The sequence below is a fragment of the Tenrec ecaudatus genome, chromosome 4 (genome assembly GCF_050624435.1).
Source record: "Tenrec ecaudatus isolate mTenEca1 chromosome 4, mTenEca1.hap1, whole genome shotgun sequence".
NCBI lineage: Eukaryota > Metazoa > Chordata > Mammalia > Afrosoricida > Tenrecidae > Tenrec > Tenrec ecaudatus.
Genome location: NC_134533.1, coordinates 52,214,195 through 52,449,032, shown reverse-complemented (window position 1 = coordinate 52,449,032; position 234,838 = coordinate 52,214,195). Strand labels below are relative to the sequence as shown.

Here is a 234,838-nt window from a genome sequence, read left to right as displayed (position 1 = left end):
GTGATTTGAATTTGAACTACAAGGTTTCTAGAGGAAATGTGGAATCTAGGTCCAAATTGTAAGAGTCATCTCATAAATGGGAAATAACAGTTAAGACACTGCGGAATTCTTATACAGATGAGAAATGGGCTTAAGAGGTTAAGTAACTTGCCCAAGTTCACACCAAGTGGGAGAGCTGGGATTTACCCGACATTAGCCACTTCCCTAGCACTGGTTTATATTGCCTGTTTTAACCTTCGCCTTGCCTGTCATTCCGGTCTCGGATACATGGTGGGCTGATTGAAAGAATTTTCTATTCTTGAACTAGTATTTACTCCTATGTCTAGATTGGATCCCCTAAATGCATGTAAATCCTAACTTTGAAGAGTGCTGGTGACACCTAACCAGAAATAGTTCCACCCACTGACTGCTCTGCCGTGGAAAGGTAGGGTGCAGAGGACAGTCTTGGAAGCCCTGTGGGACAGTTCTACTCTGACCTGTTACCTCTCCGTGGGTTGGAATCACTCAGCAGGTTTTATATCCTTTGGGGATGTGTTTTTTGGTAATGCAGCAGCAAGCAAGCCGAGATGAGGGCAGGTAATTGCAACAACATTATTACCAGGGAGCCGAGGAACAGGCAAGGGCCGGCCTGCCCTCGGAGCCAACCCGGAGGATGAAGAGTCTTGCCCCCCCACAGCTGGAGCCCTGGCTCAGGCTTCTAGTCTATCGAACTGAGAAGCCGGGTTTGTGTTTGTTACTCTGCCCGCTTGTCTTCCCAATGTGACAGCACTCGCTAGCTAATAAGACACCCTGCTTACTTTGTGATAAGTATGTCATTCTGGGAAACAATATTTTAATATCTACCCAGAGTAAACCATAATTTTGCAGGCTAAGAGATTAGTTCAGAAAGTGGTTTCTTACTGGTAAAAATGCCTTCTGCCTGGAGCGGACAGTGGCTCAGAGATGGAAAAGTACCCACTTTTCAAATGCGTGGTCTCCAGTGTCAATACTTGCTGGGATTCCTCAGTGCGTTACCTCTGCCCTTTCCCAGTTTAGCTCCATCGAGACTCAGCTGTTCTTATTGGAGACTGAGGGAGTCTTGGTTATTTTCGGCTCTTCTTGCTCCAGCGCTGGAGCATTGCCTAGAACTCAGTTCAGGGGAAATCAACCTAGATATGCAGTCCTTAATCTCATTTGGATGTGAATTAAGGCTACATAGCAGCTTCGGAAATCTTGTCTAGTGGCTTTCAAACTGGGTAACTGCGGATTCCTGCTGTTGTAGACTCAGTAATACAAATGAGAAAAATAGACTCGTACCCGTTGAAGTCAGGCCAGAGCCCTTCCCAACCCCCAACAGAATCTGGCATTTCTAACCTTCAGGCAACACACTGTGTGTGTTGGGAGTGTGTTGAAATTTAAAACTCTGCCTTAGGTGGTACTTTTCCATGGCCACTGAAAGTTGATGAAATGTATATCCAACTGCATTTTAGTCAGCAAACAACACTCTAGAAGACAAAGGTCATTAGATTAAAAACAAGGCCCAACCCTCTTCTTTATAAGCACAGAAATAGCTACACCTTGCTTGACTTGCCCTCCCCTCAAGTTCCTTAGGGTATGAGGAATTGAAAGGTCTTTATGTCATGCATTTCTTTCTGGTCCTAATCTAGCAATGAAGTGCCTAGTGGCACAAAGGAAGCACTCTTCCTTAACTACTGTTTACCTATACGAGGTAGAATGGTGAAGGTTATGTGTTAACTTAGCTAGGCCATGAATCTCAGTGCTTTGACAAATACTATGTACCCATTTATGATCTGAGGTGAGCAGGAAATCCATTGGGAGGTTTCCTTGATGATGTGGCCTGCATCCAATATATACGGGATGTTCTGGCCAGGCTCACCCTCTCTCGATCCTGCAGCGGACTTCACACCCTCCGTTCCTGGGACATGAGCCAGTCATAGCCCTGCCGTCTGACCTGCAAATCCGGATTTGTCGCCCATGGATTGGGAGCTTGCTAGCCTTCACAAGTGCATGAACTATTTCCTTGAAATATATAAAGAAACACATCTGCTTCTCTAGTGGTGACATTGGGTAGGTATTGGACTGGCACAACAGGTAAACAGTTGGATTGATAACCAGTTGGAAGCTGGCAGCTCCCTTAAGATTTAAGCCTGTGAAATTCTGTGCATGGTTGCTATGCATCAGCATCACCTCCTGGCAGAGGGATATAGAGGTGTATTTCACTGGTTTGCACCTCTAGAGAAGCCAGGCTTCATTCAGTACCAGGTGATTGGCTCCAGCTGCCTGTAATATCTGCATCATAGCTGAAGCTGTTTGCTAATTGTGTTTTATGCTAAATAGATACTCATAATGTAATCCTTAGGATTCTTTCAAGGAATCCTACATTCCAGATGGCTGGGGACTGGCAACATTGGTCCACAGCCCCCACCCCCCTGAAGGCTTACTTCGTGAAAAGTCACGGTCCTAGATGGTGACCGTGGAATGGACAGTCTCTGCCTCCTTTGAACATGTGCGCCATCAAGTTGCTTCCAACACACTGACCCCGCGGGACAGAGCAGGACTGTCTCAGGTAGTCTTTATAGTCTTGCTCTTGTGGCGCCTCTGGGTTGCTTCCAATGATGGACCATTTAGTGGAGCGCAAAGGGATTACCCGTTATGTCACCAGGGCCCCTTTCATGGGATTTCATTTAATTAAAACCCTTAAGTGACTTATGGAACCAAGAGGGTGTCTACCTACATTTTTTTCCTCGCGTTTAGTGGCAAACGTCTATCCCACATTTAATGCATGCTTCCGCCTGGTGGGGGACTGTAACTGCATGAATGTAAAGGAATGGGCCTCATCCTATCAGTTCCATCTCTAGATGAGACCCCTTGGGAATAACTGCATCCCAATAATTATATCAAAATTCATATTTAAATTGTTTTTTCATTTCACTCCAAATGACTTCCTTAATGAAAACCCATAGTTTTGACCCAAAAAAATTAAAGGGGAAAACAAATTTTGAAAAGGTTAAACAGGCTCAGAGAGGTGAACTCACATGCCCAAGGGCCATGACTTGAGCTTAGATGTAGAAAGCTAGAATGCCAAATCTGCAGCTAGAGACTGTGACCTCCTTCCCCTCCTCATTGTCCCCAGCCAACCTACGCGCGGGCAGGGTGGCCCTTGATCTTCTACTTGCTATACATAATAATGAGCAGAAGAACTTTTCTGTCAAACTACACACTGGCAAACAGATGACTCTAAGGCTGAAAGTTGGCTTCACCCTCCTGAAGTGAAAGGAAGGAGATTGGTCAATCTGTGGGTTTGAAGCCACTGGGGGGGAGGGGGATGGATGAGGTTCTAAGACTGCTGTTAGTACTACTAAGCACCAATTAGGCCCCAAAAGGCCTTCTCAACACATGGCCTTTGCAAAGTTAATTCTGCTTTTTAGCAAAGTTATGAACTGAAAACTCACTGCCTTTGAATCAGTTCCAATTCAGGGACTCTACAGGGCAGGGTAGAACTGCCCCTGTGGATTTCTGGGACTGTAACTTTCTATGGGAGTAGAAAGCCTTGTCTTTCTCCTGGTGTGTAACCAGGGCTCCTCCTAGTGAACTTCTACAGGCTAGCAATATAAAACATTCAATGCACAAAAAGGCACACACCAAAATACTGCACCTGCTAGCCCGCTGTTATATCTCATCCCCTCTTCAGAGAATCAATTCCTTTATTTCTTTGGCTAAAGTGATTTTTTTTTTTAATTAATGTCACTATTTTTGTTAGCCACTGCCAAGTCAGCCTCAACTTATCCAGGACATTATGGATAACCCAACAAAATGGTGCCAGTCCTGTGCCGTCTTCCCGACGGTTGCCGCGTTGAAGTGCATGGTCTTGGCCGTTGTGTCAGTCCATCTCATTGAGGGTCACCTGCATCCTTGCTGGTCCTCTACTTTCCCCATCACGATGCCCTTTTCCAGTGACTGGTCTTTCCTGAGCATGGCTCCAAAGCAAAGGAACAGACGTCTCTACATCCTTGCTTCTAAGGAACTTTCTCATTGTAAAATTTTATTACAAAATATGCTATAGTTCAGTGACATTCATTACATTAACAAAGTTGTGAACCCGTCACTGCTATTTCCAAAATGTTTCCATTTCCTCAAGCAGAAACTCCAAAATCATTTAGCAATGATTCCCCATGGCTTCTAGTCCCTAGTAACTACGAATCTACACTTGATTGTGTTTCCCTAGTCTAGATACTTTACATAAAGGTCTGCTTCACTTAGCATGCTGCGTCCAAAGTGCACTGATCTTGGGAGATCTGAATTTCATTTCCCTTCATGACTGAGTAAGTGTCCATTGTTCCGAGAAGTCTTCGTGTTCATCCATCTGTTGGTGCACATTTAGGTTGTGTCTGTCTTCTGACTTGTAAATAATGCCACAGTTAACATCGGCTTGAGCCCCTGCTTTCAACTGATCTCCATTTATCCCTAGGAGTGGACCAAAAACAGACAAGCAAGCAAACGAATCAAAAACTCTGACTCGCTGACATCGAGTCGACACTGGATATGAGGTGGTTCTCGCTTTGGTCCTTTGAGGAATTGCCAAACTTTTCCATGGTCGCTGCGTTGCTCTGCATTCCCACCAGCGATGGATGAGCTTTCTAATTTCTCCACATCCTTACGGACACTTGTTATTTTCCTGGGCTGCTATTGTATAATATAAGTGGCACCTAGTGGGTGCAGAATGCGTCTTAACTGTGTTGATGTTGAATTTGACCTCAGTCCCATGATCCTAAGAAATAGTGAAGGTCGAAGGAAATCACCCCACTCTTCATGCTCAGGAAAACTTCCTCCTCCAAATAACCACCCTGCCCAAATTCCTTACCTAAGATGTCAGATGCCCCTTGTTTACCGATGACAAGGTCAGACACATCTGCAAATTCTCTTCCTTGCCCTATAATTGGCTAGCTGAATTGCTTGTCTCCACCTATCAAATGGAAACCAAGTGTCTGTTAACCAAACCTTGGGTAAGCTTCTCTCCTTCCCGCGAGACCCTGAACTTTGTCCTCCCTGGGGCCGATAAGCGACTCCTCTGCAAGGGCTGCTGCAGGAGATAGGTTGATCTCACGGTGAAGTGTGTTCGTGTTTTATTTTCAGTTCCATGGCACCCCTTCAGGCCACTTCCTCATGCCTTTTTTTCTTTCCCTAACTGTGTTTACTCTGTCACTAGAAAAAAATGTTTGTTCCTAAATCTTTGAAACACTTGCAGATCTTTTTAGTATTTATTAGGGGTTCGTACAACGCTTATCACAATCCACACATACATCCATTGTGTCAAGCACATTTGTACATGTGTTGCCGCCATCATGCTCAAAAGATTTGCTTTCTACTTGAGCCCTTGGTATCAGCTCCTCATTTTTCCCCTCCCTCCCGAACCCTTGATAATTTATCAGTTATTATTATTTTGTCATATCTTCTACTTGCAGATCTTATGGTCAGAATGTATTCCCCATTGCAATCACTGGAGAGGCCCGTGAAAGGAACCAGGAAGACCGAGGCAGAGTGGAGCATTTGAGGGATGGTGCTGGCAAAAAGAGCAAAGGGCCACGGGCCATGGACCATGGACCGCCAAAAAGACATGGCCAGACTATGGCTCGCATCCATAGAAGCAAGGACGGTGAGGCTTTGCCTCACATACTGTGGCCGTGTTGTCAGGAGAGACCAGTCCCTGGAGAAGAACATCCTGCTTGGTCACGAAGAGGGGCAGCAAAGAAGAGGAAGGCCCTCAACAAGATGGACGGACACAGTGGCTGCAGCCCTGGGCTCCACCCTAAGAACAGCTGTGAGGATGGTGCGGGACGGGGCAGCGTTTCCTTACGTTGTACAGAGGGTTGCTGTGAATCTGAACTGACCTGATGTCACCAAACAAAAATGTGCTCCCTACGGTAGTAGTCCCCCCACCACACTACCAGTCTCAAGATCCCCCTTTTTTTCTTTAATGGGGGGAGTCCTGGGGGCATCATGATTATTCTGTACTGCTAACATCAAGGTCAACAGTTCAAAACCAGCAGCCTCTCCAAGGGAGAAAGTTGGGTTTTCTACAAGGGCAGTGCCACCCTGTGCTGCAGGGTCGCTGTGAGTTGGAATCAACTCAGTGGCGGTGAGCGTTTTGTTTTGTTTTTGCAGGTGTGGGTCGAGGGGTGCGCTCTTTAATAAAATCATCCCTGTCAAAATTTGTATTTGTTTGGATTTTTTGGTTTGGTTTTACATCAGACACATACCTTCTAAGTATTTTCTCCTAGTCTGTGTTGTCTTTCACTTCCTTGATACTGCCTCTTCACTTCCTTGATACTGCCTCTTCACTTCTTGATGTACACAAATATATCTTTTTTAATTTGATGTAGCCAAATGTATCTCTCTCCTTTTGGTTGCTCTTACTGTCAGTAGCATACTATTATTTCTTAATGTATCAACTTTGTTACTTTCTAGGCCCTGGCTGACCAAACTATTTAAGCATTCAACTCCTCACTGCAAGGCAGCTCAAAGCCTCCCAGAGGCACCTCGTAAGGCAGCTTGATCATCTGCTTCTGAAAGGTCAACATCTAGACAACCCGTGGGACAGTTCTACATGCCCACATGTAGCGACTTAAGAATGGACTCCACGGGAACCAGCTACCATTGACTGGTTTGATAGTGGATGAGGGTTTATTGTTCTTCCACCACTGCTCTAAATTCCCCTCTCCAGCCTTCCAACATCCTTAGTAATGAGTGGTCCGTGCTTACAGGGTGTTCTGACTGTATTATGGACCATTTTAGGCCCTAGCAGGAAACAAATTGTTCCCATGGCTACTTCTACCCCTGCACTCTAAAAGAAATATAAAACCCTGTTCTGGCCCACATTTGACTAAACAAAAACATCCAGTTGTTCCCCAGCCAATTCCAACTCAGGCTGACCCTGAGAGTGTACAGAAGACAGTGCCCTATAGCGAAGTTTCCAGGGCTGTGGTTAGGGTGGGCCACTAGCTGCAAGGTCAGCAGTTTGAAGCCACCAACAGCTCCGTGGAAGAAAGATGGAGCTTTCCATTCTCATGGAGTTCAGTCTCTGAAACCCAGAGGGTGGTTCTACCCTGTGCTACAGGGTCGCTGTGCGTCAGAATCGGCTTGAGGGCAGTGAAGTGGTTTTTATGTTTTGGGGTTTAGGATCTTTAAAAAATAGACCCCCAGGTCACTAACGGCCCCTGGAATAAGTCCACAAAGACAATGTTCTCCATCCTTCAGGGTCTTAAAAGCTTGACAGCCATGCAACCTGTAGTCGGTCCTTGCCCAAAGGCAGGACCACAAGAACACATGGAGACCATTAGTCCAGTGGGAACATCCGTCTCTACCGCCCGCCCGGAGACTGGAAGAACTAGGTGGTGTCTGCCTAACACTACCAACTTCTCTCAAAGGAAGGTACTGAAGAGTGGGAGAAAAATGCAAAGCAAAACTCAAAATCACACGCAAAAAGCAAGCTTATTGGCCCAATAGAGAATGATAGAATCTCCATGTCTACGGCCCTTAGTCACTCTGCAGGTCTGGAAATGAACACCCTCAAGGCTTACATTTCAGCCAAGCAACAGACAGGTCTATAAACAATTGTAGGGAAATAGGAGAACTTTAGATTAGTCAACCATTTGAGATCGAAAGGGCAGCTCTGACCCAAGGACACAGTTCAAAGGGTGAGGAAAGCGGGAGGGATGGACACAGGACACATGGGGAGGAAGGAAGTGTGTCGCATTACAGGGACTGCAATCCAGGAGATGAAACAAAATGTGTTTGACTTGTTGAATGGAAAACGAATCTGCTCTGGAAACCTGCACCCAGGTGACGTCCTTTCAACCCTTTAAAGAGGTCTTGTGCAGTAGATTTGCCCAGTGCAATACATCGTTTGGTTTATTCACTGCTGCTTCCATGAACATTGATTATAGTTGAGAAGATTATGGTGGTGTTAAAGAAAGGCTTCTCTGGCCCCTCTGGGCTGTCCCTTTTCTTAGGAAGGGCTTCCAGGAGCTATCTTCAGTTTCTAAAGGGATTGGAAGGGGAACTAACATCTGATGGTTGCTGAGCGCTTTCCAGTTAAGCCATGAAAGGTATCTCCATTCTACACAGGGGCTCCTCTTAATCAAGGCACTCACCCATGTTCTCATAGTTAGCAGGTAGCAAAGCCAGGACTCAAAGCTGGGAAGTGTCAGGCTGATTCAGCTGTGCCAGGGCTCACGCTGCTGTGGTGTGATCATCACATGGCCACCGCTCTCTCCAAAGCAAAGCAAGTCCGCTCCAGCAGGGACTGCCTTTCCAACTCCACGCAAGGGGCAGAGGCCAGTCTCTGTGTGACATTGGTCAAACAGAGTGGCTGGCACAGGTTGGCTGGAAACACCCATAAACTTTGCTTCGTAAACTCAAAACATCACAAAAAGCTCAGATCCTGGCAGTGCCACCTTGGCCAACACAGCCCACAGGACAAGGTGAGAAAATTCCATTACTTTTCTATTTCATTTTCCCATGAACTTTTCATTTCATTTTGAAGCCCCCTTGTAGATAAACCTGGCTGGAGTACTAAGCAACAAGGTTCTTTTCCCTCCCAAAAAAGAGAGGCTGGAGGAGCCAGGTGCTGTGGAGCAGCCGCAGCATGGGGCAGGGCAAGGACAAGGTGCACAACCAAGAATTCCGAGAGCCAATGACAGCCCCAAACAGCTGGAACAAACAGAATGGTGACCACAAGCTTGCCCCTTCTCCCCAACTCATTTCCTGAAACAGGAAGTAGGGTTTATTGAGCCACCTCCTGAAGCCACACCCAATGCCCTGTGTGTTGGTTTGCAGTGTGTTGGTTTGCATTCAGCCTCCTGTGCATGCCTCTCTCTTAGGCTCAGAGAGGACAGGAGACTTGCCCAGGCAGAGGACAGGAACAGAGAGTTCACCAAAGAAGACATCTAGATCAGTGACCAACAAACGTATGAAGAAACCCTTACAATCACTAGCCATCCAAAAGAGGCAAATCAAAACAAGGAGATACCACCTGATAGCAGCATCCATAGCCAAGCTCAAAAAAATACAAACTCACAAACGCTGGAAAGAGTGTGGAGACAGCGGAACCCTCACCCACTGCGGAAGAACTGAACTACAATGCTGTGCAACTACCTTGGGAAGCCGCTTGGTGCTTCCTCCAACAGCTGGTGTGTTAGGGTTCTCTAGAGAGACAAAACCAGATTGCTAATAATTTTATGAAGATAGATATATAACACAAGATATGAACTGTTAAATTATATACAGGTAGATATATAATACAAGAAGTGAACAGTTAAATTATAAAGCAGTACAAGTGGCTCAGTGCAACTCACTCCCATGAGATAGTTGTGAGACACTGGCAGTCCTTCAAGTCTTGAGGGCCGCCAGGTAGTCCTCTGTAGAGAAAATCCGGCTATCCGGGCACAGGCAGCAAATAGCAAGGCAGGTCACCAACAGTCAACCAGATCACCAACAGTCAGTCCTCAGCTCAAGAGATGTACATTCCAATTCTGTGGCGAGGCAGGTCTTAAAGGGACCTCAAATTACAGTGAGAGTTTACAGGTTAGGTGTTCCACAGGTGGTGTAGCTTGCAAATTCAGTCACAGAACAAGCAAGGCAGCTGCACACTGGTCCGATGATCAAAGAGCGAGAGACAAGAAAGGTGAGGCTCACCAAGCCATTTATCTCTCCGCCCTTCAATTAATCCCACATGTGTTTATTGGCCAGACTGGCACAAACTATTTCAGCTTGGAAGAGAAATTTCATGTGATATTTGATACCCTAGGATATACCATATCATATGATACTCAGCAGCTACCGTTCCGGGGTTTCTCCCCTAAAGAAGTAAGAGTCAGAGCACAGTAAGAGAGCGCACACCCATGTCATCACAGCAGCGTTCACGAAGACATGGAGATGGAAACAAGCTCAACGCGCATCAGTGGAAGAATGGATCCACTTTGGTCCAAGGTCTGCGCAGCTGAGCACTATGTGCGCACCACTGAAGAATGCTGATGAGACGGCGAAGAGCCCATGACCCGGAGGGATTTGGAGGGCCTTTTGCTGAGTGAAGTGAGTCAACCACAAAAGGGCAAATATCGAGGAGATCACTGTGATTAAAGGGGAAAAAAATCAAGATAGAGATTTTCGTATAAATGGCGACAGTTTGGTGGCTAATGAGGATGGGAAGAAGACGGAGGGAGGGAAACAGACTAGAGGATAGGCAGGTGTTAGTTTGGGTGAAGGGGAAGATTGTGTTCCATAAGAGAGAAGAGAGGGGGGAAATGGAAGGAGAAGAGGGCGAGCTATTTGGAGATTTGGTAAGTGAAGGTGTTGAACACAGAAAAAGATTATCTGAAATATAAACTCCCACCTTATTCGAAAGAAAAAGTTAAAAAGAACAAGAGACATACGGGGGTCAGAGAGATTTTCCCCGGGCACGCAGCGTGTAAGGGCAGAATCAGGATTTGGACCCAAGTCTGTCCGGCTCCCCACCAGCCTCCAAGTCCCAGGGTGGAATGCTGACTGCACAGAATTCTCTCCCTGAAGGCAGGGCACTAGGTTTGGTGCAATGTGAAAGCTGTGCAGACGGAGGCCCTTTTCCTTGGGAGGTGGAAGAACTTTTCTCTAAGTGACAAGGGCAGGAATCCACATTCCAAAAAGCCTGGGCAGGACATTAGAGAAATAGGGCCTTCTCAGCAGGGATCACTCTGGGCTCTGCATCTGTCCACCCCCTTCCACACTGTCCTGCCCCCCAGGACTTGGCAACAGTCCTTGCCCCCCAGGACTTGCAGAACAGGCTGGCAGGCGTCACTCCAGATGGCCACTTGCCCCTCCCCCCCCCCCAAGTGCATTCCTGGGGCTCAGAGCAGTGAGGGAAAAGGCTTGGAGCAGTAATGGCTCATGTAACCCTCATTGATTTTCTGCTTCGTTACATCACTGAGAGTCCTCAGCTCTCACGGAGGGCTCTCCCCAGGTAGTGCTGCTCTGGGGAGAGAGGCGGGGAGCCAGTTATTGGAGGCAGTGGCTGCCTGCCCCTGGTTTCCAGCAAGGAGTAACCACCTGCATTTCCTGCCTTAGGAAAGCCAGTACCAGCTCCCGGGATGTGTGATCTTAGCTGACTTTTCATTCACGTCGCCTCAGTTGGTGTGTCTATAAAGTGGGGCTACTGGGTCCTTGAGAGGTGAACACTGAGACAGGGAATGTGAGGTTAAGAGCAGCTTTATTGGGATAGGGAAATAGCTCCCAGGAGGGAAGGGAGAGCAGAGAGAGGGACAGGAGCATCTTGAGCTCCTGGGCAGTTCCAAGACCCAACAAGTTAGGTCAGGGAAGTCGCAGCTTGTTGGTGAGGCAGTGGGCGATATATAGGCCCTACTGGGTCACGCAAGGTTGATGCTATGAAGCCACACTGACTGAGGAATGGCACAGCCCGCTCCAAAGGGAGGTGGGGAGGACCAAATGAGATAATGCACTTAAAGGATTTACAGGCCTGCCGGAACAAATGAAGTATTTAATAGATTTGGAATCAATTATTCTTACTCTTCTCGCAAAATCTGGACCCAGGAGGCTTGTTCTCTGAGGGTAGGTATAAAACACACCCTCCAGCTATTAAAGGTAATTTCAAAATAGCTCAACGCTTACAACGGCTACTTTTTAACACTAATCCTCATTCTTCTCCAATCCACTTTGTTCACCATCTACAGAAGTTAAGGACGAATCTGCCACTCCCTCCTGCTTCTAAATGTCCCTTTATGACATGGATGAATCATCTGTTGGCACAAATCCTTCTTCCGATCTTCTTAAGCAGTCCCTCCCTAAACCTGCTTCATCATTCTGCCTCACAAAACCCAAAGGACACGTTGAGCAGAGACGGAAGGCCCCTCTCCAGCCACTGGGAGAAGAAGATGGGCAGGACAAGAAGGAAGAGGTCTGGAACAGGGAAAGCTCACAGCTCTTGGCTGGTGCCTTTAAGTCACGGCCTGTCAGGCCCAGTCTTGTCGTCTCCCCATGCTGTGGTTGGAAGAGAAGAAAGACAGAGCGAGCAAGAGAAGAGGAGCCAGGCCAGATGGCACGCTGATTTGTTTCTCCTGGCAATGGAAGCTCTCTGAAGAGGGCGCCCCAGTCCTAGAGACCTTAGGAGCAAGGTGGGCTCCCTCTCTGCTCCTGGGGTGTCCCGCCAGGCCCTCCCCTGCCTGTTCACCTTCTAGGAAACCAACCAAGGAACAGGGTTGCTTCCTCGGGCTGACCACCTTGGCTCTCTGGAATGTTTATCCCTGGCAATAATGGGATAGACACCTTGCCGGTTAGTGCCAGCCAGCTCCTCCATTTCCCCTGGGATCATTCTGTGGGTGTAGGAGGGAGGAACTGGAATTATTGCCAAATCAATAGTCTCTATCTCCTGCATCACCACCACCCCAGGGCGTTGTTGAGGGGGGGGGGCGGAGCTGGGAGAGAACAAAGTCAAACAAAGTGGAATTTTCAACTTGTACCCATAAACCCTGAAGAGGCTTTACCCCAGTGCTCCACAGCCTGCTCAGAGAAACCAGCTCCAAATGGGAGGGCAGAGACAAGCTCCACAGCAGGACCTTCTCAGCCTTCCTGCTTGTAAGGCCTCTCTCTCTCAAAGACCCCCTGGCTGGATCTTCCAGTGGCAGCCTCCTGAAGCTGCTCACAAGTCCAGTGATAACAGTGGAGGTGGTGGGTCTTGCTTCAACTCCCAGCTCTCCTGGGGTCTTGAGTGTGCTCTGCCAAGAGTACAGGCTCTGGGCGATCGGCCAAGGCAGGAAGGGTGGCCTTTGGTTACCATGGAGATGGTGGCAGAGCTGTTGGCAGGCAGCTTTCCTTGAGAGAAGGTAGAGGAGCGATTTGGGTGCTTGAGAACTAGCTCAGCTTGGAGGAAGGGCCTCTGGCATTGGGAACAAACATGTCCAGAGGACTGCACGGGAGGGGAAAGCTGGTAGCTCTGTGTGGATTGTGATAAGAGCTGTAAGAGCCCCCAATAAAATAGATTACCAAAAATGGGTGCTAAACTGAGACTGCCAAGCCTGTCCTTTGAATGGCTGTGGTGTGGCTTTCAGCTGAGTGAGGCCTCCAGGCTGAGCTGCCAATCCCAAGGAAGGCCTGTTGGATAGTGGAGGGGGAAAGGACTCAGAGGTCAGAGGGAGGGCCACACCCACAGTGTTAAGGAAAGGCTCGGGTTTACCGAGAAGGAAGGAAGGAGAAAGCATTAGATGGGTTGGGAAGAAATCTAGTTCTGGTCTACCACCGGTGTCCTCGGGGAGCCAAAGACCTGTCCCTTCCCTGGTCTGAGCCTCAGGTACTCACTGTGTGGACAGTGTTTGCCTTGTGGGTTGGACAGAGTGGCTGGGAAGCACAGCTGTGTAAACAAGACTGGAACAGGTGTGAGGGGCCAGGTGGTCTCCTGCTGACAACGTGGGTAAAGGAGAGTCGTGGCTGGGAGGGCCTCTCCCCTAAAACTGGGGACTGAGCTAAATGGCAACGTCCTTTGAGAGGGCCTGTCGCTGCACATGTGTCCGTACAAAGGGCAGTCTGGGCTCTGCACCCACGGGGGCTGTGCAAGCTAGCCAAGCACCAGAGAGAGGCAACCCTAGACAGAAGGGCCAAGGGAGAAACACTCCCACCTCCCTTTGAATCCCAGGCCACAAACTGCTTGCCTACTGGCCTCCTTACACTGTGGGGCACCCCAGAAGTCAGGGGGTACAGGGAGAGGAGAATTAATCTGGACGTTAGGAATCCACTGGGCAGTTTTCCAGCGCCATGGCCTGGGGCAATGAATTTTTTGTTTCAATCAACCCAACTCAACAAACAAACAAATGACTGAACCTGTTGCTGTGGGCTTGTTTTGGACTCCTAAGTGAGAGGTAAACAGAGGCACAGGGAGACAGACAAAGATAACTGAAAGGACAAAGGGAAAGCAGAAACAGAAATAGCTTTATTAGCAGGGAGTTCATGGGCGAAGCCCCATGGTCTAGCAAGTAGCCCAGGGGAATCGGGGGGCTTCGTCCCCGTCCATCCAGAGTTTGTGAAGGACAGCAGGGAGAGAGGGGTCCGTGCTGCAGCAAGCTTTATGGCCCAGGATGTAGCGTATCAGCTCCGGCAGGCAGGCTGACTGACTAGTTCTCAGGGAGTCAGGCCCTCCAGGCATTGTTCTTGGGTCTCCTCACGTCAGGCGGGCAGCTGCTGACCTCCAGGGACATGGAGGAGAGCGGGGTCCTGACCTGCTTCAGCTCAGCCCAATCACTAAGCACCCCAGTAAAGTGGAGGCAACAATTGCGGCTCTGCTTTCCACTCTGGGCATAGAGAACGGGAAGGAAAGGCATGCGAAGTCACGGCGAACTGAAGGGCCACTGAGCTTTATCTGGGGCACGGTGTGGGCACACACCCACTACCAGCTCAGCCTCCTCCTGAGGTTAAGGCGTGTTCCTCTGTTAACAGGGAGAGTGCTGGCTTCCCAGTGCAGCCAGAGCTGCTTTGGGTAGCCTTCGAGGACTGGAGTCTCCACGCTGGATCCAACAGCAGGGGTGAACAGAGCCTTTCTGACACTGGTCAGAGAAGTGGTTGTATTTTAAGCAAAAAGCCCAGGATCCCTGGTGGTGAAGTGGGTTACATATTAGACTGCCAACCATGAGGTCAGTAGTTCAAAGACACCAGCTGCTCCTCAGGAGAACCATGGGCCTATCTGCCTATCAGATTTACTATCTTAGAAACCCAAAGAGCCAGTTCTACTCTATTCTATAGGGCAGTGGTTCTCAACCTTCCTAATGCCGTGACCCTTTAATACATTTCCTCATGTTGTGGTGACCTCCCAACCATCAAATTATTTTCATTGCTACTTCATCACTGTAATTTTGCTACTGATATGAATTGGGCGACCCCTGTGAAAGGGTTCACTCCCAAAGGGGTCTTGACCCACAGGTTGAGAACTGCTGCTATAGAGCCACTGGGAATCAACTCAAGGGCAGTGGATTTTTTTATTTTGAGCAATTATGTTTGGGTCGGGTCTGGACTAGGCAGCCCCCAGCTCCCCTCCGGCTCCTCAGGAAGATAGAACTTCAAGGCCCCCATTTCCAGCCTCTCAGGAAGATAAATAACCTACTGAAGTATGCATCTTCTGCCCCAACATTCCAAGGAGCTTATCTTTCCAGACCAAGGTTGTGCAGTCCCTGTCCCAGCACTCCAGGGAGTAGGTTGGCAACCAACAAAGGCGCTTCCCACGGACCACATCCTGACTCAAGGTCTTGCATCTGCAAGCACAATATCTCCCTTGTTATTAATGGATACCTCCCTAGCTCAAGTCCTATGTATCTCCTACCGCCTCACCGACAAGCTGCGATTTCCCTGACCTAACATGTTGGGTCTTAGAACCGCCCAGGAACTCAAGATGCCCCTGTCCCTCTCTCTGCTCTCCCTTCCCTCCCGGGAATTCTTTCCCTGCCTCAGTAAAATCTTTCCCAACTCCACATTCCTGGTTAAAGTCTGTTTCTGTTCTTCCATGTCTCCATCTCCAATCTCACAAAAGGCTTAGGAAATTATGTCCCTTCTTGTCTTACAGCTCCGGGAAATGATAAAGAGACATTTCTGGTTGTATTCACATACAATTAACCTCGATCCTCTTGGAGTGTCTTAGAAACATATCTTTCTATTAAGACCTGCAGCTTCTGTTTTTAGGGGCCATCTAGCCTATATATGACTTAAGGCTTGAGTTCTTCTCCTTCAATTCTTTTCACTTGAGAAAAGCTAAGCATATTCTTCTCTGGTTTTTGAAATTCAGATCTCTGCACATTTATTTTAATATTTAATTTGTCTTACTGAACTGACCTTTTACTTCATCACTTCTCCCAGTCATTTTAGCTTCTCTGGGGTCAAGAGCAAGTCTCAAGAGCCTGGTGAAACACCCACTGTGGTTTCTTCTCTCCTTCCCTTTGACGACATTTTGCTTCTTCATGTACGATATTCTGATGGTCTTGATGTCATCCCCGTCACTCATCTACTTTTTGGTTATTGCTGTTTAATATATCAAATCACTAAATTCAGGTGGGTTATACTGAAGGTTGTAATTTGGGTCTTGGGGCTTCTTTAACATTTTTCAAATTGTACTTGCATATGAGCACTTGGTGGCCTATTCCACAGTTGGCGCCTGGCCTTGTTTGCACGCTGATATTGACCTCCCCGTTGTCTCTTCCCACCAGATGTTGTCGATTTAACCCCTGCATGTTCCTTCTGTCAAAGTCCAGGTGTACAGTCACTGTTTATGTTGTTGAAAAAAAGGTATTTGCATTGAAAAAAGCATTGGTCTTGCAAAATTGGATTGCAAAATTAGACAATCTCCAGCTTTGTTTCTATCACCAAGCCCATACTTTCCAACTACAGATCCTTCATCTATTTCCAACTTTCAAATTCCAATCACCATTAACTATCAATGCATCTTGATCATAAAAGTGATCAATTTCAGGTTGTACAAGTTGGTAAAAATATTCAATTTCTTCATCTTTGGCATATGTGTAAGATGCAAAAATACAAATAATATTCCTATCACTGACAGTGTTGTATTTCAGGATAAGCCTTGTAATGTTCTTTTTGGTAATGATTATGGTATCAATTTGTCATTCTTGAGTAGCAGACCGTATGATTGTCTGATTCAGAATGGCCCAGTACCAGTCCATTGCAGTCTTAGACATTGATCTTCAAGTATTTCACTTCATGTTTTAAAATTTCATTTCAAGGACCTGATGCAAGGGGCTTAAGTGGAGAGCAAATGCCTTGAGAATGATTGGGGCAGGGAATGTATGGATGTGCTTTATACAATTGATGTATGTATATGTATGGATTGTGATAAGAGTTATATGAGTCCCTAATAAAATGTAAAAAAAGAAAAGAGGAGAAAAAAATGATTAGGGCAAAGACTGTACAGATGTGCTTTATACAATTGATGTATGTATATGTATGAACTGTGATAAGAATTGTATGAGCCCCTAATAAATTGTTAAAATAAAAAAAAATTTCATTTCATTTTTGACCACTTCCAATTTTCCTTGATACAGTTTTCCTTGAGACAGTCCACATTGCCGGTTTTAATGGATGCCTGCAGTTGTTCCTTGTCATTCTGAACTATTGTATTCCAATACCAATGGCATACTTTGCAGCAACACGCAAACCAGAATAGAATGGAAAACTGACAGATGTGTGGTGGCTCTGAGTTCAAACTCCAAATCCAACTCACTGACATTGAATCAGCAACTCTGATTCACATCGCCCCTATGCAGCATAGAACTGCCCCTGAGGGTTTCAGACTGTAAACCCTTATGGGACTAGAAAGTCTCATTCCCCTCTCGAGGAGTGACTGGCGGTTTCAAACTGCTGACCTTGTGGTTAGCAGTGTAGCGCATAACTCACACCACCAGGGCTTCTTTAGTCAGAGCGAGGGCTTGGATTAGAATCACTCATTTTGGAAAGAAGATCTCAACACGGTCTACATTGGACTCAGAGAGATAGGCTTCCTTTGTCAGCAATCTGCTTTCAAAGTCCTGAGTCTTTTTATGAACAAATTCAAAACCCATCAGTGCCTTGGGGATTTGGAACCAATTTTGAGACTAGTGTCAGGGATCAGAGGATGTCAGATCTAGACTTTTTGTGTCTATAGATGAGGCCAGTTCCCCGGGGCCCCTTCCTCGACCCTAGAAGCTGCTGTAACCACTTTCAAAATTGAGGGGAAGCTTTGCCCCCGAGGCCTGTGCGATGGTAAAAATGCACATGGGGGGCTTCACTCACGAGCTCGGACCCTCTTTGGAGATTAGAACAGGATGAGAGAGAGCCTCTTGGGTCTACAAGGGTGCTGAGACTGCAGATGGAATATGGTCACCACAGTGCACCTCAGGGACCCATGGCAAGCGGGACAAGGACCCAAGTTCCTTCCTCCGGGTCAGTATGGCCCCATCCCACCAAGCTGCCTGATCACCTGCCAAGCCATGCCCACCACTCTCCTTGCCACCCAAGGTGTTAGAGATAATTGCTGCATCCCAGTCACCAGCATCAGCTGATGGGCACTCATACTGGGGGGCTTGGTATTCCTTCCACAGCCTTGGTTTTTTTTGGAGGGTGGGGGGCTCCTCAGTCTGGAAACGACTTATATTCAGATGGCAGTCTTGGCCCTGGAATCTGTCCATGATTGGGAAGCTTTAGGCCTAAGGCCTTCTCAGGAAAGGATGGAAATAAAAGGGTATAGCTCTCCTTTCTTTCCAGAGATAGGAAGGGGCTGGATGGGCACGGAGAAGTTCCCAGGTGAATTCTGTCGGGAATCATGTGAAGAATGCATTCTAGAGGGAATGACCATGACCATTGAAGGCTCCAACTGCCCTCCCCACCCCCACCCCCACCCCCACAGGAAGGAAGCAGAAGCAGGGTCCAGAGCTGGGGGGATGAGCAGTCTGGAGGAAAGAGGAAGAGGAGAGGACAACAGGGTGAGATGCCCGGAGAGGTTGAGGCAATGGGGTGGAGTCTTCTGGTTTCCACTCCCATCCTCTGAGAACCAGATTGGGTTGGGGGAATGTCAGAGTGCCATTTCCTAGGGGCAGTGTCAGACACAGGAGCCTCAATTTTGGCACGTGCACTGCCAGGCCCTGGATTGTCAAGGACGTGGGCTAATGAGGCCGTCTGCATCTTGGCTCCTGCAACTCAGGAAAGTTGTCAGCTTTGCAACAGTGGAACAGGTGCAGGACGTCAGGGCGCCGGTGAGTTTTCGGAGGGGCTTTGGGGCTGAGAAGTAGATGCTCTTCACTCATGTGGCTGGAGCTGTATCTTAGCTTCAAGTCGTCGTATCATTTTAAAATGGGGCGCCCTTGAGACCACTTTGCTTTCCCTCACTCTCTTCCATTCTCACAAAGCTTCCTTAACTTCCGCTGGCCAGGGAAAAAGCCCTGCCCTTTTTTTGGCCTGGCACTTAAAACGAAATATGCAGTAACTCTGCTTTGTAGTTTTCTGCTCTACACAGTTCTCTGCCGCAACACCTGACCTTCACCAACTGAAATGCTCTTCTAGCTCTGCCTCAAGCCTCGCTTCTCCCAGGATGCCTGCTGGGCGCCAAGCGACTGCTCCTCTGGACATTGGACCATTTCTCACTACCTCCTTGGTGGCAGTGTTACCTTCTGTCTTGTAGCGTAACTATTGAGGGGGATGTTCTTGCTTTTTCCTACTAAATGGTAAACTCTTTGAAGGCTTATACATTTGTCTAGCTTATTGTTGTGCCCCCAGCACCTAGTATAATTTAGAAGACATTAATTAAGCAAATAAATGTATGTGCTGGGGCTACAGCAATGAAGAAGAACATTTCCATCCACCGGGAGCGTTTCTACAGAGAGAAAAAGATGGTCAGCAATGAGAATTAACTTAATCAGAAGCCCAAGGAACAGAGGTTGATCAATGACGAGGTGGGGCTTGGGTAGGAGTGGTAGGAATGATGGGTAAAGGGATGTGCGTTCTGGTTGAAGGACCTACCTCGGAGGACAGTGTCCAGGGTATTTGGGGATGGTGGTGAGTAGCGCTGGGAAAGGGCAGGTAGGAAGCATGCAGGACGTAAAGGTAAAGCCAGAGAAGTGGTGTGGGCACTGGATCAGGTGTACCTTTCTAAGGAGGTTGGATTTTACTCTGGGGCTGTGAGGAGTTGCTGCCCCGTCTCAGAGGAGGGTCTCAATGCCCTATACTTATTGAATGAAGGAATGATTCAGCCCTGTGCTCGGGGTGGACACCATCCTATAACCAGGTCCAGTTTAGGAAAACATTATCATAGGTGGTTGGGGGTATATCCATTCTCTTGGTCACACTATCTTTTTGTGGGATGCTTTGGGTATATATCTATAGTTTTTCCTTTTAAAGAGGCCAGAACATTTGGTCAGGGTGCAGACGTCTGCTCTGCCCTCTGGGACAGGGTTTCCATCCCATTGGGCCCACATTCAGCCTTGGTATGGAAACCCTACTGTTAGTACTAACTGGCTGGCACCAGTGCTTCTCACTCACGCCAGAACTTTCTGAGCCTGGGGCTGGCTTGGACTCCCTAGATAATTTTGTGTTCTTCACAGGGAACAATTTCTGGAAGAGAGAAAACCAGGGCTGTGGAGTCAGCCATCTGTGGGTTCAACTTCCAGTCCGTCACTGGTTAGCTGCACCACCTTGCCAAAGTCACAAACCTCTCTGCATTGGTTCCCTTATCTGAAAAGAATAGGGATGATTAAATACGTCCTTCCAAAAATAAAAATGAAGCCCCTCAACACCAGCGGTGGGAGTGGCGACACCAGGAGGGAAGGGGGTGTAGAAAGGGAGAACTGATCTCAGAGATCTATGTGTAACCTCCTCTCTGGGAGATGGGCAATGGGGAGGCGGGTGAGGGGAGACGCCGGGGAGTGTAAGATAAGATATAATAATTATTTATAAACTATCAAGGGACCAGGGGTGGGATCGGGGAGGGAGGGGGATGGGGGGAAAAAAGGGAAACCGAGCTGATTCCAAGAACCCAAGTGGAAGGTGAATTATGAGAATGACAAGTGCAACGAATGTATAAGGGTGCTTTGCTCAATTGATGTATGTACAGATTGTGATAAGAGCCTTATGAGCTCCAATAAAAAGATTTTAAAAAATAAAATAAAAATGAGCAGACATATGGAAATTGCCTCGCTGGCTGCCTAACACATAGTAGGCACTCGTTTTTCCGGTCGGTTGTTTCCCTATCTGCAGAGTCAAATAGAAGTAGATGCTCTGCAGGAAAAGAAGGAAGCTCTTTTGAAGGGAGCTGTAACTTAGGGCACGGGGATTTTCTGCCTGGGCTATCCCCAGAGGTCACCCACCCCTAACCTGACCAATATCACACCCTTCTGGCCAAGAGTTCCCAGTCTCTCCAGCCTAACTAGTCACTTCAGCCTCTCTGCCTTTCTCTGAACGAATCACCCTTGAGCAGCAGACACAAGCCAAGCCCGGTTGCAGAGACTGAGAAACAGTCAGCTGAGGCCTGAGGAAGGGGGAGCATCTGCGTCCCCTAGGCGGAGGGCCCCCGGAGTAATGGGAACCGGTTATGGCACGCTAGAGAAATGCCTTGGCTTTGATTTCCCCCTGAAAGCCCAAAGCCCAGAGTCCGGGTTCTCTCTGCAGGCTGGGCCCTGAGCAGGGTACTGGGTGTCAGGGAGGAAGTAGGCACACGCCCGTCCCTGAGAGCTCACTAGTTGGTACAGCCCTTCCTGAGGGGAGGAGAGAGCAGGCCGGCTTGGTGGTGTACACGTGGGCTCCGGGAAGTTGGGCAGGAGGTAAAGCAGCAGGACTGGCCGTGGAGGGAAAGCCAGGCCGAGCAAATGAACTAGCATGGAGTGAAGGCCCGGGGATACAAATAATAATAATAAAAAACAATTTTAACACCCCCACTTTCGGACCAGGCCCCAAACCCCAAAGCAAAACCGCGGCAATTGTTAGGTTGCAGCTGAAACCTGAGACGCTGGGCGAGGAGGGCCGCAGCTGGGACGGCATGGCTGGAGGTCGAGGCCCAAAGGTCCCTTTGTGGGGGACAGTGCAGCGTCACCTGTTGGGGAACCCCGGGCTTCCGTGAGCAGCAGGGACTGACGCTGCGCTGCGCCGGGCGTTTTCATGGTTTCGTTCAACCCCGGGGAAGAGCCTGCGAAGGCTCCGCATCTCCTTGACTGCAGGGCGTTGGTTAAGAGCCAGGAGCTACTGCTGGCGGGAAGAGACGGACGCAGCCTTCCCGCGGGGGCGTCGGGGCTCGGGCCGGCGCCGCACGGGCTCGGCCCTCCGCGGGGCTGGAAGGCCGCCCGTCCAGCCCGGGTTGCGCGCGCCGCCGGACCTCCCCAAGGCACCGCCCTGCCCGGCGCCCGCCCGCCCCCCGGCCCGGCCCACACGTGGGCTCCCGCACGTCCGCGCGGCTCCCCCCTGACGTCAGCCTCGCCGGGCCATTTAAGGCCCCTCCCGTGCCGCCCGCGAGCCCCGGAGCTGCTGCCGCGGTCTGCTTCCCTTCGCCTCCCGCTCGCCCGACGTGCAGTCCGGTACGCCCGGGCCCTGCGCCCCAGGGGGTGGGGGAGCGAGCGTCCTGGGGCCCCGCGCGGGCGCCGCCTGCACTCCGTGCCGGAGTCCCCTTTCCTAGGGAGGGCCTGAAGACGGGGCGGTGGCCGCCACCCCATTTCTTGTTTGCCCTAAGCGGGGCTCTGGGCGTCTGGCCGGGCCGGGGCGCTGCGAACGTGGCCGCACCCACTCTGGGGCGAAAGCCCGCCTGGGTGCGCAAGGAGGCGGTGGCAAACCTCTTCCGAGAGTTCTAAAGGGTGGGAAACTCAGCAGAACTCCAGGTCTGCTTCCCGGAGCCCAGGGAGGGGGAACGCCCCAGCATGTCCGAGCAGGTCCCTGGGCTCCGGAAAGCCTCGGGGCGCCAAGCGGGCCCCGTTTTCTCCTGGAACGTTCGGGTGGGGGGGGTCCTCCTGGGAGAGACCGCTGCAGGGTGGGTGTCTTTTGCCCGGGGCATGCGTCGATGAGGCAGGTTCCAAGCCGCCGGCAGCGTGGCAGTCTTGGGAAAGTGGGATCATCCGGAATGATCCCCTCTTGACCCAAAGCTTAGACGGTTAGGGCTTATCTCAAGTCGCAGTGAAGGGGGTGGTAGGATTGGGGAGTATACGGCTCATCCTGCAGAGCTCCCTGTCCTCCATTCTGCGAACCCCTCCCAGCTTCCCTCGCCACCCCCCAGCCCCTCGTGCCAGGCTGCAGCCTCCTTACCGGGCTGTCTAGAAATAGCAGTGATTTGTAAGGAGAGAGCCTGGAGGTTCGCTGGGGTATTTTTGCCCTTTGGGGCGGTGTCAGGATTAGACGTGGTGCTTTCTGCTTGCAACCTGTGACTTTCCCTCCAGCGAACGCGGTGCAGTGTTGGCTTAGCAGAGTCCCCGCCGCTCGGAGGTCCGCACCAAGTAGATAGCAACCCTAAGCTATTTCAACACTTCCCGGTACCAACAAAATGTCCTCATTCCGGGGCCTTAGGACTTTGCAATGAGGGACCAGGCAGCAGCTGCACGAGGCGCCTCCCCCCAGGGTGGTTGATAGGCGCCTGGTTCCTGGCATTTAAATTCTGGCTGTGGCCGGGCTGCGGGCCAGGGTGGCGGGCAGCCAGGCATCATGTTGCTCGCGTCTGCGCTGGGCCACTGGTTAAAGTCTGACTCCTAGCACCCCCTGACCCAGAGAGCCGCATGATTCCTGCCTGCCCCCGTCCCTGAATCGCACGTGCGCGCGCGTGCGCTCTCTCTCTGAGCTCCAGCTTCTGCAGGCGGATGTGCCCAGGGGTTTATCTCCTCCCCTCCTTCCCCTTCTTGGGGCGGGGGAGGGAGAGACAGGAAGTGGACACGCAGGCGCAGAACTCTGCATGGGGACCATTTGTAGCCGTTAAAAGTGGCGTTTTTTTCTTTCCCTTTTCCTTTTTGCGTTCATCTCAGGGCTTAACAACTAGGGCCTCGACAGTGTACATACTATAAGGCCTGTTGGTAGCTAGCCTAGGGTTGGCAGGGCAGTGTTCTTGTCTGAAGTAGGACCAGCCCCATCGGGGTTAATCAGCCAAGATGAGTAAATCTCCAGGCGGCTTTACTTTTACCCAAACATCACTGTTATTTTTCCATGCCAAGGTAAGCTGCTGCACACCTAGATCCTGGCCAAATCAGGGCTCTGGCACCAAACCCTTTAATTCTCTTCTGGTCACATTTAGGCATTTTCCTTCCTTCTAAAACCATTCCTTATGAGTTTAGTGGCCAACACCCCAAAAGGAAATAAACAAACGAAGTATTGAGAGAGCGGGTACCCTGATGATGCCGTTTCTCCCACGCCCCGCTGCAGGTTCCTTCCTCTTCCAAAAGAAGCGCCATGGCAACTCTGAAGGACCAGCTGATTCAGAATCTCCTGAAGGAAGAACAGACCCCCCAGAATAAGATTACAGTTGTTGGGGTGGGTGCTGTGGGCATGGCCTGTGCCATCAGTATCTTAATGAAGGTAAGTGAGAGCCTGTCACTCTGCAAGCCCCAAAGCGCTGATCCCCCCCACCAAGAATTACATCATCACATCATATATGAAAGTATTTAGGCACCTGTACCATTCTAAAAGCTCCATGAAGCTAAGTATGGGGACACAGTGCTTGCTGTACAAAGAGGTACCTGAACTAAGAAAGTCTGAGGGGTTATCAAGACGCTTGGTCCCTTGGTTGGACTGAAAGGGCAAACCCATGCCTTGCATGGAGCTAAAACTCTTGTAAAGTAATTAGTTAATTGAGAGAGTATACCAAATGTTAAAATCTTAGTCTTCTCCCATCCCAGACCCCCATTGCTCCACCATGTATACCAATTTAAAAAGAAGAAAAACCCAACAGTTGTGGATCTAAAGTTAAGGTGGAAAAGGAGAACTCGTGGATAAAGATTTTTCACAATAGTCACGTCCGATTTATCTAAATAAGAAATGGAGGCAGGTCACAGGGTTAAACTACTGGGGGTTCAGATCAGGAGTTCCTAATACTGGGCTCAAGGAGCTCGGGGACAGTGGGTTAGGTACTGGACTGCTGACCGCAAAGCCAAGTCCTCATGAGAAGGATGTCTGTCTCAGAAACTGCATGGCAACCGAGAGTGAGGATGGAGCAGGACCGGGCACAGCTGCATTTGTTGTCTGCAGGCTTGCAACAAATTAGAACCAACACATTGGCACCTGCCAACACAAATACTAAAACAGTGTATTCTGGATCTGAACAGAAGTGGATTGACGTGAGTGGGAATTGAAGGCAGAAATATCCTATGGGAAGGAAGGTCTTACAAAAACACAGCTTGCTCTCCCTCCCTGTGTCCTTAGAGAGACCACATACTAGAACAACTCTGATGTATTACCTACTGGATTTTACATAGGGAGCTCTGGTTGTGAAGTGTTTGGTTACTCATTGGGCTGCTACTTGCAAGGTCAGCAGTTCGAAACCACCAGCCATTCCAAGGGAGAAGAAAGATGAGGTGTTTGTTTTTTTTTTTGGGGGGGGGGGTTAACTCCCGTAAAGAATTAAAGTCTTAGAAAATCCACCGTGGGGACAGTTCTACCTTGTCCAATAGGGTCGCCATGAGTCAGAATTGACTCAGTGGCTGTGAGTTTTTGTTTGTTTGGGGTTTTTTGTTTTTGCTTTGGATCATATATGAAAGGCATCTTGCACCTTCTTTTACCCAAAACTCAAACATTTCAAAGGAACATGATTTGAGTCCCATGAAGCTGCCAAAGCTACTGTTTTGATGTGTAAATCAAAAAGTACAGGATTTTTATAGGAAGAACTACCAAAGTGAGGCACCGCTATCAAAGTGCAGGCCTAGTAGGGGGAAGGGTGTTAAAAAAACAGTAGCTTTGCATTTAGATATTTTTGTTTCATAAAGGCTTCTTTGGTTTTGAGACAGTTTTTTTTTTTAACCTGCCTTCCTACACCTGTGCTCTTACATAGTTTCAACTACTGTTTCCGCCAGTACTGTGCAATGCCCAGTCCTCTGTGTGTCTGGTGTTTGTATGGGAAACATAACGGGGGGCAAAATGCCATTCTTTCAGCACATACTGGTCTCTGTCACTGATTTCATGAAAAGCAACCTCAAGTCAGTGTATAAAATGAAGGCAAGACTAAACAAGCTGTCAGTTTGGGTGCTGCCTACACAGCAGAGCAGGTGGAGCTCCGGCTGAGCTTGTGCAACCCTGAAGTGGGACCTGCCTCTACTTCCAGGCTATCCTGACGCTGGCAGAGCAGCAGACCTCGCCTGTGCCAGAGATGAGCCATTTCACCTGGCTTTCTAGAAATAGAGAAGTCGTCTTTTCCCCGTTACCTGAAAACTGTGTGTCTTACAGGACTTGGCAGATGAACTCGCCCTTGTTGACGTCATGGAAGACAAATTGAAGGGTGAAATGATGGATCTCCAGCATGGCAGCCTTTTCCTTCGAACACCAAAAATCGTCTCTGGCAAAGGTTGATGTTACTATATTGTAGTCTATCCCAGCTAGACTGAGTTCATCAGGGTTGATGTACTTGCCCTTTAAAGTTTCTTTTTTATACAAGAAGCCCCTGGGTCAGGATTTAGGGATGACTTGGCCTTGACCTTGAATGGTAATGTAGATTGAACCCACTTGATGAAACTGTTGAACCAACAAATTCTTCATCACAACCATCTTCATGTGCAGCTTCTAAGTTGAAAGGGCCTGAACTGCTGCTTGCAGTAAGCTCAGGCTCTTTAAGAACTGTTCGCACCTGTTCTGACTTAACTGCAGATTTGTCTTAAAGACACACATAAGAATGGTTCTCCTGGTAGCCAGAGGCTGCCTGTGCTGGCTAGGAGAGCCATCGGATGATTTGGCGTTGGAATCTATGGTTACCAAAGCTTTAATATCTTGTAAGTGGTTTTAAGTAAAAATATGGTCCCTGATGTGGAATGAAACTGACTTAGAATTAAATTCATAAAGCTCCAAACCTTCCACTCATATTTAATGACCACATTGCTTTACATACTTAAACATGCTTAGCCCCTCTGCCTGTCAGACACTAGCTCAAGGTGGAGAGCAGAGTGATGGAGCCTGGTGAGCAGGTATTACTGGCTTTGACCTTCCCTTTTATGCCTGATAGTCAGGAAGCCTGGAAATGGGCCCACCTAGACTCTGCTTTGTCATTGAGAATAAGTGAGGGAGGGGCTTCAGAATGCTTGGGGGGGGGAGATCGTTTCCGTTTTTCTTCCTTTTTTATATAAGTTGTCAAAGATTTCCTTTTACTTGGGTTGCAATCAGTGCCCAATATTTCCATTTTCCCATGGACTTTCTGGGGCCCCTTAATTCCTAACAAAAACAGGCATGGATAAGAGGCTGAAATTTGATTTATTTCTTCCAGCCCAATCCTTTGCCCCCACCGTTGTGGTTAAGTAAAGTCACACCATAACAACTCGGACACAAGGAAGGGGATGATGTACTTGACCACGGTTTCTGAGTGATACCATTGCAAGAGATGGCTGCAGTGGCAGTGGGATTCTTCTCTGCCGCTTAGGCAAAACACTGATGAAACAACTCACACAAGTGACTGTCAAACATGGTTTGATAGGTGAAGAATTTGCTTAAAGACCTTAATCTGTTTGTTGTTTCTTTTCTCTCTAGACTATGATGTAACTGCAAATTCCAAGTTGGTCATTATCACGGCTGGAGCTCGTCAGCAGGAGGGAGAAAGTCGTCTTAATTTGGTCCAACGCAACGTGAACATCTTCAAGTTCATCATTCCGAACGTCGTAAAGTACAGTCCAAACTGCAAGTTGCTCATTGTTTCTAATCCAGGTGAGGCTTAAATCGCTAGTGTAAGGATGCCAAAATGTGTTATCTTTTCCATCATCACACTTACTTATTCATACGTTGTTTAATTCCCTCCCTAAGTGTTTTTGTAAAGTAGTTAATATACAGACATTAAAGTGGATACTCTCCCTTTGAGCATAGGGTGATGAGTTATGAGTGATTTGTGGTATTCTCTTAATTGAACATTGTTCATTTTCTAAACAGATTTCCTATGTAGCCAGTGGATTTGTGATGTCATATGTATCTGAGGTTTTATAATTTGACAAAAATATTCATTTACTCATGTTGAATATGTAAGATTCACAGAGAGCCGTATCTAATAGTTCCTTTGCTGTTTTTGAATGTTTTCTTCATAGTGGATATCCTTACCTATGTGGCTTGGAAGATAAGTGGCTTCCCCAAGAACCGTGTTATTGGAAGTGGTTGCAATCTGGATTCAGCACGGTTCCGTTACCTCATGGGGGAGAGGCTGGGAGTGCACCCATTAAGCTGTCACGGATGGGTCCTTGGAGAGCATGGAGACTCTAGTGGTAAGTATAAGTTGCTCTCTCCTTGTCTTGACCACCTACCAGAAGGGGAGTCGAAAAATCGGCCAGAATTTTTTCAGAAGGGCGGGGTGGACTTACTCCCCTGCTGATGTGTGGAGTGGAATGCATTTACTCTGAGCTGTTTCTTTTAGTGCCAGTTTGGAGTGGAGTGAATGTTGCTGGTGTCTCCCTGAAAAACCTGCATCCTGCTTTAGGCACTGATTCAGATAAGGAACAATGGAAAGATGTCCACAAACAGGTGGTCGAAAGGTAATTATAGAGCTCCTAAACTGGCGACATGCTAGATTAAAATATACTACCTTTTATTCGTAGGATTTAAAATGCTCATTGTCATTTGCATTTGGGTATTTGATTTGAGAGAAAATGTGTTTTCTTAAGCTTTGTTGCATATTATACTGTGAAACTGAAGTGAAGGTATACTTTTATTCATGCTGTGGTCTTACTGCTTTATTATAATCCTCAATTTACTGTGTAATAAATCTTTATATTATAAGCTGTGAAGACAATAGGTTAAGTTCGCGCTATGTCAAGATTCAGTCCGTGAGGAATAAAATCTTTCACATTTTAAGTTCCTGTTAATAGTCTTGCTGGCTAGAAGCACAGTCCTAGCTTCTTGTTTATTTAGAATACTGTAAAGATTTTAGCAAGGTGATACACAATGGTTCCAAAACTGTGAATAATTCTTAACTGCTAAGGAAGGAAGCTTTCACCTTGGTGGGATTGTGTCCTTGCTGAAAAACATGCACGTGTGGACCCCAGGTCTGTAGACTTGAGTAACATCATAATTCTTGCTTAATGTTAGTGATCCATGCAAAAGCCTCCTATTTGGATTTATTTAGTATTCTAATTAATGAAACTTGTGAGTCCACCATCAAGAGAAGATCTGAAACATTGACAATAGCTCTCAACTGTGGTATTTGACGAGAATTATTAAGAAAAGTGTAAATTAGAAATATAGACCATATCATTCAACCAGGAAAAACTTGATACTGGCTATCACCATCCAGCATTGTTGGAGATTTTAATCACTGTAATAAAGATACAAATTTTAATAAAAGTTAAAAGCATTGAAAAGTTACAGAATGATGCTACTCGCTACATGTGACTGCAGTCCTGTGTGTCTTGGCATCTGTGTAATACTCCATGGTGAGAATGCACCACAGTTTATCTAGTCTCTGGTGAGGGCACTGGGCTTAGGACCCAGTTTTTTTTCTTTTTAATCATTTTATTGGGAGCTCTTAGGGAATCATAGACTTCCATAGTCATGCACATAAAGCAGTGTTGTATAATTGCTACCACAATAAGTTTCAAAACATCTTTTTTTCTTTAATTCCTTGATATCAGCTCCCCTTTGTCCCTTCCCCCACCATCCTTCTAGGAACCCTTTTTTTCCCCTATAATACGTTTGTGTTTTTTTGCCATATCTTACACAATTCGATATATCCATTCACATACAATTCTGTTATTAAATCGAGTGTAGTTATACAATCATCAATGCTATCAGCTCGCCCTCCCTTCCCGTACCCTCAGGGAACCATTACTCCTGTTATTGTTTCTAGAGGGTTATCTATCCTGACTTTCATTTACGGAAGGATCTTAAGGATACAAATTAAAATATGCAGATCTAACATACTTCATGAGGTAAAACAAATAAAAACCATAATAATAAGGGGAGGAAATATTAAAGAACTAGAGGATGTGGTTCATCAGTGCCATAATGCTCCCTGGATTTTTCGTCCCTTCTGTGTGAGGGCCCAGTTTTTGCTATTACACAACAGTACTCTTGTGAATATTTGTATACATCAAACCTGGCGTATATACATAGAACTTGGGGTTTATGTACCAGGATTTCTCTTAAGCTGTGGAAATTATTTGTGGTATTATTTTAGGCATGTTCAGTGAATGGTTGGGGTTTGTTTCTCCTAACTTCCCTGTCATATCCACCCTCCCTTTGTCTATCCTCTAGTGCTTATGAGGTGATCAAACTGAAAGGCTATACTTCCTGGGCCATTGGGCTGTCTGTGGCTGACTTGGCAGAGAGTATAATGAAGAATCTCAGGCGGGTACATCCCATTTCCACCATGATTAAGGTAGGTCTATATCATATCGCTTGTGCTATGGGCCTGGTGGTACAGCTGCTAGCCTGCAGGTGAGCAGTTCAAGCCCATCAGGCAGCCACTCCATGGGTCACGGATGTGGCAATCTGCTTCTGTGGAGATTTACAGCCTCGGAAACCCTAACGGCAGTTCTACTCTGTGTCGTGTAGGGTTATAAGTTGGGGTTGTTATGAATTGGAATTGACTCGCAGGTGGTGAGTCTAATTTGGGGTTTTTTTAGAAAAGTATTTGAATGCCATTATTTGGGGTTTTTTTGTAGAAGCTCTGCTGAGAAAGTGATTAGGTTCATGTAAGTCCTCAACTATTGAATTAAATGACTGCATTAATGAAAATTAATTCATGCACCCACATTTTTCTTTGGATAAATGGTTAAGCATTAGCCTTAGGGTTCGCTAACATATAACCTGTTGACTCAAAAATAAAATCCTTCTTCAATTGTGTTGCAGTGGGTGGAAGACTCTACCAAGAGATGTTACCTGCAGGCTTAGGGCTCTTACAGTGTTGTACGATCAATGCTGGGAAGTACGATGTTGGGGGGGGGGGCGGTAACTCGGCTTCTCTTTCACAATAGCATTTTTGTACTACTCTTCACAGCATACCTGGGAATCTGGAAAGGTATTTCTATGTAACATGTTGCATTAAATGAGCTTCATATTAAAGAGGATAAGTCTTGGACGAGCCCAGAATGCAAACCCACTGAAAGATTACTGTCCTCTTGCCCCCAGGGCCTTTATGGCATAAACGAGGACGTCTTCCTCAGTGTTCCATGCATCCTGGGACAGAACGGAATCTCAGACGTGGTGAAGGTGACTCTGACTACCGAGGAAGAGGCCCGGTTGAAGAAAAGTGCAGATACGCTTTGGGAGATCCAAAAAGAGCTGCAGTTTTAAAGTCTTGTACAAACCACTTCACTGTCTGGGCTACAAATGGATCTCAGTTGGGGGATTTGTGCATGTTGCTCTTTTATTTTAATCTGCTCTGTGACTAAAGCAGTAAAATTATGATCCAGGAAAAACATTAGTTTCCTAAAGTCAGACCTGGGAATGGGCCATAAAGCCTTACAACGCTATCCTAAGGTGAATCATATTTATCATGTGTAGTTCTGTATTGGTTAGCATAAAACTGTTCACACCTCCGAGACCCCACTGCCAAGGTGTTTCCTGTGTGTGACAGAACTTCTGGTACCTTCACTCAACATGCCAAGTCCACCTTCTTAACCCACTCTCGTCTTGGACTCCAGTGTGTAAAGCAAATCCAGTATTGCTTGTCTTGTGCATAACTGCCCTGAGGACCTTATTTTGTGTACGATCTTTATCTGAAGAGTGTGTATTTGCCATATAATGTAAAAAGACCTACATAAAAGCAATGCAACTATCTGTTGTACCAACTACAACACCAAATGAACCATGCACAGTGACATTATATCGCTGCTAATTTATTACGTCAAGATGCGGAATCACAGAGCCACTGTAATGTGCCATCGAGTCAGGACTCTGGGTTTCCAAAGCTCTCCCATCTTGTTGGAGTAGATAATCTCATCTTTCTCCCATGAAGTGGCTGGTGGGTTTGAACTGACAACCTTGTAGTTAGCAGTAGAGTACACCCGATGGCACCAGCAGGACTCATTCATGGTACGGTGCAATAGACTTAAAGAAGAAACTGACACAAATGCAAAACTTTTTTTGCCAACTGAACATAACAAGTTTGCTCTCTGGAAACATTAACAATTTTAACCCAAATTGTTCTGATGGTTATTCCTGTATCCCCTCAAAACATTTCCATAACCATGAGCCTGGTTTAGGTTGGAAACTTAGGGGTAACTGCCTGAACCAGTCACCGTTGAGCTGATTCCATCTTGTGATCACCCTCGGGTAGAACTGGACCAGAAGGGGTTTCAGTGGGTGTTTTTTTGTAAGTAGAAACCAGGCTTTTGAGGCACCCCGGAGTGATCTTGAACCCACATCCTTTCAGCAGCTAACCTGGGTTCACCATTTACATAACCCAGGGACTCTAACAGAAAACAATTCCTGAGCCAGGAAGAGCTATCTGAAGACTCCTTGGAGGGCAGTGTGGGGAGGTTGGAGGGGGATGAGATCGGCCCCTTGAAGCCCTTTCAGGCTATGGTCAAAGTTGGTTATTGGGAATGCAATAGGAAACCAGCCAGGTTTTTTAAAATCATTTTATTGGGGGTGTTTGTACAAATCACCATCCATGTGTCAAGCACATTTGTACATATGTTGCCCTCCTCATTCTCAAACATTTTCCCCCCTAGTTCCCTCACGAACAGCCAGGCAGGTTCTTCGGGTGGTATGACGGGAACTACATATGAAACGCAGGCATAAGGAAAGTGGACTCTTCTTCAGGGTTGGGACTGATTCCAGACAGTGGGAGAAGTGCTGCCTTCTCTGGGTTGAAATAAATTCTTGGTGTAAATGAAGATCTCCCTAAGAAAACTAGCTTTGCCTTTACCTTTCACTACATCCGGTTCTCAAATTCAACTCGTTTCTTTGCATGTAAATACATGGTGTGTACATCAAAAGTTGGTTCCGTCCCCAGCCCACCTGGGTGCTGCCCCAAGCATGCACTCTCGGAGGGACCCTTAGCTCAGCCGTGGGGAGGGCACTCCTGAGGCGAGACCCTAAGCAAGCAGTGTGCCTCCTCTGAGCCCACCGGTGATGCTCCAGGAGTGTTTGGAGGCAGTAGCCTCAGGGCGCTGCCTTGCGGGCCGGTGGATGGGAAGCGTGCTCTGCGGGTTCTTTCCCAGCCTGGAACCTTAGTAACCTGTGTCCTAAAATCAATCCGTGGCCCGTCATGGGAAATGAAACCCTTTCATGGGGTCGGTTTAGAATTAAGCACATACGCCACACCGACACTTGACTACAGGCATCGGTGGAGAAGGTTCAAACCAGGAGAGCGGGCGGGCGGGGAGCCAGGGCGACCCAGGTGGGGCTTGCGAACCAATGAGCCGAGCGTGAGACGCGTGTGTGCGTGGCGCGCGTCTGCGGGCTTGCTTACGCTGTGGTCCAGAACGCGTAACTGACACTGGCCGGGCGCATCAACTGGAGTTACTGGTTAATGTGATGTTCCTTTCTTAGCTTCCGTGAAGGCGGTGCACAGCGTTGCTGGTCCTCTGTGTGACATTCGGTATTGGGGTGAAATTGGTGTGGGGCGGGGCAGGGAGGTCAAAATGCCTTTTGGTGCTCTTCCCCTTCCACTAGCCCCCGCTGCCCCCGCTTGCCCTAAAGTCCACCCCCGTTGAGCAGGGAATTCTGTCCCTGGTCTTCTCCCAGCCCTGTCCCAGCTTCCTGCAAACTCAGAAGGTCAGTCCCAGGATCTTCAGTATGGGCAGGGTTGTAAGAACTGAGCGTTCAAGCGCCTGAATAAACTACAATTGCATTATCCCTACCAGGTTCTCAAAATGTCAACGATCAAGGAACTGCTTATAGAGAGTCTCACTGCCGAGGATAACCGCTCCCAGAATAAGATCACCATAGTTGGGACAGGGGCCGTAGGCATGGCCTGCGCTATTTGTATCTTATTGAAGGTAAGCTGACAAATATGCACCTGTGGGGCCTTGTCCATGTTGATGAGTGCAGCAAGGTTGCAGGGTTAGTGCTCAGGCCGCCAGCGGTGCATCTTGACACCCCGAGGCAGGTGACTGGGTGTACATTTGAAAATGCGCCAGCAAAGTAACCGGGTTCCTTTGAAATCGCGCTACAGCGATGTGCCCGCTAACAAACCTTGTCTGTACCCGCGAGCAGTCTGCCGGTAAGTCCTCATTCTTGAATGGGCACGACTACTTGAGGATGACCAGAAGTTTGTGGGAAACCGCTGAAAGGAAAGACAGACCAAAAGGAAAAGGAAGGAACTTGGAAGAAGCCACACACACACACACACACAAGGGCGGAAGAAGCCACACACACACACACACACACACACACACACACACAAGGGCGGAAGAAGCCACACACACACACAATGGCGGAAGAAGCCACACACACGCACGCACACACACACACACACACACAAGGGCGGAAGCAGGTAGAAAGCTTTAAAAACCCAATTCCTTAGGGGGGAAAAATTAGTATTCTCAAAGAGGTAAGATATTGCAGCCATAAAATAATGGAATGCTATTCTTTTAAATCAACAACAAAATGCTGAAAAAATTTTTAAGGGTGCTTGTCAAATAAAAGTATGTAGCGGCCATCGAAGATCAGTAGAAACGTTGAAAGAGAAAGGAATGTGTGCTCATTTTCTTTGTTCTCAATGCTTTTTTTGTTTTCTGTGTTCTCAATATTTTAAAGATATCGTTTAATCTTCATAACAACCTTAAGCGCTAGGAACTGTTATCTTTACTTAAAAATGAGAATGCTGGGGCTAAGTACATTGTCCATGGCCAAATGGCTAGTAAGTAGAGGACCAAGATATAAACCATGGCACTCTGTCCTCTAGTTTGTGCTCTTAGATGCTATGCTGTGTTAGCTAGACCATTTTTGGGGGGGTGTGAAAAAACAAAGAGACGATTAGAAGAAACAAAGCCAGTTTGAGTCCCAAACCCCAGAAAAATTCAGGAATTGAAAGTACCAGGCAGTTCCAAAGGAAGAGACGGGAGGGAAGTGGCAAAAGCCAAAAGATTGGTTGAAAGGCAGGAGGAAAAGGAAAACCATCACGGCTTTTGCACCCTTGCTCACCTAGGCAGCTTCCTCTCCCACAGTCCATCTGGCGGGGAGAAGGAGTCTGTGCTCTGGGGCAATTGAACCAGATAAACTCTGGACAGGGAAGCGGGAAGTGAACAGGGAAGCACCAACCCTTTACCCACATGAAGATCTTAGAAATGCAAAACATCAACTAAAGTGGAATACATACAGTAAGGCAGTGAAATTAGATCAATGAAGAGGTCCAACAATTTGCTGATGTTTCAGCAGGAAATGAGAGGGGGAAATAATTCAAGGAATAAAACAAAGATTCTGAAACGAAAGGGCATGAGTTTAGAAATATAAAGTCTTCACTGATGGCTTAACACAGTGAGTCAAAAAGGGCCTACCCAACATAAATTATGGAACTGTATAACTATAATGGGGGGCGGGACCAACCTTTGGAGGCCATTTGTTTTCTAGGAGTCCCTGGGTTAAGTATGTCCTAACTGAAAGGCTGGTGGTTTGAATCCATCCAGAGTCTTGGAAGAAAGCCCTGCGATGCACTTCCGAAGGCCTCACTCAGTCTGGTTGCACTCCGTGACATGGCGTAGAGGCAACCGTGAGGCAGAGGCTACGTGGCAGCGACTGCTTGCTCTCTTGCGTTCCCTCCTACAGTCCGCTGTCCTCTGCCCAACGTGAGCACGCCCGCTAGGCCTGGACCTTGGGCCACCCTGCTGTGTACTGTGGGAACCATGGAAAGTGATGAAGGGGGTCTTCGTTCATTGACTTGTGGGCTATAACGGGAGCCATCCGTCTGCATATTTAATGGAAAGCTCACTTGAAAGGGTTCATAATACTGAGTCAGTCTCTTGGAAGTTGGGTAGCAATACAGCCTACTTCCTTGTCTTGCGTGTGATGAAAATCCAGCACAAATTAGAGTAAACAAAAAAGAGAGTGTATCTAATTCATGTAACTGGGAAATCCAAGAGCAGGTACTACTGGATTCTGGATTGAGATCCACCAAGACAAAGTCTTGGGAGCTCTTGGTTCAAACTCAAGATTTCTTCTGTTGGTTTAGTTCTCAGGCAGGGTCTTTCCATGTGGTAGTAAAGATGACCTTAGCAGTTTCTGCTTAGAATCTTCTATCATTTTCATATTCAGAGAAAAATTGAGATCTAATCCTATCTTCCATTTTCAAACCTCAAACATGCATACATTGTGTGTCTTGGTTATGCCTGGATCATATATCCCTTTGTGAACTCAATGCTATAACCACAAGGAAAAGATGCAACAATTGTCTGGACCTGGTTATGTACCCATCCACCCCTAGGTTAAGGAGCGTGGTGCTGCAATGATGGTGGACTCAGCTGCTTCACAAAGAAAAGGCATCATTCCCTTAATATCGGCTGCTCATTTTCCCCTTCCCTCCCCACTCCCCCATCTCTTGAACCCGTCATAGTTCATAAATTATTATTTGGGTAAATTAAAAAAAATAAATCCTAGGCGAAACATTTCATTTTTGATTTACCTCGATTTCCGCTTGCTCGAAATCAGTGTTTCCTGTAGTGGACACTACTTCCTCTATGGGAGTCAGGGGCTTTCTGGAACTGTTCTGGGGGCTGCAAAACATATACCTACCCTTTATCCTGGATTATGGGCTATAGTACAAAAGTTTTCAATTGCGAGTGGTGGGGAGTAGGCAGCTGATACTACACTTGATCTTAGCTTAAAGGCTGAGAAGTGATAGGCAGCTGATATTAGTTGGGAATTTATGCTCTAAGTCAGGAGCTGGCAAACTTTTTGAGACAGAAGAGCCAATCCTGTCCCTCACAACAATTTTAAAAAAATGTTGAGAGTCATAAATATATTTTTACAAACATGAAATCATCGTCTGAACAATAATTTTCATTTTCAATTCACTTCAGAGCCACGTGTACATACTGAAAGAGCCCCATATGGCTGAGAGGCTCAGTTTGCAGACCTCTGATCTAAACCAAACCCAAACCCAAGTGAAAACCATTGCCATCAAGTTGGCTCCAACTCCCAGAGGCCTATTGAACAGAACCGACTGTCCCCTTGACTTTCAGTGCTGTTTCTCAATGGAAGCACACTGCCGCATTGTCTCCCACCCAGCAGCTGGTGAGTTAGAACTGGCAACCTTTAGGCTCACAGCTGACCGCTTAACCACTATGCCACCAGGACTTCTTTTAATCATGTTAAATGCAGTCAAAAACTAGTATTTTATATCATCTTTCTATTAAAAATATAGACTATTTTGGTTATAAAGTTGACGCAAAAATTTTTTAATTCTCTTAAAACTGAAGTAAGAGCATTTTCCAAAACATTTTACGTAGCCCTTTCATGTCTCTTAGGACTTGACTGATGAACTTGCCCTAATTGATGTTTCAGAGGACAAACTGAAGGGAGAAATGATGGATCTTCAGCATGGCAGCCTTTTCTTTAATACTTCAAAGATTGTCTCTGGAAAAGGTTAATTTTAGTTTTATAGTTATTTTCATAACTTTAAAAACAATTAATTTTATTCAACTTAAGACAATAAATATTGAAAATAGTACTACTGTCACTAGGCCATATAGCTTTAAAATGTTAATTTTAAAAACAACAATAGAATTAAAGAAATTTTTGAGAGTATAGAAAAGTTAAAGTAAAATTTAAATCTCTTAATAGTTTTGTGTGTTTATTCGAAGTCCTCTTCTTATGCTTTCTTTTTTCTTACTGATCTGACATTATATCCTATGTATGGTTTTGTATCCTGAACTTTCAACTTGTCTTTCTGCCGTACATATTTTTCTAAGATTAGCAGTTTTGAGTGGTTCTTATAGTATGAATGATATGTTTTATGATTTTTATCCCAAACTCACTTGTTTTTCTTTTTGTGTTTATTCGGGGCCATGTTTCAGTAGATAGATGATAGATAGATAGATATATAAATGTACATATGTATATAAATTTAAAAAAAACAACAACAAATTCACTGCCATCAAGGCAATGCTGACTCACAGTGACCCTCCTGTGGTTTCTGAGACTGTAACTGCTTATGTGAGTAAAAGACCAATCTTTGTCCCAAACAGCTGCCGACCTTGTGAATTGCAGCCCCAGGTGTAACCACTACACCACCAGGGCTTTTATATATACATATATTTGCACACATGCACACACACACGCACACGCACACACGCACACACACAGGCAGAAAGGAGAGCGAGGCACCACTATCTTTAGCATCATGTATTGACCAAATAAGAGGCTGACAATTTTGTGGGGGAAAAGAATTATAATATTAATGTGTATTGTATGTTGATGATCAGTGAAAAAGAGGAAGAACTTGAATGAGATTTGTTTGCTGGACCCAGTCGCAGCAACAATGGGCTCAGACACTGCCAGCTTGTACGGCTGGGGCCGGGCCGGGCGCACTCCTGTTGTGCACAGTCACTGTGCGGTGCAAGCGACTCCACGGCACCTAACAAGGGTGCGCGTGTGGGCTCTCTGGTAAGACGGTTCCATAGATGTGTTTTCTTCCCCTCTGCTACACTTTGGGCCAAATCTAGCATGGCTCAGCTGATTGGGATTGTGCATTGTTTTTCTTTTTTTAATTATGTTATTGGGAGCTCTTACAGATAACATAAAGTTCAATTACATCAAGCAATATTGTAAATTTGCTACTGTAGTCAGTTTCAAAACATTTTCTTTCTTTTTCCTTGAACTCCTTGATATCTGCTCCCCTTTATCCTCTCCCTCTCCCTCTCCCACAACCAGAAATCCTTACTTATTTACTTATTTAATTTTTACACCGTCCAATATATCCATTTATGTACAATTCTGTTGTTCACTTCCCTCGAGTGAGATTTCTTTTTAGTTGCATTGTTTTTCTTAAGCTTGCCAATGATTATTATTCCAGGTTCTTTGAAATACTATACGACATTGAAAAATAACTCATGAATCAATTTAATCATAACATTTTAAAATAAAATTCTTGAAAATTACTGTCCTCATTTTAATTTCTCTCTTTTGGGGACCTCAAATCATATTTCTTGAACAATTTGTTTTTAATACATATTTAATTCTCATAAAGATGATTATTTTTGTAATTAGTTAAGAACTATTTGAAATGCAAATGAGATTAAGCATAATCAAAAGAAATAAAAATTAGTAATTCAGTTAGTGTATTCTGTGTATTATACATCTATTCAGATCACCCTGCCCCCAAATCTCAGTTTTGTATGTAATGTTTATCTTTAGCCGTGTGTCGTGGATTGAATTATGTCCCCCCAAATATATCAACTTGGCTGGGTTATGATTCTTAGCAGTTTAACAGTTACATCATGATGTAATTTGGAAGTTATGTAATGATACGCTCATTCCCCATGATGTGATCAGCAGTCAGTTGTCAGAAGATTAGGATGATGAGATGCAATTTATGTCACAGTCTGATGCTATGTGAGCGGAGTTTCCCTATGTTACCTTTTATCTTACAAAAAGATAAGCAGAGAAGGAGAGCCCTCAGTACCACCAAGAAAGAAGAGCCAGGAGGGGAATGAATCAGCTGACCTGGGCTCTGCGCTGACACCCTCCAACACTCGGACAACAGGGTGTCAGGACACAGGGTGGTCTTCCCCTAGAGTTGGTCCTTGAATTTGGACTTTCAGACTCCTAAGCCACAGGAGAATTATCTTTGTTAAAAATACTTGTGGTATTTTTGTTACAGTAGCACTAGCTACAAACTTGAGAATGGGGTGCTGCTTTCACAGAGATCTCAAATGTGGGAGCAGTTTTGGAACTGGGTAATGAGTACAGACTGGAAGAGTTTTAAAGTACCTAGTAGTAAAGCCAAAGGAGCCTTGATGACACTGTGGGTTAGGTGTTGGGTTCCTAACGGCAAGGTTGGCGGTTCAAACCCACCAGCCACTCCTCAGGGAGAACATGAGACTGTCTACTCCCCTCAAGATTTACAGTCTCAGAAAGCCTACTTGACAACCAAAGACTTGGTTTGGGGTGTTTTGCTTAGTAGTCGAAGCCTAGTTTGCCTTGAAGAGACTCTGGTAGAAATGTGGCCCTTCAAGGACTCAGAAGAAAGTGAGGAAGCCGTAACACCAGACAGCGCCCACAGTGAGAAGCAGCAGCAGAGAAACGATAGCAGGAGACCCAGAAGATTGACACAAGGTGGTGTGGAAACGGATCCACTGAGCAAGAGAGCTGCCTTCTGGGGGGGAGGCGTGCTTCTAGGCACTTGTCCCTAGAGATAGGTTGCCTACATAGAAATCGAGGGAGCTGAGGGCCTTCAGGCTGAGGCGCATTGACAAAGGGTGGAACCATGGCTTTCTGGGTCACAAAGGTGCGGTCACAGTGTCCTAGAGGTTTCAGAGCTCAATTTTCACCAGTTTGGTTCTGGATTGTTAAGGTGCTGCTCATGAGTAACAGGAAGATGGGAGCTTCGGCCAGAAATGGGCCAAGGGCTGCCATGCTCAAGGGCAAAATCATGGGCCCTGATGTAGTTGTGGTAGTGGGATCACAGCTCAGTTGAATTGTGAGAACAGGGTTCAGGGAGCAGAGTGCTAACCCAGTGGACCGGGAAGGCAGAGCTGAACCCAGACATCCTGGCCAATACCCGCAGTCTGGAGGGCCAGGCCATTGCCTACATGGCCTCAGGGAACCGAGGATGATTTTTAAGCCCTGTTCTGCTGGTTTTTATTTATTTATTTATTTTGCTGCTTTTGTTTTTTAAACTTGCTTGGCGTATAGTATCGCTTCTTTCCTGTCAATTTCTCTCCTTTGTTATGAAGGTGTCTACCTTGTGCCTATTCCACCATTGTACTTTAGAAACAGGTAACTTTTATCCTAGATTACAGATCACAAGAAATTGTGCCATACTGTGAAGTTTGAGTGTGGAGTTGATTTAAGACTTTTGATATGATATAATGCACTGGACGTTTTTTGCACCTGCCAGGGTTGGAAAGGACACAACTTTGCTTGCTGAACGCAAGGACTAGAAGAAGTACTTGATGATGAAGATCAAAGATCGCAGTCTGCATTATGGATTATACCTCAATATCAACAAAACAAAAGTCTCCACAAGTGGATCAGTAGACAGCGTCATGATAAATGGGTAACAGATGGAGGTTGACCTAGGTTTTATTTTACTCACGGAAGCATCAGACGAGAAATCAAACAATTTTTTACATATTGTATGCTTTGCTGCATCCAACCTGTGTAAAGTGTTCAGTGGGCCTTTATTTTTAAAAAATATTGTGATTAATCAGTTAAGTACAGTCAAGTAAAAGGAGTTAATACTCTACTAAAGCAGTTTTTAAAATTCTTCAGCTTTAGTTTCTAGTAATACAAGTATCTGTCTTCTTGGCAATAAACAACAAAGCTCCGTAAATTTTAAAGGAAAGATATTAATCTTTAAAAAACTAATAAGAAAATTAAAAACTAATAAGAAAGTCAGTCATTTTCAGAACTAAACCACCTGCAACCCCAACCGCTGTCATGGAGTCACTTCTGACTCATAGCAACCCTGTGAGGTGAGCGGAATAGAACTGCTCCCCAGATTTCCTCACATGTCATCGTCTGTGGGAAGAGACCGCGTCTTCTTTCTCCCTTGGAGTGGCTGGTGGGTTTGAACAGCAGTCGGCTGCCCAACGCACAACCAGCCCCTAATCCACCGCTCTATGCCACAGGGCTCCTTTAGCAGAATCTAGTGAACATGAATTTTGGTTTTCACCATTTCACAGGACTTAGCAAATTTAGCAAAGATCTAATTTGTTAAATGGAACAGGAGATCACCCCAGGAAGCTAGGTCCTTCATCAACTACGGAAGTGGGGAGGTGGGGGGTTGGTACTTCTTCCTCTCAACTCTGACTCCGCTGTTGTGGGAAAAGGTAACCGCGTCCAGAGGCACCCTGTGAGTGAGATTGGCTGCGTTCCTAAGGCACTGTGATTTACACACACCAGGGGCGGCCAGGTTGCCAATCCCGAGAGTGCACTTTCACTGGAGGGGCACCCACGGGGCCTCTGCTTGCCCGGGCCCTGCGAGTGGCATCAGGTGTCTCCTAGGCAGTTGTTTTAAAGGAGAACTGATTACGCAAGGGTGACTAAGGGACCAGTAAAGGATGCTCACTAGCTTCAAGTAACAAAAGAAACCAAAAACCTTAAAGCAATCAGAGATAATCTTTGGAATAAATCTATTTTATTCTAAGCCTTTAAAAATATCCAAAACAACAACAAAAATAACGAAAAAATATCCAAAAATTCTGATGCAAATGGAGACCTTACAGTAAGAATAATTAAATCTGTAAGAAGATGTAGGTAGCGTGGCGGAGGGAGGGGTAAAAAGGAAGAACTTGTATCAAGGGCTCAAGCAGAAAATGTCTTGGAAATGATGGTGCGATAGTTTATTGTGCCAGCCTGGCCGATGAACACAAGTAGGATTAACTGAAGGGCAGAGGGATAAATGGCTCGGTGAGCCTCGCCTTGTTTGTACAAATATGCTTGATACAATTGATGTATGGATGGTTATAAGAGTTGTAAGAGGACCCTGGGCAAGACGGAGTGACAGCGTGACAGCAAGGTTGAAACCACAGCTGAGAGGCGGACAGGACCGGGCAGTGTGTCGCTCACATGCACACAGGGGCACGATGGGTTGGAACGGACTCAATGGCAGCTGACAACAAAAGCAATAACTTTTAAAGAATTAAAGAGCAAAAATGAAAAGATCAGCATAAAATAGGAAACCATTTAAAATTTGAAAAACAAGTGTAACTTCTAAATTGAAATTAATAGAATAAAAATGAAATAGGAAGTTAGACCTGAGGTACAACCCAAAGACATTATGAAAGGAAAACTTAAAAAAAAACACACACTGTTGAGAATGAAGGGGGTGGAAACAGAGACCCCAAACCCATCTGTAGACAATGGGACATCCCTCACAGAAGGGCCAGAGAAGGGGGAGTCAACCAGAGCGCAGTATAGCACTGATGAAACACAATATTCCTCGGGTTCCTTAGGGCTTCCTCACCTCCCACTAGCATGACCCCAGTCCTGCCGTTCAGTTCTGGCTGTACACTGGTACAGATAAAAGCTCACAACACATGGAATCCAGATCAGACAACCCCTCAGGAACCAAAATGGGAGTAGTGATAACAGGAGGGTGGAAGGAAAAGTTGGGGGGAGAGGGAGAAAAGGGGGAACCAATTCTAGCCTCTAGGTCTTGTAAAGGCAAAACTGAGGAACAGGGAGGAAGAAGGACAGGACAGGACAAGGGAGAGCAGAAACAGAAATAGCTTTATTAGGTGGGGGGAGCTCCCGGACAGAGGAGGTTCCATGACCTAGGCCAACAGGTCAGGGAAGTCGTGCTCAGCAGCTGGGGGCGAGGGTTTTTTAAAGTTTTTAAACATTTTATTAGGGGCTCATACAACTCTTATCACAATCCATACATATACATACATCAATTGTATAAAGCACATCAGTACATTCTTTGCCCTAATCATTTTCAAAGCCTTTGCTCTCCACTTAAGCCCTTTGCATCAGGTCCTCTTTTTTCCCCCCTCCCTCCCCACTCCCCATTCCCTCATGAGCCCTTGATAATTTATAGATTATTTGTCATATCTTGCCCTATCCGGAGCCTCCCTTCACCCCCTTCTCTGTTGTCCATCGCCCAGGGAGGAGGTCACATGTAGATCCTTGTAATCAGTTCCCCCTTTCCAAACCACTCACCCTCTACTCTCCCAGTATCACCCCTCACCCCCTGGTCCTGAAGGTATCCTCCGCCCTGGATTCCCTGTGCCTGCAACTCCTATCTGCACCAGTGTACAACCTTTGCTCTATCCAGACTTGCAAGGTAGAATTCGGATCATGGTAGTTGGGGGGGGAGGAAGCATCCAGGATCTGGGGGAAAGCTGTATTCTTCATCGGTGCTACATCACACCCTGACTGACTCATCTCCTCCCCTAGACCCCTCTGTGAGGGGGTCTCCAGTGGCTGACAAATGGGCTTTGGGTCTCCACTCTGCACTTCCCCCTTCATTCACTATGGTAAGATTTTTTTTTTTGAATGATGCCTTATCCTGGGGGCGAGCGTTTTTTAAAGGAGTGGTGAGGCATGTATGGCAATTAGCCTATGGGGTGTGGAAACCAGGAGAATTGCTGGTGGACTCCTTGCTGCTTTCTTTGAGCCAGTAACATCTGGTTTCACTGGTTATCTTATCTGGTGCCGGCTGCTGCTGACCTTTGGGATGTGCAGGGAAGCGTGTGCAGGGCACGGACTTGTTTCAGCTTAGTCCAAACGGGGGCTGCCTTGTCAGACCTGACCCAAACAGGTCTATGTCATTTTGGAGGGAATTCTCTGTTATGCTAAAAGACAGGATGAATTTGGGATTTATTTGGAGTCTCTGCCTTACTAGAGGGTGTGAACTAAGTCACCACACATTGTTTCCTAGGAGTCTGCTGAAAGACAAAAACCATCCCTCCATCAGAGCCATTCCTCTGTGTATAAGAAAGCTGTCTTGGAAGTAGAGGAAAGGGAATCTCAGGTCCACTGAGGAAGAAGAACCACTGGCCGAGTATGTTCGCTATCCCTGCCTACAGGGATGGTGGCTGAGACAACACGCAGCAGAGACAGAGCAGAGGGGCTGCACTGCCGGGGACCTGAGACTGAGACAGCAAGATGGAGCAGCAGCTGGGCTTCTTAGCCCATGGAGGCAGAAGTCAATGGGCCACGTGGCTAAGAGGCTTAGGATCACAGAGAGACTTGGCGCTGACTAAAATTAGGCATTGCTGGGGACCAATGACTGTAGCTTACTGATTACTCTGGCTGACTTGTGGTAACATGTTGACTTTCCTAATAAACCTTCATAATTGTGGGTTTTGTGTGTGATTTCTGTGTGTGGCCATTGCAAGGACTCCTGAAGCCCGGCAGAGAAGTGGACTGCTGTGGGAGGATTCGGGAAAGTAAGGTGGAGTGTGGAGGCATGGCTTACATCTGCTGGGGGCAGTGGGTCTTGAGCTGATGTGGAGTTGGGTTCTGCTTCTACCTTGTGTAGCCAAAGAGGTCAGATGTGGCCCCTGCGCCGTAATCACACATGGTGACAAGTTCCATTGAGGTTGCTACTCAAGAGAGTAGTACTACATGGACAGTCTGATGCTCTGGGAAGATAAGTATCTGAGTACCAAAAACACAGAATGGTCTTTTCATGAGAGTAGGCAGTGACTATGGCAATTTTCATCCAAATATCACATTTGTTTCCTTTTCAGATTATAGTATAACTACGAACTCCAAACTAGTGATTGTCGCAGCAGGTGCCCGGCAGCAGAAAGGAGAAGGTCGCCTTTCCCTGGTCCAGCGTAATGTGAATATTATGAAAAAAATCATCCCCCCCATAGTGAATGAAAGCCCTGACTGTAAGATACTTGTCGTGACCAATCCAGGTGAGTCTTTCCCTCTCCTATCACTGTGTGAGGATGTTCTTTTTTTTTAAAATCATTTTATTGGGGGCTCGTACAACTCTTATCACAATCCATGCATACATCCATTTTGTCAAACGCATTTGTACATTTGTTGACCTCATCATTCTCAAAACATTTGCTTTCTACTTGAGCCTTTGGTTCAGCTCCTCAGTTTTTCCCCTCCCTCCCTGCTCCCCCCAATGGTCTTATATTTAAAAAAAACAACCAAACTTTATTGAGTGTCATTTATGGACAATACATGATGACACTGACTTAAAGGGCATAGTCCAATGAGCCACTAAAGCCCTGCCGGGATCACTCAAAGGTACGTTGCCTTTGAAAGGTCCCCGGGCTGCTTTGCAGTCACCCATCATGGGACCTCTGGCCCCTTTTATGCCTGGAGTCATGCTGGATGCAGTCTTTTCTGTCTTAATTTCCTCAACATCATTATTTGTGTTTCATCATGTTGGATAGATCAGTTATTTGTTCATTTATATTGCTGAAGAGTGATTATTGTGATACATTTAAAATATGCTCTTGTTTTTCCATTTACCTGTTGAAAGACATTTTGGCTATTTCCAGTTTCTTACTATTCTAATAGTTGTATTGTACATAATATATAGATTTTAAATAGTATATCACAAATTATACATCATAGGACTAAGACTACTATACACATGTGTACAAGTATTTGTGTATCGAGCTGCCTTCCTTTCTCTTGAGTAACTAGCGGGGAGTAAACTAAGTGGGTCATAGAGTAGCATTATACTGACACTGTATAAACTGCTGGACTTCTCAAAGAGCGGAACCATTTTATAGTGGATGAGAGTTTGGGTCCTCCACATCCTTATAAACACTCGGTATCTGTTGTTTTAATCTTAGCTATCCTAATCTCAGTTTGGCTCTAGTTTACATTTCCATGTTGATCCAAGAAGTTGAGCATGTCTTCGTGAGCTTATTGGCATTATGATATTTTCTTTTGGAAATACTCATTCAACATTTTTATATATTTAAAAATTAAGCTGATTGATTTCTGATGGTTGCATCAAAAGAGGTCTTTATAGCTCTTGAGTACAAGCTCCTTGATCAGATATTTAGTGCGGATAGCTTTTTCCAGTCAGGTATTTTCTAAATGTTAGTGTAAGTTTTTACTTTTGTTTATTTTATTTTTTGTTAAGTTTTTACTTTGGATGAAGTCCAGTTTACAAATATTTAGTTTGTGTCTTGCTTTTTTGACTCCTTAGAAATGCTTGCCTACTTACACATTAAGATGTTCTTTTATGTTCTCTTCTGCAAGTTCCATCTTTTATATTTGTCTATGATTCATTGCAGATTAATTTTTTGGTCTCATGGGAAAGAGGTCATATTTTTAATATTGATATTTAGTTGCTCTAGCAATATAGTTTTAGAATATTTCCCCCTTTTAGTTGCCTTGGTAATTTTATTGGAAATAACTACTATGTATGTGTTTTAAATTTTGTGTCATTACTTTATATCATGACTGTGATTAGTCCTTTTTTTCTGAAACAACTTCGGCTATTTGCATTACCTCATATACTTTAGAACTCCTTTTTAAATTTTAATACAAATCTATGCTAACGTTTGATTTGTTTATGTAGGTCTATAGAGAATTTGGGGGTGAGGTAGGAGACTGAAATCTTAGAAGTGTCCAATCTTCCAGTGCCTGAATCTACCATACAAAGAAACAAATTCACTGCCACATGGTCCATTTCAACTCACAGTGACCCTGAAGGGCAGGGTCGAACTGCCCTGTGCATTCCAAGTCTCTCACTCTCTAGTGGCGTACAAAGCCCTGTCTTTCTCCCTCAGAGTGGATGGTGGGTTTGAACTGGTTCATAGTGATGTAGTCGGGATTTGATCATGCTTACCATTCATTCAATAAAATTGTCTTCGTTAGCTTTGATCTTGCTTTATTATTTTTTAATCGTTTTACTAGGGGCTCATACAACTCTTATTACAATCCATACATACATCAATTGTGTAAAGCACATCTGTACATTCATTGCCCTCATCATTCTCAAAACATTTGTTCTCCACTTAAGCCCCTGGCATCAGCTCCTCATTTTTTCCCCTCCCTCCCTGCTCCCCCCTCCCTCACGAGCCCTTGATATTTATAAATTATTATTTTGTCATATCTTGCCCTGTCCGACGTCTCCCTTCACCCACTTTTCTGTTGTCCGACCCCCAGGGAGGAGGTTATTTGTAGATCCTTGTAATCGGTTCCCCTTTCCAACTCACCCTCCCTCTACCCTCCCAGTATCACCACTCACACCCCTGGTCCTGAAGGGATCATCTGCTCTGGATTCCATGTGTTTCCAGTTCCTATCTGTACCAGTGTCCAGCCTCTGGCCTAGTCAGACTTGCAAGGTAGAATTCAGATCATGATAGTGGGGGTAGGGGGGGTAGGAAGCATTTAGGAACTAGACAAAGTTGTATTTTTCATCATTTCTACATTGCACCTTGACTGGCTCATCTCCTCCCCTAGATTCCTTTGCAAGGGGATCTCCAGTAGCCGACAAATGGGCTTTGGGTCTCCACTCTGTACTCCCTGCCTCATTCACCATGCTAAGATTTTTTTGTTCTGATGATGGCTTATACCTGATCCCTTCGATACCTTGTGACTGCACAGGCTGGTGTTGTTCTTCCATGTGGGCTTTGTTGCTTCTGAGCTAGATGGCCGCTTGTTTACCTTCAAGCCTTTAAGACCCAGACACTATACCTTTTTATATCCGGGCACCATCAGCTTTCTTTGCCACATTTGCTTATGTACCCATTTGTCTTCAGCGATCTTATCATGGAGGTGTGCAACCAATGATATGATTTTTTGTTATTTGATGCCTGATAACTGATCCCTTCGACACCTCGTGATCACACAGACTGGTGTGTTCTTCCATGTGGGCTTTGTTGCTTCTGAGCTAGATGGCCACTTGTTTATCTTCAACCCTTTAAGGCCCCAGACGCTATATCTTTTGATAGCTGGGCACCATCAGCTTTATTCACCATATTTGCTTATTCACCAGCTTTGTCTTCAGCGGTTGTGTCGGGAAGGTGAGCATCATAGAATGCCAATTTAATAGAAGAAAGTATTCTTGCATTGAGGGAGTACTTGAATGAGAAGGCCAATGTACTGCTACCTTAATACTAAACCTATAAATATAGGCACATAGATCTATTTCCCCATCCTCATATATAAATATATTTGCATACATACATGTCTTTATCTAGACCTCTATAAATGCCCTTTGACTCCCAGCTCTTTCCTCTATTTCCCTTGACTTTCCTCCTGTCCCACTATCATGCTCAGTCCCCACCTGGGTTTCTTGATCTTGCTTTAAAAACTGATGCAAAGATTAGCCCTTTGAGGAAAGCTTTTGGTATCCATGGAGCTAAAAGCCTGCTAAGGCTAAGATGTTGCCATCACATGGGAAGTCCTGAGCCATGTGAGGTTTCAGCTACAGCATCGGCAGTGGTAAGTCTAATGTCTGCTTCCGGGCATTTCTGGACTTGAGCCACGTTTGTCTCTTCATCCATCTAACATAACCTCTTGGCTCATCTTTGAGGTCTTCCTGACTGTCCTTAAAATGTTTGATCATCTAGAAACTGTTGTTTTATGTGGGACAACTTCCCTGTAACCTTTTTTGGCAAAGTTTTATAACAATTTATTGGGGCTCATACAATTCTTATCACAGTTCATACATATACATACATCAATTGTATAAAGCACATCTGTACATTCTTTGCCCTAATCATTTTTTCTCCTCTTTTCTTTTTTTACATTTTATTAGGGACTCATACAACTCTTATCACAATCCATACATATGCATACATCAATTGTATAAAGCACAGCCATACATTCCCTGCCCCAATCATTCTCAAGGCATTTGCTCTCCACTTAAGCCCCTTGCATCAGGTCCTCTTTTTTTTCCCCTCCCTCCTCTTTCCCCCCTCCCTCATGTGCCCTTGGTAATTTATACATCGTTATTTTGTCATATCTTGCCCTATCCGGAGTCTCCCTTCCCCCCTTCCCTGCTGTCCCTCTGCCAGGGAAGAGGTCACATGTGGATCCTTGTAATCAGTTCCCCCTTTCCAACCCACTCACCCTCCACTCTCCCAGCATCGCCCCTCACACCCTTGGTCCTGAAGGTATCATCCACCCTGGATTCCCTGTACCCCCAGCCCTCATATGTACCAGTGTACAGCCTCTGTCCTATCCAGCCCTGCAAGGTAGAATTCGGATCATGGTAGTTAGGGGGAGAAAGCATCCAGGATCTGGGGGAAAGCTGTGTTCTTCATCGATACTACCTCGCACCCTAATTAACCCATCTCCTCTCCTAAACCCCTCTATGAGGGGATCTCAATTGGCCGACACTTGGGCCTTGGGTCTCCACTCTGCACTTCCCCCTTCATTTAATATGGTATATATATACATATATACATATACACACATATACACATACATTCACACACATATCTTTTTTTTTTTTTTTTGCATGATGCCTTATACCTGGTCCCTTGGCACCTCGTGATTGCACTGGCCGGTGTGCTTCTTCCATGTGGGCTTTTTTGCTTCTGAGCTAGATGGCCGCTTGTTCACCTTCAAGCCTTTAAGACCCCAGACACTATCTCTTTTGATAGCCGGGCACCATCAGCTTTCTTCACCACATTTGCTTATGCACCCATTTGTCTTCAGCGATCCTATCATGGAGGTGTGCAGTCAATGATATGATTTTTTGTTCTTTGATGCCTGGTAACTGATCCCTTCGGAACCACTCGATCACACAGGCTGGTGTGTTCTTCCATGTGGACTTTGTTGCTTCTGAGCTAGATGCCCGCTTGTTTATCTTCAAGCCTTTAAGACCCCAGTCACTATCTCTTTTGATAGTTGGGCACCATCAGCTTTCTTCACCACATTTACTTGTTCACCCACTTTGGCTCCAGCCGTTGTGTCGGGAGAGTGAGCATCATAGAGTTCCAATTTAATAAGAGAAGGTATTCATGCATTGAGGGAGTGTTTGAGTAGAGGCCCAAGTTCCTTCCGCCACCTTAATACTTGACCTATAAATATAGACACATAGATCTATTTCCCCATCCTCCTACATATATTTGCATGTACATGTCTTTGTCTAGACCTCCATGAATGCCTTTTGACTCCTAGCTCTTTCCTCCATCTCCCTTGACTTTCCTCCTGCCCTACTACCATGCTTCGTCGCCACCTGGGCTAGAGTATACCTCTTCTCTAAGCAACCTTACCCTTGATCATTTCCCACCAGGCCTGCCACTCCCCCTTCTCTACCATTTGGGGTCCCATGTTTTTCCCTTGTCCCTGGGTTTGTTAACACCACTTCCTTATCCCCCTTACCCCCCGACCCCAAGTCCCCCGGAACTGTCGGTCCCGTTGTTTTTCCTCCAGATAGTTCATCCAGCCTGTCCTATTCAGACAGACCTGTGGAGACACTAACATGCACGAAAACAAGACAGAGGAAAACAAAGCAACAGTATGCAACCAGACAACAAAACAAAAACAAACCACTGACAAAGAACAGAAAAAAACAGTTCACAAGAGAAAAGCTTGTAGTTAGTTCAGGGATCGTTTGCTGGCCCTTAGGAGCATTTTCCAGTCCAGTCTGTTGGGGCACCACGCCCTGGCCCCAAAGTCCACTTTCAGCATTCCCTGGGGACCTTGCCACTCCATTCCCTTGCTGTTCCGCTGCACTCCCCCAGTGATTTGCCTCGGTGTGGTGGGATCAGGTCAGGTGCAATTCCCACACTGTGTCTCCGGTGCTGTCCCCTGTATCGCCCTTAGTCACTGATTGGCATCATTTCTCATAGTGGGGCCAGCCATGTTGTTCTCTCTGTGGACTGGCTGCTCTACTCAGGAACATCATCATCACGGCCTGGTGGGCCAGGCTGTGCTCCACTCTCTCCTCCTGCCCCTTCATCTTCTCCCGTGTGCTCTGATCAGATATGTCCCTCTCCCGTAGCTGCAGAGTCAATGTCGTCCTTTGGAACAAATTCTTTTTGGGGGAGGGGCAGGAATCCACTTAATTTATGGTGCTGGGGCCAGCCTCCCAGACCTTTCCACTGGTTCCCTACTCCACGCCGGGATATTGCATTCACAGCTTGCGACACTGGGTTGAAGTCTGGTCCCACTTTCCCTGTGGAGATATAAACAATACCCTCCCCTTGGGTGGATTAATGCCCCATGACCCCACTACCCTTTTCTTCCTTGTATTCATCTTTTTGTTTTCCTTTCCCCACCTCCTCCATGATTTGGAAAGGTGTCTACTTGAGTTTTGTTAAACATTTGCTATTAGTCCTGACTTCAAGATATTTTTTCCTCTAAAACATAACCTTTATTTTTAAAAACTTATTGTGAACGAGGTGAGAATTTAGATTTGAGATAATCATTTTGTATTCAGAGCTGCATTACTGGAGAAACTTGTCTGGAGCCATCCACTGATCACAGAGACATCTTTAAAGAAACTTTGTTTGGGGAGGGTGGGGGAAGGGGGGGAAATGAACTGATACCAAGGCTCAAGTAGAAAGAAAATATTTTGAAAATGATGATGGCAACATATGTTCAAATGTGCTTGACACAATGGACGGAAGGGTGGTTTGTGGTAAGAGCTATATGAGCCCCAATAAGGTGATTTAAAAAAAAAAGAGAGACTTTGGAATAATTCCATGCATGAATGAACCCTAGTACCAATATTAGCAAAGATATGCTAATGAGCTGTTCCTTGCAGTTAGCTGCCCGACAAGTAACCCGAACTCCACAGTCCTCCCTCAGCCACTTAGAGACGGAGGATTGCTCAATAGCAGAGAGGCACATATGGCACCTCAAGGAAGGTTTTGTTTTAAAATAACATTTTAAACACCATGTGAGAGATTATATTTCTTTGTTGATTTACTTGTCTTTGAATGCTATAATGAATTTGGATTCAAACCCAAGGCAGTTGAATTATCAATGCAGTACAGAAAATTGTAATTTAAAAAGTTACTGTGAATTTTTTCTAATGAGAACTTTTTCTTCCTAGTGGACATTATGACACACGTGGCTTGGAAGCTGAGTGGCTTGTCCACCAGTAGGGTCATTGGAAGTGGCTGTAATCTCGACTCTGCCCGATTCCGTTACTTGATTGGAGAGAAACTAGGTGTGCATCCCAGCAGTTGTCATGGTTGGATTATTGGCGAACATGGAGATTCTAGTGGTAACTATAAACTTAACCTTATGCAACCACCTTTCTTCTGAGAGTATTTATCTTCTTTAAAATCTGTTTTTATATTAATGCAGACGTGCAGTTTGCACTCCATTAGTATTTTCCTGATGCATTCCTACGAATGCCATTCATGTCAATCTTTCTTCCCCTGTTTTTGAGCAGTGTAATTGACACACAATTCATGTACCTTATAATTCAGTGGTTTAAATACGTTAAAACAGTTGTGAAATCATTATGACAATCAATTTTAAGACATGTTGTTCCTTGTAGCACCTATTATTATGAGTTCACTCCACTACCACCCCTAGTAAGGAACTATTCATCTAGTTCTTACCTCCATAGATTTATCTATATTGATTTAATAGTAAGAAATTCATATTTTAAAAAGCTCCACAAAGGTCAACAAAAATAAAACAGAAAAACCTCAATCACAGAGAAAGGAGAAAATAATAGAAAGCAGAAAAAAAAAATAATTAAACGTGGGTCAAAGAAGAACACAAATGATACTAAGTTAAATTGTAACATAACTATATCTGCCTCAAGCTTGTCCTCACTAGAGGAAAACGCGGGGCTGGGCCCTGGGCCATCCTCACAGGTGTTCTTAGGCCGGGGTTCATAGATGCAGTCACTGTGTCAGTCCTTGTCAAAAAGCCTCCCTCTTGCGCACCACTCAGCCACTGTACAAGCACAGTATCCTTTCCAGCGATGAGTCTCTCCTGCATGGCAATCTATCTGCTTCATTACTTTCGCTGCCTCTCTTAAAATCGTATGCAACTCAAATAGCTCTTTTAAAAGTCGTCCTCATCTGGACACTTAAATGTGTTGTGTTTAGTTTCTAGCAGTTTTATTACCGTGTAGCTCATATACCATGACACTTACTCATTTAAAGTCTATATTTCAAATTAAACCCAAGATCAGAGGAGGGACTTGTACTAGTTTAAATTCTGAGCAGCTGGTGTGCCGCAGCCTGTGCATCGCAGTAAAATCCACTTGCAGGGCCCTCCTGTGGATGAAGGCCCCAGTGAGTTTCCTCCGCCTGACGCCTCAGCCTGCCAGTGAGTCGCTGCTCACAGTCTCCCTATTAGCCAGGGTAGGACTGCCCCAGGGAGTCCATGCCAACTTCTACTTTATAGAGTATGTAATTACTTTGAAAATTGTTGCTGTTGGGGCCGTCCTGTCAATTCCGGCTCATATGACCCCAAGCACCACCGAACGCGACACGGCCTTGACCTGCGCGATCCTCGGGACCAGTGCCTTGTCTGTGGTGGCTGCTGCAGCCCCTGTCCAATCCCTCTCATCACGAGCGTCCTTCTCTGCTGGCCCTCATGTTACCGAGCCCTCTGGTGCTCTGTAGGGACCTGTCTCTCCTGTTACAAGTGCAAAGGATGGGAGAAGTGCCGCCCCCGCCTCTCTTACATGGAGCACTCTGGCCGTACTTCTCCCGAGACAGATTTTGTTGGTTCCCGCAGTTCGTGGTATAGTCAATATTCTTATATTCTTATAGTCAACACCATAATTTAAAGCACCCGGTCTTCAGTCTTCTTTATTCAGTGCCCAGCTTTCATATGCATACAGGGCCATTGAAAATGCCACAGCCAGTTTGCTTTTAACATATTAAAAAAGCGATGGTTTGATTTCCGCCGTCAGTTTCCTTGGCTATTGATGGTAGGTTCCAATAAGATGAAGCCTTGGCCGACCCCAGTATATTCTCTGTTAACCATTACACTGCTGATTGGTCCAGATGTGAGGCTTGTGGGTTTGTTACAGTTGAGGTGTAATCCATACTGAAGACTGTTGCCTTTCATCTTTGTTAGTAAGTGGGTCAAACCCGCTACACTTTCTTTTCTTTTTTTAAAATCATTTTTGGGGGGCTTGTACAATGCTTAGCACAATCCATCCATTGTGTCAAGCACATTTATATATTTGTTGCCATCGTTATTCTCAAAACATTTGCTTTCTACTTGAGCCCTTGGTATCAGCTCCTCGTTTTTCCCCTCCCTCCCTAAAGAACTCTTGATAATTTATCAACTATTATCATTTTGTCATGTCTTACACTGTCTGACGTCTCCCTTCACCACTTTTCTGTTGTCCGTCATCTTCCTATCACAGGTTGGAAGCAAGCCTTCCTCTAAACCTGAGGCCCTGTTCTTCATATAGCCAGCTTTGCTCATAACTCTGTTAGCATGCAAGTTGAATAAGTATGGTGAAAAGATACAACTCTAATGCACACTTTTCCTGATTTTAAACAGTATGCATCTTTTCTTCTATATGTTCAAATTACTGCCTCTTGGTCTGTGTACACGTTCTGCATGAGCACAATTAAGTGTGCTTGAATTTCCATTCTTTGAAATGTTAGCCATGATTTCTTTTGACCCACACAGTTGAATGCCTTTGCACAGTCCATCTTTCTTGTAGTCTCTACTTTGAGCCAGCATCTGGCTTACATCAGCAGTAATATTCTTTGCCTCTATGGCCTCTTCTAAATCTGGCATGAGTTTCTGGAAGTTCCTTGGGGACGTACTGCTGTAAACATTTAAAAATTATCTTTCAGCAAATTTTTTCAGGTGATATTAATGATACTGTTTGACAATTTCTGCATTTTGTTGGATTAGACTTTTTTGGAGTGGACATAAAAATGGATTTATTTCAGTTGAACAGACATCTTCAAAAAGCAAATAGAGAAGACAAAATAAAGTATTATCATGAAATGTGCAAAGATCTGGAGTTAAGTAGCCAAAAGGAAGAGCAGGCTCAGTAAAACTTAAGATAAAAGAACTGAGGAAAAAGTCAAGCATCGAGTAACTGTTGAAGGATTCCATGGGAAAAGTACTGAATGATGCAGGAAGCATCGAAAGAAGATGGAAAAAATACACAGAGTAACTTTACCATAAAGAACTGGTTGATAAAAAATTTTTTTAAAAAAGAACTGGTTGAAGGTGAACAAGCGGCCATCTCGCTCAGAAACAAATAAGCCCACATGGAAGAAGCACACCGGCCAGTGCGATCACGAGGTGCCCAAGGGACCAGATATAAGGCATCATGCAAAAAAAAAAAAAAAGATATAAGTGTGTGTATGTATGTGTATATATGTGTATATGTATATATGTATGCGTATATATATATTATATTAAATGAAGGGGGAAGTGCAGAGTGGAGACCCAAGGCCCAAGTGTCGGCCAATGGAGATCCCCTCATAGAGGGGCTTAGGAAAGGAGATGGGTTAATTAGGGTGTGAGGTAGTATCGATGAAGAACACAGCTTTCCCCCAGATCCTGGATGCTTCCTCCCCCCAACTACCATGATCCGAATTCTACCTTGCAGGGCTGGATAGGACAGAGGCTGTGCACTGGTACATATGAGGGTTGGAGATACAGGGAATCCAGGGTGGATGATACCTCCAGGACCAAGGGCGTGAGGGACGATGCTGGGAGAGTGGAGGGTGAGTGGGTTGGAAAGGGGGAACTGATTACAAGGAGCCACATGTGACCTCTTCCCTGGGAGAGGGACAGCAGAGAAGGGGGGAAGGGAGACCCCGAATAGGGCAAGATATGACAAAATAACGAGGTATAATTTACCAAGGGCATATGAGGGAGGGGGGAAAAGGGAGGGAGGGGGGGAAAAAAAAAGAGGACCTGATGCAAGGGGCTTAAGTGAAGAGCAAATGCCTTGAGAATGATTGGGACAGGGAATGTATGGGTGTGCTTTATACAATTGATGTATGTATATGTATGGATTGTGGTAAGAGTTGTTGGAGTCCCTAATAAAATGTAAATGAAGAAAAGAGGAGAAAAAAATGATTAGGGCAAAGACTGTACAGATGTGCTTTATACAATTGATGTATGTATATGTATGAACTGTGAAAAGAATTGTATCAGCCCCAATAATTTGTTAAAAAATAAAAAATAATTAAAAAAAAAAAAAGAAAAAAAAAAAAAAAAGAACTGGTTGATATTTCAAGAGGCAACATATGATCAAGAACCCATGGTACTGAAAGAAGTCCAAGCTGCACTGACAACCTTAGCCAAAAAAGGCTCCAGGAATTGGTGGACTATCAATAGAAATGTTTCAACAAGCTGATGACGTGAATGGGAAGCTACCTGGCCAACACTGGGAGAGATCTGTGTTTGTACTCATTCCAAAGCAAGGGGACCCAACAGAGTGTGGAAATTATTAAACAGCATCGTTGATGTCAAAAGCAAATAAATTTTTACCTATGATCATTCAACAACATTTAAAGAGACCGAGAGGCAGTCGTTGAAACAGGACAAGGGAATAAGTCGGTTTAAAATGTGAAAATGTTTGTGTCAGGATTGTATCCTCTCACCATACTTACTCAATTTATATGCAGAGCCAATAATCTAAGACACTGGACTAAATGAAGAACCCGACATCAGGACATCCCGATTGGAAGAAGGCTCGTTAACAAGCGAGAGAGACTTGAAAAACTTGCTGAGGAAAATCAAAGACTTCAACCTCAACTATAGATGACAACATAGTATAAGAAAACCCAAATCCTCACAAGGGGCCAACAGCCAACATCAGGACAAAACAGAAAAGATGGACGTTGTCAAGGTTTAGATCCACAATCAATATTTATGAAAGCAGTAATCACAGAATCAAACGGTGTACTGCACTGGGCAAATCTGATACACAAGATCTCCTTAAAGTGTTGAAGTGAAGATAAAGCTCCACTTGACCCAAGCCATGGCATTTTCAGTGGCCTTATATGCACTGAAAATTGGACAGTGAATTAGGAAGACTACAAGATGGATGCCTATGAATTATAGTGCTAGTGAAGCATATTAAGCATATCATGGACTTCAAGAAAAACAAATCTGTCTTGGAAGAGTATAGCCAGAGTACTCCTTAAAAGCAAGTATGCGAAACCCAAATGAAGGCTGAGCATGATCGTGGGACAAGAGGACAGTAAAAAGAAATAGAGGAAAGAACTAGGAGGCAAAGGGCATTTATAGAGGTCTAAATACAGGCATGTACATATGTAAATGTATATGATAATGGGGAAATAGATCTAAGTGCATATATTTATAGGTTTAGATTAAGGTAGCAGATGGACATTGGGCCTCCACTCAAGCACTCCCTCAATGCAAGAATACTTTATTCTATTAAACTGACTTTCCATGATGCTCACCTTTCCAACACGATCACTGAAGACAAATGGGTGCATAAGCAAATATGGTGAAGAAAGCTGATGGTGCCCGGCTATCAAAAGATATAGCGTCTGGGGTCTTAAAGGCTTGAAGATAAATAAGCAGCCATCTAGCTGAGAAGCAACAAAGCCCACATGGAAGAAGCACACCAGCCTGTATGATCATGAGGTGTCGATGGGACCGGGTATCATTCATCAAAGAACAAAACATCATATCATTGTGAATGATGGAGAGTGCACATAGGGGACCCAAAGCCCATCTGTAGGCAACTGGACATTCCCTTACAGAAGGGGGAGGTAACGAGTCAGTCAGGGTACAGGGTAGCAACAGTGAAACATACAACTTTCCTCTAGTTCTTAAATGCTTCCTCCCCCCGCCACTATCATGATCCAATTCTACCTTACAAATCTGGCTAGACCAAAGAGAGGATGGACACTGGTACAGATAGGAACTGGAAACACAGGGAATCCAAGACAGATGAACCCCTTATGACCGGTGGTGAGAGTGGCGATACCAGGAAGGTGGAGTAGAAAGGGGGGACCGATTACAAGATCTACATATAACCCTCTCCCTGGGGGACAGACAAGAGAAAAGTGGATGAAGGGAGATGTCAGACAGTGTAAGCCATGACAAAATAATAGTTTATAAATTATCAAGAGTTTGTGAGTGAGAGATGGGGGTAGAATCGGAGGGGTAAAATGAGGAGCTGATACCAAGGACTCAAGTAAAAAGCAAATGTTTTGAGAATGATGATGGCAACAAGTGTTTGTACAAATGTGCTTGACAAGGTGGATGGATGTATGGATTGAGATAAGCGTTGTACGAGCCCCCAATAAAATGATTAAAAAAAAAAAAAGAAGAAGCAAGGCTGGTGAGATGTTGTCTCGTACTTCAGACATGTTATCAGGAGCTCTCAGGGAGAGGACAGGATGCTTCGTGCGAAGGCAGGTCAGCGGGCACATAATAAGCACTGTGAGCGTGGCCGAGGACTGGGTAGTGCCAATTACGTCGTGCACACGGTTGCACAGGGTTGCTATGAGTTGGAACTGATTTGACACCTAGCTACAACACTTTGCTTTGGCCCACGTAGATTTTTGTTGTACCTTTCTTCAGCTTCAACGTGAACTTGAATACATGAGTACATCCCACCTTATTCTGACTGACGAGGTTGAGCTTCTCCAAGCTCTTTCCACGCATGAGGTCAAGTGAGTTCATCATCTTCCATCTGATGCAGTCCAGAGGAAGAGTTGTTGAAAAAATCCATTTCTAATGAATTGGGTGTTCCTCTTGCAGAATTCCATCCTGCGATTTCCAGCATTGTTTCTACCACCAAGGCCTTACTTTCCAACAACCAGTTATCCTTTCCCCACCTCCAGTTTTCCCTTTCCACTTTCCAGCAATCATCAATGCACCTTGTTTGCGTTGACAAATGTTTGATTAATTTCCGTCTGCAGACTTTGGTGAAATCTTCAATTTCTTCCTCTCAGTGTTTAGCTGTTGATGCATACGTTTGAATAGTGTTTGTGTCGTCTGCTCTTCCTTGTAGGGATAGAGATAGTGTGCGATCGCCGACAGTGCTATGCTTCCGGATGCATTCTGAAATGTCCTTTGTGGCGTGAGGGCTACGCCATTCTGCCTCAATGTGTTATTCCTGGCACAGGGGACCATGTGTTGGTCTGATCCCAAATGGCCAATGCCAGTCCATTTCCGTTTACTAATACCTCGGATACCAATATCTATGTGTTCAATTTTATTTTATTGATTGCCAAAAATATACTTCATATATCCTGATTATACGCGATGCTTGCAGTTGTTCCTTCTGCTTTTCGGTTGTGCCCGTCAGCAAGTGAAAGTCCCCAACGCTCTTCTCCCTCCATCTCATTAAGGTCCACTCACTCTGAGGAGCCAGCTCTTCCTGTCAAGTTTTTTTGGGGGAAGTTCCATTATCTTTTCATCCCATTTTTGAGTGCATTTCAGTGTAAGGCGTTCCTCTTCTGTCACTGGCGAATGTTCTGCTGTTACGCAGAAGGTTTTCACAGGCCGGGTTGTTCAGAAGTATCTCACTAGGTCCTCTCGCCTAGTCTGTCTTCATCTGGAAACCCCGCTAACTTCTGCTACTGTGGGTGACCCTGCCGGTGTATGAAACCCCAGCGGTGTACCTCCCAGCGTCACAGCAACATGCCAGCCACCACAGCGCAGCAAACTGACAGGTGCACGGTGCATTTTGTAAATGTTTATGTATTTTTAAACATTTAAAATTTATTTTATTTTGTTGTTGTTGTGTTGTTTCTTTATTGAGAGAGTTGGGGCGCACCAGGGAATGTCCATTTTAATCTTCCTGGACTGGTTTTTAAATTTTTTTCTTTTTCTTACATTTAAAAATTTTTAACTGGGTGAAGGTTTACAGCGCAGATCAGTTTTCCGGTGAACAATTCACAGATATTTTGTTTGATCTCATTGATTTCAGTCCCCAGAGTGTACTGCCACAAATCTACTTCCTCCCTGTGCTTCCTGCTTCCAGTCTCTCTCCTAACCTTGTGAGCTTTGTCCTGGGGTGAATGCCACCCTTCTACCTCATGTTTGATTCGTCTGAGGTGTTCTCCTTGTAGACCTTTCTATTGCTTAACTGAAAATGGAGCCATGGGGTGAGTTCATTTCCAGACATGAAGGGCCATAGATTTGGGGGTTCCACCAGTCTCCATCAGACCAGGAAGCCTGGTCTTTTTAGTGAGTTTACATTTTGTTGCACATTTTCCTCCCAGTATATATATGCAGGAGCTTCTAATGTAATCAGTTTCAAGGCAATTGAGAGTGGTAGCTGGGCACTATCTAGTTCTTCCTTCAACATTTGCATCTCTACTTTTCTTGGAGCAATAAAGACCTTAGACTTCTTTAAATTTGATCACCATGTTTCTGGGTTATGTCGAATGATTGAATCCTATAGTGGTACAGTGGTTACACATTGGGTCAACAGTTCAAAACCAGCAGCAGCTCTAAGGGAGAAAGACTGGGCTTTCTACTCCTGTAAATAGTTACAGTCTCAGAAACCCATAGAGGGTGGGGGTCACTAGGAGTCAGCATTGACTTGATGGCAGTGAGTTCTTTTTTTTTAAAATGTTTTATGTTACTCTGAATATCATTATATCTATAGAAGTAGTTGCAGTTAGTTTTGCTTAGATGGTTAATAGTCAATTAGATTTCTGGGCCCATCTGCACTTCTTTCATTTAGCACTTTCCTCTGGATTCAATCAATTTCTTCCTGAAGTATATTCTCTGTTTCCATACAAAGCTGTTTTAGTTTTTATCTAACTCTTGAATGACAGTTGAACTGGATGTAGGTTTTAGATCAACAGTTGCTTCCCGTCCGCTTTTGTGTTGCGAGTGAGAGGCACAGTATTAATCTGTTGTTCTGTCCGCTGTAGTTGCTTTTAATATTATCGTCATCATTTTTTTGCTGTTGGAGTCTGCCTTTTATATCTTGCATATAAAGAGATGCTGCCGTATATTTTTCCAACACGGAATAGTTGCATAGCTTACCTTTCACCCGCTGGAGGAAACATTCACGCCCCGTCTCTTCCCGTAGTGCCCTTATGGAGTGGGGTCAACGTTGCCGGTGTTCCTCTGATGGCTCTGAACCCTAATTTAGGAACCAGCGAGGACAAAGAAAACTGGAAAGGTATCCACAAAGAAGTTATTGGCAGGTAATGACACTTCATCATTTTCTCAGTACTTTAATCATTAGGCCTATGGACAAACTTTACAGATGAGAGTCTATAACTAATCTTTGCTATCTGTGAAGTTAATAAATAACTTCAGGTTTTTGCAAATTCCTAAATTCACACTTATTTCATGCACCACTTTCTTTTAGGTGTTTTTGAGAACAGAAAAGTCTTTATTGATTTATGAGAGCTATGATATATCCGAGAGATAATATGGCAGAATGATCACGGATATGGACTTTGAGCCAGATTGGCTTTATCATTTATTAGTAGTAGTTTGAGCTTAGGAATTTACTTAAAATGTTTAATGTGTAGTTTCCTCATCTTTAAGTAGAGATAACAGTAAACCTACCATAGAGGGCTGTTGGAAAGATTAACGAGGTTAGCACCTGCAGACTCCTCTGGACAGTCTGTTATTTATCAAGTGTACATCATCATGACTTAATGATCAGAAACACGAAGCTGCTGCATGACCAAAAGTCAACTGGGTTTGCATATTAACAAAGTTTCTACCTTAGATACATCAGCCTTGATAGTAGACCTAATTCTCTTTCATGTTTTAGTTAAGCTGTATATTAGTAGAAGTTATTGAACTTTTGAATATTCAAATTTGGGATATAAAATCTATAAAAGCAACAATCCTACTATAGTTCTCTGATAGCAACTTTATATAACTGTGTAAGAATTAGTGCAGAGGCTAAAAAGGCAACCAGTACAACAAAAAAGTGCCTGTGGGTAAGTTTTTATTCTCTAAATGCATTTTTTATTATAAAAATGCATGGAGACAATATCGTGAGTTTAGCCTGACAGTCGCACTCTGAGGATGCAGTCGGCTTTGTTGAACCTGGTGTCTTAGTTCTCCACTACGGCACGGAGATGCCTTCACAGACAGGAGCACATCTTCTCACCGTCTCAGAAGTCCAACTGCAGGGCTGGCTCGAGGGGAAGACGTCTCTCCCTTGACTCTTTGAGAGTCTTCTCGTGAGTGAGCTTCATCTCTGCTGCTAGCTTGCTGGTTTTGTCTCTCTGTATCTCCAAAGGAATTGACTCAAGATATAGCCTACATTCACCGACACTAACCCTGCCCCTTTAAAATAACAAATACAACTTATTTCCAAGTGGGATTATAACTGCAGGCCTAGGATATACAACATGTATTTGGGGAGAGGGGAGGGAACACAAGCCAAGCCATAATACTAAATAATAAGTTTATCTAGCTTGCTTGATGAGAGGGTAATGGACAGAAAATCCAGCATAGAGAATTAATGTTTTCTTTAAGAGGTTTGCGAATGAATGCTCAGGTGTAGCTTCCAGATCCCATCACTGCAGGTGGCATGATGTGTTTTACAACAGCCTAAGTTTACCTTGGGTTAGAGTATCCCGCCCAGGAAAGTGTCTGCCTTTGTTTCTCACCGCTTTCTTATACAGCCTTTGTCGCACAGCCTCAGGGTCCGCATGCTAACTGCCAGTTCGCCCAGCCCTCGTCCAAGCTAAGAGTTTCATAATATGCAATAGAGTTAATTTAGTTCTAATATGATGCACCCAGGAGTTGATGGTGACACATGGTGACCTCGCAGGTATAGCTGTACACCCACAGGGTTTTCAACAGCTGACCTGCCCGAAGTTGATCACCTAGCCTCTTGTGAAGTGCCTCAGAGGGGCAATCACACATGCTATCTGCATTTTTGAACTTGGGAACTGTCTAGGTGGTTTCAAGACGTCATGATAAAAATGATAATGGTGTCTATGCTGCATTTCCTGTCCTGTAGCATTTCACAAGTCTAAAAATCAGTACCAAGTTACAGCATCTCTATCCTGTGAGTTTGACTATTAATCCAGACCTGAGGCCACTGCCGGTCGCAATGAAAGACTATAATGGGTGTTTATTGTAAAGATAAGTGCATTCAGAAAAGTATGAAGATGATAAAATGCCCTGTATACCAATCACTCAACATTATCACTATTAATAACATGATAATTTCTATAAAAACTTACATTTTTTGGAGACTGAATTTTAAAAGGATTTATGGTTAGGATTGTGGGATTTTCCTTTGAAAATCTTTTATGAACATATTCCCATGCTTGCTTGTCATTGGTAACACAGTCTTGAGAAAAGTGGATACGCACTGCTTACAACTATATTACATCACATTGGCCACAAAGTAACACTTAGAAATGGTCCAGAGAGGCATCTGTTAATGTTTAAGATAAAACACTATGTTTGAATATTTAAGCAAAGTTACAGAAAATCTTCAAAACTAGTCTCATCTTGAGTGGGGCATATGTCCCAGCATTCTGCCTTGATGTTGAAAGAAAGATGAATTAATTGTTATTTAGAGGGAATAGTGAAGTTTATGAGCAGAGTATCTTCTCTTTTTTTAACATTTTATTAGGGGCTCATACAACTCTTATCACAATCCATACACATACATACATCAATTGTATAAAACACATCTGTACATTCTTTGCCCTGATCATTTTCTTTTTTTTTTAAAACAATTTATTAGGGGCTCATACAACTCTTATCACAGTCCATAGCAGAGTATCTTCTTTATTTTTTTAGCAGAGTATCTTCTATTGCTTGTTCATAAATGATTTCTAGAAGGACCCCTTGAAAAAAACTTTAATAGAATGCTTTAAAATAGAGATTTGAAGAATATGTTCCTTGTGGTGACTTCTGGTGAATTTGATTTCTGCTGTTGTTCAGAAGCAGTATTTATCCAAGTCATGTTTTATTGTGGTAAATATCGGTAACAAGTTGCTATTTCCACAGTCTTCACCCGTACATGAATCTGATTTTATTTTCTATAACTCTAGTGCTTATGAAGTCATCAAGATGAAAGGGTACACCAACTGGGCCGTTGGACTGTCTGTGACCAATTTGGCATTATCAATCTTGAAAAATCTTAGAAGAGTGCATCCAATCTCCACTACTGTTAAGGTAGGCACAAACCCAAAGCCCCACTCATCACGGTTTCCTGTAATGTTCACTGAATGGTGCTAAATGATAAGCATCCTGCAAGACGATTAGGATACAGTAATGAGAAAACATGACAGCGGTCTAGCCCTCCTTGGATGTACTGAGGGGAATAGAGCTCATAGAACAATTACAAAATTAAGCATGGCATAGCAAGTTTCAGTAAGGGCGGTGATAACAAAACTGCAGCACCCTGACCATGTACAACGCTCTGGGGAGGGACAATGGGTGGTGGCTAGGGAAGACTTCTTCAGAGTGTAAAATGTGATCTGAAATTTGGATAATAAATAGGAGTTAATTTACAAGGATGGACTGGTATTCTAAGAAGAAGGACTACATGTGCAGAGACTCTGAGGTAGACTGGAATACAGGACCCATTGGAGACAGATGAAAGCATAGCACACTGAAGGGCAGAGAACAAAGAAAAGAGAGCATTTGCTAAGGCTGAAGAAGTAAACAGCAGTTAGGCCACTGAAAGCCTTAACAGGCATTTGGGTCTTTACCATAAGAGCTCTTTCTAGATTTCCTCAGATCTCTAACCAGCTTTCTCTCTCTCTCTCTCTATTTTCCTTTCCTGTGTCTCAAGCCGTGCATTATAACTTTGAAATAAAATAAAAAGAGCAATAGAAAGGCATCAAGGGGTTTTACACAAGGGAATCACAAATTTGTGTTAGTGATGGAGAGAACAGATTGGAAGGGGACGAGAATAGACATGGGGAAACTTGCTAAGAGGGTATGTAGTTTCTCGGAATAGCAAGGAGAGTAGCCGTAGAGGTGAGGAGAAGGGAACGGATCTGCATTACGTTATATTACATCTGCCGTGGAAGAAGTACACCCAGAATGCTCCTTAAAAGCAAGGATGCCAAGATTTCATCTCATGCACTTTGGACATAAAAGGGGGTAACCCCCCCCCCAACTGGAATTGCACTGGGTAGAGTGGAACTTTCATACTATGCATTTTCCCTGCGAGGCAAGCACTGAGCAACCCTTTCTGAGTTAGTGCACCCAGGGGCATTGCCTGGGAAGGTTCTCTCTGGTCAGAGTGAATTTTTTCGTAAAAGCAGTTTTGCTTAAATCTTGTTCTTTGTAATGGCTGATTTAAGAGAACAGCATGTGGCTGTGAAATTTTCTTTCCTGCTTGGGAAAAATGCCATAGAAACTGTTGTGAGGTTGAACACAGCTTACAAGGAGTTTGTTTTACCAGATCAGACTGCTAATCACACTTTTTATTTAGAAGTTCTGAAAAGGTTGCATAACTAGTGTGTGATAAAAAGGCCTGATTTGGGGCAGACGGGGGACTGGCTGTGACCGTATGCCAATGCCCTCTGCTCATACATCCATCTCAGTGCTCCCGTTTTGAGCAAAAACAGCATGCCTTTCTTGCCTCGTGCACCGTACTCACCTGACCTCGCTCCTTAAGACTTCTTTTTGTTTCCGCAACTGCAGAGGGACATGAAAAGACAGTGATTTGATAAGGCAGAAGAGGTGAAGAAAAAAATGAGGGAGGTGCTGTGCTGTCAGCTGTCCAAACAGATGAGTTCAAAAAATGTTTCCAAGAATGGGATTGCAGAACTGGAAAATGTATTAAGTGTAATGGAGAGTACTTTGAAGGTGATAAGGTTGTTGTGTAAAAAAATTTTTAAATTTCATAGCTTTAAAAAATCTCTGTTGGGGGGGGAGATTTTTGTATTATCAGGAGAGACCAGTCCCTGGAAAAGGATATCACATTTGGTAAAGTGGAGGGGCAGTGACAGAGAAGAAGACCCTCCACAAGATGGATTGACCCAGAGGCTGTCACAATGGGCTCAGCCATGTGTGACAATGGCGAGGATGGCACAGGACTGGGCAGTGTTTTGTTCTGTTGAACACGAGGGTCGTTATGACTCAGAACTGACTCAACACCCCCTAACAGCAACAACACACTTAGGAGATAAACTTTAGAGGTTTGGGTAATGGGGTGAAGTGGGGATGGATGGAGTGACAGGTCAATTCTTAGAGTTTTGTTTGTACGGTGTAAGGAGAGCCAAGTTTAAAGGACATATTTGCAGTTTACAGACAAGTTGAAGTGATGTGCCTTGAAAGGCACTCAAGGAGAAATACTAGGAGACAGCTTTGTGTAAGTTTGGGGGAACTCATCAAACACTTTTGGGTTTGAGTTGAACATGAACATGAGCCCTAACAGAAGAGATGCTAAATGGGAAAAGACAACAGATGTCCCCCTTACAGGTGTTAGCTTTAAGCCTAGGGAGAATGTATAAAGCTCAATAAAAATTGAGATTGGCCCTTACGGAATTCCAATATTTAAAAGTGGAAATCATAATGTGAATCCACAAAGGTGTCCAAGAAGTGGCAGCCAGAGAATTAAAAGAAATAGGAGAATATGGAATCAGGAGAACGAGCCCAACGACCGGAGAATGCTTCCAGATGCAGGGATGATCCGCTGCTGCTGACTGATGAGAACTCACGACCATGAGAAGGCAGATGCCTGCAGGGCCCAGTGACAGCGGTCAGTAGTGTTCTCAGTAGGATCTGCTGGATGAAGTGAAGGGAATGGAAAACTGATCGGAGTGCACTAGGCGTTTTGAACCTTGGCATTATTGAGAGTTTAGGCCAGCCGAGTCTTTGTGTTTTAGGCAGTAGGATGTTATCAGCCTCTATCCATTAGTTTTCTGTGGAGTGCCTTTCCCACCATACGAACCAAAAATATCTCCAGAGGTGGTTAAATGTGCCTCTCACTGCCATTGAGTCAATTCTGGACCCACAGGAACTCCAGAGGACAGAGCAGAACCGCTGCAAATCTTGATGGGCGTAGGGGGCTTGGTCCTTCTCTCAAGGAGCGGCTGTGAAATGATCCGCTGATCGGTCTAAAAAATAGAGGCAGAATGTTTTTTCTGCTTTTACAAAACCACGGGAGAGACACAATAATGATCACCCCTCCTGTTCTGAGGACACAAGGTCTCTTAGTTTCTTAGGACCTTCAGGACACCCACTCTGTGGTGGTGACCTGAGAGCATGGCTCTGCTGGCTCGAGTCCAATTCAGGGCCTTGGCCTTGGCGATGCTCACTGTGACGTCTGAGTGAGGACCTGTTCTAGGGCTCTCTTCTCGCTTCCGTTTCTTCCGGCAGCCCTTGGCATTCCTTTGCTGCTGACAGAGCTTCACATGACACCTTTCTCCTGTGTGGCCCTCTCGCCACGTCTGCTCTTCCGTTTGATAAGCCTTCACTCCGGGGAGGGAGAGGAAAACTGAGGAGCTGATACCAAGGGCTCAGGTAGAAAGAAAATGTTTTGGGAATGAGGATGGCAACAAATGTGCAAATGTGCTTGACACAATGGATGGATGGACTGTGATAAGAGTTGTACAAGCCCTCAGTAAAATGATTTTAAAAAGAAAAGAGTTCACTCAGAGGGATCTGGTCGAGGCCTGGTACAACTTAATTGACCATATCTTCAAACCAATCCCATTCACAAGGATAGAGAGGGGTTAGGCACCCACACATCCTTTGGGAGGACAATTTGGTCTGTTCACACAGGGTAGTGTGTGGGGAGTAAGCAGCCATCCCAGACGGTTCCGCGGGAAAAAGGCAGAGAGGATGGAGTACTGTGAGGAATGACTAAGATTCCTAGCTTTTACTGGACACGGCCTGAGGGTGATTTATACCTTACAGACAATGCATAAAGATTTGACACTAGGAAAAGCATAATTGATTGCTGCCTGTTCTTCTTCTGAAGTACCCTTTCTTGCATGGTTATTTTTTCTCTATCGTGTAAGTGTATTCATGTCGCATGCACATCAATACCGACTTTTATCTTTCAGGGTTTTTATGGAATAAAAGAAGACATTTTCCTCAGTGTCCCTTGTATCTTGGGGCAGAATGGGATATCGGACATAGTGAAAGTGAACTTGAGCCCCGAGGAGGAGGCCCTTTTAAAAAAGAGTGCAAAAAACCTATCCAGCATCCTGAAGGACCTCGAATTTTAAAGCCTTTTCATGCACCCTCGTTCTGAAGAACAGAAGATAGCAGATGGTGTATCTCACATACTGGAAGCGCCTTTATCTGTTTTGTAAAAAATAAATAAAAAGTGCGACCTATGACATGGCTCATGCAATTAGAAAAAGGAATGGTAAAAAAGATTTCCCTCCATCATAAATAGCACTCACTCTACAAAGGGTACATCCATAACCTTTACAGATTTAAAATACGCCCCCAAGGTGTGCCAGATGTGTATGAATTGCTTTCAGCTTCAGCAGGATCTGCTGCTGCTGCTGCTGCTAGGCCCCCGAGTCCATTCCAACTCAGGCCATGTGTGACAGAGCAGATTTGCCCCATAGGATCCTCGGGCCCTGTCTTTTTTTTTTGTCTTTCTTAAACATCTTGTGACTGAGGTGGGGATTTACAGAGCACATCATGGGTGTGTGTAAGGGATTTCACCAATCTCTAGTTGAACAATAAGCCTGGCATTTTAGTTTCGTTTCACCTTTTCTCCCACACAGTTTATGACTATGTCAGTGGATCTCAACCTTCCTAAAGCCAAGACACTTTAATACAGTTCACATTGTGGTGACCCCCCCCAACCATAAAATGATTTTTGTTACTTCATAACTGTAATTTTGCTACTGTTATGCATCTGGAAACCCCAAAGGGGTCGAGACCCACAGATTTATGTGATCTCTTTTGGAACAATTGGTAATGGTGGCCGGCAGCCTCTATCTCTGCTTATTTCAGGGTCACAGACTAATGCTGGTTGGCACGGTCCATTAGCCCATTGGCCTAATTGTCCACATGTTTCTTTGACGGTCATCATTCCTTTTGCCTCTGGATGAGGAGAGCCCGCTAGTTGTAGCTTAGATGACCCTTTAAGACCCCAGCTGCTACTCGCCCAAATAGAAGGTAAAACCTGTCCTTTTGGACTGGGTTCTATACCTATTGACTGTGGTGTCCCTTGACTGTGATCCTAGTCCCTCAAGTCCAATGACTCTTGCTTCCAAAATACTTGGTTACATCATAATTTTGTCCACCCCCACCCCTGCATGCTTTGCCATGTTCACGGAGCTCTCTGCAGCGAGTGTAAATCTCATTTACAAACATTTTCTGTCGAACCTCTATCTGTGGACACCCTCCGGGCACCCATTCTGCCTGCGTGTCTGTCTATGCATCACCATGATTACAGGATTGTTCTCGATTGTCTTTAACTCCAGCCCGCCTCCCAGGGCTCCCCTGGTCTTGGAAAGGGCAGTTCCTCCCCGGTCGTATTTTGAGCGCCTTCCAGAAAGTCTGCTCTTCAGTACCATAGCTGACGCTGTGCCTGAGGTGTGCAGTGGGGAGGCCGCAGGAGCGACAGCCTATTCCTTCTTCCAGTCCGCTCTGACTGTGGACAGGCCGCTGAAATCTGTGCCCCAGGGGGTGACCCTGCTGGTATTTGAAAGAGCGTCGTTGCAGCAACACGTCACGCAGCACAGTAAGACACAGGGACAGATGGGTCATCGTCCTTGTGCCCAGAACATTTAAAATTTTTTGTTGTTTTCCACTTCAGCTCACACATGCGGTGGTAGAAAGTAGCACTGAGATCCATTTCTCCATCAACTCTGTCGAGCCAGCAAGCCCTTAATTGCACACTGCAGTTCGGACAAGGTCTGACAGAAACAGTTTCTTGGGAGTGCTGGATTGCGGCCGCTTAATGGGTGCCTGCGAGCAGGTTCTCCCTTCAAGGTGCCTGCAACACCCTGTGAACTTGAAACCTTCGGGGACGGAAGCTGGCTGACCTTAGAACCCTTAGTCCCCCACTCAGACGGGTCACAGCAGGCGTCTCCAGGACCTGGCGCGACCTGTGCGCAGGCGCGGGACGGGGGCTTGTGCGCAGGCGCTGGACGGGGGCTTGTGCGCAGGCGCGGGACGGGGACTTGTGCGCAGGCGCGGAACGGGGGCTTGTGCGCAGGCGTGGGACGGGGGCTTGTGCGCAGGCGCGGGACGGGGACTTGTGCGCAGGCGCGGGACGGGGGCTTGTGCGCAGGCGCGGGACGGGGACTTGTGCGCAGGCGCGGGACGGGGGCTTGTGTGCAGGCGCAGGACGGGGGCTTGTGCGCAGGCGCGGGACGCAGGGCGGGGGCTTCAAACGGCCAACGGCTGCGGGCGGCGGCAGAGTAACGACCGGTGCCTCCACCCTCCCCTCTTCCTCGTCGCAGGCGCCATGAGCTGGGCTGCGGGAGTCCTGCGGAGCAGCAGGGGCGCCGGCGCCGCGGGGGCGCACGCCCTGTGCCCGGGGCTGGCCCTGGGGGCCCTCCGCGGGGCGCGCACGCCGCTCCGGGCAGGCTGGCCCTCGGTCCCCGTGAGTGCGGCCGGAAGTTGCTCGCGCCTGCCTGCCCCAGGGCCCGCTCCTCGGAGGCCGACCCGGGCCCGAGAGCCGCGGGGAGGTGCGGGTGGGGGTGGCGGGGTGGCCCAGCTAGGGCGAGGAGGGCCCTCCCGCTCGGTGGTGGCCTCGGCCCCGTTTCCTCCCCCGCCGCCCCCTTGAGTGTAGCTGCCCTGCGCCTCCTGTCCACTTCCCAGCCCCAGTCCCTGCTCTGCTGGGCTCCTCACCACGGACACACCCCACTCTGGGAAACGGGGACCGGCCACGCTGTGAAGACGCTGTTTCTGTTCACTGTTAGGTGTCCAAGATGGCAACGTTGAAGTGTGACCTTATTAAGAACATTACGACCGAGAATGTCATTCAGCACAATAAGATCTCTATTATAGGGACTGGATCCGTTGGCATGGCCTGTGCGATTAGCATCATACTCAAAGTAAGTTACGGCGCCCCGTGCCATGGGTGAGCTGCATAGGCTTGTGGCCGGTTCTTTGGGTAAGTACGGGCCCTACCCAGCCTCTGGGCTTAGCCTGAACAGATCACCTTCCCTAGCTGCTCTAACCAGAAAGGTCTGTCTGAAAACATGCTGACACTTGATGATGTGATGACAATGTGGGTGGGGTATGCCCTTGTGTGACAAGGAGCCTCCGGAAAAAAGTACAGTGATCGTAGGTGTTCTGCTAATACCAAATGCAATCATCTTCATTTATTTAATTGTTTTATTAGGGGCTCATACAACTCATCACAATCCATACATGTATCAGTTGTGTAAAGCACATTTGTTCATTCATTGCCCTCATCATTCTCAAAACATTTGCTCTCCACTTAAGCCCCTGGTATGAAGCTCCTCAGTTTTTCCCCTCCCTCCCCGCTCCTTTTCCCTCATGAACACTTGATAATTTATGAATTATTATTTATTATTTTGTCATATCTTGCCTTATCCGACGTCTCCCTTCACCCACTTTTCTTTTGTCCATCCCCCAGGGAGGAGGTCACATGTAGATCCTTGTAATCGATTACCCGTTTCCAACCCACCCTCCCTCTGCAATCATCTTTTAAAAAATATTCTCCCCTTAATTTTTTAATATACATATTTTAATCATTTTATTGTGGGTCTTACAGCTCTTAAGCATTCCATACATCAACTGTATCAAGCATATTTGCACATATGTTGCCATCATCATTTTCTAAACATTTACTTTGTGTTTGGTATCAGCTCCACTTTTTCTCCGCCCGTCCAACCCCCCCCCCCCCTGCTTTCCTATTCTATTTACCTTCCCGCTTCATGCCCCGTTAGCTTTAGGATGTAGTTGTAGTCGTATTGATGTAGCTGGTAATGGCTAGAGACACAGGACTAGAGGATCCCCTTTTAAGACTATTACCCTGATCGGAACCCATACAGTTTTAGTACATAGTAATAAGTGTTTTGGATGATACTTAATTTTTAAATGGACTATCTATAAGAATTCTGTAAGCTTTTAGTACTAGCATGATTCATTGAGTTTAAAGGGTTGGTTTTGGGCATCGGAATCTATACAACTTAAGCATCCTGACTGCAGCACCTGGGGCCAGTCACTGCTCTGACCAGTCCCGAATTCTACCTTCCTCACATTGTCCTTCCAACTGTAATGCCTTTATCAGTGGTATTTTCTTGCAAATGAATAAACCACATTAATAACAACAATGTGCTTTAGATAACTATGTGATCCAACCGTCTTAAAAAGTATTAGAGCTACTTTATCAAGGAGGAAGAAAGGGCGCAGATTATCTCCAGTTGCATGAACAGGTAAGGATACAGATAGCGTGTAGAAGAAGACTTGCCGTAACTGACAACTTTGCTATCCCTGCTTTGAAGGACCTTTCTGGGCCAGATGGAACCTCCACAAACTTCTAGACCTTGAATTCTGTTCTGCAGCAAGCCATGTATTTATAGACTTTAGCTCTGTGGTGCACCATCCTGCAAAGGCCCCAAATTAGGGCTCACTCCTCCCTCCCTACCCTGGCCCTGCAAGGCCTGAGGGTACAAATGGTTAATGTGCTTGGATACTAACCCAAAAGGCTCCTGCCCAGAGGCTCTTCACAACAGAAAGGCCAGGTGATCTACTTCTGAAAACCCAGCCCTGGAAGACCCTGGGAAGCACAGTTGTACTCTGACCTGGTGCCCCCGCAGCTGACTGAAATGGACTCTGCAGCAGTGGTTTGGTTCTTCTGGTCCTAGACCTGCAACTTCTTTCATTCAAAGAGGTGGATATCTTAACCCATAGCTAGTAAAGAAGACATTCTTATGGGTAATTTGTCTGTAGGAATTTGTGTCATGAACCTTGGAGAAAAAAGACCAATATCTTGAAATAACTGAATTATCCTGGAACACACAATCTTTGATGACTATAAAGTGAGCCCACCAGAGCGAGGATCTTGCTTTTCGTCTTTACAGTGCTAGATGCCCAGGGGCCTAACGAGCACTTAGTAGCTGAATGGGAGAATTCCTGCAAGACAAATGCACGTGTAAGTGGAAAAAGCACTCGATGGAAAACACAAAGGATTGGCTATTTTACTCACTTTTGTTCTTGTGGAGAAGAAAATGAAAAGCCTGAGGTTAATTGAGCTAGAATATGATTTTACAGAATGTTTGACATCATTAGAAAGATTGAGAAGATACTACAGAGTTCTTATATACTCTTTACCTACTTATGATCTTACATTAGTATGGTACATTTGTCACAACCAATATTAGAAATGATGATGAGCTAATCTATTAATAAATTCATAATTCCTCAGTGTTTACCTAGTGTGCTGTTTCTGTTTCAGGATCCCATGAACACACAACATCATACATTTAATTGTTATGTCTCCTTAGCTTCCTCTTGGCTAGGACACTTTCTCAAACTCTCCCTTTTTAAAAATTCTCAATAATTTATTTCATAGCGGTTATTATTGAGAGCATACACAGCAAAACATGGACCATTTCAATGGCTTCTACATGTTCAATTTGATGACATCTTTGCCCTCCATTTCTTAGTATTCCTCCCCCGTCCATAGCATCTGTAAACTCGCTACCCTCGGAGGTGCCTGTCAAATTGTTCAAGTTGCTTTTGCCAACTTGATCCTCTGTGGATCCTTAAGGAGCTCAGTGCTCCATGCCTTCCCTGTTTCTTGATGATCTTCGTAGTTGTGAGAAATACTGGGGAAGTATTTTGTAGATGGCGCCTCTGTTGGATGGCGCCTCTATCTAGTGTCTTTTCTCAGGTCTAGACTGGGTCTGGGGAGGAAGATCACAGAGATAAGAAATGCCTTTTCATCATGTCATAGCCAGAGTACATACCAGCCTGATTTTGACTTGATGTCGACTCTTGATCACCTGGCTAGGTCGTGGTTGCCAGCGTACATACCATCCTGATTTTGACTTGATGTTGACTATTGATCACCTGGCTAGGTCGTGAAGTTGTATTTCCTCCAGCTTTCCACACAGTACTCTGTGAAAGGAAGTCCTCTGTAGGCCACACTTAGGGAGTGGGAGTTAACACTCTTCCTCCTAGAGGCTGGAGTACCTACCTGCATGAATCACTTGGAATTATTTTCCGTGGGAGAAGTCTGTTCTTCCCTTTTATTAACTTATTCAGTCATTTGTAACTATAAATTTCTTGATATTCTGTACTCAGGGTTATAGTATATTTCCCCCTCAAATTATTTCAGCTTTGGCCTTTAAGAGACCTTTCAGTTTGACTCCTGTGCCCCTCTCACATACTCCCATAAACATTGGGTTTGTTGTGAATTCTTGACAATATAAAATGCAGCAGACTTACCTTGTGTATTTTTAAAAATCATTTTATTGGGGGCTCATACAACAATTATCATAATCCATACATACATCAATTGTATAAAGCACATTTGTACATTTATTACCTTCATCATTCTCAAAACATTTTCTCTCCACTTAAGCACCTGGCATTAGCTCCTCATTTTTCCTCCTCCCTCCCTGTTCCCCTCCCTCATGAACACTTGATAATTTATAAATTATTTTGTCATATCTTGCACTGTTTGACGTCTCCCTTCACCCACATGTCTGTTGTCCATTCCCCAGGGAGGAGGTTATATGTAGATCCCTGTAATTGGTTCCCCCTTTCTACCCCACCCTCCTTCCACCCTCCGGGTATCACCACTCTCACCACTGGCCCTGAAGGGATCATCTGCCCGGGATTCCCTGTGTTTCTAGTTCCTATCTGTACCAGTGTACATCCTCTGGTTTAGCCAGATTTGTAAGGTAGAATTGGGATCATGATAGTGGGTGGTGGAAGGTAGCATTTAGGAACTAGAGGAAAGTTGTATGTTCCATCACTGCTACATTAGAATCTCACTAACTGCATTTTTTTAATGACATAGCTAGATTTCTAGGCTAATCATTTAGAGTCTAGTTTTAAACTTATGGTGGTTGGCATTGGATTTGCATCAGTTAAAGTAAAGGGAAAAGATCCAGCAGTGTGTGTTGGACATGCACTTAAAGGGCTGACCTTTCTAAGTACTTAGCACAGTCATGTTTTTCTTCAGAAAAATGTTGTGTCATAAAGAAGCTAAGAGAACATGCAGTTAATGAAAAATTTTGAAAGGATAATATATTAACTAGCTTTAAAAACAAAGGTAATGTAAAAACATACACACCAAGACGTCATACTCTCATCCAGTTTCAATTCACCTGTTCCCTCAACATCACCAACAAACCAAACCTGTTGCTCATGAGTCAGTTGTCACTCATGTTGATCTCGTGTATGTCAGACTGGAGCAGGCCTCCACAGGGTTTTCAAAGCTGACTTAAAACAAAATTCTTTTTTGCCACGGATAAGGGAACAATGATCTACAATCCATGGTGAGGAGGGTGTAGGAGGCCTGGTAGGGCTTGGTCAAGGACAATGTAACGGAGAGGAATTGCTGAAACTTGAATGAAGGCTGAACAAGATAGTGGGACAAGAGGAAAGGAAATAGAGGAAAGAACCAGGAGGCAAAGGGCATTTCTAGAGGTCTAAACAGGCATGTACATATGTAAATATATTTATATATAAAGATGGGGAAATAGAGCTACATGCATATGTATGTTAAGTATCAAGGTAGCCAACAGACATTGGGCCTCTACTCAAGTACTCCCTCAATGTAAGAACACTTTGTTTTAATAACCTGGCATTCTGTGATGCTCACCTTCCTGACATGCTCGCTGAAGACAAAATGGGTGCATAGCAAATCTGGTGAAGAGAGCTGATGGTGACCGGCTATCAAAAGATATAGCATCTGGCATCTTAAAGGCTTGAAGACAAACAAGTAGCTAGCTGAGAAGCAACAAAGCCTACATGGAAGAAACACACCAGCCTGTGTGATCATGAGCTATCAATGGGATCAGGTATCAGGCATCAAAGACCTGTAATAAAAGTATCAATGTGAATGAGTGAGTGTGCCGAGTGGAGCCCCAAAGTCCATCTGTAGACAATTGGACATCCCCGACAAGAGTCACAAGGAAGAGATGAACCAGTCAGGGTGCAGTATAGTCATGATGAAACATACAACTTTCCTCTAGTTCTTTCATGCTACCTTCCCCCAAGGTATCATGATCCCAATTCTACTTTACAAATCCGGCTAGACCAGAACATGTACACAGGTACAGATAAGAACTGGAAACAGGGAATCCAGGATGGATAAACCCCTCAGGACCAATAAATAGAGTAGAGATATCAGGAGAGTAAGGGGAAGGTGGGGTGAGAATGGGAGAACTGATCATAATGATCTACATATAACCCCTTCCCTTGGGGATGGACAACAGAAAAGTGGGTGAATGGAGACATCAGTCAGTGTAAGACATGAATAACAACTTATAAATTGTCAAGGGTTCATGAGGGAGGAAGGGTGGAGAGGGAGGGGGAAATTGAGCTGATACCAAAGACTCACGTAGAAAATGTTTTGAAAATGATGGCAACATATGTACAAATATGCTTGACAATATCGATGTATGTATGGATTGTGATAGATGTATGGTTCCCCAATAAAATGATTTAGAAATTTTTTCTTCTTGGAGTACATTGCCAGATTTTTCTTACTAGGCACCTCAGGATAGACTCAAACTGCCAACCTTTTGGTTAGCAGCCAAGTACATTAGATAACCACATCGTTGTCTGGTGTAACTTTAGCAAATATAAGAAAATACTAATATGCTACGATTTCCCCTCTTTTCTTACAAATAAGATAGCTTAATGAAGTAGATACCCAAACCCAAACTCACTGCCATGGAGCCCATTCTGACTCTGACTGTCGGGCAGGGAGAGCTGCCCTGTGGGTCTCTGAGAGTAACTGCTTTGAGGAGCAGCAGCTTTCTCGCATGGAGACCCTGGCTGACGAGCTGGTAACCTTGTGGTCAGCAGCCAACTGAAGAACCACTGTGTCACCAGGACTCCAAAAATATGTGTAGTACAGATTAAATGGTTTTTGCAGGTGAAAATACTTGATTATAGAACTATTAAATTTTTAGCACCTGACAAGGCTTTATACTATAGTTTATTAGAAATGTATTGAACGCTTGTCTAGCAGAGGGTTGCTAGTAGGTGGACTAGCTTCAAGGAATCTGCAGTCTGGTGAGAGATTCTTTCTGCCGAATCCCGGTGTAGCCTTAGCTCCAATTCCGAGAGTGCACACTGCCTTCAGAGACGGTTCTACTTAAACGTGTTTGTTTTCCATTGCAGAGGTGAGACTTTCCTCTTCGCATGGGGTATCTCTTCCAGCTTAGATGTTTATGTCATAATGAAATGTTGAAAACTCGATGATCTCTTCGGGTTTACTAATTCACAAGCCCAGCATAGCTTACCAATATAAGAATTCTTCAGTTGAGCAGAAGTGACTGTCCCATACCTCCTTTTGACCCTTGTCTTTCAGGGCCTAAGTGATGAACTTGCCCTTGTGGATACTGATGAAGCCAAACTGAAGGGTGAGGTAATGGATCTTCAGCATGGCAGCTCTTTCGTGAAAATGCCAAATATTGTTTCCAGCAAAGGTTAATACCATATATATCCTAATATAATATGGCCAAAGATCTAAGATCTTAAATTCCTTTGTATGAAGATACTTCCACTCCATAGAGTTGTTTGTGCTCTCCTTTATACTCTCAAAATGTTCAGCTAGCTGCTTAAGGCATTTGTCACAGGTCATAGTTTGCGAGTAGCAGGGATCGGAGTTGCTCACGAAGGTAGGTGCCATTGCTTTAGTTCTGACGGTGGCCATACCGACAGTGGAATGCCACACTGCCCAGCCCTCATCGGCCGCCGCATCAGTTCCTCCTGGGGAGGGTCTTCCTCTTCATGCCGACACCCTACGTTACCAACACCTTGGAAGCACAGGAAGTTGACCTTGGAAGCACAGGAAGAGCATCGTGCTGGTGCCGCTTCCAGAAGCTCTCACCGACACCAGCAATTCTGCGGTCTTCCCTCTTCCGCAGTGCTCAGGGAGTGAGCTGCTGGAAAACATCGTGGTTTGCCCCATGCACACTTTAGTCTTCGAAGTGATATTTTGCTTTTAACACTAAAGAGATCTTTTGTAGCAGACTTGCCAAACAAAACGTGCCATTTGTTTTCTTGACTGCGTTCATGAGTGCTGAGTGTGGATCCAAGAAACATGACTTCCTGTCCATAATTGATTGTCCTTTGTGCCCTAGGCACTGAGCTAAGCTTCTTGCTTTCTTTTTTATTGTATTAGAGAACTTTATATCAAACAGCAATTGTATATTGAGAGAACATTCCACCCCAGTCCAGATCAAGTCCATAAGTCCAATATTAGCCAATATGTCTGATACTAGTCCATAAATTCCTCTCAGACGCACGCAACACATGCAATGATGCCAAATGCAGTAAGATCACAGGTCATTAGGTGAAGTCTTGTGGATTCAATGGAAGCATCTCAGTGTTGGCGTGGGTCTCCACGTGGCTGCTCCAGTTGTCTTGAGTGACTCCTCAACAGGAAGGTGAAGCAGAGAGAGAGGGAGAAAGGCCCACCTTCAGGGAGGGAGACCCAGGATCCGCATGAGAAGGCCACGCCCACAGAGGCATCATCAGGCTGTGACCTGATTGGCAGGCTAGACCACTCCTGCACTTATTAAGTTGACATAAAATTACCGTATATACTTGTATATAAGCCAAGTTTTTAACATTTTTAATGCAGTTTTTGTGGTAAAATTAGGTGCCTTGGCTGATATTCGGGTTGGCTTATACTTACATATATATATATATATATATATATATATATATATATATATATATATATATACACCACATTATCCCACATATTAGAACTTCATTTATCATTCTGGCTGAATAGTGTTCCATTGAATATATATACTAGGTTTTGTTTATTCATCTGCTGATGGACATTAGACTGTTTCCAGCCTCTCCCATTTAAAAAAAATTTTTTATTGTTGAAAATATAGACAAGACTATACACCAATTCAATCATTTCTATGAATATAATTCATTGAGTCAGTGATTTAGATTACATTCCTTGAGCTCCATTCTCACTCTCCCATTATGGGTTGTTCCCTCTTTTTAAAAATTGTCTTATTAGGGGCTCATGCAATTCTTATCACAACCCATACGTACATCAATTGTGTAAAGCACATTTGTACATTCATTTTCCTCATCCTCAAAACATTTGCTCTCCACCTAAGCCCCTGGCATCAGCTCATTTTTCCAAGCCCTTTTCATATGTTCTGTTCTCAGTACAACTAGCAAGCTTGACAGATGATCCGCTGTGAACTGAGGATAAGTAGAAGTGCTAGAATGGGGACTTGGATCCATTTTCATTGGACTCTAAGCCTTTTAACAATTTACTTGATATTCAGGAGATTTGGAGAAATGAATGAACAAAGATCTCCCTGTTAGTGGTTTCCCCCCCAATGTCCCTCTCTGAGTAAATATTCCAAATCTCCAGGCTAATGAGAAGTTGACCCTTTACTATACATGCTAAAAATGTATTAGGAGGATTTTCCAAATGCACAAGGAAAATTTAGTCATAATTTCAAAGAAGTCAAAATCATAAAAGAGACCAGGTTTCCTGCGTAGATAGAGATTGGCAGCACTGCCTAAGATTATGGCCCCTTGCCCTTCAAGCTGGAATGAAACTCAGATCAGATCAGCAGGACACGCGGAGGGAGGGGGCTGAGTGATGGCAGACTGAAGAGACTGCAAGCAGAGATTTGAGTCAGAGGCGCATGAACTGTGAATGAGCATGTAAAACTATGGTCTCTGTAAACCTCCACCTAATTCACAGTGAAAAGTCAGTTCATAGATTAGATGTACTAAATGTTAGATATTTTCTTAATCTATTTTCTATTAAAATCTTTCCCCAGATTACAAGGTCACTGCAAACTCCAACCTCGTGATTATCACAGCGGGTGCACGCCAGGAAAAGGGAGAAACACGCCTTAATCTAGTCCATCGAAATGTGTCCATCTTTAAATTAATGATTTCTAATATTACTCAGTACAGTCCTCACTGCAAACTGATTGTTGTTTCCAATCCAGGTCAGCTTTATTTTGATGGGTGAATGAAGATTGTTTGGGCGGGGGTGGTGAACTTAGTAACCACTGAAAAAGTAATTTAATGGGTATTCTGAACTACAAATATAACTCCACATTCTTGTTTTATTAATAGAACATGTTTTTACATATTTTAATTAGTATTTACTATAAAGATTCCTTTGAATTCTAGCTTGTATTGGAGAATAGTCTACTTAATCAGAATTCAAAATTTACATTCTAAAGGCTGTTTTATGTAAAGCATCCTACAGATTACTGCTTCTGTGAAAGTAGCACTATTGTTTACTGTCTAAATTTTTCAGTATTGTATTATACTTTTCACTGGTCTTGGAGGTAGTCAGGGAGGGGAATTAAAATGGTTTCTAGACTTCTCCCCTGAGCTACTGGTTGGATCAACAACCAGTTCCATTGACCTCCATGGTAATGGTATGTTTTTCAAATTTCTAAATTGTGGTGATATATATATCACACATGATATATATACATATTATACACACATTTCAACCATTTATATGTATAACATTCAGTGACATTAATGACATTACCCACACTGTAAAAGTGTCAACACTACTCATTTTCAATTCCCTCACCATCTAGAAACTTATAAGAAATGCCTCCTTCTGCCCTTCTACCTGCTCTGGTAATCATTAATCAGATTTGCTCTTTCTGTGTCAGTTGTGGATATTTTGTATCAGTGGAATCATACAATATTTGTCCTTTTGTGTTTTGTATTTCTTTCAACATGTTTACAAGGTTCATCTCTATTCACAGCCTCTGCCAGACTTCCTGTGTCTTTGAGTAATATCTCACTGTCGGTATATACTGCATTGTTTTTATTTACTCATCTGTTGATGGGCACGTAGGTGCATCCACCTTTTGACTATGGTCATCAGTGCTGCAGTGAGCATTGCTGTACAAGAGTCTGAATCTGCCTTCAGGTCTTTTAAATATGCACCTGGGGGTTGAATGCTGGGTCAAATGGTATTTCTGTTGAACTCTTTGGGCAAACACAAAACTGGTTTCTACGATGGCTGTACCATTTTGAAACCAATGGCTCACCATTCCAACTTCCCCACATTCTCACCAACTCCCTTGCTCAGATGGCGGTCGTCCTGGAGGGTTTGAAGTGGGAACATGCTGTGGTTTTGGTGTGGTTTCCATAATGACCAGTGAAGCAGTCGTGTGACTCTCTTCTTTGGTAAAATGTCTGTTCAAGTCCTAGAGCCACTCTTACATGGGTTGCCTTTTTTTTGTTGCTCAGTTGTAGGAGTGGTTTATATGAAGTCAAATCTTTATAAGATATAGTTACCAAATTTTTCTCCCTTTGTACATTGTTTCTTCACTTTGTTGATACAATTCCATGATACACAGAAAATTGTAATTTGGATAAAATTTATTTACTATCTTTTGTTACTTATGCTTTTGGTGTCGTTCTAAAAATCCCATAAAAAACGAAGTGCTACAAAACAACAACAAAACTAAGTGCTCCAGCATTATTTTAATTTTTCTAAGGGTGTAGTGATTTTAGTTCTTACATCTAAGTGTTGGATCCACGTTGCATTTTGTCTCAGGTAACAGGTCTTGGTAGATTTGTGTGGGTGTGCGGCATGGAGCCACTTTCGTTCTTTTGTCGTGGAGAGCCACTTGTCCCAGCACCATTCATTTCAGAGACTTAACCTTGGACAACAATCAGTGTGGGCTTATTTCTGGACTCATGTCTATGTGCCTACCATTTTATTGGTATCAGACTGTTTAGATTACTGTCTTTTTATTGTATGTTTTGCTGTGGGGACAATGTTCTCCTTTGTTCTTGTTTTCAACATCACTTCTGGCTATTCCAGGTTCTTTGCAAAATGCATGTAATTGGAGGGTCTTTCAATTCTGCAACGGTTTTGGGGTTGACATCGGATCTCAAGCTCCCTTGCATAGTATTGACAGCTTTACCAATCCACGCATGCGCACTGCCAGTCCAGTCCCTTCATTTGTGTTCATTGTAGGTGTATTATCTGTGTACAAACCTTTCATCCTGGTTAAATTTATCCCTAGGTATTTTATTCTTTTAAGATGTTATTGTAAATGGGATTTTTCTTGTTTCCTTTTCAGAATTCATTTGCTATTCCTTGTAACTTTCTTATGGATTCTTTGGGTTTAGATATCATTTGTGAATAGGGATCATTTTACTTCTTCCATGGTCTACTCCCACTTACATTTTCTTCCCTTATTACGCTATGTAGTACTTCCAGTAATATTGTGTACCAGTGGCGAGAGCAGGCATCCTTGACTTGCTCCTAATCTTAAGGGGACATGTTTCAGTCTTTCTCCATTGAATATGCTGTTCTCTGTGGGATTTTCATAATTGGCCTTTATCATATTAATTTCCCTTTATTCCTGGTTTGTTGAGTTTTCCTCATGAAAGGGTGTTGGATCTTATCAAATGCCTTTTCTACATTGAGATGACTAGTTTATTTACCTTTATTAATGTGGTCTTACAGTGATGTATTTTCTACTGGTGAACTACATTTACATTTCTGGAATAAATCCTAGTTACATTGTTTCACCCTTTTAATAAATAGTGTTAGATTCAGGGTGCTCGTATTTTGTTCAGGATGTTCATTCATATGCTCTATTAGTCTGTAGTTTTCGTGTAGTCTTAGTCTGACTTTGGTATCAGGATAATGCTGTCTTTGCAGAATGAGTAAGGAATAATTTTCTCCTTTTCTATAATCTGGAAGTTTAAGAAGGCTGATACAAGTTTGTTTAAATGGATGATAAAATTCCCCAGTGAATTTTAGCTGTTCCAAGACTTTTGAGAGGTTTCTGATTACTGCTTCATCTCAGTTGTTGTGGGTCTGTTTAAATGCTGTAGATTATTTTCCTAAACGCCACTGTAATCTTCCTGAAATGCCAAGCGATCCGTAATTGAGGGAATGGAATCAGAATTTGCACAACTATTCATAGTACTTTGATGACCTTTTTGCTTCTGTAGTGTCAGTGGTCATACTGTTCCCATTTTCATTTCTGATTTAGTTATTTGTATCTTTGTTTTTTATTTGTTGGTCTAGCTAAAGGTTTTCCAATTTAAAAATACTTCTTTTGGAGGCTCTTATGGTTTACCAATTCTATTGCTTAACTGGTAATACCATGATTTCACCGTTGCTTTGGAAGGTCAGTTTTGCTGGATTTAGAATTCTGTTTGTCATTTTATTTCAGCATGTTTAAATATTTCATTCAAAAATCTTTTGTGGATATCCTTGTTTTTCTTTTCTATTTGGCATTGATGGAGCTTCTTCGGTTTCTAGATCCTACATCTTCATAAAATCTGGGATGTTTCAACTCTTTCAAATGTCTGTCCTCTTTCAGTATGATTCGCATGACACTTTAGTTTGCTATGTGGAATCCCACTCTTCCATTAGGCATTGCTCATTTTTCCTTCCTTCCTCTTCTGATACAATAATTTCAAATGCTTAATATCTTCTAGTTCACCAATTTTATCTTGTCTGTTCAAATCTGCTATTAAGTCCCTTCCAATAAATTCTTTAGTTTTATTTTATTTTCAGTTTGTTGGTTCTTTTTTGCTTTAGTTTTATTCGCATGTACTTCACACATCATACAATTTAATCATTCAATCATATTAAGGATTGTGCAAACATCACAATTTGAGCATTTTCTTCAATTACTGTTGTTAGTACCCCATCCTCCCCTCCCCCCCGCCCCGCAACCTCCTCTGCCATGGCCCCTTGGTAATCATTTTATTTTTCCAATGAACTTCTATTTCTAATTCAGTATCAAGGATTATATTTTTTTGTGCTGTACAGCCACTACTGATATCCTTTTCCAAATTATTCTACCATTGACATAAGTTCAATGGTGGTTGTTCTTTATAGTTTTAGTGGAAATTCCCATGATTCCTATATATCATTTCCTTGATTCCCTTTAGTTTGAACATCTTAGTATTCTATTTTAAATATCCTCTAATGTATTTCTAAGAAGCCCTGGTGGTGTAGTGCCTATGCCTTAGGCTGCTAAAGGAAAGGTCAGCAGTTTGAAACCAGCAGCGGTTCTGTGGGGGAAAGACGAAAAAGATGTACTTCTGTAAATAAGTAAGTCTCAGAAACCATAGGTGCAGTTATACCCTGTCTCATAGAGTTGATATGAGTCAGAATTTACTTGATGGCAATGGATTGGTTTTCTTGACTCAGTGTTTGCTTAAATGCCGAAACTCTTAGATTGGTGTTGAGTTCTGAGACTTGTTCTGGTTTTGTTGTTGGGGAATGGGAGCATCCAGCTGTTCACGCTGCCATCTTGCTTCCCTGGAGAGCTCTCCAATCTAGAGTGCTTTGCAGGTGGGGTGCTTGGTGAGGGAAGCAGGCGCGGTGATGGAAGAAGAGAAAATGATAAGTTCTACTATTGACATGTCAAATTTGAGTTTTCTGATAAGACAGTTGAGAGGAAATGTTACTCCAGGTAACTGATTGAGTCTGGGGCCTAGATGAAGCATCTAGGTTGGGATAACCAATCAAATTATTTGAAAGCATTTGGAAGATGTGTGAATAAGAAAAAATCATGGACACCGAATACACCAATTGTTCACTTTAATTTTGATCTTTAAGGATGGTTTTATTTTGTAACTTTACAAAATATTTACATGGCTCCCACATCACATCAAGAATTATTCAAAGCAGCTTAGCTTCTAACTGCTGAAACAAGGTTGGAAGTTTTAGTTTGCCCATATGTGCTTGGCAATCTACTGAAAAAAAACTGGACACCTTGTCACACAGTTCGTGTCTCACACACATGGGGTTGCCATGCATTGGAATCAACTCAGACTGATAATGTGTTTGTGTCTCTGTGAAATCATATCACACATTTACTCTCATACAACCATCACCATAATCCAGGATATAGAATGCAGAACTATTCCATCGCCACCAAGAAAAGTGCTTGGACTACTGACCCATGTTAGCTTCAACTTTCTCCAACCCGCACCCGTCGGCAGCCACCATCCTCTGTCACTTCAAGATATGGAGCATTTTAAGCTTGCCTTTTTCCTTCCATGTATTATTCCGAGAATCTATCCAAGTGGGGGCATATTTTATCTTAATTTGGATTTCATGTAGACTGTAGATTAATATAGAATTGATTGGGTATTTTAATTCCTGGTAGCTCTCTGGGTTAGTTGTTGAGCTACAACTGTAAAGTAGGCAGTTCAAATCCACCAGCCACTGCATGAAAGATGAGACTGGTCCTGTAAAGATTTAGTCTTGGAAACCCTTATATATGGTCACCTTCGTTAATTCTCATTAAACATTTTAACTTTCTATCAAGGGGCCATGAGGGGGAGGGAAGTGGGGAGGGAGGGGAAAAATGAAGAGCTGATACCAAGGGCTCAAGCAGAAAGCAAATGTTTTGAAAATGATGGCAACAGATATACAAATGTGCTTGACATGATGTATGTATATGGATTGTGAAAAGTTGTATGAGCCCCAATAAAATGATTAAAAAATACAATGTACAATAAAACATGCAATGGAAAGTTTTAAAAAATTTAGTTTTATAGTTCAATCTTCCCATTTTTCACCATTAATTCCTGAGGTAGATATTAAGAGTTGTGGTTCAGCTAGAGGTGAATATATTATCAGTGCCCCTTCTACCCCTAGACAAATAAGAAAAACCCTCACCCGTTTTTAGGTAACTTTTTAAAAAAGGTGTGACTTTTGATGAGAACTTTCACTGTCTCAAATATGTTCTTCTTAGTGGATATATTAACGTATGTGACCTGGAAGCTGAGTGCCTTTCCCCAAAACCGTATCATTGGAAGTGGCTGTAATCTGGACACTGCCCGCTTCCGTTTCTTAATCGGGCAAAGACTTGATATTCACCCAGAAAGCTGTCACGGGTGGATCCTTGGAGAGCATGGAGACTCAAGCGGTGAGCCAAACACATCGTTAAGCCTGAGACATGTTCAGATATGCTTACTGTATTGATCATGTATTTACTCACAAAGGAAAATAGCCCAAAGCCCTGTTAGGCAGGACGACCTGCCTTTTATTAGGTGTTAGCATATTATTTTTATAATGACATGATCTATCAAAAATAATTTGGAGAGTGAGAATGTTATTATAATTCTACCTGTAGATGATTTATGATTTAAGGCTTATACAAAGTAATAAAGCAGTCTATGTTAATTTGGTACTCTCGCGGTCAGAAAGGTCAGCATTGTAATTCAAGGAACAAGAATTCTTCAGAATAAGGTACAGGCATAACTGGAAAAAATTAAGGTGCTACAGTGACAATCCCACTTTCACTGAGTTGATTATCATTCACAGCGACATATAGGATTTCTGACAAGGAATTATTATGGGGCCAACCTAATCTCTCTCTCTGGGAGCATCCGGTGGATATGAAACGGTGACCATGTGGTTCGAAACCCAATGGACAGACAACTCACCGTGCCACCAGGGCTCCTTGCTATGGTGATGGCAGCTCCTTTTCTCGTTCCTGGTGTAAGTTCCTTTGCAGTCCTGAGAGAAACCCTGACTGGAAAAGGACTTGAAGAGAAGTTGAAAGGTTACACGGCCACTTTCTTGTTCAAACCACCTCTGCAAAAAAGATGGGAGTTCTGGGCCCCTTAGCTGGTGATAGTGAGTTAGCACATCTGGGCTGGGGCTCAGACGTTTGACTGTTGGCTGTGGGTGAACACTGAGGCTCTGGGGGTGCAGCGGCTAAGCACTTAACTGCTAACTGAAAGGCCTGGATTCAAACCCAGCAGCTACCCTGCAGGAGAGGTGGCAGTCTGCTTCCCTACAGAGTCCTGACAACCTTGTGAAGCAGGGCAGTTCTCTGTGCTACAGGGTCACACTGCACCGGAGGTGACTCAGTGACTTCATTCAATAACAGCAATGACTACTGGGTGAAAACTGCTCAGATCTTAAGGTAAGAGAAAAAAATCCTGAAGACCTGATGAATATGCCTTCTGGCCATTTTCTCAGTTCCTGTGTGGAGTGGGGTGAACATTGCTGGTGTCCCTTTGAAGAGTCTGAACTCTGACCTAGGAACCGAAAAAGACCAGGAACGGTGGAACAATGTCCATAAGGAAGTGATTGCCAGGTAATTAGTCAACTTTTATGGCTCTAGAAGTTAGCTGTATTGAGTTCTGGCAAATGGATGAGATCAGGTCCTTCAAGTGCTGGTGGAGTGCTCATACTTTTCTTTCATTCATCCTTTTTTTGGTGGACCTAAAAATGTGTTTATTACATTTCAAAGAATAAATCCCAGCACACTTGTGCTTTTGAGTAACCTGTTATAGACTAAGGGGCAGTCATTGGAATAGAACAAAGGAATGTGTGTGATGTAGAATCAGGAAAGATACGTATCAGGATCGTAGCTTCTCACTACACTTACTCCGTCTTTACTCTGAGCAAACCATCTCACAAGCTGGAATAGATCAAGAACGCAGCACTGGGACTGAAGCCAGCCTATTCACCTGTGCTATAACCCTGCTCCCCCCTTCCTTATCCTTTCTTTACCGCACCATGCCCTCTCTTTTTCATTAAAGAACACAAAACAAAAATCACAAATGCTGAGCATTAAATATTAAATGACTAATCGTTGTTGCAAAGTGACCAGATTACAAAGTGAGCCTCACACAAGCCCTGCTGGTCTGCTGCGTACTCGGAAGACGAGAACCAGAGTCGTCTTCCCTGCTGTGGAGGAGAAAGCCTGCACTCAGGGCTGCTGCCCCTCTCGGCAGCTTATTCCCCCCCCCCCCCGTTTTATTGGCACAGAATGTACATACTACACGACTGAATAGTTTCAATTTTCTATCAAGGAGAATTGAACAATCACCACCGACCACATCAATCTTAGGAGCATTCTTCCCCCGACCCCCAAGGTTAAATTGCCTTTAAAATGAGTTGTGAAATCACAATCAGTTCGAGTGCTCCCTCTGCCAGCTTTTATTTTCTGTGCATTTGTTACTCATTTTGCAGAGCATATTGTATTTTGAAGCAGTCAGGAACTGCATCTCTTTTCACTACTGCTGAGCCTAACGGAGGCTCTAGCACATCGCAAGCACTCGACTGATAGGCTGATAACTATGTCTTTACTCTAGTGGTGGGATTGGTGTCATATGAAATCTCTATACATAACTTCCTAACTCTACTGCTTATCTTCAATAACTAATTCCTTTAAGAAGTTTCTAAGAAAAGTTATTGCTGGAAACAATTTTGTGACATTATCAGTTAAGTTCTTCCAAACTAATGTTCATGATTTCTAACTCCACAGTGCCTATGATATTATTAAAAGGAAAGGTTATACTTCTTGGGCCATTGGCCTGTCTGTAGCTGATTTAGTGGAAAGCATTTTGAAGAATCTTAGGAGAGTGCATCCAGTTTCCACCATAATTAAGGTAGATTTTTATGTTTGAAAGTCATTATTTAACTTTAATATGAAAATAAATAACATCCGACCAAATCGTCGAATTTGAGGTTGATCTTTAGAAGCACGTCCCTTGATGTTGCTGAGGAGCCTTACTTAACTCTGCAGGCTGTGTCCTGTCCAGTTACATCCAGTTAGGTAAAAGTCTTCGTGATGCCTTTTGGAGTGAACTGACTGTATAAACAAACATGAGGAAGCTTGAAAAAGTATGGGGGTAAATGGAATGACACGATAATAAATTTTGAAGTTCCCATGGAATCACTGAGAGTAGGGACTTTTCACTGCCTATATTTTGAGTTCTCTAACACACCAGTGTTAGACTTGGGAAGAGGCATTAAGAGTCAAGAAAGTATTCCAGAGTCTCCTGGGTGAGACAGGAATGCAGTCTGCACATGGCTCTGGTTTCCAGGTGCTGTTGGGGTGCTAGTCCAGTGACCTGTGCACAACAGAAGAGGCTCTGTGCCATTCTGAACTGCTGTGTTTGCACCCAGGGCTGCAGCCACTGGGTATCCCTGTTCCTGAGTAGCAGAGGTTAAAACAAGATAGCGCTGCATCACTGGGGATAAGATAAATTATAGTCCTAATAGAATGTCATTCTGGGGTAAGGATGGTGGCCCCCACAGACACGGCAAGAGGCTGGGGCCTGTGTGGGAAGCTCGGCTGAGAATCTGAACAATCAAACTGTCTAATAATCTGTTTTATTCTCAATAAATTGTTCTCTGTCTTGGTGCTCTATTTCTCTGCCATTATCTAGACAAGCAAATCTATTAAACATTCATTCACCCTGCAGACTTTTGTTATAGAAAATAAAATAAACTGAAGCCTTTATTTTCAGGACCTCTATGGAATAAAGGAAGAAGTATTTCTCAGTGTTCCTTGTATCCTGGGCCAGAATGGCATCACGGACATTATCAGTATAAACCTGACTCCCGAAGAAGAGGCCCATTTAAAGAAGAGTGCAGACACACTTTGGGGAATTCAGAAGGAGCTCAAGCTTTAAAGTGGGCCAGTCCAATCCTCTCCAGCTTTTAAATAATCATTATAGGGTAATACATGCCAAACTTTTGAAGAAATGTTACTTCCTGAAAGTTGGAAATAGGAAAGTGTGACTCCACTGTTGATTTCACCCCCCTTTCAGATGTTAGATATTAAAAACGAACAAATATGGGGGGCTTGCATAGAGGCGTTCTGTTACCCGTGCTGCACCATCAGCTCCCATGACTGTTAGCCAGTTGGTCCAAAAGAATGCATGACATCTATGTTTACTGTGTTAGAGAAATTGTTTCTGTTTTTTTTTTGGGTCAAGGACATGCTATTTTAGTTCTGGCTACCTTATACCTATGTTCATTTATATACTATTAAAAAGCAGTTATAACTTATTCAATGTATAAGTGAAAGCTATGTATATAAAAATAACAATTCTAATACTAAATAAACCTTGGTTTGACCGTGCTACTTTTTATTCTGATATAATTTCTGTGAATAGATTTTACCCTTTATAGGAGGGGTCTACTTGTGATGTTTTTTTTTTCCCGGGTGAGGCAGGGCATGGGAGACTGGACTCGCTGCCATCTTCAGGACACTTCCCCTCAAATGACAGTGGTTTCTTTGTAACCTCACGCACCTGAGGCGCTCGCATGTCAACAGCACACTCTTCCATGTACCAAGGGGTTTCAAAGAGTTCACAGAAAGAGGTAATCTTTGGAAGCTCCTTGCAGCAGCTTCTCAGCTCATTTGGTGAGCTACCGTCTTGGCTGGAGACCCCCAATATGAGGACAAAAGCAGGGAGGCCACATGTGCACGATTATTTGTTTTGCTCCAAATTCTCCTGTACCTGTCCACACACCATCTTCCAGCTGTGTTAGCTGCCATCGCCCGTGTGGCACCAAGGACGACCCTTTCTACCATCAAGCTCATTCTGAAGCATGCACATAAATTCACTACAGGGAATATCATGCTTTCGTATGCTAAATTAAAAGCTATGCATCTTAGAAAAGTTTCAAGCATTTTCCTAAAGGATTCCAAAAAGAAGAGAAAAATTATGCAACAAATTTTATTTAGCATAGTCAGTCCCAACATTCAGCACAAAAAGAGTTTACAGAGAATAGAAAGTGCATTAATAAAAGCCAGTCTTTTACCAAAAGAAAACAGAAAATATATTATTGATTCAAAATATTTTACACTTGAATGACATACTGCAATAACTTAGTCTGGGCACCTACTGATAAGAGAAAGGAAGAGAAGAGAAGAATGCTTTAAGAAGAGTTCAATTTCTCGCTGATCTCGGAGCTGTCAGTAGAGGTCACTGAGCCCGGCGGTCTTCCTTGCTTTCTGCATCAGTGCCCTCAGCTGGAACTGCTTACGTGACAGAAGACGTACATGCTAGGAGGGGGGAAATGCAACAGTTTAGAAACGCTTCAATGCAGGCCCAAGCATTCTGCAGCAGACAAGTTTAACTGAGGTGAAGAACCCTAAACTTAATGATTCCTATTTACCTCCCTTTGGAACCAACACCACATTCAACATGGCTTCTTGAATTCTGTGGGTAGATGCTGGCTGACTGGTAAGCAAGTAGTCTTCCGAGACCTGAGAAAGGCTTACTCTTGGGGAAAGTGCTACATTGTAGGATCTGGCTCAGGCATTTTAGCTACTTCTTACGACAACCAAGGTGCCAAGAAAACTTACACTGTGATTTTTAACCAGAATTACCCAGAGAACCTTTTCCAAACTCCCCAAATTTTGATGATCCTGCCTGTTTACATTTCATTTGTTTTAAAGAGGGGGAAAAGGTCTGACATAGAAAGGATTAACTTTTGTCTCTCAGTCTGATGCCATGCAAATGGGAAATGTAATTCTTTTCCTCTCTAGCATCTCTAAGTATAGCCTTCCCTAAGCTGTGCCACCCACTGAAAGGGACAATGTACTGGAAGGGACTTAGATTCTAAGTCTGGCTTGTAGCCAACCACCTGTGTGTGCTTGTACTGGGTCCAAGGTGTGTGGTTTGGCCACTCACCCGGAGTGAGATCGGCTGAGCAACCTGCCCAGCCAAGCATGTACAATGTGGGGACAGCAGAGGCTGGGTCAAGATTCCACAGGCTATTATGCTTAAATCCACGTTCTTCACAATCACCACACAGCAGTAGCCATACTGGGCTTATTGGATCCTGTTTGTCTGGGGAAAATGGTCTAAAATGATGAAACTAAGAAAATGGACAGACAAACAATGGAAGTGGGATAGTCGGTGATCTCAATTTACTGTAAGTAGTCTGGCCTAAAAGAAGCACTGCTATCTGACTGTGCCTCCCGACCTGCCGAGGCACAGCAGTAACACATTAGAATCACATTCATCTTGATGCTGCCTGGGGGAAGGGGAGGCAGCAGCCACCAGCGTAGTTTCCTTGTCCTGCTCAGACAATTCCATGCATTCGGTGGAGGGAAAGAGACTGCTCCACGCGTGTATCGCAGGAGCTCTCTTTTGGGCAGACAAGGAATCTCAGTCAGCATACAGAGCAACCTGCCTGGCCGTGGTCTTCAAGGTCAAAGCCTCTTTTACTTTTACTACAAGTTCCCAAATCTTGGAATGCAGAGCGAGGATGCCGGCCGTACCTTCAAGAAGACATCCAGGTCTATTACTCCCCGCCGCAAGGCCTCTCCCAGGTAAAAGATGGTGTCTTCAATAGCATTTTCCTCTGCATACAAATTCAGGATCTGTTTGTAGAGTGGGGCTGTGGGGATGATAACTTCATCAATATCATTGTTTTCAGACTGATTTTCCATTTTTTCCAGGGCAGAGCTGAGTTCTTCATCCTTCTTTTTCAAAAGTTCTATGTTTTTATCAACCTCAGCCTGAAAACAAAATAGTCCAAAAGTGACGATTTACTAATTGTACAGAAATATCCATTTGTTAAGACATTTACAATGCAATGCCACATGCGCACACAGCTCACGTGTATGTTAATATGTCTAATAGCATACTGATCAAAGAGGGAAAGGCGTGCTCTCGTATGCTGGGTGAAGAGAGGCGGCTGAAATACCCTGAGTAGAGAAGTGATCAAGGTACTTGCAAATTATGCCATCAGACAAGGCACTGGCTGGCCAGAAGTTCCCGGCATAGGAAGGGATGAGCTCTTTCTTCCTAACAGGTTTGGGCACTTGCCCTTCAACTAGAAGGAGGACGAATGCACAGAGCTCTAAGCCCTTGCACCCAGTCATCAGAGCAGGTGAGCTCTTGAGTACAAGATGGCCCCTCAAATTAGGCTGGTGCCTCCAGGGTCTTTATAGGGGTTTAAATAAAGGCATGTACATATGTAAATATATTTACATTCGAGGAAATAGATCTATGTGCACATATTTATAGATTTAGTATTAAGATAGCAGATGGACATTGGGCCTCCACTCAAATACTCCCTGATGCAAGAATACTTTGTTCTATTAAACTGGCATTCTATGATGCTCACCTTCCCGACACAATTGCTGAAGACAAAGCGGGTGAATAAGCAAATGTGGTGAAGGAAGCTGATGGTGCCTGGCTATCAACAGATATAGCGTCTGGGGTCTTAAAGGCTTGAAGGTAAACAAGCGGCCATCTAGCTCAGAAGCAATAAAGCCCACATAGAAGACGCACTCCAGCCGGTGTGATCACAAGGTGTCCAAGGGATCAGGTATCAGGCATCATCACAACAAAATATCATATCATTGTGAATGAGGTGGGGAGTGCGGAGTGGAGACCCAAACCGCATTTGTAGGCCACTGGACATCCGAGCCAGTCAGGGTGCAATGTAACAATGATGAAGCATATAACTTTCTTCTAGTTCCTAAATGTTTCTAGCCCCCACCCCCACCCCACTATCATGATCCCAATTCTACCATACAAATCTGGCTAGACCAGAGGATGTACACTGGTACAGATAGTAGGAACTGGAAAATCCAGGGCAGATGATCCCTTCAGGACCAGTGGTATGAGTGGCGAGACTTGGAGGGTGGGTTGGAAAGGGGCAACCGATTACAAGGATCTACATATAATCTCCTCCCTGGAGACAGACAACAGAGAAGTGGGTGAAGGGAGACGTTGGGCCGTACAAGATATGATAAAATAATTTGTAAATTATCAAGGGTTCACAAGGGAGCGGGGAAAGAGGGGAAAAAATGAGGAGCTCATGCCAGGGGCTTAAGTGGAGAGCAAAGGTTTTGAGAATGATGAGGGCAATGAATGTACAGATGTGGTTTACACAATTGATGTATGTATGGATTGTGATTAAGAGTTGTATGAGCCCCTAATAAAATGATTGAAAAAATTAGACTGGTGCCTCTTATTTTTTGGTAACTTTTCATAAAAAAACATATATAAAACTAGTAATTTGTCATTTCAATTTTTTTGCACATATAGCTTATTAACTTTAATTATGCCTCTTAATCATCATCAAGTAACAAACTTTCATGGCCATCTTGTGTATACTTGACTTCTCCAGAGCCTAGTCATTTGATATAGCAAGCTTTTGGCATATACTTTGTTTACATGTAGCTCTTAGAGGTTAACCAACTACCTCTAGATCATCAAGTTAGAAGGGTGCACTGAAGATGCTGAATACAGCTCAAACAACATTTGCAAACAAAATACAACTGTCCTGCAAGACTGCACAAGGGTACACAGCTCTTTTATTACCGCAGAGAGCTTTCTCAAATTCTTATTTCCTGGGGATTTTCACACAACATATCAAGCATTCAAACTGTTTTTGTTTGTACTAAAACATCATCATCCCTTAAGAAGAAGGTGCAATAAAAATTCTTCTAAATATCGTCTACTTCCATATTACTGACCAAATTACAATTTAAAACGTAAGCACCATTTCTAGCAAAGAAATAGAAAAACCATAATCAAATGCTTAAAGACACATGACATTTTCCTGAAATCTTACACTCACAGTATGCAGAGAAACCACAGAGCACGGAGAACACTTTACTGTGACTACGATTCTGTCTGAAAATGGCAACTTCAACAAGGTACTCACCACTTCTTGGTCTAAACGCGTAACCATTTCTTCTAGTTTCTGGTGGCCTTTTTTCAGGTCTTCCTCTGTTCGCTTCAGGGCGTTGAGCTCTGCCTGGGCACGGTCCATTTCCTCCTTCATCCGCCACCTCAGCTTGTCGCTGACCGCAGAGATGAGGGAGGCTCGGATGGTGTCCTCACTGATTGTGCCATCCCTACTGGGACCTGATGGGAAGAGGGGAAGCAATGCGCTTGTTTCCCAAGCTTTCCCTTCCTCTCACTGCAACCTTCAGAAACTGGGACAAAATATATGAGGCTGCTTCAAAATGGGAGGAAAGAAAATGTGTGTGTTTAATATTGTAACTTTACAGAAACTCTGGGTTGATTACAAATATCTATCTGAATTATGACTATTATCATATGACTATAAATCCACTTTTCTACACAGAGTCCGATTCACCATTGGGCTAGTTTCCCAGTGAAGCAGGTGGCTCTGTCACTACATATTATGATTATTTCTAACTCTCCAACAGGTGGGAGGATAAATTTATACCAAGGAAAAGCATTTGGTTCAGGGGTCCAGATCAAGCCTGTCCTTAGGTTTCCTTGCTGAGCTGAAGGAGATAGGAATCTGGTGCAGAGGCTTGTCAGAGGACAGCGTACAGGCTAATGTCTCCTTTTTGTGAGATGTTTATTCTTGTATTCCCTCATAAAAGACGAGGGAAGAATGAACGAACAAAAGGAAACGACACCTCCAAAACTCAACAGCCGGGAGAGAGAGAGAGCATTAGAACTGACGGTGATGATGTATAGACAACTCTTTTTAAAAGCAATTGAACTATGGAAGTGTATGATGCGAATGTTTTATCAGGAAAACTGCTAAAAAAGGAAACCAGACTTGATCTATGGTTACCATGGGTGAAGGAGGAAGAGTTTTTGCTTAGGGGCAACTGAGTTTATGTTAATGGTGGTGGAGTAATTTGGAAAAGGGTATCAATAATGGTTGTACAACATGAAGAGCATAATCAATGACATTAAATTATACATGTAGAACTTGTTGAATTGGAGAAAACACTCTTAAAACTGATTGTACAACTTCTTGACATGATTCAACTTTTGAATTGTATAATATGTGGATGAAGTGCCAATAAAACTAAAAGAAAAACATTAATAGCTAATAAAATGGTTTACTCTTAATTCTCTAAGACATTGTCAAAAAATGTGCACAAGCAAATGTAGTGAAGAAAGCTGATGGAGCCCAGCTAGCAAAACATAGAGTGTCTGGCTTAAAGTTAAACAAGTGGCCATCTAGCAGAGAAATAGCAAGCCCACATGGAAGAAGCACACTAGCCTGTGCGATCACGAGGTGTAGAAGGAATCAGGTAACAGGTACCAGAAGACCCCAAACAAACATTGTTGAGAACATAGGGAGTTGGAGGAGCAAAGATTCAAAACCATCTGTAGACAATGGGACATTCCCTCACAGAAGGTTACAAGACAGGGATGAGTCAACCAGGGCATAGTACAGCACCGATTGATGAAACACACAATTCCTCTAGCTCCTTGGGGCAGCCTCACCCACCCCCCATTATCATGACCCCAGTCCGACCTTTCGCTTAGCGCTAGACCGGAGCACACACACAGGTACATATAAGGGCTCACGACACACAATATCCAGGTCAGATAAACCCCTCAGGAATATAAATGGGAGTAGCGGGAGGGTAAGGGGTTGGGGAGGAAGGGGGAACCAATCACAATGATCAACACATAACCACCACCTCCTTCCCCAGAGGGACAGACAACAGAAACTGTGGGGGAAAGGAGACAATGGTTGGTGTAAGCTATGAAAAAATAATTTATAAGGGGGTCGCGAGGGTGGGAGGCAGGAGTAGGGAAAAAAAGAGGAACTGATATCAAGGACTCAAATAGTAAAATTTTAGAAAACAATGATGGCAACATATGCAAAAATATACTTGATACAATTGATGTATGGTTGTTATAAGAGGTATAAGAACTCCCAATAAAATGATTAAAAAAAAAAACAAAGATACTCTGTCAAGCATCCCTTCCCAGTGTCTTATATACCTTCTTTGTCTGACATATTTCAGATCAAATAAACTTATCTCCCAAATATTTCCTTCAAAAGGGTCCTCTCTAACTTAAGTATGGGTATTTTACCCATACAGCAGAGAACCTCTAATGCTCTTCTGTAAACATCTCAAATCAATGAATGTCTAAATGGTATTTCTGATTTCAGTTATGTTCAATGGGATATCTGGGGAAATAAAAATTTTTAACCTTAAATATATACAACAAAAATAATAATTACAGAACAAGAGATAGTATCACTTTCACTTTAAGCTGAGAAGTCTTATCACCATAACACTTAGATCCTCTTAGAAGGGGGAAATTAACCCTGCTCTCTAAAAATGTACGAAAACTCCCACCACTTCCTTATGTTACATCAATTACAGTCTTCTTCCCAGCAACAAGCTAGGGGGTTTCCTAACAAAGCACAGCCACCAGCTCCGTAAGCGCTCCTCAGATCCATTTGAGAACGATATGGACACTCCATAACCTGGCCTGGTCATTCTGCTTTTGAGTTAATTGTTGGTAAAGCTGTCTTCTTGCACGGTCTGGTCCATTTCCCAGGTCACCCAAGGGCTTTTCAGGGCCTCTGGGAGGGAGTTAGGAGGCTTGAGAGTTCTCAGGTGCCACTGGTTTTGAGTTGGGAGTTTTGCCTCCTTGAATTCTTCCTCTTGTTTCTACCACTTACAAATGACATTTTCTGGTTTGGATTTTCTTCTTCTTGCAAGGAAAAAGATGCGTGAGACAGTGTCTCTGGCCAGGTTTTCCTGAGAAGTGCCTTGAAGTCCAGCTGTCCTGGAAAACGTTTTTTGTACAGTGATGAAAGGAAGCTCCCAACATCGGCTTCCTTCCTCATGTGTTCATTCCAGTTCGAAACCTCTCGCTAAGGAGAATCACAATGATGTTGCCCCTGCAGGGCTCATAAACTGGTAGTTAATATTTTTAGTTGACTAACAACATGCAAATCTATACAATTTCCAGAAATATAATTTCTGATTTTACAAGAGTATTTCAGCTTATTATTTCGTATGTCCCAAAAGCAAAAGTACTTAGTCTTTCAGACATTATTTCGTATGTCTCAAAAGCAAAAGTACTTAGTCTATCAGACAACCTGGGCCTTAAAAAATTCAGAACGGTAAAGCTAGAGAGAGCAACAGCGCTTCCCATAAAAACGGAGGTCTTAGATTTACCCCCAAGCCCTCTCAGGGGTTGTTTCTCTCAAGTATTCGCAGCAACTTAACAGCAAAAGCACCACTCTGGGCTCATTTCCTCACACGGCCTAACATCTGCATACGTGGCACCACCCCTCCTCTACCACATGGCCACGCCCTCCCTCCCTCCCTCCCTCCAAACAGGGAAAACATCAGGATGTCTGGCAACTTTTCCGAATTCCCCAATTTTTATCGGCACTCAGCTCTTTGACCCCTCTTTCTACCACACTCGCTCCCAGGGTGCACCTCTGCTCTGATTTTTTGGTCTCACATCCCTGTAGATCTTGCAGAGAGATGGCCCACGAAGGCGGCTTTACTCACAATTTTCAGATCACCTGGACTCTAATAAAAGTTTTGCCTGCCCAGAACCCAACCAAAATCTTCAATTCATCTGCTTCTTTTTCTTTTACCGTCTTCCCATAATGGCAAAAATCTTTAGGACATCTTCAGAGAAGACTGACACCATCAGATGGGACTTCCCCACTTTCTTCATGCTCTCCAGGGCGGAACCAAACTCCTGAAGCCGTTAATGACTGCCCTGCTTCTCACTATTCACAGTACCACGCCCTTTCTCAGCAAGACAACTTGTGTTCTGGATTCCTCTGAAGGGTCAGATGCATGTTAAGTCCTACTTCTAATTTTCCTACATATATTAACTGCTGCCTCAGTTTCCACTGCTCTCACTTTTTTGTGACTAAACTCCTCTGTTGGCTAAGAAAAGACCCATTTATATGCATGTCTCATGCGCCCCAAGCCCCATTTTCCCTAGGTCTCCTTTCTTAAGAGTTCAAGTCCAGCTTCAGCCAGCCTTACTACAGTCGGTGCATTCTGAAGGACAATGGTATTGTCACCCCTCCAAATACAAAAACTGGGTTTTGGGAAGCAAAAAATGTATCCTGCTCCTTTTATGTGCAGAGCAGAGCTAGACATAGTGTACATAAACCAATGGATAAGATGTCTGGTGCACTGAAATGCTGGGGTGGGGTTAGGACAAAAAGGTCAGAAGAAGGCACCTCAGGAGGGAAAAAGAAAACTGCCTAAGAGACACTGGCATAGCCAGGCGACGTTCTGCACTAGTGTAAAATTCTAAGTGCGGGCCTTGTCACCACATCCCAGCATCAGTCCTAAAACTGTGGTCTACATTAATTAGAGCACTTACATGATGGCTAATCACATCCCAGGAAAGGGAATCTTCTGACTGTGCCCCTGAATTCCTTACAAATGACCCCATTGGCTGGTTTTTCCTCTTAACAAGCTCTACTTGCTCCATCAACACACGTAGGCCATTCATTCCAAACAAAAAGAGCTTAATCTTCAATTGCACTACTTAATTACTGAAGTTCCAAGATAAAAGGTAAGTAGTATTGAAACCAAATGAAAACACTAATCAATTATCCCTACAACCTGAAAACAAAACAAACGAAACCAAGAAGTATATCAAGCTGAACTTCTGAAGCTATACTGTCTTTAAGAGATGTTGAAAAGAGAGACTATATTAAATAACACAGATTTCCATACTTACGACTGTTTGTTTATTCAAACAAATCTGACCATGCATACTACCACCCAGTGCCATCAAATTGATTCTGATTAAGTAGATACCACAACTCATTGCTAAATGAGTCAAAATGCTTTAAAGATACTGCTCCTTTCCCCAAGGCAACAACCAAATTGTTGACCAGGCTAATTAATAACCATTCAATCTTTCACTTGCGAGTGACAGGAAGGTTGAAACTGATTTATGTTTCTCATAACATATTAAAAACATCACAAGAATACAAAATGCATATAATTTAGAGTATTTGATTGAAATACAAGGGGGTACACCTCCCTCCAAAACAAAAATTTCCCCCCAAAGCGATGCATTTATTTTTTAACAAAGCAACCTTATCACCTTCAAAGTACTCTCCATTCCACTGAATACATTTGTCAAATCCACTCTGGGAAACGTTTCTCCATCTGTTTGGATGGCCGACAGCACCTCCCTTTCTTTCTTCACCTCTTCTACTTTGTCCAATGGCTGTCCTTCCATGTCCCTTCTGCATGTGCAGAAACAAAGAGCCGGATGGAGCGTGGCCAACTGAGTAAGGTGTGTAGAGCCAGATAGCCATGCTGCTGTTGTTGTTTTTCTGGGCAAACCTGGTGCAGTGAGATGGCTGCGTGAGCAGATGCATTGTTGTGGTGGCAAAACCAGTGCCCCGTCTGCCACAATTCAGGTCATTTTTGTCATACACTGTTTACACAATCTTCTTAGAACCTCTCTAAATCAGGTGTTCTCAAACTACGGCCCGCTGAGGACATTTATCTGGCCCACCGGGTGTTTTTGTCCCGTTTTGTTTTTACTTCAAAATAAGATATGTGCAGTGTGCACAGGAATTTGTTCATAGTTTTTTTTTTAAACTATAGTCCGGCCCTCCAACGGTCTGAGGGACAGTGGACTGGCCCCTGTTTAAAAAGTTTGAGAGCCTCTGCTCTAATTAGAAAGCTTGATTAACAGTCTGCCTTGGTAGAACTCACGAAGAGTCAACATTTTCGTTCTTTCTGGAAGTTGACAGATGCCCAGAACAAGGTTTGTCAACAACCCACATTTCACATTTTTTTGAAATAAGTAAACCTCTAGTGCACTTGAATTTCCCCCCCAAAGTGCTGTGTCCAACATGACAACAGTTTCTGGGACATTTTCCCCACGCAGCAAACAAAACATCACGGCTACACAGTGCTCTCTTAAATCAGCCATCACAAAAACGAGGTTCAAGGGAAACTGCTGTACAAAAAATTCACTGTGACCAGAGAGAACCTTCCCTGGTGATGCCACCGTGTGCACTAGTGCAGAGTGAGTTGCTCGATGCTTGCGTAGCGGGAAAAAATGCGTACTACAAAAGCTGTGCTCCACCCAGGTTAACTCCATTTTTAGGGGTACCTTTCGTATGAGATGAAATACATCCAAATTTTGCTGCAAAAATTCATCTTTTGACATACAAACCAGTTAAGTTTCTCTATTTGGTAAAAAAATCTAAAAGTACAAAATTTCCCTTTGGCTTATCACATGCTCAAGTAGACACATACACTCTACCAGTGTTCCACGTTGCCTTTCTCAACTTCAAATTTTAGTAGCAGGCAGGCTATCTGGGGGCGATTCTTTAAAAAGACAGTAATGTCTTTTGCATTACAGAATATTTTGTCAATTAACCTCACCTGGTGAGCAGTCTGGCCTTTCTCCTTCCTCCAGGGCGGTGATCTTTCCAGGGATTGACTGTGCTGCCTGACAAAGGTATCTGTTTAATGGGGGACCTGGGGCCCACGGGATAGTGTGATAATGTGATTTATTGCTGGGGCTCTGTGCCCCACATCAGTTTCTAGTGAATTATCAAATTTGAGCTTAATTTTGAGAGCTTCCAAACTTGTCATTGATGTTGAAAGTGCTTCTGTGTGCTGTAAATTTATCGATAGGAGACAAAGGTAAGGATATGTCCTAGACATAAACAAGTACCTCAGAGAATTGGCTTACTGGGTTTGAGGGCATATAACTATCACCTCACGGGTCAACTTGGTCAATTGGCATATGAATGCTTTTATGGACGATGTCTTATACACCCTAGTTTGCTGAGGAGCATCTGGGGTCTCTTAAAAGCTTGCGTGTGGTAATCTAAGACTCAACTATTGGTCTGTGCATTTAGAGCAAAACAGGGTGGCGGAACCAAAGACTAACACTAACAGAAGAAACTTGTCTATAGGATGAACACAAACCAGTCTCACGGATCTTGAAATCAGAAGAACTAGATGAAGGCTGGCTCTCCATCAACCTTTCCAACAGGGCAACACAGAGAGAATGACACTGGAGAACAAAACTCAAATTCCTAAAGGGGGCAGGCGTTCCGACCAGCTGTGACTAGAGAAACCCCTGACCACTGTCCTGGGTCTCCGTAAAAAATTGGAACTCAAACCACCTGTCACCCTAATGAAGTAAGTGGTTCTATCCCCTGGGGAGTACTGTGCTCATCCAATCATCTAAATGAGACAATAAGGGAGGACAGAGCTAGATTAATGGAAACCAGCACTAACATGGGAATGACAGGAATGCTGACACACTGGGAAATGTGGAACTACATAATATGCATAGAAATTGCTAAATGAGAACCGAATTTGCTACATACATTTTCTCCCAAACACAAACTATTAAAAATCCCAAAACAACAAAAACAAATAGAGCAGTTCTATGAACTTTTAAATTTCACGGGCCTTTAATTGAGGGCATTCTCCTACTTAGTAAAGAATCTCTCTATTCAAGGCAATGTGTAGTGTTGCTCTGCTCCAATTACACATTGCACATTAGTATTTCTCCTGTGATCAGAATTTGTTCAGTAGCACCAGGGCCACAATTTACCAGTCCTAGTTCTTTGGATAGTCCCTATGTGATTTACATATTTTTCATTCTCCTAATATACGCAAGAAAAACCACAGTGCTATTTCTTTGCTTGTTAAAACATACATAATAAAATATTCCAGAGAATTCCATTTCCCTCCTCAGACTTAAAGACTTCAGCTGTTATTTGGCTAGAACTCAGGCCATATCAAAGTCTTACAAAAACTTTATAGTCTCTTAGATTGCATATTTCTAAATCCTTAAAAGAGCAAGGTGCCCCAGTTACACAGTGGATAAATACTCAACTAATCAAAAAGACTGGTAGTTCGAACCTACCAGCCCATCTAGAGGAGCAAAGTCCTGGAAGCCTGTTCTGGCAACCCTCTGGGGAGGGCAGGCCTGTTCTGGGTGGCAGCGTCATTGAGAGTCAGAACGGACTACATGGCAATGGCTTAAAGGAGCAAAAGCTGAATTTCTACAAAAATTTAGTATTTTATGTCCAAATGGGATTAAAGAATGCATTCATTACAGGAAGTTACAAACCTGTTTCTAAACGAACCTCCTTCTTATAACCTATCTGAAATTCATGATGGTGTGCCAGCGACATCCTTCTCTCAGGTTGGATGCCCAAATGTTAAGAATAAAGACACTCAGCCTTGTGTCCAACCACAGGCAGCCAGAAAAGGGGCCCATTAATCTGTGCAGACGCTATCTGAAAGAGTAATTTATGTTTAAGGATCTTTTTCATAACTAGAATTTTTAAAAAACACCCAAATACAAGGACCTTTAAAGTTTTTAATGCAAAATTTAATTATTGTTTTTAAATGATATCTGGCTTAAGGGATAAATTTATACTGTTGCTTAATTTTCAAATCCCTCTCGAAGAAAAACAAACACCTACCCCACCTTTAAATCCTGGTATTTACAATCTATTTCGCTCATAAAAACACTTTAAACCCAATGATAACAGCACTGATTATGCCAACCTGCCTAAGACGCTCCAGTCAGAGCCGGACCTGACACGGGAACACTCAGCATGGCAACGAACCCGGCCCAGCAGTCACGGGACTCAGGACGGTCAGTTTCCCTCAGAAGGCCAGAAACGCTAAGATTAGACCAAGTCCTTACCAAAGCCAACACTGACCGTCTGCAGAGTTAAGCTTATTTAAAATCAGAACTACTTTCTAAATGGAAGAAAACTGTAATTAAGATCTGAAACACTAATGTCAAAAAGGAATCCCCCCTGATTAATGGTCAAAATTGGATGGATATTTAGACTTTGAAAAGGTAATATCTAAATAGGAAAAACTGATGTTTGCAAGATGATTCACTCTTTGCAGATGTTTTTTCTCCTTAAGCATCTTAAGAGAAAGTTGAGCATTCTCTCTGCCTGCTCTAAAGAGCCCCAGGTTAAGGAGAAATGAGCGTTGGTGGCAAATTGCTTGCCCCATCCTCGCCAGCTGACCTTTGCCCAGGGGGAGTCAGATTTCAGAAATGTCCTTCTACAATTCCAGATTGGTGGCAACTGATGAGGCAGCACAGATTTTGAGGCACAGTGCCAAGCAAAAATCCCAGCGAAATGTCAGGCTAGGATTTGAACACCAAATATGGTCCTTAGGGAAAATGACAGTATTCTAGTCTTGGGAAACTAAAGCTCCACCTGACATTCAATAGTTCAATGATTAATTTAGGCTAGCATCTTCAAACTACAAATAGTACACCCCACCCCACCTGTAATCACGTCAGAACACTGAAGACAATTCCTTTGCCTACTGATGGCATTAAAAAGGAGGCTGGTGGCACAGTGGTTAAACAGCTGTTCAAACCTACCAGCCATTCCAGGGAAAAAAAGATGCGACAGTCTGTCAAGATTTACTGCCTTGGAAACCCTGTGGGACAGTCCTCCCCTATCTTACAGGGACCCCATGAGCCAGAAATGACTTGATGGCAGTGGATTTGCTTTTGTAACAGTACACATTGAGGATTACTTTCTGGAACTCAAAAAGGAGCTGTTTTATACTGAATAACCCATGGCAATCACCAGAGTGAAATACAAGCTACTACTGGTGACTTTTGACCATCTCCCTTTAACCAGCATCCGTGAGTCACTTGCCACATACTCTGACTCCTGAATGTTGCTCAGAAATACATCGCTGTCTTGGCCCGGAGTTATGCTGCTCAACAAACCACAGACCTGTCTGAACAGTCCTACACAGTCGCTTCATGACTGTCTCCTCAGAATTCGATCCAACTCACGTGAGGCTCATTTCTTTTATAATGCAAATAAATAAAGGTGGGAGGTCTTTGAAGCAGGAGCATCTCACGGCGATATATGAACAAGGCACTGAGTTAAATACTGCTAAGTGCAGACACAGTAAATCTCTTTAAGTTGCTTACAAAAAAAATTTAATTTTATGAATATTTAAGCATCTAGTACTACTAACAGGAGCACTGATGACAGCTGGACCACTCACTGCAAGGTCAGTGTTTAAAACCACCAGCTGTTCCATGGAGGAAGATGAGGCTCGCTGCCTCTGTAGATTCACAATCCCAGAAGCGCTCTATGGGGTCACTGTGAGTTGGAACAGACTTGATGGCAGTGGAGTACTTTGTTTAAGGCGATGGAACTACCAAAGAAACTTAGTGACTTCACTTTAGCTTTCTAAAAAAATTATCCAGGCAACATTTTAGTTCAAGAACGATTCTAGAATCACAATTAATATGAAACAGTCTACTTAAAAGAAAATCATCACCAAATTTGTACGTGAAAACAAACACCACAAAGAAAGATTTAAATTGGTTTACATATAAAAATTCAAGTTCTCAAAAGTAGAAGCAAGTAGGTATGGGACTCTAAATAACAAAACCACTGTAAGAAAAATGGAGCCATACCATCTCTCAACTATCACAACAGTAAGAGATGAAATTACCTGGCGGGGTAGGCTCCCAGATTTTTTTTTATTTTAAAGTGTCAGAATCAGAGTTATTCCCTAACGTTATCACTGTTGCTAAATAATTTATCTTAAGACTCTACAAGGTTGAAGGCTTCTCTCCCAGACTAACCTTAGAAAGCAGAATCAATCAGCTTCTCTTCATTTTAAGTTGCTAATAAGATGGGTAGATTTTATTTCACAAAAGCTTCTTTTAAGCTTTCAAAATCTAGCCATATTTTTGCAGCAGGAAGGCTTGCTGTAATGTTTCCCACACTGGAGCTCTGTATCTAAATGTGCACTCAGGACTGACTGCTCAGGATGGGAAGAAAATGCTACTTACCTTGCGGAGGCGCTGAGTATTTCCAAAGGCAGTCTGTGAAAGATCAGTGAAGAGGCACCCACCCCGCACAAGTATGTGTGTACTAGTACACCCACAGGAGGGGGTCCCTAGGGTGCCAGATCCTGGAAGGACGGTTTCTGTAAGTCAGACTCATTAATCCAGGAAAGCTAGAGAAGCAGGAACAGCAATGGGCAAGACTGTCAAGAAAAACTTGTCATGTTTATTAGCTTCTATCCTCAAAGGAATGTGAGGTAATAGGCAAGCTTTCTTGGTTTTAGTTTTGCCTTTCTGCAAGCTTAGAATGAAACAGGACAGATCCCAAAGCGGCAGCGTTTGCACTTTGCTGCTCTCCCACATTTAAACAAGGCTTAGCAATGATCAAGTTGGTTTCTGAACTATTTCTCGTACTTGTTTATATAATCAGTTTTAGGAATAAAATCTTAAAATTACACTGTAAAATTCTAAGACTGAGATATACTATAGTCAGGAATTCTTCCCCAAGAGGGCTTCTGACTTTAACTGCAGGGGCCAGAGCAAGGAATTTTGGGAAAAAGAATCAGCATAAAGCTGATCCCTATGAAAATGAGGTCAATCACAAAGGAGCTTCAAACATTTACAGAAAAATTCCATTATCTTGTAACCTCGTTTCCCCCCCCCCCCACGAACTTTTTGATGCTCCATCAGATAGACCCTCCTTTCCCACGAGCTGTGGCGCCAGCCTCTCCCCACAAGGCACTCATTTCCCATGCTGGATTCAACAGTTCACTGTAACATTTCGCAGAGTTCAGGGACTATACTTACGGTTCTGTGGTTTATTAGGATCGTACCAGGATATACAATAGAAGCAACAGGAAACAACTCAGGATCAGCATCCGAAAGAGGTACGTAAACAAGTCCGGCAAGATCCCCTTAGGAGGCATGTCCTTCCCTTAGCAGTTCTTGCCCAGTGTAGTCCTTAGAGCAGAAATGTCCCGTTTTTTCCTGGTCACCACCACTGCCTCCTCCCTCGGCGGGCTACCGCTCCTCAGCCATTCTCAGGCACCAATGTTGCTTCTTGGCCGGCACTACTTCTCAGCCGGCCCAGCCCTCGTTCGGCAATCACAGCTCTTCCTCGGGGCAGCAACTCTCCGTGGGTTCTGGGGGTGTTTTCTGCATGGGCTGCCATGTCCAAGGATGTGTCTGTCAGTCCTTGCTGTGCTCATTAACCAGGAAACCCCATGCTCCGTGCTCCAGGGCATTTGATAGGCCAGCGAATATTCTTTTAAAAAACTGGGTAGAGCTTTCTAATCATTACTGTACCAATTACAAGGAGGGAAGGAGGTAGGCTTCCAGTCAGACCAAACATTATAAACCATTAATGACAATCCACACCTTTAGGTAACGCTTCATGTTTTTCTTAAGAACCAAGAACAGAAACTATGTAAGGTGATGCTACCCCTCACAGTCCACCCCATGGTTCTTTCCAATGCACAACGCCGGGAGGGCTCCTTATTCCTCCTTGGACCAGTCTTAGTCTACATTCGTCACTGACCACTGGTCCACACGCAGGGCAAATGCGTAGGTCGGCTACAATTGTCCATCTGCTGCTGTCTGGTTCCATAAGCAGGTGTCACTTCAGCTTCATGTCTTCCAGCCACTAGACTCACTGAGCACAGACCATCTCTCTGCTCAGCACCTCCTGTAAATGGGTCAGCATACCAGAACTTCTAAGAGACATTAGGCTGACCACTGTCCTGGTTTTGTCCAGCATTTGCCTGCTGCCTCAGTCCACTCTTTTACAGTAACACTTTCTACATGTACAGATTTCACTATTACACAGATCAGCATTACATCTTTCAAGTGACCTTTGTCCCCATTACATCTTTTAGTAATCAAATCATTCCTGCTTCCATTACAGTTGAGTTATACGGTTTGATCAGCAGCTTCCCCTACTCTCACCCCCAGATCCAACAGGAAAAGGAGAATCCATTCACCGGCATCCTTCCTTGGCACCTCCCCTACCTCACATTATTGAAGGCATGTAAGCCAGCTTTCCATGCCTTTCCATCTTCACCTGCTTTAGGCAACTCATGTTTGAGTGGCCCGGCCCTGGCTCCCGACTCTTTCACAGAAGTCTGCATCCACAGAGTAAGTGCAGTCTTGCAGGGGCCACCAGCACCAATTGGTGCAGCCACCACTGGATAAACACAGCCCAGGTGAGGGCAAGCCCCAAACTGCAGTGATTCCCACTCACTGCCTGGGCTAGCCCTTGGTGTCAAATCTCGCTCGTCCCAACCTCTAGGGAAAGCATTGGTTACAGTATCTAGAGCAGGTACTGGACTCAAACCCATTTCACACCACCCAGTCCCAAATCTTTTCCCTATTTACATGAGGCAAGGTCAGGGGGTGCAAGAGGAACACGTCAAACTCAGCCCATCTTTGCACTGCTGTACTGCTCTTACCTCCACTCACTTCATGGGCGGGGGGGATTTACTCCCTGGCTTCCATTCACTTCCGGTGTACTAACGTCCTACTGTGACGCACCCCTCGGATTTCCAGACTTGCACGCCACATGGGCATCCCTTTAACAAGCGAACAGATTGCTTACCATTTTCAATCGCCTTCTTGGAATCTTACTTTCCCCTTTAGTGCTTCTGATTAGTACTGTCTGAAGGGCGTGTTTACATGTGTTGTTTTTTTTTTAACAAAATCCATAATTCATCTCCATAATACATTCAGGTCTGTTTTACAACACCTTATAGGGGAATCATTCTGGCAGTCATATCAGTATTCACAATACATTCACAAAAGCACATACACTTAAAAAAGACATTTCAGCTTCCCTATTTTCCTGTTACAGAATACATGTGATTCCCCAAAATATGTGCTCCTGACCTCTTGGCCTGTGGTTACAGACCCATTCGAAAATGAGGTTGCCCGCAAGTTAATCAAACAGGATTAGTGTTTTTTTAAGGTTGGCTTGAGTTAATCTCTTAGCAGAGAGGAAAAACAGGAGGTAGGGAAGCAGAAAGGAGGGGCGGGGAGGTGCCCAGCTGCATGAAGATTGCCCAGAAGTCGGTGCTTAAAGAGCTAAGGCCCTTCCTCTTCCACAGCCAACAGAGGGAGTCTCCCACTTAGAGCTGGCACCCTCCGCTCGGCCTTCTGCCTCCTAAACGCTGAGGAAAAGCCGCCCACTGTGGCATTCGATACAGAGCTCTAGATAACGGAGACGCTTCAAATGCATTCGTGCATTCGTGTGCGTACAGCCTTAGGCCCCGGGCAGGGTTCTCTTACTAATCACCCACTCCTCTAGAATAACCACCAATGTAACCACCCCCAAACACAAAACTTCGTACCCTCTCATTCTCCTCTTTCAAAAGTATAGTCCAATGAGCTTAAACCACGTCAGTGGCTCCCACCCACCTGACACCTATCTGAAGGATAACAATGTGTGTAAGAACCACAGAAGTCTGATTACTGTATGAGGAAAGCTAAAAAACAAAACAAAACAAAGAAACTCTCCCTTTATCATGTTTTGTATCATCTATCATCTCTGACATCAGTTGCTGTCCTAGTATATTCTATCGGTTCAAGAAATTGCTGTAATGCTTCACAGAGCTCATGGATTACATTTATGATTAGGTGGTTTATTAAGGCAGTAACAGGATATGATCACAGCAAGATTCAAGTAGTAACAACAAGATACTACTTGGCTTCAACATCGGCAAGAGGTACATGAGTAAAGTCTGGAAATGTCCTTGAAATGAGGGAGTGCCCCTCAGTAATGAGGCTAGCCCTGGACCAGACATTCCGTGCCTGTCCTCAGCTGGCCCGGCTCACTTGTGCAGCTCTCCATTCGTGCAGCAGCTCTCAGGAAGATGGCTTTCAGGATGGGGCTTCCATGTCTCAAAGAACAGTGGTTTCTCTTAGCTCCTATCAACCAGAAGACTCCCAAATTTCAGCATTCCAGGGCTGTGTATATCAGTCTACTAGTTTCACATCACATTACCTAATGGTGATTACTAGAAGGAGGGGCTGGACCAGGGAAAAAAAAGTATACCTTCAGGGGTAATTCCCACCTAGCCCCAGAATGGACAACAAAGGCCACATAAGGCAATTCCACATTTCTCTATTACCATTCAAAATACCTTCCTATTTAAAGAATGGAGGCCAAGATTCTGCTGGGTGTGTCATATGCAAGCGTACAAGATAACCCAACTGAGGCTGTAGCTTTTCAATAGTTTACACAAAACCACATAAATTACATTAACGTTAAACACCATTCCACATAAAAGTTTGTGCAGGTAGAAATTTGGACCTTGCCAGAGTTCAGTTCCCTTAAAAAAAATCTCCACAAAGATGCAGACTAGAATATCCAAAGTATCAGGCTAAGTGTGCTCAGAGGGCACTCATCAATAAACACCGGCGTATTCTCTTAAGCTTCTTGCTCGACTAACTCCCAAACCGTAATTTCCCCAAAAGACGGTGAGAAAAAAAAATAAACCCAAATCAAAAATATTACAACTGAGAATAAACACTCAACCTTCAATATGATTATTAGAATGTAAAAACATACAATCATACTCTATCTCTGCTTAAGACACAAGATCTAGAATTCAGAATCGGCTACCAAACCTTACATAGCCCTGGTAGTAAATTTTCAAGAGAAATGCCATAATGTACTAACACTGGGATTAAAAAATTACCACAATCTTTGAAATATAACGCCTCCTTTTTGATAAGGGCAGGAAGGTTTATTACTGCTTCATGAATAAGGAGAAACATGAACCCAACCCCCTCACTAAGGTTGGTCTAGTCCCCACTTCCTCATTATGCTACCATTTCTGGTGCCCACTGCCAATGTGGTACACTTTCCTATCTGGCCCCAGCCACCCAGAGCTTGGGCAGATCTCACAAGCTACAAGGACACCATCCTTTACGATTGCCAAAAGGCAGGTGACAGGCACAAAGGAGGTAATCTACACAACATACTCATTTTTACCTGCTGGTTCTCTCTTTTCCACTGGGCTCAGTCATCTGGCTGGGACAACTCACTAACCTCGTGGTAAGCACTGGAGACACACGAGTAAGGACTACAGGTGCAAAGCTTCCATACCCGCCAAAGGGAATGTCACCCTGTCTTCAACTAGGAAGCTCTGCAAGCCTCTGTTCAGAACTTTTATCATCAGTCATGATTGAGCCCTCACTGCACGTGCACAATAGGCAAAATTACTCTTCCTACGGTTAGCTGATATCAGCCTACTGATGTCACTCAGTCCTCACAGTCCTCAAATAAGGTCTGGAGGGTTCAGATAAAGCTCTGCAATCACTCCCATGGTTACTACACAGAAAACAAGGGAAAAGGCCAAAATTATTTTCCATTACAACACAAGGGGTAATTAAGAAACCTTGTAATATCTCTATCATTTTTAAAAATCTTGAACATGAAACTGGTAAATCAAGATATACACCCACTTCACACTTGGAGACTAAGAGTTGTGCAAAAATCATCATTATGCAAAAATGGCACACTGCATCAGATCACAAAACAGAGGATGATTATACCATTATGTAAATGCCAAACTATTATTACATAACTGCCAAACCACTGAAAATTACAACCAAGCTAAGTTGACATGCTAACCGTAACTGTCACTGCCAGTGTTACTCTAACCTCACATCTTGGTATTTGTTAGTGCCAGACATGTGATTAATTAAAAAATAGATAAGACGTTTTATGGTTGCATATGCAAAATGTCAAATGATGAGAGCGTCTGTAAGTGTAGAGTAGGTGCATAGTCACAACGCATTTTCACTTGCTCCTGTAGGAGACAAATTGTTTGTATTAAGTTTTAATAATATCTTACCAGCTGGATTTTTTAAAATGTAGTTATGTGTGTTTGCTTCCCATGAGAATAAATTTCCTCTTTCATTATCCAAGAATCACCAAAGCAGGGTGCATTAACAAGTTTGCCGTGACACGTTAAAGTGTTTCCAACAGTCTAGACAATTAAGTCTTCAAACACTGGTCTGGAGATCTTGTAGAAATTGTTTTGTTTTATAAAAGTACTTTATTTTAAAAGAATGATGGTTACCATAATGAATGCCTGAGGCTAAAATGAAAAATGACAGTGTCTGTGCTCTACTTTGACTATACCTAAAATGCTTCATTTAACTTAAGCCCTGAAATATCACCGTAAAGTCCTATGAAAATTTTGCATTGCAAAACCAGTAAATTATATCCAAAGAGCTAGTATTTAATAAGCTAATTAAAAAAATCCCAGCTTACTTAGTAGGCCATTTAGAATACTAATGAGATACAAGAAATATACTACATGGGAGGGGCAACTGATAAGGATAGGGTTGATTAGAAACCAAATGAAATGACTGAATACTCTTAACAGTCAAAACTTTTCTTGGCCATTATTCTTTTCAGTTAAAAACTCTCCAAAGTAAGCTCTTGCACAGGTTACTATGATGTTACGTGAAGAAAATAAAAATATCCAAGAGGATATGGGACAATGACAAGATCATTTTTTGCCAGAGCCAGAAAGAAACTATTAAAAGCACACAGTATGTGTATCAAGGAAAAAACAATTTCCAATGTGACAGAAACAGGTAGTTTTCTGTGTTGAAAGTCCCCAAAGGGCCAGTTTGTAAAGAGCTTATCCTTTGACAGTTACCTCGGAACCTAAATTACAGGCATTACCTCATCTACATAAACAAAACTTTCCATTTGGAAATGTAATTCCACTAGAACAAAGGAAAAATTAATGCTATACACCACAAAAAACACATCTACCCTTCATGAATTATTTCACCCCAAGAATTACCCCTCAAGATGTGCTTTAGCTACATAACACCTTTCAAGGACACAAATCCAAATAATAAGACTCTAAGTAAACAATCTTACTCAAGGTCAAATTTCTAAGCCAGAAGCACCTCATTTGGTTCTTTGCCTTTTGACCCATCCCTCTCAGTCACACCAAAGTTTCCAAAACACTGAGTAAATCAAGGTTGAAAATATCTGTGCCACTTTCTGATAAAAGCACTCCATTGAGGTGGAACAAGCCCGGAGAGTCCGGCACGAGGGAAGCGTGGCTGATGGAGGCTCCTCCAATGGTCTTCACATGGGACTCAATCAGCTCGTTGATTCTCTTCACACACTTATTCAGAAACTCTGGTTTTGCTGAGTTGTACCATACTTTTCTGGGAATCATACTGGACCAAACTACAGTAACATTCTTGAACATTTGCTTGACAAATCTTAAATCTTTCTTAATTCGGGTTACAATATCCAACTCCAGCACTCCTAGATCATTGCCACCCAGATGTACCACCAGCACATCAGGATCTGGCAGACGGCGCCTGGCATGAATTAAAGTAGGGATTAACTGATCCCACATCATGCCACTCTTCCCTATCCAGTGGAGTTTGGCATTCTCCACGGAAATGCCCAGCTGAGGACCAAAGCTTCTCTTCTGTGCCCGTTTTTCAGCCCAGAAAACATACGAGTGACCACATATCCATACCTGCTTCTGTTTTCTTCTGGCATCTGCTATCAAGAGAACATAAACACACATTAACGTTGTCTCCTAGACAAATTCTTCTTAACTTGGGGGTGGCCTTAGACCTTTAAAGTCAGAGTTCTTTCATAGTTTGGTATTGCCAGTATGGTTAATCCTAATAAAAATGCTTTATTCTTAAGAAATATACAGGTTTACCTAGAGAAGTAGACATTTAAATGTTTAGGTATTTTAAAATTTAAGTTTTATCTTTCTTTAGCTATCAAGGAAAGTTTACACCCCTGCTGCTTTTGCTGGTAAACAATGCTTGCAATGGAGGAAATTTAAGGAAAACTGTCAAGTTTCTTAATCTTTCCCCTTTGGTCATCCAGCGGAAAATGCTTTTGAAACAATTATATTCAAAACACATACCTGGTTTTACAATGACTTCTGGGAAGAACTTAAATTATCGATCACAAGTTTCCCCTCCCTTAGATAATAAAACAAGTTTATTAAAATGTCACTACATCACCCAGACCTGCTAGAGCAGCCAACCGGCCACCAGGTCCAGTAGTCAACAACAGTTTTCACAACAGACCAGTGTTTCCCAAGCCTGCACCACGCCCCGAGGGGCGTGCTGGAACAACGCAGGGTCTGCAGAAGCAGACAGAGAATAGACACGATCTTGGATTTGGGGCTATAGTACAAACGTTTACTTGCTATGGGGCACTGAGAAATTTTTTCTAAAAAGGGGGGCAGTGGCACAAATAAATTTGGGAACCAATTGATTTAGCCAATCCTTTTGGTTAGTTTCAATTATCATGAGGACTGTTTATTGAGTCAAGCTAGGAAGCTGTCTACCCATGTATAACAGAAAATGTAAAATGAAACGACAAAGATAGAACACTAAGTTTTTAATGGTATTGTTTAAAATTATACATCGAAAAGCATTCAAGAGAGCTGCTTTATGCCCTGAGATCTGTATCCACCCTCAGTTTTCTTCAGTACAAGGAAAGGAATCTCCCTTAAGTTTTAGATGGCTCTTTTACCTTAGTATTGTAAATGGTTGAAATGGCTAATTGCTCAGGCAGCCACAACAATAAAAAATAATTAATGGTGCCTTAAATACCATGCTGCTCTACACTATAAATTAAAAACTCCTGAAAGTGACACGATCAAGCTCTAAAAAGAACAAGGATAAATAATCACATTCTTTTATTATATTTTCATGGCCTCAGTAACACCAAAAATAATAGCATAAATCCTGACTGTTGAATCAACTAAGAAAATACCGATTATTTGTGAATTCTAGTATTTACGTGACACTTATTTGTTTCTACTTTCCTTTATTTCAAGTTCAATGTGCTGCCAAATGCACCACAAAAACCCATGAAAAGAACCAAGCAGTCAAGCACCAAAGGATAGAAAAACGATATACATTAAGACACCATGCTGTTAGTTGCTGTCATACAAGATTATCACAAAACAGATGATTTGTTTCTAGAAAGAACTGATGAAAAAAAGAGCACAATAAAACTTATGTTTTAAATATAATTTTTCTAAAACCAAGAGTACTAGATCTGATTTTAAGTATATTTCGCTAAGCTTCTACTTTCAGGATATGAAAAAAACATCCATTCTAAGACACAAATGCCTCATATACACTGAACACAGGATTCAATGCAACAAGTACAGTGCTTATTTAGCTTTACTTTAATGCACAAACTAGGAGCCCTGGTCGTGTAGCAGCTTCAAGTTGGGCTGCTAATTACAAGATAAGCAGTTCAAAACCACCACCCGCGCCTCAGGAAAGTACAGTTACAGTCTCTGAAACACAAAGGGGCAGTTCTACCCTGTCCGATAAGGTCGCTATGAGACGGCTAAGACTCGATGGCTGTGAGTTTGTTTTTTTTAAGTCTTATTGGCATATAATTTATAAATCATACCACTCAATAGTTCAGTCCTATTAAGAAGAGTTGTACAATTATCACCACAATCAATCTCAGAACATTTTCTTTGTTCTTGTAGTTGTTATTACTTGCCCATGTCCCCCAACCTTTTCCTCCATACCCACAGGGAAACATTAATCCAGTTACTTTCTCTACTCTCAAGAAAAAGGACTGCTGTGGGTTAGGCATTAGACTGACAATCACAAGGTCAGCAGTTCAAACCCAGCAGCTGATAATGAAAGAGAACAATGAGGCTGCCTGCTTCCATTCAACTGATGATCTCAACAACTCTATTACAGAGTTGGAAGCTACTAGACAGGTGGTATGATTTTTAAGGGGATGGAAAGGCTTGGAGCATTTAAAATTATTTAAAAATTGTGCAGCACGCGAGGATGAACCTGATGATACTTCTTTTTGGCACAGGGATTGGTTCAATCACTCCACAGTGAGAGAAATTCCACATAGTAAAGGGGGCAGGTAAGATTGCTCAAAGCCAGAGGATGGCTGCCTTGAAGTAAACTAACATAGATGGTGAGTGTTCTAAACTGAGGGCCTCTGCAAATCAAAGGGACTGCACTGAAGCAGGGCGACCAAGAGGACAGCTCCCGCTTTCTTGGTCATGCCTGAGTCAAAAGGGAGGGCTCACCAAGATTAAGAGAGTGTGTGGGTTAAATAGCTCCATTGAAATAAGGACAAGAGTGATAGCAAACGCAGGAAAGGCAAGTCTAGAGAGACAGTAACTAGATTAACAGTTTCTTAGGGTTATGGCAAAGAAGATTGGGGGAAATAGGGAGCTAATAATAACGAGTACAAGAATGAAGAAAAATTTCTGAAAGTGATTGTAGTGGTGATTGCGCAATTCTTTAAAACATATTCATATTATGTAATTGTATGGTATGTGAATTATGTCAATTGCTGAAAAAATTTTAAATGTCTATAAAGAAAAAAAGACAAAAGCATGTTTGAATCAATCAGATACATGCCACTAGAACCTCAATACCTAGAGTGTACCAACCACAAAATAGAGTGTACACATCAATCTGTTCTCAGAGGAATTACAAGGTATTGGAAGATGTAGTTGAAATATGAATTTCTTAAGATTCTAAATACTGTCAGGGATTTAAATTCTGGGGACAAGGAGAGCCTCCTTGGAGCATTTTCAGCAGCAGAGTGATAGAGTGGTAACAGTTAATAAGACTGAGCATTAGATTTGCTGAGACAGTGGTAAGAAGTGAAAAAGATCAGTTCTACTCTACCATTCAGGGTTGCTACAAGGTGCAATCACTTCAGTGGGAAACATTTTTTGTATGTTTGTTTTGTTTTTTAAAAAGGCTTGTTTGCATGATTAGAAATCTCTTCAGATTTTTGGATTATAGGACTTTGACCACTTACAGAGTTTTTCATCTATGAAAGAAGAGTATTTTAACATTGTACACATGAAAGAATGTGCTTTTTCACAACAGACGACTTTCAAAACTCCTATGTGAACAATATAAATTTTTAATGGTACTTACCAACAGTGGTCACAGGAGGCTGAGAAGGGTACTGGGAACTTGTTGTGGCAGGATACTGACCACCAGGTGGGTAAGGGCAACCTGGGTAACCACTAAAAAGTGATCAACAACCAAAAGAACCATTATAGATGAACACATTATAGCATCTTTAAAAACCCTACTCAGAAAATTAAACTCGACACACCATTATTTCACTAGTTAATAGGTTTTCAAGGAAATGTACATGGAAATTGTATTAATAAGAATTTAGTCTTTCTTTTGAAAAATAATGGCTTTCAATAAAAGTTTGAAATACACAGCAAAATTAGGTCCCCATTTGATCATTTCTAGGAGTTGTTTTGTATCAGACAGAGGTCACTGTAATCATGATTATACTGGATCAAGCTTGATACGTGGTCAGTTGACCTCCATCTTGACCCAATCTGAAATTGTTCTAAGTTCAAGTATTTTTTGCTTGTTTCATGATAAAAATTTCTTCCCTGGCCTTTTAAATACTGGTGGTGGTCTTTTCTCTCTTATTATTTGTATTTTTATCTTTATGATTATTTTATCCTTACCACTTTACTTTGTTCTGTATGCACAGGAGTGGATGCACAGAAATAATAACTGGTACAGGGTTTATGGGGGAGGTGAGAGACAGGGATGGTGAGAGGTTAGGGGAGCAAACAATGTATGGAAATGGGGCAGGGGAGGGAGCCCTAGAACTGGTTGCAATTGTACAACACTTTAAACGCGATTTAACTATGAAAAATAAAAGGTTCTAAAATGGATTGGGATGATTGTGCATTTCTTGATATGACTGAACTACATCATTGAATTATATGATTTATGGCTTATATGCCATTGAAATTATAAAAAATAAAAAGAATTGGTTTGCATAATTTTTCACCACGTGTCGACATTCTCTAATTTTATTAGTTTTGGATTTATGTGTAAATGGTTAAAACACTGTTTGGCTCTGGTTACTGAAGGACACCTTCATAGCAGCATAAAACTTCTGCAACTTCCCTCAGGGAAGTCTCAGTAGTAAGACTAAAAATAATATTTATTATGTGAGAAAACTCTTCCCCTGTGATTTCCTGGGCTATAGTAAAATTATACTACTTGATATTTACTTGTGATTCATTAGTAGTAACCTTTGTGAATATTCATTGTGGAAATAGATCATTTTACTAAAGTCATTCGAGATTGCTTCTCTGTGATTGATTTGTGTCATGCATATAATTTTACTACTCCAATCTCTTATCCAACACTGCCTACAACTATTAACATTCTTGGCAATTGGTCATTTTTCTTCACTAGACCCTAAAAATTATATCAATATAGCCTCTAACTCACAGCCCTAAATATTTGACGAATTCTAGCATTTTACCTATATTTTGTCCAGAGTCTTTATAACAGTGTAACTCGAAGGTGCAATTTTTGCTTCAGTTCTTTCAGCTCAAGATATGCTGAACATGCTCTTCCTTTTTGGTTTTACAACTCTAGGTCTTTTCACATGTCATTGTAATATTTTATTACTTCTCGAGCTGCCCTTTGAAAATTTCTGTTCTGCTCTTTTACTTAGTCATTTCTTCTACTTGCCTTAGCTACTCTATGATTAAAAGCAAATTTCAGAGTCTCTTCTGACATTCATTTTTATTTCTTTACTGTCTTTTTAATGACTTTCTGCTTTTTAATACATGTTCTTGATGTCATCCCACAGCTCATTAGGTCTTCTGTCATATATGTTTTTATATTGAACAATGCATCATAGATGCAGGAATAATGGAAAAACTATATAAAACTAGTCAACATTCAACCATTTCATGAGGTAGTGCATAATTTAGAGCCAATGACACTGAAGGAAAAGGAGGAAGTTGCCCTGAAGGCAATAGCTAAAAACCAAGGTTAATAACAGCTGGTGGGGTTTAAATAAAAATACTTTCCAGTGGAAAAATAAACAGAAAACCCAAGGCTCTAGGAATTGACAGAATACTAATAAAAAGCTCAGAAAGCAACCAATTACCTATGCTAAGAAATATGGAAGACAGGTACCTGGCCAACCTACTGGAAGGGATCCCAATTTGTATCTACTGCCCCCCAAAAGTGACCAAATAGAATGCAAATATTATCAAAGAATATCATTAATATCACATGAAAACTAAAATTTTGCTGAAAAATGATTCAACATTGGTTGATTGCCAGGAAGCTGCCAGAAATTCAGGTTGGAAACAGAAGAGGACATTGAACACAGGCTATCACTACTGACACCAGGTGGATACTGGCTGAAAGCAGAGAATACCAGAGAGATGTTCCACTTGTCTTTCACTGCTTATGTCAGGCATTCAACTCTTTATTATAATTACAGATAATATTGAGAAGCATGACAATTCCAGAACACGTAAGTTTTGCTCTTGTGGAACCTATGCATGGACCAAAAGGCTGTTGTCCAAACAGAACAAGGGGATACTGCATGGTTCTAAATCAGGAAAGGCGTGTCAGGGTTTATCCTCTAGCCTGACTTCACTCTGTATGCTGAGAAAGTGGATGATATGAACGATGTGACATTGGCGTCCGAGGAAGGCTTATTAAAGCCTGTGGTGTACAGACGCCACCACCTTCTGTGCTGAAAGGGAGGGCTTGAAGCACTGCCTGATGAAGATCACAGACTGCAGTTTACAGAATGGAACAGAACTCAATGTCAAGAAAAGAAAAATCCTCAAAATTGGACTAATAGGCTACATGACAAATGGAGAAAAGGCTGAAGCTGTGGAAGCTGTGAGTCAACGATGCATGTTTTGGCATTGCTGGGAATCCTGTTCACAATCACTCTCAGGGGGATCCTATCAGAATGTTCCCCTACCTTCTGACCAGACCCATGCAGGGAAAGGCCATTTGATAGTAGTCACAATGAATATCAGAGGTGTAATCAAGTTAACATATAATCCTTCACCCAAATCTACTAATATATATTTCTACCCCTGGGCAGCATCTGAGTTATGGCTAGATGACCTGAGACTTTGACAGGACGTCTCCAATAGTCCTTGTCCTCCTTTTAATATGACTCACCGGGCTTTCCCCCAGGCCACTGCAGAAGCAGCTTTGCTCCCCTCAGCTGCAGCCTATCATTCCTCGCAGCTATTACAAGTAACAGTCACTAAGGTAACCTTTGACAAAGACTGTAGCCGATTCACACCCTTCTTAAGCCAGATTGTAATCCGATTCCTGTCTAACAGATAATGCCCTACAAAAAATGGGACCATAGCCACAGGTGTATGAAATCCAGAATTATATATGACTGGCAGGGCCATATTAATTGATATAACTCAACCACGTTTGGTAAAGTGGAAGAGAAGGCCCACGATAAGAGACTAAAACAATGGCTGCAACTGTGGGCACAAACACAGCAACCATTTAATGATGGGCAGGGCCAGGTGGTATTTTTTGTTGTACAGTTATGAGTCAGATATGATTGTTCCACAGCTCCTAACAGCAATAAATTGGACACCCAAAATTGGGGGAAAACATGAAGTGGTTGGCTTACAAACTTTCATATAAAACTCTCTTATACATGAGTTTCTGTGGATTTGTTTCTCTAATGTACCCAGACTAACACAAACAGCAACATCTTCCGTTCAATCTCATCAGGTACAGTATTCTTAGCTCCTTCAATCAGTCTTACAGGAGAGATTAGGTTTTCACATCTAATCCTTGAGTATGCTCAAAGTTAATTAGTGTTTCACTTATATTCAAGAAGTACGATTACTAGTTGTTAGTTGGACAATAAATCTCGATGATTCCTAGTTTAGCTATGATTGTGAGATCTAGAACACTTCTAATTCTGAAAAGCATGCTCTTTATGATTCCATAAAATTACACATTAAAAAAGCCAGCCCAGAGTGCTGGAGCAAGAGTTCTGAGCTCAAGGAGAGTAATTTTTTTCAGGATCACTTCCTCTATTTTTACTGACCGCTCACTTTAAAACTCAAAAAAATAAATTTTATTGGGGTTTGTACAACTATTATCACAATCCATACATCCATCGTGTTAAGAAAATTTGTACATTCATTGCCATCATCATTCTCAAAACACCTGCTCTCTACTTGAGCACTTGGTTATCAGCCAATTTTTTTCACCTCACTCCCCGCCACCCCACCTCCCATGAACACTTGATAATTTATAATTATTATTTTGTTAGGTCTCACACCATCAGACATCTCCCCTCACCCACCCTTCCACTGTCCGTCCCCCAAGGAAGGAGGTTATATGTAGATCCTTGTAACTGGTTCCCCTTTCTATCCCACCTTCCTGCTATCGCCACTCTCACCACTGGTCCTGAGGGCTTCATCTGTCCTGGATTCCCTGTGTTTCCAGTTCCTATCTGTACCAGTGTATATCCTCTGGTCTAGCCGGATTTGCAAGGTAGAATTCGGATCATGATAGTGGAGGGGAGAAAGCATTTAAGAACTAGAAGTTGTATGCTTCATCACTGCTACACTGCACCCTGACTGGCTCGCCTCCTCCCTGCGATTCTTCTGTAAGGGGATGTCCAATTGCCTACAGATGGGCTTTGGGTCCCCAATCTACAATCCCTCTCATTCACAATGATATGAATTTTATTGTTCTTTGATGTCTGATACCTGGTCCCTTTGACACCTCATGATCACACAGGCTGGTGTGCTTCTTCCATGTGGACTTTGTTGCTTCTGAGCTAGATGGCTGCTTGTTTACCTGCAAACCTTTAAGACCCCAGACGCTGTAACTTTTGATAGCCAGGCACCATCAGCTTTCTTGACCGCATTGGCTTATGCACCCATTTGTCTTCAGAGATTGTGTAGGGAAGGTAAACATAATGGAATGCCTATTTAATTGAACAAAATATTCTTGCATTGAAGGAGTACTTGAGTAGAAGCCCAATGTCCATCTGCTACCTTAATACTAAACCAATAAATATATGCACATACATCTATTTCCCTATAACATATGAATATATTTAAATATGTACATATCTGTATTTGGACCTCTATAAATGTCTTCTGCCTCCTAGTTCTTTCCTCTATTTCCTTTTACTTTCCTCTTGTCCCACTATCAAGCTCAGCCTTCATTTGGGTTTCAGTAATTCCTCTTGGTTACACTGCCCTTGATCAAACCCTACCAGGGCTCTTACACCCTCCTTGTCACCAATTTTGGATCACTTGTTCCCTCATCTTTGGGTTTGTTAAGACCCACTTCCTTTCCCCCACTCCTCCTCTCCCATGTCCCCCAGGAACTGTTGGTACCATTGTTTTCTCCTCCAGATCTCGTCTATCTTATATCTAGATAGACCTGCAGAGATAACAGTATGTATAAAAACAAGACAGAGCAAAACAAAGCAACAAAAGAAAATAAAACAACAAAAAACCAATGACAAACTAAAGAAAAGCCTGTAAATTGTTCAAGGTCTGTTGACCTTTAGGAGTGTTTTTCAGTCCAGTCTGGGGGAGAGCTACATCCTGGCCCTGAAAGTCTACTTTTGGTATTCCCTCCAGACTTCACGCTCTGCTCCTCTTGCTGTTTTGTTGCACGCCGTGTTTTGCCTCAGTGTGGTGGGTCAGATTGGGCGCAATTCCCACACTGTGTATCCAATGTTGTCCACCATAGGGCTATGGGTCAGTGAGGGATGTGATGTCTCATAGTGGGGCCAGCTATGTGGTCCTCTCTGTTCATTGGCTGCTCTGAGCAGGGTTATCGTCCTCAAGGCTGGGAGACCAGGATACGCTCCACTCTTTCTCGCCCTTCATTTGTTCCTGTGTGCTCTGATCAGTCATGTCCCTCTCCTGAGCTGTAGCTTCAGTGCTGTCCTCTGAAGTCAATTTTTCTGGGGGGAGGGGGGCTGTCCATGTAGTTCAGATTGGGGCCAGCCCCTCCTCAGACCTCTCTACCTGTTCCCTGCTTCATGTTGGTATGCTGCATTCACATCTTGGAGCACCAGGTTGATGTCTGGTCCCTCTTTTCCTGTCACACTTTAAGACTTATTTCCAATAATGTCATAATTGGACTAGACTTGCTAATCTTGGTACTTTTATAAACTCAAAAGAGAAAAAAAACATAAGTGCCTTTGTTCTTGGTGGATCCAAGCTGGATGGAACATTTTGTTCATTTTCAGTCTCTTAAGTAATCCATGCTAGAATGTTACAAGAAAAGGAAAAATTTTAATCTCTTCCTGTGAGCCTTCTGTAAGCTGAAGTCCAATTGCTACAGATGGGCTTTAGGTCTCCACTCCACACTCCCCCGCATTCACAGTGATATGATTTTTTGATTCTGGGTCGTTGATGCCTGATACCTGATCCCATCGACACCTCATGATGGACTTTGTTGCTTCTCAGCTAGAAGGCCGCTTGTTTATCTTAAAAGCCTTTAAGACCTCAAATGCTAGTGCTTTTGATAGCCAGGCACCATCAGCTTTCTTCGCCACAGTTGCTTATGCACCCATGTTGTCTTCAGCACTTGTGTAGGGATGTTAAGCATCACAGAATGCCAGGTTATTAAAACAAATAGAGTACTAACTGGAGGCCTAATGTCTATCTGCTACCGTAACACTTAACATAACTGTATTTAGACCTCTACAAATATCCTTTGCCTCCTTTATTTCCTTTTACTCTTCTCTTGTTCCACTATCATGGTAGCCTTCATTCGGGTTTCATAATTCCTCTGGGCTATACTGTCCTTGATCAAGCACCACCAGGCATTCTATACCCTCCTTGTTATGGATTTTAGGTAATTTTTTGTTCCCTTGTCCCTAGGTTGGTTGGCACTCCCCATCTTTTTCCCCCACCTTCCCCTCTCCCGTCTGTTGTTTTCTCCTCCACATCATTGTTATCCCGCCTATCTTTTCTAGATAGACCTGCTGAGACAATAAAAAGCACAAATAGAGGACAGAGCAAAACAAAGCAACCAAAGAAAACAAAACAATAACAAAATAAGAAAAGCCTGTAAATAGTTCGAGGTCTGTTTGTTGACCTTTAGGAGTGTTCTCCAGTCATGTTTGATGGGGCGCCACACCCTGGCCCCAAAGTCTATTTTTGGTATTGCCCAGGGACTTCATTGCTTTGCTCCCTTGATGCTCTGTTGCACGCCCTTAGTGCTTTGCCCTGGTGTGATTCTATCATTTCTACTTAGTTAATCCGAAGCTCTGCATAAGGTTTTCAGTGGCTTACTTCCTCCCAATGGGGAACGAAGTCCTTCCTCATTGCCTGTTCTTAGTTTGGAAGCTCGTGGAAGCCTGTTCACTTTGGGTGACCCTGCGGGCATTTGAAATGCCAGTGACATAGCTTCCAGTATCTCAGTCGCTCACAAGTCACTACAGTACATAAACTGACAACATACTTTGGACATGCCAAGGAGACCAGTCCCTGGAGAAGGACATGTTTGCTAACGTAGAGGGGCAGCGAAAAGGAGGAAGGCCTTTAAGGAGATGGGCTGACTCCGTGGTTGCACTAATGGTTTCAGGCACAGGCACCATCGTGAGGACGATGCATTACTGAGCAGCGCTTCATTCTGTTGTGCACGATGTCCCTAGAGCTGGAACCAACTTGATGGCACCTAACAACGATTCTCACTTTACTCAATTTTCCTTCCGAGTTTATGGCTCCACATTTGGGGTTACTAATTTTTTTGAGTTAAACTTTTAACTCTTTTCCATGTCTGTACAGGATTAAAGAAGCCTGGGTGGTGTGGTAGTTATGGCCTCCACTGCTGAGAGTCAGCACTGAGACGATTACTCTCTCTTTGGGAGACAGATACAGCAGTCTCCTTCTCTAAACATTACCGGAAAAGCAAACCCATTGCCCCTGAGTCCACTCCAACTAATAGTGACCCTATCTGATGGCGTTTCCAAGATTGTAATTTTCACGGAAGCTGACTGCCACATCTTTATCTGAGAGCTGGTGCATTCAAACTGCCGATTATTTTGGTTTATAACTGAGCATCTTAACCACTCTGCCACTAGCCCATCTCCTATCAAGCCCGAGAAACCCTAGGGAGTTCTATGGACACTGAGTGGGAACTGACTAAGCCACGTGTTTTGGATTCAGAACCTTATTAAACAATTTGCCCTAGGCAAGAAATCTAATTTTATATTTTAAAGCTCCTTGGACCTAAGTATGTTTTAGAAATAATTTATCAGCATTCTTATATTTTTGTGCTCCCCTTTAAACTTAAAATTTTTTTTTAATTGAAGACATTGTTTTAAGTGCTTAAGAGCTAAGATATGATAGAAACCATCTCTTCCTGATGTTATGAATCAAAATAGGGCAGGAACTCATAAAAATCCTGAGAGAAAGACAAAGGAAATAAGTGGTGGATACAAATTGGGATGGCAGTGGAATAATGGACGCTGACTAAAGGAGATCAGGGAAGAACTGGGAGTTCTGGAATGTCGACGATAGCGGTGCCTTTATTCCCTTCAATCACCCGACTCATAATCTTACCCATACTAAAGTAGCTCCCCACTTGTTACTGGATTTCCTTTTTTTGGTCTCACTGCTTTTGCTCATAGTAAAATAAGTGGGCTGGACTTAATAACCACTCGCTTTCCTCCTAGTGGTACTGCTATGAAATTTTGCTACTCAGTTTAATCCCCAAATATCTAATATCCTCCTGTAAGAGTGATATGAATTGAACTGTTTTTCCCAAATCACAGCACTATAGATCCTTTCACTGTAGGAATACCCCTAGGGGTTCTTGGTTATGTTAATGAGCCATATTAGCACAGGGGCTATCTTAAATCACTTTCATTAAAACAAACAACTATTGTGCATTGGGTGAAAGAGATAACTGGAGGACAAAGATACAGCAATTTCTTTACAATGATTTCCTGTAGGGCAACCACTTTTGCAACAGAAAAACAGCAGTTTAGGTATTGAAGCAGCACAAATGGAGGGAGACATTTATGCCACAGGAACACCAAAGAACCTAACAAGAGAATAATTTTCTGAATGTATTATAACGACAGCCAATTTTAAGTTAACTCTTTTATTTATCTATATTTGTTATCCAAAAAGATATTTTACAGAGATACAAGATTTCAAAATCATTCCAATGATCCCATCCCTTTCCTCCCAATAAGTAAAGATACTGCATTTCTCTAAATTGAAGAAATGTTTGAAAGCGCGCACACACACAGCAAGGGGGTGACAGTGGGGGTTCAAAAACTTGGGGGAAAAATTGTCGTTTTAATTTTATTTTTCCACCAACTTTTTTAAGCCCTTAGCACATACAATCCCCAGGTTATGAACTTCCCACATGTGAACAACTCCTACCGGCCCTTTAATGCAGGACTTCAAATCGGTATGCCACAGCCAAGAAAGATTCAATTTAAAAATTGTGAACGATTGTTGTTCCAGTAACCAGAATAGGTAAATCTATAGGTCGAAGCCCTGGAGTAAGAAACTGATGAGTGAGATTGGACTGCGGCAGGCCTGGGGAAAGCAGTGTGGTCAGCAGCCATCTTTGAGTGGGGCAGCATTGAACTTGGCTTTAATGTTATGTAGATCTGCCCCCACTTTGTAAAAAATCACACCAATCTCTCAAAATAAAAACCCTCACTGTCACTAAGCCAATTTGGACCAATGGCCACTGTCCTTGTGTGTTTTCAAGGCTGTAATCTTTGAGAGTATAAAGTCTCTCATCTTTCTTCCACAGCTCATGGGTTCAAACTGCTGACCGTATGGTCAGCAGTCCATGAAAGCTACTCTACCACCATGCCTCCTACTAGCAACAAATTCTTCATTACAATCACCTTCACTGGCTCGCACCAAAGCAAAAGGGCTTGAGTCCTTTTTCTCACTAAACAAGAACTCATTGCCACTGAGTCAATGGTGATTCACAGATACTCTGTGGGTTTTTAAGTCTGAAACTGTTTAGGGGAGTCGAAAGCCCTCTCTTCCTCCAGAGGAGCTTGCTGGTGGCGTCAAACTGCTGACCATGAGGACTGCAAAATTAAGAACCATATGCACCTGTTTGGACTTATCTACAAATTCAACTTCAAGACCACTTAGGAAGAGGTGTCATCTTTAACCTGGGGACAGGGTTGCCCATGTATATGCTGTGTGTGTATATACACCATAAAACTCCACTAATAAACTGTTTTACTTACATTAAATTGCAAATTAATTTACTTTAAGGAAACCATTATTTTAATTCTAGATCTACTGATATGATACTTGGGATAAGCATTCAAAACATAACTTTTATTTACCTGGGATTGGGAGGGTATCCAGACGGGTAAGCAGAGACTCCACTTGGCATGCCTGGCATGTAGGAAGCTAAAAACAATTTGCAATAGTTTTCAATAACATGCATAGTCCTGACATATGTAAGCTATCAAAGAAAATATACATCACTATCAAACCACATCACAACTGCAAACAGTTAAGGAATCCAAATCTCAGCACTAAAACAAAACAAACTAGTACTTTAAGGAGTCACTCATGGCTACCGAGCTGACATATTTAAACCACATAATCCCTGAGTTATTCAACATGAGTCAGAACACCTAGAAGACCACTCCAACAGGGATAGCTGGTATATAGGTTTCCTCACTATTCAATTTCTAACTTAAACCAAACCGAATTGCTATTGAGTGCATTCTGATTCATGGAGACCCTGCAGGTTTCTCAGACTGTAGATCTTCAGAGGAGCACGAAAGACCATCTTTCTCCAGTGGAAGAGCAGGTGGGTCTGAACTGCTAAACCTGACGATGGCAGCCCAATGTGCAACCCACCTGTAGAAAGGTCATTCTGCTCCACTCTTGTGCAATGTGTCTCAGAAAAATATGCCTGTTTCATCTAAGACATATTTTGATATTTCTAGTTTATGTTGACCACTTAGCACATCTGGTTTTTGTTGGGTCTGACTGAGAATTTTACATGATTATTATGAGAAGTTCTATACAAAGTTTATATTCAGAGAGAGTGCTGAAAACAAGTCTAGAAAACATCCTACGAAAAAAGGTTAAAATCCAGCACTTAAAAAAACAACAAATACTTTAGAGAACAAGAGTGAGAGGAGCAGGGCACTGTGAACACAGAGGAAAAGGGAGACCTCACTTGGCCTTAATTGGAAATGACTTGTTCTTTAGCATCAAATTTTCCTCAGTGAAATTTTCCTACTGATACAATAATGTATTTGTCCTTAATTCGAGTAATGAATCATCTTCGCTCTTTTTTTTAATGCCTACTTTTTGGCAGGCACTGGGGATCTAATGAAAAAAATAAACCCAGATCTCAAGTTGCGTGAGTCTAGTGGAGATGAGCAAGCAAGCAAGCTCATAGTGGCGGAGTGTTCAGTCAAGTGAGTACAGAGCCTCAGCCTAACACTAGGAAGTGGGGTGGGGAGGGAGGTGGAGGGATGAGCAAATAGTATTTGAGCAGAGAATTGTATTTGATGGCACAGAGGCAAGAGAAGTGAAACCTTCAAGAAATAAACTTCTGCAACACAAAGTGCATGGAGTAGGGAGAAGTACACAGAGCTCAGACCAAGAAGGCTGTTAAAAATTGTTTCCAGAGTTGGTGAGCATGCACTGGTCCAAACAGCAGTGTTCACAGTCTTCAGACGAGGGTGAATACTATCGCATAATAAAGCATAAATGATGTTTAATGTCTCAGAAATGAAAAATTCCTCAAACTGTCACAAATTTTTCTTCCCATGCCCAAAGCACAATCTACTATTGTTTTTGGAAAGATGAAACTACTATTAAGTTTCAGTAAAATATTTAGTCAATTATCCTCCTTCATGCTATGTCTCTTGGACACACAAACCACTTACCCAAGTTGTAAGTAATTTCCTCTCAATTATAAACTATTTTCCTTCGCCACCCCAAATCTGAAAAGTAATTTATTTCACCAAAGTCTCCAAACTTGGGTTTACAATCAATGTCAAGTGCTATCAAAGACGGAACAGAAAGCAGGTAATAGGGCCAGGTAATTTTAAGGCCAGAATCAAATGGAGGAAATCAGACAGCATAGGGGATGATTGTGAAGGTTAAAGAAAAAATATCAAAGTGTTTAGTCTGGACACATAATTACCACTCACTCAACCAACGTTGACTATTACTGGTACTGGAAGGAAAAAAAAAAAAGGTTTGAGTAGTAGTTTTTTCATGTAACTTAAATGTAAGCTCAAATTTTAAATGTAATCAAGTCACAGAATTATTTTCTTTTATTTTAAAAAACACAAATTTCCCCCCAAGTTACAAGATCGGAAGAATAGTAAAGAACATTGTTTTATGACAACTTAGTTCACACAGGTTTTTGGGCTACTGCTGTTATTATGGCTCTTGAGACTGTACATAGCAAAGTGCACACCAATCCCATAGTCTTCACATGTACAATTTAGTGACATGCTGCATTTATTGAATTGTGCAATAGTTTGTTTTTTGTGTGTGCAATAGTTTTTTTCTGAGTTGTTTCTCTCCCATCCACACAAACTCACTGCTCTCAAAGGTTCCTAAATAGTCTTTCTAGTTGCTGCCATCAGGTTGATTCTGAATCACATGGACCCTCTGGAGAGAACTGCTTCCTAAGGTTTCTGAGCCTAAAACTCAATTCATGAAGGAAGATTGCCTCCTATTTTTCCTGTGAAGCCATTGGTGGATTTGAAGAGCTGGCCTTCCAGTTAGTGGTTGAATACTTAACCCACCGCGCCACCAGAGTTCTTTTTGGCCCCACCTAGTTCTTAAAAAAGATTCTAATGGTCAAGCCAGATCTTTATATACTGTATTACCTGAAATAAATTATTGTTTGCTTTTAAGAAGCCTTCAGGGAACATTTTAGGTTTAAGATTTAAAGGTAATCTCAAGGCAGCTGCTTCCCAGATTCACGCTGCCCATAAAGTCTAGAGCAGAACCGAAGCACCAAATGAGCTGTTCCAGTAAATCATCAACCCAAACCTCTGAAACCATGGGCCCAATCCCATGAGGCGTGTTTGGCTGTACACGCAGGAGTCTCAGCAGCTGCTCCTTTTTGTTGGTCATTGTTGTAAATATGTCTGCCATCTAACTTCGTCCATTCAGTTTTTTTATAGATGCATGACTTGTGGGAAACTGAGTTACCTGGAAGGAGGTGGACTGCATTCGATTTGGCACGCCAGCCCTAGTGAGAGACACGACTCCACAGTGCAGGACAATGGATAGATGCCCACAATGCACATATTCTCCATATCCACCTTTTGTAAAATGAGCATAGAAACCTGTCTCCTACAATGCCTGGCTCCTCAGGTAGGCAGATGCTCTAAGAGCAGCCAACTCCTTTTGCCTCTTATTCTTAAGGAGAGATTCACCTAGCTTGTCTCTGTTACCCGAAACCTTCCTAAGAAATGTTCCCCTACAAAGCCCAGGCTATCCAATATTAACACATTGCCCATTCTATTGTGCATGTATTCGCAAGAGGCCTGCAGGCCTCATTACTATAAAAACCTATTGGTGAATGAATTCAGGACTCTGCTAGCTCTTCTATTTCCATTTTACCACAGTTGTGCATCCTGCTCAGTACCCCATTCCACTGTGGGGTTGAACCCACAATAACTTACCGACAGCAAGAAGTGGTGAATTTTAATATTAACATAAAAGAGTAAATAAAATCATTTTTGAGTAATGATCATAACTGAAATGCCTAACTCCAAACTTTGAAGATAGTAGTAACTGGCTTTATTGTTTGAGCAACTAATACTGTATGATGCAACTAGAGAATATCTGATATATCTGGGTTATGAACAAGTTTCATGCCCAAGTGTGTCTTTAAGTCAAATTTGTCAAAATAGGTCAGTAGTGCCTAACATCAGTGCAGCCAAATGTCTCTTACTAGATAGTATGCTTTTTGCATTAAAAAGGACACGCTAAAACACCTTTCATATACTAATATGATAATATGTTTTTAATGAATATTGCAAAGTAGCACTTGTTTGTTATTGAAAACCTCACCTCCAATGCCCACAGTCAGGATGGCTGTATTCTAAATTAAATGAGAAACACTCTTTAATTTTGGGGTGCAGAGATGCCAAAGAATCACCAGATTCTTTCTATTAAAATCAAACTTCCACACTCAGGGCCATAAGGTCAAGGCCAACTCACAGTGCTCCTGCAGGAGAGGGCAGAACCGCCCGAGCTTCCCAGACTAACTTTCTAGGGGAGCAGAAGCCTTGTCTTTCTCTGGGGGAGCTGCCGCGGGTTTCCAACCTAGTCCAGCGTGTAGCCACTTCGCCACGAGGCTTCCTCAGCTTTTTAAACAGGGCCAGCTCACTGTCCCTCAGAACCGTTGGGAGGGTCAGTGAATGTTTTAAAAAAAAACTATGAACAAATTCCTATGCACACATCTTATTTTGAAGTAAAAAACAAATGGAGCAAAAACACCCCGCGGGCCGGACAAATGTCCTCGGCGGGCCGCAGCGTGAGGACGCCTCCCTACAACCTTATTCTGGGCAGGTGAGAGAAGGGAAATGGGTGCAGCTGTGTCAAGATGCTTCATCATAAAATAGATCAAGAAGGGTAATTTCAGTAGGAAGAAAATGAAAGCTCACACAGTTTGGCTTATGAATTATATTTAGCTAAATATAACCACAAACAAAATTTACAAAAAAAGCCACATTCAAAACAAGATGAAATCACATGTTTAGAAAAGTCTAAACAAGTAAGTACAACCAACTCTTAATTATTCAAGGTAATTTGAAAATACCAGAATTATTAAAACAAACAACAACACAGAGGTCTGAGTATATGATGGTTCCTAGACCATAAATCTTTACAGGAGCAGACAGCCTCATTTTTCTCCTCAGGAGTGGCTGGTGGGCTTGGGGATTAGTAGTTCAATGCTTAATCCACTGCACCACCGAGCTCCTCCAAAGAGAGGCACTATGTATTAATTAGATGAGAACCTTTACTGTCTCTCCATGTCCTCACCTTTTAAGGGGAGGGGAAAAAGATGAATTGGCTGTACTAAGGAGAAGAAAAAACTGAAGGCAAGGGGCTCAGTATGTATAACCAGAATAGCTGCAAGTAATTTAGTTCACCTTGTAATTGATTCTTATCTACAAAGAATCAATTACAAAGAAATCTCTTATCTACTGATTTTGCCAAACCGCTGTCCTTGAATGGATGCTGACTCGAGTGAACCTACAAGACAGAGAAGGACCGCCCCTGTGGGTTTCTGAGGCTGTAACTCTTTATAGAAGTAGCAAACCTCTTTGACTCCCCCTCAGCACAGGGCGGGCTGGTGGCTCTCAAATGTGGACCTTGTTCACAGTCCAATGTGGAAACTACGCCACCAGTGGTTACGCAAGAATCAGAGAGGCCAGACTATTTTCATGTTATACATGCCTCCAAACTGACTAAACAGGAAAAAACAAAATACATATAGATGGCATTCAGTGTCCTTTCTCCTTCTTTGAAATTCAGCACACCCAACTTAAAGATTTCTACCCACAAACGGAAGCCCAAATGCCAGTCTTGGGCGGGAATCTGGACAAGCAAACGTGGGGTCTCAGAATACTTCCCCAAAGTCCACCAACTTGAAAGGCTACAAAGCAAAATGAAACCATCAGACATCTTTGTAAACAGTATTTTCTTTCATTTAGAGTTTTAAAATAAAATGCACTTGTACTTACTATTTGGAGGCCCTGTTGCCTGGTACGGAGGATAGGATGTTGACACAGTGGGACGAGAGAAGACTGGGGGCTCCTCTCCAAACACCACAATCATGACCTGGATGAGTCCCAACAAGTCTGACTGCGGCTACAGAGGAGAACAATGTGAGTCCACTACTGACTTACTCTTCTGCAAAAAGGATGGGCCTGGCCATTTCTCGCCAGCTCTTACAGTGGGCACAATAATGTTCTTGTGGGCTCCTAATTGTGAAAATGCCATTTAATTGCTGTTATCTTAATAAAGCCAATAAATAAAGCATAGCAAAATTAGGCATTTTATTATTAAATTAATATTTGTGTCATTTCACATGTATAAAACCACTAGCCAAAGGTATATATTACAAAATTCAGCGGGCCTTCTTCTTTACTTAATCTCATGAAACTAACCAGAACTTACTGGTTATAGGTAAATTAAGAACACTAGTATAAATTCATGAATGGATGTTAAGCAGCAGTCATCAGTATTTAAACTCTCTAGAGACACGCGTTCTTAGAATCAGGGATGATGAATTCTGAACATTGCCGACAGCCTTTAGCGTCGGGTGTGAGCCATGGTGGCACTTGGTGGTTGGTTCTGTGCTGGGCTAGTAACCACGGTCAGCCCCTCCACAGGTGAGAGATCAGGCTTTCTACTCCCGTAAAAACCCGCAGAGGCAGGGCTGCCGTAAGTCAGAAGTGACTCGACAGTAGTGAATTTTTTGAGGCTTGCTTTTTAGCTCCGAAATATTAGAAACATTAGAATGTTGTCCAATAGACACAAATTATTAAAGGAGGTTCCTTTTCAATACCATAGTTACAAAAAAAGTTCCTGCTTTTCCCTAGAGACTGCTTAATTTTCTATTTCAAGTATCTGTTGATTAAAATAAACTATGGTAGGTGAAGTTCAAATTATTTGAGGGGTTCATTCCTTAACTTATTGATCACTTCACATTTCTTCATTACATTAATGTATCAGGCTCTGGAGAATTAATATTTTGATCAGACAACCAACTTCATGAGATTGACTAACCCCGATTTGTAATGGCCTAGCTTCTCTTCTTCTGTTTACAGCACCAAACGATCTCATTTCTTCAACTCCGTCCCAAGTGAAGATGACAATCAGCAACATTTCTGAATGCTTCCTGTGAAAACTTGCAGCCACATGCTAGACTAGTACAACAGCTTCCTACAGGGCTTCCGGTTATGGATCTAGTGTGACTGCAATGGTTTTCTATAAACGTTCACATCCTTTCTATAGAGGACAAAGGGTTCCAGCCCTCCTTGCAAAGAGCTCTCTGACTGATGTAAGACACACTGAAGGGATGGGCTTCACCACCTCCAGTGTCAGGTAAATAAAAATGGGGCACTCTTTTCCCGTTTCTTTCTTGATGAGCAGTGCTGGATAGTGTCCCCAATTAGAATAAGCCTTGACTTCTCAAGCACCAAGAGGGGGAATGCTGCCTTCTAATGAAGAGCACTCACATGGGACTACTGTGTAGGCAGGAAATAAATGTCTACAGTGGTAAGATTCTAACACTGAGTTACTTTTTTGGACTAGTTGATATGTCTAATAATCACTACCTTGAATATACTAATCTTATTAGACAATCTGAAATGCCTGTCTGTTCAAGGACAAAGTCAAGATGTTCTAGATCCTCTTTGGTACTTGTAAAACCTCATCTACCACACCAAACATAATCACCTTAATTTTTGGTTAATTTTGGTTAATAAGTCACACCTCTAACAATATCTCTAAGAGTGATCATGACAAATGCCCCTGTGCTCACATCTCTGAGGGAGTTAACAGAACCTTGCCAGGACTCCAGGGTTCCTCAGGCTTTACTTCTTGGTCACTTTCTGCTCCAGCTACTCTGAGGAAGCCACTTGTCTGACTCAGTCAGTAAACATTGCTTTGTTTTACTTTAAACACATTACCTATGGATATTTTCCTCAAAAGTATGTTTAGTTTTCTGTTTCTGAACTTCATATGAAGTCAATAAAATTTTATATTCTTTTGTGATATTTCAGCTGTTTAGCAGTATCCTTTAAGATTCAATCCTGTTAAACTTATCAAACTCATTGCCATTGAGTCAAGTCTGACTCATAGCAAATTCAGATAGGATTGCAAGGATGTAAATATTTACAAGATCAGATAGCCTCTGTTTCTCTTGGGTTTGAACCACTGACTTTGTGGTACAATGCTTATCTTACAGTGCTACCAGGGATCCTGGTTAAAGAAGATGATTATACTTAATTCATTTTCAAAGCTAGATGCTACGCACCAATTCTCTATTCTACTGAATCCAATCAGCCACTAAACACTTCTACTGAGTTAATTATTATTTTTTTAAGTTCTAAAGACTTCTACTTGGTTCCTTTTAAATAGAATTCTCCATATTGTCATCTATTTTCTTGAACATATTAATCACAATAGTTTTAAAGTCTGTGTCTAATAACTGGGTCATCTGGTTACAGGGGTCTGTTTACCATGTTCTCTCTGTTTTTTACTTGTTGCTATACTCGACAGCCAGTGACCAACCCTTCACCTGTACTTACCTACATTGGAATCTAGTGTCAATAAAAAACAGATGCAAGTCATCAAAACACATAAAATAAAATCAGTTCACAGAACATTGCAAATACTTACATGTTTCCATTCATGTAGATAAGGAAGATAGATTTTCCCATTTGCATCAACATGCTTTCCTGTTTTAATAGTCATTGAGCTAGTAGGCTTAACAAAACAGATAGGGGGATTATATGGATATGTGTCCAGTAGCCACAGGCATATTGGAATGTTGTATGTATTACCTGAGTGAGAGAAAAGCTTCAGTTACTCTTCCTCTTTTCCATTAACGACAACAAAGAGTCATACAACATTTAAAAACAACAACAAAAACTTTAGGGCATTATACTCTTCTGGCTCAAAATTTTATTTAAGACCAAATACTCAGATTTTCCCTTTGTAAAATAAGTCAGCAAGATTAAGAGCTAATAGATCATAAAAAACTCCTAATCTAAGGAGCTGATAGCAACCCTACAGGATAGAACTAAAAAGAAAAAGGACAGAACTGCTACTTCAGGCTTCTGAGACTAAATTTTCTAGGAATCGACTGCTTTGTCTCTTTCCCACAGAGAAGCTGGTGGGTTTGAAACACTATATTAAGTGCCAATGCTTAATCGGCAGTACCAAAGGCATCTGAGAAGTAATATACTTAGTGTGGTAGTTACATAATCTGGTGTCAACTTGTGAAGGGGTGGAGTCTAGCCTGTCAATCAGGTCGCAGCTTGATGACCTCATCTGGAGGCACCATGGAGATAAATAGCTCACTGGAGGTCAGATACACACATATCCTCTCTGCTGCTTCTTCCTGCTGACAAGACAAATGGGGCTATGCTAGAGCCCCAGAGCTGGAGGAACCATGTGGAGACTCCACTGGCCTGTGATCTTCCTGCATTCTGTGTCATTGTTTGTGTGAGCTTGAAGAGGAATTTATAGATTGGTATCAGACATATGGGCTAAAACTGGACTTATGGCCCTGATCTCGACTGGGCTGGGATGTGTTCCTAACATACAATTACTCTCTGATATAAAGTTCTCTATTACACATATATGAATGCCTATGGATTTGTCTGTGAAAGTCTCTAGGATTAACATACTTGGCATAAATCATATGAAAATTGAACATTCTTACAGTAACTATTTAAAACACTATTTGAGTTGGTTAACAATATAAAGAAAGGGTTTTCTAATGAACCAGTTTCACTACATATAAGGATGTACACATAAATTTCACTTAAAGAAATTAGATAGTTGTACAGCATTGAGTTTTTCTTGCACCAAATTACTTCTAAAATGGGTGAGAAGATTCTCCAATCAAATATATCTTAATATATGTTATTCCAACCACCCAGATTTCTTTTTTAGGGAAAATGAAGAATTTCCTAAAATTATTTATACTTTAGAATAAAAAAAAATAATAATATAATAAGAAATGGTTTAGTAAAATAAAGCTTACGTAAACTTAGATAAAATTAAGGGCATATACAACAACTGTCTTTAATCATTTCTTGTCTATTTTCTGTCCACATTCTCTAATCTATCCCCAGACACCCATTTCCTTTAACAGAGAAATCCATACTCAACTTTACCCAGTTTATTCCAAACTCATCAAACTTGCTGCATTAATACTGATGCTGTGTTATGAATGGTTGACAACCTTATTATAGCAAGTTTAAATGTCTATGATCTTATAAACGCGACTGCCTCCTCTTTAATCTCATATTTTATCACCATTAGATTTCATCACTCTGCTGTAGTTGTAAAATACTATAAATATCTATTTATTCTGCACCTCCTATTACAGTGAGTTCTTCCGGAGAAAGTATATTCTTATTTATCTTTTGTATCCATAACCCCTATCACTATATCTTATCCATAGCAGGTACTGTATAAAATCAATAGGTAAGCAGTTATGGGGAAACAGGTCTTAAATTACCCAACAAACAGAACTCTCACAAAGCAGATTACAAGCTATCACTGTAAGTATTACAGCACAGGATGGCTCATGGCTAATATGGAGGTCATTATTCAATCATTACAATCAAAAATATAACTATTTTTGTTTTAGCATTTCATATGCCAGGGTCTATGCTGGTCTATGTTAAGCTCTTTACACACATTACTGTAACGAATGATTTCCCTTGCATAAGATGTTATAGATGCCCGTGGTCACAAACTGGTGGGTAACAGAGCAAGAACTTAAATTTGATTGTTTTCATTTTTAAGCCTCTATCTTAGCCTCTGATGAGCTCTAGTGGTGTAGTAGTTATGTGTTGGGTTGCTAATTGCAAGGTCAGCAGTTCTAAACCACCAGGTACTGTGTGAGAATGATGAGGCTTTCTACTCCTATAAAGACTTAACAGTCTCAGAAACCCAGAGGGAAAATTCTACACTGTCCTGGAGGGTCACGATAAGTCAGAATTGACTTGATAGCAGTGAGTTTTATCTTAGCTTCTTCTTTTTTTTTTTTTTGGCACACAAAATATTTATTGCAAGTCCTGATTGCCAACAATGCTAGGCCCATGTCCTGGGCCCAGCTGCACCCAGAAGTCTTCCACACCACTCTTTGTGGGGGCAGTGGCACCCAGTTTGGTCATTTACTCATGTCTAGCTTTCCTGCAGCGAGTCCTCAGGAGGCAGGAAGCGGCTGGGCCTCCACGGTGGCAGGGGAACTTGGAGGCTGCACCTGCTCAGCACACTGCAGGAAGCGGCGTATGTGCTCCGAACAGTTGCCCACAGCCGCCTCATTCTGGCGCAGACATTCCTCAAAGGCCAAGAAAGGCTCAGCACAGACTTGGCGGATCTGGCGGATGATTGGGTGTGAGGATGTGCAACGAGCAATGCTCATCTTGAGATGGTGACAGTCCCGCTGCCATGACTCAGGCTTAGCCGCCACACACTGGCCATACTGTTCCAGCTCCCGGCCACAGTAGCGAACAGTGACCTCCAGGGCAGCCTACAAAAAGTCTGGGGTCCTCGCAGTGCACGCTGAAGGACCTAAACTAGATGTGGGCTTCTGAGGACGGAGCTTGGGGTAAGGAGCACTGGCCCTGGAGGTCTTCCGGCAGCAGAGGACGAGGGGCGGAGCCTGAAGCCGCAGAGGGCGGGGCCTCCACACCTGGAGAGTTGGGGCTTCTGAGGGACCCCGCTAAATGCCGACAGGTGAGTCTCCAAGAGGACAGGGAGGGCAGTGCTTCGTCTCAGGGTCCACAACAATGTCCGAGGGACGGGGGAGGAGAAGGGACGCGGCGCGGGTACCCGGCACCGCTCCCGCTACTCACATCTCGAGGTCGGGACAGCGTGTCCTTAGCTTCTTATTAGCTTACGATTGCCAGAAAATCTGACTGGGGTAGAAGGTGAAATTAAGAAGTCCTTTTCGGGGGGGGGGAAAAAAAAAAGACAAGCTGGTACCAAGGGCTCAATAGGAAGCAAGTATCTTGAAAAGAATGATAGTAACATATGTATACACATGCCTGATTTAACTGATGTATAGATTGTGATAAGAGTTGTATAAGCCCCCAATAAAATAATTTTTTTAAAAAGTCCTTTTCTAGTTTTAAGATTTTTTTTAAATCTTGTTTTACTTTAATCATTTTATTAGGGGCTCACACAACCCTTATCACAATCCATATATACATCAATTGTGTAAAGCACATCTGTACATTCATAGTCCTCATCATTCTAAAAACATTTGCTCTCCACTTAAGCCCTTGGCATCAGGGCATTTTCCCCCTTCCCTCCGGGCTCCCTATCCCTCCTGAACCCTTGATAATTTATAAATTACTATTTTGTCATATCTTGCCCTGTCCAACATCTCCCTTCACCCACTTCTGTTGTCCATCCCCCAGGGAGGAGGTCACATGTAGATCCTTGAAATCGGTTCCCTCTTCCTAACTCACTCTCCCTCTACCCTCCCAGTATCACCACTCACACCACTGGCCCTGAAGGTATCATCCGCCTTGGATTCCGTTTCCAGTTCCTATCTGCACCAGTGTACATCCTCTGGTCTAGCCAGAATTGCAAGGTAGAACTCAATCATGATAGTGGTGGTGGTGGGGGGGAGGTAGGAAGCATTTAGGAACTAGAGGAAAGTTGTAGTTTTCATTGGTGCTACATCGCACCTTGACTGGCTCGTCTCCTCCCCTAGACCCCTCTGCAACAGAATCTCCAGTGGCCGACAAATGGGTTTTGGGTCTCCACTCTGAATTCCCCCCCTCATTCACTATGGTAAGATTTTTTGTTCTGATGATGCCTAATACTTGATCCCTTGACACCTTGTGATCGCACAGGCTGGTGTGCTTCTTCCATGTGGGCTTTGTTGCTTCTGAGCTAGATGGCCACTTGTTTACCTTCAAGCCTTTAACACACCAGACACTATCTCTTTTGACAGCCGGGCACCATCAACTTTCTTCGCCACATTTGCTTATGCACCCATTTGTCCTCAGCGATTGTATTGTGGAAGTGTGAACCCAATGATATGATTTTTTTGTTCTTTGATGTCTGATAACTGATACCTTCAGCACCTCGTGATCACACAGGCTGGTGAGTTCTTCCATGTGGGCTTTGTTGCTTCTGAGCTAGATGGCCGCTTATTTACCCATAAGCTTTTAAGAACTCAGACGATATATTTTTTGATAGGCACCATCAGCTTCTTCGCCACATTTGCTTATTCACTTTGTCTTCAGCGGTTGTGGCAGGAAGGTAAGTACCATAGAATGCCAATTTAATAGAAGTATTCTTGCACTGAGGGAGTAGTTGAGTGGAGGCCCAAGGTCCTTCTGTTACATTAATACTAAAACTATAAATATGGGCACATGAAACTATTTCCCCATCCTTATATATATATTTGCCTATGTATGTCTTTATCTAGACCTCTATAAATGCCCTTTGCCTCCCAGCTCTTTCCTCTATTTCCCTTGACTTTCCTCCTGTCCCACTATCATCATGCTCCGTCTGCACCTGGGTTTCAGCAATACCTCTTCATTATATTTCGCTTGATCATGCCCTACCAGGCCTCCCACACCCACCTCATCACCCATTTGGATCACTTGTTGTTCCCTTGCCCATGAATTTGTTAACACCACTTCCTTTCCCCCCACTTCCCCTTATCCCATGCCCCCCCGGAACTGTCGGTCCCGGTTGATTTTCCTCCAGATTGTTCATCCAGCCTATCTTATTTAGAAAGACCTGCGGAGATAATAACATGCACAAAAACAAGACAGAACAAAACCAAGCAACAATACACAACAAAACAACAAACCACTCACAAAGAACAAAACACAAGAAAGAAAAGCTTGTAGTTAGTTCAAGGATCATTTGTTGGCCTTTAGGAGTGTTTTCCAGTCCAATCTGTTGGGGCACCACGCCCTGGCTCCAAAGTCCACCTTCAGCATTCCCTGGGGACCTTGCCGCTCCATTCCCGTGCTGTTTCACTGCACTCCCCCAGTGCTTTGCCTCGGTGTGGCGGGATCAGGTTGGGCACAATTCCCACACTGTCTTGGATGCTGTCCCCCGAAGGTCCATGGGTCAGTGAGGGGTGTCCTGTCTCATAGTGGGGCTGGCCGTGTGGTCCTCTCTGTGGACGGGCTGATCTAATTGGGGTCATCGTCCTCAAGGCCTGGTGGAGTTTTAAGATTTCTAAGGACTCTTTCCAGTTCTAATGTTTTCTGATTCCTCCAGTACGCTTAGGAATTCTTCAAGTACACTTATTTGTTGATACAGCTCAGTAAGGAGGAGGAGGAAAAAGTTAAAAATGTTGCCACCAAATGAAGATGAATTAGAGGTTAAAATCTCCATTATCATGAAGGTCATAAAAAGTTTTAATTTACTTATCTCTTTGGTAAAATATTACTGTGTAAAACAATGCATCCATGTTGCTTAGGGGGCATGGAGTTTATGCTAATGGTGATGGAATAATTTGGAAAAGGTTATTAATAATGGTGTACAACATGAAGAGTATAACCAATAGCACTGAATGATACAGGTAGAAGTTGTGGGGGAGGAAATGCATCTATATTAGGAATAAAAAGGACAACAGGTTATCACTTTACCTCTGTAAGGCACAGGAATTGTTCCAGTGAGGTTCATCAACTCCCTCGAACTGCCATCATTAAAAACTGAAACCAAAGAACGACTTAATCATAAGCATGTCCATAAGTAATTCCACATAAAGCATATAAATTATTCTTTGGGAAACACTGATAAAATTCATTATTTATCCGAAAGGGCTAACTTGTTCATTATAACTATTATCATGAAAATATCCTTTGTTGATTCACTTCAAGGACTCACTTCAATGAGAACAGAAAAGATGCTTTTCAATGCTTGGAAAATGGATGTGCATGTTACCATCCCATAAATATGAGTTCTAGGTCTGGAGTTAGCCCAAGGCTGAACTTATTTAAAATTTAAAAATTACTATCAAGTGATACCCTGCTCTATGTTAAGCAACTAGTAATTTAGGTCTCCCAGTTCTTTATTCCCATTCATTGTCTTCTCCTCAAACCCAATACAATATCAAATCACAATACATAAAGAAAAAATAATTCAGTCCACCATAAACTTTCTTTATATATATTTAAATCTGGTGAGCACGAACACAGTCCCCACGACCACAAGCTATGCAGTCGAGTTTCCCGTTTGGGGAAATCACAGGGGTCAGCACATCCGGAGCGCAATGGATGAGGCTCGTCCTGGGAAAACCACCTTTGTGAGCATGGTGTCCTCCCTGCCAGGTAAGTATCTTAATATATCTTTTATATCACACATTTTCTCACTTACAATTGAGTGATTGTTTAGTTAGGGCATAAAACTGGCATTACATTTGTAATCGTGGTTTATAATTGTTAGCAGACATGGCGACGGCGATATTGAGCAGCACAAGAACTTACGCTGTTCCCCTCTGTCCTCTCAGAGGGATTAATATACACCATGCTGTAACATATTCTAACTTGTGTGCTTAAAAATTATTATTTGAGATTGTGACTTTGTTTACCATAAAAGCAGATTTTGAGAACAAGAGTTCTGATGTGGTCCAGTTTTACAACCTATGCGAGAGCTGTCAGGAAGAGAGTCCGTTCTGATGGACTGATTTATTCTTGTAGGACACAGTAAACTACACATGCAATAAAGCTGTAGCTTCAGTCAGTGTTTCTCAACTTGAAGCAGGTTTTGTTTTGTTTTTCTTCCATTGAAGCAGTTTTTAATTAAAGATCACTTTGGAAGGATGAGGTTTGAAAATAATTCTACATACTATACTAGAGTAGAACACTTTATTGTAATTTAGTAGGTAGAGTTGAGGGGGAATTGAGCCCATTTGAGAGATTTCATGTCTTTGTTGTTTAGGAAATGTCAGGTTTGCTGGCCCCCCACTGTCTGCCATCTCTCTTTATCAGGCTCCAAAGGTTTTCCAAGCCCTAGGAGAGGGTGGAGCTTAGAATGTTGGTCTAAAGCAGAGGGTTTTCAATCTGTGGGTTGTGACCCCTTTGGGGGTTGAGCGACCTTTTCACAGGGGTGGCCCAATTCATAACAGTAGCAAAATGACAGTGATAAAGTAGCATCAAAAATAATGTTATGGTTGGGGGTCGTCACCACCACATGAGGAACGGTCATGGCATGAGGAAGGGTCATGGCATGAGGAAGGGTGAGAACCACTGGTCTTGGATAGAGAGTTGGAAAGGTTTTTTAGGATTTATGGGGAGAGAAAAGAATAATTAAAAAAATTAACACTAGGTAAGTGTCATTTCTTACCTAAATCTCAATGGTATTTTGAGAAAACTATTACCTTCCAAGCAATCAGTCTGTAACTAACTGGGCCATATTAAAAAATGTTTTTCTCATCTGTAAAATCTAAGGGCTGGTTCGAAATAAGGGCTGCTAGGAAAATACAGAGATGCTTTGCTAGGAACAGAGATGCTTGGGGGGTAAAATGAGAGTTTAATAGTCAAGTAACTTGGATATACTATACAATATACTTTCTTTTCTCCCTTCTTAGCAATATACAACACATCAGCATATTAAAGGCTCAAAGAAACCTATTTAATTTAGAATTGTTCAAATTTAATCATAGAACTTTCTTTGATCAAGCAACATTATAAAAAAACTAGAGCTCTATACATAGTATTTAGTCTGTAAAGCCAGACTAAATATTATATTTAACAATCCCTCTAGGCCTAAATTTATGTTAGAGTAATTTTAAAAACTTAAAAGAATTAAGTTAAGTAAAAGATGCTATCATTAGATCTTTTAATTTCTTATTCCCTAAAACTCTTTTGGGGGTAGGATTCTACTTCAGAACTATAAAACCAACCAAACTCAAAAGGAAAATTTACGAGCATTAATTTTATGTACAGCAATGGCTATTTTTATTACATAAACTCACCATATGAATCCAATACAGGCTTGAGATCTTTGTACAGAGTAATAATACTGACGGTTTCGCGTACAGTCAGGTCTCGGTATTTGTACTGAAAAGCAAAATCACATAAATTTAGCTAAAAATTAATGCACATATTATTTCCATTAATTTCTTAAAATATTTTCTTCATAGTGCTTTACATCATAGCATAGCACCAAATATGTTTCTCACTAATGATTACAATTAATTAAGGCCCCAAAGAAGCTCGGTAGCTTTCTCTTCTGCCACCCACTGGAATCCTACAGTCAGGCTATTTATCTCCGACCAATCCAAATTTTAACCACTCTCACACGCTGCTTACATGTCCCTCAGTATGAATCCTTTCCTTAACTTTTCTTTGGCCTCTAATGTTCTCCCCCTTTTATCCAAGTCTCAGGATATAGCGTTAATACCAATTTGGTTCCAATTTATCATCGGCTATCTTATACTTCCACAACCCCACCTTGCACTACTTCACACCAGCAAAACTAAAAACCTGGTTAACCCCCACCTGACAGGAGATACCGTTTCCCCCAAAATAAGACAGTGTCTTATATTAATTTTTGCCCCCAAAGATGCGCTAGGTCTTATTTTCAGGGGATGTCTTATTTTTCCACGAAGAATACGGTATAGATTTATTGTTTTATTAAAAGAGACCTTATACTTCCTGTCTGAACTGCAGCCAATCATGAGCTGCGTGGCAGCCACTATGTTCCAGAATCCCGGAGTTACGGTAGCTTCGGGGGGCCTTATTTTCGGGGAGGTGCCTTATATTTCAGTGAGAGGCTAAACTGTAAGTAGGTTTTACTTTCGGGGAACAGGGTAGATCAGGTGATCAAGGATCTGCTTTTGACCACAACAACCTGAGGAGTTCACTGGTTGACAAGCTCCATTCATGCACACCAGCTGTCTTGTCTGGGGGATCTCACCGTCCGCCAGTCAGTTCCAAGTGGCCTGTGTGTGGCTGTGCTGCTAGAAGCTGTGCCACCAGTATCTCAAATACCAGCGGTCACCCAAGGGGAACAGGGGAGCTTCAGATTTAGAATAGAAAGAAGGATCTGGTAATCTAACTTGTAAAAACTTGGCCAGTGGAAACCTTATGAACGGTACACAGACAAGACACTGTCTGACAGAGTGCCAGCAGCGCACTCAAAGTTCAAACAGGAACGAGCTGCTTCCTCAAAGTAGAATCATCCTTAATGAAGTGGACGAGGACCCTCAGTTGCTGCCTGGTACAATTCAAATTGAGAACAGCTGAAACATCTATCAGGAACTGGAACATGGACTATATGTTATCAATAACGAAACAGAATGCTTGGAACAAGTACCCCAGGCATTAGTACCGAAACGGGCGATACTGGCCATTTTGAATTAGACAATTGAATGGTCTACTACTTCAAGGACGATCGCCTGAAAAGGAATGTTGCACATTCATAGTCAAAAAGAACGCTTCCAGATCTGACATGAAGTACAATGCAATCAGTGATAGGATGATATCTGTATGCCTACAAATAAGATCAGTTAGTATATTATTCAAATTTCTGCACCACTTCTAATGCCAAAGCTGAAGAAAGTGCAGATTTTTATCAACCTCTGCGGTCTGAAAAAGAATACGCATGCCAGCAAGATTGCTTTGGTAAGTAATAGTGATTGGAGTAAGAGAGCTAGAAACAAAAAAAGGAGCCCTCCTTGGAAAATATTGCTTTGAGAATGGAAGCAGATGTCAGAGAACTCATGATACATTTTAGAAGGCTTATTTGTTGCAAGTATCTTTTTTTCCTAACAACATACACAGGAACTGTACACACAGACTTTGCCAGGCGGCAGATACTGGGATCAAAGTGACTACGTCTATGGGCAAAGACGAAGGAAACGCCCGGTAATGCGGATCAGACCAAGAACAGGGCTACCCATGGAAGAGCTAATCAAGGACTCAGGTGCTCCACGTTGAAGAGAAGAAAGTGAAAACACGATCCCAAAGCCAAAGGATGACTTTGAGTATATTGCACCTGAATTTAGAGACCAGCTTAAGAAAAGACTTAGCAAATGCTTTGAGAATGATGAGGCAATGAACGTATACATGTGCTTTACACAATGTATGTATGGATTGTGATGAGTTGTATGAGCCCCCAATAAAATGATTCAAAAAAATTTTTCCCACTTCAATAAAAAAGAATAGATTGAAAGCACTGAGCTCTAATGACCACAGAAGAGACGAGTTGCGGGAAGACAAGAATACTGCATACGAAGAAAGTAAGAGACAAGGAAGGAAACGTGATGCCAAAAGAAGAGATTTTAAAACTTGTTCTTGAACACAGATTAGTGGTTGAGTAAAAGTAGTGAAGAGAAGATTTCAAAGGGGAACTTGAGAAGACAAAGTATTTTAATAAAGTGCGCACCACGGAGTTAGAAAACAAAAGAAGAATATGCTTGGCATCTCTCAAGCTCGCGAGCTGGAAGACTGCAATTCAAGCCTCAAGCTGCAACACAAGGATTCTATGGGCCAAACATTGAACGAGTGGCTCAGGACCAGGGAGGTGTTTCCTTCTCTGGGACACAAGGTTGCCTGCAGCCAGTCCGAACTCAACAGGGCTTCACAACAACGACTACTCTGAGAGACTAAAACAGACTCCAAGGCTTCTAACAAAGACGACAGAAAAGAACTTTGAAGTAACGGAATAACGCAAAGAGCAGAAGAATTCAGAGATGATACTGCAGCCATGAAAAGACTCAACAGAAAAAGCTTGAGTATGAAAATTGTGAGAGCAGAGAGAAAACATTAAAACATTACAATATAAAATCAAGCCGTTTTTTAGAGACGTTCGTGCGTGCGTGCACGCGCACACACACGGAAAAATTTTAAAGGCGGCTGGGGGAGAGGGTTAGCATAAATCCAGGTCTACTCAAAGAAATCTCTCAAGCATTTTCTTCAATCCAACACTGTTCCAAATAAGCTATTTTGGCTACTTCTCAAGTATTTCCTGATCTTTTTCTCTTGTAGAGCTAATTTTTCCATCTTTAGTAAACATATTAGTTATCTTAATCAATACAACACTCTCCTGAACTCCCCAAACTCCTCCTTTGCTAACTTTCATGGCCCTCTTCAGATTCTCTTTTTAAAACCTTTTATTATGGAAAATTCCAGCATATTCCAATGTATATAATAGTATAATGAACTCCTTTGTATCTACCAACCAACTTCAACAACAATCAACTTATAGTCCATCTTTCACATCTAACATATTTATTCTTCCTTCTTCCTGTATTATTCAAAAGCAAATAATAGCACCACATCCTATCAGAAACCAAACCCCCTGCCATAAATTCAATTCTGACTTACAGCAACCCTATGTATGATTTCTGAAACTGTAACTCTTTACGGGACTCTAGATGTAGATGATACGATCCGCTACATAAAGAAACCCCAAAGTCTTAGCAAGAAAATTATGGAATTAATGGAACGATTCACTAAAGTGGCAGGGTACAAAATTAACATACAAAAAATAAATTGGAGCCCTTTATAAAAACAGAGAGCTCTGAAAAGAAAATCATGAAAAGAACAATTTACAATGGCTATGCAAAAATTAAGACACTTATGAATACATCTAATCATGGGACAGGGACAGGGGATGGGGGTGAGGTGGGGACACACCTGTATAAAGAAAACTCTAAAACACTACTACAAGAAACTGAGACCTACCTAAATGGGAGAATATACCATGCCTACGGAAAGGAAAACTTACTATTGTGAAAATGTCAGTAAGTACTCAGAAACGATCTACAGATATAAATAATATAATCCAGATTCTAACATCATTTTTTAAAATAAATGGAAAAACTAATCACTATCCTCTACGGTAAGGAAAAGAGCCCCAGGGTAAGCAAAGGGTTACTAAGGAATCCAATCTTTCTCCCCAGCAACATGAATTATACATGTGTAACTATATTCATTGCTGCACTATTCACAAAAGCAAAAAGATGGAAATAACCTAAATGTTCACAATGGAATATGACACAATGTTAAAAAATAATGAATCTGTGAATCACTTCCTAACACGGATGAGACTGAGTAAAACGAGTCAATCACTAAAGGACAAACATTGTACAAAGCCATTATTTTTAAAAAGTCAAGGCATCTCTTAAAACAAAAGTAAAGTTGAGGTTTTTACATGAGAACATCCTTTGATGGTTACCAGGGGTGGGAAGAAAGGGGGGATAAATCACGCAGGCAATTGTTCACTTAGGTGAAGGGAAAGGCAACATACAAAAAGAGGGAGCATAGCAAAAAAATGAAGGACGCAGGGTAGGACATCAGGAGGCCCGCAAAAGTTGTAAGTAATAAGGGCAAATACCGTATACACACCATCCTGCAGTATGCTCTATGAGTGAGTGCCAGGACAGACTAAGAGGCTAAACAAGTATGGGGGAAGGGTGTACCCATGGTATTGATACATAGTTTGGATAGAGTATATTTATCTCTGCTGCAAATACATCCATGAGTGAGTGAGGTGGAGCATACAGGGGCAAAGTTATGAAAACGTAGACTTAACCAAACACTTTGAAGGATTACATTACTCAGCCTTAGGAATCAGAAGCATCGTTTTGGAGAACACCGAGATCAACTGACCTAATAGGTCACCGCAGACAATGTTCTACATCTTACGCTCCCAAACTTTATTTGGCCTAGCACCCCCTCTCTTCAGGGATATATATCTATACTAGTCTGTAAGCCTTTGCCCGAGTCACAACGAATACTTTGAGTCTGGCTCTCTGGAAGCAGGCAGCCTCAGCTCTTTCCCAAGTGGCTGGGGAACTGCCACCCTAGAGGTAAAATAGACTTAAAAATCCCACCACACTTTGCCACGTGAACTATCCTCTCGTTTTGTAGAGTGATAACCTTGGTTGTTGAAAGGTTCCAAGCTTGAACTTTCCGCTACTCAAACAGCAAAGTTTGAAACAAAACTGCTCAGTGTTCAAAACTTTGCTTGAAATTTGAACTGAAAAACTGATGTGAAAAACCCTCTATGGGCCAAGAGTGAGCCACATGTCTAGTCTCGTAGAGGACACACAAGGGTGATCACGCTTCAGTCTTGGAGTCGCTCCTGCTCAGACAACATATAATGCTTGTGTCAATCCATTAAAATATTGGGCACTGTGCTTTATTTGAATAAAATATTGGAAACATGCTCCAAAGAAAGTTAGTGATCCCAGCAGGAAAGCTGAAAAGGCTAAACATCTCCAGTGAATTTATAAGTAATTTGGGGGCATAAGAACCAATTATTTGGTTTTACATTATTTCTTATGAGAAAAATATGTTCAGTTCTCAAACTTTTAGGTGTTCAAACATGAATTGGGAACGAACTGGGTTCAATAACTAAGGTCTCAGAGTTGTGTGCATGAGTGCATGCAAATGAAGTCTGGAGAGTCCGATATTAAGGTAATTTTAATCTATAGATTCTCCCTATCTTTTTTGTTATAGCTTGAGAAAGATGGATAATTTATGCATTTAAAAGTACAAAATTTAATGATTCCGTTGGGAAACCTGGCCCACAATCAATTTTAGAATGTTTTCATCACCACCCCCCAAATAAAACTGTGGAAACCACTTGTTTCCCATAGCCCCACTTTCTCCAGCCCTAGAAAACCACAAAACTACTATTTCTACAGATTTGCCTATTGTGGACATTTCATAAAATGGAATTAAAAATATGTGGTCTTTGTGCCTAGCTTCTTTCACTCAGTGTAAGGTCTTCAATGTTCATCCATGTTGTAGCGTGTATCTCTACGTCATTCTTTTTTATTGCTGAATATTCCAGTGTGCAGATATATGTTCCATTTATTTACCAGCTGATAAGTTAGTTTGATTTTACCTTCTAAAACTTATTTTTGGAAAAAAAAACCTGTTCATTTGTCCTATAGAGGTTTGGACTTGGGTAATTGCTTCACCTTGGTGTAGCTTAGTATACATGCTACTTTGTAATTTGTATTTGTGAATTAGGTGTACTAATTACTAGTTTACTGTAACAGCTTCCATGATTTCCTGCATTTTTTCTGAATCCTTTGCTGTCTATTTTCAATCCGGCAGCTAGAGCAACCCAGTTAGAACAGATCAGTGGGTTCTCATTGTACTCCTAGTACGTGCCCAAGGGATTACAATGGTCTGCAAGACCCTCAAGACTCAGTGACCCTCCTACTTCTCCCCTTGCTCACTCCAGCCCAGGCTCCTGTACTGTTCCTCAGTCATGCATGGAGAGCTTCTGACTCAGCTTGGACTTATTTTTCTTCTTCCTGGAATGTTACTCTAGCTGGTTCCATAGCTTCCTTCTTCATCTCGAGTCTGCTTAAATTGTTCTCAGAAAGACCTTCCTTTATTAATCCAAAAGCAAACCCACTGCCACTGAGTCAAATTTGTCGGGATTCTGAAAAACATACATTTTTATAGGAGCCAATAGTCTCATGTTTCACCTGCGTATCAGCTAGTGGATTTGAACAATTGACCTTGCAAATGGGTAGCAGCCCAACCAATAATCCACAGTGCCACCAGGACTCCACAGGGCAACACTTAGCACTCCTATCTCCCTTTTCAGCTTTAACTTCCACCAAAGCACCCATCACTTTCTCACACACCATTAATCTACTTACTGGGTTGTTTATTGCCTTTTCCCTCCCTGAGTGAGAATTGAAGCTCTGAAGTGCATTTGTTTCCTTTGTTCACTGATGTTTTCCTAGAGCCTAAAACAGTGTGTAGCAAAGGTGTCGGCCGTCTTCTATGCACTTCGGTGGCAGAATGGTTACGCACAGGGCGGCTAACTAGAGGGTCAGCAGTTCGCAACCACTAGCTGCTCTGAGGTACAAAGACAAGGCTTCTCATACCTGTGAAGTTATGGTTTCGGAAACCCAAGAGGGTTATTTCTACCTCGTTCTACAGGGTTGCTAGATGTCAAAATCAACTTGGTGTTGAGTTTTGTTATTGTTATTTCACTGTTAGGAGTATTTCGGATACAATACATAGGTAGTTCTTTGTATGAAAATTTTAAAGAAGCAAATTATTTGTAAAAAGCAAGATGGGCCGATACTGTATACATATACCTTTGTTACTTGCTAAAATAACAGAAAGATATTAACTAAAAATGTTCAACAATGTCAAAATGTCTTTGATACATAGGAATATGGAGCAAGTAGGAAAAAAAATACATTATTAGAACAAGATAAAAGTGCCTAAGTTGGTATAAAGATTATTTCAAAAATGCTTATTGGTGGTATGCAAAGAAAACAGATTGAGGATCAGATTCCATTTTATAACTGACTCAAGGATAGAAGTTGTCCCTTCCTTTTCCTTGCTCTTCTTTCTGGAATTAGTGGAGCTCTATGTTGTAGTTATTAAAGCACTCAGTGACTAAGAGAGGTTGGCAGTTCAAATCCAGTTCTCCCACAGTTGGCAGCTGCTCTGTGGGGAAGATGTGGCGCTCCACTTCCATATTTACAACTTTGGCTCCCATGCAGAGAGTAGTTTCACCCTGCCGGACAGGGTCTCTCTGAATCAGCATCACTGCAACAGCAATGGGGAGTCAGATTTCCAAATATGCAACTCTTTCAACCCAGCAAGTCCACTTCTAGACATCTACCCTAAAGAAACAGCACTACAAATATACAAAAATGGATATGAGAGGGCTTTAAAAAGTCTGTGGAAAAGTGGAATTAAAAGGAAATTTTCCCCACAAATTTTTGAAGCCCCATTATATGCACAAGGATGACTTATCATTTCTACTACTAGAAAAAAAACTGCAGGTAGCTTAACTGTTACACACAGAGAAATGGTTAAATTATGACCGGCCATTAGCATGCTGTGGCCATCTAGTAAAATAAGCAAATCTGGACGTCTAATAGCAAAAGATGTCTGTTTTATATATACTACTGAATGGAAAAAGAAAATCAACTTGAGAATGTGAAAAGCATGTTCCCACTTTTGTTTCAGTGCCCAAGCAAGACACAGCTGGGCCCAAGCAAAACCATGTGCTTTAAAATAGTTAACCTAGTTACTGGGACTGGGACTAAGAAGACAGGGGGCATTTTTCAATGTTGACTATGTGTGCTTTCCTATTCCTTGATTTTTTTGCAAGCATCAACTTGTCTTGTGAATTAAATTAATTTTGTAATAATTTCACACTATTTGGAAGTGGGCAGATAAAGCTGGTAAATCAAAGAATTATGTCCTTAATTCAAATCAGATAAAATTTAATGACTCTGCTATGAACTTAAAAGATCAAAAAAGAGAAAACTTGGGGAAAAAAGATCACGAGTACACACTCTTGAGTTACAGAGTATATAAAATAAACTGGATTTTGTTTGTGCATTTAATGTGGGGTAAACAAGTTATGATACAGACTTTTACTTGGGTCACAATATTTTGGTGCCCCTCAAAACCTCCACAAGGAAGAAACCTATTTTATAAAAGAAAATCAAGAAGCCTGGAACATACAATTAGACAATAAATGAATTATTTCACAAATTCTATTTGCAGACATTATCTACTTTTTAATCAGCTATGGTATCAATCTCACTTGGGGTGCGGGGTGGGAGTAGGAGGGGTGGTGTGGGGTGTGTGTCAATTTTCAAACAAAATTGCTTAAACTACTTTCATTTCTACCACTTTTGTTCTGAAAAAGTATCAAAAGTTTTTAAGTTGAACTGAAGAAGGTCCAACCCTCAAAAGGGCTTCAAATCCAGCCATTCTAATTACCTTTGTTAAAGAAAGCCAAACTAAAACATTCCCATTCTCTGATGTCAGGTGTCAAATCTGAAGGAATGATTAAGGTAAATTATGGCTTTAGAATCCAAACTGCCTCTGCTTAAGAAACAAACCATGTAGGGCGGGGACACAAGGTGGTCTTCAATTCTGAAGGCGGTAAAGGAAGTTCAAGACCGTAACTACATGTAAGAAGCCGCATACAATTAATGGTAGTTTAGTCTCAGCAAAAGGATGTCCCCGCGAGAGTTATGGGATTCTACTTGGTTCACCTGGGTAGTGAGAAACGGGGACTCTGGTTTATCCTGTTTCTGTTTCTAATTGGGTCGTTTCAATCAATAGTTAGTGAACTCCTGCGACTGGGGATTCTCGCGGCTTCCAGGAGGGAAGGGCCGGGGCGCCTCTCCCCGACGGCCGGCGCAGAGGACGGGTTGTCCCCGATCAAGAACTGAGTACCACCGTCTGTCTCTCCGGGTTTGCGCAGAGCCGGAGCGCTCCAACTCTCCCCGAGAGACGGGCGGCGGCAGGGGGCCGGCGGCCTCGGCTCCGCGCCTCCGGCGACCGACACCGCCCCCCACCTTCTCCGCCCCAGTCGGGGCCACCGGCGCCGAGCGAGCGGCACCTCAGGCTGGGGCGAGGGGGTGGTCCCCGAGGTTCCGGGGCCGCCGGCGAGGCTCGCTGGGCCGAGCCAGGCGCGGAGCGGAGGGCGCGCGCGGCGGCCTCACCTTGGACACCATCTTCTTGATCTGGCTCTCCGACACCGCCATGGCGGCCGCCTCGTGACTCCCGTCCCCACAGGCAGAGGCTCAGCCGCTCCCGGGCTGCCCCAGGTCGCCCCGCACAATCGCTCACGGAGCAGCCAGCCCCCCACCCCCCGCCTCTAGCAACAGGAAGTCGGCGACCGACCGAGGACTTCCGCTTCCTTTACGTCACTTCCGAGGCCGCCTTCCGGGGAGGCGTGGCCGAGACTGGGGATTGGCGCCCACCTTGGGGTGGGGTGTCCGACCAACGCTGTTTTCACGGGTGCCAGGCGTGGCGGACGGGATGGGCAAGGGTCGGGATTCTGGGCCGGGATCAAGTAGCCAGGTCATTCCAAGCTGCCCTTAGACTGAGACAGGTGTAGGGAGGGGAAGAAGTATGAAGGGCCACCGAGTGAACTGTCGTTATTGACTCATCAAGTGGGAGGACACTAGTCGGGGAGTTAACTTGTAGTCAAAGGTACTAAAGGGAGGGTGCAGTGCAGTGCGGTGGTTTCACATGAGTCCAGACAGTACTTTCTTCGCTAGCACTTATGCCTAAGCATACATGATAGTACAGACTGCATTTTACTATGTACAACTGCAGTGAAAACGCGAGGATGGCTTTGCTTATTTTAGACATGCCACCAGGAATGACCAGTTGACAAGTCATCAAGAAAGACCAATTGCTAGAAAACGACATGGTTGATAAAAGAAAATGACATGGTTGGTAAAAGAAAACGACATGGTTGGTAAAAGAGAGTAGACTCACATATTAACAGCCACAATCAATTCAATCATTATGAACAGGACAAGGCATTAGACATAATGTTGCTTTTGAGCCTGGCCGACTTGAGCATCTGACAGCAACATAATTTATTTACTTGCTTACCTGATTGAAAGCAGGATGACATTCAGACTAGAGTACATCATTGCCTTGTAGAGTACAAGAGTAGGAATTTCTACTACTTCATGGTCACTCAGTCATTGTTATTTCACATTACTGTTTTTTTTCCCACATCACTGTTATAATATGTATTTTATCACACACAATGTTGTAAAGATTGGGTTTTGTGATGTCATGGTTTGAATTGTGTCAGCTTGCCTGGGCCATGATTTTTTGTAGTTTGGGAGTTATGTAATTAGTTTACTGGTTTGGGAGTCCAAGGTGATGGACTAGGCAGTTGTAAGGGAATTAGGGTTGGGTACAGCATCCTTAATAAGCCTCCATCCAAGGTAAGGAGACTTTCTAGAGGTGTGGCCTCCTGTATCAACTTTATCTTACAAGAGAAACAGAGAGAGAAGTGAGCAGAGAGACAAAGGAACCTTACTACCACCAAGGGCCATGAGCAGAGTGCATTCTTTGGACCCAAGGTCTTTGTGCTGAGAACCTCCAAGACCCAGGGGATGTGTGGTAAGACATGGAGATTTATGGAATACAACTCCCACAGATGTTGAAAGGAGACAAGGGACTTCACCTTAAGCTGGTATCCTAGGCCTGGACTTCTACCCACCTCAAGCGTAAGAGAATGAATGTGTGTTAAAGCTACCCGCTTGGGATATTTCTGTTACAGATAACCATGGCAGATGTGAAGTCTAGTTATAGGGATGATTTTAGTATAGTACTTATGAAGATGTTCCCTTCTGGATGTTCCCTCCTTGGCATCTAAGTGAAGGCCACATGAGGCAAAATTTTAAGTTATTGTCAACACAGACACATAGCTGTCCCCAAAGACAGAACTTTTGGAGATGGACACCTTAGGTATGTTAAGCATACAGCTGAAGTCAAACCAAATCCAGGTGACTAGCTGCCCTTCTATTGCACCTGCTGCTTTGGAGCACTTGAAGGGGATATGGCTTTCAAACTGCTCTTAAAGACACAGCTTTCTCAAGAGTATATTCTATTAGAGTAACTCTGCTTTTATGAACGGAGGAGGAAGGACATGAGCATTGTAGGGATAAAAAGTTTTTACTGAAAATTATTTTAATTAAAAAAATCCCCCAACTGATAAAACCCAGTCTCATTTGGCACGGAAGCCACTTGAAATAATATCTTGACTGTGCTATAAATTATATGAAAGAATCTCACTTCAACCTGGATACATTTCTGTCTGCTTAATAAAATAGGCGTCACCTGGTGAATTTAAAGTCAATATTTAGTTTATTGATTATTCTTCAAATTGGAGAACTACAGTGTAAATAGAGACATGATTTATCTTCTACAATATCAAAGACTCATAAAAAATCATGAGAAGACACCAGTTGATTTTGGAAAAAGGAAGAAATTAAATAGAAACATGAATTCCAAATGATCACCAAATCATACTGGAGTGGTGGTAGTAACAGTACTGCTTCCTGACTTCCCAGAAGGCTTACAACATGTTTACTAATGCTCAACACTTAGAGACGTGTGATTCAGAGAATGTCTATACTATGCGCTTCCAGAAGGCAAAGACTATATACGCACCTTGGAATACTCAAATTCTCACACAGTAGTTGGTACAACAGAAGGTTGTTCAATAAGTGTTGTAATGAATTTAGTGAATTTGTGGTAATTCATCTCTTAGACAATGTTATTGTTCAAGAGTATCCTCAGACATTAGAAAGATTTAATTTTAAAAGCCCAGGAAGTAACTGTTTCAGTGTTGCTTTCCCACTTCATACAAATGGACAAGGAAGATATATTGTTGGAGGAACACCAAAATTATCTACCCGTGTAGTATAACAAATGCTATCTCTTCAAACGTAAGATAATCTTATTCAATTTTGGTAGAAGTGTTTCAAGTATATCAAATATACCCCAAGCATATACAATATACCTCTACTTTCACAAACACGACACTGAATATAATGTAACCGTTTCTTCAATGATTTAAACTTCTCATTGTAACCTACCTACTGCCATTGAGCTGATTCCAATGCAAAACAACCCTATAGGACAGAGTAGAGCTGTCCCTTTGGTTACAAATCTTTACAGGAGTAGAAAGGCTCATATTTCTCCCATGGAGGAACTGGTGGGTTTAAACCACTGACCTTGTGGTTAGCAGCCCAACTTGTAAGCCACTACACCACCACGACTCCATCATCATCATAAACATCCATTATTATACTAAATTAACATTGTTTGACTGCCTCCTTTCACCTAGAATGTGTCCGCCCTTGCCTCGCTCCTGGATCCCTGAATAGTTTTGCATTTCCCTTTAATATGCCTTCAAAGCATGTTGAATTTCTTTACAATACTTATATTTGCAATTGTGCAGGTATCTGTGAGATTTAATTACTAAGTCTCCCATACTAGAATGTAAGGGCTATGAGGTTTTTCTTGTACCATGACCAGGCTCGTTCACCATTATATCCATGGTGCCTGGTTTATAGCAGGTGCTCAGACAATACTAACTGAATAACTAACGAAATTAAATGCCTACCTCAGTGCATAATCCCTCTTGTGAGTTCCCAAATCTGAGAAACAGGGAATTAATCTCTCCAAAAACTATGTTAAAAAAGAGAAAAGCCCCCACATGAGAATGTGAGCAATTCTCCCATCGTGTACAGACTGCAGCGTTCTTGTCTTGTACTAACTATGCTTGCCGTTACGCCCTCTCCCTCCTCTGGTGCCTCGAAAAAGAACAAATTGTCATGCCTAAGTGTCACTTAACAGCCATGAGAACTTGGGCACTTAAACCTCAATTTACTCTTCTGTAAAATGAGGAGGATAATAGTCCCTACACCTCATTGCATTACTAAGGATCTAATAAGTTAAATATAAAGTGCTCATGATGCTGCTTGCTATATAAAAAGTGTTGCTGTTAGCTGTTATTATCAGTTGCCTGTTACAGTGTAATAATAATATGCTACCTCCACAGAGGAAGGAATTGCGGTCCATCACCAAAGCGAATGTACTGAGTCACTTCTTCAGGAATAATTAAAGGATTTGCTCAGATCCATCGGTCCATTCAATCTCCCCCATATAATACCAGTGGTTTTTAGGAATACTTCCTACTTTGGCTTTACAGTAAACTGCTCAAATTTCACTTAGAATCTATTTCCATTGAAAACACACCCCTCTCTCCAGTTCTAGTAGCACCCCAGCTGGTGAGATGTTAAAGATATACAGCCCAAGAAGAGGTTAAAGATATTTTAAGAAAGGACAGTCTTGTCTTTTGTCTTTGTATGTCCAGAAATTCACTTTCCCTTTCACTGTTTCAAAGTACATGTAAAATTCTATTTTTGGTTGCCAATTAACTTGAAAAAAGAAATAAAATGGTGTACTAATACAATCAATTATATTTTAAAGAAGAAATGTTCACGCCTTATTATAAGCTACTGGATTTTTAAATATATACTTCCCATGGCTTTGGTAAATCTACCTTGAGCTATATAAAAGCCAAAAGGTAATTTTCTTTTAAAAATTATCATTCTCAAAATGTTCCCAACGTGCTGAACATGTTTCTAGTTTCAGAGACACAATTTAAAACGATGCTCACTGCAGATGACGATCACTGCTGTCGGTCCGAAATGTGGTGTTGAGAGCGAGAACTCTACAGAAAGCTAGATTGACAAAACAACAAAACACACGCCCCATCTTATGCTGAGAACTCACACTAAAGCTATCCAAGAAGACACCTAGCGCAGCCAGGTAGTTTGTAACAGTAAGGAATAAGATGCAGACACTGTTAACCCCACACCTGTTGACACAGATCCAGGACCTTTCCTGTGGGCAGCTTCAAATTGTAGGGTCACAGCTGTACTTGCTGCTGGAAACTGTGGATTGAGGATGCACTGCTTTGGAGTTTTGCAGCCACTGTAGCTTCTTTCACTTTGGTTTTCATGACTTCAGATACTCCATTGCTTCCAAGGATGCAAGGCAAGCTTAAAAACACTTCGCTAGTAATGTCATGATATCCCTGAGATGAAAAACAAAGGTTACAGCGGAGTTGAATCATTGCCCCAGAAGTTAGGATCACAAACACATATGCTATTACTTCTCTAGTCCTAGCACAAAAGTGTTACGAATTGAACTGAAAGGTTTGATTTTTTTAGGGGGGATGGGAGGCATTCTTTTCTAAATTCAAGATATTATTTGAAGTTTCTAGCAGGCGGAAAGGACTTGATCACAGACATTTTCTTTGTGAGGAGCTAAACTGGTTAAGAAATTCAGATGGTCCAGTGTGGCTTGGTAGGGGATACAGCACAGTCTCTGGATGAAGTCAAACAGTACCTATTTGTTTTGTTTTCCAAATAGTACCTGTTTTAACTTCTCCTGTGTTGTATTATTCTCTGAGTATTCCAAAATTTCCAAGGACATTTAGTTAAACACTGAGCCTCCTTTGCACTGCGCTTTGCTGCTGTGTGCTCTCGAGTTGAATCTGGCTCACGGAAACCTCTAGAACAGCTGAGGGCTGCCCACAGACTTTCCGAGGTTGTAATGTTTATGGGAGCCATCTCCAGATCTTTTCTCTCATCAAGCGGCTGGTGGGGTCAAACCACTGACCTTGTAGTTAGCAGCCAAGTACTTAACCATTGAGTTGTCAGTCGGGGGTCCTTTACTTGTACTCTAGGGAATTTGCATTTGAGGTAAAGTAATAAAGGGAAACCGGAACTCTCTGGAGGCTAGGTGAAGTGGAAAACGGATGCCAAGAGAAATTGTTTCCAAAGTGTATAAATACTTCATATATATATATATATATATATATATATATATATATATATGTACATTTTCCAAAATGAGATGGGCCCATCAGGCAAGTGAAGCCTAGTAGAAGTGTAGAACTTGCCCCAGCCATGCAAGATAGGGAAAAAATGACACTGCCTCCTGCCTGTGTTATTCTAAATGCTGATGCCATTGAAGACGGACTTTTTGTGTGAACAGAACTACAGTTGGTTCCATATTAATAATAAAGTTTAAGAATATAATGAGAGAATGAGAATAGCAATTACCTTTGCTAAAATTGATACAGAATGCACTTTCTTTTTATTGTTCACAATACTGTCAACCAGGTCAGCTACTGATAGTCCGACAGACCAGGATTTTTGACCTTTTCCTCTTAGTATTTCCATGGCTCTAAAAGACAAACAAAATGATTCAGAATATGCACATTTAGTTTTATGTCTTGCTTAAAGAGTTAGTCTGCATTTTTAAAGCACAAAATAAGTTATACAGCAAATGTTAGGAAAGCATGCAGATAATCTAATCATTATTTATACTCTTGAAGTACCAGATAGAAGTTCCCAGAGAAAAAGTACAGATAAAACTAATGACAAGAATATCTTGGGAGGGAGGGGGGAAATGAGCAGCAGATATTAAGGGCTCAAGTAGAAGGCAAATATTTTGAGAATGATGATGGCAACAAATGTACGTATGTTCTTGACACAGTGGATGTATGTATGGATTATGATAAGAATTGTACTAGCCCCCAATAAAATGATTGAGAAACAAAAAGGATATCTCACTACTGTACGAGCCCCCCAATAACATGATTTTAAAAAAAAGAATATCTCACTACTACTAATCTATAAACATGGATTAAACCATTAAATATTAGTTCTGCAAAACTGGCAAAGATTAAAACAAAACAAAACAAAACCCAGATAAATAATTTTGGAGAATTGCTAACCCCAAGTCAACACTGAACCCACCAGCCTCTGTGCAGGATGAGGCTCTCTGCCAGCTAGAACATTTTAAGAAGAGAAATATTTGATCTGGAAATTTTTTTCTAGCAATTTAGCCTAGAAAAATGTGCTCAAGTGTGCAAAGATAAGACATACATGCTTGCTTGCTACAACCTTGTTTAAGGTAGCAAAAATTAGGAAACAACCTATTAAAAGGTTAATTAAATCACTACCAAATGTGAAACTATACAGCTGTTGAGAAGAATAAGGTAGATTTATGTGTACAATATAGAAAGATGTCTAAGATTTATCACTAATAAACCTGCTATTATAAAGGAATGATAACGTGTATGCATGTATGGAAGCACTGGATAAATTTTGGGCAAGCAGACACTAAACTGTCAACAATAGCTGTGTCTGAGGATAGGATTACCCCAGATTTTTACTTTCTACTTAATAGACATTTCCAGCACATGAAGTTTTATAATAAGCAGATTCCTTTTGTAAACACAAAAAATATACCCATCAAAATGCTTAAGTTTCTTCCTTCTACAGACTGTGAATGCTGAATTTTATAGAGAATCAGACAGAATGGATTTCCCACCTAACACCTGCCTCATTGAGCATGAGAACACTCTTTCCAGTTGTCATATTCTACAAACCATAAACTGAGAGGCTTAAAAGCCTAACAATCTCCACCACTCAGACAGGAGGAAAACCTGTTATGGTGGAAGAACAACGGGCGTGAGGCTATCTAGTACACAGTGTTCAATTCCACAGTATGTAGTGTCCGGCTTACTGAGCACAGGAGCTTAGAAGGCTTCAGCATAAAGGCAAAAGATACAAAGATCTCTGTTTGGCCTGAACACATAATCTGGACCAATTCATTCCTAGTAGAATAATTCCCAAATATATTTATATCTGATTAGTAAGCACTGTATTTTAAATGGTAGAGACACATTTTGCACTACATTAAGAACACTTAATATTCTCAGATGTGGAGGTACAGAAGCAGGAAAACTTGACAAATAAGGAAGCCGCTCTGCCCTTTAAACTTTTGTCTCTACTAGCTACGTTTGTTTGCACCTATATGCTAAGTGCACGCCATGCGAACAGTTCTTAGGCTAGCTGTGAAGCACACCATTTTTCACTGGAGAAATGCAAATCTGCACTCAGTATTACCTGTTGGATAGCTGCACCCTGCAGTTATGGCTTGCTGCCTCTTCTTGGCCACTCCATGTGGGCACTAAAAATTAAAGAAAAACTCTATTTTGGCAGTGAATTCCTTAGGAATAAAGATAATTTTGCAGTCAAAGGCACCAGCACTAGCGCCTCCCCTGACCCTGACTACAGCAGAAGGCAGCAATGCCTGCTCCTGCGGTCCTTCACCTCGTTCTCATGTCTGAGCACCCTGGGGCACCCACTGTGTGGATCCGGCCTGCGGAGAGGCTTCATTTTTTTCATCAACCCTACCATTTGTGAAGCATGAGGTCTTTTCCCAGGGATTGGTCTCTTCATTTCTCCTGATAACAGGTCTAAAAGTACATAAGAGGAAGTCTCACTATCCTCCCTTCTAAGGGGCATTCTGGCTGTATGTCGGGACAGCAGTATAGCTTCATTGCCTGCAAGCAAAGTTGTGTCATTTGAATATCTCAGGTTGTTATTTAGCCGTTCTCCAATCCTTGTGCTTCATTCTTCAGTATACAGTCCAGCTGTATCTGCTCAGTATACAGATGCACAGGTATGATGAAACAACACAAACCTGAGGCACACCTTTCCTGATCCTAACCCATGCGGTATCCCCTTGTTGGGTCTGAATGACCATCAAACAAACGGACTGACCCAGTGGCTGCAACAAGGGCAACTAGCAGATGTAAAAGATTCCCCCCCTTCTAGCAACAGCTAAATTTTACCAGTGCTGGCAGTGGATGTGTTGCACCAACTGCCTGGCACAAGAGAAGATGTTGAACTATAACCCCCCATGTCAACTCAAAGACGCCTGCTCTGTTAGCCTCCCACCCAGTTCCGGAGCCATTAACTACTGTGCTGACAAGTTTGCTTTCTTCAGCAGGCTGTGTGGAACCAGCTCTCAAGTGCTCCAAGCACTTGGCATTAGCTCTTCTGGGAATGGCACAAAGGCTAATTTATTTTACCTGAGGAAAATTAATTCGGTCATTTCTTTTGGGCTTGAATTTCCACCGCTTGTCACAGAGACAGGGTTCTATTTTCTAAGAACATCTGGATTACACATCTCCTCTCCTCTACCATTTAGGTTTAACGCTCCCTCCTAGTTCAAAGCTGGGTGCAGGAACTGGATATGGATACCATACTTGGATATTATATCAGAAATGCCAATAATATTTTGAAGCCTGTCTGATATTTGCTTTTCATTTATGGGAACATAATCTTTAGTACAAGTCTGTAGATAAAACAAAAATATATTCAAACATGCCATATTCGTTGATGTTTAAAATACAAATTTGTTGACTTTCAAAATTAGGCCACTTAAGAACAACCCCCGTGACAAAGGACACCACATGCACCCAGTCGCCTCCCTTCCTCTGCTTGGGGACTCGGGAGAACAGGAGCCGTGTTCTTTCTCTGCCATCTCTAGCACACACTCTCTCGCACACTGCTGGCTACACAGAAGGTGCTGCAGAGCTGCCCTTGCACAATTGGACAATATGTTTAGTGACAAAGCACATGGCACAACAGTGAAACTGAAAAACATGGGAACGTTTTACAAGTTTTCATGTTATGTAAAAAGTAAGACCCAGACTCATCATATGAAAAACAGATACACATGGACAGAAAGTAAGGAATTAAAAATGTTTTACCTGGGTGAGGCAATTTATAGAATAAATATTTTCTTTTAAAATGTTGGGGCATTATTAGTTTAGTCAAAGCATTTTTTCGAAAATGGGAAACATTACTGCTAAATGAAATTCAATTACGGAGCTCTGAAAGAGGAATATAAGTGGTAAGGGGCATTTAATAAAAGACTCTTTAAGGATATTCACACAAAAATATGAAAATTGTTTGAGTTTTCACTGGCATTTGATTTAGTTATGTCGATATCAACTTCTTTATTTTTCCGGGGTCCTGATTTACAAAGCCACGGAAAGAGCATATTTAGGAAGTGAGACGCAGCTTTACAATGTCCTCAACTGTGGTGACGCAGTCATTAAGCATTTTAAGTACGATTAGGTGGACCTAATTATCTCATTTTCTCTAGCTCCGAAACTTCCTTGTAGTACATCCTAGTTTAAGCAGCCCTCTCAAATATTGTACCCAGTGAATTCTGGTCTGTTATTACACTTGAAGAAAAGCAATTCTACGACCCTACCGCCGCTGCTGCCATTATAATGAAGGAGGACTCTGGCATAATTATTTCCCATTATATCCAACACCCACACCTTAGGCAAGACTGATGCCCCACACATGATCTAAGACACTGCTGTGAGGTTGGCTCCTTGGGATCCTAACACACCATCTGAAGGGTCTCTGAAGTTTGTGTATGATTTCACTCTCAGCTGAAACAGCAGCTCCAAAGCAGATGCATTACTGACCGTTTAATGTGGTGTGGCGCGATTTGAAGGTAAGAATAAGGTGGTGTTATCATTGGTTCATTGCCAGAAACATCATTTACTGAGGGATATTATCAGCCACGGTAAGCTCCAGGGGCTTAACATTTGGCAAGGTACACAAATCTGTAAATCTCAAGTAGAGTATACTGGGTCTAATAGTTATCATAGAGGCATGCACTTACTAAGACTGGAGCACTAGGGAAGGCCTCCTGGGGGAGAGGCACTCAAGCCCAGTCTTGAAGAATAAGCAGGAGATAGCCACGTGAAGGAGGGTTCAGGGAGAGGAAGCAGCAGGTTCAAGGCAAGGTGGCACGAGAAGGCACGAACCTTTCAGGGTTCTGCAGGTTTCAGCATTCTGGCATAGAATGTCTGGCAGAATGGCGGAAGATGAAGCTGGGAAGGGAAGCAGGAAAAAGATCCTAAAGGGTATTGATATTAGTTCCTACTTCCCCGAAGCTGTAGCTATCACGTGTGTCAGAAATACACACACACACACACACACACACACACAAATGTATCCAACTGCTACTCGTACAACTTTGTTTCCCAATCTTAATATTTGTTCAATTAAAAGTATGTTTTTTCATGTCCTTTGCCAATTTTCTATTACTGTCTTGCCAATCACAGTCATAACTGCTAGCAGTCACTGAATATTCACTCTGTGCCAGACACTGCTAAAAGCGTTAAATCACAGCAAGGATCAAAGCTTTGGAGTCAGCTTAGGGTTCAAATCTCCAATCTGTCCTTCCTAAAATCTGCATGACTTTGAGCAAACCACGTAATGTCATTGAGCAGTAATTTCCCTTATCAATAAACTGGCTGTGTGTAAAATTTAAATGCGTTTTACATAGCACGTACTACAGAGCTTCACATCCAGTAGGAACTCCATAGGAAATAATGAACATTATCATTACTGTGGTGCTGCATCGCTTATGAAAAGAAATATGACCAGTGGTCACAGAAGTCACAGTGAGTACTGGTGTCTAGGGTGAGGCCAGCAGAGGGAGCTCCGGACCCACTTCTGGTTTAGGGGCAAGGTGAACCTGCTTGGCATGGTGGTTACTGCATTAGGTTGTGAAATCACGAGGTCAGCTGTTTGAAATCAGTAGTCACTTTGCAGGAGAAATTCTACACCCACCAAGAAACAGTCATGGAAACCCACAGGGGCGATCTAGCCTGTCTACAGTTAGTGAAGAAACAATAGCAGCACATACGATAAATGGGACCAGGTAATGGTTACCTCTAGAGGGGGACAGGCGAAGAGACAGTATTCAGGCAGTTTGGGGCGGTATTGGCAATGTTATAGTCCCTATTTTCCAGGGATTTTTCTCACAGTGAATCAATAGTCTTCTGTTACAGTCACTTCCTCTGTATATAGATTTTAAGCTTCCTAAATCAGGACTGGTTGGTACACATCTATGTAGCTCCAAGAGGAGCCAGCACAGTGCCCTGTTAAAGCAAGGGCTCACATATTTTCTGAATTAAATTACTACATCTGGGATGACAGCTCATTTAATCAAACACAAACTATGTTTGAAGGGCTAACAAGAAAATCCTACGCGATTACATTCTTCCTTTACTCAGTATACTAGGTTGGATTAGGGATTATTTATCAAGTCATACCATGCTTGATTTTCTAAGAATTGAAAAACAAAAAGTGAAAAAAACAAGTGTACTGTAACCATATTTTGAAATGTTCTTAATTCACTGTGGATAGTATAATCTTAAATATCCTAACTCAGTAAGGTGACGGGCAAAGTAAAGTAAAATAAACTTAGTAGTTTAAAAGAATGAATGATTAAAAAAAAAAGAATGATGGAGATTTGAGTCATTATATAATTATTTTCAAGTCACACTGATAAGTGAAGGACAATGATAAATGAAAAATGCCGTATGCACTTGCAAACGCATGGGATAGTTCTGGGGGGCTACACACACTAGTAGCTCTGACTACCTCTATGACTGGGTATCTGGCACAGAGGAGGGAATTACTTTTCACTATATATCTTTTGATACGATATGTTTTGAAACGCACACGGATTCATTTTTCAACTAAAACCCAGCTAATAATTTACATGTAATAAGGAAAAGTTGCACAAACATAAGCAAATTGGGTAAGAACATAGCAAGGCAAAAAAAAGACATGTCATTAGACAGTATGCAGTTAATTACCGCCAAAACAGCATTGCTTTTACCTTAATGGAAGCACTCGAGTAGAGGGATGTGGTGAGAGAAAGATCCATAATGTATGGGGGACTTGACTTAGATCTTAAAGAATGAGATTCAGAAATGCTAGGAGGAGAGGATTCTAAGAAGGAGGTGGACCCAGTGGTCAAAGGGCTCTGAGGCTGAAGCAAAGCTGTGGGACGAGGTGAAGTGGCACAAGACCTGAGTTCTAGGGCTTTGGGACCCTAAAAGATGGAGGCTGTGAAGCAGATTATGCTTGCCTTCCCTGTACCCACTGCTAGAACAAAAGCTTCCCTCGGACAGTCCCTTGGGCATCTTTTGGTTCTAGAAACACAGCAACCTCTACAACTGCAGGAGCAAAGGAAGATTAGGGCTATATTTGGAGGCTCCCTCGGTGCCAACAAAAGGAATTTATTGATTTTACCAGAGGAAACCAGTGAAAGTTTAGAAAAGTGAGTCTGTTTTAGGAAGACCGAGTTGATAAACGACAGCAACTAGCAAACTTTTGGCAAATGTTACAAGTCTGGCACCTTTACCAGGGCGGACTAGAGAGGAAAGAGGCAGCTCACTGGGAGACCCACAGAAAGCCAGGTAACCAAGAGATCAACAGAGGCCGGAACGTGGTTGGCAGTAGTGAATCAAATGTGGGGTCTTCAATTCCCTTGATGCCTTAGACATTCCTTACTCCAATAAACCTGCTCCAAGTTCTTGTTCCCTGCCACTTTCGAGGGTCCTATTGATTAGCACGTAGTGACAAGCAGTCAAATTTGAGGCCTGAAAAGTATTTCTCCTCAGTCACGGGATCAGGTTCTGTGTTCATTCTATAGCCGGACTCTTTCTGGCACCGGTCTTTCAATGTGGTCAGTGTAGACTTACACAGGTTTAATGTTTTATTAACGTAATCGTCTTAATAAATATACAAACACTACATATTCATAATGGCAAAGTTAGAAAACACAACAAGGTGCCATTTTTGAAAAGCAACCGACCCAATCTGAAACTTACAGAGAAGCAAGCACAAGAGAATGACATTTGAAGAATCCATCTGTAAGACATGGCCTGCCAAAGTTAGATGGTGTTCGTGCATGCTTTCAATATGAACTCAGTCTTCTTCCTAAAACACTCATTTTGAAAACTTTTACTGGCATCCTCGGATAAAACCCCCAAGTTCCTTTTGGTGGCACGGAGGGAGCCCTCAAGCCTAGCCCCCATCTTCCTTCGCTCCTGTAGTAAGAAAGCATTTAGTGTGGAAGAGAAGCCAACTACGTGCCACCACTTGGACTCACTAGATTCCAAATGCCTTGATTACTGGTGATTGAAGTTTGCAACATAATAGGAATTTATTTCTCACCTTTGTCTTCTCCTTGCTCACCAATAACCCACACTGCTTCTTTTCCTGAAGTCGGTGCTTTCAAAACATTGGTAATAATATACTGTAACCTCTGTGTATCCAGATTACATCCAATTCCAATCACCCGATTTTCAGGAAATGCGCTCAGCTTCCAGGTCACGTAGGTCATGATTTCCACTAAGCAGTTGCATGTAAGTTGAAAACAAGATTATTTTTCATATATTTCTACCCTAAGCTCACAAACAAAATATTTATAATTTGTTGTTGTTGTTTTTAAATCATTTTGTGGGGTTCATAAGCTCTAATCACACACAATCCATACATACATCCTTTGTGTCAAGTATAGCTGTACATATGTTGTCATCATTTTCAAACATTTTCTTTGTACTTGAACCCTTGGTAGCAGCTCAATTTCCCCCCTCCCCTCCCCTCCTCAAAATATTTGTCATTTTAATAAGTATAAATACTCTTCTTAGGTGCAAGATATGCTATAAGGCAGAACATTTTTTATGTAGGTTAAAAGTACTAAGTAGGTTTCAATATGATTTTTATGTAATATTGTTTAAACATAAGATATTAGGACTAAGAAATAGGGAATTCCCTACGAAAGCTGGAAACAAGGTGTGGGGGGTTAGAGAACAGTAGTTTCATTCATCGACCAAATTCTTATTGTCAAATTCTTAGCAAGCTGAATTTCTATCTTTAAATGTAAATATGGCTATGTAATATAGTCCTCTATATTGAGCAACGTAATTAGTTTTTTTCTTATATGCCAAAAGGAGGCCAGGAATTGAAGAGACCAGTGTCTCAAAATCAATTACTATAGAAAAATAAATACAATGCATTTCATTCTCTAAATATACACTGGGCACATACCAAAAGTTTGTTCACCAATTTAGATCCAGTACCACCTAACTCTTTCAAAGTATTTCTGTTTTAAGTAGCATAGTTCCAAAGCAACTTTTAAGCTAAAAATAGTTAAAATGCCCATTATCACACTCACTAAGTGTTATGATATTTCAGAGTCAGCAAAAGGTCTTTCATGTAAACCACTGCCTCTTTCTCCTGGGTGTTTTCACCATTTCCCACCAAGAAAACCATAGCTGACCACCTGGAATAGATCACGTTGCATAACACATTTGAAGTATTTGGCTGCCAGGATGTAAAAGTACCATGCTGTTTACTATAAAGGCAATTTAACTGGACACTCTCTAGCTATCCTTCTATAATCTATCATGAGTTCCATCAGTAGTGGCAATTCTACTGATGCACTAGGCCATCACAGTACCTTAGATAAAGGCTTACCTGGCTGAGATGCGACAAGCAGGACACTGTGTTGACTATAATGTCCCAGAGCTGGGACAAGGGCTCTGAACATATCCACGTTGCTCTGCACCACATCAAGGTAAGACTGAGAATTGCCCAGAGAATTCACTGTGAGGATCACCACCTTGGAATGAGCAGAGGCAGACAAATCTAATGAATAAAAAGAAATAGTCTGAGCTCAAGATGTAGGTTTAAAAAAAAAAAGATGTAGGTTTTATTTCATGACAGTAGGTCTTTTTATAAGAACGGGGTTTCTAGGCATATTTGTCCCCAGATTAATCTTTTTTTTCCCCCAGATTAATCTTCTCACCACAAGAAACAGGGAAGTGGCTGAGGTCTGTCTCCTGAAGGGGGGATGAGAGCAAGCGTGCATTCGGAGGGGAAAGGCGGCAATAAATCTGACCAAATGATAGGATCCAGAATCCACATCCACAGACTTACTGCTTCTACATCATTTTCTAAGGGAATATACCATATTTTCATGCAAATAGCACCTGAGTAACAGATTTTTTTCAAACTGTACAACTCCCTCCATTGGTTTCTGTTTATTTATGTGTGCGCCCTTCATGTGACGATATGGTGTGAACACAACGAACACCTATCAACATACAGATGATTTTTACATGGTGAGTATAGAAGGCCTGGAGTCTTTAACATGACTCAGGTCATCTGGGAAGCGTGGGGAGAAGGCAGTGAGTGTTGGGAGTCAGGGCTTTAGCACGTTACACACTCCAAGCACAGTAGCAATGTCTGTTCGGACATATTCATGAAGGATAAATATTTCAGAGGGAAGAAAACGACTCGACAGTTATGCTATTTTGGTTTATTTGTAACCAAGTCTAAACACTGAAACCTTGGTTTTAAGTTCTTCTTTCATAGGGACCTTCAAGTACTCAACTTGGACAACTTTTTAAAAAGCTGGTCTATAAAGTTGAAGCCCAGGACCGGCCATTGTTTCACTCTGTTGTGTATAAAGGCACCGTGAGTTGGAACTAATTCAATGGCACCGAACAACAACATAAAGTGCAATTCTGGGATCCTCAAGCTCACATACGCTGTTGTACAATGACATTACTCGACAGCCCAGTGGTGTCTTTCACTCTCTACTGCAAGTCCATGAGGTAATGGTGAGCGACTGTTGAGCGGATATGCAGCGTTCTTTAGGGGAGATGTAACCATAGTGGGAGAGTCATTATCTTTGTACGCCATCGTCACAGTGCTGTCAAGAATTGTAAATTTTATATTATGTGTATTTTACCATAATAAAAAGAAAAAAATACTATTACGTGCAGGAAACCTGTGTTCTAGTCGACCCCATGTCTCTACTGCTTAAGCAATTATTCTCATTTCTTAATATCCTAACTTGGTCTATTCATGTACAAGTATCACTGTGTGTGTGTGTTTGTGTGTGTAGGTACATGCTTATGTGAACACATGCCTGTACTCTCAAAAAAGTTTTTTTCCTTTTATCAAAAATGTTTTAATGCCACTAGGCCTTGAGGACGATGACCCCAATTAGAGCAGCCAGTCCACAGAGAAGACCACATGGCCAGTCCCACTATGAGACATGACACTCCACGCTGACCCATAGCTCTAGAGAAGACAACACCGGCGACACAGAGTGGGAATGGCACCTGATCTGATCCTGCCACACCATGGCAAAACACTAAGGGGGTGCAACAGAACAGCAAGGGAATAGTGCGGCGAGGTATCCAGGGAATGCTGAAGGTGGACTTTGGAGCCAGGGCATGGTGCCCCAAAAGACTGGACTGGAAAACACTCCTAAAGGCCAACAAACGATCCTTGAACTAACTATAAGCTTTTATTTCTTGTGTTTTATATATATTTTTGTTGTTGTTGTTTTGTATATTGTTGCTTGGTTTTGCTCTGTCTTGTTTTTGTGCATGTTATTATCTCTGCAGGTCTGTCTAAATAAAATAGGCTGGATGAACAATCTGGAGGAGAAAACAACGGGACCGACAGTTCTGGGGGGACATGGGAGAGGGGGAGGTGGGGGAAAAGGAAGTGGTGTTAACAAACCCAGGGAAAAGGGAACAAGTGATCCAAATTGGTGGTGAGGAGGGTATGAGAGGCCTGGTAGGGCATGATCAAGGGTAATGTAACCAAGAGGAATTGCCGAAACCCTGGTGGGGACTGAGCATGATAGTGGGACAAGAGGAAAGTCAAGGGAAATAGAGAAAAGAGCTGGGAGGAAAAGGGCATTTATAGAGGTCTAGATAAAGACATGTATATATGCAAATATATTTATATATGAGGATGGGGAAATAGATCTATGTGTATATATTTATAGGTTTAGTATTAAGGTAGCAGAAAGACACTGGGCCTCCACTCAACTACTCCCTCAATGCAAGAATACTTTCTTCTATTAAATTGACATTCTATGATGCTCAATTTCCCGATACAACTACTGAAGACAAAGTGGGTGAACAACTAAATGTGGTGAAGAAAGCTGAGGGTGCCCAGCTATCAAAAGAGATAGCATCTGGGGTCTTAAAGGCTTGAAGGTAAACAAGCAGCCATCTAGCTCAGAAGCAACAAAACCCACATAGAAGAAGTACATCAGCCTGTGTGATCATGAGGTGCTGAAGGAATGAGTAATCAGGCATCAAAGAACAAAATATCATATCATTGTGTGCTCACCTCCATGATACGATCGCTGAAGACAAATGGGTGCATAAGCAAATGTGGCGAAGAAAGCTGATGGTGCCCAGCTATCAAAAGATATGGCATCTGGGGTGTTAAAGGCTTGAAGGTAAATAAGCGGCCATCTAGCTCAGAAGCAATAAAGTCCACATGGAGGAAGCACACCAGCCTGTGCAATCACGAGGTGTTAAAGGGAACAGGTATCATGCATCATCAGAACAAAAAAATCTTACTGTAGTGAATGAGGGGGGAGTGCGGAGTGGAGACCCAAAGCCCATTTATAGGCCACTGGAGATTCCCTTGCAGAGGGGTCTTGGGGAGGAGATGAGCCAGACAGGGTGCGATGTAGCAACAATGAAAAATACAACTTTCCTCTAGTTTCTAAATGCTTCCTCCCCGCCCCAGTATCATGATCTGAATTCTACCTTACAAGTCTGGCTAGACCAGAGGCTGGACACTAGTACAGATAGGAACCAGAAACACAGGGAATCCAGGGAGAATGACCCCTTCAGGACAAGTGGTGTGAGTGGCGATACTGGGAGAGTGGAGGGAGGGTGGGTTGGGAAGGGGAAACCGATTACAAGGATCTATATGTGACCTCCTCCCTGGGGGATGGACAACAGAAAAGTGGGTAAAGGGAGACGTCGGATAGGTAAAGATATGACAAAATAATTATAAATTGTCAAGGGTTCATGAGGGAGGGGGGAGTGAGGAGGGAGGGGAAAAATGAGGACCCGATGCCAGGACTTAAGTGGAGAGCAAATGTTTTGAGAATGATGAGGGCAATGAATGTATAAATGTGCTTTACACAATTGATGTATGTTTGGATTATATTAAGAGTTTAATGAGCCCCTAATAAAGTGATTAAAAAATGTTTTAATGAGTTATTTTGAAAAATCCAAATGGAGCAAAGTACATCTCTAGGATGACCAGTCAGTCGCAATAATTTATGCCTGTCATGCTAGGTCATTTATTAGTTTCCAAATGGGCTTTATTTCTCAGAATTATCAATAAACTTCTTCATGCCCTAAAAATCAAACACCAGACCTACTGTTGGCAAGTCAATTTAGACTCAGAGCAAACCTATAGAACAGTACAGAACTGCTTGCTTGTTTTCCACAGCTGTAAATATTTATGAAAAATGACCAATTTTTCTCCCGTGGAGCAGCTGGTGGGCTTGAACCACTGAATTACCAGCCCAATACTTAACCCACTGTACTATTAGTGCTCCTTCAGGCCATAAAATCCAAATCAAACCAAACTCCCTGTCAACAAGGCAATTACGATCCATAGCAACATGACAGCCTTGAAGACCCTCATGCCAGAGTACATAGTATGAGACATTAGTGAACATAGTATTTTTAATTGCTTCATGTAGAGCAGTTAAATGCTACCAGGAAGATACAATACCGCAATTCACAATGGAGACACAGAAGTCCTAAGATGATGTCTATTCAGTCAATAGTCAAAGCCAATTACATAGTCCCTCCTAGGTACCAAGCAACATGTGCTAGACATCTACTCTGGAGAGTCTATTCTTATTCCTGCAGTTATGTGAAGCAGGAGTTATAGATGGTTAATGAGCCACACAGGAAGAAACAATTTCCTCAGGTCCTGGAAGGCGCCACAACCTCTAGGGTCCACGTACTAAAGAGTCTCCTAAAGTGATTTGAAAGAGGGAAGACATCCCTGGAGAATTTCCGTACCTGGAAATGACAGGCACAAGAGAATATCCAGCTCCCCAGGTATCCTCGACGGGAGACTCACAGAAGACTCATCAGAGCAACATCATACTCTTTCCAGAAAAGAAAAATGAATGCATCGCCATCGCAGGGATGCAGAAGCTTACGGCATCCATTACAACCACTTTTTCTTTTCTTGCTAAAATATATATACCAGGGGATTTCAAAAGTTCCCACACAAAAAACTGAATTAAAAGACTGAATTTTTCCCGCACACTTTTTGAAGACCTTTGTATAATCTAAATTTTGCAATTTTAACCACTTTTAAGTGTACAAATCAGTGGATAACAATGTTATCCAATCATCACTACTATCTAGTTCCAAAACTTTATCACGCCAATGAGAAACTCAATACGCTTTAAGCAGTATTTTCCCTCCACCATTGCCCCTGGTAATAAACATAGGTTTCTAATTAATTTGACCATTCTGGATATTTCATGTAAGTGATATCATACAATATTTGTCTTTTTGGGTTTTTTTTTACTTTATTCAGTATGTTTACAAGATTCATCATCCACATCATAGTATGGATCACAACTTCATTTCTCTTTGTAACTAAATAATGTCCTACTGTATAGACATACTACCTTTTATGTATCCAGTCAACTACTGGTATGGACACTTAGGCAGTTCATACCTTTGGGCTGCTATAAATAATGATGCAAAGCACATTGGTGTACAAATATTTGAATCCTGCTTTCAGTCTCCTGCTTTCTGAAGTAGGAGCACTGCTGGGAGACATGAGAGCAGTGGAACTCGTAGAAGAAATGCCTGCTTTCCACAGGAACCACCGTTTTACATTCCCACCAGCATCGAACGAGGGTTCTAATTTCTCCATATCCTTTCCAGCACATCATCCTTGTTTTTGTTTTCTCTTCTTGTCGATATTAGCACTCTAGTAGGTATGAAGCAGTATCTATCTCACTGTGGTTTTAATTTGCACTTCCCTAATAAGACTAATGATGTCGGACACCTTTTCATGTACTTAAGAGCCATTTATGTATCTTCTTTTGAGAAATGACAACCAATTTCCTTAGGTATAATTTCAGCTTTTTTGATCTACTGTTAATACATTTTGGCTTGTGAGACCACAATAATTTTATTCAAGAAACAGAGGTAAAAGAAGGCCAAAAACATTTTACCACAATCTGATCATAGCTATAACCTGGGAGAAAGGCTTTAGGAAATACGCATACCCTAATTTAAGGGTATTCAGAAGTTTTGACTATCCAACCCTGTGAGTAAAATATTTTAAAAGCCTATACCCCTAAATTCGGTCCCTGTGTGTATGTACACACACATATATGCTAAAAGATTTACATTAATTGTATATTATATGCAAAAGTTTTAAAAATTAAGAGGATAGAAACAATATTTTAATGATAAAAAACCTTTTTGTTTTTATGACAACTTATTAGCAATATATTTTAAGTGAAAGCAATGTGATTTTTAAAAGATCTTTGTGGCAGATTTTATGTCAACTTGAATTTGTATCAAAGTGTTAGGTGGGGCCCAATGTGTCACTCAGTCACAGATTGATGACACCTTCTGGAAGTGTGGCCTTTTAAAAAGAGAACCTCTGGGGCCCTCCTGCTTGCTGTGACTCTTGTGCCTGCCTGCAGCACCTGCAGCTACATGAGTTTGAAGAGGGCTCTGACTAGCATCAGACCCATGGACTTACGTTGGACTGGGCTGGGATGACTTCTAAACATGAATTATTTATTTACCTCTACTATGAGTCTCACTGGTTCTGTTTCTGTGGACAACCCAGCCTAACACAACCTTGGTTTATCACTCTGCTATATACTCAGAGGTGTGCATTATTCCCATCATATAGGTAAGAAAATTGAAGTTTAAGAGACTCCAGTGCCTGAGAAATGCCACAGAACTAAAAAGTGGTAGAGCTAGGGTACAAACCTCTGTCCAACTCTAAAATCAAACCAAACCAACTCAAAACCAATCCGGTTGTCTTCAAGTCAATTCTAACTCATGTAGCCTTGTAGGACAGAGCAGAACTGGTCCTTATGGGTATCTGAGGCTATAAATATTTACAGGGAATGGATAGCCTCATTGTTCTCCCATGGAGCAGCTGGTAGCTTTGAACTGCCAACCTTGAGGTTAGCGGCCCAACACGTAAACCACTGGGCCACCTGGACTACTTAATTGTAGAACTAGTGACTTTAATGAATACATTATAAGAAAGGAAACAATCAGGGAAAACAGGTTCATATTAAAGTATATATAAACCAGAGACAAACTTCTGACCAATTCAAATGTTATTGCAACATTTGATTCTTGTTAATATAATCAATTATAATCTCTGTATAACCCTGGGCAAGTCACTTAACTTATTTAAGCCTGAGTTTCCCAATCTGTAAAAAGAGGGATGTGGACAAGATGAACTTTAGGTGCTTTTAAGTGGTAAAATTCTCAGACTCAATCTTGTAAGGTAGGAAGAAGTGAGTAACAGGTATTGGTGATGTTACACAACATGATTAATGTAGCTGATGTTACTAAATCACACACATGCAATGCTAAATTGGCAACTGTTGTGCTAGATATCTTTTAAAAACAATTTTTAAAAAATATAGCACTCAAATTCAAGAACAAACAAGATAAGCATCTTTCAAGCTGAGTAGAATACCATACAGACCTTTGCTTATTTCCACATTAGGCAAGCTGAAGATGTCAAGGTCCATCGTCCCTCCTTTAGTCCCTTCTGAGAAGTCTAAGAGGACCACCTTGTCTGCAATGCCCTGTTTGGACAATAAGAAAAAGAACAGCATTACGTTGGAGGTGGCCAGGCACTCAAGAAAAGCTCACTGAGGGCTGAAAAAATATGTGAGCCTATGAGCTGTTGTCTTAATGAGGAAATATGACAGATTGGCAATAAAAGTGACAGGCAAGAAAAAAATTAATGTGAATCTGAATGATGTAATCTGTGAGGCTTAAATACTGAAAACCAATCTGACGGAATAATTCAGACATCATCTGTCACAGGCTTCTTTTGATAATAAAAATGAGATATTCTCCATATGTCATATGTTTATAGTTCTTAAGTTTGTTTATTTTGAAGTCATATTTCCATACTCAAAGCGCTTAGGGTGATATATATATATATATATTTAGGGTGATATTTTTAGGTCTACTTTAGTAGCTCATTTCTAGCATGAAAGCCAACACAAACACCAAGTTTCTCTTTTAAAAACTAAAGGCACACCCACAATGCTAGCCCAAACAGAAAACAACAAATGCTGGCGAGGATGTGGAGAGACTGGAACTTGTGCACACTATTTGTGGACTTGCAAATACATAAAGCCACGATGGAAAATGATATAGCAATACTTGAAGCAACTGGAAATTGAAATCCCATATGATCCAGCACAACTGGAAATGGAAATCCCATATGATCCAGCAATACCCAAAAGAAACGAGACACAGCACGAGTGGATAAATGCTCTCCCATTTTCCTAGCAGCACAGTTCTCAATAGCAAGAAACTAGAAGCAGCCCAAATGCCAAAGAGTAGAAAAATGGATAAACTATAGTACATACACACAATGGAGTACTATGCATCCCTTAAAAACAGATTAAAGCATGAAATACCTCATGACATGGAAGGACCTGGAAACGGTTATGCTGCATGAAGTAAGTCAATTACAAAAGGACAAGTATTGTATGAGTCTGTCATTATAAGGAGAAATACCAATTAGACAAATCTTAAGGAACCAATTCCTAAACAATAAGGGAGAAGGCTACTTCTTGGTCAGGAACCATACATCACCTCCCTTTTACGCACCTCACAAGAGCCACTTTGAAGGAGACCTGACACTGTCTGGGGTCACTCCTCCCAGAGGGGGTAAATGGGAGGAGACCATCGACTTGAGGCCATACAACACTGAGACAAGGCTGAGACAAATCAATGGGCATCCACAGGAATGGAAGGAGAACCTTGCCGGAAAATCAGCCAAGACCAGGGGAGAGGAGCATCTACATTTTGGAGGAGATGCTGATCATTCTGTTGGTGAGTTTGGTGGGTGTTTGGGAGAAGTAACCTCACATTGGGAAAGGATGCTAAACAATGATTGTAGGGAATCTAGGGGGGCAGCAATGGACCAGGTTTCATGTCCCTGGGTAGACACTACAAATACACTTCTGCCCAACCCTCAATGAACCATGCCACTGACTAAACACCATGATGACCTTGGACCTGGTGGGTGGCATGGCAGGTCTTGATCTGTTGGGCAGGGAACTGAACTTGGAAGAATCAATCCAGGAAGTTTCCCCTGGCACCAAACCCCATGCATAGAGTAAACAGAGCTCAACTGAATGGGAGACTGAACTGTGTTGTACCAACCTGACTGATAAACACATTTGGGATTAATTGAAGGGTGGATAGATAAATGGCTGCAGTGAGTCTCGCCTTTCTAGTTATCAGGTCTCTTGATTTGTGATGGTTGGACCATGGTGCAGCTGCTTTAATCAGTTCCCTGCTTCAGCTGGCAAGGCTTCACTTCCTGCAAGACATCCAAGAAGCCAACTGGACCTACCCTGATGCAGCCCTGGATGCTGGAGCAGCCCTGTGGAGACCCCTGCCAGTGCTGAGATGCTTATACATGCATGATTTGGCTTTCCTCCTGCAGTAGGCATCATAGTGTATGTTTTGTGAGATGGAGGAGGACTTTGTGGATTGGTGTTGGACATAAGGGTTAATATTGGACTTGTGGGCTTGAGCAGCACTGGGTTGGGATGTTTTCTTGATGTGCACTTAACTTTTATAAAGAACTCTCTCTTATACATGAGTTTCTCTTATACATTTGTTTCTCTAATGTACCCAGACTAACACATGTGTGAAGGGCTGAGGCTAAAAGTGGAACTGTACTTGAATAGGCACCTCATACCGACAGTGTTCAGAGTGCTGTGTCATTGGAAACATTGATGTTACCGGTGCAATTGCCTTATACCTCAGGGGGATGATTGACAATGTTTTACTTTTCTGTTTCTATTTGTTTTTCTGCTTTTAGTTTGCTTGTTTTTGTTTGCTTATTCTTTGTTGTTTGCTGGGTGGTTTCTGTTTTTCTTATGGGGTTTTCATTTTGATAAAATAGATTTGCCAAGTAAACCTGAGTCATGCATATCCCAAAGACAAGCAGATAGATTCTGGGTCCCCCCACTTAACTCTAGCCTCAATCCAAGAAAAATTAGTTCTGATAACAGGGCCCTGCTAGATCCGCACCTTCATGAAGTGATCACTGAAGAAACAGGTACTGCAGCAAAGAGTGATGAAGAAAGCAGATGGTGTCTGGCTATCAATCCGAATAGCGTCTGGGGTCTTAAAGGCTTGCATTCAACCAAGAAGCCATCTAAGCGAGTAGTAAACTAAGTCCACACGGAAGAAGGACATCATCTTGTGTGAATCAAGACGATAATAAGAAAATTCAAAGATGACTAATGGACAAATATTGTGGAAAGCTATGGAGGACAGTGGAAGCTCAAAACCGATCTGCAGAGTGTCTAATCAGATTAGGGCATTGCCAGATCCCCTCTATCCACAGGCAAGGGTCTTGAATAGTTTTATTATCAGATAGAGGTCATTGTAACTGTGATTATACTGGACCAAACTTGATCGTGGCCAGTGGACCTCCCTCTTGACCCAACCTGAAATTATTCTAGATGCAAGTATTTCTTGCTTGTTCCATGACAAAAATTTCTCCCCTGGACTTTGAAATACTGATGGTGGTCTTTTCTTTCTTATACATTATTTGCATTTTTATCTTTGAATTATTATTAGTTTACCCTCGTCACTTTATTTTGTTTCTGTTGGTTTTTCCAGTTTGTGAAGCACAGAAGGAGTAGATGATAGGGATAATAACTGATGCAAGGGTTTGTAGGGGAGAGGGGTGGGAGATAGGGAGGGTGAGGGGTTTGGGGAGCAAACAATGTAGGCGGGAATAAGAAGGGAGAACTGAAACTGATGACTTCACAACTCATTTTAAAAGTGATTTTACCATGAAAAATGATTGGCGAATTCTTCTTGATATAATTGAACAATTGAGTTGTATGATATGTGGATTATGTGCTGATAAAACTGTAAAAAAAGGAATTAAAACTTAATATTGTGGTTTTTCAAAGATTTATACTCAATAAAAACATTATCAAGTGGAAAAAATAAATAAAGGCTAGATCTTTGCTGCGTCTCCTGAGAGAATGAAGACAGTTCTTACCAACCAGACTGCTGACATTGAAGGGAATATCATTGTCCCACTGAAGGGGCACAGTGATTGTGAGGGGCCCCAGTCACCCTGCCACAGGTCTTCCAGCACCTCGTGTAGAACTCAGTCTTCTTGCAAAGAAATAAAGAGGTTCAAGTTGACGAATGGTGGGGAACAAAAGGAACGACTATAGTTTGCGACATCTGCAGTCATACACAGAATGCGATCAGCGGAGGCTCTGTGGGCTGCTACTGCACAATGAGGTGTGTACGTTCACTTCTTCAGCAGTAACATTCTTCAGGAGAATGGACAAGCAAGCCCCCAAAAGTTTAATAATGGTAGGATAGGGAAAGAGATATTCCCATATACAGTGCACATGAATGTACACATGTACAACTGAGATGAAGGATAATTTCATTATTTCTATTGAAAATTTAACATATAGCATTTCCTTTACTCCATCCTTCATTCTCATGGGAACTACCCTATAAGTTTCCTAGTACATGTGTAAAATGATAAAATATGTATAAGATACTCATTCAGACTTGGTTTCAAAGTGGTGAATCCATGTATAAAATCTATGCTGTGTTTGTAAAACATGAACTTTCTGATAAAAAAAAAAGATACTCATTCAGGTATAGTATAGCAAACGACTAACAGGAACTTACCCTAAATGTCCATCAATGCTATTGGTGGCTAACAACAGGAGCATAAGTAAAAATAAAAGTCTTATTAAAAATGTCAAAATATGAAGCTATTATTTTTCAACATGCCCTCCACCTAGGTCTATATACTTCTGGAGGTGGTTTTTATTCTCTCAACCTTTCCCCAAAAGGACAGACCAATTTGTCTTGGAAGAAATACGGCCAGAGTACTCACTCCTTTGTGAAGGAGGCAAGGATGGCAAGACTGCATCTTACACACTTTGGACATATGGTCAGGAGACACGAGTCCTTGGAGAAGGGCATCATGCTGGTAAAGGGCGGGGAAATGAAAAAGCGGAAGGTCCTCAACGAGACGGATTGAGAACAGTGGCCGCAACGGTGGCTCGGGCACAGGAACAATGGTGGGCATGGCGTGACAGGCAGTGTTTGTTCTATTGTAGACAGGATCGCTACGAAGCCGAAACCAACTCAATGGCACCTAACAACAACCACCACCACCCTCCCCCGGAATTCTGCACATTTGGATTTACATAATATCAAAACGGCAGCTTGGCCATCGTCAAAGGCCTCAAATCACATGGTTTTCAATGTTCTTTGCGCTTTGGAACAAGGAAATGTCTGAAAGAGCTGGACGACGGATGGGGTCATGTTTGCCATGAAATTCTTGGATGGCAAAAATCGAAGTGTAATTGAAAAGAAAAACAAATGCCAGCCACCAAATAAGTAGCTAGCAGAACAGCTATGCTTTCCCGGGCTACATCTCTTAAGAGGCACAAGGCCCTCTGCTGCCAGGATGCTAGACCCTAGAGCAGCATTTCTCAACCTGTGGGTCGTGACCCCTTTGGGGGGGTCACCTAGGACCATCGGAAAACACAAATATTTCACAACAGATAATTACATATTGTTTTTTGATTAATCACTATGCTTTAACTATGTTTAGTTATGTTCAATTTATAACAAAATATATTCTGCATATTATTTACATTATGATTCATAACAGTAGCAAAATTACAGTTATGAAGTAGCAACAAAAATAATTTTATAGTTGGGGGTCACTACAACATGAGGAATTGTGTTAAAGAGTCACAGCATTAGGAAGATTGAGAACTACTGCCCTAGAGAAAGGCAAGCAGGTCTTTTGAGCCTTCATGGAAGGGGGTTTAAGCCTTTCTGTAAACAATTTATACAGGAAGATTTAGTTTAAAAGGATTAACCAAGGGAAAAAATAAGTCTTAAACCAGTATGAAATACCAATTTAGCAGCTATGATCCTAAAAAAGTCAATCTTTTTTAAAAAAAAATGCTCATTTCAGAAGGACCTAAAATTAGCAAGCATTATATGAAATAAGAGCTTAATTAAAGCAACATGACTCAGAAAACAGAACAGAACTTGTGATTAAATCATATAAATGTCAATTTGAGATTTCCCTTGGAAAAGGGTGATTAGCGCATTAAATTACTTTTTCAAAGCCTATTCAATGACTAACTACTCTTTAAGAGGCAACATCCCTGATAAGAGCTTTTTGCCAACTTAGTAAATATATTTTAAGAATAAGACTTTCCTACATGACAAAATGAAGCCATGATTTCTTGACTGTCCAACCCACACTGCCTGGAAGTACAGCACGATGATAGATGTGCAGCTAGCTCCTCGCTTATCAACCTGGGTAGGTTCCAGGGAAGACCAGGTCATTATGTGGAAATCGATGTTATGTTACCACAGGAAGACCACATCAGCTAATAAAATGGAGATGACTACATCATTACATGACTACATCATTACATGGCTGCCAACATTCATTACATGTCATATTATATCAATAACTACCAAATGTCAACATCACATGACTGCCAAACTCTTGAGAATCATGGTACTGCCAAATTAACCACTGGAGCTGATGCTACTCTCATTTCACATCTTGGCACTTGTTGCTGCCAGATGTACATCATTGATGTGGAAACAGTCGACAGAAGGTTTTTCTTTACTACTGGTGGTAAATATGAAATGTCAGGTGACGAGATAGTTGGTAAGTGAGGAGTGGGTGTGTTTGCAGCAATCATGCTTCCATACCTTTGCTGAAATTGCCAATGTGCAGGCAATGCCCAACTCTCCACCTCCAACCACAGTAATTTTATTAATTGCTTTAGTCTCAGGATTTGTCCAGCCCTTTGAATTTATGTCTGAGACACCTACAAAAAGAAGTGGATTATCATGAGAATTTCAAAACGTATCAAAAGTCATTTCAACATCTCTTTAAAAAGATAACAAATCTCAAACAGAACACACAGGGTTAACTCACAATTAAAGCAAACAGTTTTGACCAAATCAGCTCTGATTCATTGACTCTGAAAACTCACTGAGCACAGAAGAGAACTACAATCCGTAGGCTGGCATGTCTACAGTAAAGAGCTAGGCTGGTCTTCTGAGGCAACTCTGGATGGAGCTAATCCTCCCAACTGTTGGTTAACCGTTTGTACTATGCAGGCCTTCCAGTCCATAATAAAAGTTTTAAAAAACCAACACTGCTACTAAGTCAATTCCAACTCATATGGACATTACAGGACACAGAATTGCCCCAGGAGATTTCCAAGGCTGTAAATCTTTATAGAAGTTGATTGCCACATTGCTTTCCCTCAGAGCAGCTCGTGGGTTTGAACTGCTGGACTTTCAGATGGCAGGAGAGTGCTTAACCATTATATCATCAGGACTCCTTTCAGTTCCAGTTGATATTAGGCATTCAAGAAATATTTGTTGAAATGAACAAATGCAAGTAAAACAAGAGAACTTGGGAAGTTTACAGTCTCATGTCAAATGTCCCACTAACTAGGGGCCATCCTTTTAAGAAGCAGAATTTTCCAAATGTTTTCAAAATATTACTAATAAGATTTAGGAAATTGAGGACCAGGAAGAGAGCATATGTGGACAAATTCTCTGCACTCATAATAGAGAGCCTGAAGGGCCACGGCGACTCTGGTGGAGGAAGGCCTTCACATCTGTGAGTTGGAGATGAATCCCAGGCACATTCTCCTGACTACATATCATCCCCGCAATGTCCCCCCACAGCAGTGCTACTTTCTTTTCTTCTTTTTTTTTTTTTAACATTTTATTAGGGGCTCATACAACTCTTATCACAATCCATACATATACATACATCAATTGTAATAAAGCACATCCATACATTCCCTGCCCCAATCATTCTCAAAGCATTTGCTCTCCACTTAAGCCCTTTGCATCAGGTCCTCTTTTTTTTTTTTTTAAGCAGTGCTACTTTCAAGATGGTTCTTACAAGTATATGGCTGCTTGCTACGTGCTCCAGGTTCGGAGACTATCTGCTGTTCAGAGCCAGCAGACTCTACTGTCCGCCCCTCCCAAAGCTGACTTCCTTCTGATACTGATCATAGATTGCTCCCCTTGGAGAGAGTTCAGGAGCATCCAAGGTTAAGCCACCATCGTAACTCTGGTACCTGTCCATCCTGTTACGGCCATGCCTCTAGTACCTACCCACCATGTTACATATGTGCCTACTGGGGCTTGCTAGCCCCAAGACTATATAAGCCTGCTGGAGAATACATTCGCTCTCTTTCTTGTTCCTGGATTCATGGAAAGGTGAGCACCCTGCGTGCTTTGTCTGTCTCATTATTTCCCCTCAATTGCTCAACTGCTCCTGGGGACCCTCTTGGTTGTAAGCCTGGAGATTACAATAAGACTCTACAAGATATTAAGTCACAATATATAGAAATCCAAAATGGGATTTCATAATTCTAAAATTGATTTTTACTGCTCTGGTCTACAATGGCAACAAAAACAAAGCCCTTAGCACCTTACTAGGACTTCTGTGTATTTGACTTCTCAGTGGGAAATATCAAGACTCACAGACCTTCAGAGTTTAATATACAGAATGAAGTCAACAAGAGTGCCTATCAAATGATGAAAATGGCAGGTGATCAATCTATGTCGAGTGATTTAGAATCGGAGTCGCTGGGTGGGACACATGGGTCAGCACTGGGTTACTGAGAACTGGGCAATCCAAATCCACTCAGAAGGGTCCCAGGTGAAAGGACGATTGCTCTGTTTGGGAGCAGCCACAGTCATGGAAGTCCGTGCAGAGTACGTGCACCCTGAAATACATGGGGCGCCTTAAGTCCCAATTAACTCTAAATCAACTGAGGGTTTCTTTCTTTTAACAGAGCAAGACAAGAATGGTTCACAGACACACATTGATTTATGGAGGTGAACTGGAAAGCAAGGAGGAAAGTAGGAATCCGTGAGAAATACATCACGCTAACTCTCAAGGCAACCAAATGTAGAGTACGAACCTTCAGTGATTTTCGCTATGTAGGCTAGCAAGTCTACCTGCCGCGCCTCGTCAGAGGACGATCGGGAATACAGGGGAAGTTCTTCTTGAAACTTGGCGATCATTTCTTTAATTAATCCAACAATGACAGATTTAGGCTGTAGAGACACACAAGGAGAAAGTTACATTGTGCTGAAGAATACCAAATGTCCTAGTTGCCTCATGGCAGCCATGTATAGAGTTTATGAGATTGTAAATGTTTACAATAGTAGCCAGTCTTATCTTTCTCCCTAAGAGTGGTGGTGGGTTTGAACTGCTGACTTTGTGGTTAGCTGCCCAATGCCTAATCCACAGCCACCAGCGAGACACAATGTGAATAATACAGCCAGATGGCTGCCATGAGAAACAAATGAGGCAAGCCATGCAAACCATACACTGTGAGGGTACAAAAAATGTTTGCTATGCTTATTAGGAAGAACTAGTAGCATGTTGTGGTGACGGGCAATTTCTTAATATGGCATTTTCATCCATTTCTCTCCCACCAAATGATTGGGTAGAACCACATAAATAAGGCATCTCTCATAGGCATCAAGTCAATGCTGACTCAATGATCCTATGGGCAGGGTAAAACTGCCCCTTGAATTTCTGAGCGTTAGTTCTTTCTGGGAATAAAAAGCTCCATCTTTCTCCCAGGGAGCGCCTGGGAATTCCAACGGCAGCTCTGGGGCTAGCAGCCCATTTGCTATCAGTATGCCACAGAACTGCAATAAGCTAGGATGGACTCTAACTCGGGGACCAGTCAGTTCTGCCATTCCCCTGCTGTCCTGTGGTACTCTGAGGACTTGGTAGAACGTACTTAACCTTATTTCTACGCTCACAACCAGGGGTCTGGAAAACTAGTCCTATTTTGAGAAAGATCTCCCTTGTCCCGAGATAGGAATGTTTTCAAATACACGTTTTTCCAGGCCCCCTTCCCAGCCACTCCACACCAGCCCCCTGCAATAGTCCTCCATAAAGAGCAGCCTTAAAGGAGCCACCATAATAGATGAATCATTTCTGTGTCGCGCCACTTCACTATGTCTGATGGTTATCTGCAGAGAAGAGCAATCAAGTTCTATAGCCAAACCACCTTACAGTGCAGCAGCCCCCTGGGGAGAACTCAGGAGGGTTTAAGGTCAACTAGCACTAGGTCCAGACGATGATGCGCTTCCTTGTTTATTATGTTACGCGCTTATGATATTACCTATTGACTATGTGTATGTTAGCTGTATGATGTGCATGCCTTATGAAAGATCTGGAAGCCCCATCATATGTACCCATTTGAAAGTACATTCATGCTCTCAGTCCTGACATGGGACGAGGAGCCCCTGTGTCCCACTGTCTGTCTGTCTTTACTATTTCCACAATTGCAAAGTTTCTCCTGAGGACCCATTAGAGTGTTGGGGACCCCCCTCACCCTAACACCCTGCCACTAAGAAAGCAATCTCAGAACCAAGAAGAGAGAGAATTCTCGGGATCGAGGAAGAACCAGCAGCACAGCTGTTCAAGATCCTGACGTGGTAAAGGCAGCAGAGGCCGCGCCACACCGTGGCAGAGACCATGAGACAGAGCGCAGGAGGAGCCCCAAGACTATGAAGCAGGCCAGTGGGCAGACTTCCTGGCTCATGGAAGTAAAGACCAAGGGGCCATGTAGTGCAGAGGCCTAAGAACAGACATAGATTAGGCTGGGGCCAACGAGAGTCCCTAAGGTTTTACGAGCCTACCTTAGGGTCACCTGTTAGCTTTCCTGCTGAACCTCCATTATGAGCATTATCTGTGAGTTCTGTGTGGCCTTTGCACTGAATTATCCGAGCCAGCAGACAAGTAGAGTACCGTGGGGGGAATAAAAATAAGGGCAGAGGAAAGAGGGAGAGTGGAGGCATGTCTGACCTGCGCCTTACTGCCTTGGGTTTGTGTGGGGCTGGATTTTCTCCTCCTAAACGTGGCCCCTACACCATTTCCTCATACGTTAATTTAAAAAAGCACTGATGTCTCAGAGTCTGGTTCCCACTTATTATACACTAAGAGGATAAGCTCATAGGATTGAAAGACTCAAACACCTTCAGGGACCAGGCAGTAACTGAGGTGTGAAGCTGCCCAGTATCAGAAACTTGGAGGAATGGTTTCTGGAAAGTGGGTAGGACATACCTGCAAACATTCAAATTCCTATCAAGAACAAAACCAAAGCACTACAAGACAAAATGTTGTAGGTCCACTGCAGCCATTTCGGTGCCTTGGGGAAACAGTCTGTGCTCCTCAGCGTAGATGACCTCTCGATCCCCACCTACTTCAAAATTCTATATCATTATACTACGTATAATTAGACAACATAATTATAATCTCAACTGCATGTGGAATTTAGGGGTGGTATCTCTAAGTAGGGCAATCCAAACAATGTCATGTCTTTTGAAACTTATTCTACATTTTAAAATTATTTACATCCCTTCAATTTTTGGATGTGTCTTTTTCTTTTTTTAAATCATTTTATTGGGGACTTTGTATAAATAACTCTTATCACAATTGATACATAGAATTGGATGTATATTTTGCACTTTGGAAAAATGGGGACTGAAACAGTGTACTATAAACTAGGGCTATAATTTGACTAGCAGCACCAGTCAATCTGAATTTTTCTCTTAAAAAATCTGCATGCATTGACAGCTTGGCCAGCTTCGGGAGGAGGGCAATCAGACTACACATCAGCAGCAGCTCCAGAGCACCAACGAGAGGAGGGCTGGGCGGCTGTTACCAGTACCATCGAAGTGGATGTGGATCTTCAAGCACCAAATGAACTTACACATTGCCATTTAGGGCCAATCTTACTCCTAGTCCTGGTGAAAATGTCACTTATGAATTCTGAAAAGGTGCCCATCCCCAGAAAACCCCAAATATACTTCATGTCACTGGACCACGGTATACTTTTTAAAATCATAAGAAGAAAATATGGGATTAAAATGATCTGACCATACTCTCTTCTATTTTGTTTAATCTTCTCTAAATGTCGGGCCCCAGTGTTTGTCAGTTAATCGTATGGAAGTAAACCAGACGCTGCAAATCCCTTGATTCAGTCTTTATTGAAACTAGAGTTGCAGTCACAGGCTATGAGTTTTCAGTTAAGTCCCATGAGTCATGGGGCTTCTTCTACCTTTTGTGTTCACGCCTGGATCACAAGGCCTGGCACATATGAGGCTCCGAATGGAGAAGAAGATGCAGGAAGGTAACTGAATGAGAAGTTCAGAAGGAAGCAAAACATGGACCTGGAGATGATCTCTTAATGCACACTTAGGTGGAAAAATGATATCTATCTTGTTCTCAGATAAGTGAGGAGCTTGTTTGCAAGAAACGTTCTTGTGAGATCCTGAGATGGTGCTTCACTTTAATCTTGAGTCTATGACCTCTGTTTTAGATGCCTGGAATAGTTACTCATAATGAGTTTGTTATAGGAAACTGAACTCCTCAGGTCTGTACCTGATTCATTGATGGCGCTTACACTGACCTATGAAACCCCACACTGCACTACGTCAGAGCCGTTATCCACTTGGAGTTGAGGAAAACGGCATTTCCCTCCTTGCACGTGTTCATACAAGTAAAAAAATGAATGACATTATACCTCAATAACTTTGATTATTTGTTTAAAATGGTAGTTATATCATTTAAAAATGAAAGCCAAAATACTTTTCCCTGTAGTATATACTCCAGGATTGTTGAGAGACATAGTAAAATAATGTATACATGCTTCAGGTGAACATTTACCTTAATCACAAGTCTATTGTTATATAAACCTTAATCTCAAGGCACCATTAGTATCTGTTTAAGGTATGATCAAATTACTTTCAAAAACCATCTAACTCATAGCATTGACATAAGATAAAATATTTTACTTATATATTTTACTTATATATTTTATTTATCATTAAGATTAAAGATAAATATGCAGAAATATAAAACTTATTGAAAAAAAATTCGAATTGATCTTACGTGGCTCCAGTTTTGGAGATAGGGCAAATATATTCTGCCTTGAGCATCCACATGTTTCCCAACTGATATTCCCATATTTGCAGTTGGCTTCAAGAAGCAAATGGGCGGGGCAAAAGGGTGAGAATCCAAAATCCACAAGCAAATTGGTATGTTATATGTATTCCCTATTCGAGATAAAGTAAACACATATACAAGCAAGAATGAAGTATGTCCATTATATTTATGGTATGGCTAGGCATCGTTTTAAGAAACACAGGTCACATACATATGCATATATTTTATAAATATATATAAATATGTATTTATAAATTTTATATAATTCATGTATATCAAGGCCTGTTTCTCCCCTTATGTTCATATTTACACTAGAGAAACACTTCCATTAGGACAACACCAGTGTAACTTTTCAGTAAATCTAATTAGGACAATGAGCATCCTGTTCAAGCCTATAAAGAATTACAGGGCATGTCCTGTCAAAAGTTTGGGATGCAGCATCATCTCTATGTAATCTGCTTTCTCAACCCAAACACAGCTATCCAACTTTTCTCGAAAGGCATCACTTCACTTTAAAATTTACTCTGGATTGAAATGATTTGCTTACAGAAGGGATTATGCCTTATTCACATCTATAACTCCAACACATACTGGGTATTCAATAAAAGTTCCTTAAATAAGTAAGAATGACCAAACAAACCAATGAAAATGAACTAAAATGAATCTGATGCTGGCTTTCAAGGAGCTCAAAAATTATATATACTATCATATACAAATTACTGAATAATATTTTGCAGAATGGGAATTATAGGATCCTCATGTAGCTGTGTTGTTGTTAGCGACTGCCAAGTTGACCTCAATTCAGGGCACACCATTCACAAAGGAAAGAAATGTTCTACGCCATCCCCATGATGGGATACAAATTAGTCTGCTGTGATCCATAGGATTTTCATTCGCTCAATTTTGGAAGTAGATCCCCAGGCCTTTCTTCCTAGTCTACCTCGGTCTGGAAAATTATTCAGCATGACAGTCACAATGCAAACATCCAGTGACTGGCCGGCTGGCTTCTGTGTATGAGGTGCAGAGTCCAGAATCAAACCTGGATCTCCTGCTTGGAAAGTGAGGTTCACCGCTGCACCATCATTGCCCACAACTAGCCATTTGGATAAGCCTCTCACTAGGTTGAGATTCAGGTTCACCTATTAAATGGGATAGTGCTATAGCAAACGCAGGAGGGAAAAGAACAAAACATCAGTGTCTGGAGAAAAAGACGAGACCCTGGTAGCTTTCTCCAGAAAGCAGGGAGAGTTTTCCACAAGGGTGAGTCTACAGTCTCTCATGGCCTCTTCTCTACCCAAGCAACTAGCACAGTAGGAGAAAGTAACTGTCACTTACAAAATGTTTTTGAAGTAGAATCCAACTTGTTGGCACTAACCTAAGCTTTCCTTGACTAGGATGGGACCCTGTCATGCCCTGTGAGATTCTGTGCAGATCACACATATATGAAAATATGTTGTGAATGTTAAGTTCTCATTAAATGGATTGGTTTTTAAGAAAATACCCACATTTAAACTCCCAAACTTACCCTGGTACATCACTGGAATAGTGCCAGTAAAATTCAGCAGGTCTTTCTGGGAACTATCTTTAAAAACTGCAAAGGAAAAAAGCCCCCAAGTTTGCAATCAGAAGAAGGGCAGAAAAGCAAAACAAAACGGTATCAACACGAACAGACATTTAGTCTCTAAAAACCATCACCACCACCCAGGATCACTAACAACACTGACAAGGGGGAATGACTAGATGCCATTTTCTTAAAAGGTGAAGGGATACAGCTGAAAGGATGTGAGGCTCTGGTACCAAACTCCACCATCCCATGGAGAGATATGTGACTTTTGGTCCTTTAGCCTCTTTGGGCTTCAGATTCTTCATCAATACAATAAAGATTGCTTCACAAGGTTTTCATAAGGACAAAAGGAGATCACTAATATGAAAACAGTAAGAAGTGGAGCAGGAAGAGCTATGGGGACATTATTAAACAATTGTCACATGTAACCAATCAGCTATACTCCTTTTCAGAAAATATAATTTCATAATTTAGTTTATCCCTTAAAGCAACCTCTTAAAAGGTAAATGCTTAATTTCTTTAGTTTCTCTAGTCCAGTAATTCTCAACCTTTTTTCAGGTGTCAGTGTCCTGAAAATCACCCTTTTCATCACTAAGTGGCATACTGGGGAGTAAGAGGTAATAAAGGTGCATGAAAGGATCACAGGTGTAAATAGTTGTCCAAATGATGTAAAAAACTCACATAGAATTACAACGCATGAAGGCCACTGCTATCGATACTACGATGTATGTTGATAACATAAATGTCGTAATTTGAGGGTTTAACGCAGGGGCCCTCAAACCTTTTAAACAGGGGGCCAGTTCACTGTCCCTCAGACCCATTAGAGAGCTGGACTATAGTTTTTTAAAAAAAACTATGAACAAATTCCTATGCACACTGCACGTATCTTATTTTGAAGTAAAAAAACAAATGCGGCAAAACCACCTGGCGGGCCAGATAAATGTCCTTGGCGGGCCGCATGTGGCCCGTGGGCGGTAGTTTGAGTTCGCCTAGTGTCATGGCGCTGAGATCCCTTCTTCTAGGCAGGAGGAAAGGAGAATGGGTGTAAGCTAGTACAACGGAGCATCAACTCCATACAATGAAGGCAGATGTATAAGAGCACAAGTTGAATGGGATGCTAGATATAGATACAAACCCCAACTCCTCCTTAGCTCTGTAATTTAAACTTATGGAAATGAATTTCCATTTCTTTATCTGAAAATGAAGACAATCATATCATCTCATAGATTTGGTCATACAAAACATGTAAGAGAATGTAAATAAAATATATGGAAGCATCTCCAGTTATACAAATGGATTAGAATCTAATAATTTCTTCCACATATAAAATTAGGTATTTCTAAAGAAATATCTTAATAACTCAAGATTTCTGATAAGTAAATGTGAATTTGATATAGTTTTTAAACAAAACTAATTCAAATGTAAAACTTATTCATATAGTTTTTTTTAAATGTTTTGACTAATTCATGGATAAATTTCAATATGTCTCACCTAACTTTTGTTTTTTAAGTGAACTAGACTAGAAAATGCCAGAGTGACATAGTATTTTATTCATGGTATACGAGGTAATGACACAAATTGTTATTTCCAAGTCTGGGTTGTACACAGAAATACATGAAACACAGTACAATCTTTTTAGACAACCAGATCTTCTCTTATTAAGTGGTAACTAAAACATTAGACAACTTAGATCCAAGCCATACCAAAAAAGAAAACACAAAAACTCTACTGCCAGCTAGTCACTTGATTCTGACTCGCAGCGGCTCTTTACAGGCTTTAAAGAATCCCTTTTTGGCAATTTGTTGGAGCAGCATTAGAAAACAAATACAATATGTGTTCTATTAACTTATATATTTCCCCACAAACCCACGGTGATATGAGAGAAATGAGAAATTATGATTTTGAAGTTCTCTAGAACCAAATAAGCAATCGTTCAAATATTGCAGGAACTACTATAAGATCTGATACATACCATAGGTGTCCACAGAATATCTGAAATGTGGGTAAAATGTATTAACATTCTTCAGTTCTTCTACAGTTAGATCTCTGAATTTGTACTGAAAAGAAAAAAAGTGACAATAAGATCCAAGTAAAACTATGATCAACAATAATTACAGTTAATTAACTGAATACTGTGTGCTAGGTGTGAGCTTTACAGACATCAATAGTATTTGGATTAACCCTTCTAAGAGAACCTTAGTAGGTAAGTAACTCAATCTCACTTCCATTGACTCATACTGACCCCACAGGAAAGAACAGAATAGAATTGCCCCTTTAGATTTCCGAGGCTGTAAATCTTTACTGGAGCAGCAAGTCTCAGCTCTTTCCTGTGGAGTGGCTGCTGGGTTTGAACCACTAGGCATGCGGTTAGCAGCTCAACAGCAATTCACTATAGTACCAGGGCTCCTTACTAGGTAGGCAGGGCTTGCAATAGCAGAACAAAAGGAGAGCTGGAGCATCAAAGCAACTGGGTGCGTTACACAGTAAGTGAAATCACAGCTCAAATCCAGGACCTGGCCCTTTAATCATGACATCCAACGTCCTCCATTTTGCAGAGTAATAATCAGATAGACATCCATGGAACACCGCACGTACTCTGGCCAACAGAACTTTCTGAGTTGATGAAAACGATCTATTATCTGTGCTGCCCATCATGGTCAACACATACAGAGGCTCTTGAGCACCTGAAATGTGACTTGTGTGTCTGAGAAACGGAATCTTTCATTCTAATTGCAAATCCTTTCGACAGACATAAGTGGCCAGTAGCCACAATATTAGCGAGTCCCCAGGACATTTCTAATTCCGGAACATGAGTACACCTTTTCCAATTCCTCGGCCTGCCTTTGAATAGTGTGTTCATTCCTTTACTTTTCCCCTCCAAATTTACATCACGTATGTGTGTAACCCTCAACAACATACCGCTTAATTTTCCTTGTTTCTAGGCTTATCAAAATATAATTTCATTAAAAAATCTCCAATTTGTGTCCACTCATAAAAGTTCCTAAGATGTATCGGTACTGTTGCACACAGTAGTTCATTTTCATTGCTACAAAGTATATTGTTCCTCCTGGTTAAGAATATACCACAAAGTAGCCTTTCTCCTGGCAATGAATACTTAAGTGGCTTCTGACCAGGAAGCTGGTGCTAGTCCTGCCGCAGAAATGGAGGCCAATCCTCGCGGTCAGCCCTCCCACCAGCCCATCGAGGAACTCTCCCGGGCCTTCAAACCCTAAGTTCACTCCTAAATCGACTCAGGGCTTTACATTCACCGGCGTTAACTACTCCCCAATATAGTCATTGATCTTTTTCAAGCAGGAAAAGAATGAATCAGTCTTCCAAGGAGAGCCATCAGAGCCGGGTCTCTGCGAGGTTGAGTGTGGCGAGAGCACAGATGAGGCCGTTCCGGTACAGAGAAGGACGGGGGGTGGGGAGGTAAAGGCAGAGCGTGTGCGGGGGGCCGTTTTCTAGGGAGAGAGCACACAGAGTGCAGAAGAGGGGTCCAAGCGATGGCGTCGGGGTGGAATCGGAGCCAGGCCTGACTCCAGCACCCGGTAGGGACCGGTCCCCCAAGCGGCGATACTAGCCAGCCCCCAATCCAGCCGTACGGCCGGCCAGGAAGGCGGCGTGGCCGGGGGCGGGGCGCCCCCCAAGCCCTGGGCCCCAGACCTGGCCCAGCAGCTGCCCCGACCTTGGCAAGCAGGCGCCTCAGTTCCTCGCAGTCAAACTCCATCTCCAGCAAAGACCTGCAACCGGGCACCGCCAACCCGGTCCCCGGACCTGCTTCCGGGTGCAGCCCGGGACGGCGGCCGCCGCGGACCAAGCTTCCTCAGCGGTCCGAGACCCGCCCCTGTCCAACGCGGACCGGCCGCTCTCGCGAAAGCGCCTCGGGCTCGAGGCTCTGTCCTGCGCGCGCCCGAGAGCGCGTTAAACCTGTAGGAGCCGGCTCGCAGGAAGGAAACTTGGGAATATTTATGAGAAGGGAAATAGTGAAGGAACCGGAGCAGGAAAGAAGGTAAAAGAAACACGATGTCTTTTTTTTTTTTAAGTACGTCGAAGTGGAGACATACCTGTTTGTAAATAGTTGTTGGCCATTAACACACTCCAGCCCGCTTTACCTACACTGCCTAGAAGTAAATAGGACACCTGGAAAGTTAAAGGCCATTCCACATCTACTGGAGACTGCCGTTCAGCCTGTGCAAAGTGCATGAAGTGATGGTGCCATGCTAACGGGTCAGAATTCATGCATGCGTTTTGCTATTCATTAATCTAACGAGGTGCTTCCTTGTCATTTTTCATGAACCAAACTGCCTCACTCAGTTCACGAGGCTAAACCCTGGGCTAGATTGTGCTGGTGGATTGTCACTTTATGGTGGAAGTCACTGAAACAGTTTCTCTAGAAGATACTGATCAATAAACTATTGTCAATCACATCCGCAGCAACAATTAATCCCGCTAAATTCATGACTTGATGAAAAGAATTCCTTTTTGTTCTGAAATGAAACAATCTAAGCTGAAAGCTATTTGATTATGTCTTTATAAGACAGGGATACCAATATCTTAGTGTGGCAAGTCACCTTAAATTGATTTCGTCATTCAACAAGTCAGAGGTACTAGTATGTAAGGGCTGTTTATAGGGGCGGTTACCTCTACAAGCTCACTACCAGGTGGATGTTACAGTAAAAGTCACAGAACAAATATTGTCATGATTACAATTTACAATTAATTAGAAATAAGACACGATTATTCCCAAAAGACCCTGCTCTATGTCCTTAGACAGCTGAGCAAGCATCTCACAAGGATCCTCTAGAGCAGTGGTTCTCAACCTTCCGAATGCCATGACCCTGTAATACAGTTCCTCATGTTGTGGTGACCCCTAACCATAACATTATTTTTGTCGCTACTTCATAACTATAATATGGCTACTGTTATGAATCTGGTGACCCCTGTGAAAGGGTTGTTAGACCCCCAAAGGGTATCGACTCACAGGTTGAGAACGGCTGCTCTAAAATGTAGTCATATTCTTTTTTGAATACTTTATTGTGGTTTAGATGAAAGTTTACAGAGCAAATTAGTTTCCCATCCAATACTGTACACATAGTTTGCAATTGCATTACAAATTGATCTCTGATGGGAAGCAAGCACAAGGAAAAAGCAACAGGACTGATGTTTGTGGAGGGATTTAGGGGGAGGAAGCAGTGGGGAAAGGAAGCAGTGAGAAAACACCACCATAGACAGGGGAACAACTAGGGAATTAAACAATGAGGAGGTAGATAGAGATCCTGGGTGTGTGGGAGCAACAGCGATCTAGCCGAGAGGAAGTACTAAGAGGCAAAAGAAGGGCAGAGGTGATGGCGGGGCAGGAGGAAGGTAAAAGGAAACAGGAAAAATCTAGGAAGCAAAGCTATGGACAGAGGTATAAATATAGGCTTAATTAATAAAAATAGAGGTTTTGGCATAAGTACTTATATTTATATGGCAATAAGTTGAGGATGTGGATGGACTTTGGGCCTCTTCTCAAGCCCTCCCTCACCTCAAGGATACTTTGTTCTAACAACCTGGCATTCTGTGATGCTCACCCTCACAGCACCATTGGCCGCTGAAGACAAAATGGGTGCATAAGCAAATGCGATGAAGAAAGCTGATGGTGCCCAGCTATCAAAAGATGTAGCATCTGGGATCTTAAAGGCTTGATATTAACCAAGCAACCATCTAGCAGAGAAGCAACAAGCTCACACGGAGGAAGCACACTAGCCTGTGCAATCATGAGGTGTCGACTCGGGATCAGGTAACAGTTATCAGAAGACCCAAAACAAACAAATGAACAAAAGCCATATTGTGGAGAATGATGGGAGTTGGATCAAAGACCCAAGACCCATCTGTAGACAATGGGACATCCCCTCACAGAAGGGTCACAGACAGGGATGAGCCAACCAGGGTGCAGTATACCACTGGTGAAACACACAATATTCCCATGGTTCTTTGAGACTTCCTCACTCCCCACTATCATGACCCCAGTCCTGCCTTTCACTATGGGCTAGGTTGGAGCATGTACTCAGGTACAGATACGAGCTCATGACACATAGAATCTAGGTCAAATAAGCCCCTCAGAAACAAATGGGAGTAGTGATACCAGGAGGGGAGGAAAGAGGGGAAGAAACCGCAGGGGAAGGGAGACACAGTTGGTGTACGATATGAAAATAATTATAATATATCAAGGGGTCAGAAGGGTGGGAGGGTGGGGGGATGATAAAAAGAGGAGCTGATACCAAAGTATCAAATAGAATGTAAATGTTTAGAAAATAATGATGGTAACATATGTGCAAATACACTTGATACAAATGATGTATGGATTGTTATAAAAGCTGAAAGAGTCCCAATAAAATGATCTAAAAATAAATAAATAGATCTCTGAGCACTGCATTTGCTGTGTCTCAAAGGCCTGGGTGTGTTGTGCTTTTAATTCCTGGAATTTAATTTAACTTACTGTTTTATATCTTCAATTACTTAGTAGTGGTTAAGCAGAGCGTTATTCAGTTTCCATTTATTTGTTTCATTTGATATATCCATAATAGTATAATCTGACAAGATACATTATATTAGTTTGATGTTTTTAAATGTATTAATGCTTGCTTTGTGGCCTTTCATATGATCTCCTTTAGAAAATGATCCACGTGCACTGGAAAGAAAATGTGTGTACCAGGCTGTTGTTGGGTGGAGTGTTTTGTGTATGTCTACGAGATCAAGTTGACCTTATCACATACCGTATATACTCTAGTATAAGCCGAGCTTTTCAGCACATTTTTAATGTACTTTGTGTGGTAAAATTAGGTGCCTCGACTGATATTTGGGTCAGCTTATATTCAAATATGTATGGTAACTCCTCAGTCTCTTAGTGAATTTCTTTCTAGTGTGTCTGTCAGGAAAGCAATGTTTTGAAGTCACTTCCTCTTATTGTGGAGTTGTCTATTTTGCTTTTTAGTTTCTGTTAAAGTGTGTTTCATTTATTTTGGAGCTCTTTCATTGGTGCATATATAGGTATTATGATTATATCGTATTATTGGATTGACCTTTTAATCATTACATAATGCCCTTCCTTGTCTCCTATGCTGCTTTTTGCCTTAAAGTCTGTTTCACCAGAGTTAAATATTGCCACACCCCTATTCCTGTCTTTATTGCTGTTTGGTTTTTGTGTACCTCCCCACACTAAGTTCTGATTTTCCGCTTATTTTACCTACGCAGCAGGTTGATGGGTTGTTTTTTCTGCCATGCCCTCCCTCTTGACTGGAGCATGTATATTCAGTATGATTATTGATAGGTATGAATTTACTGCCGTCATTTTGTGGGATGTGTGTGTATTGTTGTTGTCTCTGTATACTTATCTGTGCTGACTTATTTTTAGTTCCTTCACTGCAGTTGACTTTATGATTATTGAGTCTTGATGAGTTTCCTTTTATTTTGATGTTTAATTTGGAAATTAAAAAATCATTTTTTATTTCGATGAGACTAATTTCGTAATTCTCCTGAAATCTGCTTTTCCCCTTCTGTGTTTAAAATCATACGTTCTATGTTGGCCTCACTTTCACTATAACTGCACCATTTATTCCCTTTTTTTGGCTTGTTTTGTAGTTGTTGTTTACATGTTAATATTTCTGATTCCATATTTTCTATACTGTAGCTTAATTTTTAAAAAAATTCCTTGATTGAGTTGGTTTCTGGTTGTTTTAATCTTAGGGTATCATCTGATATTGCTGGTTCCTTAGCTAAATAACTCCCCTTAGTATTTCTTGTAACTTGGTTTGGTTTTCACATATTTCCTTAATTTCAATTTATCTGGAAATGTTCTAATCTTATTTGAGGTACAGTTTTACTGGACATAGACTTCTTGGTTGGCAGTTACTTTCTTTAATCCTATTACCTTCTTGCCTACATGGTTTCTGTTAAGAAATCAAAGTTTAAACCTTTAAAAAAAAGTCATTTTATTGGGGGGTCTTATAGCTCTTAAAGCTTAGACTTTTATAAACATTTTTCTTGAGCTGCTCTCAAACTTCTTCCTACCTTTGGTTTTGGAAAATTTAACAATGCTATAGCTTCTTGATTTTCTTTTAGGGTCTATCCTATTTAGGGTTCAGGATAGCTTCTCGTTTATATTTCGTGATATAGGGAAATTTTCTACCAGAAAACCTTTGACAATGTTATCAGAGTTCTTGTTCCATCCTCCTGTTTTGGAACTCATATCACACATAAAGTATTTCTCTTCATGGCTTCATACCCAGCTATGAGCGTTCTTCATTCTTTTTCTGACTGTTTCGCAGACTGGTATCAAGGGATTTACTCTCTAGGCCACTGATCCAGGCTTCCGTTAGTTAGACTCCTGTGGACCTCCAAATGCAGTATCTAGCTTGGAAATTCTAGTCTTATTCTTCTCATTTTCTAATTGCTGTTTTTCTAGAGTTTATAATAGTCTCTTGTTGGTTGTCTTGAATTTTACTAGAATTCTGGGTTTGCCTTTCCTTTGTCTGTTTTCCTTGATCTCTTTCTGGGTCTTACATAGAGCTCTACCTACAAGCCTTTTGAACTGATCTTTCTTTCTCTGGGGGATTTTATGCTTTTTTATTTGGCCCCTTGCTGGAACTATCCTGCCCTACTTCTTTAGGTGATGTGATATTATCTGTTGTTTCCAAGGCATTGATGTGTCATTTTATTTGTTGTTTGGTTATATATTTGCTACTTCCTGGTCTTCTTATTTGCCTGGGTGTATCTGGGCAGATAGCATGGACATGCTCCTCTGGTTGCCCATCTGGCGGCACTGGGTCACTCACCACCTCGCTCTGGGTGGGTGAGGTAGTGGATCTGTGCACGTGGGCTGGAGTTTTCGGATCTGTGGGGCAGCTGAGGGCAGGTTAGGCAGGCACTGATGGTTGGCTGTTTTTGGTCCAGTGGCACCTACAAGAGCAGGCCCAGTAGGTATGGTGGCAGGTGTGTTAGCTAGTGAGGGTTGCTTGCTGCCTTCTGCTGGATGGGAGATGGTGAGTGACAGGTCAGTGTGTGCTTTCTATCCCTCCTTCTCCCCAGGCTGAGATGGGAGGTGCAGATGAAAAGAGAGAGGAGCAGGTGGGAAGGAGGGGAGGTTGGTTCTAGGAGTGTGTGTTAAATTCGGCAGTATTACAAAAAAATCAAGACCCCAAACTGTAATTAGATATAAAAAGGTGGGGCTAAAGGGACTGCAAATTTCGGGGGAGGGAGAAAAGGCACAAGGGCTCAGGAAGAACCTTGTTGGAGATGAAGAGCTAATAGATTTTCTTCTTATTTTTAAGGAGAGAGGCATAAACCTGCGGGGGCTCTTGTGCTTCGTGGTTAAAGTGTGTTGGGCTGCTAACCAACAGTTTAGCAGTTCGAACCCACCAACCGATCTCTGGATGAAAGATGTGGTGGATGTTTGTTTGTTTTTTATTGTGGTGGATGTTTTTATGAAGGTGGCAGCCCTCGTTTCTACTCAACTCTTGGTGAGCCATGCCATGTACTGAGCATATGACAACCTTAGACACTGGCCTTACGGGGAGCGTGCATACCCCAAGATGGGAGAGGAAGCCAGCCTCCCACAACTGATTGTTTTTCAAGGAACGGTTGTTCAATTAAGAAAACATGAAAGAGACAGACATAGAATACAGTCTGCTCACTTCCTCCATGGAGTCAGGATAGAGAGATAGAGATAGATAGATAGATAGATAGATAGATAGATAGATAGATAGATAGAGAGCTCAAATGTATTTTTCACAAGCCCCCTAGCTCCAGACAACTGCATCCATAACAAGGTGGGCAGTCGCCTAACCTTAGGGGTCCCTGCGTTCATTCAGGGAGGAAGTGAACCCCTGTGCTGGCAGGCAAAAGGGAGTTGACTATTCCCTGAGCAGGGAGAACAATAGCAACATGTCTGCTGCTATAGGGCCTCATCATGCTTGTCAGAAATAACATTAAGGTAGCATGATTATGGGAGGTTACCGTGGGGATGATTTTTAATTAGGAGCACGTGACTGGGACTCTTCTCCAGCTCACCAATGTGAAGGCTCCCTGCATCCAGAATCCCAGCCTCCAAGGCTCCTTAAATCATGAGCACAGAGCATTTGTCCACATACGCTCTCTTCCCAGTCATCAGTTTCCCACACCGAGGACCCCCACCGGAAGGACTCAATGTGGAACCCCAGCTTAAAGAACTGTGCCCTCCCTCAAAACTACATGAACCCTTGTACTTAGGACTGAAATACTCTGATGGGAGAGGACGCAAAGGATGGCCACCCCAAGACTGTGGGCATGTGGCTGTTGGATCTTGGGTGTCCAATGAAAGGTACCCAGAACTACTATATATTTACTGTCTCCATGCTCCCCTTGCATTCATATGACAGGTTTGAAATCTGATGGACAAGAATCTGCCCTTGTAAGACGTGATCCTGGACATTTTGCCGTAGCACCAACCCCCACGTTTGGGGTAGAAATTAGGAAATCAATCTACACAAAGCGACAGCTCCCATAAACTCCTAATAACAACGCTATCTTAAATTTCATGCCATTGGATAAATTATGGCTGCCATCAGTGCAGTCGCCTTCTAGCCCAGGGGGATGATGGACAATGGTTCCCTTTTTCGTTTCTTTTGTTTTTTTGGGGTTGTTTTTGCTGTTGTTCTTGTTGGTTTTGCTTTTTGGTTTTGTCCTACTATGACTGCCAGTGTCCTTCATACTCTGTGGACAAGCAGATGGATTCCAAGCGCCCATGTCATTCTAGCCCAATCCAAGAGCAGTCCATTGACCCTGCTCCGTACTCACCTTCATGACGTGATCACTGAAGACGGAGGTGGTTCCGCAGCGTGGGGTGAAGACAGCAGGTGCTTTCTAGCCATCAGTTAGAATCGTGCCTCGGGTCTTCAAGGCTGTGTTCAGATCAGCAGCCATCCAAGTGAGGCGACAACTAAGTCCACGTCTGTGATCCAAAGATGACGATAACAAATATGACAAAGGGAAAAGCGTCTGGGTTCAAATGGGGAACACCCAATTTATAGAAGGCTAACTGTGGGGGACAGTGGGCGTCCTAAACCCATCTGCAGAGTGTCTGGTCAGATGAGGCCGCTGGCAGAGCTTCTCTGGCCACAGGCAAGGGACTGGACCAAGTTCACTATCAGACAGAGATTATTGTAAACTTGACTATGGTGGATCAATCCAGGGTATAATAGTTGACCTTCCTCTTGTCCCAATCTGCATTTGTTCTAGGCTCAAATATTTCTCACTTGTTCCATGACAGAAATTTCTTCTCTGGCTTTACAGGAGTATAACACTTATCTTTCTCCCAAGGAAGGGCTGGTGGTGTGGAACTGCTGACCTTGCAGTTAGCAGCCTCATGCATCACCGGTACACCACCAGGGCTCCCTGAGAATTTTCTGTACCTTATCATATGTGTGTGGTGTTTACAAGCTCCCGGAACAGTCTTTGGCAGAAGGATATATGCTAGGCTGGTGACATGGTTATATCAGGAGGGTAAGAATTGAAGAGAAAGTAAAGTATTAAATGTTTTCTTTATATATATTTTTTCTTTACAGATGATTTCCCATGTTATAATTACAATGATTTTTGCAGTAAAACAAAAACAAACCCACCGCTATGACTAGGTCCATATTCAGAGTGACCCTGCGTAGGGTTCCCAGGGCCATGCACCTTGATGGGAGCTGATAACTTCCTCTTTCTCCGGAGGAGCAGCTTGTGGGTTTGAACTGTCGACCTTGTCTTTAGCAGCCCGACCCTTAGTCAACAGCAAAAACTGGAGAGTTGTATATATATATAGGAAGACCCCTGGTAGAGAAAGGGGGTCCACAGTGCCAGGGGTTAAGAGGAAGGAGATTGGGTCCTTAGAGGTGACCAAAAGTAGGTTTTTGATGCCCCCTGTGAGCATTTGAAGTAGTGAGGTAGAGGCTAGACGTCAGAATTTGAGGCAAAAAGGTCAAGTGTTGATCAGAAAGAAGGCCTTGGAGTGTGGACCACTTTTTGGGGTAAGTTTGGTGATGAACAGAGGTTAAGAAACAAGAACCCCAAGCATCCATTGGAGGGTTTTGTGAGGTAAGGAAAGTGATACAATACTTATAGCTTCTTGAAAGCCAAGAAAAGAGGACCAGTGGGGAGGAACTGAATAAATGGGCTGTCGGCATCACGTGAGTGGTGGGCCTGGAGAAGGGATGGAAGGGCAGCCGGAAGAGAAGCGGAGAGACTCATTCTTCCAGAATTCGGCCTGCTTCCTTCACAGCTGTCATAAACTAGGAATACAGCTTCTCCAAACCTGTCGATCACCTCTTACACTGGATCCTGACTCCTCTCCCCTGCTTGGGTACAGCAGCTCTGGAATCTAGTGCAGGTCTGTGAGGCTCTCTGAGCCTCTGTTTTCTCCTGAGGAAGACCTCGCTCATGATGCACCTCCTCACGATGCTGCTGAGAGACCGTTCCTACCAAGGCTGATTCTGCTTCTTAGGTATTGATCTGGGGGGTAGCCCCTTTGACTGGGTGGTGAGGTTGGGCAAGTGAACAGTGATGTCACAATGCCTTACTAGAGTCTAGCATCTTCACCAGAGAGCTGTGGATCCTTCGGAGCTGAAGACTGGAACTGCCATGCAGGGCTTCCAGCAACTGAGGGTTTCATGAGCACACACCTCCGCCAAAACCCTGGTGACTAATCTCTCACTGTGCAATTGCGTCTTAGAAAGTTTTATTTTTGGTCATGATTGTACTGGGTTGGATGCTTTTTGTTGGGCTTGCGTGTTACATGGGGACGTTTCCAGAGTTCATGGTAAGTAAAGACTCTGCCGCCAAAGCCCTGGCAGTCAGCCCTGGCTCTCCCTCACCCTCCTAGCTGGGACATTGGGGCCCAATGGGAAGACAGTTGAGGTCTCACCATCCATTATTAGGATGTGATGGGACTAAGTCTCCCAGGCAACTTCCCATCGGATTGGGGCATCCTTGTTTTAAAAACTATTTTTTCTTGACTATGTAACTTGTTTCAAAGCCGTTATAGAATTTATAAAGGGCCTGCAGGAGACAGCCCAGCCCCTACCTTGTGTTTTCTATCCCACTCTCCTGAGTAACCTACCCACTCAGGCCAGGTAATGTGGTTCCTGGGTGGAAACAGGAATGTGTGGATGGGTGAGACCTTTCCGTGCCCCCTCCAGTAACCACACAGAGCTAGCTCCTGGGACTAACCAGTAGAACCATGTCTGCCTTAAAGTATTTTTCCTAACTTAGCCTCCAACTCTGAAGTGGAAAGAGAGGTGTTCCATTATGGAGAGCAAGGCACAACTGAGGAGCCAGCCTTTGGATGAAGACCTGCAACTGTGAGTGGGCGGTCAGGTCTGTTGTGCTAGATTCCTCCGTTGACAGAGAATCCATTAGCACCTGGTATCTCAGTGGAGAGCTCATAAACTGTGAAAGGTGAATGCATGTGAAGGATGTGATGGGGGAAAGGAGCCCTGGTAGTATTATGGGTTATGTATTGAACTAACCGCGAAGTCAGTGGTTCAAACCCAGCAGCCATTCCTTGGGAGAAAAGATGAGGCTATTGGCCTCATTAGAGTTCAAAAAAATTTTTGAAAAAAAAAAAGATTTCAAGTTTCCCAACCCCTCAGGGGCAGTTCTCCTCTGTCCTGCAGGGCTGCTGTCAGTCTGAATTGACTCAGTGGCTGTGGGTTATTCATGGGGAAAGAGGATTTGAGGGAAATACAGACTACAGCAGGCCACAGGTTCAGAGCTCTGCTACCATGCACACGTCGTAGGAATTCTTTGCCATGTACGTTCCCATCTATCAGTCCTTACTCTATAATACATGGGACTAGCAATTCCAGCATCTATTTTGGCACAGACCTGGCATTACCATGAACTTGTGTTCAAGTCCTGACCTTGCAACTTATCAGCTGTGTGACGTTGGGCAAGTTAACATCTCTGAACCTCAGTTTCTTGATCTGTAAAATGGGAGTTACCCTTTACTATTTTTGTGCGTTTTGCATTTGGGAATTCATATAAAGCACATTTCATGCAAAACTCAGCAACTAGTATGAGTAAATGCTAACTCCACAAAATAATGAGCAGGTAACCAAATACTTATCCGTGACAAGGGCTTCAACTATTTACCCAAGGCGACACACGCCGGCTCTTTGCAGCCGGGATGCAAGTAGCGGTAGGGCTCTGGGCTTAAGCACCCCTGATGCTCATTTCGTTAAGACAGACGGCCAGAACAGATGGCCAACGACAGATACAGCCAAACACTCATGACTGCAGTCCTTTAGTACAGCAGTTCCTGCCGCCTGTTTCTTCAGAGCCATTCTCCGTATCAGAGACATTTGAGAGAATCTTAATAACATACTGATTATAGGAGCAAGTAATTGTTTGGGGGGCGTGATTCCAGACGGTAGGGATGCCACACCCCTGGCCCAGGTATACTCAGAGCAAGGCTTGACGGTTGGTCTTTTTTTCCCTGTCTGCCCCAGAATTTCTGTGAGAGCTTTGGCCCAAAGCAAGCGCTCAGTGAAGATGCAGATGTGGATGGAGGCGCTGTGGCTACTTGTTGAGCGGAGCCACTGCTATGGGTGTGTGATCCTGGCCACGCTCTTTGACTTGTCTGTGCCTTAGTTTCTCCAGCTGTGACGTGAGCACAGTAAACAGCCCATCCTCCTCCTGCTCCCCTGGCAGGAAAGGTGTGAGGAGGCTTACCTGCCCTGCATGGTGAAGCTTCTCCGTGCCATTTCATAAAACGCAAGATTTTTCTTCTTGAAATGGCCAACTATCGCACATAAAGTAATCATGCGGACGGCAGGCATTTTGGTGCTTCACATGTTAGACTTGTCTGTGGGTATGTTTGACCTGCTGACTCCAAAAATGATGCCAATTTCCACCTCTGCGCTCATTTTTTTAATCATGTTATTGGGGACTCATACAGCTCTTATCACAATCCATACATGCATCCATTGTATCAAGCACTTTTTTTCCCTCTCATTTTCATTTGCTTTATTTTAAAAAATTATCACTTTATTGGGGGCTCTTACAACTCTTGTTACAATTTATATATCAATTAATCCAACATATTAGTATATATATATATTCCATCATTCTTTTCTAGGAATTTACTTTCCATTGAGTCTTTGGGATCAGCTCATTTTTCCCTCCCCCCACCCCCAGCCCTCGTGGCCCCTTGATGGATTATAGATTAATTATTTTCTAATCTCACACTGACCGCTGTCTCCCTTCCCCTCTGGTTTCTGATGTTCTTCCCCCTGGATGGAGGTGAGGTGTGTGGTTCTGGGCCATTCATTGTGATTGGCGCCCCCCTCCTTCCCCACTTTCCCTCTACCCTTTTGGTATCTCTATTCCCATTCCTGCTCCTGGGTCCCATGTCTTGTGAGTTTTGTGTCGAGCACACTTGTACACTTGTTGCCATCTTCATGTTCCCAACATTGTCTACTTGTGAGCTCTAGTTTTTGAAGTCCAGAACATGTGCCGTGTACCACTCTTCCGCTGCTCCCAGGCTATTTTGGCATCGCGTTAGCTGGCCTGAGATACAGTGCACGCTGGCTTTACTTCAAGACATTTGTGTGGTGCTAAATATTTCAGTCAAGTTTTACTTCACATGGTGTTCTTTGAACCAAAGGAGATTTGAACAGTGCCAATGACATGACGTGAAATCTCCCCCAAGTATCACTTATCACTTCACATGGACGAGGAACTGAGTAACAGGCAGTTCTAATTTATTATCTTAAAAGGGGGCCTGAAATCAGAGTTACTATGCAGTACATAGGAGCCCAGGTAGTGGTGTGGTGACGATTTGGGCGGCTAACTGCAAGGTCAGGTGCTTCCCTGGGAAAGACAGGCTCTCATGTCCTGTAGTTACCGTCTTGGAAACTCACAGTTCTATCCTGTCGTACTGAGTGGTAGAGTCGGTACCGACTTGATGGCAGTGAGTTTGGTTTGGGTTTGGTGGTGTACTCGGTAATGCATTTGACTGCTTACCACAAGGTCAGCTTTTTCAGCCACGAGGCTTTCTGCTCCCATAAAGATTCACAGCCCCCGAAACAAACCCACGGCAGTTCTACTCCGGCCTATAGGGTCTCTGTGACTTATCACTGACTGACTGGTCACTCATTTGGTACAGTACATAGAGATTCAAAGTTTTGAAACCCCAAGTGGGTCTGTCAGAGTTCAAACTCCTTTCTTAAAATTAAGATGTCCCAATCTTGGTATAATATGGCACAACCTGTCCATCTGTTCACAGCAGCACTTAAAAGTTAGAATGGTTCTGGTACAGATGGGAACTGGAAACACAGGGAAACCAGGGCGGATGATCCCCTCGGGACCAGTGGTGTGAGTGGCGATCCTGGGAGGGTAGAGGAAGGGTGGGTTGGAAAGGGGGAACCTATTTCAGGGATCTACATGCAACCTCCTCCCTGGGGGACATACAGCAGAAAGGTGGGGGAAGAGAGACTTAGGACAGAGCAAGATATGACAAAAGAATTATAAATTATCAAGGCTTCGTGAGGGAAGGGGAGTGGGGAGGGAGGACCTGATGCCAGGGGCTTGTGTGGAGAGCAAAAGTTTTGAGAATGATGAGGACAACAAATGTACAAATGTGCTTTACACAATTGATGTACGTATGGATTTTGATAGTTGTATGAGCCCCTAATAAAATGATTTACAAAAACGAGCTTGGCGTCAACCTCATCTCTGAACCATGTACCATGAGTGAATCATTGATGTCTATATTAAGAATATATCCTGAAGTGTTGACTTCATAATTTGAAGAAAAAATTTGACCTTTAAAACTTTTAGGAAATCTTACATTTTTAACACTCTGAATTGCCACCACACTTTCCCTATCTGTGCCTTTCTGGCTTCTCTCCACCCTTCTCAAGCTGTGCTCTGGCTCTGCGGGACCCAACCTGTCGTCTCTGTGTGTACTGCACAGCTTCCCACCCCCAAAAGAAAAACTGCCTGCCATCTGATTGATTCTAACTCATAGTGACCCTACAGGATGGAGAACTGCTCAGTTGGGTTTCCAAACTTTTCAGTATTTCAAAGGCTGCAAAGTGACTGGTGGGTTTGAATCACTGACCTTATTAGCAGGTCAATGTGTAACCAACTAGCCACCATGGGTCCATATACCTTGGAAGTCCCTTAATACCTAATTCCTTTTCAAGTATTTTCTTACCTTTTTTGCCTTATCCTGTAACTTGTGGGTCTCAATTCTTCTCATATTTCAAACTAGGATGCTAAATTAATAAACTAGTGAGATGTAATAGCTGATAATAAGTGAATAATACAGTGGAACACCATGCCTAAGAAACTAGAGCTGATGCTGTCTATCTAGTGCAGTTTTCTGAGTCAGTGCCCTATAGAGCCCCAGCAACAGGTCTGGAAACTAAGACAGACACAAGAAAAAGATTTTGTTGTTGGGCCGTTGTTACTGCTTGGGGTTGTTAACCCTCCCAATTAGTCCAGTGATTCCGCTTGCTTTCTCTCTCGCCCACAGGCACCATTTTGTGTCTGGTGGCATCCAAAGTCAAATGTTTGGCAGGTGATGAGTTAATAGAGGTGTGATGCAAGCTGGGTCCTAACCACATAGATTCCCTGGAGAACAGGCCCACCTGTCAGTTCTGGCTAAGCATCTCAGAGCTGCTGACAACTGGGCCCCCAGTGTCACCAGTTGATGTCACAATTGGTGTCAACTGTCTCCCCAAATGCCCACGGGGAGCCACTTCAGGTGAGATAAGGCCACAGAGCTGCTCAGCCAGGAGCTGTCATGCTGGGCTAGCCACCAGCTGGTCTCTAATGAAGACAGCCAAGTTCCCAGGACTCGAACAGCAGACCTTCTAGAATCACCCACTGCCCCTGCACACACTGCCAGCTGGGCAGGAAAGCCACCATGATTGTGGTCTTATGGATGCTTCTCATTGCAGGGACAATGTGGAAGGGGTATAAGTACCCTCCGGGAGGGGTAAGTACATTTGCAACTTGGTTCTCGCTTCCTGTTTTGAAATGTCTTCCCCCCAAAGAAGTGTGAAAACCTACTTCCAGTAACTTGGGAGAAAATAACTTTTTTGGGGAAAAAAAATCACTGTATCTTACCTACTTCCATTATGACAATAATAGGAAGGTTGGGAGATTTCCCACTTTCTTTCTTGTGATCTTTTATAGATATCTTCCCATGTCTTTACTCTTCCTTAAGATCTTCAGTTTCTTTCCAAAAAAACTGGAGAAAGGATATCCCAGCCCTACCGTCAAGTCAACCATCTGGCGTGGGCTGTTTGGTGTTTGGTGCGTTTAGAAATTGTGTGTGCTTCACCTTCGCTACCAACTCCAGATCAGTCCACACCAGCAACGCAGTGGAACCCTCCTTAGCAAGTAAACATGTCTCTACAAGCGTTTCCATGACAGACACTCTGCTTTCTCCTCCTGTTAAACTTTGGAATGTTTCTTTCCTCTGCCTCTGCTGCTTCCATGGTACCAAGCCCCTCTGGCAGCTGGGACTGAACAGCAGATAAGGTGGAATTGGGCACAGCCCTGAGCAAGGTGGGCAGTTGCCTCAATGCTACATCCTAGCAACCACTAGGCAAAACCCACTTGACCTCCTTTTCCCCCCTCCAGAACCCGGTGGAAATAACTAGAGATGATCCTGGCGAAGTCATGCAGCTGTGAAGCTCACCTGACAGCTCTCCAGTTCCTGTGTCACATAAAGTAATCGCACATTATTTGGTCATGTTTGATGTGAAAAGTTAATGTCCTCTCAGCGGTGAAGGCAGACTCAGAAACCTGTATGCCCGTCACAGGTGAAGTGAGATCGGATGAGGTGGGGCGGGGCGAGGAGGGAGGACAGGTGCCCTCTGTTTTAGTGTCTGACTGGCATTATGATTAAGTTATCGAGTTCGAATTTCCACCGCTGTGCCCTTAAAGGGCTGGCATTCTCTAGAACTCTTTATACTTATTTATTTCCTTTTCTTGGGTCTAAGGCCCAGAAACCATAGGTCACGTGCATATTACAGAAATGACAAGATTGCACTATGACTCTTTGGGGTATTTCTCATAGCTATTTCTAAGACCCCAAAGCTCACACCTTTGGCTCCAATATGTTCACAGTATATAATATTTTAGTATCAGTTGCTAACTACTGAACTACACATTATCTTAATCCTTAAAATCCTCTTCTGAGCTGGTTATTGGCCTATTTCACAAAATGAAACATTGAAGTTGAGAGGCTCACCCACCATGCTAACCCCCCCAGCTCGGATTGTAGTCTTTCAAATCCAGGTCTTCCAGGAATCAACCCAAATGTCTCCGAGATCTTGCTGTCTTTATCGGAGTGGCCGCCCCACCCGACGGTGGTTCCCTTAGTAAGACCTGCTGCTCATGATGAAAGCTAAACTGCCCAGCCCTCCATATGATTGAGTTTTACTGCGTTTATGAAACCTAGCAGAACCCAGGAACTACGCAATTACTATGGGGTCTGAGCCCAAATAAGCTGAACATATACATTCAGTGGGTTGGAGCTTTCAAACCTTAATAATGAATGCGACAAAGTGAACGAAACTGAACTTGACATAGATGGAACCATCCCCATTCAAGGTGGCCTGCTGGGGCAGTGGTTAAGCCCTTGGCTACCAATGGCTGCAGCGCAGAGGACTTCCATAGATTTTCAGCCTCGGAGACCATGGGGCAAGTCTGCTCTGTTCTACAGGGTGGCCGAGGGCTGGAATCAGTCGATGGCAGCAGGTTTGGTTAACATTCCCCAGCAGCACTATTGTTCCAGAGGCGCACCCTTATCAGTAAAGTAGATCTTCCTTAGCTATCTAGCTCTATGTATTCATCATTTGATTGGGGGTGTGTACAGCTCTTATCACAATCCACATACACATCCATTTGTCAAGGACATTTGTTGCCATCATTTAAAAAACTTCTACTTGAGTCCTTGATATCGGCTCATTTTTCCCCTCCCTCCCCCTTCATTTGGAAATTATTTTTTCATATCTTATACTGACTGATGTCTCCCTTTACCCGCTTTTCTGTTGTCTGTTCTCCTGGGGAGGTGGTTATATGTAGACCATTGTGATTGGCTCCCCCTTTCTCCTCCCACCTTTCCTTTACCGTCCTGGCATCGCCCCTCAAATTATTGGTCCTAAGGGATTTACCTGTCCTGCATTCCGTGTTTCCAGCTCTTATTTGTACCAGTGTACATGCTCTGGTCTATCTGGATTTGTAGGGTAGAATTGGGTCATGATAGCGGGGAGGAAGGAAGCATTAAAAAGTAAAGTTGTATGTCTCATTGGTGCTATACTGCACCCTGACTGGCTCATCTCTTCCTTGTGACCCTTCTGTAAGGGGATGTCCAATTGTCTCCAGATGGGTTTTCGGTCTCCACTCCGCACTCCCCCTCATTCACATTGACATGATTTTTTGTTCTGGGTCTTTGATGCCTGATACCTGATCCCATTGACACCTCATGACACACAGGCTGGTGTGCTTCTTCCATGTGGACTTTCTCAACTTGTTTATCTTCGCAATATTTTGTTGATAGCTATTTGGTACTATTTCTTTTTTTAAAAAAATCCTTTTATTGGGACCTCTTACAGATATCATGACATTCCAGTTTCATCACCTCAATCCGTACTGTGCAATTGTTAGCAGTTTCAAAATGTTCTCTTCTTGAACTCCTTGATATCAGCTTCCCTTTATCTCCTCCTCCCCCCAGCCTACCCCCTAGGAAGAAGCTCTTACAAAAATTAATTTTTGCCATATCCTACACATCCAGTATATCCACTGACAAACCATTCTGCTCAATCCCATCAAGTGGGGCTATGGTGAACGCTATCAGCTCCCGAGTCCCCCTCCACCCCCCCCGTACCCTCAGGGAACCATTACTCCTGTTTATTTGGTGCTATTTCTCAGAGGATCTTTGAACTGAATGTATTCTTGTATTGCTTGAAATCCACAAGCAAAACTAATCTCTAATTACAGTCTACTGGTTCCTCTTAGACTTCTCATGAAAGCCAGACCCCACTTTCCTGTGAGTTGTGTGCCTATACTTTTGGTCCGTGTGGCTGTGTCCACCTGCCTGATACACAAGGAGACTTCCTAAAGTTCAGAGAAAGCAAATGAAGAAATCATGGGATTTTTTGAAGCTCCTTGCTACATTCCTAATGACTCATTTCTCAGACATCCCACGTTCTTGTGGGGAATCAAACTCTCACTCTTTTGACCGGAGGAACTACATACACAGCTCTTCTGCTTCCTCTCTCCAAGGCCCGGCGTGTACCTGCCACAATGCGGGCCACTGAGTGAAGAGTTTATCGCTCTCTGTACTGAATGGTTCTCCTGTGAGTTTTTCTAACATGACCTGAGCAGAGGAGCCAGTGGCTGGGGCTGAGAGGATGTGACTGTAAGGGATAGGAGTGTTGGGGGCCAATTGCCATTTCTGCAGTTGGCCAAGTTTACTGGGGCTACAAACTAAAAACAAAACAAAACAAAAACATTCAGGGAGATGAGCTAGGATCATTTCAAGGTCTTGGTAAAGAAATGCAAGCCAGTGAAAATATCAAAATATTTTTAATGCCTACAATTTTTTGTATACACATAAATTTGCAAAACGTTTACGTGTATAGGCAAAAGTAGAGTCTCTTGCAAACCAACAGCACCAGAAAACAAGCTAAGCGATGTAAGTTGTTGTTTTTCAAACTTGACTTTTCCATAATGTAAAAGATGGATTTAGTAATGCCAGAGAAACCTATATTTCATTATTAACCATACACTAAATACCTGAATATTTTATCACATCCACTCACAAAATAAATAGTAGTCTAATACATTCAGCACACTGAAAATAAAGCCACGACTCTCTTCAGAGATTTATTCTCTTTCCAAACATGTTTTGGTCTTCTGCTATAACTCAGAAATGTCCCAATAGCTGCTGCTTTTAAGTTACAAAATGCAAAACAATATATTTCTTGGGGAACATCTTGGGGGCTACATTAAAAAAATGAATTCTGACTTCTCATAGACTTTCTTTTATGTTGTTAACAGTCTTTGAACGTCCTCCCTTCACACACATAAGGCTGCCTGTGACCCGTGGTACCCTGGCCTGCCAAGGGACACACTGCATTTTTAACTGAGCGGAAATACAAAGTTCTGAAAGCGCCCTGCATTGACAGCATCGTCAAAGGCAAGCAGGCTGTGCGATCAGAGCCACACGCACTTTATGAAAACGACCCGCACGTCGTTTGTGTGAGTCTGCTGCACCCATGGTCATGTCATGTCATCTCAGCCGTGAGATGACATTACTACATTCGTGATTTAACATTATCCAACGAAAGGCACATCTTCAAATATTGAATTAAAAATCAAAGCAGGCAAGGATACATTAATAATCAAGCACTTAATCTGTAAACTTTAATAAAATTATCAGCCTATTCCAATTTCTCCCAAAGGCTTGTGAGCTTTTCCTCAGAGTGGTCAGAAAGTGCGGAACAAAAGGGAAGACAAGACTCAGAAACAAGGCCAAGATAAAGCTAAAGGCTTGCTCGGGATTTTTGCAGGGCTTTTTTTGTCTTTAGCTATGGGAATGTCCTTTTAGGATGTTGATTCAGGGGGGTTATTAAGTTCAACATCTGCCAGACAAGACACTCACTCGGAAGTGGACAAAAAAAGGATACAACCTGACTCCTCCCATTGAGCTTCTGGAATCTGAATATAGCACAATGGTGTCTCATGTACAAATTAGCTGCACATTATTGATTTGATTAAAGTGCTAGTCAAATTTAAGCTACCACAAATCTTTCAGCGAAGACAATCACTTGATTGTTTATTACAGATGCCAAATAATCTGAATATCCAAAAATATATACAGGGAGAAAACGTTTGATGGGAGACATGAAGCACATAAACGACGGCAAAGAAGCCAGTGTTCCGAGCCTCCTCTTCCCAGGAACAGCACCCAGCACTCCCATGCGTCCCACTGAGGGGGGAGGGGACCAGCAGCACTGTGACTTCCTGCAACACTCCGCACAGATACTTGTTCCTAGTGATGGCACCTCTCACCAGATTCCACTTCAAAATCACATCTCTGTACTGTCACAATCTGAACTCGTTATTAAAAACCAACGTCTGAAAGGACTCGGTTACACGATCCCATCAAGAGGAGCTGAGAATGGCAATCTATGATTCCCCAAACGTGAACACCACAGGCTTCCTGGGTAAAAAGGCAGGCATTCACAAACTTGGGTCCTACTGAAGACCTGCAGGGGCACCTCCTCTCACTCCCTCATCTCTACCCTCCAATGGCCTCAGGGAGCCACGGGGTGAAAAGAGCTATTCTACACACTCATTTGTAGCCAAGCACAAATGCTTTCTAGCATTATAGTCTCACTTCTTCTCTGATTGGAATTGCTTGTACTTGAGACTCACTAGACACCAAGCCTATAGATAAAGGAGGGTTGGGTATGAAGAAAGTCCCACCATCATGGGGAACATTCTTTAAATTCCCTTTCTACCAAGGACACTCTCTTCACAGTGCATAGTTTGAAATAAAAGTGCAATGTGGGCAAAAAAGCGGCCATCTTGATTCACACAAATTTCATTTTTGGTTTTTTTGCCATTACTATTTGCTAAGGAAGTCATTACCATCAAGGGCACCATGGGATTTCAAAATATCTCTCTGATGAGGATGAGAAGGGTAGGGGTGATGGACACCTCAAGTATAGCTTATTTTTAAAAACTTTCTCAAATCTAGTGTTTAGACATATTCATTTAATATAAAAATGGATCTTTAAAGAGAAAATTCAATCAGCATAGTGACCTTGTGTGTCTTAGTCAGCACAGTTAACAACCCATCTGAAATGGAAAGCTGGGAAAGAATATTAAGGGTATAACTAGTAGTTTACCTTATTAATTGCTTATCTCCTACATTAGTGATGAAGAATGTTCCACATCAAACCCATGAATAGTATGCAGAATACAATTTATTCTAATATTTTAAACTTTAAAGTCAGAGGGATGGTATCCATATAATTAAAGCCTACTCTATGTGTCTTCAAGTTCTCAGTCTAATCATATAGGTCAGGGCGGGTCACTTCCTGGCTGGCAGCACTCGTAGAAGGGCCACCCGTTCCTCATAAAAAGCAGCCTAATTGGGAGCTCGGCAGTGTCCTAGTCACACACCTCGGGACCACACAAGTCAAGCTCTAATCCTTCCTCCTTTTCAAGGGGCAAAGGAACAACAGGAGATTGGCTGGCTGAGGACTGCCCCCCTCCCCCCTTCAGTGTGCATAGCTCATCAGGATCCAGGCTGGCACCTGTGGGACAGTCCCCTTCATAAGAGCATTCGGTGAGCAGGCTCACCTATGGTACAGATTTCGCCCTGGAAAGGAGTTTCAGATCCGTTGTGCTCAAATGACAGCCTGCACACAGTGTGCGTTCCTTCTCCTCGAAAACCCAAGTGAAAATCAAAAATACCAAGGGGGCCCCTCCGTCTGAAGGCAGAGTCCTTGCAGCCATGTCTCCAGAAGGTCACAAGAGGTCAAAGCGGCAGCTAACGCCTCTTTAGCCTCTTGGCCTTTTGGCGTTTCATTTCTTCCTCTTCACGTTTCATTTCTTCCAAGTCTTCCTGCATACCAAGTCTTAAACTGTGAAAAAAACAAACAGTTATCAATACATGGAAGATTGCCACTAGGTTTAAAAGCAAAATATAAAAGGAATTCCGGGGAATGGCAGCTTAAAACTGTTGTTTGAACCCTCTGCAACAAATATAAGGAAATGGTGCTTGGCTTTGAGGAACTCTGAGTAGATGAGATGAGGGAATTGCAGAGACGCAAAAATCAACACATCACACAAGGTAGGAAAGTCACGTCTCCCAAGTCCCTTCCCTGTACTCCCTACTCCCTTAGCCACAGCTGCTGTGTGGGGAGGGACCTCATGCTCTGTTCCATCCATAAGGCAGGCTCCCCTGCTTACAATGTCAGTGTTAGCCCCCAACTGTGAGTCGCAAGGCACGAAACCCTGTACAAGGGCGTCTTCTCTCCCAGCCAGCCTCCCTGCTCACCCCACCCAGTGATCAGAGCACCTGCAGAGTCAGGTGGGTATGTCTGGTGCTGAGGACTACAGATGGAATAAATGTACGTCGTATATTTCACACGCCACCAAAATCAATTAAACAGAAAGCTGGCTTGCTCCGTAAACTATCACAATAAGAAAGCTAAAACAAGCATTAAAGAAAAGAATATTTATTCAATGAATAAATGGCATCCTACTCATGCTTCCCCTCAACACTTTAGTTGATAATTTATCTACTGACTGGGGAGAGTACAGGGTGGAGAAAGGGGTTTAGTGTTCTGGGGGAATGAGTTCCCCAAGTTAGCGCTATAAACAAACAGGATTCGGGGAATTTCTTGTACTCTAGGTCCCTTCGGGCACCCGCAGGGCAGGTTAGCGATGATGAGCTGTATCTGCTGTGGGAGGGAACGAGGGAAGAAAAGCAGCAACGGGCCAAACATGGAGCCAAGGTGGTCCTCAGCGTAGCCCGGGCTTACCCCGAGGGGCTCACTGCACTAGCCAACTTGTACTCTCAACACTTCCTGAGTGGAAACACTCTCCTCAGGTTACGGATGTGAAGCAATTTTGGCGTCCAGATCTAGGTGACCCAAAGCCTCTCTCTGCTCCCAGACAAAATTTGGGCCATTTCAAATTTAACAAAGGTGTGAAGTTTTCTGGCTTACCTCTTCGCTTCTTCTTTCTGCTGTTCTTTCCAAGTACTCTCCATGTAGCGTAAGGCATAGTCGCTTTCATCTTTGTATCTAACGACAGGAAAGGGGAGTTACAAAGAACAAAGATTCTGTTTCCTAAAGGCATTAACGCCTCTTACCTTTTTGTTGCGAATATACCTAGCAGCACATTAGCTAATCCCACACCTACAACCCAGTGACACTGAATACGTTCTTTTGACTTTTTCACCCACTCAGCCTTCCTTTTCTCAGTTGCTCCAGCCCTCTGCACCCCACTGTTCACATAAACTCACTGTGCTCTGCCAGTCTCTCACAAGGCAGGTTTTTTTGTTTTTTTTTTTACTAATTAAACTATTGTTTCAAGAAAACTTCAGGAGGTATTTTTGGGTTAAAGCTTAAAGATGATCTCAGGGCAAAAGTTTCAGGGACTCATTTAGATTTTTCTGGATTCCATGACTATTTGAAATTCTGTTCTATATTTTCCTCTATGTGCTCAGGATTCTTTTATTGAATCGCTGATCAGAAACAACCAGTCATGACAGCAAGAAACCACCCAGTTCGTCTGGTCTCAGTCAAGGAGGCAATTAGCTGCTCATTCCATAGGTTACTCTGTTAGTTTCCACCAGGGCTCCACAGGCTTCTAACGCGGTAGCAACTACTGGTTGATAAGTACTGTGATAGGTCTGTTTTGTCTTACAATGGGAAAGGACAGAGTAGCATCTTCCCATTAGTTTCCAAGGCTACCAACCACATTTTTCGGCCAGAGTGCCTGGTGGGTTTGAACAGTTGACCTCTAGGTGACAGCCAAGCACTTTAACAACTGTGCCACCAGGGCTCCTTCCACCAAGGAAACCATGTGTCAGTAAAACCAGCTTTCAGCATGTGCATAGTCATCGGACTTTGAATGGCATATATTGATTTCTACTATATTAAGCTGCTTCACTCATTAAATATAATGAATTTAAATATATGCCACTCAAAGTCCGATGACCATTTTATATAGACTCCCATTAAAAGGGGCATTTTTGGGCCCTAATAGAAGTAACAGTTGATTCCGAACGAAGTCTTGCATTTTAAGTGCATTTACCGCCACCACCTAGGTGTTGCTGTTTATGACTTCCATTCAGTGCCCTTACTTTCCGTGTTTATTTCTCCGAACACTCCTTTCCCTTACTTTTTTCGGTCATAGCCAAAGATTTCCCTAATGTGCTTGGATATTTCCTCCTGAGGCTCTCCTTCATCCTCGATGAAGTCGTCCATTTCAGAGTCATACTCTTCCTCCTCCTCTTCCTCCTCTTCGTAGTCTCGACGTCTTTTGTAACCAGATGAGAAGGGCAGCCTTTGAAAGCCTGAGAATTGAAAAGCCACTCATTAAAAGAGTTCTTATTCTGCTGCCTGTGAAATACTGAAAATCTGTAAGGTTTCACAACTTGAACTATTGCAGTAAAATAACCATTTTTACAGATCAACCAAAACCACCTCGAGTGGGGGTCTAGGTAAACCGATTGGCAATATTCTTTCGAGCTCAGGGGCTGTCAGCTGGCCCCCAACATGGAATCATGACGACAACCTCCCTGTTGCAAAGTCTGAGAGTGGAATTTGTAAACAAATGCTATCCTTTTACTGAAACATTGTAAAGACCAACAGGCTGGGAGGCTGGGAAGAGTGAAAAGAAGAAAGGCCTCTAGACATTGCTGCCACACAGTCTATCTGAGAACCATTAGTCCAGCGGAATTAGGGCGTTTAAAGCAAGAAACCTGTTGTTTGGTCTCTTTTTATATAAGGGAGGTTTAAAAAAGTTCGTGGGAAAATGGAATGAAGAGATAATGGAATTTTCCACGAACACTTTGAAGCCCGTTCATATTCTTCATGGTGCCTAAAAACCAATGCCTACTACCATGACCTAGCAGCCAGCATGTGTCACCACGGGTCCCTCGGGCAGCACAGATCCCTAGCTCCGTATGTCCAGCAGAAGGAACAGAAACCTACGACTGTGCAACAGTCCCCGTCGGACCCCACTGCAGCAAGTCGCGTCCGCCGCACAGTGACCCTAGATGGCACTTCTGAGGCTGCACGTATTGACGGGGTAGACCGCCGACGTTGTAGCTAATGGCCCAGTGGCCCCAGCCAGGCTCCTTTGCTGGCATAAAAGATCTTACTGCCATCAAGCGAATTCCAACTCGTACGAGAGCAGAACTGCCTCTGTGGGTTTCCAAGGCTGTGAGTCTTTAGTGGGGCAGAAAGCCTCATCCATGTGTGCTGCACTTCCCATGTCTCCAAACTACACAGCCACGTTTATGGTAGTTGGGGACATTCCAGGGGCGCACACAGAAAGTCTTTCTAGACTTTGCCAAGCCATCCCTGAAGGATCTCTGTCACAGGGCAGGCGAAACATCAGGATGCATCAAGTGCAATCAGAAACGCAAGGGAAAGGCGCAGAGGGTCTCTAGTCTAATACAGCAAGGTACTCTTAATTTCCTACGGGCAAACACATACTTTGAGGTTGAGCAGGAGTATTACCTTGGGTAGGTCTGTGGCCAGAGAGTGGCGGTCTCATTCCATTCATCTGTCCATTGCTTGACCGACAAATGATATTCTTGGAGGAAATTGTTTCCGAGACAACAGTGCACCTGGGCTTCACAGGAGGACCAGAACTAGCTGCTTGCCCAGGTCTCGTGCTGTTTGCTGGTCTAATGATGGTCCTTCCAGTGGAAACTTTCCCAGGGCCGCTGACTGACCGCCCAGGGGGTGGCCCCGAACCACTCACTGGTCGCCGAAGGTCAGGTGCACTGCTCATGGGCCGCCCAGGGCCACTGGAGCTGCCTGGAGGCCTCCCAGAACCACTGGAGGTGTTTGCAGGCCGCCCAGGGCCACTTGTGCCACTGCCTGTCCGACCAGAAGGATATGAGTCACTTGCTGGCTTCCTGGTCCCACTAATGGACCGATCAGGTCCTGAGCTGGAGCTACAATTTTGGCGCTTGGACCCAGAATCAGAGCCCATGACGGGTCTGCTAGTTCCTGTACTGGGGCGCCCAGGGGCTGCGTGAGAGCTGCTACCTGGCTGCCTGACACCTGGACTCTTCGCCTTGTTGTTTGGGGTGGCTGTGGGCCCAGGCCTGGAATGGCTAGGACAGGAAGGAGGTTTTTTGGCTTTGTGCTCAGTAGCAGATTTCTGAGAGCCGCTGGCAGAAGTCCTTTGGATACTTGGTGAATAGGCGGTAGAATGGGCCTTCCCTGCCCCATTGAAAACAGGTCTGTCCTGGCCTTCACGAAGGGTGGGCTGGGAACAACTACCAGACCCTGCCTTGGTCCTTTCTCCGGACATGGATTTAGACGATGACAAACCAACGGGCTTCTCACTGGCTGTGCTGGGTCTGGATTTCTTCTCAGCATGAAGAAAGGGGGTTCCCTTAGAAGAAGGAACCTTGTCCCCAGAACTTTTGCCAGGTTTTGTGCCCACACTGTCTTTCTGCGGAGGTGTCTTTTTGGATCCAGTTGGAGGGAGTCTTGCATCTGTCTCTTTCTTCTTCCGACGCTTCCTTTCCAGGAACTCTCGCTCCCGGAGCTCCTCAGCAGTCAGCGGCCGCTCTTCGGTTTTCTTCACCACCTGGAGCTCCACTGGCTCGTACTGCTTCTTCTCAGCTAGCCGGAGTAGCTCGGTGAAGTTCATAGGTGGTGGGGCACCTTTAAGGGGGACCTTTGGCTTGCTTTCAACTTTGGGAGGCTCTTGCTCTTCCTCGTACTCCTGGTCAGACTCTGCTTGGTTGTATTCTAAGTATTCATCCTCCTCTTCCATCTCATACTCCTGGTCTGGTCCCTGACTGGTGTGGCTCTCCATCGCCGGCTTCTTCTTCGTCCTCTCCTCCACAGGAACCCCGTTGTAGCCGTGGAAATTATCCTTGGTCCTCTTGGCCATGGCTCTTGCTTTCTTGTCGTGTTTTAGCTCAATTCGCTTTTTCACTAGCTCTTCTTTTCTCCTCCTCTCCTCTGACGCTGAGAAGGAAGAAATAAGAGCACGTCATTCTCTCAGCCCGTAAGTTATACAACAAACACATGTGCCCAAAGTCCTCATGAAAGCAGAGAAAGCTTATGCGGCACAAACATCAAAATGTAAGATACTGCTACACAGACAGCCCTTGCCACCCTGGATGAATGAGCAGGTACGTTGTTATGATGGAACTACGTTTCTCACATGACTTTCCTGGTGTTTCTGCTCACCATGGTGGTTTCCAATGTTCTTTAAAGGTCATTGTAAGAAATAAACTGCTGTCGGGTCATTTCTGCCACACAGCAGTCCCTGTGGCTATCCGGACGGAGTCCATGGAGAAAAGTTATCACAATTCCCGCTGTGGCATCCCAGCCAGGAGTCACCACAACCTTCTGAGCGACATCTCTCTCTTGAATTTAACTGGCCCAGCAGATCCCCCGCTGAGCCTTGCTTTTGAGACTAAGAAGACAACTGTACTAAGGAGAGAATGGATCTGGCCCCATCTACTGAGTGCACACATATTTACACAGTTTGTCTGGACAACACCTCTGAGGGTATGAACCAGAGTCCTAGTAACAACACTCTTGACTTACCCAGTTATACCTACAGGTATGTGCATGCATGCACATACACAGCCATCTATAAAAGAAAGCACATTGAGATACAGTGACAGATACTTCTTACACATAACCAAACACCTTGTAAGATTGGTTTATAGAGTGTGAAGGCTTAGAAGCAGTTTGAAGGGATAACTCAGTTGGTTGGCATAGAGTGTATGTTCCCAGAATGTATGTGTTACATACCAATGTGGAGTCCTATCTAGCATTTTAAAAGCTTTCAAGCAGTCATCTACGATACAGTAATTGATCTCCACTCATCCAAAACAGAAAAGGAAACCAAAGAATGTTGTCTACAGGACTGACAGTCTACAAAAACCGTGTCTTCCTCTAGTTTTGAGACCCAAGAAGCAGATGACGCCTTAGTATCATTACTGAGTTCTATCAGGGCCACAGTAGATGCATTTCTTCTTTTTCTGGGGGGTGGGGGGGTGGGGTAGGGAGTGTTGGGGGTGGGGTGAGAGACACACACACACACAAGTATGAAACAGAACTCAAATTCTTAAGAGGTCTAGGCTAACCCAACAGTCGACACTAGAAGACCCCCTACAACTATCATCCTGAGACATTCTGCAACTATTAAGCCCAAAGAAACCCTATGGTCACCTTTTAGCTACACAACAGATAGGCAGATAAAATGACTATCACCCCCAAGTACTGACCGCATCTAAAAACAATCGTCTACCTAAAACCAAGTGGCAAAATGTTAGCTTAACGCTTTAAGAAGGTGAGGGGACTGGAAAAGCCGAGGGCTAAAATTGATGCACCCACAACAGAAAGGATGAGAACGGCAACTTTGCGATCAGTGTACCACATGTACTTAAGTATAAGCCGACCCGAGTAACACCCAAGGCACCCAATTTTACCACAAAACAGCATAAAAATATGCTGGGAAAACAACCCAGCTATACACAAGTATATATGGTAACTATTCTCATGGAATGATATCAGGGGGAAACTGGTAAAGGGGGACCTAATTTGCTGTGCAAACTTTCAACATAAACACAAATAAAATGCTACATATTTTTAAAAAGCAGTGTGTTTATTTGAATCAATGGCCAAAACATACCGACACAAGCAGTGTTCAAATTACAATTTAAAGACATCTAAGAAATTAAATAAGGAAGTAATTTACATAAGTATCAATTGAGTCATCTTCACACATAGGGTTTTTCTATATGACTAAGCAAGTGGGAGTGTTGGTTTTTAGCCTGAAATATAGAAAAGACCCAAACCCCAGCTCACTGCCATCCAGCGGATTCCAACTCAGAGTGGCCCTACCGGCAGAGGTCTAGAGGATTTCTGGGTTCCCAGGCTGTAAATCTTCATGGGAACAGAAAGCTTCACCTTTCTCTGGAGACTGAGCTGGTCGGTTCAAACTACTGACCTTGAGGTTAGGGGCCCATTAGAAACCCAACATGCCACCCAAACAAAAAGCCGAACTCACTGCCATCCAGTTGAATCGACTCAGAGCAACTCTGGAGGACAGGGTAGAACTGCCCCTATGGACTCCGAGACAGCAACTATTTACAGGCGTAAAAAGGCCAATCTGCCTCCCACTGCACCACCCGGGCACTTCTGAAATACAGAACATGTTGTGGCAAAAAAATGTACTAAGAATATTACTATCCACTTAGCAATTGTCATTAAAAATAAATGTTTAAAATTCATTTCCATGTCATTTTCATAATCTAAAAATGCTTCTTGGGATTAATGGTGCTCATAAACTGTCCCTCGTTTAACATTTAAGAGAGCAGTCTCAATAAGCCAAAATACAAAACAGAAGCAGCTCCACAACAAGGAAAGAAATGGTGCTTTAGGGACATGCTGTGGCCAATTAGAAGACAGCCGCAGCCCCAGCAGCTTTTCCTTAAAGGGGAATAAAATCAAGATAACGTCTACACCAAAGATCAACCCAAGAGCACGTCTACAGAAGCAAATCCATTAGCCTGTTATGTTTTTTTCAACGATCCACTGGTTACCTGCAGGCTGATTGTGAAGGAGGCCCAGAGGTGCTGTGGTTTGGTGCTAGCTGAAATGGTGGAAGCTCAAAGCTACCAGGAACAATGTGGAAGAAAGATACAGCAGCCTGCTCTCATAACCACAAACAGCCGTGGACACACTGCAGGCAGTGTACTGTTCTATACAGAAGGTCAGAGGGTTTGGGTTGGCTTTGGCGTTGTGGAAGCAGAAAGTAAGGATACAGGCACGTACCTTTTCGTTGGAGCTCCTCTTCTTTCCTTCTGAGGAAAGCCTGTACTGCAGCTGATTGGACACCTTTAACTTTTGGGTCCTTTTTGGGAGGCCCCACTGCCAAACTGTACCTTTTCTAAAAAAAAAAAAAGTTATAAACAATTATACTGTACAAATCTATGCACAACACAAGTTTAAATGTTGACTGAAAAACCAATTATGAGGTCATATAGCCTATCTTAAAGTTTATCTTAAAAACGTCAGGACACCAAGGGCTCAAATAGAAATCGTTTAGAAAATGATGATAGCAAAATATGTCCAAATGTGCGTGATACAATTTATGTATGGATTGTTATAAGAGCTATAAGACACATTAGCACAGATAAGAGCTCTCAACACATGGAATTCAGGACAGATAAAACCCTGAGGAACAGTGTAGTAGCGATGATATCATGAGGGCAGGAGGCTGGTGAGGGTGGGCGGAGAACCTATCACAAGGTTGGATATATAGCCCATCCCCCAGGGGAAGGAATAACAGAAATGTGGGTGAAGGGAAACAACAGACAGTGTAAGACACGAAATAACAACAATATGTAATTGATCAAGGATTCAGGAGGGGGGGAGGGGAAAAAGATCTTATACCAAGGGCTCAAGTAGAAAGAAAATGTTTTGGAAATGTTGATGGCAACATATGTACAAGTGTGCTTAATACAATTGAACGAGAGAATGTCTTAAGATTTGTTAAAGCTCCCTAATAAAATGATTTAAAAAAACTTGGGGGATTTTTAGGTTTGAGGTTGCTCTGTATCATCCCAGATAATCTTATCAGCCAACAATTCTGCAGGCAGTGTTAGGGCTGGTTTACAAAGAGGGACCTGGACTGAGTGCCTAACAGGTCACCAGGTAGAACAGAACGGGTTCCCGAAGTAGCACATGCTTTACCATTCTCATCAAAAACATTAACCTCCTCGCGCCAACAGAAACGCCGTTTACTGGTCACCTTTCCAAGGGAGCAGGGTAAACTGTGCCAGACAACCATTTTCTCTGCTGGCTACTCGAGGACACACGCCCAGCTTCATCAGTTCTTTTGCTCAGAAGGTGGAAACACCAAGATCTGACTTTGCCACTGGCAGAAGACAAAGGACAAACCATGGCTAACACGCAGTCCCCAGAAGCCCTTCCCTGTAACCTTGCCCGCAGTTCTGATCTGGAAAGAGTCACCCACCACACAAAACTCACTTTGAGACAGCTGTCCACTCCCCCTGCCGCCCCAGCACCAACATCCTCCTTGCACACACTATTTCTCTGACCTTCCCTTTTAGGGATTTCATTAGGAAGTGACAACAGTTAGGATTATGCTAATGTGAACTACCAAAGGAACTCCACTCCCAGGTTGGAAATGTCTACCAATTGAAAGTATACCTTTAGCACTAATAACACAGGACCACGGGGGACTCATCTCTGCAACCAATTTTGTTGCCAGAAAATTTAAAATGTGACAAGTCCTCCCTCTAGCCTTGTTAAGCTGATGTCAAGGAGCCCGAAGTGGCCCAGCGAAGACTGCGTTCAGCTGCTGATCAAATGGCCAGCAGTTCGAACCCACCAGTGGCTCTGCGGGAGAAAGGTGTGCTAGTCTGTTTCCCTAAAGCTAAATCTAGGGGGCAGTTGTTAGCAGCAGGCTTAGTTTGAGTTCTTTTGTTAGGCAGATACTACTCATATACACTAAACCTGTTGCTGTGCTGGTGAAAAAGAAAAAAGAAAATTCCGTTGCTGAGGACCAAAATGAGCTACTTAGGAACCAAAAAAGTGATTCCCAAAGGACCCAAGCTTACCCATCCCCACTCTCATCCAACTGATTCCAATGAAAAGCGACCATCTAGAGGGCTTACTACAAGGCTATCTAATACCAAGTATTTTGAAAGAGGCTGGAAGTTCCAGCTAAGTCAGTCTACCAATAAAGCAGCTCGCCATGGAAGCAGGCCCTAATCCAATCTGAAAATCCTGCCGAATAGCAGTGCCCAGTGTGACACATCGCTGGCAGGTCCAGCTCCTGAAAGCTAGCAAGGATCCAGGTTCCTTTCCAGACACCGAGGTCCACTGGAAAAGCACTCGCAGATTCTTTCATAGGAAGGGGGGTGTGGGGTATGGGTAGGGAGTGAGGGCCACCGCTTTCTCCTGTGGAACAGCTGGTGGGCTTGAACTGATGACCTTGTGGTTAGGAGCCCTATGCCTAAGCCAGTGCTATCAGGCTCATTTCCTTCATCGATAGGAACCCAACATTGAATATTTGAAAGCCCAAACAAGGAGAAAAGGAAAGCATTAATGCTTACCTACTTAGACATATACTATAGTGCTAGTTCACAAGCAAGGACTCCTAAATTCAGAGCACAGCCACAGGCAGCTCACCTTTCACTGTGGTTAGGGAGAGCCTAAGCAGAGGGGCATGGTCCACCCAGCCACTAGGGAGATGTGGAAACAAAGAAAGGGTGTGTTTTTGTGAACAGGATGTTAGAAGGTCTTCTCTATGTCAACTCTGGAGCTAACAGATTCATATCCTAAATCAAGTCCAGGCCTCAGGATCAATAAGGAGGTGCTGACTAGCAGAAAAAGTACTGAGACCCAAAAGGGAAAGGTGAGGCATAATTCCGTTCACATTCCACTTTTATGATATCTTCTTAGTGCGCCACCTGTGCTATTTACTCATTAAAAACACTTAGCAAGCTAATGAAATGATCTGATGGCAGTTTTACCCTAAACAGTATCCTTAAAAAGCTAGTTAGTTTTCCAACCCACATTAAAATAAGTAGTGTTAAAATGCAGTGTTTGTGCAGCACCTGACGCCACAGCTGGCTGGGGGTGTGTGGACTGTACTTCCCCACGCACTGACTTCAGAACATTGGGCCAGGAAACAGGACACAGCGCTCAGAACAGAACCCCCCAAATCAGTTCCTAGGATTCTGGCCCTTTTAACAGCTGTCATTCAAGGAGAAACCCACCTCATATTTGACTCAACCCTTCTGCAGTACTTTGTCTTACCGTGGGGACTTCGAAGGAATTCAACAAATCTTTAAGCTGTCCACCACTTGTGTCTGGTAGTACTCAAGTTTAAGAAACCCAAACAGCAGGGCGAGGTCGGCACTGCTCTGATGGCACTTGACCTTGCTGAGGAACTGCGGCATCACTAACAGCTTCGTGGGGGCTCAAGCACAAGAAGGGCGGGGATGGTGTAGGACTGGCAGTGTCTCATCTTGTTGTACACAGGGTCGCTATGAGTCGGACAGGACTGGACAACACCCAACAACCACATAGTCCCTGCAGCTCAAAATGCATTCAAAAGAAAATGGTAGCAGTCTCTTAAAGTTTACCTCCCAAACCTTTAAGTCTAGGTGTGGGTGGATCTGGGAGTGGGGAGGAGTCTGCAGGCAAAATATTGTTTTTAAAGAAATCCCACCCCCCCCCAAACAAGAAATCCCACATCTCACTGAGATGATTTACATGCTCTAGAACTCACCATTTAATTAATGTGGAGATTGGAAATAGCTTCTACTATGAAGAGACTTCAAAAAGTTCGTGGAGAAGTCAATGGTCTTTTCATGATAAACACAGAGTTGGGTAACTGTCACTACCTTCTCAAACGAGGGCATTTCCATCATCCCAGAAAGAAACCCCGACCCCATTTGGCAGTCACCCCCACCTTTCCCCCATACTCCCCAGCCCTCTAAAAAGACTCACAGTGCCATCAAGGTGATTCCAGACTCTATGAAACTGCCCGCTGGGCTTTCTGAGGCCACCAATCTTCCTCCCGAGGGGAGGGCTGCCTGCACGCTCAAACTGCTGGCCTTGCTGCGGTTAGCAGCCAAGGGCCCCTCTCTCCCAGCCCGCTAGTCTACTTTCTGTTGCTATAGATTTGCCTGCTCTCAGCTTTAGATAGAAACCAGTGTGTCCTTCTGTGACTGGTCTCTTTCACTTAGCATGGTTTTACAGTTCATTTTTGTAGTAGCAAGCACCTGTATTTAATTTCTTTTCATGGCTGAATAATATTCCATTTTATCTCTCCCGCCTCTGCACAGGGGATCACCATAGAGAATCACATGTTTAGAAAAAGAAGCCCCAGGCTGGGATCCCATTATATTCTATTTAATAAGGCTGAAGAGTCAGTTGGCTCCGACTTTCCCCTGCATCAGATGGTCACATTCAGCTTTAGAAGCAGCACGGCAAGACACGCACCCCAATGCACGATCTGATTCAAGGCACCAGGCGTTTCACTGCTTGAGCTGTCATGAAAAGCAGCGGCACCAGTGTCTTTTATCCTAAGTGCAACCATTTTATTACCCTGTAAGCCAACTCAGTCTCTCTGCTGGCCCCCATAAATGGTCCACAGCAGCGACACTTGTGCCATCCAAATACAGTGCTAGAGATGTCAGCAAAATGTGCAATTCTGAAGCCGAAAGACCTGGAAAATTTATGCTACTTTAAAATAGATTTGCTCCTTGCATTTGCATAAAGACAACTGTGCTTTCTAGAAGGCACTTGGCCTGCAGCTGAGTTACAATAGAATCCAGATCTCCTGCCTCCCCCCAACAGGGAATATTTTGTCCCGATCCTAAATTAAGCTCAGCACTTTCATCTCCGGTCTAACCTGGATCTTAAGGACCACTCCCTAATTTTCACCTGTCTCCGGGACAATAATGCTACAACGGAACTTCCTTCAGGACATTCACACTCACTGTTCGCTAAACTATGCTGCAGATATATCTCACTTCAGAGACTCCAACACCTGTTGATTCTGCCCTTGAAACTTCCCTCCCATGAAACTGCACACTGAGAGATGTCACCAACAAATCCGAACAGGCTTGCACTGTGTTAGGGGCAAATGACAACGTTCCTCACCACCCTATTCTCAGCACAGGGTCATGATTAAGAGCAAGACTGCTGCAGTTGGACTACTCAGTTTGGAATCCCTACTGGGTCTTTTATTAGCTATGTGATCTTGAACAAGTTCTGTGCCTCTCTGGGCCTAAGTCTGCTCATTTATAAAATGATTCCCCTTATATGGTTGCTAAAGGATTATATTATACTAATATGCACACAGTGCTTAGAACAGGCACAGAGTAAGCACTACCAATGTCAACTGCTAAATTATCTCCACTATTATTTAGAAACAGGTTCTCTGGGCAGTGATGGGGAAGAGAAACAACAAAATCTTTGTGGCAGTAGTTCTTACAGGACTCCCTCGTATTGCTTTATGTTAGAAATTCAAAGCTGCCCCCAACTCTCTGGACAAGTCAGCTCCATTCCAAAGTTGTAATATGTTATAAACTAAGGGCTGCAGAAACTTCTTTAACAAAACATTCATTTCTTTAAAATGATCAGTAACTTCTATATAAATGACAGACTTCTGTTCATATTTTGTTCAGAATTTGGAGCTTGGCGACTTTCCTGTAACATTCAAACCAATCGTCCCTCTCTGTCCTGGGGTGAGGTAGGGACTGGTTCCAGGACCCCTCAGTCTCCACCACACCCCTCCAAAACCATCAGATGCTCCACTTCTTTACCTGAACATCCAGTGTAGTATCAGCATGTAACCTACGCATCCCCATGGCTCAGCTTGAAACCACCAGCAGCTCTACGGTAGAAAGACTGGGCTTTCTACTGCTGTGAACATGCAGTCTCCGAAACCCACAGGGAGTCACCGTGAGTCAGCATCGCCTCAATTGTAGTGAGTCTGGTTTGGTTTTGATGCTGAATTGTTACACCTGCCCCCTTCTGCCCCTCAAATCATGGCTGTTTAGACATGAAGCCTGGAATGTGCCAACAATGAGCAGCTGTGTAAACCTTCCTCTAAGAGAAATTTTTTTTTTTTTTTAGAGATCATGGAGTTTTCCCATGAACTTTTGGAAGTCCCTTGTCTATCTGATTCCTCACAAAGGCTTTTCTTATCTGTTAGTTTAAGCATCACATCATAGCTACCTTACGTGTCTGGGATAATTTTCAGTTTGTGGTTGCAGGTTGTCTTGGCTACTCCAGGCACATAGGGATGGTCTTTTAACCCTTAGGGTTTTCAGCGACACTATCAGAATCACAGGCCAGGCCTTTTGCCAAGTAGGTCTTGGTCTGGAAGCCCCATCGAAAGCTGTCCCACATTAGAGCAATAGGTAAGGGTCCACTGAGAGACAAGTGCTGCCTGTACTTTAAGTGGACCGGCCCGAATCAAACGAGGTTGTCTCACTTGGAAGGCAAGAATTTGAGGCACCCATGTCTACCTTCCATCCCCCTCACCCCGAGACACACACACACACACACACACACACAATATTACAGCAGGCGGAGCTTAACAAGAGTCCATGTTCTAAATTCTACTGAATCCAAAGAACACAACCATTGTTTTTGCTAGAGAAACCCCAGGGAGAAAAATATCTTCAATTCAGGTTACAAAAATACCTTCTGCCCTTTAGTGAAACAGAGCATAATGACAATGACTGGTTACATCACCTTGATCAGCTGTTATTGTGCATTTAGTTTTCCTCGGGGAAATGACAGTGTGTCTAATGTTTCTAGATATGATGCAATCCTACTTTAATTTCGACAGAAACATTCTAAAATGGCCTTTCTCTTAAAAGGAATTGATGCTTATTCCTTTTCAAGCGAGCGATAATAAACATCTTTTAAAGATCAAGCTCTGCAGAGTGCACAGGAGGGACCGACTTTAGCCTCCCCTATGTTATTATTTTCGTCTCATCAATGCCAGCTAGCCACTGGATTTCCTTTAACAAAGCCCTGCTCTTTGTGGACTGAAATCTGATAGGGTCCAAATGGAAGGTGATGGAAGAACATGACTAAAATAGGAAAATTAATCTGCACTGTGGACTGCACAGGCAAAGGACAAGCCCCACCTTCACAACCAATTGCCCAAGAAACAGCACGACTCCTGCTGCCATCTTTAAGTGAAACCCTGAAGCGAGGCCAGCAGCTAAAACTATCCATTTCCATCACTTCTCCACATAGCCTGTCACCCAGCCACCCAAAGCTCCCCACATTAGGGCTCTGTCCTTAAGACTGCCTGCACAGCCCTCCTCTGAATTAGCCTCATCGAATAGCCCTTGTTGGTTTGTTACTTCTCTGAAAGACATACAACATTCAGAGACCAGTACCTATTCTCACAGCTTCCCATCAAGCCGGATACGGGCGAGCTCCAAGCAGGAGATCATCCCACGGGAAAACAAACCAGAAAGATCTTTAAAGCCCAGACTCCCTTATCAGTCCCTAGGACCTCAGTGTACACACAACTGGAGCCTCAATGCACACACATAAACCAATGATTCCATCATGCTCCCCTCCTTTTGGGGGGTTTGTTTTGGCGCCGTGCTGCCCTACTCGATTCATCCATGTTGAAGTGCTGCCCAGGAGCCCCGGCGGCCCTGCTTGCTAAGCACTAGCCTGCTAGCCACAAGCTCAGTGGTCAAACCCCCAGTGGCTCTGCAGAAGGAGGTGATCTGCTTCTGCCAACATGGAAGGCCTCAGAGGATCAACTCAGAATCCACTCAAAGGCAACTTTTAAGTACTGCCTGGCTGTTTCAGAAACCAGAGGCCAAAGGCTAACCCACGTTCTGGTCTCCCACGGGAAGGATATAGCCCTAGTTGTGCACGACTACAAAACCCCTGTGCTTCCCAAACCATCAACTTCCCAGAACCCAACTTAGATTCTTACAAGTGAAAGCAAAGTGTGTTACTGGTTGGTCGATGGATACAGTTTCAGTCGGACAACACATTGCAACTCACAGAGTTCCAACATTTTGAGGGAGAGGTGGGTTGTTTTTTTTAAAAAAACAGAAAAATGGGGAAGAGAGTACAAAACCACAATCATGGAGCTTTGGATTATATGTGGTTTTATGGCAATAAGCTCAAACTGACTGCCGTGAAGTAGATTCTACTGTAGGGCAGTAGAGCTGCTCCTCTGGGATTCCAATTCTGTAAATCTTCACGAGAATGGAAAGCCTCATCTTTCTCTCATGAGACCACTCCTAAACCAAACACACTGCCACGGAGTCAATCCTGACTGATAGTGACCCTGTAGGATAGGCTAGAATGAACTGTCCTTGTGGGTTTCCAAGCCCACAACACTCTGAATATAAAAAGCTTTAGCTTTCTTCCATGGAGTGGCTGGGGGTTTTGAACTGCTGACCTTATGATTAGGAGCCTGATGTGTAACCCGCAATTCCACCAGGGCTCCTGTAAAAGGCCCTGGAAAATTAAAGTTTTATAAGGCTAGCAATCTATTTTCTACCGTAGACTTCAAGTTAACATAGCAGCACAAGCATTCCCCCAAGACCATTCTTGGGAGACTTGTTCATAAATCACATCCTTGCCTCCCTTCATTGTTTGCTGAGGAGGTTAATGTTTTACCAGAAGTTACATGTCGGACTCTAAATTATAGGCTCTATTTGTAGCAATGTTTTTAGGTGCTCTGGTGGTGCTGTAGGTTAGGTATCATGCTGTTAACCACAAGATCAGTGGTTCCTTGGGAGAAAGACGAGGTTGTCTGCACCCATAAAGACTTATAGTCTCAGAAATCCTATACGGGGTTGCTATAAGCCTGAATCAACTCAACGGCGGTGGGTGTTTTATTCCTGGTAAAGCAGAAAATTTAGGACAACTAAAATTTCAGTTTTTAGGTGGAGCTTTAATTCAGACCTAGGCCAGTCATCTTCACATAGCCAGTCAGCAGAGTTTACGCTAAGCAGTGTATGTGTATGTGAGGAATGCAAGGGCATTGGCAAGGTTGATTTTTTACCTGTGTGGTGGTTATAGAGTTTTTAAGATTCTGTTACTCTGTACAGTTTTTACATTTATGCATTACATCTCATGATTTTAAAAAAGTGGATTGGGAGAATCGCCAACTGTATCCAGAGGGAATTAGCTCATATAAAAATCTAAGTATATGGTAAAATGTTAATAATAGATGTCAACTATAGGGCGTGGGCACACAGGGATTTATTAATATTTTGTATTGTTTGCAACAATGTATTTCATAAGAATGTGCCTCTGCCCATCTTGAACAAAAAGGAAGAGGACTGAAGAAAGGAAGCAGTTTTCCAGGGCTATCTCTAAAAGGAAAAGGGATTAAAAGACGACAACGGAATTTCTCCATGAACTTTCTGAAGCCCTCTGGTACACACTGCTTACACTGAGATTGTTCTAAAAGCCAGCTTAGATAATTGTATCAACAGAGTTGGAACAACATGTTGGATTAAATTTAACCACCTAATCTAACTACAATTCCTGCCCCATTCCTCAAAATTTCCTTTTGTGACTGTCCTACACATGTCTTAAAATGGACAACTAAACCAAACGCCGGCCGGGACTTGCTAGCTTCTTTGACAGTTCGGGAGACAGGGAAAGCATGCTTTTATAAAGTTGTGATTCTCCCACAGGAGACTCCTGTGCATCAATGCTGAGTATCTGTGCTTGACCTCCACAGAAACCGGGGAATTCTAGGATGGAGGGAATTATGCAGAGAGGAGTGATCACCACACCCAATATCGACTTACCTAGGATATTTACAGGTGCAGAAACTAATGCTGTTGTTGCAGGTGACAAAGATCTGATCCCATAGCTTCAACCTGCAGAACTTATGACTCATGGTTTAAGGGAAAGACTTCTTATAGTACTTGGGATTAGGGATGACTAAAGAGGCCTGGTGATGCATGGGGTTAAGCCCCTCAACTGCTAATTGAAAGGTCCATGGTTGCAACCCACCAGCAGCTCCATGTGATGTAGCGCAGTGGTCTCAACCTTCCTCATGCCGAGACTCTTTCAGACAGTTCCTCATGTGGTGATGACCCCTCCCACCCCCAACCATAACATTATTTTCATTGCTACTTCCTGTTATTTTGCTACTGTTGTGAATCGGGCGATCCATGTGAAAGGGGCGATCCATGTGAAAGGGTCGTTCAACAGTCTCCCCCCCCCCCAAGGGGTCTCAACCCACAGATTGAGAACCGCTGATGTAGAGCCTTTGAAGATGTAGGGAGCAGTTCTACTGTCTACACGGAGGGCCCTTAAACGGCAAAGTCAACTTGATGAAAACGGGTTTGGTTTATTCTTTTGGTATAATAAAGGAATTGCTATGAGATGAAATTGACTCAATGGCAGTGAGTTTGGAGTTTCCTGGATCATAAAACTATTTTTCAATATGTTCCAAGGGGTAAAAAAAAATAAGCCATTCTCAGAAGACAAAATGCCAACGGGGTGGGGTAGGGTGAATTAACATTACGGCATACACAAATGTAAGAAACACAGGGCACCTTGTGAGAGCTTAACAGTTTCCAGCTGAATAGACTTCAACAAGAGCGATTTGAGTTCCACTTCTCATCACTCAAACCAAAAGTATCACAATGCAATTCATGGTTCACAGCTGTGCTGTGGGTACCAGAAATGATTCGTTTATGCAAAAAAGCCACATCCCTGGAGGCCAAGTGCTCTCCACCACTAGCAGTCACTTGAAATTTAGTCTTTCGATGTTGTCTGTAGCACAGGAGACTGGCAAAACCTACTGAGTAAATGGGATCTAGATTTCAGTCTCCAACATGGAAGGCCAGAAGCAAAGGGAAGCTAATACTTTCCGGATGGTGTCGAAAGATTTTTCTGGAATTGGCTCAAAGTCTCTTTCTAATACAAAAGGCAATCTCTTTTTTAGCAGGGGATAATTCCAATCACCCTTTTGATTGATATGATGGGACACACCACAGTGCACCTGAAAAATCACTTAAAAAATCCCACCTATCCCACACAAAAAATCGTAGCGTCAATTTTTCCAGCACGTAAACCCAGCAACGTTACTCCCAGACACATCCTTTTTGAAATTACATTAAATAAAGCGTAACTCAGCTTAGGGGGTGTGGTGGGGGGGAGGCGGGATAAAAGAACTAAAAATTTGATCCCAAGATGAGTGAGAAAACCAGCAAAAAAGATCAGGCCACGTCGTTAAAACTCTTCATCTACCCTACACATTCGTGCTTGGAATCGCTAACCAGAAATTCTGTGCGCTGGCTTACAATGAGCTTCAGGCCCAGCTCCATTCACTAAACTAAAACACCCAACAGCTAAAGTCCGCGTTGCAAGAGGAACTTAGCCAGAGAGACCCACTAACAGGGCTCCGGTCTCGAGACTCGAGTAAGCCGCCCATCGACCCTGAGCTCAAGGAAAACAGTGAAGGCGTCCGGCTCTTTCCTCCGGCGGAACGGACGGGCCTGGAAGTTCCATCGCGGGCCACATAGTTCGAACTTGACGCCTGGGGTCTCTCCTCTCACACTGGCGCACGCAGTGGGGAGCCCGCGGTCTCAGCCCCAGCTCCATGTCGTACTTACCGGCACATTGCTGACACCTTGTCCTTTGGAAGCGATCATGAGAATTTCCCTGAAATCCATGGTGGCCGAGGGGGCAGGCGGGGGCAGGCTCTCGCAAAGGGCTGAGCGAGCCTAACCGAGCCGCCCAGCGGTAGCGCCGACAGAAGCGGCTCGCCAATCCCACTCCCACCACGGCTGAGGGCGACCACTTCCGGCGCCTTCCAATGCCGTACGCCTCCCCCCGGCCCAGGAACAGCGAAGATCTCCGTGGGTCCGTCTTCCTCTTGGGCGTTCCTGGAGTAATTTCCGCTCTTAGGCCGGAGACACGTAAAAACGCGGTACGTGGCGGCTGGCGTCAGCGCCGGGGGCGGGTCTAATCCCTCTACCCACCAATCAGATGCGGCCTGGTACACTGAGGGGTGTGGCCAAGCGGCGTGACCTGAGGCCTGATGATGGTGGAACTGGTGAGGAGCTCGGGGTGTGCGGAGGCCAGGGCGTGGCGGATTACCTGCCAGGTTTAGAGTCTCTAGGTGCTCAGAATCGAAACGGCGGCTCGCCAACCGAAGAACCTAAAGCTCTCGAGCCGACGATTGCCGTTGGCTGGTTCTCGGCGCACCTGCAACTGCTGCGCAGGCGCACATCACACCTATTGCTCGCCTTCTACACCGACGCACAAATGCTGTGCGTGGAGGCACACCCTGGCAGCTGTTTACCCCATTTCGATGACTCCACATACGGTGGCCAACCTATGTTTTGTGGATGAGTGACGGGATCTCTTCCCTGGGAGATAAGTTAGTAGGACAGGCCGTGACTTGGATCCAATTTGCTGTTTGGTTTAATTGAAAGGACCAACATCCTAAAATGTAAGCAAGCATATCCTATGCTTTAACCATATGAGAGCTTAAATTCCTGAGTTAGTGGAAGACCATGGTTTACAGTGAAAGCCCCAAATCCATAATAAAATGATTTTTAAAAAAATACAGAAAGGGATCATGATTGGGACATCAGCATTGCTAGACAGAAGAGCTTTCAGAACTGGTTCAAGGTCCTCTGACCTGTCAAGGATGTCATGACATAACGACTTTGCAGCCCAATTTCCGCTAAGGGCACACTCAGGCAGGCTCGGAAGGGGGAGGTGCCCTCCCTGGATTGAGTAAATCCTCTGCTCATTAATGAGTGGATTCCAAAAAATAGAGTGGATAATTTCAATTCCCCCTAGGGAATCTTTTTAAAAAAAATCATTTTATTGGGGGCTCATACAACTCTTACCACAATGCATCCATACATACATCATGTCAAGCACATTTGTACATTTGTTGTCCTCATCATTCTCAAAACATTTTCTTTCTACTTGAGCCTGTGGTATTAACTCATTTACCCTCTACCCCACCCTCCTTTCCTCATGAACCCTTGATAATTAAATTTTGTCTCCCTTCACCCACTTTTCTGTTGTCCATCCCCTAGGGAGGGGGTTATATGTAGGTCTGTGTGATCAGTTCTCTCTTTCTACCCCACCTTCCCTTTACCCTCCTGGGATGGTTACTCTCATTATTGGTCCTAAGGGGTTTATCCATCCTGGATTCCCTGTGTTTGCAGCTCTTATCTGTACCAGTGTACATGCTCTGGTCTAGCCTGATTTGTAAGGTAGAATTGGGGTTATGATACCGGGGGTGGGGGGGGCAAAGCATTAAAGATCTAGAGGAAAGTTGTATGTTTCATCGGTGCTATACTGCATCCTGATTGGCTCATCTCTTCCTTGTGACCCTTCTGTAAGGGGATGTCCAATGGTCTACAGATGGGCTTTGGGTCTCCACTCCACACTCCCCCTCAATCACATTGACACAATTTTTTGATTCTGCGTCTTTGATGCCTGATACCTGATCCCATTGACACCTCACGATCACACAGGCTGCCATGCTTCGTCCATGTTGGTTTTGTTGCTTTTCAGCTAGATGGCCGCTTGTTTATCTTCAAACCTTTAAGACAGTAATTCTCAACCTTCCTAATGCCGTGACCCTTTAATACTGTTCCTCATGTTGTGGTAACCGCCAACCATAAAATTAGTTTTGTTGCTACTTTATAACTGTAATTTTGCTACTGTTATGAATCATAATGTAAATATC

General features: G+C 43.1%; 7 protein-coding genes, 1 non-coding gene and 1 pseudogene across 11 annotated transcripts; 4 read left to right on the top strand and 5 right to left on the bottom strand.

The window, feature by feature from the left end:
- The first annotated feature begins 21,953 nt into the window (after positions 1-21,953).
- On the top strand, positions 21,954-31,417 carry LOC142444773 (L-lactate dehydrogenase A chain). Its single transcript, XM_075545990.1, has 8 exons — positions 21,954-22,070; positions 23,890-24,042; positions 25,903-26,020; positions 27,190-27,363; positions 27,735-27,908; positions 28,058-28,175; positions 29,893-30,016; positions 30,769-31,417. The coding sequence occupies exons 2-8, from the start codon at positions 23,917-23,919 to the stop codon at positions 30,931-30,933; spliced, it is 999 nt and encodes a 332-aa protein (XP_075402105.1). The 5' UTR covers positions 21,954-22,070; positions 23,890-23,916; the 3' UTR covers positions 30,934-31,417.
- Positions 31,418-31,607: 190 nt separating this feature from the next.
- LOC142444774 (L-lactate dehydrogenase C chain-like) lies at positions 31,608-68,225 on the top strand. Of its 2 annotated transcripts, XM_075545991.1 has the most exons (7): positions 31,608-33,587; positions 37,053-37,170; positions 44,949-45,122; positions 52,199-52,372; positions 61,133-61,250; positions 64,086-64,209; positions 68,061-68,225. In XM_075545991.1, exons 1-7 carry the CDS (start codon positions 33,462-33,464, stop codon positions 68,223-68,225), a joined length of 999 nt encoding a protein of 332 aa, XP_075402106.1. In that variant the 5' UTR covers positions 31,608-33,461. The 2 variants fall into 2 exon arrangements, with proteins under 2 accessions (XP_075402106.1, XP_075402107.1); XM_075545992.1 differs by lacking the exon at positions 44,949-45,122.
- Positions 68,226-70,555: 2,330 nt separating this feature from the next.
- LOC142444771 (L-lactate dehydrogenase A-like 6B) lies at positions 70,556-89,999 on the top strand. 2 transcript variants are annotated; one of them, XM_075545989.1, is made up of 7 exons: positions 70,556-71,024; positions 77,495-77,612; positions 79,956-80,129; positions 85,899-86,072; positions 87,134-87,251; positions 88,428-88,551; positions 89,416-89,999. In XM_075545989.1, exons 1-7 carry the CDS (start codon positions 70,899-70,901, stop codon positions 89,578-89,580), a joined length of 999 nt encoding a protein of 332 aa, XP_075402104.1. In that variant the 5' UTR covers positions 70,556-70,898; the 3' UTR covers positions 89,581-89,999. The 2 variants fall into 2 exon arrangements, with proteins under 2 accessions (XP_075402104.1, XP_075402103.1); XM_075545988.1 differs by lacking the exon at positions 88,428-88,551 and having other exon boundaries at positions 70,559-71,024; positions 89,416-89,576.
- A 618-nt stretch (positions 90,000-90,617) lies between these two features.
- TSG101 (tumor susceptibility 101) lies at positions 90,618-152,674 on the bottom strand. 2 transcript variants are annotated; one of them, XM_075545987.1, is made up of 10 exons: positions 152,515-152,673; positions 143,029-143,113; positions 140,699-140,764; positions 134,733-134,896; positions 132,068-132,194; positions 126,668-126,734; positions 116,449-116,540; positions 94,589-94,791; positions 92,187-92,426; positions 90,618-90,962 (listed from the first exon to the last, which is right to left on the bottom strand). In XM_075545987.1, exons 1-10 carry the CDS (start codon positions 152,554-152,556, stop codon positions 90,873-90,875), a joined length of 1,176 nt encoding a protein of 391 aa, XP_075402102.1. In that variant the 5' UTR covers positions 152,557-152,673; the 3' UTR covers positions 90,618-90,872. The 2 variants fall into 2 exon arrangements, with proteins under 2 accessions (XP_075402102.1, XP_075402101.1); XM_075545986.1 differs by lacking the exons at positions 90,618-90,962; positions 92,187-92,426; positions 94,589-94,791 and adding an exon at positions 106,197-113,038 and having other exon boundaries at positions 152,515-152,674.
- Positions 137,101-137,955, bottom strand: LOC142446660 (coiled-coil-helix-coiled-coil-helix domain-containing protein 5 pseudogene; annotated as a pseudogene).
- Positions 141,230-141,390, bottom strand: LOC142447353 (U1 spliceosomal RNA). The gene has a single exon (XR_012784093.1). It is a non-coding gene; the product is annotated as a U1 spliceosomal RNA (small nuclear RNA).
- A 1,994-nt stretch (positions 152,675-154,668) lies between the features above and the next one.
- Positions 154,669-192,638, bottom strand: UEVLD (UEV and lactate/malate dehyrogenase domains). The gene is made up of 12 exons (XM_075545985.1): positions 192,486-192,638; positions 190,770-190,854; positions 188,759-188,824; positions 187,180-187,343; positions 183,185-183,320; positions 180,939-181,057; positions 174,646-174,748; positions 167,566-167,736; positions 166,261-166,437; positions 160,318-160,381; positions 158,464-158,587; positions 154,669-157,430 (listed from the first exon to the last, which is right to left on the bottom strand). The coding sequence occupies exons 1-12, from the start codon at positions 192,525-192,527 to the stop codon at positions 157,263-157,265; spliced, it is 1,419 nt and encodes a 472-aa protein (XP_075402100.1). The 5' UTR covers positions 192,528-192,638; the 3' UTR covers positions 154,669-157,262.
- Positions 192,639-201,485: 8,847 nt separating this feature from the next.
- MISFA (mitochondrial sheath formation associated) lies at positions 201,486-203,449 on the top strand. The gene is made up of 3 exons (XM_075547703.1): positions 201,486-201,617; positions 202,070-202,158; positions 203,308-203,449. Exons 1-3 carry the CDS (start codon positions 201,549-201,551, stop codon positions 203,447-203,449), a joined length of 300 nt encoding a protein of 99 aa, XP_075403818.1. The 5' UTR covers positions 201,486-201,548.
- Positions 203,450-210,693: 7,244 nt separating this feature from the next.
- SPTY2D1 (SPT2 chromatin protein domain containing 1) lies at positions 210,694-233,032 on the bottom strand. Its single transcript, XM_075545984.1, has 6 exons — positions 232,737-233,032; positions 221,392-221,506; positions 217,093-218,565; positions 215,747-215,921; positions 214,567-214,644; positions 210,694-213,477 (listed from the first exon to the last, which is right to left on the bottom strand). Exons 1-6 carry the CDS (start codon positions 232,794-232,796, stop codon positions 213,384-213,386), a joined length of 1,995 nt encoding a protein of 664 aa, XP_075402099.1. The 5' UTR covers positions 232,797-233,032; the 3' UTR covers positions 210,694-213,383.
- Positions 233,033-234,838: the final 1,806 nt, after the last annotated feature.

Coding starts and splice junctions, on each gene's coding strand:
- LOC142444773 (XM_075545990.1), top strand. CDS start 23,917: ATGGCAACTCTGAAGGACCAGCTGATTCAGAATCTCCTGAAGGAAGAA. Junction 27,364..27,734: donor GCTCATTGTTTCTAATCCAG/GTGAGGCTTAAA, acceptor TTTTCTTCATAG/TGGATATCCTTACCTATGTG. Junction 27,909..28,057: donor AGAGCATGGAGACTCTAGTG/GTAAGTATAAGT, acceptor TGTTTCTTTTAG/TGCCAGTTTGGAGTGGAGTG.
- LOC142444774 (XM_075545991.1), top strand. CDS start 33,462: ATGTCAACGATCAAGGAACTGCTTATAGAGAGTCTCACTGCCGAGGAT. Junction 52,373..61,132: donor CGAACATGGAGATTCTAGTG/GTAACTATAAAC, acceptor CTCTTCCCGTAG/TGCCCTTATGGAGTGGGGTC. Junction 64,210..68,060: donor CAATCTCCACTACTGTTAAG/GTAGGCACAAAC, acceptor TTTATCTTTCAG/GGTTTTTATGGAATAAAAGA.
- LOC142444771 (XM_075545989.1), top strand. CDS start 70,899: ATGGCAACGTTGAAGTGTGACCTTATTAAGAACATTACGACCGAGAAT. Junction 71,025..77,494: donor CGATTAGCATCATACTCAAA/GTAAGTTACGGC, acceptor CTTGTCTTTCAG/GGCCTAAGTGATGAACTTGC. Junction 77,613..79,955: donor AAATATTGTTTCCAGCAAAG/GTTAATACCATA, acceptor ATCTTTCCCCAG/ATTACAAGGTCACTGCAAAC.
- TSG101 (XM_075545986.1), bottom strand. CDS start 152,556: ATGGCGGTGTCGGAGAGCCAGATCAAGAAGATGGTGTCCAAG. Junction 143,114..152,514: donor TCAAGAAGATGGTGTCCAAG/GTGAGGCCGCCG, acceptor TTTGCTTTTCAG/TACAAATACCGAGACCTGAC. Junction 132,195..134,732: donor ATCTACATGAATGGAAACAT/GTAAGTATTTGC, acceptor TCTCCTCTGTAG/CCGCAGTCAGACTTGTTGGG.
- UEVLD (XM_075545985.1), bottom strand. CDS start 192,527: ATGGAGTTTGACTGCGAGGAACTGAGGCGCCTGCTTGCCAAG. Junction 183,321..187,179: donor ATCTCCAAAACTGGAGCCAC/GTAAGATCAATT, acceptor GTGTCTCTACAG/CCTAAATCTGTCATTGTTGG. Junction 160,382..166,260: donor TGAGCAAGGAGAAGACAAAG/GTGAGAAATAAA, acceptor TTTAATTTTTAG/TGCCCACATGGAGTGGCCAA.
- MISFA (XM_075547703.1), top strand. CDS start 201,549: ATGATTGTACTGGGTTGGATGCTTTTTGTTGGGCTTGCGTGTTACATG. Junction 201,618..202,069: donor GGACGTTTCCAGAGTTCATG/GTAAGTAAAGAC, acceptor TTCCTAACTTAG/CCTCCAACTCTGAAGTGGAA. Junction 202,159..203,307: donor TTGGATGAAGACCTGCAACT/GTGAGTGGGCGG, acceptor TGTCTGCCCCAG/AATTTCTGTGAGAGCTTTGG.
- SPTY2D1 (XM_075545984.1), bottom strand. CDS start 232,796: ATGGATTTCAGGGAAATTCTCATGATCGCTTCCAAAGGACAAGGTGTC. Junction 221,507..232,736: donor AAGGTGTCAGCAATGTGCCG/GTAAGTACGACA, acceptor TTTTTTTTTTAG/AAAAGGTACAGTTTGGCAGT. Junction 213,478..214,566: donor CAGAAAGAAGAAGCGAAGAG/GTAAGCCAGAAA, acceptor TTTTTTTCACAG/TTTAAGACTTGGTATGCAGG.